Source organism: Myodes glareolus, chromosome 13 (genome assembly GCF_982192425.1).
Source record: "Myodes glareolus chromosome 13, mMyoGla1.1, whole genome shotgun sequence".
NCBI lineage: Eukaryota > Metazoa > Chordata > Mammalia > Rodentia > Cricetidae > Myodes > Myodes glareolus.
In genome coordinates, this window is record NC_142038.1 from 2,969,334 (window position 1) to 3,257,691 (window position 288,358).

The 288,358-nt window shown below is 37.7% G+C and overlaps 2 protein-coding genes across 9 annotated transcripts; one reads left to right on the forward strand and one right to left on the reverse strand.

Annotated features, from left to right (window-relative positions):
• Positions 1-36,250: 36,250 nt before the first annotated feature.
• On the reverse strand, positions 36,251-159,175 carry Neto1 (neuropilin and tolloid like 1). Of its 2 annotated transcripts, none has more exons than XM_048419442.3 (11): positions 158,882-159,175; positions 156,825-156,878; positions 156,443-156,580; positions 149,837-150,085; positions 86,381-86,422; positions 86,137-86,264; positions 72,948-73,176; positions 48,831-48,944; positions 44,152-44,701; positions 43,120-43,194; positions 36,251-42,179 (listed from the first exon to the last, which is right to left on the reverse strand). In XM_048419442.3, exons 1-10 carry the CDS (start codon positions 158,907-158,909, stop codon positions 43,134-43,136), a joined length of 1,593 nt encoding a protein of 530 aa, XP_048275399.1. In that variant the 5' UTR covers positions 158,910-159,175; the 3' UTR covers positions 36,251-42,179; positions 43,120-43,133. The 2 variants fall into 2 exon arrangements, with proteins under 2 accessions (XP_048275399.1, XP_048275398.1); XM_048419441.3 differs by having other exon boundaries at positions 36,251-42,430; positions 158,882-159,173.
• Positions 159,176-159,864: 689 nt separating this feature from the next.
• LOC125390434 (uncharacterized) lies at positions 159,865-213,364 on the forward strand. Of its 7 annotated transcripts, none has more exons than XM_087895887.1 (4): positions 159,865-160,667; positions 161,370-161,442; positions 184,204-184,296; positions 211,947-213,363. In XM_087895887.1, the coding sequence occupies exons 2-4, from the start codon at positions 161,390-161,392 to the stop codon at positions 212,113-212,115; spliced, it is 315 nt and encodes a 104-aa protein (XP_087752013.1). In that variant the 5' UTR covers positions 159,865-160,667; positions 161,370-161,389; the 3' UTR covers positions 212,116-213,363. The 7 variants fall into 7 exon arrangements, 4 of the variants coding, with proteins under 4 accessions (XP_087752013.1, XP_087752016.1, XP_087752014.1 ...); XM_087895890.1 differs by lacking the exon at positions 159,865-160,667 and adding an exon at positions 160,952-161,044 and having other exon boundaries at positions 211,947-213,364; XM_087895888.1 differs by lacking the exon at positions 159,865-160,667 and adding an exon at positions 160,957-161,216 and having other exon boundaries at positions 211,947-213,364.
• Positions 213,365-288,358: the final 74,994 nt, after the last annotated feature.

Consider the following 288,358-nt stretch of genomic DNA (forward strand, 5'->3'; position numbering starts at 1 on the left):
TGGACTCACCCATACCCTTATCTGTTGTCCGGTAAAGGCGCTGTCTTCCTATCTTTTTGAAATCTTTATGTGGTCTATTAGCAAAGGTAATTTTGGGACATTTTATTTAAATTTGACTATTGTAACAAAGAGTGAATGTTATTGTTCTAAGGCCTTATGGAAGGTCATTCTGATGTCTATGCAGGAGGAAGTTACACTGCTGAGATATTTTGGAAGGAGCCTCATTTTGAAGAGAGAAATGCCATAATCTCATAGGATTTTTACAGATAGTGACTTATCCAAAAGAAAAATGTTCCTGCAGCTCTGATTGAGGGGTTCCCCATAAGTTACACACTTGTGGGTCTCTCTAGGAATCTGTCAACTGTACATTTACTGTATAATAATTGTGGCTTCAACAGTAACCTAGATCCAGAAAGACAAATATATGTACTTACGCCTAAGTGACTTCTAGACATACAGCAAAGAAAAACCAGCCTACAATCCACAGGCCCAGAGAAGCTGCACAATTAAGAGGACCGTAAGAGAGACATACATGGATCTACACAGGAAGGTGAAAATAATACGATCTCTTGCATAAATTGGGGTTCACAGGAGTGATAAAAGGGGAGAGGGGAGGAAGGCAGGGGAGCAGAGAAAAAATGTGTAACTCAATAAAAACAGTAAAAAATAAAATATAGGAAATATAGTCAAAACAAGAGAAGTGCTTAGATTAAAAATAATACTTTTCAGAGCTTAGGGACTCTAATAAAACACTAAACATTTCTTTTCCTTTCTTAAACAATTCTGGAAATAGTTGCTGTATCTCATGAATCTGATATGTCTGTACTATTCTATAAAGAATATTTGAGGAAATACTCACTGGAAAGGGACATTGATCCTTAAGTGGTCTGAGCTTGTTCAGATAACATGTCACTTGAAAATTTTAGAAGCTGTATGTTCTCTGTATGTTCAGTAGATCTATATCATAATCTATACCATGCTTGCTATGACAACATCTAAGAGAAAAACTAATAAATCCCACAAATGCTTGTGTACTCTGACCAGTAGTCTACTTTCTCCCATTTTAATACCACTGGTTCCAGGAATACAATAACACAGCCATAGGAAGATATCATATGGAGTCTTCATGTTTCCTTCTAAATCCTCTGTGAACTGCCAGTCATCAGGAAAAGACACAAAGAAAGCCATGGAGGAAAGTCGGTGTTTGAAGACACAGGCATCCCAAAAGGAGGCAGGCCCTGAGCTCCACTGCCGAACCTGTGCCGGGCCAGGAGACTGTGCTTGGTCAAGTGACAAGAATTCTACATTAATGCATATTTCTAACCCAAAGTTCAATGAATGAAAATAAATTACATACAAAGGAATTGCTAGACATAGAGAAGTTATTTATAGCTGTTTATGATATTATTTATTGGCATCATAAACACCAATCTTTTTTTGTTTACCCTCAAGATCTGCCAGACTAAACCTGTTTATTTGATCCTGATTTTATTGACAGAATTTTAACATTTTTGAATCCTGTCTATTTTCAACTGAATCTAAAAATTTAAAAAAAGTTTAGTCCTTCTGAAATTACCTGGGGTGAGTGAGAAGGAAACATGGAACACATTACAAACCCACTTAGGAGTTTATTAGAGAGGGCATTTACAGCAGGCCTGGGGAAGTCAGTGTGCAGTAGACACAGGGGGTTGACATGGCTACGTCATACACAGATGATGGGGCTCACACGTGCATGCAAGGGCTTAGCTGAGTCATACACAATGATGCAACCACGCATGTGTGAGGGTCACCCAGGACCCCATGACCATTTGGCACTTCTGCCTGAGGGCTTGTCTGCACATGCAAGGCCCTAGAATCCGGAACCATCAGCCTTATTGTGGCTGAAATCATTACACGTTCTCTAGATATCTTAAGGGACTTTCATTATTTATACAGTTTTAATGATAGTTATTCATTTTATTCAGACATGAGTAGAACAGATTGATTGTTCAACAAAGACCTTCCTTGGAGTTGAGTTAGAGACTCTCACTAAATTATATTTGACCTGGCATTCTTTATATCATATAGGAGCACATTTTTGCTCCCATAGCTTAATTCTACTATTTAAAATTTTTATTTTGTGTATGTGTGTGTGTGTGTATGTGAGTGTGTGTGTGTGTGTGTGTGTGTGTGTGTAGGTGTGTAGGTGCCTATAGAGTCCAGAGAAGGGTGTCTGTCCCCTGGATCTGGGGTTACAGGTAGATCTTGTAAGTCATCCAAAGTGCATGTTATGTAAGAAATAAACCCATGTCCTCTGCAAGGAATGTATATACTCGTAAACACTGATACATCTCTTCTGCATAGATCTTCAGTCTTATCATGATCAAAGAGGAAATCAGCACTGCAGAAGGATGTCAGTGATAGACCTGTGACCTTATTTGAAACTGGAGGATGGTGAATGAAAATTTTGTAAAACATTCCTGGGAGCATAAGATCTCTTAGGAAGATTACCATACTTTAGCTAACTCTAAGACATGAATTGATCAGTATCACATGACATGTATTTGAAATTAAAGGTGCACCACAGTTTAAATCTCACTTCTGCTGCATCTGTATGAATGGTCAAGCCCACTTCCCCATCTCTGGTAACAGAAACGCTTGTGTTAGCTCAACTACTGTTCAGTATCTGTCCCACCAGAGGCACCAAAGGCAGTACAGTATTGCCTCTTTGGGTACATCATAAATTGCGGTAGTATCCACAACGCCCGTAGATCATTTTGTTCTCTTGGCCTGGGGGAAGAAAGCATATGCTGAAGTGTTTCACACAGCAAGGAAATTTCAGAGAGCTCTGGGCAAAAGACATCTGAGAATGGAGGCTATCAATTCAATGAGCCTTCAGAAACTAAATGGTGACTCTAAGAGCCTGAAATTGAAATCAGGTTTCCAATCACAAGCTTCAGCTTGGACCTCAGAATCAAAACCTTAATAGCAGCTCTCTAAGAAAGCTGTAAAGGCAAGCCTCAGCTCACAGCCAGAGGACAAACAGACTTCCATGAGACAGACATAAATGCATGTATATGAACACCAAAAAGTAAGAGTTAATTTGTTACACAGTAGAAAAGTTTAAAACAATCATAGTATTTGTGTATGATTTAGGGTATCATTCCTTGAAACTGTGATAACCAGATGGAAGAGGAACACTCACATCCAAAAAAAAAACTATATAAAATTAAGAAAGACAAAATATCCCTACTTATATTTTCATTGAAAATCAAAGAGTTATTCAACAAACATATAAAATGACCTGTACTTTTTGAGGTTTTTAAGTGAGGTAATCATTTGCAACATTATAGAAAGCTGTTAGTGACCCTGATGACACCTGTGTAAAGAAAGACAAATAAATGTCACTCATTTGAGGTTCAATTGATTGTACTCTTTGAAAAATATGATTCCTAACATTAAAATCTATGGCCCATAGATAGTGGCACGTTTTACACCAGTTAGCAATTAATTTCAGCATTTCTATTGGTCTATTAGTGTGTCTGATTTTGCACTATCTTCTGAACCAATTTAAACCATTTCCTTGTAAATACCATTGAAAAGTATTCATTATTTTAATAGTTCAACAATTAAATGATTTATTGTACTTTAAGTGTGTGTGTGTTTGTGTAGGTGTGTGATGCATGACTCCTCTCTCACACATTCCAATAGAAGTCATTAATATTGTTCCTCCGTTGAGAAACGTAATAATAGCCGTGTGATCTGCACGATAACTTATTTCCTAGTCGCTGAAGCAGCTGGTGTTTCAGTAACTACAACAATATTTTGAAAATGTGTTTTGTTTAAGGCACAGAAGCATTTATATCCTGGGGCACTGCATGCCGCTTGACTCGGGACTCCTAAGGGCAACATCATGATTTCTAAAGTGGGTAAAGAGAGATTGAGTACAGTGTTGGGAAAAGAAAACCAGCAGGATATATGGAAACACTGATATTAGAGCTACGTGATTGATTGAGCAGGTACATAGAGAATATTAAGAAGAAACTGTGCCGAGAATGAGCCCTGGACTTTAATAATTGTTACCTATTAGTCATTTGCACTCTGGAAATTCTCACAAAACTAATGAGTAATTTGAATTGGAATTATGGAGACAAGGGGCAGAATACTGCAGTTTATGGAAATTTTCAGTACTGGTAGATATTAAGAGACATTTATTTAGAATCAGGGGGTAGTGGTGCATGCCTTTAGTCCCAGCACTTGGGAGGCAGAGGCAGGCAGATCTCTATGAGTTCAAGTACAGCCTGATCTACAAGAGCTAGTTCCCAGGACAGCCACCAAAGCTACACAGAAAATCCCTGTCTCAAAAAACCAAAGAGAGGGAGAGAGAGAGAGAGAGAGAGAGAGAGAGAGAGAGAGAGAGAGAGAAAGAGAGAGAGAAACATTTATTTAAACAAAAATCCCTTTTCTTAGTATTGCTAATTCAGAAATTGTTTTATTTCTATCCCCTCTGTAACTCCTATTAATTTACATTCATATATAAAATGAGTACAAAGTATCAGCATGCAGCTAATCTTTCTCTAAGCTCCTTGTTCTCCAGAATGAAGGTATTTTTAACTGTTTGATAACAAAGGGCTTAGCTGGTCCATCAGTACTCTATTGAATATGTCTCAGCTTACCTCTCTGTGTGCGATAATGGATTGCATCTCTAGGAATGGCAGGAACAAATAAATAATGTCAATGTCAGAATCATTCTTCTTCTGGAATCTGTGTTCTATTTGTTCAGTATAAGACTGTGTTATGTTTACAACAAGCACAACCATTCTCTTTCTATATTGTCTCCTTGCTTCTCATAATATCCACGTGTTATGTCCAACTCTAATATCCATTCTTCATGTAAGTCAAAGATGCGTGTAAGAGAAGCAACCTAGAATTGCTGACTCAGGATGCCAGTGGTTCTTGTTGATGCTTAACAATGAGCATCCAGGTTTTCAATGGAAATTTTCAAGTCCTTAATGACTATGTGGAAGAGAAATGCCCCACACAACTTCACATAATTGATCAGTCGGTCCTCAGATAGAAGCACAGTTTGGAAGGCTAGGATGTTTAGGAGTTACAGAATCACTGCTGAAATGGATCGCTGTGGTCAGACCATGAGGATTCATTGCCCGGTCCTACTTCATGCTTACTGGTTGCTTTCTGAGTGCAAATGCAAATGTGACCAGCCAATCTCTTACTCCTGTCTCCATGTCTTTCCTGTCATGTCGTCCTCACCAAGATGGACTGTATTCTCATATAACTGAAGCAAAAATAAATCCCTTTTCCTTGAGGTTTCCTTCTCAAGTCATTTTATTCCAGCAACAAGAAAGTAACTAAGGTATCTACATGTTACATGGCATAAATATATTACACTTTCAGAAGTAGCCTACATGGCATAGAAGCATAACACTGTATCAATATCTGACACTATCCAGTTATACAGTATTGCATGAACTTCCTACCCTGATTAATCATTTTCACCTTGTAGGCTGCACAGGAGTGTCACTCTGTAGATGCACAAGGTCCATATATTTTCAGAACTGATATGCTTTATCATCATCAACATTTTATGTTTGCATGATTTTCATTTAAAAATCTGAATATAGTATCTACTTGCATCATCCTAGGTAGGCAATTACAAAGGAATGTTATTTACTTCTAAGTATGTTAGAAAGTATGAAAAGTTGTCAGTATAAGGCTTTTGTTGCTGTTAAGGACAACAGCAGGCTGGCTGAGAACATGTAATGAGGAAAACACCTGTATTCTTATGTGTAGACCTGCTCTGTCTATATATACATAATCAATACTATATGCTTAGGTAGCATCCAGGATGAATCATATTACTAGTTACTAAGTGTTCTCTTGTTAAATAGAACTTGAAATATGGTTTGATAGAGCTTCTAAAAAGTCTATGTTAATTCATAATTCGTGCAATTATTCAACCACAGCTGCTCCAATCACATGGAGAAGGTCTCGCTCTGTCCATTCTGCTTTTAAGATGGCTCCACTGTTTGTTCTGTCTGCTGATTTCCCCTTCCTCTGCATCTTTTGGGTGAGCAATCTTCATTTCCCTTAGGAAGAGCGTTGCATTTAGCTTTTAAACCAAACCTAGCCTTCTGACAACTACTGTGTGCTTCTACATATCTTCACAAACATTTTTGTAACTGTTTTTTGTAACTGTTTTTGTAACTGTAATTTTGATAATATGCTGCCTTGAAGGCTATGTTGTAAACTCAAAGACCACAGGAAATATAGAGTATTATATTACTGGAGCTGCAAGTTTATCTGATAATAAAACATGTTTCATTCTCCCCAGTAGATGTCTCTCTTATACTTCTTCAAGAATCTACAGAGGACACCGGGTAATGATGTTTTTAAACGTGAAGTTTTCTTCAGGTGGCTAGTGACAGATTCTGCTTCATCAGTCCAGAGTGTTTATAGAAAAATCAATGCCAAGTCTTATAAATATTATTCTATTGTCTGAACCAATATTTAAGAATAAATCTGATAATTACAAGCTTTTCAAGTTCTTTTGGTCAATATTATTGCTCATCACAATTGAATGTCCAGGGGATGGTAATCACACTTTCCTTGGTAATTAAAAGGAAGAGGTTAAAATATAATCAAGTTCCAGAAATGAATGCACCATGTACTTCTTGATCTTACTTTATGCCTCAGACTGTTGGCATTTAGTCTAACTTGGAAGCAGTCTACACATAAAGCACACGGCAGTCACTGCAGGGGAACCAGCTGTGGTCTTTCTCAGTTGAATGAACGTGACTTGGAAGTGCCATACATTGTTTTCATTAAATACTTGTTCTCTTCCTTTACTTCTCACTAAATTTTTATCTTGAAAATTAAAAATGGTTCAGCTTGAAGTTCCCCAAGACACGGGCTGTTCCTAATTACGCAAACTTTATTTTTTGTGACATTACTTTTAACAACACACACACAAACCTAATTGACATTCAGTGAGCAAGGTAAAGTCAAAAGACTGTATCTGGCCTGAGGATACACCTCCATGTTTAGGGTGCCAGTCTTGGAAACACACAACACGGAGTTAGATCTCGGACACCACAGAAACCATGCAGAGTGGCCCACACTGTAATACCAACTCTCAGGATGTCTAGATAGGAGGAACAGGAGTTTGAGGTCACCTTCACCTACATATAGAGTTGGAGACCTGCCTGGACCACATGAAACCCTGTGTCAAGTAAACAAACAGAATAAAACCAAAACTAAATTTGAGAACTGCAATCTTTTCTTTATGGAAGGTTAATACTAGTTTTGTATTGCTTCATAGTGGAGCATTTTCAATTACAGCAGGGGATTCTGTCCACAAATCTATTGACTGACTGCTATATACAAGATTTTATAATAAGGTACCAGAGGGTATTTGTCACTTACAGGTGGGCTCGGAGGTCAAGTCATCTGTATGACCGATATTTAAATAGCTTACCTAGGTTTTATTAAAGCCGTTTGCACTGCTGAGTGTTTGAACGGATCTTTCTAGGATGTAGATGTGAGAGGAAAAAATGGCGATCTTCTCCATCTCACAGGAAGGGGCTGAATCCCGTAGGACTCTTTCAACAATAAAAGCATTGAAAGAGTAGCTGCTCTTTTCATATGTCTTTCAAGTTAGATAAATAGAGTAGTGTGTCTTTGAAAGGCTTCTTCAGCTGCCAAACTAGCCCTGAAATGCTTCCATAAACAGGGATAAAAGGGACAACAGGGAACCAACGGGAGATGAACGCCTCTTGATAATGGAGGCTGAATCTTAATGTATAAACTCAGATATCAAATTACTCTGTAAAATTAATATGCCTCCAGTATAAGGGAACATATCTGGGATCTGTTTCAATGTCCAAGTTGTCAAATTATATTCACCTTTCTTTGGGGAGGGAGATAATTTTTTAGTGGTTAGTGGATGGCACAGTTCTGCTATGAATATTAAACAGCACTCAGTAAGTTATTATCACAGAACAATAGCACAGCAAATAAAAGATCGGTGGTGAGAATGGGGCAAGACAATTTTCCATTGGCACTACTGTTACAGGAAGCTGTTCAAAAATATCTTGGTGGTAAAACTTCCCTGTAATAATAATAATAATAAAATAATAATAATAAGAAGAAGACAATATCTTGCCCTAAAGATTATTATCTTCATCCATGCGTCTCTGTTGTTATCTCAGTCATTTATCCCCTCATATGTTAATGTTTGAGTAGGGAGATAAGCAAGGGCTACTTAGTGCTTAGCCTGTGACTTCTACATCTTGAAAAATCCTGAGGATTCTGAATAGAGAATCCTAATTCTCACCCTCCAACAGGCAAGGCAGCCTTCCTTCCCCTCACTTTCAGAGGAGACAGATTTGGAAGCTCCTAGAATGAGGGGCTACCCTGTTGTTCTCAGAGGACTAAGGAGGATGCCAACTAAGAAAAAACATAGGACACAATCCTACCACTAGAGAACCCTAGGAATTAAGAAAAATATGCTATTTAACTAATAGCATCCAACTCACAAACATATTACCCTAAGATGATATAGATATGAGAATTATGGGATGAGAATTTAGAACAGATGCAAATGTTTCAACACTGTAAGCACCTTTGAAGATGGAAGGTCTCAGGAAAGGTACTAAAGTTACAAACTGTAACAAAGTGGATGCTTTAAAACGTCATGATAAAAAGTAAAATACAACATCATTGGGAGGCCAAATAAAGAATGGAGAAACAGGAAACTTCATGAGCCAGCAGGGAGAGAAGATATGACCTGCACCAAGGAACTTAGGAGTGGATAAGTTGTAATGTCCACAATACTGATGAGTTCTAAAGTGTTGTTTGAACTCACTGAGGAGCTGGCTTTTGAAGGGGGATGGATCAGTTCCCCCCACCCCACCTCATGCCACCTTTTCAGAATTAAGTATTTTGGCCTCAAGGTGTCCTCCTGGAAGGGCTGCTTGTGTGGGAATGGCCTTCTCATCTACACTGAGAAGGGGAAAAAAAAACATCAAGAGAGTCTTTGTCTATCTTTGTGAACAGTGAGACAGTAAACAGCGAGACAGTCAATCACGTTCCATGATGAAAAAGGTCTGAGGAAAAGAAGCTAGTAAGTTCAGACATGAGAAGGTCAGGCATGAGAAGAAAGTTGACTTGGCTCAGCTCCCTCAGTCAATTTCTACTGGACGCCATCAGTCCCTCAAATAGACCATGCTCTTGCTCTGTGGTTGTTTGTTCTTCTTACTCAGCTCACCAAGGTGATTCCGTTCTACCTGAGACTGTTGATGCGGAACTCCAGCTGGTTGCCCTGCAGGCGTTTTCTTAGTATCTGCTATGTTTTCCAGCCCCTGACTTACAGAGTTACCCTTCTGTTGTTTGTTCTTTCACTCATGAGCTACACCTTAGGGGAAATTCTGGTTCTTCTGGGAATCTCTCTACTGTGAGCTCTAACTGGCTGTCTTAAAAGGGCCTCCCCAGTTAACATTTGCTGAGTGTTTTGAATGCCTGATTTGATGACGTTTTGTTATCTATTATCTCTATTACCTATCTATCTATCTATCTATCATCTATCTACCTACCATCTATCATCTGTCTGTATCTATTTTCTGTCCGCATAGATTGTCTACCTTCTCATCATTTATTCTTTAACTTTACCTTACTGTATATTTAATAAACTCACTTATTGAAAACCAAATATACATATGAGTATATCATTTTATAAATAGTTCAGAAGAGTGGCTAATGATTCCTCAAGATTTAACAATATATACTATGCTACTCCTAGATTCAAAGAAGGTAATTGAAAAGAAAGCAGCATAGGGAAATTAATGTCTGATTACTAACCAAATTTAGCCAAACCTGAAATCTAGAGATTCAAAAGATGTTGGAGAGTAGGTAAATGTAGGGAAACTTATGCCAAGGAAAAAGTCATAGTCAAGTTTATTAAAACAAGTCTGAGGTAATAAAACAAGGATAGGATAACCCTGTATCATTTACAAGGATAACAACTCTATTACCAGTAAGCTAGGCTATAATTATGTTAGAGTTTGAGAGAATCATCCAGGCAAAAAAAAATAAGCAAATAAATAGAAAATAAAAGAATAATAAAAAAGTTATAACTCTCAGCAGCTGACCAAAATAAGGATATGGAAAAGAGGAAGAAATAAACTCATATGTCTTTTGAGTTAGGCTGGGAATAAGGGGATGAATAACTCCAGCAAGCAGACATATGGCATGAAGCAGCTCTGTGTGAAAAAAAAATGGGGTAAGTACCTTCAGATATAGACTGATAAAGTTCAAAGTGCCAGAGAAAGCAAGCTTGGGTTTTGATGAGTGTCTGAAAAGAGGACAGGGAAAAGAAAAAGGAAAGGTGACTTCATATTACAGGGGTCTTAAAGGAGTGAAAAACACAAGAAGCAAACTACTTACAAATCAATATCTTCACAACCGAATATCAATTTTTAAGATTATGGTATCATTATACAATATTATAATCATCATTCCAAAGGAAGTAATAATAGTCATTAATAATCAACATTTGAGGAACTTCTTCATTAAATTATCATTTCTGAGATTCAGATTTAAAAAATGAGAATCCTGCACCACAAATTTCATCCAACTAATAAGAACCAATGACATTGGGGGTGAGTTAAGACTTAAGCAAAAAGTTATGTGATATTAATTATGTTGGTAAACTGTCATTTGCTTTTTGCATTTATGGAGCATTGACTCTGAGAACAAGACAATCTTCTTTGTCTCAGGTTTGAGAATGTTTATCTCACAGGTCTTCTGAGAATCCTTGCACATGTTCTGGCTGGCCATGTGTGACAAAGAGAAAGGGAATAGTAAATAGTTAAGGGTATTTAAAACAGTGGCCCCGCCCTGGCCAGCAAGCGGCCAAAGAGAGCAAGTAGAAGGTAGACTATTGCCATTTGTCTTTATTGTCTATCCCGTGTCTCTCAAATAGGGTTTCTATTGCTGTGAAGAGACACCAAGGGCACGACAACTCTCATAAATGGAAATATTTAATTCGGTGGCTTACAGTTCAGAGAGTTAGTACATTACTATCATACTGGAAGATGGCAACATGCAAACAGACATGGTGCTGGAGAAGGAACTGAGAGTCATACATCTTGCTCCACAGGCAACAGGAAGTGAGCTGAACTGGGCATAGCTAGAGCAAAGGAGACCTCAAAGCCCATCTCCACAGTGACACTTTATCCAAGAATTTTACACCGATTTCAGCTAGGCCACACCTCTTAATAGTGCCATTATCTATGAGCTTATGAGGGCCAATTACATTCATACTAGCACACCATAGTTTAAAACACCTGTGGTGAGTGAGAACCAGGAACCAGAAGCTTATCTTAGTGAGAACTCTGATCTGCTTGGAAATCTTTCAATTGGGAGCTATGGCGTGATTGTTTCTGGTAGTCTTCCCCATTCATTTCCGCTAGAGACAAACAGACAATCTGATGTTTTTCTAGGTGCTATTTGTCATAGTTTCTTTTCTTTGGGGGTGTCATTTAAGGGAAATATGTTGAACTATATTCAATCACACTGTGAATCCCGACTTAGCATTTGCATTAATTAAATAAAACTAACCTTGTGTCAGGAGACTGAAGTTAGGAACTATTCGATAGACAATCATCACAGAGCATCAGAGGGCATCAGGAAGAGACAGAGAGACACACTGGAAGTAGTAGGGAGGAATTTTGAGGGGCACAACTCTTCATTTCAGCGGAACAAAAGAATGGGCTTTTGGGGAGAATCCAGCAAGAAGAGAAAATTAGCCAGTTGCTCCTCAACCAGTCTCAGCTAGCAGGTTTTCATCCCAATATTTAAATCTCAAGTCTTATTTATAAAGAGAACAATAGAGATTTAGTTACAGCTACCGTTAGTGGCAGCAACAGAGCCCGTGTCTGTGGTAACAGAATTCCCTCCAGACTGTGGCCTAGGCAGTCAGGCCACTGCTGGAAAAACAGGCCCATATCTGTGGAGTCACAGTTTCTGGCTGAAACAGCAGTAGATTAAGGTACAACCACTATGGTGAAGATAAAAGCAACAGGAATGTCTTGGCCCACTGGAGAGTTTCAGTCAGGAATCTCCAATCGTTGTCTCCACGGGGCTTCCTCAGGTGATTCCTATTGGGCCCTAGAAGCTCCCAGTTTGATAATGTTACTTTTCCTGGTTCTTTCAGTTGGAGGTCTCCCGTAGTCATTTCTACTGGCTTCTGTAAGCACGTGACTTTACCTTGTTATCTCTGCTGCTTACACTTGTGCTTTCATATCTGATTGCTGCATGTTTAAAACGCCTACTCATTTGACACCAGAAGTACAGTTAGTACAAATCATTCTCCAGACAAAACAGGCACCAGGCTTCATGTTGTGTCACAGCTGGTTTCTCTATGGACAGGGTATTTTCCCCTGAGGGAGCAAGAATTAAACTCTGTGCTCATGAGTACAAAAAGGACACTTCAACCTTTAACCTCATATAACAGAGAAGCAGTTGGTATCTTTTAAATATAGTTATTAAAGCATCTTAAGAAACACACTGAGTTCCCCTACTAGGAGACATGTACAGAAAGTATATTTTTTCCTGTATTGTCAGAGAGAATCATAACGAAGCTGTTTTAGTTGGAAAACAAAATTTGAGTGAATTGGTATGCTCAAAATTAGTGCCCCAACTTATCTTTATTTACGAGGTAGTATGTAACTTAAAATTTAGCTAGCACTAGCTACATAATAAAAATGTAAAATAAAAACTCAGATGCTCTTTCTGGTGTCAAATGAGCCACAAGAACTCCGGCCAATGTTGTTGATGTACAATGTGAGTGGGGTGGTTAGAAACTGCTCCTGAGAGACACTCTTCATAATATGTATAAAATCCATCAATACCATGTGCAACTGTCACCAGTCAGCAGCTTCATGCAGATAAGACAAATATCTAGGCACACAGGAACCCCACCAATAAAGCTCAGCCCTGTCAATAGCCAGCAGCTTTATTGCTCTGCTGTGCTCAAAAGCTGGAGAAGAAACTCAGCTTGAAGGAGATGAGGAAGCAGTAGAGAACGCTGTAAATGGAAATAGTGCTTTTGTTTCCCGGTCGCCCAGACACGACTAATCACACAGAAACTATATTAATTGCAACACTCTTTGGCCAATAACTTAGGTGTATTCCTTGCTAGGTCTTCTGTCTTAAATTAACACATTTCTATTAATCTGTGTATTGTCACAAGACTGTGGCTTACTGGAAAGGTTCAATGGGCATATTTCTCCTTCGACAGCAACATGGCGACTCCTTGACTCTGCCTATTCTCTCTATATATGTAGGTTCAGATTTCCTGCCTGGCTGTACTTTGCTTAGCCATTGGCCTAAACAGGTTTTTGTTTGTTTGTTTTGTTTTGTTTTGTAGACTTTTTGAGACAGGATTTTTTTTGTAGCTTTGGTGTCTGTCCTGGAATTAACTCTTGGAGACCAGGCTGGCCTCAGACTCACAGAGATCCTGAGTGGTGGAATGAAAGGTGTATGCCACCACTGCCAGTCTGGCTGAAACAGCTTTAATAAAAGCAACACGGACACAGCTGGACATCCCACATCAAGTTGAAAGTGGAGAGAGAGAGAGGTATGGGTTAAAACTTAAACTGACTGAGCTTATGCATTAAAAGGTATTTTACTAGAAACCAAACAATGTTTTAAGGCCTTAGGCAAATACTTTCAGTGTGAAGTATGAGCTACCTCTTAGCACTGGAGAAATCTCAGATCATTTCACTTCTTAATTTTACACCCAAGGAAATAATGGAATTGATAGAGTTTCTCAAGACCACAGTGATTCAGCAACAGACCTGGTAGCAGATTCTGACTTCGTCTGAACAGACTGTTTATCCATCTCTCTAAATTACTAGTATCTACAAAAGAAACACAGATATTTCCCTTCAGGCTTGAATGTGTAAGTTCAGGCTTCCTTGAGTTGACAGACAATATTGGGTTGTGCCTAAGCATGGAACCTTCTGAGCAGGGATAGCTGACAACAAGCAGACAGGTGTAAGCTGATTTGGCCACAGAGACCTGCTCTCAAGTCTCTTGGAGTAAACACATAGCTGTGTTTCAAACAGATATTCACAGGTCTTTGCTTTCCCATGAACAGTAAAGCCTTGGGTATAGAAGAAAGATAGTGTTACTAAAATAGGAAGGAAAATCATGACTCCTTCTCTGTCCTGAACACACCACGAAACTCTTGAGAACTGAGTTAAAGACTTAATATGGCCACTTCTTGGGTGGGAAAATTCCTTCACCATTTACCGTAGTACCATGCGTCACAACACGGGTTTTACTTTATATTTAATATATTTAAAGATCTAACTCTGTGCATCTACTGCTCAGGAAGGGTGACCTTCTGTGCATCTGCTTCCTCTACCACGCCAGTGAGGTGCACAGGTGAAAACATTGAGATTAGAAACTGAAACACTGAGGAAGGAGTACGAGCCAGTGTAACAGGAGCGGGAAAGGCTGTATTGCTTTCTTTTCTTTTCCTTTTTTGTTTTTTTTGTTGTTGTTGTTGTTTGCCAGATATTGTGACTTCTTTTATTGTTTTATTAAAAAGTAAAATTCAGGAGTTAAATATTAGAGATAAACCTGAGAGGTCCATCGAGAAACAGAGAAAAGATGGCTTGTTTTCTTCTCTACCTTTCCAGTCAATGAAACTGCATTTCCTTAGGCCTGTCATTTCTCATATATATATATATTTCCTTATTTATTTATTTAAAGAATTTCCACTTCCTCCCCTCCTCCCAATACCCTCCCGCTCACCCACTCCCTCTCTTCCTCCCTCACCATTCCCAAGAGCAGTCAGGGTTTCCTGCCCTGTGGGAAATCCAATTTCCTCCCCCATCCCTCCATGACCAGGAAGGTGAGCATCCAAACAGACCAGGATCCGAAAAGCCAGTTCATGCACACGAAACAAGACCCAGTGCCATTGTCAATGGCTTCTCAGTCAGCCCCCATGTCAGCCACATTCAGAGAATCCGGTTTGATCACATGCTCGTTCAGTCCCAGTCCAGCTGGCCTTGGTGAGCTCTCATTTGATCAGTCCCCTTGTATCAGTGGGTGAACGCACCCCTCGCGGTCCTGACTTCCTTCTTCATGTTCTCCTTCCTTCGGCTCTTCATTTGGACCTTAGGGGCTCAGTCAGGTGCTCCAATGTGGGTCTCCGTCTCTATCTCCATCCGTCATCGGATGAAGGTTCCCTCTGGTCCTGCCTTCCTTGCTCACGATCTCCCTCCCTCTGCTTCTCATTTGGACCTAGGGAGTTCAGTCCAGTGTTCTAATATGTGTCTCTGTCTCTATCTCCATCCTTCGCCATATGAAGGTTCTGTGATGACATGCAAAATACTCATCAGTATGGTTATGGGCCAAGGCTAGTTCAGGCACCCTCTCCTTTGCTGCCCAGGGAAAAATCTGGGGACCTCTCCTTGGGCCTGGGAACCCCTCCAGAATCAAGTCTCTTGCAAACTCTAAAATGGCTCCCTTAGTTGAGAAATAAACTTCCCTGTTCCCATAACCATCCTTCCTCCCTCCCCCCTCCATTCCCCCAAGCCATCCCCAATCCTCCCCCTCTCACCTATCCCTAACCATCTCCCCTTACTTCCACCCCCCCACCCCCCGTGCACCCAAGTTTGCCTGGCAATATTGTCTACTTCTAATATCCAGGAGGATAACTGTATGATTTTCTTCAGGTTCACCTTCTGATTTAGCTTCTCTAGGATCACGAATTATAGACTCAAAGACCTTTAACTATGGCTAGAATCCACTTATGAGTGAGTACATACCATATTCCTCTTTTTGGGTCTGGGTTACCTCACTCAGTAAAGCATTTTCTATTTCCATCCATTTGCTTGCAAAATTCAAGATGTCATTGTTTTTTCCCGCTGAGTAAAACTCTAATGTGTATATGTTTCATACCTTTTTTAACCATTCATCTATTGAGGGGCACCTAGGTTGTTTCCATGTTCTGGCTATTACAAATAGTGCTGCTATGAACATAGTTGAACAAATGCTTTTGTAGTATCATAGGGCATCTCTTGGGTATATTCCCAAGAGTGGAATTGCTGGGTCCTGAGGGTGGTTGACTCCCAGTTTCCTGAGAAACTGCCACACTGATTTCCACAGTGGCTGCACGAGTTTGCATTCCCACCAACAATGGATGAGTGTTCCCCTCACTCCACATCCTCTCCAGCATAGGCTATCATTCGTGTTTTTGAGTTTAGCTATTCGAGACAGGTGTAAGATGGTACCTCAATGTGGTTTTGATTTGCATTTCCCTGATAGCTAAGGAGGTTGAGCATGACCTTAAGTGTCTTGAATTCTCTGTTCAGTTCAGTACCCCATTTTTAATTGGATTAATTAGAGTTTTAGTGTCCAGTTTCTTGAGTTCTTTGTATATTTTGGAAATCAGGCCTTTGTCTGATGAGGGGTTGGTGAAGATCTTCTCCCAGTCCGAAGGTAGCCTTTTTGTCTTACTGACAGTGTCCTTTGCTTTACAGAAGTTTCTCAGTTACAGTAGGTCCCATTTATTCACTGATTCTCTTATTGTCTGTGCTACTGGGGTTCTACTTAGGAAGTGGTCTCCTGTGCCTGTATCTTGTAGACTACTTCCCACTTTCTCTCCTATCTGGTTCAAAGTGGACAGATTAATGTTGATGTCTTTAATTCATTTGGACTTGAGTTTTGTGCATGGTAATAGATATGGATCTACTTTCATTCTTCAACAGGTTGACATCCAGTTATGCCAGCAACATTTGTTAAAGATGCTTTCCTTCTTCCATTGTATACCTTTAGCTCCTTTGTCGAAAATTAGGTGTTCATAGGTTTGTGGGTTAATATCTGGGTCTTCTATTCGATTCCATAGGTCGACTTCTCTGTTCTTATGCCAATACCAAGCTGTTTTCAATACTGTAGCTCTGTAATAGAGTTTGAAGTCAGGGATGGTAATGCCTCCAGAAGTTCCTTTATTGTATAAGATTGTTTTGGCTATCTTGGGTTTTTTGTTTTGCCATATAAACTTGATTATTGTTCTCTCAAGGTCTGTGAAGAAGTTTGATGAGATTTTGATGGGGACTGCATTGAATCTATAGATTGCTTTTGGTAGAATTGCCATTTTTACTATGTTGATTCTCCCAATCCAAGAGCAGGAGAGGTCTTTCCATTTTCTGGTATCCTCCTCAATTTCTTTCTTCAAAGACTTAAAGTTCTTGTCAAATATGTATTTCACTTCCTTGGTTAGAGTTACCCCAAGATATTTCATGCTATTGTGGCCATCGTGAAAGGTGATGTTTTTCTGATTTCCCTCTCTACTTCTTTATCCTTTATGTATAGGAGGGCAACCGATTTTTTGGAGTTGATCTTGTATCCTGCCACATTACTAAAGGAGTTTATCAGCTGTAGGAGTTCTTAGGTAGAGTTTTAGGGGTCGCTTATGTACACTATCATTTCGTCTGCAAATAACGAAAGTTTAACTTCATCCTTTCCAATTCGAATCCCCTTGATCCCCTTATGTTGTCTTATTGCTATTGCTAGAACTTCAAGCACTATATTGAAGAGGTACGGAGAGAGTGGACAGCCTTGTCGTGTTCCTGATTTTAGTGGAAAGGCTTTGAGCTTCTCTCCATTTAATTTGATGTTAGCCATCGGCTTGCTGTATATTGCTTTTATTATATTTAGGTATGATCCTTGTATCCCCAGTCTCTCCAACACCTTTATCATAAAGGGGTTTTGAATTTTGTCAAATGCTTTTTCAGCATCCAATGAAATGATCATATGGTTTTTTTTCTTTCAGTTTATTTATATGATGGATTACATTGATAGATTTGTATATGTTGAACCAGTCCTGCATCTCTGGGATGAAGCCTACTTGGTCATAATGGATAATTTTTCTAATGTGTTCTTGGATTCGGTTTGCCAGTATTTTATTGAGAATTTTCGCGTCGATGTTCATGAGTGAGACTGGCCTGTAATTCTCTTTCTTGGTTGTGTCTTTGTGTGGTTTTGGTATAGAGTAACTGTAGCTTCATAAAAGGAGTTTGGCAATGACTCTTCTGTTTCTATAGTGTGGAATACTTTAAGGAGTATAGGTATTAACTCTTCCTGGATGTTTTGGTAGAATTCTGCATTGAAACCATCTGGTCCTGGGCTTTTTTTGGTAGGGAGATTTTTTATAACAGCTTCTAATTCTTCGCGACTAACAGGTCTATTTACATTGTTCACCTGTTCTTGGTTCAACTTTGGTATATGATGCTTATCTCAAAAAAGTCCGTTTCTTTTACATTTTCCAACTCTGTGGCATATAAACTTTCGTAGTAAGATCTAATGATTCTCTGAATTTCCTCTGTGTCTGTGGTTATGTTCCCCTTTTCATTCCTGATCTTATTAATTTGCATGTTCTCTCTCTGTCATTTGATTAGTTTGGATAGGGGTTTGTCGACCTTGTTGATTTTCACCAAGAACCAGTTTTTTGTTTCATTGATTCCTTGAATTGTTTTCTGTGTTTCTATTTTGTTGATTTCAGCCCTCAGTTTGATTATTTCCAGTCTTCTAGACCTCCTCGGTGAATCAGCTTCTTTTTTTTTCTAGAGCTTTCAGGTGTGCTGTTAAGTCTCCAATGTGTGCTTTCTCCATTTTCTTTAACTGGGTACTTAGTACTATGAACTTTCCTCTTAGCACTGTTTTCATAGTGTCCCATAGGTTTGAGTATGTTGTGTCTTTATTTTCATTAAATTCAAGGAAGACTTTAATTTCTTTCTTTATTTCTTCCTTGACCCAGGGGTGATTTAGTAGTTGACTGTTCAACTTCCATGAGTTTGTTGGCTTCCTGGCGGTAGCATTGTTGTTGAATTTTAACTTTATTCCTTGGTGATCTGACAAGACACAGGTGGTTACTAATATTTTTTTGTCTCTGTGAAAGTTTGCTTTGTTACCAAGTATGTGGTCAATTTTCGAGAAGGTTCAATGAGCTTCAAAGAAGAAGGTATATTCTTTCCTATTTGGGTGGAGTGTTCTATAGATGTCTGTTAAGTCCATTTGATTCAATACCTCCAATAATTCCCTTATTTCTCTGTTCAGTTTCTGTCTGATTGACCTGTCCATTGGTGATAGAGGTGTGTTGAAGTCTCCTACTATTAGTGTGTGTGGTTTGATGACTGCCTTGATTTCTAGAAGAGTTTCTTTTACATATGTGGGTGCCTTTTATTATATTTATATTAGGGGCATAGATATTCAGGATTGAGACTTCTTCCTGATGAATTGTTCCTGTTATGAGTATGAAATGTCCATCTCCATCTCTTCTGATTGATTTTAGTTTGAAGTCGATTTTGTTAGATATTAGAATGACCACACCCGCTTGTTTCTTAGGTCCATTTGCTTGGAAAACCTTTTCCCAACCCTTTACTCTGAGTTGGTGTCTGTCTTTGTGGTTGAGGTGTGTTTCTTGTAAACAGCAGAATGTTGGATCCTGTTTTCCTATCCAATCTCTAAGTCTGTGCCTTTTTATAGGTGAATTGAGTCCATTGATATTAAGTGATATTAATGACCAGTGGTTGTTGACTCCGGTCATTTTTTTTTTTTGGATAGTAGAGTGTATGTGTTTTCCTTCTTTGAGTTGTGCTTGTGAAGGGTCGCTAGATATCTGAGTTATTGTAGGCAGTATAGGGAATGCTGGATTCCTTGGGTTGTGATTTTCCTTCTAATATTCTCTGTAAGGCTGGATTTGTAGCTACGTATTGTTTAAATTTATTTTTATCCTGGAATATTTTGTTTTCTACGTTGATAGTAAACAGTAGCTTGGCTGGGTATAGTAATCTGGTCTTGCATCCATGGTCTCTTAGTTTCTGCAGTACCTCTATCCAGGACCTTCTGGCTTTCATGGTTTCCATAGAGAAGTCTGGTGTAAGTCTGATAGGTTTACCTTTATAAGTTACTTGACATTTTCCCTTTGCAGCTCTTAATATCTTTTCTTTAATCTGAATGATTTGTGTTTTGATTATTATATAGCATGGGGATTTTTTTCTGATCCAGTCTATTCGGTGTTCTGTATGCTTCTTGAACTTTCATAGGAATATCGTTCTTTAGGTTGGGAAAGTTTTCTTCTATAATTTTGTTGAATATATTTTCTGGACCTTTGATCCGCAATTCTTCTCCTTCTTCTACCCCTATTATTCTTAGGTTTGGTCTTTTTATTATGTCCCAGATTTCCTGAATGTTTTGTGATGAGAATTTGTTGGATTTGTTGTTTTCTTTGGTCAGAGCATCTATTTTTTCTATGATGTCTTCATAATCTGAGATTCGTTCTTCTATCTCTTGTATTCTATTGGTTATCCTTTTCCTGAAGTCTCTGTTTGTTTACCTAGATTTTCTATATCCAGCCGGCCCTCGGTTTGTGTTTTCTTCTTTGCCTCCATTTCAGTTTTCAATTCTTGAACTGATTCCATTACCTGTTTGATTGTTTTTTTCTTGGTTTCCCAGGGTATCGTTTATAAATTTATTCATTTCTTCAAACTTTTTGTTATATTTCTCTTCCATTTCTTTACTCATTTCTTCAATCTTTTTGTTATATTTCTCTTCTATTTCTTTAAGTGAGTTATTCATACCCTGTTTAAGAGACTCTATTGCTTTCATAATGACACTGTTTTCTACTTCTTCCGGAATAGGGTGTTCAAGTCCTTCTGTCGTAAGATCGCTGAGATCTGGTGTTTTCATGTTGTTTTTCAGATTGTTGGAGGAATTCTTGCCTTGGCGTCTGCCCATCTCTTCCTTCAGATGCTCTCCAATGGCTCTTCCCTCTGCTGGGTCTTCTGCTACAGGATCAGTGCCCCTTGCTGGCCAGGAGTCACTTTGCCTGCAGTCCTACCTTGCTTCAGGCAGGCTATTAAAACAAAGGAACTCCCTCCCATTTGCACTCACCGCCCCATCCAGGCGGCGCCCACAGAGGCTGAGTTGGAGGATTTTATGCCCCAAAAAAGGAAGAGAGGAAGGGAAGGGGTGCCTGGCTGAAAGCAAGAATGGGGTAGGAGGAGAGAGGGTTTAGCTGGGAAAAGCCGCCCCTTCGGAATACCCAGGAAAATAAGGATGGCGGGAAAATTGTGTGTTCCCTTACCGGGCTTGTGTGGCGAGTCAGGAGCACACTTACCCCTCCATTGTATCTTCTGCTACAGGATCAGTGCCACTTGCTGGTCAGAAATCTCCCTGCCTTCAGTCTTACCATATTGCTTTCTAGACACAATCATTTCATCACAAATCCTGGATGATCAGTGCTGTGGTTACAGGGGAGCAGAGCAGCTGTGCACTCACAGGCTCGGCCCCTGCCATCCGCAGAGGCTCAGAAAGTAAATGCTCACTCATGCAGGCCTACGAAGCTCTAATTAGATTATGTTTAATGGGGTAGAGTCTTCCTCAACGGTACATTTCTGGGTAGTTCAAAGTTGAGTCTCATTAGCCACATGCACATTCAGCTCTGCTTCCACTTTCCAATTTGGCTGTGAAATCAAGTGGAAAACTATAATTCTATAATCTACTAAAGCACAAAGCAGTAACAAAAAATGAAGGATTAGGAAAAACTGAAGTGGAATTGGTTGTCCTTGCCTCAGCTGTACACTCCAATCCAGTAAATCTATTTAGTGACACTTTGTGTTTTTGCCTCCATGGTTCTGTTTTCTCAATGGGACAATACCACATGAATTTATATTGTAGTAGCTGTGGCTACTAGACAACAAAGCAGAAAGCAGGAAGACACAGAGATATGGTTATTCTTTTTTCATCATACTCTTATTATTATTATTATTATTACTATTATTATTATTAGCTGGTTTTCCACACAGGGTTTCTCTGTAACTTTGAAGCTTGTCCTGGAACTAGCTCTTGTAGACCAAACTATCCTCGAACTCACAGAGCTCTGCTGCCTCTGCCTCTCAGTGCTGGAATTAAAGGCTCGCACCACCACTTCCTGGATCTCATGTGATTTCTCTTGATCCATGCTTCCTTACCTTCTAATTGCCCACACATGCACTATAAATTCCTTAGTGCAGCTACAAAGACCTATTTCCTGGCACATCATGGCTCACAGAAGTAGCCTAAACATATAATATAGCTCTTACTTTGTTAACTTTATAACTTTTTGTGTGACCCCTAGTAACATGACCCTGTCTGCTTGCAGAAATCTGCACTTCCTTGCTGAACTTCAAAACAGAAACACATAACTCTGTATTCTGATATGATGATGATTTGGTCATGAAAATAAATCTGACACATTGAGTTTTCCTGCAGTTTTATATTATCTTGAATTATATTATCATGAATAAATCTTTTGAAAAAACACGTGGCACAGGGTTTAGGATTTCTACAACCATAATGATATCAGGATATATAGTAGACTTCCATTTATGAGGCTTCTGTATTGATAGGGGAGGAAAGAAACCAGACAAGAATGATTTGTAATTAACACACCAAATATTGGTATATAAGTATATGCTTCTTATGCACTTAATCATCTTTAAAAAAAAATGAGCATTCCTCCCTCAATTAGAGATGGCTCAGCCGTTAAGAGCATTGGCTTTACATTTTAATTTAACCCATTTCTAGTAATCTGTGTATTGCCACGTGTCTGTGACTTACCAGTTAAAGTTCCAGTGTCTGTCTCTGGAAGGGCTACATGGTTTCTCTCTGACTCTGCTTTTTTTCTCCCAGCATTCAGTTTAGTTTTACCCACCTAGCTCTGTTCTACCCTATCAAGCTAAGCCGGTTTTCTTTATTCATTAATGGTAATGAATTTCTTAATTCATTAATGGTAATCACAGCATACAGAGGGAAATCCCACATCATTTTGCAAGGAGTGTTTTCTCCAAGTGTCTTTAAAATATTAGGTGATGTATATTGAGTGTTTCAGGTTCATCATACTACATAAAATACTGTAGAAATTGATTATTTAATGTTTTTGAGAGAAAAATTCTGTTTGTAGAGATGGCACCAAGAATTCAAATTACTAAATCAGCAATAATAAATTAATAGTTCAGGACAAAATTGTATTGTTTCAAAATTTTAGCAGTTTTTATTTATAAATTAGAAAGTACACTTTTGATTAGAGGGCTATTCAATTAAATTAAGAAATTAACCAAGTAATTCTTTTAAGTAATCATGCAATATGTATGCTCAGTAAAAGTTTGAAATAATAATTAGCAAATATATATATATGTATATATATACATACATATATATATATATATATAATCACAACTTAATCTATGGTCCTTACTGGTCATGAATAGATGATGGATAGAATGATAGAAGATAAATAGATACATAGATAATAGATAAACAAATGATAGCAGATGATAAGTAGATAAAGAGATCCTAATACACAAAGCTACAGTATGATTCTAGGAAGCTTATCAAGAACAATTAAATCTATCGCATTCTATCTATAAACACATTACTGTATGCTGGTATTTTCTGGGATCAATATAGAGTTTTCCCTTGCACACTAGATGATGGTAATCGATTTAGTCTCCTAACATCATCGGAGGTTTCAAACACCCCCAGTAACTACAAATGAAGATGCACACAGAGATAATCAGGTGTGTCAGCCAAGAAGCAGAGAAGTGAAGAAAAAATCATTCTGTGTGAAGAGACAACTGTAGTCCGAAGAGGGAAGAGCAAGCACTCACTTGAGGGTACATGCACTTGCTTTTTGTTAACGTAAGTTTGATGGCAACTGGAGAGTTTAAGATGGATAAAGACAGAAATGGAGCACCATTTGGTGCTCTAGAGCCTACAGTCTGATTCCATAACTGGTGTATTCAGTGTATTTGTGTGGATCTTCTATTTGTGTGCCGATGCTGGAGCCTACCATCTAAGGGTGTCTACAGACACACTGCAGAGTTTCACTATTAAATTACATCATTCCTTCAGCAAAGAAACTTTTGTTATTTTAATTCTAAATTAAAAAAATAAGTTCCTATTTATATAATGTCACAAGACATGAAAAATTGAAGAGGAAAACTTAATCAGAAGGCAAATATTATTATCCTTTTAAAGTTAGTTATTGATGCTAAACATTTTAAAACTATAAATAATACATAAAAGATTATATTTGATATAGGTTATGGACAATTTATGTTTTCTAATTTGTTTGGTAATGATTATTTTATGGTACTGTTTTTTAAATTCTCTCTTTCTCTCTCCTTCATAAAGAAATAGAAGATAAAAATACACCTGCAAGTAAAAGCATGTGTTCTAATAAGGAAATCATTGAGTTAAAATCTTCACTCAGAGAAAATGATCCCTCAACTTTGGTGACTTAACCCTTCACTTTTACTCTCAGTTTTATACACAAATGGTTACACTCATGCACATATTGCAAATTACACATGTCTGTTTTACAATGGTATGATTTTTATGCCACCATTAACTTTTCTAATTTAATGTATCAATAATAACAGCTTCCAGAGTCAGTAAATATGACTACTCCTAGCATTTTTACAACACTATAAACTTCAGTATATTGGGCTTATATTTCATTGCAGCCATTTCATGGGAGCAGCCATTTTAAGATGTGCGTATCTAATTTACTTATGTGAGTGTGCATGTGCATTTGTGTGTGGCTGTCTGCTGTACTGTGTGTCGATGTCTGCAGGGGTCTGGAGAGCATAGAGATTATGCTGCAGCAGGACTTACTGATGGCTGGAAGCTGCCTCATGTTGGTACTGAAGATGAACGCTAGTTCTCTGGGAAAAGATCAAGCCCTCCCCTCTTAACAGAACTCTCTCTCTATCATGATTTTTCATTAAAGTATATTTTTACAAATAATGCCTGCCTGTGTTTATATGATAGTCTGCTGTTACTATAGAACTTTGCCTTCTTGTTGTGTTGGCTTATTGTGCTTTGTATGCAGAAACAGTGACGTGACTTAAGCAGTTTAAATGTGTGATGTAGGAAGTCCTTCTGTATATGTGTTGCTTTTGTTGGTTAATGAAAAAGAAGCTGTTTTGGCCAGTGGCTTAGTAGAATAGAGTTAGGCGGGGGGGGGGGAGGTGGAAGAAACTAAACGCAATGCTGGGAGAAAGAAGACAGAGTTGGAGAGATGCCATGTAGATGCCAGAGGAGAAAGCTGTGAGCTGCCAGCTGGAACCTTGTCAGTAAGCCACAGCCACATGGCAATATATAGATTAACAGAAATGAGTTAAATTAAGATGTAAGAGTTACCCAATAAGAAGCTAGAGCTAATAGGTCAAGCAATGATCTAATTAATACAGTTTCTGTGTAGTTATTTTGAGTCTGGGCAGCTGGAAATGAGAAAGCAGTCTTCTACTACAAATGTAAACAAATATTTTATGTGAGAAAGAACACTGACTGCGGACAGGAGAATCACTTCTGCCCATGACCAGATTGGTGAAAAAGTGAGTGTATTAGGGTTATTTCTCGAGCGCAGATAACAGATATGTACCTAGCTACATTATGAAAAATCTTATCCCTGCATTTTCATCTGTGAAATGTTTGCTCACTGATTTTGACCAGAAAAGTCTGAAATGTTATCCTTAGAAAATTATTTTTTAAAATGTTTGTGTTTAAATAAATATATTAGCAAACATAGACATCTCACTCCATCTCCTATAGCTTCTCCTATGTCCCACAACATGACTCCTTGCCCACTGCAGTATTTATTTTTTAGAACTCTGGGTGTATTATTGTTGCCATTAGAGGCAAGGATTTTCGTGGATGGTGACCTGAACAGGAATGTATATATTTAATTAAAAGCAAGTGTGAATTAGTAATCATAATGAAAGACACTTATGAAAGAATGAAGCCCATCTCAACATTAATGTCAACTCAGGATAGTTCCATCTCCTGAGTTCCTGGCACAACATGCAGCCAGCTCCAGAAGAAAGCCTTCCCTCCCCAGCACTTATTTACTGCCTTTAAAACTTTGAAAGAAGACCAAGTGGGTCCTTTGTGCAAAAGAATCCAAATAATATAATCCTAAATGGAGTCTGTCATTGACACACTTCTGAAACACGATCAGAAGTGACCTCTTGGCAGAGTCCTCTGTAGTTAGAGTCCTTGCTGTGATAGAACTGAGCCATGAGTCTGCGGTCCACACATTCCTACCTGAGTACAAACTCCTAGGAGCAGAGGTCTGTGGTTGGAACTTTCCTGACCTGCAAGCTGCTAACTGCCTCTGTGAGTATTTTTCATAAGCTTTCCACTTGTTGTTCCTGTCAACAGCTACTTATCTTCCGAGTTCCCCTTCCAGTGTCCAAGAGAGAACATTTCACTTCAGAGTGAAAAAATCTCCACACCGGTCTCATGATACAGTCCCAAACTGGCTTTGAACTCACAGTGCTCCTACCTCAGCATTGCAATGGTGATTCCGGGAGTGTACCAACAGCCTGAGGGAACTGTCCTCCAACTGCTCTGGGTACATATGTCTGTATATATACAATCTTCTTACATTTATAAGAGAAATACACAGTTGTCTTTCTTAGTCTGACTTATTTTACTTAGAATGATGATATCCAATTCCAAAGACTTTCATGAAAGACATGAATTCATTCTTCTTTATTATTCATTACAGATGATATATATTTCACAAATCATTCTCTCCCCCCCCCGTGTGTGTGTGTGTGTGTGTGTGTGTGTGTGTGTGTGTGTGTGTGTGGTCTGCGTGTGCTAATGGAATTCCAGTGGAGCTTACAGGTTTTATACAGTGCTCTATCTACAAAATGAAGAAAATTGACATTTTTCTTTCCTATTATGTATCTTACAATTTTTTCTTTAGAGTTATTCATCTTCATAAGATTTAAAACATAATATCAAGTACAATTGGAGAGTGTAGCTAGCCTTGTCATAAATCTGTTTTTTATTGACTATGTCAATAGGTGATAGACATTTAAATATCACAAGGTAAATGTAAATACTTATGCAAACAAGCAGGACCAGGAGCTAGGTAGTTAAAACAATGGTAGGATAGAGGATACTCTTTCATAAGATCTCATGAAATTTCATGAAAATCTCTATTTATATGAGAAGTGAACATATCCCTGATGTTACACATCAGGGTATCTTGGGGAAGAGCTGACCATGAAGTATGATAGTCCTTTAAAATTTCAGCAACAGCAGGAAGCCTATTCTGTTTTGTGGCAGCATGTTAGAATGTGGGGAAGATTCTGTGGAATATTCAAAGAGACCAGTTTCTGCTCTCTAGAAACAGAAGTTGAGCCCACATAATGAAAGTCTCTGAGGAAGTTGTCACCAAGGTTAGAATCCCCTTTGTCTTATTGTAATGTTCTAACATCACATTATGAAGTAGCATGGTACTTAATGCTGTACCTGCTGCCACTACGTGGAATAGCAAACTCATTTCTTGGAAACATGCATCATACATTATATAGAGAAACAAAGAAACTTAAGACTGTAAATACAGAACCACAATCAAAATCTTGTTTTAGTTTAAATCACAGGCTACAATTCTGAAAATTAAATTTTGATATCATTCTCAATAGAAAATCATCAGTAGCAGCATCTAGCAGCTCCATAGTTGCATGGCACTTCTTTGGTAGTTAAGAAGAGTGTATTTATAGCTACATTGATGCCTAAGTTGGATAGTGACCAGAGTATTATGATTTATATACAGGGTGTTCCACAATGCAACATTTACTGACTTCAAAATCTTTTGAGGGTCCAGTGACATTTTAGGAACTATTTCTGAAAATTGTATCAGACCTTTGAAGTAAAAATTTACATAGCAAACTGCTGTATTATTTTATCGGTTATAATTCATACTAATATTTATACACAAAGTTATTTATTTCAGGTGGTGGTAGCACACACCTTTAATCCCAAAACTCAGGAGATAGATGCAGACAGATAACTCTGATTTTGAGGCTAGAATGGTCTGTGGATCAAATTCAAGAACAGTCTCCAAAGCTACACAAAGAAACTTTGTCTCCAAAAAAAAAAAACCAAAAACCAAAAAACCCTCTACTTTCTATTCTTTCAATAACTTGTATTGATCTTCTTCCTAGAAATAATAATTTTTGAAAATGACTTAAAATTTGGTAGACATCAGATGTGGAAAGCCTAGCTTTAAGTTCTTTTGACGGCTTCAATCATAAAGCAATATACTCTCAAGAAATAAAGAAGGGTTTACATTTAAGCTTTGATAAGAAAGTTTTATAAGAAGAAGAGGGGAAGCGTTAGGGACAGATGGGACAGAGGAATAGTATGCAAAATAACAGGATACTTTCATTTTATGGATGTTAAGAAATTTTTGACATTGTAGAGTCTAAGAAGAGAAAACTGCACACCTCTGTGATGTGATGTTTGAATGTGTTCAATAATGAGAACCTTGTTGAGTTCTTTGGTCATTAATGGTCTGCTTTTTTAATCCAAGGTATGTGAGAATAATTTTGGACGTGCTGGGGGAATTTAAGAGATTAACTTTTCTTTTGTCAGTATTTTCTTAATAATAGGTAAATTTGCTAATTCACACAAATAAAACAGATCAAGAAAACATGACTTTTGACAAAACAATACTGCAGACAGGATCTTTCTTGGACACTCATGAACCTGTTTGGAAATCAATGAGGAAAAGTGTATTTAAAGCAGGATTTGAGTTCTTTGTCCCTGGGTTTTGCATACAGTCATTGTGTCTTAGTTGTCAATTTCTTACATGTCAGCGTGAAAGTTTACCCTTATAAAGTCAGGGTGACCATGCCCTCTTCAGGCTTCATGCCTAAATTCAAGTAGGAAGTACAGATAAAAACAAACAAACAACAACAACAAAATGCAGTTCTTGCTACAATTCTCATTCAGCCAGCTTTATACCCATCATTAACCAGAACTGCTTTAGGGCCGTTCTCAGCTGGACATCCTGATACTCTGAACAGAATCTGGTTTCTTTGTATAGAAGAAATAGAGCTCTGCTAAAAGTCAGGGTACTCTAGTGACATTTGAAATGGTACCTGATTTTAATATTTTTTGCTTGATGAGTACAGTAGTGCATAGAAATTAGTATATCATCCCATTCTGAATATTAACAATCTCCTGAATGATCCAACTAGCCATTTAATAGAGTTCTTATGCATGGGACTTTCCTGAGTTACTGAATGCAATCCAAATAGACCTCAGGCTTTCAGCAAGGAATATCAAATAGCATTCTGTTTATAGACACTGTTGCATTAATTAGAGTCCATCTGGCTTCGTGAAAGGGCTCCACAGTGGGAAAGGACATGTTTCATCTGTTATGACGATAGCAACACCTGAGGCTCCATGCTAGTGGAGTTGATAATGAGGATGGCAAGGTGGCTGAGCACAAATTTCCTGAAGGCTCCCCAAGCTTTTCACCTACTGTGTCTCCAGAAATCATTAAAGCCTGCAACACTGTAAGGAGGGGTAATTTTTTTAAAAAGAAGTCAATAGTTTTAATTAGATTTCATGAGTAATGAATAAGGTACAATTTATGAACTGAAGTCCCCTTTCCAGTTGTATTGGGATATACACTGCTCTTGATGCCATAGTCACTTTATAGATTGTGTGAAGCCTTTCTTAAGAAGCACTAATGTGACAATTAAAAGAATGAAAATACATCTGTTGAGGTATCATGGAGTTCTTATCTCAGTACTTGTGAGTGTAAGGTAAAAATGTTCATGAGTTTCAGACCTGTTGGATATCAGAGCAAGACGTTAAAAAGAAGAGAAGAGGGAAGAGAATGACCATTAGAAGGGGGAGGAACAAAAGAAAGAGCAGCAAGGGTGGGAAAGGTATTAGTAGAAGATGGAAAACAATAACTGAAGAAAAAGGATGAGGAAGGGGACCAGAAGGAGAATGAGGTTTCACCTCTGACCTATGGAAAGATCATGGGGAAGGAGAATTTAATTTTCAATCCCCAAATTTCCAACTGATAAAGACAGGAATTTTGAGTGTATGGCTCTCAGTTAACATTCAGTGAGTAGGCTCTCTCCTCTGAGGGAACATAACCTTGACTATTGGGGTTGGAGATTTATCTCAGTGGTAGAATTCTTTCCTGACAAGTGTAAGGCCATGGGTTCAGTCCTCAGCTGTGGAAGAATAAAGACCTTGCCCATACAATTTTAAAATGCCAATTTTTATGCTCTATTGATCATTTGATTTTGTCACATCTTATTAGAAAGCAAACAGTTGTTCCTCACTTCTAAACATCACCAGTGAAGATTGTAGAGGTAATGAGACATCAGTTAGGGCCTGGGGTGAAACATAAGATTAGGATGTGCCCCTGAGTGTGATCCTCACGGAGATGGATTAGCTGGTCACTGATGGTGATTCTACACTCCATATTTTCTGTTTTAATGATTAGATTAACCATTTTATTTATAAATTTTATATGAATAATTATTTGATTATATTAAAGGATAGAATTTGGACTATATTAACATGAATTAAATACTAACTGTACCTCTACAAAGTATTTGTAACAACAAATGTGTTAACTTAGAAGGTGATAGGTTGATGTCTGGAGGAAAGAACTCTAGTTTGCATAGGAAAAAGGACAGGTAGCACAGTGTTATGGTAGAAATAAAAAGCTTTGCAAAACAAAATGATAGTAAATAAGAATATGCTTAAGAATGAAACTGATAATGTAAAATATTGTGAAATGTCATCATTGCCTTTTAAAATTAAACTTAAATTCTCACAACAGAATTGCATATCTCAAAGACTTTGCCAAAGAGGAAGATCCAAGACTGAATGGAATTAGGGAAAGGTTCAAATAAAAGCAACAAAGACTATAAGTAAATGGTTTTTAAAAAATAAAACAAAGTCTTTAAAGAGACAGAGTAAACTTGTAGAAAAAGTAATTGGGAATCAAGAACAATAAACCATGTAAGATATAATATACACAGAGAGTCTGGACTATGTAAATTGTTGTGTTTTCTTTGAATTTCTTGACTGTGAAGGAGCTGAGTACAGAGAAAAATTTCATTGTATAAGCTGCTAAGCTAAACCAACATGATTATATTATAAAGGTATCTTAACTTCAGAATTTGTGTCTAAGAATATGTCACTTTGGAAAAGAAGTTTTCTTTTGTTCCCACAGAGGTTGAGAACCTGTGGAATCCCTCCAAACTACTGTGGTTTGATAAACCAAGACCCCCTGAAAGGTCACCATGAACACACCCAAAATTACTTCATTCAACAAAAAGCAGGAAGCAGTTTGGAGAAAATTATGCTATGAACATAATTTTTTGAATATATATATATATATATATATATATATATATATATATATATATAGAACGAGTTGCTTTTTTCTATTATACATTTTGGAGATGAATTTATCATGTTTATGCAAGCACCAAGAGAAACCAGAGGAACAGGTAGTTTCCTCACTTAAGGACTTCAGATTCCAAGGGTTTGTTGCTGTTGGAAAATCCTCGATCAAACAATAAGAGCCATTCTCCTCCATCAGATTTACACAGATCATGTATCTTACAAAAGACCAAAAATTTCCACAGATTAATAGAACGTGGCAGATACACAGGAGATATGAGGGAGTGTGGGGCTTCTAGGGATGCATTATTCCCATACTTAAGGTAGGAGTGACACTAGAAAAATATCACTCACACGAGGGGAAATAGTTCAGTTATCTTGATCATATTAAATATTGTCACTTCTCTTCAGAGACTCACCAAGGGACTGGAATGACTGTGGCATTTTATTTCAGTAGCATAAATTTATAAATCATAAATGCACTTAGTATAAGTAACCTATATGGATCAAGTCTATCACACTAAATGCATTCTGTTATGATATTGTGGGGAATTGATGTTAGACGTTCACCCAGAAAAACATTGTAGTCTTTGGTTTCTCATCATTCCTGTTTCTCTGCACTTGCCCAGATGGTACTCAGGGTCTAACTTTTGGATTGTCTTCCATTCGGACTCATGAATGGAAATGCAAAGAAAGTAATCCACTCACAGTTAACTCTACACTCTCTATATTTTGAAAGTTTAAACATAGCCCTAAAATTTATGATGTCTATGATAATTGGAGGGTTATTATAGTGTTTTGGGCTTCAGCTTTTCACTTAAAATGTAAAATTGATAACTGATACATTAAAGCTGATAATTCATATTTCACAGTCAATTCACAAGAAGTAATCAAATACCTGTAAACTAATTGGAACTATGCATGCTATAGATATAACATATAATAATATGTTTTATGTGCCAATGCAGGGTTATATTTGTTTGTCTACATTTTGAAAGCAATGATATTTTTTTCCTTTTGTGCCCTCAGAGTTAACTACATTTACTGCAATTACTAAGAAAATAGAAATTAGATACATGTTATTGTTCTGTAAGAATTTAAGTCTTAGAAATGTTGAGAATATGAAATGAACTTGAAAAAGTAAGTTATGACTTCATCTGATTGAGCTAAAAAGGCTAATCTGCCTCCATATATTCTCGGGCTGTGAGAAATCACAATTTTAAACAGACCACAGACTGAGTGAAGAATCATTCAATTCGATCAGTCTCATCCAGTTGCCTGTTTGCTTAAGATAAGGGTTCGATGGTGGTTGACTTTGAATAGATTAAAAAGCTTATCCACCAGGTGATTAGATTTAAGGTTGGCTCCTGCTAAAAATTGGGGTTATGTATTTCTAAACTTTTCAAGCTCTGTGGTTGATTAGTTAAAGTCAAAGCTATTAATCCTCTCAGGAAAAGCTTTGTAACTTCTAAGAGACAAAAGGAGCATCTCTTCGTTGCCACTGAAGGCAATGCAGGCAACAACTTTGTAGTGTACAAAAGAGCAAAACTGAAACGCTACAGCACAGCAAAGGACACCGTTATCTAAGTGAGAAGGCAGCCTGCAGGATGGGAAAGAAATTGCCAGCCATGTATCTGACAAAGGATAATTATCTAGAATGACAAAGAACTCAAAAAAATTTAATGGCAAGAAAAGAAATGACTCAGTTAAAAATTGGGGCATGGAACTAGACAGAGAGTTAACAGAAGAAGAAAATGAGAAGTACTTAACATTTTTAGCCATCAAGTAAACATAAATTAAAGATTCAATTTTATTTTATCCAGATCAGAATTGGTAAGCATAGAAACACAAATGTTGTATAAGTACTGATCTGGTAATACATATTTACTCTTGGCAGGAGAGCAAATTCAAAAAGGCAGCATGGAAATGAGTATGGAGCTTCTACAAAATGCTAGATACAGATGTGCCATGTGATCTTGCTACAACAAAAGTCTCTATATTCTGTTACAGAGATATTTTCTCACCCTTATTCATTGTTCAATTCAGAATAGTCAGAAAATAGAAACACTCTAAATGCCCATCAACTACTGATGAATAATGAAAGCATATTACATATACATAATGAAATAGCATTGAACTATAAAAATGAAATTCATAAGAAAGTGGATGGAGCTGGAAATATTCATTCTGAGTGAGATAACTGAGATCCCGAAAGAAAAAGGTCACATTTTCTCTCAGATATGAATGCTGAAGAGAACATCATTTTGTTACCAAATAACAAAACAGTTATCCATGAAAAGTTGCATACATGTAACATTATGCAGACTGAGCACGTTATATTTAGGGATGCATATGTACATCTTTATACATATATTCATGTGAAAACAATTAATTAAAAAATAGCCAATGACATTGGAAGAGAACCAAAAGAAGTTTGTGGAAACAAGAGGGGAAGAGAACGCAGAAAAGGTAATTATGTTATAATCTCAAAAATTAAAGAAATGACAAAAAGGTAAAGTTTTAAATCTTTAGAAATGTGTGCATGAATGTAAATACTCATAGAAGACAAGAAATTAGTAAGGGCACATGGTTGCTAGTTTCAAGTGAAGAAAAACTGAATGTAGGTGGTGGGAAGGGGCAAAGGAAAATAAAGGAACAGGAAGGGTTAAATGGCATTGGCAGTGGATAAGCAGCACAGGGAAGAGAGTCTGAGGATTGCTAACACTAAAGCCCTTTGATAAAGTTGTATGGAAACCTACTACTAAAATCTTCCTAAAATGCTAACATTACATATGTAAACATACTTTGCATCACGTAAACCCTTCTATTGGGTCTGTATGCCCCATAGACTACCAAGTCAAAAATCCAGTGCCAGGACTTTGTTACCTTTTTACAAGTCATTGTTCAGTGGTGTCCCAAAGAACTCTCCCCAAATAAACATTGTATGCTCTTACCGTTATTCTTCCCACTCTCAAGACAGTGATAGTAAGTCTGTATTACTGAAGACAGAACATAGTTGAGTCACAGAACGTGGCGATATCAAGCTCCTGCTAATCTCAAAGCTTCATCCCTACCAGCTTGTGTTCACAGTGCTGGAAAATTCCGGCATGCTACCAGGATACAAAGGAAGGCAGTGATCACACCTAGCTATTAACACTGAAAGATGCAGTAATGAGTGACCTGGAAAGATTGCAAACTAGAGTAATAATGGCATGAATATCATAGGTGTAAGTAACTATTTTGATAGTATTTCAAGTCTGTTTGTGTCTGGTACTGTAAATTGGGACTAAATGCAGTTGTTTACAAAGTCTTAGGCCCTGTGGGGCACTAACACTATTACTCTGCTATTTGGGATAAACTGATCCCATCTTCTAATCTTTAGGCACATAGATTACAAAAATCTCTAATCCCTTATCAGAGAAACTTCTTTTTGTAGCAGTTGGTTAGTACACAGAGCCATAATTGACCAACAGGCTGAGACTAATAGACAATGGAGTGCTCAGCTCTAAGCGAAACATTCGAAAGACACCTTCTCTTTCCAAGGCCAATGGATCATCATCATGGGAGAGGGAGCAGAAATATGGTAAGAGACAGAGGTGGAAGGTTTCTGCAGAAGAGCATTATTTGTGGTACATTACAGGATCATCGCTGGCATTGCTCACAATAATTGTAAATGCCTGCGTAACACCTGCACAACATAAAACTATTATAAAACATGGGCATAAGACTGATGCATCAAGTCATAACTCTAGCCGAGCAATGTGGCAATTAGTAGTGGGGAAGAAGATTCAGCTTTCTTAAGGCACGAGACCCCTGAGCTCCAGTAGATAGTCCTACACTCATGCACATACAGGTAGCAGTAAGGGTTTACAAACAGAGCACATGAAATTGGAAGGAGAAGGACTAGTAGAGGAGAAATTGAAGGGAAAGAAAAGGGAATGATACATTCTGATTTACTCAGAATACATTGAATGTATGAAATTCTCAAACAATAAAAAAAATCACTAATGTGTTAGGAAACATCTTAAAGCAGATTGTAAGGAATAGCAATGGAGATAACCCTCTTTCCCAGGAATACCATTGCAGTATAAATTATTTGTCCATGAAAGCGCACATGAGAATTAATTTACCCATAGGAAAAGGATGTTTGCTCATTATGAACATATTTAAAGCAGCAATTTAATATTTCATGGTTCACATTTAATATTTCAAAAATTATCTTGTCAAATACGTCATTCTTGTAGGAAGTTCAACTGGGCAAAGTTGTCATAATTACATAACCTGTAATCACAGAGTCGGACACTTGTTTAGGTCAATAATTACTCATTCACATAAATACAAAAACTGCACATAGAAGAGGTGGTTTTGGCCACAGTAGAGTGCAAACTGTAAAAGTAGAGGAAACCACTACAGCTTTTTCTCCCTGCCTATGCCCTCGTGTTGTTATTTTACTCATGCCGTTGGTTGTGAGCACTTTCTTCAGTAGCTTTATCTTTCTCTGTGTTACAAGGTGAAAATGAAAAGCTTACCAGGGTGTCTTAAGGAACGCATGCATAGTAATAATTGCAACTAAAATTTGGACCTTTGGAAAAATATTTTATTGCAGTACATTATATTTTAACATCAAGACTATGGCTACGAGACTGTATTTTTCTTCCCAACTATCTGTTTGTAGATATGTGAAATAACTGTCCATAGTCAAAAATAGGATTCCCCTTCCCAGGTTTCTGTCTTTGTACACAAGTTAACAACTTGGTCACTGAAGTTACTTAAGAGCCCTACTGCCATGACTGTTCATAGTGATAAACAGCCTTTAATATGAAGGTGTGAAAAAAGCTGACACACATAGGACGTCAGAGTCAATGGCTTTTGGAGAGATCCTAATGTCTTTTCACGGCCGTTCTTTATAGATGTGCTGACACCATGTCAATTACACAATGAAATTTACACAGAATTTAGGAAAAATGGTTTATTTTTACAATGCATCATAGAATATAAAAAAATATTTTCCAGTGCATGATCATTTGGTCTTCACACACTTTCATGTGAAAAGAAGCTTTTTTATAATTCACATTTTACAGATGAGTAAACACAAAATTGTGGGGTAGATGAATATGATCCAATTTCTCTCGATGAGTACACCAATTGACAGTTTTATTTGCACATTGGTGAAAACATCTCAGCAGTTAGTCAATTTGAGAGGACAACTCATAAGTCTCACACAATCTTACAAAAGTTGCAAAACACTCCAGTTTCCTTGACAGTTCAATGGCGAACAGTGCACACTATTTGCAATGGTCTCACACCCAGAACCATGTTTCCATACAACCATGAAAAGATTCCACCCGAATCACTCACTCAGAAGGGGACTTTTCATGTGTCAGTATGTTTTCTCATTAATCATAATCATGGAAATAACATATTGTAGAAAATAAGTAGGGTGGCAAGACATACTCCTACCTTTTTGTTCATCTGTTACATTTAATGTTTTATTTCTCCCTTGTTTTAATTGAACTTACAATGTGCCATCTTGTATTCTACTTAGAAAATTCTTCTTCATACTTTCCTAAAAATGTACTAAGATCATCATCTTTGAACGTCAGCACCTATGATACTCAGGAACCACATCAACCCCTTCTACTGTTTGAACTATATTTTCTGAAACCCTTCGTTACTTACCATCCAACTCAAGTAGGAGTCTTCCATTCTGTATTTTACCTAATCACTCTAAACATAAATGTTTCTCTGCATCTGTCGGTAATGGTCCCTTTCCCTGTGTGCTTAGAAAGCCTACACTTCACAGAGTTCTTCTGGGGTTCCTAGGAAAATGCTATTCTAATTGACTTCTCACTTCTCGATTATTCATTATCATCTATTTGCTTTACAGTCAACTATGTTTTATGTTGTACAGAGAATTCAGACCCAGCAAAACTTAACTGAGGTTCAAGATGGACCACATGGTCAAAAAAAAAAAACAATGCGAATAGTTTTCTTTTGCAGTTCTAAGCACCATTCCTCCACCAATCTCCACCATTATCTTCATCCCCAATGTACTGAAGTAGAGGTTTTGTCGTATAGATTGCACAGCCAAAACAATCTAGGAATGCTGATATAAAGGTAATCTCAAGGAAAAGTGAATAGAGTCCAAGGTTAATAATGTGATATAAAAGGAATGTGTTTATTTTGAATGACTTACACATCATACTTGCTTGTCAGTTTTAATTTTAATTTAGTTTTCAAGTGACTCTCTGTATTAGAAGAGACCCCCAAATAATTTTGGAAAGTTTCATGGCTCACTGCTTAAAGAGAAAAAGATGATGGGTAGAAAAAAATGAAGATTGTGCAAATATGTGGCTACTGAACAGAAACGTGACAGTGTGAACATGATGGCTCACCGGAATAAGGAACTTTCCTGAATCTGCCAAGCAAATGACAGAAATGTGATGATGGCTACCTTTATTTACTTGTTTCCCAACATAAGGAAATGAGGTATGTTAGAAGAACATTTTTCTCTTTAAGAAAACACCAAAACGCATATAACCTGGTGTCATAAGGAAAATAGTGAATTATGTGCCTGACATTAGTTTTTCTTACCTTTGTTACATTGCTGGATTTACTCAAATAATATTATTTAATTAAAAGTACCTTAATAAAATCTGAATTCATTAAAAATGAATAATTGTAATTCTTAATTAAAAGTTGTGTTGCACTTATTGATCTGGATTAATGATAAAAATCACATCCCTTTGATTTTGTCATGTAGTTATCCAATCATTAAAGGGAGTATAAAAAAAGTTAAATAGATAAGGAACTAGTAATTAAGTTCCATTAATTTTACTCTTTACCTATCTAATGATTTCTTGGCCACACTTTTCTCATCATGGTGTGATAAATCAAAGTGTTTAACTGAGGAAAATACACATAGCTGCTCACTCTTCTGCTCAATAGACAGGAACGAAACTCACTATCCACATCATATTCATTTAGGATACAGATCAATTTTAAATAATTCTTTTGTTTAACTCCCCTTCAGTTTTGGGAACTGCTATTAACCAAACTAGATGGTATCATTTACTCCATTACCAAATACTGTTGCATTGTTTGCTGTTGCTTCACAAGGTGATGTAGACTCAGAATCATATTATTTGACTTTATTTCAACATATGAGTTCAGGGAAATCCATTCTTGATTTAAATATAAAAAGAATAAAACTTGTGACATGAGAAAATCTTGACCTCCTGTGGGGAAACATAGAAGCTAACACAAAACTTAAGAGAAGTTCAAATGATGTTGAAGGCAAAACTTAAAATATTTATAATAAGAATTTTTAATCTTTTAATGCTCTGAAAAATTTTTAATAGAACAAAAATTAATGAAAGATTCATCATCTCCAGGATAGTGTTGATTTTTATTTAAAGGCCTAGTGACATTGATCTCCAACTATGTTTTCTGCACATTTTAATTATCTGACTAAAATAAGCTAAGAAAAATCAAATATATCTATTTTGTGAAATGAAGCATAAAATCTGAATGTGTGTAAAAACAGGTGCAGAAAAATTCAGATTCAAAGTCAGAATGCTAACCTTGTGTCAAGACATCGCGTTGCACTTGGAGAGAAGCAAAAAGCTTAACTCGGGTCTTCATGGGTATCTGTAAAACTAAAAGGCCACCAAGGTTCTGAAAGGTGAATACAAATGCTTGAATCAAAACCAGCAGTTTCCCCAAATTCACACAGTTGTGTACTTGAAAACATCTCATTGAATCAATGTTGCTCTTATGCTAGTTTATTTGAATTAGTTTTGAGAATAAAATATTGCTAACCGCTAAGCTTGATAGTTTTAAACCACTCTTCCTTTTGTTGTAAGTACCACCATTTTGAAGGATGTCCAAGGGTTGATATTCAAGTGGTAAAATTTAATGTAGTTATTTAACAGGTATTTTTAATATATTGACAAATTTCAAAATTGGATCGGATTCTCTGAAGGCACATTTAGGGAGTTCAAAAACATACCTTGTGGCTTTTTTTTTTTTGATTCTTGCACTTCAAGATTCAGGTCTTAGCATTTCTCATAGGAACAATCACAGGCCTCTAGAACTTTGGACAGTGACATCAGCATCTTATCCCTTGAACAACCAATGCCTGTAAATCATGTGATCAGCATCCAAGGGGAGGTCCATCCTCCAAAAGAAATTATTTTCCCATAAAGAAATTATATATCTAAGATATGCTAGTCACCCATTCTTGCTACCATGCTTAATTAGGTTTGATATCTAAAATGGTGTCGGTTGTTCAGGGGATTTGAGGTATTAGATGTATTTAAGCATAGAATAAGCAGACCAGTAACATTTTGTAGATCTTTAAAGAACTGGAAAATCTGTAAATTTACTCAACAGGCAAATGATGATTTATCCATTTATCATCTTATCTTCATTGTGTAATGAAACACATCATGTCATAGACACCAAGTGTGATATTATTCATTCAAAAATATTACTGTCCACTAGGAATTTCTATAGAGTTTAGAAAATAAAAAACAAGGTAAATAATTTAAACAATAATCTTGGAGACCAAATTAGAATTAATAAACTCAAAGTTACATATGGTAACAAATAAATTGACTAGTCAAACGTGAAAAGGTGAATTTTATCGCAAGTGATATGTGTAAAATATGCATCATGCTAAAGAAAGATAGGATTCATTGTTTTGGTACATTTTCTTGTTGGACAATTTGTCAACTTACTTCAAAGAAATTATCCTTTTAATATTATTAATATTATTTTATTTTTATGTACACATATCTTTATGTGATGCTTGTGTGTCCACATGAGTGCATGCGTGTCTGTGTACGCGCATGTGTGTGGAGGCTAGAAGTTGACAGTGAGTATCATGCTCACTCAGTCTTTACTGCGTTTACTAAGAAAGGGTCACTTGGTCAGCTCTCCCATTCAGCTGGTTTAGTTACACTAGTGTTTCTCAACTGTCCTAACTTGGTGACCTTTTAATCCAATTGTTCATGTTGTGTTGACCGTTCCCCAAACAAAGTTATTTTCATTGTTACTTCATAACTGTAATTTTGCTACTGTTATGAATTGTGATGTAAACATTTATGTTTTCCAACGGTATTAGGCAACCCCTGTGAAAAGATTGTTTGACCCTCAAAGGCATTGTGATGCACAAGCAGAGAACCACTGAGTTAGATTGTTTGCCCTGGGAATGCCCTTCTCTGTCTTCAGAGAGTCAGGATTACACATAGACCACCAAACCCACCTGGCACATATGTCCTTGTGCAGCAAGTATGCTACAAGACAAGTTGATCACATTTCCAATATTCAAGAATTGCTGTATTTCTTTAGTTTTTCCAGAACCGTTTACTTTATCTCCACTTACTTGATTATTTTCTTTTGTTTATATTTTAGTACATAAGAAACTGGCCTCCTAATAGAGACACATGACAAGGAATATCCACTTAGACCATAGAGCTTGCTCCAGATGCTGACAGCAACTGTGGTCAACCAGATTTCTTTGCTATTTGAAGGTTCCAATTGTTTTATTTTTAAGAATCTGGTTATTTTGAAGAGAGTAAGCAGATTTACTGTAATTGTAGTTTTCACAAATAATTTTCAAAGACTACAAATCCTTTATTTGAAAATGTATCCATTCACTGTTTATGGGGGCCATAGAATTCAACAGAACGTAGGTGTACTATGAGTTTTAGCTTTTCTTTATGAAACTTATTGTAACCATTAAGCATATAGGCCAATGTGTGTATGGATAAGTAAAAATGGCATAGTGTAGTCATAAAACGCTCCTTGATTTTGAAGGATTGACTTAGAAAGACTCTCAATATAAAAGTCAATCATATTCATAAGATGTTAGAAATAAAATATCTAGGGAAGCCTCAATAGTAACTTATATCTTGTAATCTAGAGTGTGGGAAGAGTTGATATTAATAAAACATGTGCTCATATAACTCTGCTTTTTATCACAACAGAAGAAAGCATTTCTCTTAACTCAAATTAGAAAATTATTATACATTTTATATATATTTATATAAAAGTTACAAGTAGCAAGCATATGACACAAAGAAATGGAAGAGTAACACCAATATTTGAGAATGCATGCTTTGTACAATGTGTCTAATAAAGAGGGTATTTTTTTCCAACCTAAATATCCAGTACTGACATGCAGGGTATTTTCTCAAACTGTCAATTCAGTCATATTGCTAAGTGCTTAATTAAACAAAATTCTTTTGTATGGTGTGACTAGTAAAATACCTTATTTCAAAAGAGCATTTATGAAACTTGGTATCTTCCATTGATAAAAAGCAAAAAGGAAACCAGGGGTACATAGAAATGATAAGGGGAAGACAAAGAGAGAAAGACAGAGTGAGAGAGGGGAGATATTTGTCTTATTGCAATCTATATTTTACTCATTGCTTTACTGCATTTAATTATAATGAAACAATAGGTGTGTACAGTCCACTGGACCTCTAGCTGGTGTTTCCATGATCCACCTTTCCATTTTCCTTTGCAGTATGTTCAAAATCACGCAGGAATGCACTAGTCTCAAGCAGTCTATATAATGAATACAGTGCACATGTAACACAAGGTTCACCCAGAGTTGTGTCTTTTCTCACAGATCACACAGGTACAATCATGTAACAAAGACGTGACCAACATACAAAAAAAAGTGAAAGTGATGATCAAAGTAAAGCTGGGGTAGTCGTAATCAGGAACTAATTTCTTCTTCAAGTTTCCATAAATCTTAGAATGTATTTAAAATCTAAGGAGCACTTGGTGACCAGCAACCAAATCAGGAAATGGACACAGCATTGTGCAGCAGCAGGGGTGTCTTGCCGAAGGAACAACACAGATCTGTAACTCTTAAGTTTGGGAAAAGGCAGTGGAATGGATTTAGAAATATGTCCACCTTTCACAATGCACTACAGAACTCTCTTTTCACAATCCCCATGTTTGTATAAATGATTCTCTGGAAATAAAGCACAGTTAAAACATTTTTCCCCAAGGAAAAGATACAACAAACACACCAGCTTATTAAGGTCATACAGAGCATGGGATGCGTTCTCCTAATTCAAGAACAGTTGATAGGCTCGAAGAGTTTTGAGGAGATTAGCTGTGAAGCAAATTTAATTGGAGATGAGTTAGAGTAAAATAAACATAGACGCCAAGCGAAGATGTAAAACCTCTGCAAACATTCAGGACAGATAAATGTACGTGTAGACAACTGAAGGTTATGAGACCTTTAAAACACAAAACATTCAAATTTTATGAAATAAAATTTGATCAGCATGCTACATTTAATTTTGAAGAGACAAGCTAAATAATCATGCAAAATTAAGACCATGTACATTGTATAAATACTATCAAATACTTGGTGTTATGTTTGAATAGAATATAGCGAAATTATGTCAGCAATTGCAAGTCAAATGCATTCACTTCAGTGACTTTAAGAGTGAAAATTGCTTTATTTTAATTTTTTAAAAGCATAGGTTTATGAAGATAGACTTTGGAATACTGTTTATTGTTGGTATTATCTTTGTCTTACAAAGAAAATATTAGATTATTTTGTAGTTGAACAATGTTTGATTGAAGAATATTAAAATTTGTCATAAAGCTGTGTATACTAAGAATAATCACTCCATTATGATTGCATCCATTATACTTCTAAATATGAAATGTCATGAGAATCATAGCTTAAGAAATAAAGGATAAATAACACATTCTTTGACATACTGAAAGACAGTTGCAACAAGACAGGACCAAACAGACAAAGGGCTGAAGGAGTCAAGGGGGTTTGCTTACCTTGAGTTTGCGTTTTAGACCCTAGTTGTGTTGTATTCAGATTCATGTTTGCTTAGAGACCCAATGAGGCAGAACCTGGAATGTTATGGCTATTTCACTCAACAAAGTAATATTTGCACAAAATATAAGTACATATATTTACTCTAAAAGCATACTTAAAGTTAATAAAGCAATGAAAATAGTAGAATTTTAGCAGCATGCACAAATATATTAAATCAACTTAGATATTTTAGATGTAATGAAAAAATTCATAATTCTATGTAATTAGATAAATTATAGTAAACATGAAAAACACAGCATAATTAATCTAGATGTATATTGGAATTTTGAAAATAAATTGTTACTAAATCCAAATTTTCTGCTCAAATATTTTCACTCATTTTAGAAATATTAGCATGTAACACGTGATACTTTATATATGTATAAATGAAAAATGAATAAAATGTCTCAAAATTTTACTATATTTAAATAAAAATTTATAATATTTTATCATTTAATGTTATAAAATATAACTGTAATCTAAATATTACATTATATGGAGAAAATATACTTTTACTTTCTTACCAAAATAAATAGATTCTATTGCAAAATATTTATTTTTGAATTAAAAAATATTCTGTAAAATGGTAAAGTTGTCTGGGTAAGGCAACAGTTTTAGAATATTATTTTGTGTCCTAAAATATATTGACCACAGAAACAACTATGACCATGTGGAGGCATATGAGTTGCATAAATCTCTACTCTAAATGAAGTGTCCTGTATTCTGTAGAAATGGTTTTTATACAAAAGAAATAACCAAAATATCTTTGGTCTGTGTGCACATGTGTCATCACATACATGTATGCTTCATGCACATGTATGAGATATAAAATAAAGAGGTAGCACTAGGAAGAGAAAGAAGGGGAAATGAGGACACTGGCTTCAATTATCATTCAGTTGGGGACTGGGCGTGAAGACAGACTAGAACACAAGGCTGTGGGAGCATTTCCATCTTCAGTTAATAGTTGTCATCAAATATCTAGGGATACTGACCGCTGGACGGATTTCTCATGTCTGGATAGCCTGTGGCTTGTGGTGGGCACCTCCTCAATCTCATCGATGTCACAGGCATCTGCCGCATCTTGCGAGTAGTTGTGTTTCATGACCAGGATGTTCCTTCTGTTCACGGGTGGGATGAGGGGCTTAACTGGCTGGGTGGGTATCTCTGCCAAAATGGAAGTGTCCCTTGTGCTGAGGTTACTGCGGCTGCCTTTTGCGCTGGACAGTTGGGATCCACAGTGATGGTCATGAATGCATTTAGAAGATGATCTCCTCAGTTTATGGTAATTCTCAAAGTCATCTGCAAAGTCAGCCGTGGCTCCAGTTCCTCTGAGCGTACATAACTCATAATGGGGAGGTTCAAACACCTCCTGGAAAACGGTCTGGTCAAAGTCTGACTTCCTTTGGACGTATTTTTTACGAGGCTGTTTGATCTGTACAATGACAGAAACGATAATAAGGATGATCACAATGCAGGAAGTCACGCCAATGACCGTCCCACTGGTGTTGGTCAGCTGATCCAGCAGGCTGGTTTTCCTCTTCTCTGTAGGTAGGAGAGAGTGAAAACAACAGACAGACAAGAGGAGAAACAACCCACCACACGTTAATATCGCCTTCCAAATGCAAATCCAAAACAAAACAAAATGGGCGGAGCATACAACTCTCACAACCCTAAATTATCACACAACAATGCTTCAGAATAAAAATCCCGTTCTCACAAGGCCTCTATTTTCCATCCATAAAAGCAGCTATCCTATTGTTCACTTCCTACTTTGAACGCGTACCTGTATACATATTTGTAGATGTGTGTGTACAAATAAATATGCCTGCTAAAACTTGCATAATACTTATAAAATGGCATTTGTGAAAGATGTGATAATTTCCTGAACTCTAATTTATTTTCTCCTCTTATTCATTAGAGAATCTCTAAATCCCAAACCAGAAATGAATATCTCCGCCATTCTCTGCTGCTGCTTGACAGGGAAAACTGAAGTTATAGGAACCACAACATTTTGATACTGAGAATAATTCAAAACAAAAACCACAGCAGGCATTTTGGGATGGAAGCATAAGAACTTGCACATATTTTCCCGAAACAAAAATTATTATAAAAATTGACCAGTAGAATTCTGGTATAATGAAGGTATGGACATTTGCCTATCAGTGGATAGCCAATGGGCATCTAAGAGAAAAGAACACAGAGGCATGGAAGAGAGAATGTGCTCAGAAAAGAATATCCTACAAGTACAGAAGCTTGAAAGAATAACTGCAGATAGTCAGTCTTGCAGAGGTATGAAAGAATTAATCTATTCTGTAAAAGTAAAATTAGATGTGTGAGAATTCTTCAGGAAGAGTGATCATCTACGGTGTTTAAGCAATGACTCTCTCCCTCGTCCAAATCGTCTGCTGTATTTCAGGCAAGTTGAACATGAAGCCACAAGGCTCCATCTGCAAAGTCGAAGATGGAAAAATAAAACTTCTGGGAAAAATGATGCAGAAAAGTGAACCTAGCAACAGAAAACTGTATCAGATAATCAGCCAAAAGCACATAAGGATAAAAAAGAGAGCATAGAACAACCACTTTTTAATCAAAGGTTTAAAACTTCCTATATAAATGATAAAACTTACATTCAAATTCAGAAGAGTGCAAGCAGAATAAATGTAAAAGACATGCTCAGACTTATACTACTAGGAGAGTTTTGAAAATATAGAGGAAAAGAAAATAAAGAAATCAGCAAAGGGGAAATGATACACCCAGAGAAAGGGTCTATACAGATTATGATGTGATTGATGGTCATTGGAGGTCAGAGAAGCAAGTGCTCACAGATTTAAAGTACTACAAGCAAAATCAAATTAAAAAAATCACATAAATAACTCTATACCCAAATTCGCTATCTAGTAATATTGCTTTAAAAACTGAAACAAAATCATCATCAAATTTAATTACATGAAAAAATAAATCAGTAATTACTGGACCAGCCTTTGACTAAAAGGTCTTTGATGGGCACACAAGCAACCCAAGGCAACAGCAAATGAGGAGGAAGAAAAGAGAGAAGGGAGAGAAGGAGGGAGACGGATATGCATAAGTATTTATAAAGTTCATAAGAATTTTTTCTTCATAGTCAATTAATTTGTTTCGTTAAAAAAACACAGTGAGCTCTGTGCATCATTGTATTATAGCGCCTACACTTCATAGAAACATGGTTTCTGGTAACAGCAGTAGAACTGAGTTTTCTGGGAGTGAAACCATTGCTTACTCTAAAAGAGGACACATTGGTAAGGAAAATCTCCAAATATAATTCCCTGCGACAGAAACAACAAGCAGGAAGAGTTTATAGCAAAGAGTACTAATATAGTCTGCCCTTATTCTGTTTCTATCCTGAAAATAGAATGATACAACAGAGTAACTATTACAGTGTTCTGTCGAGATTGTAAGATACACAAGTATAATGTGTAAAATAATGGATGAAATCTGTATAAAATGTATATATATGTATATATATACATTACTATACATACATACATACATACATACACACACACAGGGAGGAGTTCTATATTTCATTGGAATAGTCAGCATAAAGAAAAGAAGAAGAAAATATACTGAAAAGTTAACTTGTGTGTTGTAAGCCCCTACGCCAACACAGAAAAAGTAAATCAAGAAAACACTGAAAAACACTAAAAAGGAAATGTAACAGTAAAACATATTCTACTTAGGGTAGAAAAGACTATAAAAGATGAAAAGATATGAAACCTATAAAAACAAAACATGACAAACCCAGTATGAAAAATAGAGCATTATAGATCGACAGATTAAATAACATAAAATAAACAACAGAGACAGTTAGAATGGATAGAAATTAATATTAAATTATACATCAATAGTAGTAAACATTCCCTATAGAGAAAGTAGAATGAGCTAAAGAAAGAAGTGCAGAAAGACGGTCAAAGAAAGTGGGATGAAAACGAATACACTGATGACAAAAAAAAAAAAATGTTCCTAAACCTCTAGATTATCAAATGTTCTAAGGAAGTTTATTTGGGGGATGGTATGAAAACTCATGAATTCAAAGCCACGTGAAATGACAGTTTTACTATTGCAGACAGGAAAGGAGGTCATCCAATATTATATGATACAGAAAATGATAATATCTTCTTTTAGTCCTGCAGAAGATACAGAAAAAGAAAGGACTTCTACAACGCTCTCTGAGCATACCAGATGTGGAGTCATAAATACTGTCCACAGACCAAATGTGCATTCATTTCAAGGACAGATGGAATGTTCCTTTAGGCTATACTGTGTGCTAAGACAGAGAACCAACCCCAGAAAATTATGAGCTGTCATAAGAAGTAAGCTTTGCTGTCACAAGTAGATTAGCAAAGATTTCAAAGATGGTTTTACTTTCTAGAAAATACAGTGTGTTTTTATAATGAATTTTCATGATCGTCTTATTTTGATATTTTTATTATATTCTTTTGCATGCAACAAAATAATGTTGATGACTACTCCCTAACACTAAGGTGTGAGATGATTCAGAAAAAAATTAATTACCTAGCTGTTCACTGGGGGTTCTTTAGACTGAATTCATGACTAATACTAATTATCAAAATAGTTTTCATTGGACAAACTTCTCTTATTGATTCATTAGGTCAGCGGATACTGAGCAGAAAGTATTTTGATAGATCATTCTAAAATTTAAGTGGGAATGTGAAGTGGTATTTCATTTGTATTTGATAAATATAGCGTGCCTGAAGATCAGAGAGTAAAAGAGTCCCACCAGTCAGCCTTACAGACCATGCAGTGGAAACACACATCTTTAACCCTAGTAACCACACTAGTTTGCCATAGAAACCGGGCAGTAGCGGTACATGCCTTTAATTCCAACCCTAGAGAGGAATATAAAACGGGAGGAGACAGATCTCAGACACACATTCCTGTTCTGAGGATTCCTGGAGGCAGAATCGCCATTTCTGTTTGAGGAAGAGGTAAGAGCCAGTGGCCGGCTGGTTTGGTTTTGATTTGGTTTGGTTTGGTTTGGTTTTTTTTTTGTTTTTTATTTTATCCTTCAGGTTGAACCCCAGTATCTGTCTCTGGGTTTTTATTATTTATGTTACAGAAATGTGTTTCTTGTTTATCTTCCTTTGAATTAACATTAACATTTGACTCTAATAATGGATTGTTTCTTCATGTTAACTAAAATGGAGCATAACCCAGACAACAAGTCCGATTTAAATAACTATAGGTTGGTTGTAGGTTGGCCCACAGGACAGGGATGCTGCGAACTATTTCATAGGGCAGAAAAAAATAATTTTGAAAAATTTCAATTGAAAACAGAAATGATCCATCCAAATATTTTATCTCTATTCTATGTGCAAAAAAGTGCATTGTAAAAAGCTGGAATAAATGAAAATAAAAGAAATGTAACAAAGTATAAAGGTGTCATAGAGAAGTGAGGTCGCTACTCTTCTCTCCCCTTGGCTCTCCGAGTTCTCTTCAGGTCTCTTTAGTGAGTGTCCTAGACTGTAAGGAGGGTCATTTTCAGTATGAATGAGGAACTCTCAGGGCACACTGACTGTAAGACATATACAAAGACAGGCAGAACTGCACCCTCTGTTTTGTATGACTGCTGTAGATACAGCTCCTTCCCACTCTATTGCTCTGTTCCCATTACCTTTACAGTGGTTTTCATCCCAGGGATACACACAGTTCTGGAGCCCATTGCAGACAAGTGTGTTGTTGATACACATGTTACTGTGGCAGAAGAACGTGTTGCCTTCACAAGGAGCTAAGGAAAGAAAAGAGAGAGAGGGAGAGAGAAACAGTATGACAAAGGAAGAAAGTCATATTCCATGCCTTTCTCTTCATTACGGTCACTGAAAGTTGGAGCATGATGGAAGTTACGATGTGCATCGAATAAGACATGTCACTTGCTTCTCAGAAAGGTTGCCACAATGATCATTATTCCTGGCGACTGGAGGTTCGGCTTACCAGAAGGACATGGAATCTCTATTGTCTCCAGTACATGAAACTTAGAAAAGTTCATGTGCTTTCCCTAGGCATTTGCTTGCTTTATGCAGCAATTCTACATGCATAAATTTAAATTTACTATACAAGTCATTAATCAAAGTGAGTATATTTTTAAATATGCATGACAGATATTATTGAGAGAAAATATATATTAAACAGAACCCATAACAACACTCTAGCTTATGTAAAATAAAAGATATAGAAATCCAGAAGAAAATTGATCTTCAACAACCTCAAGAAAGTAAGAAGATGCTTATTCTTTCCATCCTGTCGTACAGAGATGCAGAGACAGAGAGAGACTGTCTCTAATATACATGTGATTTGCACAGTCTAATAACAGCATAATGACTAATTTCTAGAATACAATGCACATTTAGGTAATGGGAATGAAAATTAGAACTTCAATGTGATATGAAATATGAACAGAAAATTAGGAAGATGTGATGGGCAATGAGAGCAAATAAAAATGTTCATTGCGATGTTGATAGCATAAAACATACATTTGTATCATGATTATTAAAGTAAAAAGATCTACTTAGTTTGCAGCAGTACTGCACAGTGGATGATAGTTTATAGAAACATTTTAGATAATTTCTTAATCTTTATAATCAGTGTGAACCTCATTAAGTTTAATTTTTGTATGAACTTTTCTAGTTTATTTTTCTTTTGTTGTAGTATTTCTAGGAAAGTGAATATTAAAAGTACACCATGTACAAGATGTTTGAAATCAGTCATTAAATATTATCTCACACTTTAATCAGAATAAACTTTAGATTTTTCAAAACTATGTTTTTCATATACTTAAGGAAATTAGTTTCTTCAATTTAATATGGTCAGGAAAATATTTTGCATATGACAACTAAGGATATTTTCATATGTATTATAAATTTTTATGAGGAAATTTGCTGAATTATAAAAACAAGTAGAAAAGCTGAAGGAATAAAGAGAGGATTCAGTGATTGAGAATGCTCACTGCTCTTTCAGAGGCCCCGTATTCAGTTCCCATTACTTATATACGAACTTGTAACTCCATTTCAGTGATCTTGTTTCACCCCTATGTCCCTGTGGGCATTTAGTAACCATAAATTCACCAAAGTAAATACTGAAATGGTTCCACCTGCTCCCTGCTCTGGCTTTCCTAGTATGTTTACTTCCCACACTTGGGTTCTCTTCTAGGTTCTTTGCTAAAGATTAAAATACATGGAATATGATCTGAAAAGGCTATAAAAAGCATAGAACCTATGACAGACCGTTAGAAAGTACTATGCTTAACACTTTATTAGATTAGTGATTTGTTAAGAGGTGTGTAAATCTGTTATAATGCAAAATTGAACAATGCAATATATTCTTGCAAAACCTTGCATTTTAATTTGAAAGTAAAATGAAGTTCCAATGGCTTTATAGAACAGATACGGTTTTCTACACAGATAGTAAATGTTGTCATAATTTGTACTCAAAATATAAAGGCATTTTTGCAAATAGATTATAGTGACTGCAAATGTGTTTGTGTGTAAAGTGTTATTGATAAATTGTTCTGGTTTATAGTTATATACCAATTAAAGAACACTTTTAAGATACTTGACTATCGACTCCAAGGTAACATCTTAAACCAGTCAGAATGGCTAAGAGTATTTTCCATTGTACATGATGCAATGCAATTAGTGTGTTGCTAAGAGTGTTCAGATTGATATTTTGAGTAGTGAAGATGATTCTATCTGTGTCTGCTGCATCATAATTGTGAAACTATTAATACACACATTCTTTCAGTTATTATATGTGTCTTGCTTTTACTGAGAATGCTATAAATACAGATAAATGTCAAAAAATGTTATCCCAACACTATATCATTAAGAAGTGGGAATCACCATCATTTACCTTAGGTAGTATTCTAGGCAATGAATGCACTCTATTTTTCACTCCTTTTTTTTGGTGATATCAATAGAATGGTTGTACAAAGCACAAACAAAGAGGTAGAAAAGAGTTTGGCAATGACTCTTCTGTTTCTATTATGTGAAACACCTTAAGGAGTATAGGTATTAGCTCTTCTTGGAATTTCTGGTAAAATTCTGCATTAAAACCATCTGGTCCTGGGCTTTTTTTGGTTGGGAGGTTTTTTTTTTTTATGACAGCTTCTATTTCCTCACAACTTGGAGGTCTATTTAAATTGCTCACCTGGTATTGATTTAATTTTGGTATATTGTATTTATCTAAAAACAAGTCCATTTCTTTTAAATTTTCCAACTTTGTGGCATGTAGGCCTTTGTAGTAAGACCTAATGATTCCCTGAATTTCCTCAGTGTTTGTTGTTATGTCCTCCTTTTCATTTCTGATCTTGTTAATTTGCACATTTTCTCTCCACCTTTTGATTAGTTTGGATAGGGGCTTGTCAATCTTGTTGATTTTCTCAAAAACCAGCTCTTTGTTTCATTGATTTTTTAGATTGTTTTCTGTGTTTCTATTTTGTTGATTTCAGCCCTCAGTTTGAATATTTCCAGTCTTCTACTCCTCCTGGGTGAGTCTGCTTCTTTTTTTTTCTAGAGCTTTCAGCTGTGCTGTTAAGTGTCTAATGTGAGCTTTCTCCGTTTTTTTAAATGTGGGCACTTTATGTTATGAACTTTCCTCTTAGCACTGGTTTCATAGTGTCCCATCGGTTTGGGTATGTTGTGTCCTTATTTTTGTTGAATTCAAGGAAGACTTTAATTTCTTTCTTTATTTCTTCCTCACTCATTAGTGGACTCTAGCCATAAACAAAGGACATTAGGCCTATAGTTCACAAGCCTCGAGAAGCCAAATAACAAGGTCAACCCACAGAAAAACATATATAGATCCTCTTGGAAATTGGAAGCAAACAAGATTGCTGGGCATGGAGGTGGGGGTGGGGTTGGGGGAAGGGGAGAGGGGGAGAGAGAAGGGAAAGGGGAAAGACTGGAGAGAGCATGGGGGAGTGGGAGTGTGGAGATGGAGTAAGGGCAGATATAGGAGCAGGGAAGAAGATATCTGATGCGGGAGAATTGTCTATATTCTGTCAACCATATTTTAATAAAACGCTGATTGACCAGGCAGGCAGTATAGGCGGGAAAACCAGACAGGAAGTAGAGGTGATGCAATGAGAACAGAATTCTGGGAAGCAGGGAGGTTCCTCTGCCACTCCTGGGCAGACCACCAGAGAAGCAACATGTAACCTGCCCAGTTGAAAAAGGTACCAAGCCATATGGCTAACATAGATCAGAATAATGGGTTAAGATAAGTCATAAGAACTAATAAGTAGCCTGACCTAATGAGCCAATCAGTTTATAATCTTATGGAGTCCTGTGTGTGATTTTCTTTGGGGTTTGCCGGCTGTAGGGTACCAGGCGGGACAGAAACCCCAACAAGCCGGCCCTCATGTTACAGATATCTCCATTAAGGGAGCCATTTTAGGGTTGGCAAGAGACTTGGCTCTAGAGGGGATCCTAGGTGTCCACGCGGATGTCCCCAGCTTGTTCCTTGGACAAGAGAGTAGAGGGTGCCTGAACTGGCCTTGTCCCACTATCACACAGATGATTATCTCAAATATCACCATAGAGTCTTCGTCCTGTGACGGATGGAGATAGAGACAAGTCCCTCATCAGAGCAACAGACTGAGCTCCCAAGGTCCAGTTGAAGAGCAGAAGGAGGGAGAAGACGAGCTAGAAAGTCTGAACTGCAAGGGGTTGGTCCACCCACTGAGACAGTGTGCCTGTTCTAATGGGAGTTCACCATTGGACTGGGACTAAATGAGCATGTGATCAAACCAGACTCTCTGAATGTGGCTGAAAATGGGGACTGACTGAGAAGCCATTGATAAAGGCACTGGGACTTGTTTCTACTTCATATACTGGCTTTTTGGGACCCTAGTCTATTTGTCTTTTTGGATGCAAAGCTTCCTAGGACTGAAGCGGGGGGGGGGGGGGGGGGGGCTGGACTTCCTACAGGGCAGGGTTCTCTGCCCTTTCTTAAGGAGGGAGGGGGAGGGAGGAGGGGGAGTGGGGGAGCGGGAGAGGAATGGGAGGAGGGGAGAAAGTGTAAATTTTTTGAATGGAAAAATAAAAAAAAGAAAAAGAAAATCAAAATACACAAAAAAAACCCAAATAGGTAGAAAATAAAAAAGGCGATAAATGTTATCATAGCTATAAAATAGATTTATAACATGTTATTACCTGGAAGAAAATTAAAGTTTGTAAACAGGAAAAAATCCCTACAATAGTCTATTAGGACACTGCAGGCTAGGGCTAAGAAGAGCTTTGCTTTGGTCCTAAGACAAAAGCACATTGAGTATGATTGTTGGGCACACCAATAACTGTCATGGTATACCGGCAGGCCACTCCCAAACTCCAAGCATACCTCTTCAAACGTTACCAGTGAGCTGGCCAATATGATAAATACATGCGGCTGTCTAACTAAGAACTGTATTGAGACAATGTTGAAAACTAAGGCACAAGGGTGTAAAGCTAAAGGTGTTGGCTGGGTTCTTAAACAATGTGACAAAGAAACAGTAAGAAGAGGGTGAAGAGGTCAAGGCCACACTTGGATACATTACTACCTTGTATCAGAAATTGATATAAGGGGAAACAATATTGCAATGTAAAGGGGATACACACTATTATTAGAATGGATTAAATGGTGCCTCACTTGTTAATGGCAAAGTAAGCATTATTTTTTGTGAGAACTCCACCTTTACAAAGTAACAATGCTTATTGGACTATCTTGAAAGCAAAATTTCTGGTTATCTTTATATCTTTAATACATTGTCACAATTTAAGATATTACATTTCAATTCTAGAAAAAGAACAGCAAAAATAGAACTTATACATATTAAATACCAAGACAAATTTAAATTTTTAGCATATATGCACTCAAATAAGAGTATAGCTTTAAAAAGAGACCATAGATTACATGTACACAATTACTTCTGATATTCTGTTTTTATACTTTAACAAGACCGTGAAAATAATATTTATTTTCCGTTATAAAATTATAACAACAGATATTCAAATATTCTAGATCCATCTCTAAAAGACAATAATGGCTAATCTAGAAAAAATATCTGGTCTTTGTTTTTCACCTACTATACATACACACACACACACACACACACACACACACACACACACACACACACACACATATATATATAACTCAAAGTGTTGAGATCCTGTGCAGTTGGGGATTGCTAGAAATGATAATGTTGTCTTTATTATAATAAAAAATTTCAAAATTTTTAGAAAAACAAATAATATATCTAGACTGTGAATTATTTATAGGTACTTTCAAGGCAGTTTAAATTTTATTCACTGAATATTCTTCTAACTACTTCAAAAGAAATGATGTAGAAACAAAATTCACAGGTTTTTCACTGAAGAAGAGGAAGAAATGCCCTCTGAGCTACAGATCCCTTATGTCCATTTTATAGGTCCTGAGGCTCCGTGTCAAATAGAAGCTGAAGAGTCAGAAAAGTTTTATTGTCAAGAATTTACAAACCTTTGTTTACTTTAAATAATTCCATTTATCTTTAAAATGAAAAGTAATGTTTAAAAATTTAAGAGTTATGTCTGTAATGGTAAAACCTCATTATAGTGGCTACATTCTTAACTTTTAAGTAAATACAGGTTAGTATGTAAGCATATCTCTGTGGATGCAATTTCTAAAATAATGAGTTCATTATATAAACAAACCGTGGATAAATGTACAGGAAATATTTAAGTCAAAGCGTGAGTTATTCCTAGGTTTTTTCTAAAAGTTATTTCTAGTACTTGCAGAAATTATACTGTATTTATCTCTTTTTCAGAAAATTTCAATATTTTTATATTCCTATATATCCACGTTGTTTGTGAAAACACAGGAATTTCCAAAAAGGGTATAAAATATTCATCAAAAAAGTCAATTTTCAAATCTTTCTTTTTGTACTAGAAAAATGACAGTTTTCATAGATTATCCATACATCTGTACAACTAAAAGTAATGGACATAAAATGTATTTTAGGACAATTGTATGCTGGTATCTTGTCTGTATTTGCAACTGTTTATTTTATCCACAAGGTGGCAGGCTTCTACCACACTTCACTGAAACTTTGTCGGAGCCATTAACTACCCTAGTGATACAGCATCCTATACCTGAGGACTGACTGCAGGGAAGTAAAGGAACTGGGAGCCGAGGTCTGCAGTGACACTGGTATGCAGTGTTAGGAAAGACAGAGTGAAAGACAGACATGCACTACAAGCATGATACTGTTTACTTATTCTAAAATCCATATTTTATAAAATAAAAGATCTAAACAGATTGTCTGGCTCCCAAGTTCATAAACAGTTTCAGTTCTACAATTAAGATGTTTTAGAGTTTTAACTGTTGCTTTAATGCTGAAGTCCATAAAGTGCTCAGTCATACTGTCAGTCTTTTCTTTCTTCAAATAAACAAAAGTTAGTATCAATTTAAATATTAAATCAAATGTGGAATAGAACATATCATTCTGGGAAGCTAATATTTCAACTAGCTGCCTTTCAGAGGTAACGAATCTACCATGGATAGATTAAGTCAGTCACACAATCCTCGTATGGCACTGAGAAACAAAAAGAGTGAACAGTGTGCTTGCAAACATGGGCTTACGACCACAAATCTGACTGTGAGCTTCAGCATTGGTCTCTCCTCATGTTCCCCTTCCTTTTTGTTCCCCACAAATGATCTTAAAAGGGATTCAACCTTCTCTCACTCCAGAGCTCACAGGACATGGTGTCACACACATCAGACACTTGCACATCCTACTCCTGGCACAACACACCCTTCTGCTTTGTCCTGTCCTTTGTCTTTAAATCACAGAACTTTCTACAGACACAGTGAAGAAAAGGAGAGGGGGAGGGAGAAGAGGAGGACATTTAAATCTCCTCTTCTTTTTTCATGGGTTAAATGATTAAGAGTCTTGATGATAATGACTTATTAAAACTTTCCTTAGAGATTAGGGCTTATTAATCTTTCTAATGTTCAAGATGATTTAGATTCTCTTTGATTATTGTTTTGGATGAAAAATTAAGAAAAGTTCCTCACTGTTATAAACATATCTATGTGATTTATATCTTTTTTTTGGTAGACAGATACAGTGATTTCAAATCACACACAAAGGCTTACATAATAGAAAACTCAATTGATTTTATTCAATACTCATCATGATCAATTTTGTTAAGAGGATTTCCTATGCTCTGCCAGCCCCCCACATCAATTTCTAGAAATATCTAGAAATATTTCTAGAAATATCTTCGGTTAGTTTTTTCAGGCCTTTTTTAGGTGGCTCCCCCTTTTCCCTCTATGTCCTTTTTATCCAGGCTTATTGTTCACAGGTACCCCACCAATTTTTACTGAGCTTGAGCTTAAACCATTGACTCAGGACTCCCACTGGGCTCTGAAAATTGTCTGAGAAACTGCCTTGCTCTGAGCATTCCAATTCCCTTACAGATTCTCTACTTGGAATTCTAATTACCATGCTGACTGAATGTGGCTGAGTGAAGTCCTGGAAAGGGACGTTCATGTTCATCCCTCTGCTCCTAGCTCCTCTTCATTCCCTTATTTTTCTCTTCCATTTTATCCTTGGCTAATTGATTTGTATTTTCTTATAGCACAAGTGGTTGAGTTCGTAATGACATAGACATTCAAATACATACCATACTGTGACTGTGCCCACCTTTTAATCCTTCCTTGTCCCCCAACCATATTCTTGGTATTCTCCTATAAAATCCAGAGGCTTAGTAAAACATATTTTGTAAAATTATATTTCAATAAATTTAGAAATATAAGGAATGAATAAATTTCTGGACACATGTGATCTTCTAAAATTAAATCAAGAAGATATAAACAAATTAGACAGATCAACTAATAAAGCCGATTAGTGACTGGATTGAATGGATTGACTACTAAATTCAACTTGGCTCTTTACAAAAGAGCTAACACAAATTCGTCAGCGTAGTCCATTAAATAGAAATGGAAAGAATATTATCAAACACATTTTTGTAAAGCCAGTATTAACCCAATATCTAAACTAGATAAAGATGCACATGCACACATACATTCACACGAGAGAGAGAGAGAGAGAGAGAGAGAGAGAGAGAGAGAGAGAGAGATAACATCCCTGAGGGAGAGGATGAAAGAAAAAGAAAAATACTTGCTAAAAGAATTCAACAACATATCAAAAATGAAACACTGTGGACAACATGACTTCATTCCCGGATGCAAGGATGGATTAGTATATACGATTCAGTAAATGTAATATACCTCAAAGCATACTCAAAGAAACAAATTACTTGGTCATTTTCATTGGTGTAGACAGGCCTTTGACAGGGCTCTGCATCCCTTCATGATGAAAGTTCTGAAGAAGTTAGAAATAGAAGGAATGTCTCTCAACATAATAAAGGCTGAATACGCCAAAGCTAGAGAACTGAAAACAGACCCCTAACATGAGGAATGAGAAGGACACTCTGTCCACTTACATCTTATTCATTGTAGGGCTTGTAATATTAGCCAAAGCAATAAGAGAAGGGGGAGGAACAGTGCACACAGGAAAAGGAAGCAGTTATTCCTATTTGCATGCTGCATGACTCTATACTTAATCCTATACTTGACACATCCCTAACACTTCACCAGAAAACTCTTAGAAATGTTTTTATTTCATTCGAAAGGAGATCAGCCAAATGCTGTTTATTCAAACTTAGGAAAAACCTTAAATGCCTAGCTGCTGCACAATGAAATTGCCCCCCAGACAGGTGGGAAATTACCATGACCAAGGTGGAGTAAACAATGACCCTATAGCTAACCACCAGGGGGGTCGAGGGAGCACAGGAACAAAGAGGATGTTTTGCTGGCGGGCCAGAAACTGTCCTCAAGATGAAACCCTGGAGCGGGGATAAACCCATGGGCACTACAGGTCCCTCTTTTATATAAATTATATAAATAGGCCTATCTTAAGTGGCATTGGATGTCAAGCAACACCCCTTACCATCATGGGAAATCTTCTAGGTCAAAACACATATCCTGTCTAAGGTTGGGGCAGCCTCCCAAAAACCTTTCCCATCATTGGCTCACTAGTCACCCATCACCGGGTTCAGCCAGATTCACCCTGAAAGTTCCTCCGAGGCAATAGCTGAGAGGACTTGCCAAGTGGCAACATTGACCTGAGCTGACCTGTGGCTCTGCCACCATGAAAACATGAAGATGATGCTCCAGCACATATAAGCACTCCTTAAGGAGGCTGTGTCTGCTCAATCCTTAATAAGTCTGTCGGCAAATTGGAGCCCTATAGGTAAGATCTCAGCGCTGGTGGGAGGAAACCTGTTATGCTAACAGTTTAGTATGGGTACCTGAGTGTCTGGTGCATGCTGTGGATTTTCCTGTCCAGAAACCTGAAGACAGGACAGAACCAAGAGAGCAAATAGACACTGGCTTCTCAACTGAAGAGTTGCTGGGATCCTGAGGAGCTAGCTGTGGTGGTCTGAGTGCCAAGGATTGTTCGTCTACCTATCAACCCATCCCATGATATTGGCGGCCATTGCTGTGGTTGCCAGAGCAGCTATGGCTGCTGAATTTACCATTAGTCAGTCAGTTGCTTCTGCTAGCACAATGGATACCTAGTGGAGCAGATTGCAAATGCCTTGGCCACTCAAATTGAGCTAAATTTACGAATGAATATTGCAGTTAATTTTGCTATTGGTTTTGGTTTCAGACCACTGCTAGGTTACACAGTAATAGATTTATTGCTGTTGTTCATGGACCCTGGAATGCACAATTTACAAATGGGCTCTCGAAATGGTTTTTAAAAATTCTGGAAAATAGCAAGATATGATCATATTGGCAGCATTTCTATTATGTCATTAACGCTCATTCTGAGAAAAGACTAGGGCAATGACCCCACTCAAAATAGCTTTAAAAGCAATTCCCATCTTTATTTTTCTGGAATTTTCTCCTTCAACCATCCAGTCTAAACCCTCTGTGGTGATTTGAGTCACTCTTGTACCCATACCCATCTGCAAGCTGCCCTAATGTGTGTTTGCTTTGTTTGCATTGTGTGCGTGTGTGTCGGAGTGTGCACTCTTGTCCCTGCAGCCATGCATACAGGCAAATGCAGAGGGAAAGAGGATGGTAGGTGGCTTCGTTTGCTCCTTTCCATTTCTCTGTCTGAATGCCAAGCTCCTACTGCAATCTGCATTGCTCTCAGCATGCTCCAGACTCCTGAAAACAGCAGGTCTACATGGAGTTGATGGACACAACCACAGGGATCTTGTCATTGGAAGTCTGATTACATTTCCTCTGCTAGAAAAGTCTAGATTAACTCCCAACTCCCCTCGCCATTTAATATGCCTGATTATTCATTCTCGGCGTCCCTATTAACTAGTTCCTCCAGAACCCAGATACCCCAGCACTCTCCTGTGACACCTGCTCCATCCTCCCCACCACTGGAGCCCTGCTGGTTTCACTGAATATTCCATAGATCTTATGTTGGCCTCCTCCAACGAACTTTGTTAATGCCCTCTTTGAACACCTCCAGATCAGAAGCTAAGGCACCAGGCACTACTTTTGTTTGTGTTGTTGTGTGTGTGTTGTTGTTGTTGTTGTTGTGTGTGTGTATTTTAGTGCACTGTCCAGGCTATCTGGGCAGACAGCTGTGATGACAGATATGTACATCTACACTTTTCTTTTTCATGAGTCCTGGGGATGTGAAATTAGGTTCTCTTGATTTCATAGTCAGCTCCTACCCACTAGGCCACCTTCTTAGGCACCACTACTACTTTCTGCTTACTGGATATGTGCTCCTTTGCAGACCACATAGAGTATAAATTCCTCAAGCAATGCAGTGTTTATGAGATGCCAGCTTCTCACTGAAGTGTGACAATGATTTTCATTTCTAATGAATTTCACTTTTTTCAGCGTTAGTGATGAGGTTCAACAACACGAGTTCATCAAAAAGAGCAGCTATAAACCATAATAAAGTGTTGAGTTTTAGATATCAAAACCAAATTTAAAATGTATTGCTTAATACAGTCATTTGACATGCTGGTGTTATAATCATTGAGCAGGAATAGCAACAGTTATAAAATATGGCTGTTCAGGAAGGAGTTAGCAACTAGCAGCATTGGCTGAGCGGCAATGAGGACCAGAGGTAACAGCCCAGCATCCGTTTAATATGCTGCCTGTAGGGATGTGACACATGCTTTTGACCTTCATGCTAGTCCAGGAGTGTCCACCCTCAAACGCGCATGAGCATATGCTCATGTCTACACCCATGCATACAACCAAGTCTTTAAATAATTATAAACACATTAAACCATCAATATTGCTGTCACAATTTCTCCTTCAAATACAATTTTTCTGCTATCATATTTTAAACTAAAAATGGCCCTTAGATTTTTTAGTTGAGAATAAATGACATTTTAATGAAAAAATGTTTACCAAATTAATTCCAGATATAGATTTGTGCTCTTTCTCTATCATCTTTCTATTGGTTTTGACAAAGATCAATGTTTTCAAAACTCTCTGTTCTGACATGATTGGTCACAAAAGCGTTCAGTTTTAGAAAATAAATATATTTCTAAATCTATGTACTATATGAAATTCTGCTTACAAATTTCAAAATATCACACAATTATTAGATCTTCCTGAAAAACTTGTGATAAAAATTTAACATCCCACCGTTGAAGACTGTAATATGGAATGAAAGTTATGACCCCATATACACATTTTCTTCCACAAGTGCAGAGAATTTCATTCCTCCCTTGTGATGTGAATCACATCACAAGACCCCTAATTCAGCTTCCACTCCAAGGAATTATTGTCCACTTTTATGCCATCATTACATCTGCTTTGACTCAGCTGCATGATGATTTATTCATTGTGGGCAATTAGACATCAAAATTATAATGAGGAGGATGTTGGAAGGCTTTGCACTGGAGTTATTATTAGGCCCTGCACATTTGGTTCAGAGTTTGGTTTGTGACTGATTTATGCGTGTCTGCAGCCTCTGGTTAGTTTAGACACATTGTTCTGACAAAGGTACAATATTTGGCTTTGCTTCTGAACATTCCAAGTTCCAATAGAAGAACCTACAGTAAACACAGGTTTGTGCCAAGTCTGAAGAGGCCGAGCGTCTTGGAGCTTTGTGACTGGTCTACTGCAGATGCTGACAGTTCAAGATAACAATCTCCTACCCCCATGTAGCACACAGATGGCATTCATTCTCATGACAAATATAAACTACAATGACTGTGAAATCAAAATCAAAGCAATTGATTATTGATGTGAAGTTTTAGAAACAATAACGAAGTCTCCAATTACAGATTACATATAATATATTATACATATGTTTTATATATATATTATATATATATAATATATATATATGATTACCAGAGAGCCTAAAATCCTGCGTGACTGCTGGTGTGAGTCTCAGACCTAGGCTCTTGTGAACCCACACTTTCCCAAAGTCTACGTTACTCTAGAATGTGAAAAGTGAGATCCTCAATGAATAAAAGTTGAAGGTAAGTTTATTTCAATAAAAATAGTTGCTTTTTCCTGAAAAACTGAAAGTAGTCATTAATGTATATTATTAGTCTATATACCTGTGCATTTAGAACCTTCTGGTGCTGCAGGCCAAAGGACTACATCAGTATTAAGAGTCTGTTGCAAATAATTTTCAAATATTACAGTTTATGGCACAGTTGAACCCATGCAAAGATTTGAGTGGAAAAGAAGGGGAGGATGGAAGAAAATATGGAAGGAGAGAGGGTTGATTATTCACGTATTATGTAATTTTATATAATTTCCTTTGCTTCCCTGGAGGAGGAAGCATGTTCAAACCTTTCACCTACTCTCCAGTATTGATTCCTTTCCCTGGAAAGAGCACTATGCACCAGCCTAGTCATTCCTTATAACAAAGTGGTAGGTTTAACTGGCTCATATTGTAATATGATATTAAATATTCATCGTCCTATTACACCTTATGTTGAAACAATAATCCCCTTGTAAATAGCTGACTGGAGACTTTCTTTTCTGAAACTGTCTGTCATTAATTTTTAAATTATAAACACGAATCCATTTGTCAGAATTTTACCCATACAAAGATGCTTAATTGCTCTTTGCAATAGTCAGATTACTTCATCTGAAACATAGTTTCTTTATACAGAAAAATAATACACGGTCATAATTTATAAAAATGGGAATGTGTTTAGATATACCACAATTAGTTAACATTGGACACAACAGTCTTCACATCAACTTACTATTGCTTTCATAGTTTGAGCAAAGAATTCCTCAGTTACACAAAAATCAAAAGAGAAAGACATCAACTGTGGTAAGATAAATAGCAACATCCTACCAAGTTACATCCCTAGCTCACCAAAAATAATAATTAAACTATCAATTTTGAGAGACTAGGGGATTTCAGAGATGGGGGTTATCTTAATTTAAGGTTTTATTGCTGTGGTAAACACCAGTACCAGAAGCAACATAGAAACAATTCATGTGTCTTCCATGTCCCTGTTGCAATTGATCACAGATAAGTCAGGGCAGGAACTTAAGGCAGGAGCCTGGAGCCAAGAGCCAAGGCAGACCCTTGGAGGAGCACTGCACTGCACACTTGCTCCCCAGGTCTTGCTCAACTTGCTTCTTTATTCTGCTGAGGGCCTCCTCAGGGGTGGCAGCAAGCTCACACTGAACTTGACCTCATCAAACTTAATTAAGAAACACCCCACTCCCCAACTTGCCTACAGACTACCTGATAGAATCAATTCAGCAATTAAGGTTCCTTTTCTCCAGATAACACTGGCTTGCCTCAAGTTGACCAAAGAGGGAGACAGAGAAAAAGAGAGAGGAGGGGGGGGGAGGGGGGAAGGAAGGAAGGAAGGAAGGAAGGAAGGAAGGAAGGAAGGAAGGAAGGAAGGAAGGAAGGAAGGAAGAAGGAAAACATAAAACAAACAAACAAAACCCCACTAACTAGGTCAGGGACACTGTAAGAACAAGGATTTAGCAATTGGAACTTTTCACACGAAGTCAGTCATTAGCTGAGTGTCCATTGGGAGGTAAGTGGTGAGGAAATTCCACTGTGCAGAATTCATAACTATACCTAAGGCATAGGGTAGCAATGTAATAACTTCAGTTGTGGCACAGTTAGAGTCATATTGATTGATATTGTAAAGAAATAATAATTATTCTACCATAGAAACTATGTGAGTAATCTCTTTTTTTAAAATAAAATTGATCCCTTCAGAGGTCCTAATTTTAGCTTTTAATGATTTACTAGATCAATATACATTCCATGTAGAAAAGGCAAAAATTCTAAAATTATTAGTAAAAACTGAATTCTATTATCTTCAACATATATGTACTAGATATATAATAGAAATATCATGTTAAACATTTGTCCACTGTATTTACAAAAATATGTGTATAGTGTAGATTCCTTTTGTTAACGGCTCTATTTTAGTAACCTATGTTCAACATAGGTTGATACAATTCTCAACTTTACTATTTTCTTAATAAAGATCATGTGCATTCCCAGAACCATTCAATTATCCAACTTTAAAAATAATCACATATGGGCTAGCAATGGTGGTACAAGCCATTAATCTCAGACTTGGGAGACAGAAATAAGGCGGATGTCTGTGAGTTTGAGATCAGCTTGGTCTACATAGACTTTCAGGCCAACAAGAACTCATTTTAAAACAAACAAGCAAACAAGAAATGCCTCACATTATATTATCTGTTTAATTTTATTTTGATATTATATTTTGTTTTTATTATGCATATGGGTGTGCATATATGCACATGTAAATGCAGATGCCTGTGGTATTTGTGGTAGGCATAGGACTTCTTGGGTCTTGGTGGTTCACAAAGCTGTGATCCTCTTGGCATGGGTATTGGGAACTGACCTTGAATGCTCTGCCATAGTAGTATGCGTTCTTAACCACTGAATCATATTTCCAACTCCAGTCTTCATTGTTTTAAACATAAGATTTGCTAATGCATAAATCTAGCTAATATTAAAAGGTATTTTAAAATGTAGTGGTACATGTTTTGATATGTTGTATTGGTTTGTCCCTCATAAAACATGTTTTCCCAAAAGAAATACAAAAGTTTTCACCTCAGTTTGCTTAGTTTAGGGCTTCTATTGCTGTGAAGAGACACTATGAGCATGGCAACTCTTTTAAAGGGAAACTTTTAATTGAGGTGGCTCACTTACAGTTTATGGGTTCACAGCAAGAGGTTGAAAAGAAGCAGGGGACCCTTTATCCCAGCCATCTGGCTAGCTTACACCGAAAATAATCACACAGAAACTGTATTCATTAAAACACTACTTAGCCCATTAGCTCTAGTTTTTTATTGGCTAATTTTTACATCTTTATTTAACCCATTTTTATTAATCTGTGTATCACCACACAACAGTGGCTTACCAGCAAAGATTCAGCATGTCTGAGTCTGGTGGCTCCATGGCATCTCTCTGACTCTGCCTTCTTCCTCCCAGCATTCTGTTTAATTGTCCATGCCTACCTAAGTTTTGCCCTATCAAGAACAAGGCAGTTTCTTTATTCATTAACCAATACAAACAACGCATAGAAAGAAGGACCTCCTACACCAGCAAGACAAGGCAGAGAGCAGGCAGACATGGTGCTATCATTGTAGCTGAGACTCCTACATCTCTCAGTCAACAGGAAGAGGTCTGAGTGTCTCACTGAGGAAAGCTTGGGCAACGAGACCTCAAAGCCTGCCCCCACAGTGACACACTTCCTCCAACAAGGTAGCAACTCCTATTAATGCCACTCCCTTTAAGGGCTACTTTCTTTCCAACCACCACACTTTGCTTTCTCTAAACAGTGTTCTTCATTTTCTAAACCAGTCTGATGAATGAAAACCATAAGTCATGACTGAATGCACACCTTTCTGTTGCTGCTATATATAGACTCATTTCCCACCTAGAAGGATGTGTACTACTTTATGATTAACTATTTCTTTATTTTTTTACCTTTTCTAATAATAGTCATCATCCTTTTCTTACTGCATTCTTAAATTCTTATTTTTCATGGGGTTAAAAACAAGGATTTATCTTGTTCGTTGTGCACCCATTCATTGCATTGTTCACCCATTCGTTGCATTTCACCTATAAAAGTTTATCATCAATGCAACTATTAAGCATCATATATTTAAATATCATAATTTTTATTACCTACATATGCTTTGTGTCTACGTTGGAAAGATTTGCCAAAATATGACATAAATTCAGCAATTTTTAGCATATTTTATGTACTGTTGATATTTAAATCTTTGCCATCTGGTATTTATGTTTCTGTATGACATATATGGTAAATATTTCCTACATTAATAAAGTGCTTTTAATCTACTTTAAGCACAGCAATTTATAATGGTGTGATATTGAAATCTACCTCACTAACACATCAATTTATACTTTAGAATAATCATACTTATGACATGTCTTTTTTTAACAGCACACATATTTAATTGTTGAAACAGATTAAATATAGTCACTCTGGGTCTCAGTAATGACCCCACGTCTGTCATAGTGCCTAACATCATCTTTCAGGGATAATATGTTATTACTGAATAAATATCATGATACTTGCTCTACTCTAGGTTATATGCACATATCTAAAGTTTTGGATCTCAGAACTACAGATAAGAGAGTGTATACAAAGTTCATCTTTGGGGGTTGTATCACCCCATTCAATATAATCTTTTCTAAGTCCTTCCATTTACCAGCAAATTTTATTTCATTTTGGTTTACAGCTCAATAGTACATATATATCATGTACATATACCACATTGTCATTAGCCATTAATCAGTTGAAAGATTACTTGCAGTGTGCAATAGTGGCACTTATGCTTTGGGGGGCAACCAAGAACTCTCTAACTAGAAGGGAATTAAAGTGTGATTCTGTAAGTCTAGGCTGCTACCCATGAATTAGCCGCCCATAGACCGTGGAAAAAAAAACCTACTACTGCCATTTTCTTGAGCCAGTATAATTTACACCTACAATCTATATGTTTATCCTCATATCCACAGATAAGTGTAGTTTCCACTCCTCATCAATGAAGCATATTTTTGCAGCAGATGGATACTACAGTTGTTCAAAATGCAGAGAACGAATGGCTGTAAGTTTCGTGGCCTCAGTAAATAAGTCTACAGCACAACTCCTACATCTCAGGTTCAGGAAATGTCACAGTAAAAATTTAAGAGCCAGAGGACTAGAATATCTGCTGTGAAAATAAAGATGCCCATAAAACCTCAATTATGTGGTTGGGTTGCTAAAGTAAGACATGTACAATGACAACACTAATTAATAAATCATCAAAAATCTTTAAACATCAGGCAGCTATTTTCACATAATCTCTGTGAGTTAGATATCAAGCACATGATCACCACACATGCCTTAATGTAGGCATCAGTTGTAACTATGATCTTCAACTTTGTGCCAGAAGTTCTCTTCCAAGATTGTTAGACTGTGTGGAGCTCAGTTTCTTGGAATTGTCTGACTAATTTCCCTGTTTGCTGGTGGCCAAAACCTCTTTGAAATCCAGTGTCTGGTGCTCTAAGAAGCATCCAGTTTACACATGGCTCCTCTAGTGGCACCTGTATAACTGGATTATGTCCCATTGTCACAGAATTTCTTGATTTTTTTCAGGTTTTCCAAATAGCCTTCTCTTTTTATCTCCTTATAACTATTTGATTAAGGAAACATATTCTCATGGAAATTTTGTCATAAAATACAAACTCAGCACCATTCACAACAGAAGCTAGTTGTGGGTTCTGCTATATTGTGGGTGTCCTATATGTAAATGCTGCTATACCTTGAGTATCCTATCTATAGCTACTGCTCTGTTGTAGGCATTATATCTGTAAGAGCTGCTGCACTGTGGGAACTCTATCTGTAAGTGTAGTTGTATTGTGGGCATTGTATCTTTAGGTGCTTCTGTATCATATCATGGGTATTATGAATTGAGTACATACTATGAGATTTTTTATGTCATCTAAGAATGGATCTTTACATATGTTTTGAAATTCAATGCAAAGGATATTCAGTATAATTTTATCAAAAATAAAACTATTACTTTGACTTGTCTTATAAGCTGGCATGGAACCACATGAACTGTGTTATTTGAGCAAACTGTTGTAAATAATTTACATATAATCTTAAAGTGTCCAATATTTAAAAATATCTTTAACTTGCTTATCTATTTACAACACACATTTCTTTCTCACAAATCAAGTACTGATAATGTGCAAAAGCAGTCCATGGGCAAAGAACAGTAAATAGCTATCTAGAAGTGAGAATTGTCCTGGCTTATGGGATGCATCCATTCCCATTACTGAAATCATGCACAAACCCAGAGCAAGGATGGCTCTGAAAAGGCAATAGGTGACTCACCCTGAGCAGGTGCAATACACCAGGGTCCCCAGGTTTCCCACATTAACATTATGTTAATGTTAAATAAGTACTTCTGCCATGATTTGTTATGAATAAATATAGTCAAGTTAAATACTAAATATAATCTTTTTAATTGGATGATTCCTCAAGATAGTCAGTTACTATGGAAAGAGATATAAGCATACTAAACTTATATCTTAGAAAAACTTTGATATAAGTCAGTGAGATAAAACTCAATTTATCATTAATTGTTCTATTTAAGAATGACCCAGAATTATTTTCCACGATAGTATAGATGTACTTTTTCTTACGTTCTAATTCCAGAACATGGAGGAAACTATACAGTGTTTGTTCTGGGTGTGCTATTCTTAACAAAGTGCTTAGCTATCACAAATAGCAGCACTTGCAACAATTCTGTGACATCTCTGGTCAGAGTGAGAACAGCTGAAGAAGTGAGTATTCCTTCTGCCACATGAAAGCTCGCGACAGAGGGTGAGTTCACAGCCTTCACTGTAGGGAAATCCTTTCTATTTCTGGGATCTTGGGTCTCTTGTGGGAAATAATAATATTTCTGTGATAGAGAAGGTCATGTAAGACTGACTTTGTAATAATTTGTTTGCAATATCTGCCGATGTGGCAAGGAACCCATGTCCCCATGATAAACTCATTCCCCCCTTTCCTGCAATTAATTCAGATGAGAAAAACATTTGATAATCTAAACATGTATATATTGGTATTTATCAGTAGCCATATTGGTGGATAACACTGGTAGATCCTGTAGACTGTGGTCATTTTAATTTTACTTTTGTCTAATAGTTATATGAGGGTAGGATGCTATGCGCTCTGATTTTAACACATGAATGTGCTCTTCAGCCAGAATTTGCACATAATGGGGCCAAAGTATCAATTACATTTGAAAATCATGTAGAGTTTCTTTGAACTGAACCTGTTACTCATCCAGTTTCATCACCTTTGTCATCATTATCCTTTTCAGAAAAGGAGTTGTCTAACCTGGAATGTCTCAAAGGCAGCAAAGGAACATTATGTTAGGAACAGATGTTCAGTCCTTGCCTCAATTCAATTAGCATGTTACCAAGAAGAGGGTACCATGCAGGGAAGAATGATTAACCTCTCTGGACATTTATCTGGTTTTGAACTTAAAACATGAGAAGACATGCGATAGATGATTTCTGAACCCTGCTTTGGTAACGCATTTTACTTTCCTGTATGACTCAATCGTAGTCCATCTGGGAACCTTAAAAAAAAATCTACCTTCTTCTAGGTGGTCTATTATCAACAGAAGTGCATTTCTCAGAGTTTTCGATGTGAGGATTTCAGGTATCAAGGCACCAGCAAAGTTGTCTTGTGAGGACTCGGTTTCTCCATTTTGAGTCCCCACTCTGGTCATGTCAGAGAGAGAGCTCAGATTTCCCAGCACTTTCACATGGGAGGACTAAAATGTCCACAATTGCCTTGCAAAGTCCCCATTTCTTCACCCTATTATTCTGGAGATGATTGTCTCAATATATGGACTTTAAATATCTTTGCTGTCAGGTACACATTTGTTTAATCATATAATTACATTATGTGTTTTGTCATTAACAAAAACTAATCTGTATACCCATAGATGTTGTTTTAACATTATTTGTCTACTCATACTGGAGTCTAATTTCTATGGCAAGTTATTTAGAAGATGAACATTAATTTATTTGGTCTGGGTCTTAGGAAGTGAGTCTCTGCGAGGTGATGTAGATTAATTAATCGTCAGTCATTGACTGACTAATCGTCAGTCTATCTTTGACTCCAGGAAGCCCCATATAAAGCAGGAGAGACAGTACACACATAGAAACTCACACACTTAATCACACATAATGTTCACATACATGACTGTTTGCACACTCTCACACTGGTCTATTCTGCTCTCCGCTGTGTGATTCACTTTGACATTTTTAGACACTGTCAACAATTCATCCATTACCAGAACAGGCATACAGTCTGCACTTCCATTACTCTACATTTGCCTCTTTATGACATATGCAGTTTACATTTATTGTATTATTAGCAACCGACAACAGAATAATACCCTATAAACAAAAGCAACTATAGTCATCCCTGCCATTCACAGTGCATTTCCAGGTTTGTTTCAAAACTTAGGTGGCATAAAGTCATGGTAAATTAAAAACCTGAAGCTTCTTTAGTGAGTCATCTTGATGCATATCTAAGAACCCCCCAAAATGATTCTAAACCACTTAATTCAAATAGAAGCCCACTTTTTATTTTCTTATAGTTTCTACACCTTATCTACTAGAGCAGGATTCCAATAAATAAATCAGTATACACAGTCCATGAAATAATGACTTCCCCCTTCAGTATCCAAATACAATTCTTAATGACAATCATGAAGGAAGGAAAGCAAAGCACCATGATAAAAATATTTAGAAATATTAATATTTTCTCTAATTTTAAAATATTTTATGTAAATAGTCTTTTCTTTCTTTTTATGATGTTATAATAAAAGACAACCTCTATTGGGTAACTTGCAGTAACCCACTACTTTTGCACAGTTCTAGAATCTGCGAAGTCCAAGAATGACATACCAGCATGGTAGGTGGATGGTGATAATCAGCTGAGAGGGGAAACACCACACTGGGTGCTCACAGGTGGGGAGAATGGGAAGAATCACTCCCTGAGAATGCTTTCTGTGAAGCCCAAACCCATTAATGATTGTTTGTCTTTGAAATCTAATCAATTTACAAGACTCTCATTTCCTAAAGGCTTCATATTGTATATTATATTTTTTAACGTGTGGAATTTGAAGGATTTATAGAAATCACTAGACTTCCATTTCACAAACTGACCATGTATTGTGCAACAACAGAGATTATTCAATATAACAGGCAAGGAATTCCAGATTGCACATTAAGGCTTTAGTCAAAGCTTATGTGGAGAAACTGTTATTATAACACCCCTCATTCCAAGGCAAGCAAACATTCTCTTCTTTGGAAGAACTTAGTGGGTTGGGTGGACCTTACTTCAATGTTGAAGGAGCATCTTTTATCCTACGGGTTGTTAATTGATACAGTTATTCACTAAGTGACTTTAATAGTTCATACAGTCACAGGCACTGAAAGGCTTTATTTTCTCTCAAGTATACTTTTGTGGTAGGCACATAGCATGACATAATCTACAATTCTTACATGCATGCAGATTCATAGATACCCATAGAATTCAATAATCAGTTTTAGAGGTAAAAGGGACCTTAGCTGTTAGTTGAAAGTTCCTGCTATCCCACATATTGTCAAGGTTTCCAATGGATTATTTTACCCATAAAAATACCAAAGTGTAAACTATGTAATTTTCATTTCGATCACATGCACCTGATATCTTTGTATGATTATTGTGAAGTCCTTTCATTATACAGCTAACATGTTTCCCACATAAAATGAAGTTACTGGCTCATATTGCACTTGAGTAAAGTCTTAATTTGTAGAGGATATTTTAAATTTGGCAATATATTTTTCATTTATCTATATTAAATTTTACAGTGCAGCAGATAAAAATTGCAGATATTTTCATGATATGTAAGAGATTCCACAGGAGTTTGCCACCCCATTATTGGGGATCTCAGTGAGTTATGATCCCAAATTTAAAAGAATATTCAGAAAGTTCCTCAGACTGGAGGCCAGGTAGATGGCTGAGCACCTAAAAATGTGTTTGCTATACATGCCTAATGATCTGCTTGATCTCTGAAAGGAAAGAATCACCTCGACAATGTTGTCCTCTGACTGCCACATATGTGTTCTGGGACACCACCACACATATTACAGAGACCTTAACAGTAACTGAAAATATAAAACCATCAATTAACAGCACAGTTAATTCTAGCACATCAATATTATTGTGAAGGTTACCTGAACATTTCTTTCTGTAGTGAGACTACTTACTAATCATTTCTTAGCATTTTACAAGAGAAAAATATATCATCATTGACTAGGTGCAACAGTTCCGTCATCCATATATTCTTCAAAATATCATGTTACATACAGCAAATGCATAACATTACTATAAATAAAATATAGTAAACAAAATAACTAATATGATAGATATCATCCAAACTATATTCCACAAGACGTATAAATTGCTATTAACACTTTTAAAAATCAGACTCTGGAAGGAGCACTGTCCTAAATGTTGCTGACACAAGTCCCAAAAATCACACTAAAATTTTCTTCATATCCTAGTCTAGAAAATATGAGATTATTTTTCAAATATCCCACAGTGAAATAAAGATCCAAGACCTCTAACATTTCAGTCAGTCACTGAGAAGTTAGAGACTCCACTGTGTATAAACAACCCACAGCTGGGCACAGTGTCTAAGTCAAAGTCCATGGTACGATTTAGAAAGATCAAGTGACCTTCCAGGATTCTGGTGATACAGAATACACCAGCTGCATGATTAGAGAGGAATTTAAAGTCAAAAGTATTTGTGTGTTTTATAAAATAGTTATCTAAAACTTTTAACAATTCTGAACCTAAAAATCTGGGCACCCGGTGCTGTTTACAACAAGAGATGTCTGAGAAGACTCTGAACTCTTTTTCTCTCTTTTCTACTCAAACAAGAGGCACAGCTTCAAAATATGAGCCTTTTCCCATTTAAAACTGAATTTCTTGGCATTTTTCTTTCATTTGTTCTATTTGTGAACCATAAAATAGCCTGAGTTTCCAAAGAGTGTCCTAATATTTCTGTTCATACAGCTCATTATTCATTAAACTGTAGTTTTCAAAATTAAAAAATAAACACATATTTTGCAGTAACTTTAAATATTAAGTCACTTAAACATCGTCTGATTTTTTTCCCCTAATTCTCTGTCTTCCCAAGCACTCCTCTCTTCCCTTTAACTGTAGCTCTGCAGTAGTGAGCCTGTCCAGATTAAATGAGACTGCACCAGAAGCTTACTAAAGCCAACATATCAAACATTTTATGGCGTTTTGAGAAGACGATATTTAAACTGAAACTTCATCAGAAACTGCAGCATCGCCTCCATATTCTTGGAAAGAGCTAAACCGAAGACAAACAAAATCCATCATTTCCCAGAGGAAGAGCGTGCACTCGTTTAAGCGAGGCTATGATGCATATACGGAAATAAACACTCAGAATGGGACATGTAGCTCCCGCTGCATCAAAATGAGGGGAAAGGAACCTCACTGGTTTTAGCCACTTATTAGGAAACCACCTGCTGTGCCCAAGCTGCATGAAGAAAACCCTATTATCAGCAAAGGAGCCACGCAGCCTGGGACACTTCTGAAGGACAAGCAGTCAAGTAAAGGAGCCTTACGTTCTTGAAAGGAGGTGAAGAGCATCTGAAACCTGCTGTTGCGGCTGCCCTCGTCCGCCCACATGCGGATCACCCCCAGGCCTGTGCGCAGCATCACGTCGTTAGCCACGGTGCTGCAGAACTTGGCCTTCAAGTCCTCCACCGAGCTGCTTCCATCATACACTGCCACGAAGTTCCTTTTGCACTCATTTGAATTCTGCATCTCATAGTCCAAGAAACGTAAGTAAATCTGTGAAACAAAGACAAAACAATATGTTCCTTTCACAAATTCAGAGCAAAGCTAGGATCTCCTTTCTTTCCAGCCTCACAAGACAGCCTTGATTGCAATCAGCCCCATTATTTCCCCTTGTGGGCCACAGGCAAACAAACTCATGCAAAGCAAATTTTCTTTAATATTTCTTTTCAAGTCTTAGTATGCTATTTAAAAAAAAAACTTAAATGCACCATTTCCTTAGTTAAGAATATATATAATTTTTTTGCCCAGATGATCCTGATGTCATCTCGTTAAGTATCAGAAATCAGATAGCCGGCCCTCATGCTACAAGATATTAGCTTTCAAAACTTATACACTATTTAGCTTTACATATGGAAGTACTTTAAATATTTCTTTATGTATTCTTGTTCAAGCACCCTTCTTGTTTTGTTTTGAAAATTTTTATATAAAGAACAATTTACATAAAAAACAGTGAAAGACAGCTTTTGATTTCAGCCTGTGTAAATCACAAGTATTCAGCTTTGTGGTGGAGCATACCAAAACATTTTAAAACACTAGTCTAGCTATTTTCATCCTGCTTAAAATCAGGGCACTTAACTAAATCTACACAAATAAAAGTTAAATTAGCATTTAAGGAATACAATGTACATTGACACCAATTCATACGTCACCATTAAATGCTCCCAACAGTTTTGCGAATCATATGTGGATGTACTAAGATGTGACAAGTCAAGAGGATAATTAACAAGTGAGACATGAGGCCTCTGGTCCCGCTGTCCACACTCTTCTTCAAAGATGTACTGTGTCTAATGCACTGGTTCATGGTGAAGAGACGTTATCTGACTCTTCCAAGCATATTCAGAACCACAAGTGATTGGTTCCAGTGGGAATCAGACTACAAAACATGTTTGTTTTTTAATACACCCACTCAGCAATATCCACAGTTTATATCTCATGGCCACAATTTAAGTAACAGTAAGTTAGGAATGAAGCTCTCACAAGGTGTGGTAAATCATGACAGCAATATTGAATGTGAAACTAAGCATTATATACACTAAAAGTAAGTGAACCAAATTAGTGAAAGTGCAATAAGAATGATACATGAATAAAACTGACCTCTTATGAACACACAAGTTATTACAAACATATTATTGTCATTGAATGCTATTAGGAAATAGACATTGGACCCTGTAGACTCTCTTACAAATCAGTTGTATGCCTTGTCTCTTCAAACAAGATATTTTAGCAAACTCCTAAACAATCTATGTGTCTGTCAGGTTCAGTCTCTGCATGTCTTCCAAGTCTCAACCCAGGCAAACATAACACTTTTGAGTAGGAAGTCAGTGATCCCACCCCTCTGCCCCAAGTCCTCACTTGAGGGGCAGTACAACCACTGAGGAGCCTTGCTCAGGCAAATGTCTTCTCTCTTCCTTCCAGGACTGTGTTATTTCCCCAAACCCCAAGTTCTGTGATGCAGGAGCAGCAAGTCTTCCCTTGGAGAAACTGGTCCCTTGTTTGTAGCACCTTCTTCCCAGTGTGTGTCAAGCATGAGTTCAGTTACTACATTCCCAGAAAACAACCTCCCACTGCAGCCTTTTTCTTCATTCCCTCCATACTCAATTAGAACTAAACATATTTTAAATTACACTTCCCATGGAACTTCATCTCTATTCGACTAACTACAACTTCCATTTTCTTTATTAATTTCATTTGCTCAGCATTCACCATATATTTATGGGCTGTCCATACACCTGACATTGTTTTGAGTATATAAATAATAATTATGCACACAGGTTACCATCAACAGTAAGAATTGTTTAACATAACTCTCAAAAAACTATGACTGAGATCTAAAGTATAGAAAGTATATGACAATATATTTTATACCTGTGTGAGCTGGAAATGAGCTGTGGTAACTCACACTAGATCACCACAACAAAACTTTGAGAAGGAAGAACAGAGAGTTATGAGGAGATGAATGGAAATGAACAACTATTGAGAATTGGAGTTTTACTCTGACTTTCGTACAACAAAGTCTACATATGTAGGACTCCTGTAACTTTCCATCTTATCAACACCACATACAACACATAGTCAAAGGAATCACCCTCTGTTCCTATGTCCAGGTCATTGCTTTATGTTATTTCACACACAAAAAAAAATTAACTACTACTCCCATCATCCATGTGTAGTTTATTCACCCCAACATAATAGATTTCTGAAATTATCTACAGTATTCCAGAAATTTTCAGTTTAAGAAAGCTTGATTTTGTTTCGTTTTTGTTTGGGGACAGCACAAGTGTTTTTAAAAAGTGCTTGCATTTCTGAAGATTCTGCTAGGCAAACAAGGGCAGGGAATCTTTCTCTAAAAGTTCAGGTTGGGGATATATTGTATTTAAGTGTTCAGGAAAAAAATTCGGAAGATGTTTTCCACTACTTCCTCTTCCCAGTTCTCCAAATTCAGTCACTCTGTTTTTGCAAAAGATCTCCTCTGCCTACATGGTCAGGATGGTTTGGTGGGGACGAAATTTGTATAAAAGTGTGACTACTTAGGAAGCTACACTCCAAATGTGAGGACAGACTAGCTAAAAAGTTATATTGAGACAAGTCAGATAAAGGGAACTTTGGATAACTGTACCTTCATTTCAGGTTTGAAAGCCAGGTGGGTTGTGATGTTATCTCATAGAAAAGAACAAGGAAGGAGGAAAAGATTGAATACTCAAGAAAAGAATATGGCACGCTCAGTTTGGTTGCCAAAATAAGGACAGGGACACAATGTCAGCCCAAGGATTAGGTACCCAGCAGTTTAAGAGAACCAATAACACCATTATATGTTGGAGTTTTTTCTCTGAAAGATCATGTCAATCTGCTTTTTAAATATTTGTATATGTAGATCTGTGGGACTCCCACCCTTGGTCAAAGAAGTTTCTTGTTGCTGGAGATAATGGCCAACACAGTAACATATTTCTGTTCCAAGCGCTAAATGTCTCTGTAACTGCTCGATCATTGAAAAACCATCTGCATACCCCCTTCCAGGCTCAGGAAGCATTGCAGAAAGGGGAAGCTAGAGTGTCTGAGCTATAGGAGGCAGAAGAGTAGTGTTAAATCTGCTCTCTGCACATGACGTGGCCCTTGTATACATGAACGCACAGCAGCAGAGGTTACCTGTATAAGTTCCAAGTGATCGTGTCAATTAAGAAAATTCAGTATGGACATGGGCATGCAGGGCTTTCAAGACTCAGGACCAGCTGAGGAGCTATTGGCAGCTGATGGCCTCTGGGGGTGGGAGTAGTTATTCATTTTTAGGCATATATCCTCCTAAACACCTCAGTGGATGATCCAGTGTCCATCCTCATGTATAGAGAAGCAATTGGACTCGGAAAATTTAAATAAATTAATAGGAGGGTGGTGTGGGAGGGTCTTCTTTCTATGTGTTGCTTTCATTGGTTGAATAAAGAAAACTTCCTTGGCCTTTTGATAGGGCAGCCCTTAGATGGGCATGGTAGACAGAACAGAATTATGGGAGGAAGAGGCAGTGTAGCAGATGCCATGGCTCTCCTTTCTGTGACGGATGCTTGTTAGACTCATGTTAGTAAGCCACGGTCAAGTAGCAATACACATTAATGGTGATAGGTTAAACTAATATGTGACAGTTAGTCAATAAGAAGCTGGAGATAATGGGCCAGGCAGTGTTTAAATGAATACAATTTGTGTGTTGTTATTTCGGAGGTGTCAGGACGCAGCCCGCTCCTTTTACTACAGGAGGGCATGAAATTGGGAAAATGTGGTGGGGGTGTCATGGGGAAAAGTCAGAGCAGGAAAAATGAGTTATGGCTATAAACAAGTCACATCTGTACCAGTATAACACTTTCAAATCATAAATAACATTATAGAACAAACATAAACCTGAAAAATGTTAAATCTAAATTTTTGACATATGTATCACTGTGTCTTTCCCATACCCAGATGAAACACTTTTTAAAGGAAGGTGTTTTTCAGATGATCTTTATTAGGAAGCTGAAAAGGGGACTGATCAAATGAGTGTGAGCTCCTGAAGCAGGAAATGTCAGCTCTGTCTCTTAGATTCTTTTCATCCTGTTGCTTTGCTCTGCTCTGCCCTGAATAGCAGTCAGCAATCTGAAAACCCTATGAAAATTAAATGAGAATCTGCCGACTCTCATTAGATAACAAAAATGTTACATGCAAGAAAAAGTCAGAATATACGTATATTCTAAACTACTCAGCAATAAGCCTGGTATAGTTGATCACTCTCAAAAGAACATACAAATTCAATGGAAAAACATACAGTTTTACCAGCCAGGGAAACAACTACCAGAACAGGAGATACATCACATTCCAGCGTGTCTTTAATGGAACATAAAGTAAAAACAGAAAACAAAGCAAACATTGGTCATCTACTGCATCTATGCTTTCACTGATTTTGAAAACTTTCACTATATACCACAAGCTTGGGTTTAGGCCAGGTGTGCATATTCATTTGCTCACCATAACAACACCTTAATATCAACCAATCTCATTTTAAAAACTGTTAAAATAGTCACTATGATTAGAGTCAGTGTATAAGATTTGTGGATGGTGATCTCATGCAAAAGACTTATTTCAAGTAGCGAAATGAACAAAACAAGAAAGAAGAAACTCTCTACTCCCTCATTGAAGGAAAGAGAAAATGATAAAAAAAAAAAAAAGAATAACAGAGAACTCTAGTGAAACAGTCAGATCCAGGTCTCTTCTCGGCGCATCATTGTGATGTATTCCTCCTTTAAATCAATCACAAAGAGTTGGAACTGACAGGATGATTCACTGAACAAGACGTGGAAAACATTTCTGGGAGTATCTGTTCCCCAAATTGCACTAATGTGGAAGAAAGCACCAGGTTTATATGCAAAATAAGTAAATTTAGCAAAACTTACCAAACATCGCAGTGACAAAGATATTTTAATACCAGGAGCTCAGAAGTTCCTTCTCTCGTGTCATGATGATATGGAAAACATGTACTGAGGCAATTATTTGAGACTCAACAGAAAACTTATTCACAATAAATAAAAGTTGAGTCACCCGTGGATCTGACATATGTTATTAATGGTTTCAAGACCACTGGACATCTTAATATTTGAACCACAGTATAAAGGCCTGTGCACAGGAAAGGTTTTGTGGTTGCTGTTGGTGACTATACAGGTCAGGATTATATCAGTTTCAATACTACATGAATTTGGAAAACATACATAAAGATAAATAAAACAGGTTGTGAAATAAAAAAATTAAAGTGATTTTCAGATAGGTATAGAAAATACCAAAAAAATTGAGTAGCCCTCTACATTCTCACATCCTACAACTAATATTTTATTTTACAAGTTATACTAAAATTTTCTTGGCTGTTATCTACTATGTTATGATTTTCATTTTCATTTTTTTCATATTTTGAGATAATGAAGACAGATTTAATTCCTAGAACCTTTAAGGCATTTTCTTGTTTTCAATTCTAATCATTACCCCTGCCTATTGTTACACAAAAATCAACCTCAACTACAGTAGACCCATTTAAAATGATTCGCTTATTACTGCACAATCCCCAGCCTGGAAGGACTCATGATTTCGATTTCACTGCCTTTTCGAAGCCTGAAATTCCATGTTCTTGCCCTTCCAAGCTCAACACCATCTTTCATGCCCTTGGCTATCTCCATCCCGGAAAAGGTTCCTTGGTCCCCTGACTCGAGGTTCCCTCTTCTGTCCCTAAAGAAAGCTCTGCTGTGTGATCAGATTAGACTCAGGTGGGCCACCTCCCTTTGCTCTAAGTCACCGATTGATAGCTTCACTGGTATCCCTCAAGCACCCTTTACCCAGCAATTTAATTTATTGGAACCAGATGTGTGCTGTTTTGACATATTTACAAAGTGAGGCCTGGGAATGGAAACTGAGGATGTTTCATAGGAACCTGCCATACACATGCGTTTTCTCTTAAACAGAGTTTAACAACTTGGTATTTTATTAATTGCAGATTTATTTGTCATCTTCTGATGTTGAGTTGACTATAAGTGAACTAACAATATTTTGATTTGTTAACAAATTTAAATTTAAGTTCAAATAGGAAAATTATGTGGAGATAACAAAAGGTAGATTTTTATTCTCCCAAAGCACTACACGCTTTCCTTGGCACATGCTTGGTGAAACTTTTGATGCTATCCCCTATTATACTCGAGTGAACTTGTTCATTTTTCTGAATATAGAGGTTCTGATATATCAGACTGGGACAGGGATTTTGAGATAGTATCCTTGCTCCAGCCCTGCTACTAGAGAGTTAAATGTCTGAGCTTGTCTCAGGACACATATTTATGGGATTTGTGCTTTTATCAACATTTTTTATGTACTATTACTCAAAATTACTTGATTTTTAATTATTATACAATTATAATAATTCATTGCTCACTTTTTCCCTGGAATACCATTTGATCTGCATCATTGGCAACAATCCCTTAGTATATTGAATTCAAACTTGTTTACCTCTAGTATAAAATACAAATTGCAGTTCCTAAAACAATGTAGATTAAGGAGACTGCTGTTATGCTCTTTCTTTCTAGAAACAGTTTACCTTAAATCTTCTAAATACCATTTGTGATAATTCCAGCATATCTAACATTTATAGATACATACTGTATTGTGTCTGTACTTGTCACTCATTACCTTGTCTTATTTCCCCCACCCCAACAATTACTATCCTTGTCCAAGGACTTTCTTTCCCTTTTCCATGCATTGTCTTAGCCACCGAGTTTAGTAGAATTTGCTTGCACACTCAAGAGTGATAGGAACAAGAGTGATGGGCTATTTTACTACAGCGTGATCAACTTAGCAACAGCTACAATAGAAGAAAATGACATCTCCTCTGGCAACCTTTAATTGCCAATGGTTTCTTAGAAAAGGTGGGGCCCTGTCTTAGGATTTCTACTGATATGAAGAGATCATCAAGCATGACTTCTCGGTAGAACTTCCTTGTGTGGGCTCTTTGCTAGAGGCAAGCACATCTCATTTAAAAGAGGCTTCCTGACTCGGCTTTAACTGCAAAACTTTGCGGCTCTTTTAAGAGCCCCTGCCATCAAAACATTTAAATGGTATTTATGAATAGCCAACACCATGCTTCTTGGTGGTGTCAGGGACCTTGAAACGCCATAGAGTTGTGGCAATAAACATGACTCCACCCAGTACCTCTGCCATGAGGTTAGACTTTCAGAAAGCTAAAGAATTGGCTCGATACAGTCGTCTAAGCCATGGCTTTACTTCTAGCCATATCACTTAGCAAATTAAAGACTCATGTGATCAGAAAAAGAAAGATACAGTAAAGATAGTTTCAGATGAAAAAGCCTCTAAACAGTTTGTAGTGTGCTTAAAAATATATGTAAGTTTGGAAAAGAAAAGAAAAAGTATAAAGTCCTTAATATTAAAAAAAAAGAAAGAGAATTGTTGGGTATGGTAACATATGCCTTTAATACCAACACTTAGGAGGCAGAGGCAGGCAGATCTCTATGAGTTAAAGGACAGTCTCATCTACAGAGTGAGTTCCAGGACAGTTAAAGATACACAGAGAAACCCTGATTCAAAAAGCCAAAACTTAAAAATAAAATAAAAAAATAGAGTTTAAAATAAAGCCATGTAAAGATGGAAAATACACAGAGAGTCTGGATACTGTGTGTTGTTGTGTTGTCTTTAAATTGCTTGATAGCTGAGGAATGAGAAAAAGCTGATAAAAAATATTTGATTATAAATGCTGTTGGATTAATCTAACATATATATTTTGAAAATGCCTTGACTTCAAAATTTAAGTCAGAATGTATGTTACTTTGGAGAAAAGGTTTTGCTTTTGTTTCCACAGGAAATGAGAAGCTGTGGGTTCATCTCGGTTAAGAAGAATTAGGTTTGATCAAGGAAGATTCCCTGAGATATCTGATAGAAGTGGATGTCCCAGTTGTCTGAGTTCTACATACAGAACATCCTCAAGACTGCTGGATGAGATGATCCATGCTCACAGAATACTCCAGGCAGGACTTTACCATATTTCTATATTTTCTTTAGGTTCCCATAAGATATTCAGCAACCCCAATCAGCAGGTAGTAGCCTGGAAAACTACACCAACATTCTCAAAAAAAATGGTTTATGGATGTTCTTCTTTATTTAGAGTGTTGGTTACAATTTGTATAGATAACAGTCAGGAAGAAAGCTAAACAAGGGAGATTGGATTCAAAGTTCTTGTTTTGAAAAAAAGGTGGGAAGGGAAGTGCTGTGTGACAATAGTTTAACCCTGTGAAGATTTGTTTCTTGTACTTGTTTAAAAAAACACTGATTGACTAGTAACCAGGCAGGAAGTAGAGGCAGGGCAATAAGAACAGGAGTATTCTGGGAAGAGGAAAGAGTCAATCTGCAGTCATCATCCAGACAGAGGAAGCAAGATATGACTGCCTCACTGAAAAAGCTACCAAATCACATGTCTAGCACAGACAAGAATAACGGGTTAATGTATGATGTGAAAAAGAGTTAATAAGAAGCCTGAACTAATAGGCCAATCAGTTTATAATTAATGTATGCCTCTGTGTGTTTCTTTGGAACTGAACGACTGCAGGACTTGGTGGGACAGAAAACTAGTCAACACATGGCAAGTCTTATAAAAGAGAACATTCAATTGGGGTGGCTTGTTTCCAGTTCAGAGGTTTAGTCCATTACCGTCCATGGTGGGAAGCAAAGCATCATGTAGGCAAATAAGGCACCAGAGAAGAAGCTGAGAGTTCTTACGTCTTAAGTAACTGGAAGTAGTCTGTCTCACTGGGTTGGCTTAGTGTATAAGATCCCAAAGTCCACCTCCACAGTCGCATACTTCGTATTCCAACAAGGCCACACCTTCTGATAGTTCCACTCCCTACAGGACTCAAGAGGTCCTCCTCCAGGCAGAGTTGAATGGAAAGTGGCCCCATTTTGTGCAGGTGTTGCCATTCCACTTAAAGTCATTATCTACAAATACCTAAAGTTCAGCCCTCATGGAATTCAAGTTCAAATTCTTACCACAGTTTGATCTTCCATTATTCCCTACGGGTGACCTTTCTCTGAATAAGATCTAAAACTAGACACATTAATTCCTTTCCTACAGCCTTGTTCTAGAATCTTCACAGACACAAAAGCCTGTTCACAGAAGGAAGTGTGTTTATACCCCACATGATTGACTCAAAAATACCTGACCCCGCTTCTTTTATTCTATTTGTAAATGACTCATCATGAAATGGATTTCCAAAGTTTCTTCTCTGGCTTTCCTTGAAAATGCTGGGTGATCACTTTTCTAAATACAGGGGTCACCTACATTAATAAAGAAGATATTAGTACATATCCTTTTGGTGAAATGCTAAGAAGCAACAAGTATTGTATATAAATTTTAATCATAACAAGCATACTCTTTTTCAGTGTAACTGTTTACTATGCAGGGTCAGGAGAGAGTCATTCAAATATTCACAATGACCCATTTCAATCTTGACCTATGCTTTGATAGTTTAGTCTCATAAATCACTAGGCTATCCACAAAAATAGGAAGCTCACAATTGCAGGAAACCTTATTTTTTTTGGTTTTCTCCACAGCATTCAATGGTATTATTTATCCTCTCAGCCTCTAATTGAACAGAAAAGACTGTTATAATAGAACCATCTTGGTTCAGCTCTGCAGGCAGCATCCCCTTTGGGTCACCCACTGCCGGATTCTGTGACAGGCAGGTGCACTAGGCATTGTTCTAGGAGTACACAAAAGACAGATTATTTGCCAGCTGAAAGAAGGAGGCGTGTGTTTATACTCCACTTTAACACCAAAGTGACACGGTGCTGCTAAAGAGAGCAAGGTGCTGTGTTTACAGTTCCTGTGCACAAAAGCTGGCTTTTTTTTAAAAAAAAAGATCTCCATTCATAAAGGTGAAGAAAAACAAGCACTTTACTGAGAATCCACAAATTGTATGTAAGATAAATTTAGCTTTCTGATCTTCCAGACAAGTGTTTATGACTTTGCATTACAAATATCAATTCGTTACTTTATAAAATACCTTTTGATATAGAGGTTTGAACCCGGGGCTTCCCACAAGCTAGAGAAGTGCTTTATCACCAAGCTGCCCTCACAGCCCTGTCCTTTTACTTTTGAGATAGGGTGTCATGAAATGTCCAATCCAGCTGTGCAAACTCACTTCCTCTATAGGCTAAGCTAACCCTGAAGTGAAAGGACAGCCATCTTGCCTCAGTTTCCCAGCTGAGCAGACAGAATCACAAGTCTGTGATGTCAGTCTCAGCTAACAAACACCTTTTTAATTTTCAAAGAAAGAAAGAAAGAAAGAGAAATGCAGTGTCTAAATTGTTATAAAGCAAAGGCTTTTCAAAACACTTGCTCCCACACAGGGAGAAGCATAATTATCAGAGCTTTGAGCAAGACCATTCTTTCATCATGCCTAAGGTTCTGTAGCTACCTGTTTGAAGAAATGGGCAAGAAATATAATCAGGAATAGAAAGGCAAAAGTACTTATTGAAGAGCCAACTCCCTCCAAATTCTAACAAAAGAAAAATAAAACAAAACAACAACAACCAAGAAAAAAACAAAACCCCAGCAAAAGAGACTTATGTTTTGCTCAATCTGAATATCTCACCATCAAAATTCTGTGATATCTTTCTATCCTAATAGTCCCTTCACTGGTCACCAGAACAGAGTGAGGCCAGTCCTAGACTCTCTGTCTTCTCCCTACTTAGACATCTGCACATGTTAACACGCATATCTTTTCTTCCCACATAATGTTTTATTTCTGAAATGCAAATCCAGGCTCATCCCCTTTCTCCTTGCTTTTCTGATACCACTAAGCACTGTAAGTAATCTCTGGAAAGACCCACAGAGCCTCAGCACTTACAGACTTGCCTACTCTCTGCACATAAAGACTCGGAGACTCTACCTGGTGCCTTGAGTTTCTCTCTCCTGTCTAGTTCCCATGGCACTGTTTCTCATGGCAATCTGATGAGAACTTGGCCACCTCTGTGCAGTAGTCTTTGTGAAGTCTTTTCTTCCACACCTTCTTTACCAATAGTTCAGGGATCCAATCCTATTGCTCATATGATCTCTTGACATATATGTCTAAGGACTAAAGAACAGCTGAGGAATTAGTGTAGGAATTAGAGAGGCATGCTCTCTCTGCCTCTCTCTCTCTCTCTCTCTCTCTCTCTCTCTCTCTCTCTCTGTGTGTGTGTGTGTGTGTGTGTGTGTGTGTGTGTGTGTGTGTGTGTAGAGTTGTATGTGTGTATCAGAGCACTGATGCACATGTTCATCCCTGTGTGGAGACCAGAGGTCAGCTTTTGAAGTTGTTTCTCATGCTTCATTCACAATTCTTTTTGAACACAAGGTCTCTCACTGGCCTGGAATTCACCAAGTGGTCCAGGATAGCTGGATCTTAAACCCAGGGATCTGTCTTTATCTTCCAGCTCTGAAAATATGAGTTCTCACCATTGCATAAAATTCTCTTTATATTGTCTGAATGGATTAAATATAGGTCCATATGTTTTCAAGACAATCATTCCACAGATAAAGCCATCGTTCCATCCCGCTTCCTCCCCACCCCCATCGTGTTTTCATTGGATAATAATGCTTTGGGCTTTCCAGTGTCATTAAACCAATTAATTAAACCAGGAATTGTTTTTCTTCAAAGAATAGTCAGTATGAGTTCAAGTCCAATAAATCAGTCATGTTGGAACTCTGTCATATGCATGGGAATGGGAATGAGAATAAAAATAATATAAAGAGGAAATCAGTAAAATGTACTGATTTTTTTACAGTTCCTCTGAAGGCAGACCTGTAAAGATAAATGCATGCTTCACTGTTCTAAATAGTGTTATTAAAGTGCTTATCTGCATCTGAGTTTTACCCCTGTTACATTCACTATGATGCACGTAACAGTTTGATGCAGGAGAATTGTCTGTATTCTGTCAATCATGTATTTTAATAAAATGCTGACTGGCCAGGCAGGAAGTATATGTGGGTCAACCAGACAGAAAGTAGAGGTGGAGCAAAGAGAACGGGAGTATTCTAGGAAGCAGGAAGCTCCCTCTCCATTCCTGTGCAGACCACCGAAGAGGCAGCATGTAACTTGCCCAGCTGAGAAAGGTACAGAGCCATGTGTCTAATGTAGATAAGGATAATGGGGTAACATAATTTATAAGAGCTAATAAGTAGCCTGACTTAATGGGCCAATCAGTTTATAATCTTATGGAGTCCTGTGTGTGATTTTTCCTTGGGAATTGCTGTCTGTGGGGTACTGGGCGGGAACAGATACCCCAACAAGCTGGCCCTCATGTTACAACAGTTAAAGCATTATATTGTGTTTCTAGCACTCAGGAATTGGTGTGGTCAACAATAGGTCTGGAGTGCTTGTGTATGAAGGACTTGAAGGACTTGGTCATATACCCTTCCACATTCACCAGAACAGTTACAAGGAACACAGTCAACAATTCCAGAAGAACTGTCCTCTCTCTTCACTGGGGTGTGAGCTTTCTTAGACCCCATCATTGGCATCCATCCTTGTATACCTTTATTTCACATGCTAGAGATGCATAGTTTCATAAACCCTACACACCTTTTCCTCAGACATAGCATTGATTTGAAACTGTGTATACTGACAGTGGGGGAGCTTGTTTAACTTCATTCCTGGCAAGAACTCTGGTCTGACTCTGAGATCCATGTTCCAGGGAGGCAGACTTGCTTCACTCATGTGTATCATCTGCTAACCAGATCCCATGCTTCTGCTCATGCTGGAAAGTCGTGTTAAACAGGTGGATACAAGTCTCATTTCAAGACACAGGATACTGCTCATATATGGCATGGTCAACACATGTCCCAGTGCTACTAGATAATGTGAGAACTAGATGCTTTCAAGTGCACTGTTGTGTGGGTGTTTCACGTTTGAGACTGACCTTGGATCGTGGTGGGGCTCTGATGTACCACTTGCAATCCACGGCTTCACTGGCAGAAGCTTTGCCTTCCTTCAGAATCTGTATCGACTCCACAATTCCTTCAGGACCGCCCATCTCAAACTCACACGCTAAATAATAAAATTCCAAACACATACAAAAATGGAGCTTGAATAATAAACCCAAAGTATACTTCATCGCAGAAAACAAAGACCTCTGGACATGATCAAATCTTTGATATACTAACCTGGCAATGGTTTCAAAACTCCAAGGTCCTTAAAGTCAGGATCTTAAAAATTGAGAAAAAGATAATTAGTTTTATTCTGCATGTATTTTTCACTGTGATATTGAGTAATATTCCTTCAAATTATTCAGGAATTTGCCTGCACATACATTAGGAGAATTCTGGATAAAATAATAAGTACATGATAATATTAACTTATGAATTTCAAGTGTATGTCAATCTAACCACATATTGCTACAGGTTTTTTTTCTCACTGAAAAAAGGGGTTGTTTCAAACCTTTAACACCATTTCTGTATCATATACTTAACTCATATTATATTTTTGTGCAGTATATTCATGGGGAAGTCATAGTTTGAGTTTTTCTCACATATTACAAACATAATTTATTTTCTAGTTCAAAAGATTACACAAATTGTTGAAAAATATTCTTGCCTAGGATTTTAGCAGCATGGAGGTCATGTAGGAAAGTGAAAATCCTTTGTCTGCAGGTGAAAGACTTGCCCTGTCTTCCTACCATGTCTGATTCATACCATGATGGCTTTTTATCGTATTTCTCCATTCTCTACTTTTTAAGCTCCTATCCCGTTCTCTGTGAGCCGAGTCTCAGGAACTAGTTCCTCTGCTTATTTGCTTGCTTCATGGAAAGTTTGATTTATCATAAGCTTTGCAAATGTCATTGTTAAAAGACAAAAATGCCATCATCAATCCCATTTCCTGGGTTTGATTGTAAAGTAGGAACACAGCCCATGAAATGCAAAGTTGAGCCTGAAGAGCGCATCTGAGAGTATTTACCCAATGGGATACATGAGGCATTTGTAGATTTTCTTGCTATTTTGGAGATCCCCTGAAGTCATATGCATGCTTCATTGCTGAGAGGCCCTAAGATCAGAACATGAATGTGTCAACTCTGATGACAATCTGAGTGAAACACACCCCATATGAGGAACGTTTCTCTGACTTGAAACAATGTATGTCCACAGAGTCTGAAATTTCCTCTTACCTGTGATAAGATAATGGTTCTGATAAGGATACATGATTAAAGACTTTGTGTGAGTAGTGTAAAGTTGAGTTTGGTGTTTAGGATGGTATTTCTATAATACAAGAGATACTGATAAAAAAATCTTATGGAATTTGAAGTAGTTTGTGAAATGATTCTCAATAGTGACCATCAACTGTAGTATGAAAAGTTCATTATGACAGATTTTAAGTATACATACATAGATCATGTGAGTTTACATAACATCTGTGTTTGGGTGTACCTCATCCTGTGCCCTTGTAGGTGAGCATGCTGAATGTATCTGTGTATTTGTGTTAGTGTTTTTCAATGTTTGTTTCCTGTCAGGCAAACACTGACATAACTGGTCTGGTGGCAGTGAGAGATAAAGTGTGATCACAGTAGCACTCCATTGCATCAACTCTTGTCTCTCAGTTTATTATGAACACTACCAGAATTTACGCACGTATATTGGCTCAAGAAAAACAAAAATATTTAAGCCAAGTGATCATTTTTTTTTTCTGGAACTACTTGAAAATAGTTCTGTTAGTTATATGGGGCAAAGAAAATGTCTGTATATGATTTCCTTGGAAATATAATTTACATTAAGCTATTTATCAGTAGGATGTTTTCTTTTTACTTCCTTGAGTATCAATAGGTATCTCATTTTTCTTCCAATAAATATGTATTAAATGCCTAATGTGTTTGTAATAACACAACTACATTTTATGTAAAATCACGGTTTTCACCATTAAACTGTCCAGTGCAATAGTCACATCTATTTGATAGAGAGGTCAAGCTTTGTGATAGGCTGTGGTTGTACACAACTGTACTCCAACACTCTGGAATCAGAAGCAGGAAAATGACTCTACGTTCAAGGACATGTTGGTCTCTGTAAGCTCTAGGGCTATGTAGTCAAGCCTCATCTCAAAAATTATTAACTAAATTAAAGTCAAGAATACGTTTGCAGGGTGTAGCTCATCTGAAGAACATTTGCTTAATAGGGGAAAAGCCATGGGTTTAATTCTCAGCAGCAACAGCAAAAAATGTTTACATCTAAAACTCAGATAATGGCCCATATTGGGTATCTAATTTTTCTTATTCATTATGCCCTTTTGCCATTTGACCTCTACTTAAATTAATCCCTTGAGAATGCACATCAGCACCTTAATGACTAGAAGGTTCCAGCTGCTCATGCTGTGTCTGTGACTTTGGGGGAAATTATGTTACTGTTCTATCTTCCAGTTTGAAGGGAAGACATTTATCATTTTTATAAGCCATGTCACATCAGGTTGATATTAATGCCAACACTGGAAAATGTAAATGTATTTTTGTCTTTGTATTAACAGGGATAGAAATGATGGCTTAAAACACTTTTGGAAAAAAATTATTTTGCCATTCATTTTGGAATACTATAATTACAGATTTCTCATATGATCCAAAACAAAACAATGAAAAGTGCATTTCAAGTAGCCGCAATTGGATTTAAGAGTAATAAGTTTGATTGATTGTTCAAGGTTATTTGGGGCAATGGCACAATATTATCTACATGCAAAGTAGAACCTCATAACTAGTTTTCTACTCTTTGGATGTCTCTCAAAATGTGCTATCCACAAAGTAACCTGAATTAATTTTAAAAATAAAAATGAATTTATGAGAGTCACTTCCCACTGTCCTTTGAGTATGACCACAGCTTTTCATCTGTCCCTCACGGGGCCATATAGCCCACATCAGGACCTGTTCTCTCCCCCACAATCTTGTTTTCTCTAGTAGTAAAAAAAAACTCAGAAAAGCTTTTCCAGATATCCCAGCCTAAGGCAGCAACGTCTCTCTCCTTTTTCTCTCCCTTGCTGTTTTTATTAGAATTTACAGTTATATTTTTCTGTGCTTTTGTTTTTGCTTTACTAGTTCCCTGAAACCATGACAAATTCGACTCTATGAGGTGACATGTTTACTAAAGACCCATAGCATGGAAGATGGTCAGTAATGATACTGAATTAAATGTAATTCTATATGTACAGAAAATGCATCACTGTATTCCTACTTCATTCTTCTCCATTTATATAGGCTTTCAAGCTCTTACACTTTAGCTTTTCCTGTCTATGTATAGGATCAAGCTTATCACAGGCTTTCACTGTAAATACACCAATGTATGTGCCCTATCAGAGATCTTCTCATCCTGACATTTGCTTGTTTGCCATGCAGCTGTGCCTTATTTGCCCACCCTCTCACAAGTGCAGGTCAACATGCAACAATTCTTGCCCAGAGCATAATGATAGTTTAATTTCATGAAGTGGGTTTATAAAACCCACTAAGAATTTCTCCAGATTATTTTCCTACCATGATCAATCTTAAAACTATATCCACCAAACATATATAACACAGTCAGTTTCTTTTCCAAAGCAAGTTGTGTAATACATACATATATACACATACATGCAATCAATGAATGCAACAGAAGAATGCATGGTATGTTATGAACATCAAATTTCATATGATGACTTAAGGGTAATAATAGAAAACAGGCCATTTGCTGGTGTTTCCACAGATGCCCTAAAATGGGTCACTTTGAATGACAAATCCCTGCATGTTTAGAGACTCTCTCACTTTACTCTGTAGCCTGAGAGGACACTGTTGCTTTGTTTTCTTCATTGTACCAACTATGGCAAAACCATGGTCTAGGCACTGCTGTACTATGCTAAACTGTATAACCTACTCTTGCACTTACGTCAAGGATTAAGATTTTCTGCCAATGTTTTAAATCTATCTCTCCTCTTACGTGTTTACCTATCTACATAAATTGGAAACTTTTATAAATATTTACATTAAGTTCAGCTGTTAGAAAAATTAATAGTACTGTTTCCCTTAAACAGAAGAAAATATGCTTCTATTACATTTCTCCTCCGGTGAAGAATAGATATTTTTGTTCAAAAAATCAAAATGAAAGATTTATTTTCCTTTCCATACCTATGAAGTCTGTTCAATAGTGCAAAATGATGAAGAAATAGCATTTTGAACCAATTTCTTATTTTTGGAAGAGATAGAAACCTCATAAAAATGGTTATGAAAAAATTTATATCAGTCTTAAAGATGTTAGAAATACATTTTACAGGGACTTAGACAAACACCGTGTGGTAATTTTGTTATAAAGTTTGGTACCTAGTAATCTGAGTCAGATATTAAAGAATTCTGGAAAAGAGTCCTAGATATTTACATATAGACATTATCACCTCTTCAAAAGACAAATATTACTGAAGAAAACACAAAAGGAAAGTCACTGAAGCATCTCTCAGGGTAAGCAATTTTAGTCCCTGACACGCACATACACACACACACACACACACACACACAAGGGACAATTTGGATTGAGCTGTAGAATCTGTCTTTGTTAAATACACATTGGATGAAGAGTACTGGGGAAAGCCAGGACATTGCCAGTTCCACAGGATTACAGTCACAGGAATTCCTGAACTAAAAGATTTAGCTAAAAGGAGGAGGCGGAGCTCAAACTGTTGCTGTGTTCTTGTGTGCTCCAGAGTTGGACAAACGTGGTTGTTCATTTATCCCAGAATTTGACCAGTATAAAATATAGATGAATTAGCAAAAATGCTTTTCATTTGGATATTCATAATAAATGCAAGCTATGTAACAATACTGAAATTGACATTTAATTTTAAAACTTATACTGCACAAGTTGTACTAAAAGTTTGCTTGTCTTACCTGCTCAAATACAATAGCGTTCCAAATAATTGGTACTTAGCAAGGAACCAAAACTACAGCACAAACCGTGGCAGCTAGCATCCATGGTACAAATCATTTAGAGATAAGAATTTACTTAAATCTCCTTGAAGCACAGAAAATGATCTATTTTAAATGTGAGAGCCCTAGAGGAAGTGTCTTAACATTCTTTAGTGTGAAATGCAAATTATCAATAAGGAATTTTTGCTTCAAACTGTCTGGTGTGATGATTCTTTTTTAGAAAATTATGCTCACCATTGTTTACACTGTTAGTTAATGTGTGTGTTGTTTGTGGAACATTATTTCACGTGAAAGACAAATTGTAATATTCAGATTTAGGTACTTGTCAGACTTTTTCTTGCACAAAATGGAAATCTGTTGATTTGAAGGGAAACAACTGACAATGTTGCCAATGAAAAAGTTCAGCTTCCAGTGAAGGGAATGCATTTGTCACGGTGTTTCTGACAGCTTCCAATACTCTGAGAATTTTAAAGTCAAGTGGTTTTTTGATTTGATAAAATTTGATTTTTGATATTTCATAAGTAATTGTGTCAACTTTCACTAGATATACATCGTAGCAATCTGAAGCCTACCGAAGAAACACTACTTAGATTCCAATGCCCTGAGAGGGTGTGGCACAGGGACATGGCTATTTTCAGAAGACACAGTGATAAAGTTAATGTATCTGGTGAAAAAGCCTTTGATGTAGTTTCATGACTCTTACCATGATTAAACATCTTAAAACTGTCACTAGATGAAATTTCATGAATTTTAAGACAATCGTCACTATTATCTGGAAGAACCATGAGAGCATTTTTCCTTTTATCCACTGACAACTCTCTGAAGTTGGATTCTCTCTGTAAAGCCTGTGAACAAAGCCCACCATTAAGCACATGTAAGAGTCTGTTCATCTAAAAAACAGGGCATTATATTTGTAAAAATATGAAAAATCGTGTCATTTTTCCACTAATATGTCAATGGTGTCTTAATGTATGCTCTGTGTTTTAATTAATAATTGGCTTACTGGAGTAATATATTCATGATTAATAAGTAGATTTTTAAAATATCCTCAATTTAATTGGATAATTTGTCAAACATGGATTGACAAAACCGCTGCTGTATGCTCTTTGAAGTTTTTGGTAGTTTTTTGCAGAGGAATGACAAGCTACAGAATGCCTACCCTCACCAAACCTATCCTGTTTCCTGGGTTTCTCATACCAAAGAAACCAAGATTGCAATGGAATGCAGGAGAGCTGGAGATACAGTCACGTGGCTGTCTCAAGAAATTTCACACTGTGAGCTAAGTCATGAGTAACTTACCAGAAATTGTTATTCAAATGACTAGGAATTAGGGTATCACAGACTTTTTCTCTAAATGGGGTTTGAGAACTTCACAAACAATAAAACTGGAATTGATGCAGTCTTGTGTAGCTTCAGTGTTTTCTCTCAAAACTTGAAGAAATATCCAAGACTTTGTAGGAGGGCTTTCTCATTTTAACACAAGAGTCTTATTGTTTAGATTTGTACAACTCACATATGCCCATCTACTGCAGGACTCAGTGTTGTTCCAAGGCAGAAATTCATGAGAAAATAGGGCTGTGTGACCAGGCTGTATAATATATCCACAGCATCTCAATATAAGAATCAAGGTTGATAGGTACATATAATTATAATTCAGTTTAAATGTCTGATAGGTTAGTCAGTCTTAGTCAGTTTCTCTTTCTCTCTCTCTCTCTCTCTCTCTCTCTCTCTCTCTCTCTCTCTCTCTCTCGTGTGTGTGTGTGTGTGTGTGTGTGCATGCGTGCGCGCGTGCGTGTGTGCATGTTCTGGAAGCAAAGACCTGTATTTTGAGATCTGCATTTTGTTAACAGCCATCTTAAGCTCACAAGTTAAGAAAAATATTTACCTCTATCCCCTCTGTAGAGTCTAGGAAATCAACCTGGCGTCTTATCTCCTAGCAGAGACCTTCAGGAACTAGGCTCCCGAACTCAGTTAACATTTTCCTTTGTTAGTCAACAATTACAGACCCTCAGTATTTACTTATCAGTTAGGAATGTCTCCTGACCTAAATTCCGGCAGACCTGAGTTTCCTGTCACCCTTCCCTTCCCCCTTTGCCTGTTTGCTATATAACAGCTTCTGAGAAAATAAACCAGACTTGCCATCATTTCTTGTCTTGTCTCCTTCATTCCTCTCCCCTAGGTTTATCAGGATCACCCGTTCGAATCCCACCAGCCGGGATATGCATGTGTACAAATTCTTAACAACTCTAAGCAGTTTCTTTATTCTTAAGAATTTATCATAGGAATACAATGAAATACGATGATCATATTGATCCTTATCTCTCACACTTTCCCCAGATCCTCACAGACATATTCTGTCCTCCTTTTGTGTAATTTTGTAATTGTTGATTGTTAGGTTGGGAGCGCAGGTCCCAGCCCCCAGGCCTGGTCTGAACTTCAAATCCCAGCAGGACCACTCCCCAGGGTACTTAAGTAATCCCCCAAAAGAAGAACACATGGTCTCCCTTTCTTCCTCCCGTGGGTCGTGTGGGTCGCGTTCCGGGGGCTTCCTGGTTTCCCCCCTCAGGGCCACCCGAGAGAGTGCAGATCTCCCATTAAACCTGGGTATTTCTTAATTTGGCTTGTTTTGATTTGGCTTGATTGGGAATTTTTGCATCGTCAGAGAGCCAATATTAGGAAATATTTCTAACACTGATGACAAATGCTAAGTTCAGTTGGTGCTACTCAAATTTCCATGGGTGTGGGGTCGTTCACCAGAGCACGAGAGTTGTACCAGTGTGCAGAACCTTCAAGGAGATGATTGTCACTTCCTTAGAAATTATCAACTGTTAATTGCTCCTTAGTAAGGGGTGGTGTCTGGTGATCAACTGCCTGTCTATGCCAGAATTTTGGTTTGCTTGATCTTACGAATGTTTTATGCAGGTAGCCACAGCTGCATGTTCATGAGTGTGAAGTTATGTTGTGTTCAGATCACTGTACTCTTCCAAAACCTTCTCATCTTTGACTTTTATCCAGACTCCTCTTTCTCGATGTGCCCTGGTTCTTGGGGAAGGAGAATTCATATAACTGGCCTATTTAAGATTGAACACTTGGTCTCCTATTCTTTTTAGTTTTAACCAGTTATGAATCTCTCCATTTACCACAATAAATCACCCAAAGAAACTTCTCTGACAAAGGTTGGGAGCTACATGTGTACTCATATGAGCATAAATATTTAGGAGGCAATTTGATAGCATGAGCACTGGACAAAATAATCAAAACTGAATAAAGCTTAAATTTAAATGCCCTGGAAGGTTGGACAATGTCACTCTCAGAAAGCTTTGTCTCTTAAATGAAAACTGCAATATAAAAACCATGATTTACCTCCCTTGATGCATTAGTCAGGGAGGCCCCAGAGGTCTCTAAAACAACACAGGCTATCACCGCTGCCCTTGGTTGGCCACCATAACTACAGGGGAAGAACCAGTTCCTGACGGTACTTCATGCTTTAGCTACTGAACATAAAGACAATAAATCAGAAGTTAACCAGGAACCTTCCTCTGTGTTAGCAAGCTTTGATACTGCTAGAAGATGCTATACAGATTGCAATGGAAGAAAAGACATGAGTGAACTTACCTAACGCTGCACCCTGCATGCTCCAATAGCAACAGTGAGGTAAGATACCCACTTGTATATCAGTTTTATGATTGTTAAAGGTGACTATCAGCTTTCTCATTGGATTGAAGGCCTTCTACACAGGAGGGAATATCATGACTGATATCATAATCCTGGTCAAGAGTTTGTGGCAGAAAAATGACAGGACAGGCTTAGAACGAGTTAGTAAATTCTACTTCCAGTTTCCATAACCTCTGACCTTCCAAATTATGTCCTCCACCCTCATTTTATCTCCTCTCACTGAAAACCAGTGAATTCCACAATGGACTGCATTTTTACTATTTCCAGAGCTACCCAACAATGTCTCCTATTCATGTTGGCTTTGGATAAACAGGGTTTTCAAATGGAATTCAACCTGACACTTTCTCAAATGGATCAAAAATCAAATACAAGAACAATAAAAATATGACACGGTGTGATTTGCAATTTCCTTTGAAACAATGTGGAATACTGCAGCACAGCTACTGAACTGCAGAAAATACTCGACATAGGAAACAAACACAATATTTTGGCAGAAAATTTTATTGTGCTGCAAAAGATCAGGTAGGATATAAAATTCATTTCTTTAACCATCCCACAACTTCTGATTCTGCAGTTCTCTCTTTTAAAAAGTAGAAACGGCATTATAATTTTTGTGCATCACAAGAATGTGACATGCTTATTTAATAAAGTTATAAATATTTTTTAATTTATGCACCTAACTGAAACAAAGTTTTCTTGTCATTTAGGCACCACTGGATGAGAGCTATTGGGTGCTGGTGGCTGCTGGAGGATGAGATCAGAGTCCGTTCTCTCCACGTGTGTGACCCATGTTAGGTTTCCCATGCTCCAGCAGATGGCTATATGCCCATGGACATATGGGCAGTACTAATTAGACTCTGTAGATTATAAAAACATAATAAAAGAGATGACACGATATCAGAGGAAGGGTCTTGGAGGAAAAGAAATGCAAAGTACAGGACAGATACAATCAAAGCGCACCCTTCGTATGCATGGAATACTCAAAATGAACATTTTAAGATACCAAAAATTCTATTATTTTAATTTAGTTATGTTGTTAAACAGTCACTGATACTGAACTAATTAAAATCTACCAGACATTATTTTATTGACTTTAAATGAGATAATCTATCTTTTGGAATCGAACAACATGATCTGAAATATGTAACATTGCTCCTATTTTAGACTAAAGAAGCAGACACAAAGAAATCAAGTAACTCACCTAACAACACACTGGTTGTAAGTAGTAAGGCTTGGGATCAGAATTAAGAATTTAGAGTTACGATTGCATGATATAATTTTCTCTGTTTTACCCGTAAGGATAATTGATTACTTTGGATACTCATGTGTCAGTAGTATTAATCTTGGGAAACAAATGGGTCAAACATAGCTAAAAACTTGAGAAAAAGAGAGAGAGAGAGAGAGAGAGAGAGAGAGAGAGAGAGAGAGGAAAGAAATAAACAGAAGATCAAAAAGAGAAGAAATGTGAGGATAGAAAAAGGAGAAGCAGCATCTGTTTATTTGAAGTAGATATTATAGAGCATTTCTCTCTCACTCACCCTTCCTTCCTTCCTTCCTTCCTTCCTTCCTTCCTTCCTTCCTTTCCTCCTGTTCTCCCTCCCTCCCTCCCTCCCTTCCTCCCTCCCTCCCTCTGTCCCTCCCTCTTTCCCTCCCCTCTCTCTCTCCCTGTCTTTCTCTCCTTTCCTCCCTGCCATTCTTTTTTTCTTTTTTCTCTCTCTTTGTTTGCCTCCGTATTTGTCTTCCTCTGTCCCTTTCTCCTTTCCAGCTTCTTTTGTTCTACGGCATTCATGGAGTTCTGGCTTGATGACACTGTCTCACCCTCCATTGATGCGCTCTTAGTGTTCTCATGCATTGCCTGAAGGAACCAGAACATAAGGCACTTGGGAATGAGAGAGGTTTTTTTTTTTTTTTTTTTTGAGTTAATGTAATGGAGCATTCCTTTCTGATACTGTGGTTAGCAATCATAACACCTCCACTGATCTTGGTCTATTAATTTCTGTGTATTCACTCTCCATCCTCACACTTTTATTGACAGAAACAAAAAGTCTTTCATGCCTATCTGGAAGAGTTTGGCATTGAAGAACATGGTGGAACAGGAGCTCTCACACGGCATCCTACTTGCTCACATTAAATAAATCACATCAAGTGAAATAGTTACAAAATGTTTTGTTTTCTCAAAGTTATTTATAAACATAAATGCAATGCTAAAGGTGCTTTCTGTGTTAAAGCTCAATAAGGAAACTCAGAAAAAACCTAAGTTGTATAAGTCAGAGAAAAACTAAGTTGTATAATTCATCCAAATAGAGATTGAAAGAAAGATCTATTCTGCTTCCCGTAAATTTAAAGCACTTCAGTCTTTTCTAAATAGAGTTGGAACCATTTCTTAGTGGATACGCTGGGACAGTCCTCTGATGCTGCCCTTGGCAAAGACACTAGGGTTGCTATGCCAGGCACCAGAACTGCACATAGGCAGGCTGAGCCATCATGGGTCTGGAAGAGATGATCAAATGGAGAATTCCAGAGACTGCCACTGCCAACAGACTGGCATGGAAGCTTGTATGAGGCACGTCTTGATAACTCCTGAAACAGTTCAAGGAATGCTTTGAAGAGAAGGCGGTTCTGTCAACCTGGATGAGGTTCAAAAGTAGTCTCATTTTGTCTTTAACTCAGTGCATTCGGCCCTTTAGTCTTTGATGCTGGAGACTAAACACAGGCCTTGAGTCTCCTCTGCATGCGTGCTGCTACTGAGCAACTTCACCTGGTCTCTAGCATCTCTAATTGAAAGTATTACACCTCCTAAGGCTTCAATTGCTTCTCTACTGTAAGATTATAATACAAAGCTACTTGACATGATATTACTAAAAATAATTGCATTGTCTGCGCAGTGTGGAAATGGTGTTATATACTTGCTAAATACACAATCATTCACCTCTCCTTTGACATAAAGCATCTCATCCTAGGCACAAAAGCCCTCTTAGGATTTATATTTTATCTAAAGGTTGTAATAATATTGTAAACAATAGCAACACTAAACTAATCAAAATAGTTGAAGAGCAATTGAAATGGTGTGTCTGAGGTCACACAACACAATTTAGGTGATTCTTTGTAGATACATGCAATCATATGGGAAGTTACCTGACTGACTTATATTCCAACATCAAAAAATACGTTAAGTAGTATGATAGTTACCTTCACTATCATCTCCATGGAATTCACAGTCATCTAGAAGAAACACCTCTGTGTGTATCTATGAGGATGTTTCATGGGATGTTTAATTGGGAAGGGACAACCTACCCTAAATGTGCAATCTACTATCCCATGGACATGGATGAATAAAAGTAAAAATAGAGAAGGCCAGGTGACTGCCATCACCCTGTTCCTTGCTTTCTGGTCTACAGATGTGAGTAGCCACAGTTGGATATTTCCACTGTATCTGCCATGCCTTCCCCACCGCGATGACCTGCCCCACCTCAAACTGTATCATAAACAAACTCTTTGTGAAACTCTTTTTGTCACAGCCTGGAAGAGAAAAGTAACAAATGCAAACAACATGGTAGTAAAAATTTACCCCAGATTTCAGAGTCCTGTTTTTTTTTTTCATGTATTGTATATTTCTGCATTCTCCTGGACACATTCCTGCTTACTTATTACAGGGATGCAGAAGGCATGCGTGGGCGCACAAAGCTGGTATTTTTTTGTTTTTATGGATGGACCACTGCAGAACAGATGTGTGCATCTTGTGTTAATGAAGGACCTTCTGTTGGTAAGGTTTCAGTTCTAGAAACTGTAGTTTCTGCCTAGGAGACTGAGCAGCAACCTGGATCTGCAGACAGAACTACAGGGACAGAGGGGATCCATTTCTTTCCCATTCTGTCATCTCTCAGGGATGGAAAGGAGCAAGGACGTTTCCCATCCATTTCTAAATACAACTGTAGGTCTGTACTGAGACAGTTGTCTTGGGATATTTCAGTATTTAGAATTTTGTAACAGTTTCTTTCCATTGGCATTTGTAATATGCAGGTTCTTTTTCTTCTCACATGTGAAGGGTTTTTTTGTTGTTGTTGTAGTCTATCAATTTTGAAGTGGAAGGTATACATCACAATGGGTAGACAACCCTTGTTTATTTATGTATTGTGTTGCATGGGGTAGAGGCGGGTAAGTGCATGCACATGCATTCACATTCGCCATGGTGCCATGTGGATGTCAAAATACAATGGCAGACATTTGATTTCTCCCTTCACCGTGCGGATGGGGGCCAAAAACTCAGGTCTCCAGGCTTGGTGTTGGGTGCCCTCTGAAAGGGATCTGAATGATTCATTAAACCTTGAATTATGGTTCAAGCCTCAACCACTTATGGAGATGCTTCTGAATCTATGCTATGGTCCTATAGATGTCTGTGATCAAGCACAAAGGCACCAAAGTCAATTTGAATAAGAGGAGTCAAATAAAACTCTGCAGAGCTATGGTATAAAGCAAAGTCAATCAATAATTTCGGTTTTAGGTTCTGTTCTGTTAGAGACTGTATGGACATGTTCCCATCTACTTTAGCTCCTTAGAGATTTATTATTTTTAAATCAGTCTTGAGTATCTGAACTGGAAACTTCAACAACAAAATAACTTGGCTCTGCCTGCTCCAGTGATCCAAACTCATCAAGAGTCTCTGAACACTCATTTCCCCATTGGTTTCTCCATAGTGTTGCCATATTTTCCAGGAACAATTTCCTTAAATTTGGAAACTCTCTGGTTCCCACACAGCATAAGAAACTTGCCAGGCATGTCACCTTCAGGAATAGCCTAATTTTTCATTTTCCAACTCCAAAGTCTTTCTTCCACATATTTTGTATTACAAACTACCTCTTAGTATCTCTTTATCTTCACTAGATTTAACTGGTGGAAAGTAGAAGTTCAAAAATAGAGCAACAAGAGTAAAAACATTTTATTAATAAATCTGCAAATTTGAGTCCGGAGAATTCCTTTTTGATTGTGGGTGACCTTTCATTCGGCTGCTTCATTGACTCCCACACTGAAACAAGTTTGATGACTCCCACTACAGCAATGTGTGGGAACTGGGCATGAAGACCTGAGCATAGAGTTGTTATTGATATAATTGGTGTTCCCAAGGTGATTGTTCCCTTACAATTATAATCATCGATGTTATTCTAACATTGCTGTCAAGGAACTTCAGTGAGTAGAAACCGACCGGATAGCTAGTGTGGTCTTTGAGTAGTGAGTTTACTATGTTATAGACACATGCTTTATTCTTACTGGATAGAAGAGAGTAAATGAAAGAGTGAAGAATTCATGTAAAATCAGAAAATCTGTAGTAGAAGTCAGTATTAACACTTGATTGCACAGTTGTTCTTAGTCACAACTAACCCAGTGACACCTATCAAAGGTTCCAACATGGGCACCAACTTCATTGCCAGTCTATCCACTTCACCTAATATTTCATCTAACATGAAGACACATGTGAAGTCACATGCCTATAATTCCAGCACTCCACTCATCAGGCTGAGGTAGAGCAAAAAAGAGATCAAGAGAGCAGTTGGCAGACTTAGTAGTAACAGCCAGTCTCGAATAAAATAGTAAAAACTCTTCAAAGAATTAAAATATAAATTATAAAATAGTGACTAGTCTAGGATTCTAAACTCACTTATAAGAAAGATACTAAGAATAAAGAATTTAGTAAAAAATAAAATTCATCCTATTGGTATGTCACAATCCTCAAACCTGAGTGCACATACAACCCTGGATTGGTACCTCAAGGTTACAAATGTGTGTTTTTATTACAGTTTCCTTTTCAGTAGATGAATATTTAAGTGATACACTGACATGCAGTGTCTGGCAACACAATCTAGTAATATGTCAGTTAAATTATTATAATTTCCATAGAAAGTGCTTTCTCCCAATAGAGGCTTGTGAATTGAAACGTTTATTACCACCAGGTGGAGCAATTGAGAAGTAATTATGTAATAACAACTAACTTTCGATAGAGTGATAGTTTAACTAAATGATCAATTCATAGCTGGGGTTATTTGAAATTCAGGTACAGCAGAATAAATAAGCATTATGTGTATCACCTGTGGCTTTACCTTGTCTCCAAAGATTTCCTTCCTCCTCCTTGCCCCTCAATACTCTCTTTTTATGCTTGTTTATTTTTTATCACTCCATTATTATACTCCACATAACGTCCTCCATGAGGTGGTCATCAATTCTGCATCACAAGGCTCCCAACAGGATGCTCTGCCTCAATCACATCATGGTTCACAAGAAAGGTAGTGAAGTGACCATGGGCTGAAGGCCCCAAAACCAAGAACCAAAAGTAATTCCTTCTTTAAATGTTTTTCTCACTTCTGTCATAGCAAAACAGGCTAACATTATCAGGGTATATTGACGAATGCTTTTATCTAAATATGATAGGATAACTTCAAAAGAATCTAAATGTTAAGGCATCTAGTATCTTTTTTTTTTTAAAAAAAAAGATTTATTTATTTATTTATTATGTATACAGTATTCTTAGTATTCTGCATGTATACCTGCAGGTCAGAAGAGGGCACCAGATCTCGTTACAGATGGTTGTGAGCCACCATGTGGTTGCTGGGAATTGAACTTAGGACCTTTAGAAGAGCAAGCAGCGCTCTTAACCACTGAGCCATCTCTCCAGCCCCCAGCATCTAGTTTCTTGTGTGTTGATAACTCTTCTATCGGTGACAAAGCACCATGGCAATGGCAACATAAAAAAGAAAGCATCTCATCGGGCTCAATGGTCTTAGAGAGTTAGACTCCATGGTGACTGAGCAATCGCATGTGTGGTGGTTCACAGGTGACTCAGTTTCCACTGGAGTCTATTCTGATTTGTAAGTCATTTGAGTTCAAACTTGCTTGTTTCAGTTTCCCTGAGAGATGTGAGAAATTTCTGATTCAGCCCATGGGAAAGAAAATAGTATTAAGACACAGGTTGGTAAGTGCAGCAGAAGGCACATTCAGATGGAAAAAAGAAACTGCTTGCTGCTAGCAGGACTTGCTTGGTAGATAGTGAGCCTGCTTGCACTTTCTCCCAAGGACAGTGAGGGAGGTGGTTAACTGACTGTATTGCTCTTTGTTCTGCCTTCTGCTCTTAATCTGTATAAAAGCAAGTTCTGAGTTATTTGGCATTGACCAACAGACCTCCTGAATCTTTTCTGACTCTATCTCAGTTCCTTTCATCTGTCATTCCTCAATCCTCTTGCGCCCCACCAGGTACCAGGCTCTGACAGACATGGTAGCAGGAACAGTTAAGAGGTCACATCTTTGTTTGTTTGTTTGTTTGGTTTGGTTTGGTTTTGCGAGACAGGGTTTCTCTGTAGCTTTGGTGCCTGTCCTGGAACTAGCTCTTGTAGACCTCTGCCTCCAGAGAGCTGGGATTAAAAGCGTGTGCCACCAGCACCCAGCTCAAGAGGTCACATCTTGATTCACACTTAAGAGACAGAGAGAACACTGGGAATGCCATGAGACTCTTGAAACCTGCAAACCTGCCACCAGGGACCCTCCTTCTCTGTCAAGGCCATATCTCCTAATGCCTCCTAACCAGTTCCAACAGTGGGAAAGAAGAATCCAAGCCTGTCAGTCTATGAGAGTAATTCTCGTTCAAATCACCACAGCGGGCTATAACAGGAAGCTATGAAGAATAGTGCAGAACAATGGAGAAGATTTTTCAATATCTTACAACCTCGGTCTATGCAATAAGGATGTGTCATAGAGACATCTAGAAAGTTGAGATTTACTTATTTTTTTGATAAAGGAACTTAAAATATATACATTAATAAAATATCAACACATGGGCATGTGAAGAAGTATTTATAGCAATATACATGATAGAATAAATTAGTAGAAAATCAGGAATGTGGATATCACTAAAGCTAATGATAAAATATTTTTAAAAAGGTATTTGAATTAGTTAGGGTTCTGCCTTGGGGATAAACACACTGACCAAAAGTGAATGGGGAGAAAAGGGTTATTTAGCATGCCCTGTTTGGTAATAGTCCAACAATGCAGGAAGTCAGGAAGGAACCTATAGCCAGGAACTCTGTCAGAGACCACACAGGAATGTTGCTTACTGATTTGCTCCCAGGCTGACATTTGCCTACATGTCATAAACTGCCCAGCACCAACTGCTTGGGAACGGCACCATACACAGTGCTCAGGATCCTCCATCATCAATCAGGGATCACGAAAATGCCTCACAAAAATATCTACAGGCCAATGTGAAGGAGGGGTTCCCTCAGTTGTAGCTCCCTCTTTTCTGGTGCCTCGGCTTTGTGTTTAGTTGACAAAATACTAACCAACACACTTCTGAGTAATATCTGTTAAAACTCAAGGACAATGTGAGTCTGGAAAAGTGGGAGACAAGAACACAGCTGGTGAAACAGAGCAAGAAATCTGCATCTAAGTTGTAGTTTCACTAAAAACGTGAAATGAAAGCATACCAACATTGGTGAACAGACAAAGCTGTTCTGTTAATCCACAGCCTTCATTACTTATCTTCCCTAAAAAGAGGGCAGCTCGCATTTGTTAAATAAAGTAAAGAAACAGAATTTGGCATATAATAGCATCTTGATGAAATGAAAGGTTTTTTTTTAAACTTTTTATATTAACTGAAATCATTTCCCTAAATAAAATATTAAAACATTATTAAGTTTGGAGTATGTATTGAAAATTACATATTCACATATCATTTACTGAAAGCCTGGAAATTTTATTCTCAAATGCTTTTCTTCGATATATTATCACTTGTCTTAGGTAGGATTTCTATTGCTGTGAAGAGAAACCATGACTCTGGCATGTTTTTGTAAAGAAGAACATTTAACTGAGATGGTGGCTTAGTTTTAGAGGTTCAGTCCATTATCCTCATGGTGGGGCATGGTAGGTAGCATCAGGCAGATACGGTGCTGCAGAGGTAGCTGAGAGTTCTACAGATTGCAGGCAACAGGAGGTGGTCTAGAACACTGGGTAGTATCTTGACCATCTTTGAGCTGTCAAAGCACTCCTCCACAGTGACACAGCTCATCCAACAAGACCCACCTACTCCAAAAGGCCATACCTAATAGTGTGATTTCTTATGAGATTTGGGGGACCAACTATATTCAAACCACCATACCACTAAATGTTCTTTCTTACTAAAAATATGATTTTTATTTTGCCATAGGCACAGTCATATTCATTTAGAAAATGTATATAAGGATGCTTTTAAAAGTGGGAAAATAAGTATAATAATGAGTTTAGCTTTAAAACATTTAGTTGGACATATGACATACAAAAATATCTGTTTTAAGGATATAAGGAAAGATGAGACAAAATAAAACTTTCTTCCAGTTAGTGTGCTTTAAGGAATATCCAGTTGTGTGAATTGGGAAGTAAAGCGTACAATACATGAAAATAGTTACAATTCACAGCAAGAGGAAAAAGCAAAAATTATCATATATTTACAAAGCAAAGTTTTTTTATATGAAGCATCACTTGAGCTTATATGTATGAATTTTATATAAAAATAAACAAAATGTTTGAAAAAATGTAAATTTTCCTGATTATAGTATCTTGTTAATTATACTGTGAAGTATTTAATAAAATTTGCTTAGAAGTATTTGTTGCTATTTTTGCATCTCAAATTAACAAGTGAGATAAAAAATTGACCAAGAATTAGAAAAAGGAAAATGAGAATACTATAAATTTAGATGACGCCTAAGATTGAGAATCTGAGGAGAGAAATGACGCCTATGAATCTGAAATCGTGTAATACATGACCTCTCAGGTGCAATTGTACAAGGATGTTCATGCCACTCTAACTTCCCACCTTATCTACCTACTCAAAGACACAAAGGAAAATGAAAATATTGTGGCTAAACATTGAAGGATGAAAAATGTAGAAGAACTTTTAAAATCATGCTTGCCCTTCTTGTACACTTGCATCCCAAATTGAGAAGATTACAAATATACCCTCAATCACACTACAATTATGTGTGCCATAACGGAGTAGACTGTCAAGCCAAAGAAAGTACAATTGCTTTATGTTAGTGTTACTCTATTCTAGGTCCCCAGCAATTGCTAAAAATAAATTTCTCCAAAAGATACATTGTCATTTACGAAGTGTTAAGCACAGGAGCATCAAACTCAAGGTTGAGAATTGAAGGAAAAGATCACAAAAACCGATGTGAAACTACTCTAAATAGAAAGATCATACATAGGCTCTAAAATAACCATGACTATCTTGGCACATTTAAAGACATTACAAGTACAATACCAGCATGATAATTCCTCGACATTTGGAAAAGATAGAGATTTCAAAATGAAAAAAATATATATAATTTAAGTTACCAATTCATTGTATGAATTTTGCAGCTGCTTGTAATCCATGCTCTGATAGAGGCCTTAAGAAAATATTCAGTTTATAGTATATGTAGAAAAAGAAAATGGAAAATATGAGTCAAAATACAGGACAAGGATGAAGAGAAATATTACTCTAGAGTTTTCAAGGAAGAATTTAAAATGTGCTAATTACTGAAAGTTTTCCAATCGGTTGAGGGAGGGGGAATCTTTGTAAGATTCAAAGAGAAGAAGGGAGCTCCAAGGCAGAACCAGGAGACATTCAAGTGTTGCACTGTATGGCCTGTTAGGAAGTAACACCCTGGACTCCAATACCTCACACAAATCCTCTTTCAAGGATGAGAGCAAACCAAAGGTGGTTCCAGACAAAGCTGATAATGTTTTTCAAAGCCTGTTTGTACTTAACAAGTTTCTGAAGGATATAATTCTCCCATAGGTGAGTGCAATTAGAATTTGAGCTTCCTGTGGGAAGAAAAAATGAATGATAATACCTGAGTAAACCCAAATGGACCCAGATTGGATGACCCATTAATAACTGAACAAAACAGCATGAATGCAGATGAGATAATGTGAGATGCAAAGTCCCACAGTTTTTTGAGTGTATTTCCTAAGAAGAATATAAAGTCAGATCACAGTGTGCATGGTAATCACAATGAGTATAGGAGAAGAGGACAAAGGAGGGTTTCTTTGCAAAACGAAATAGAGATACCTAAATTCTATGAAAGGAAAGACAAAAAGAAGACATCACAGTAAAAAGCAAACAAAAAGAGAAATGAGGAAGAAAAAAGCCATAAAGCCCAAGGCAATGTGATTCATCTAACTCCATTTTACAAATACAAATGAGATAAACGTGCCTCTAAGAAGCAGACAAAATGACTGCATGAGAACACAGGTGTAGCATGACTCTGTTTGTAAGAATCATCTACAAAAAGTGGAACAAAGAAATGTTCGCCATTGACCCTAGCAAAATTTTACAAACCCAAAGAAGCCTATCAGAGCAATAATCATGAAAACAAATAAAAAATACCTTAAGGCAGAAAGTAACACTAGCAGACACAAACTGAGGAAAATTTCACATGATGCATTTCACTGAAAAGAAAGAAGATTTATAGACGCATGCATTCTTAATCAATAGGTGCAATGTTATTATTTTATTAATGAAATATTTCTGGGATCCAATAGAAATAATAATCTACAGTTGCGCTGGCAAGATGAGTCAGTAGATAGAGTTATGTGATGCAACCAGGAGGACCTCAGTTTAGTACCAGGGTTCCATATGATAGAAAGAAAGAACCAAATTCTATCTGTTATCCTCTACCTCTACAATTGCTCTGTAGTGCATGCACACAGAGAGAGAGAGAGAGAGAGAGAGAGAGAGAGAGAGAGAGAGAGAGAGAGAGAGAGAGAGAGAAATGACAAATAAATGTAAAATATCATTTTTAACTACAGTTGTAGCAATGAATTTTTGTTATTACAGAAAAAATTTAAGAATGACTATAACTTAGTAAAGTAGTTGTAAAATTATTACATAAAACCTTGTTTTGATATTGCTGAGGTGGGACTCACAAGAAAGCTCTTAGTTCAAATCCATGTGTTACTAAAATAGATTTCTCAACTTTCTGCAGCAGAATATTCTTTGAGGATCATCTGAAAGTATTTGTATTGGTATAACCTGAATTCCATATATGATCTGAAGGAAATGAGTCATTGCTTCATCCAGCACCCTAAAAACCTAGTCTAAAAGTAAGTTTAACTGATTATAGAAATAATCCTCATATAATGTCAATTAATGAATTTTAAAATCACAAAATAATAGGTAAAACTGATAAAATGAAAAATGTGGGGAAAAAAAGAATATCCAATCTTCAGAGTAAACAGCAGGAGACTGAAAAGCTAAGCTATGCAGTGCAAGAAAATCTAATTAACATCAACACCCTTTGTATCAATAATTTACAAAACACACAGATGATGCTAGAAATCAATCACATCCTATTTAAGGGAAAGATGGGAATCAGGTTTGGGGATGGGTAGGAATTGGAAGTCCATAATGCTTTACACACCTAATAAAAATGACTAGGAGAACAGCTGGGGAAATCATACTGGCAACTGTTATATGTAGTAAAAGGCTACCTGCCAATGACCACTTAGTTGGCTTAGGAGGAAGGAAGTTTCAGAAGAGCTTGAACACAAAAACATAAGAAAAACTGCTGAGATTACCTGGTGATTTTATTTAGATACTTAAAGAAGTCACAGAGAGAAACAAACCACAGAAGAATTTTCAGTCAAAACTGAAAAAAAAAAACTCCAAATCGGGACTCTTGGGAAAGAGAGCTACTTTGCGATTTTGCTCAGCCAGGCTTGTAGGAGTTCATCATCACAGCACTTCCTGGAGAATGCCTAATGAAGTAAACTGTGATGTAAACCCCTGAAGTCACAAAAAATTGAGGACTCTTCTTATACTACCTTTACTGTCAAGAGTCAGACGTTCAAACAATGAAGGCGTAGATTTATTCTTACATCAAAAACCAGAAATCACATTTTACACTAAATTTACATAACTAAAAATTTCCAATTAGAAATCTCCTATAAAATCATGGGAGTGGTCTTTCGACATAAGGATGATCTTAATTTCTATTTACTTTACATATCGACAGTGAGACAAGGATAAGTGGCTTTAACTATGTTTTAAGAAAACCAGTGACAAATGCATGAGGATAAACACGTTTCTGAAGCTTTAACTTCCTACAGTGCAGTCCATATTTGTGCAATTAAGTGAACAGATTCGCATGTTGGAAATGTCTTAGATACTCAGACCTGTTCTCTCTTTTAATACCTTTATTTTTAAAAATGTTTTTGCCATGAGTGTAATTACAGACAATTGTAAGCTTCCATGTAGTTGCTGGGAATTGAACCCAGGTCCTTTGAAAGAATGACCAGGACTCTTAACCACTGAGTCATCTTTCCAGCCCTAACCACAGGGTGGGATTCTGTCACCCTTCTCCCCAGCCCATTTGCACTCTTATAGCAAAGTTACTTCTTCCACAACCCCCTGATCTCTTTGCTACAGTTCTGCTGGGTCTAGGGTGATATGATGACTCATTTCACATACCAAGTTGGCTAGGCCAGCAGGGCACCTGATATTTAGTCTAGCATTAGTCTATGACTCTATCAGGAGGTAGGAACAGCACTGTAGTGGGATAATCTTTTCTCTCTTCTCTCTCTCTCTCTCTCTTTTTGATATGTGGTTTCTTTCTAGCTTTGGAGCCTGTCCTGGAACTCGTTCTGTATATCAAGCTGACATTGAACTCACAAACATCCTCCTGTCTCTGTCTTCTGAGTTCTGGGATTAACACTGCCCTACCACCGCCCAGCTAGTGTACCATCTCCCAGCACATGCACCACCACTGCCCAGCTGAGATAATTTTTTGTTGTTGTTGTTTTGTAAGATAGGGTTTCTCTGTAGCTTTGGAGTCTGTCCTGGGACTAGTTCTTGTAGACCTGGCTAGCTTTGAACTCACAGAGATCCACGTACCTCTAACTCCTGAGTGATGGGATTCAAGGCATGGGTCACAAATGTCTGGCAGAGATAATTATTTTGTACATTCTGAAGATATGTCTCTGCAGGGCACCTTCTGATTGATTTAATAAATAGCTAGATCACCCAACAGCTAGGCAGAAGAGGAGAGGCAGGACATCTGGGAAGAGATAGGAAGTCTGGGAAGAAGAGAGTCAGGCTTCCGCCAGCTAGACATGGAAGAAGTGAGACACACAGTATGGAGCAGAGGTTACAAGTCATATGTAGATTTACGTAAATGTGTTAAGTTTTAAGAGCTACTGTGATACAAGCCCAAGTTAAGGCCAAACTCTCATAATTAATAATAAGTCTCTGTGCATTATTTAGGAACTGGCATTTCAAAGAATATACTGCTCCTCTGCAAGAGGCAAGCATTTCAGTAGGTAGACCGAGATTAGATGATTATGCTCAACAATATGCATGGATCTCAGTCAAACCATGGAAGAGCCAAACGGAATAGAAAGGCGTTCCCTCTGTCCTGACGCATGGGCGTGATCAGCAGTCCTCTGTCTTTGGATTCAAGTCTTGAAAGTAACAGTGTTTATACTAGGATAGACTACTGACACTTGCATGCCCCCAGCTCAATGGCTCCAGCTCTTGAAATGTCTCAGTTCCTGTAACCGTGAGATGGAATTTTGGGAGCCCATTCTGATACATCTCTCTATCAATGGACAATCTCCCCTTCAAATCACTGTAAAACACAAATGGCAAAATGGTCTTTGTGCTCTGCCCTGTACATCTCTTTGCAGATCTATTACCTGGGAAGCAACTTCAGCTTTCTGAACTGAAAGTGGTTTCCTCTAGAAGATACATTATATCTTCTTCTTTCCTGAACTCCCTGCCCTATGCCTCCTGGGCTTGAGTCACTGTTACGTCCTTTTCCTTATATAAATAGATTGAATGGGGGAAGTCTCTACAAAAGCATTGAACAATTACTATTGCCTGGAAAGACACTAAAACTTTAACAGAGTATTTCATTAATCCTTGAAATGATACCAGATGCATAGACTTCAATCATTCAGTTTTAAAGTTGAAAAAGGGAGACTTTGAAAGATGAGACAGTTTGCTAGAGGAGGCAGAATTGGAATCCGCAAAAGGTTGTTGTATTCTTGAGCCTAAACCTTTAACAGATGTGCTATTAAAATGTCTTTGGGAAAATTAGTATAATGAAACTATAACAAAGACACATTCCTCAGGCACAAAGTTTGTGGACAACCAAGTTTTCATGCTGACCTTCCTTCCTGTCAATCAGCAAATATTCCCATGGACGGTATTTGTGTGGGTACTGCAGAGTGAAGGAGCTGCTGACATTTGTCTCCCCTAAAGAGTATGATGATGAACAAATATTCTCAAGATTCCTTCGGTGCCAAATTTTTCCAGAACTGGAACAAATCAGGAATGGTTGTGAGAAGAGAACGGCAAAACAACCTAGTACCCATACCTGAGTTTTCTTTAAACTAAAGGAGCATTTAAGTCTGACCCAAAGTAGTAGAGAGGGAAGTTGCCTGGGGCTCCAGTAGACTCTGTCTCAGAGGCTTCACAGAGATGTGAAGAAGGGGCATCAGGCAGTAGGTGGCAAATAAATGGGCAGGAAGACAAGGCTAGGGAACCAAACTGTCATGAGTTCAACAGGTCAGGATACTGCAAAATGCTCCATTGTTTCCAGTCAGACCGGAGGGACAGCACACAGAGGAATGTTGTTTTCCTAATGACCCTCACCAGACAGCAAGAGGTGAAGCAGGGAACAGGAGAGTCATACTAGAAAATTGCAAAACACTGAGCTAACTGATTCTAAAACCTGACATTTACAGATATGACAAAATAAAAACCTCAGTAGATAAGATTACATTTCTAATAATGAATAGCATCGTGAGCTCAGAGTCAAGAAAATTACCTTAGTTACAAAAGACTGTGACATTTTTCCATTCCCAAGCCTTGTCAGTCTTGTAAGCCAAAAACATCTGATACTTGTCTGACTATCCCATGGACTATCCCATACAAATAAAATGAAGATTTATCTGTTGCTAATGACTGTTTTGTAAGCTTACTTATGAAGTATTAAATTTTCACACACACACACACACACACACACACACACACACACACACACACAATTGCTTTCCTCTGAGAGCAAAACCACCAAGAGTTGCAGTAGAAATGTGTTATCTAACCCCCTGGAAAGATAAAAGGTAATCAGCTGATGGAAGGCTGTGTATGTGCAGTATACTCATGTGTGTCCTTATATACTGAAGACACAGAACAGTGAGAATTTACTAAGTAACGTGTTTACAAAGCCTTCATAGGAGTAAAAAGAGAGGGACTATGGAGAATTTTAGTCTTTCCTATATTTCTGTAATTTTGGCTATCTTCCAGCATTGCATTACTTTGGCAATAGAAGTTTCCTGTGCACCTCTTCACGCAGTTGGATAAAGTACCATCATTGCTCGTATCGTCACTGCCACCCTTGGCTTACATTACTGAACAAATACTTCCTGAGCTCTATCTCAGTTTTAGGTGTTGATGAAACAGTATTTTTATAAAAGATTTTCAAACTCCCTAACCTTAAAATGCTGGTAAAAACAAAGTCTACAAAATAATCTCACAGTAAAAAGCAGTGGCTAGTGGTGGGAAATTAAATAGGATAAGGGGAGAGATAGCTCATTACATGGTGTCCTCTCCTGAAGAGACAGGCAGGGCAGAGAGAACTGGAATATCCGCAATAATGTGACACTTCTAGAAGTATTGGAACAGACACACATGGTTCAGTACATAGCTGGAGAAGCACCAGATAGAGATGACGATACGTGAAGATGACTAGGCGTGAAGGATAAGGGTGAGGTCTGGTCAGAGTGGCCTGGTTGGTGTCAGGGACTTATGTTCAGACAAGAGTGGGGTCAATGGTAACAAGGAGGGCAAAGGGGGATGTGTGCAGCCTGGCACTTGGCTCTGTGTAGCTCAGAAGCCAGAAGTGCCTTGTGATTTCATATAATTTGACAAGGGTCAATAAGACACTATTGTGATATGAAGAACAGTATGAATTTCAATTTTTGGGTCCTTCAGGAGAGGACATCTTTGTGTACACATTTCTGCTCTCCTGCAACAATGTTTGAGGTGAGCTGGTAGACACCACAGTGCAGATGTTGTTCTAATGACAAAATGTTAAGCATCTGGCCTTTTATTCTAGAGAAGTTTGATAATATCTAATAATATCTAAATACACCCTCAGGAATAATAGACAAATTTATCTACAAACCCAGGGTATGTTGAAAGACAGGGACTTGAGCCTGGCTTTAATTTTTAAACCACCATGCTGCCTGATATGTAAAAAAGAAATGTCCTACTAGAATATGGGTGTGACCTTATTGTATGATTTTATGCATGTAGTTCAGCACTTTGGTCTTACATAATAACACTTACTTATCCACAGCTCTGAACATATGAACTGTGCAAGTTTAAAATAAATAGATTTGTTTGTTTTAATATCTGAGAACAGAGCTCTCAAAGTTCCTCACATTTAGTGAGTTCTCATTAAAATGTTGTTAGCAGTGAACATACTCCAGTCATTGGCTGGAACGTGGTTGCTGGCGAATTCATTTCTAATTATCTTCTAAAAGTTTTCAATTATTAATATGTTTCTTTTCTTGTATAATTTCTGCAAGCCCCAATCTTAGAATTACAACCTCAAATTGAATTTATAATTTTCTGGCTCAGTGTACTTGGTGCACATGAATTAGTAGTCCTGTCTGAACAATAAAAAATGTCTTCTTGGATCTACTCATGAACTAGTGGGGTATTAGCACATAACAGCAGCTCATGAGCAGCCATTTCATTTCTGAAGATTAGGAAAATAGCTAATTGCCATAAAAGAGATCTGGTATTAAATAGGAATTTTCCTCTGAACTTTAAAAAAAATATAATTGAGTTGTCACTTATATTTGGAAATACTAAATACTCAAAATAGGCATGGGGATAGATCTTAGATGAGTGGAAATAAAATCAGACTATCATAAATTAAGGTACGAGGTTACATATGGACCAGCAGACCCACTCTTGAGAAAGCCCAGGAAGCATCTCCAGGTGGAAAGATCAGAAGGAATCACACCTGGGCAGACTCTCAGAACCTCCTCTGGAGATTTCCTCTTGTTGCCAAGTGCTTTTGATTCTTATTTGCTTCAAATAATACTATTTCCAGGGTATCCATTCCTTCTGGAGTGATTTGAGCAAAGTGGTATATATTTTATTTATCTCTTTACTTTGAAATACAAGGACAATTTTTATCAGTGTTTAAGAAATTAAAAAGACATGAAATCTGGACTGCCACCATCATTAAAATCCAATTCAAAATTTGTTATATTTAGGCTCTGATATCTAAAACTTTTTCAGAGCTCACAAGAAACAAGTTGGTGATCTAGAAGGCTAGCCACAAGGCAATGGAATTGATAAATTCGGAAAATGGAGATACGATCTTGAAGTAAAAAAAAATAAAGACCATGCTAGTGAAAGAAAATGACAGAATGAATTTAGGCATTGCCATCGTACAAACACAACCCACCACTCAACTAGTCTCTGCCAATGCTGTGGGGTGTGTGTGTGTGTGTGTGTGTGTGTGTGTGTGTGTGTGTGTGTGGTCATAGTGGGGGTGTCTTCCAACCTAGAATTGTCAGTTGATGAAATGAGCTTTCAAGGACGAAAGGGAGATGACATTCAGAGATAAACTTCAAGAGGAGATATCTCCAAGGCACCTGATCAAAAGGAAAACTTAAGTATGCAGTGAAAGAAGATGTGATGTGAGTAGTGGCAAATGCAGGAAAAACGATGAGGAAGTTAAATGGGAATTCTGGTCTAGTCATATCACTTACATGGTAATGTAGCAACAAACATGAATTCTATCTTACTTAGACGCTGAGAAGCACAATCACTATAAAAGCAGAATGAATCTATCAAAATAATTGTAATGACTTTAAAAGTATGCTTTAGTAGCAGGCTCTTATTTCAGTGTTAACTTTGTTCTGTTTTAATCCTATCTTTCTGTCCTATCTATCTAAATTATTTAGTCTGTTGCCGAAAGGACTTCTGAAATATGTTGGAATTAAGATAGAGTAGGAACTCCAGGGGAGCAGAAAAGATTTTCAAGGCAGTCTTCAACCTGAGGGTAAGACAAACATTCCTGGTGGAGAGACGTGGGAAGCACAGAAGTACCACATCAGAACTAATAGCTGCACATCGTTAGAAGATTAGGAACACTGTTCTATTCTAATGAAATCTGAATCTGTTTTACCCTAGGTGCTTTGAAATGCTTCCAAGTACATTTACTGTATATCCAGAGGAGTGATATAATGAAATCCAGTATTTCATTATTTTGTTCAAATAAAGGTTCAAGAGAAGATGACTTGGGGAAGATCGTTATGCGTGTTTTAGCTCAATTTCCAAGAGTGTACACGTGGCTGGTTATTATTTATTTACTTCTATTGTTTTTTATTGCAAATTCCTAAGAGCCCTAGTTTACCCTCACAAAGTGCTGTGAGCATCCAAAGTGCTGGTGAAGCAGAATTATAGTGAGGATGCCTTCTTCATTCACACCAGCCAGGGACCACAGCAACACATACCTGATGTTTGGAAAGAGGAATCCCTGCACTGTTGTGGTTCAGCACATTGGACAGATCCACACCCCAGGAACTCCTTGGCCTGGATAAACCCATACTTCAGCCTGATTTTTTATTTTTTATTTTAGAACACAACTGTAGGATCATCTTTGTTAGTCACTCAGAAGAATGGGTGATTCTAATGAAGAAACTCAATAAGAAGGAAGCATTAACATAAACCATAATTATCATAAACATTTCTCTATAGTAATAGAAGATGCTAGAGTTTTCTAGAAGCAGCTTCGGGTTTGAAGGAAGTCAAGGGTGATGGGGGTGTTGTCAGAAGAGGTGTCAGACTGGTCCTTTTGAATCTTGTTTTTATTTTTTACTCTCTATCTATTTCTCTATCTATCATGCGCACGTGCACACAGGCACGATGGGGGATACATGCCACAGAACATATGTGTAAGTCAGAGGACTTACTTTCGAAGTCAGTTGGTGTGGGAATCCCCCTTGTATGCTGTGAAAATTACCTGGTTATGCCTGAAAATTTTTGCTTAACAAAGAAGCTGATTTGGGCGGGGACCATTGAACTGAATGCTTGGGGAAAGAAGGCAGAGTTAAAGAGAAGCCATGTAGCTGCCAGTGACAGACACTCTGGAATCTTGCCGGTAAGCCACAGCCATGTGGCACTACACAGATTAATAGAAACGGGTTAACAAAAGATATAATAGCTAGTTAGCAATACGCTTAAGTCATTGGCCAAGCAGTGATTTAAATAATATAGTTACTGAATAATAATTTGTAGTCTGGGCAGCCAGGAACGAATGAGCAGCCACATGCTACACTCAGTTCTCTCCTTCTATCCTTTCATTGTTTCTGAGGATAGAACTCAGGTTGCCAGGCTTCGCAGCAACAGTCTGCTCTCAGGAACATCTTGCTGGCCCCTTTTCATTGAATCGTAGTAGTGGAGTCATTCAAAAAGTAGCAGTGGAAGATGATCTTAAAAATTTCTTTTAACTCTACTATGAACTCTTCCATCACAAGAAGTCTTTCACAAACAAGGATCCTCTAAGTTATTCTATACTTAGAGACTTGACCTAGGTTTTTAAAAGCACTATTGTTTTCTGCTCAGTTTGTGGTTCTAAGTTTGTAATGGCATGAAAGTTTTACTTGTTAAGGTTCTCAATTCCCCCTCATAAATGCAAAACCAGATAGAGAGCATATTTCCACATTGCACTTTACATGCTAATTTGATTGACGTTTGTTTCTTCCCACTGAAACACTTAATCTCACTTCAAGCTGCTGACCACACAAGTCGTGATTTATTTTTGGCTCCTGGATCAGCAGCCTGTCTCTTCCCTTGCCAGCAAACCTACACAAATGTCCCGTCTTTGTCTCTCTTGATATTTCCTCACTGAAGAATGACATCCCTACCCATGGTTTCTACTACCACCTCCGTGTCGGTGACTAACGCTTTAATTCCACAAATCAGGACACTCAATAATTTAAAGTTCTCAAGAAGTAGAGATCCCACAATGATTTAAGATGGTCTGTTTCTTCACAGAAATGCCTTGATCTTACAGATAGAAAAGGGATATTTTACCTCTACATTTCAAAGACACCTGGAAGTAGAGATCTAACAATACAAATTATTGTATCTCCTCCTAATGGGCACCAAGAGAGAATACACTGCAAATCTGAACTTCTGAAGGACTACTGAGGCTGGATCTCCCTGAACATATCTGCTGTAACTCTCAGCAATTTTGCTAACTTACTGGAACATCTTTTTCTGCTTCCCATCTCATCAATAATTCTACCTTATCTCAGGTTTACTTTCCATCTAGGCATCAAACAGCTTTTCTAGTCTAAAGGACAGTCATTTCTGATAGGGGAGTTTAGCCAATCACATTCTGTTCGTGGGGCATGTTGCCCTAAGGCAAAAGTTTACCTATAAACCCGGTGAATGAAAGCCCCTGTGTTCTCTCTCCCTCTTGACCTGGCCTGGATCCAGCGTTCCAGATGGGTGGGATTCTGTATAAGTTTTTCCTTCTGTTTTATTAAAGCTGTATCTTTTGTAAGATAGTCTGGGGACTTATTACTGATCGCACTGCATCATCACATTTCCTACGTAAAATACTTCGCTGGCTCCTGCTATTGGAAGGCTATACTCAGAAATACAGCACCTGAAATACATTGACATTCACAGTAGATATCACTACGAAACACGTCATTCACTGTGTGCACAAGTTTTTTTAATTATTTATTTTTGAGATAGTTTAATTACATCATTTTCCCTTTAATTTTACCTCTCCAAAGTCTCAAAATGCTCCTATTTGTTCTCTTTCCAATTCACAGCCTCTTTTTCCATTAATTGCGGTCACATATACATTTATGTACATACATTTGTAATCCCAAATACATTTGCTAGCTCTGTACAATGTTACTTGTAATGTTTTCAGGGTTGACTATTTAGGGTAATGGATAATCAGTTGGTGTGTTCTTCCCCGGGAAAAACTATTTCTTATACTCTTAGCACTCCTTAGTTGCCTGTAATTTTATATAGGGCTGGGAGCTCTTGGATTTTCCTCTGTATGCTTAGCATACCCTCTGGTGTCCTTTTTCAGCTCACATTTGGGCACTCATGTTGGTGAGATGTTACGGGTGTAGCTTCCAACATTACCAGGAGACACAATCTCACAACAAATTGCCAAATCCTCTGGCTCTTACAGTCTTCCCACACACCCTGCAATATTCCCAAAGACGTAAATGTTGGAGTTGTTTTGTAGGTGAATCCATCAGGATTGTGCTCCACAACTCTGGACTTAGATTAGCTGTAGTTTTAAGACCTGTTTAACAAGATAGAAATCATTCCTGGTACTGGAAATCTAGACAGGGCTAATGAACTCATGCTTCTTGGAAAAGAATCTAAAACCACCCCTTAATTAAACCAGCATAATCCCTAAGTGCATTCTAAATATTTGCCCTTATACTCAGAGATCAGTGAAGCCCTCGCCCCCTCATGAAAGAAACTTGTATTTGCCACAGCTGGAGACCATCACAGAAAACCACAAGTGATCAAACTCAAAGTTAATTTTTAATTGTCAACTTGCTACAGCCTAGACTCACTTGGGGAGAACTTCTCAATTAGGTATAATTCAGGTTATACTGGCCTATGGGCATAAATGGGGGAATTGCCTTGGTTGTCAACTGATGAGGTATACAAAGACCCACACCATTGTGGGTAGCACAATTTCCTAGGCAGATGGATCTGGAACAATAGAGGAGAGGAGCAAGCTATATGCAAACAAGCAAGGAAGGAGCCCTGTGATTATTCTCGCTCTGTTATTGGCTATGCATGTGATGCCCTAAGTCCCTGCCTTGTTTTTCCCTCAGTAATGAACCATACGTAGCCTGGAAGTTTAAGTAACTTTCTTTGCTTTTTGTCACAGTGTTTATTTTTTCATAGCAACATTTTAAGAACCGAAAAATAAATAAAAATAAAGCTAGAACTCTGTGTTTCTGTGTACAGCATTTACTTCTACTGAACACAATCAGAGAGCTCATCTGGTGGAAAACTGCAAGGGCAGCATTTCAACCTTTAATCATGGAAGTTCGAAAGCCTAAAGGGCCCATCCTTGCTTCTCTTTCAGGAAAACTTCCAAGCACTAAAGACCAGAACTCCTGAAAATGTCTGTCAATCACATAATATAGCTCAAATGGAAGTTGCCTAAGTTCCTCAAAGCGACAGGGTTAGGTTTGGGACATTTACCACCTTGTACTCCCTGAACCCCAGGTATACTTGGAATGTGCTTGAGATTCATCCGTTTGTTGCCTCTAGGATCTATCACAGGAGTTCATCCATAGATGAACTAGACACATTTTTTAAATTTCTGCTCGATCTTCATTTTCCTGCTTCTGAAATTTTAATATATTACAAAATGTTATGATTCTTTATCTCTGAAATTTATAGACAACTTTTTCACACTATCCTGCAAATTTAAATATGATTCTTTCATTTTATATATATATATATATATATATATATATATATATATGAACACATATGTATATGTATGTATATAAAGAGAAACCATGTGTTGTTCATGCATATATACATGTTCACATATGTGTGGATGGATATGGATATATGAGTGTGTACACATGTTTATGTCTAAGGTTAATATTTGACATTGTCACTTCCAGTTTTACTTATTGAGGTAAGGTTTTTTTGCTGAATCTGGAGATACTCTTTCATCTAGTATAGTTAGCCTGATGGCGCCAACAGTCCCCAACAGCAGCATTTTACAAAAATGGAGTTGTAGAAGGGCTACCCCCAACCTAGCTTTTTACCTCTGCTTATCATTATCATATAGGAATGCTTCACCCACTGAGAAGTCTAACTAGTCAGTTTTAGGCAAAATACATTTGAAAAAAAATATGACTTGAGAAAGTAAAATCTCAGTTCTGAAAGTAAAGTGGTTTGTTTCACACTCACAAGAAAATATGAAAATGTAAATATTCACTATTTATTTATAGGTTTATTTAGGATGAGCAACTTCCACATTACACAGCAAAAGAATTAAGGAATAGCCTTGGAATCTTGACTCAAGCTTCACTAATCTGTACCCTGCTACTACCAGATTTCATGCAGCAGTTTCCTGGGCTCTGGTGACACCAAGCAGTCAGTGTTTCTAAGTTGTTTTATATAGCACTCTCTAGATTCTTTATATTGTCTACGGAATTAGTATGTGACTTATTTACTCTGCTTCTTCTTTTGTTTATAGGCTTTGTAAAGGATGGACAGAAGTGTGCTTTATTATAGTTCAGTTTTAACATAAAACTTTATAGTGTGTATAATAATGCACACTGTAGAATAATAAAAAACCATTTGTAATACTAGCATACTTTCACTAGCAAGGGATGCCAGTTTGTATTTTATGTTCAGTTTGTAACTTCTTTCTCTTTGCAACTTTGTATAAGATGAGCAAGGATTAAAAATGTAACAGCAATAGAAAACATGTCCTGGGAAGTACGCCACAGGTGTTTTACCTCTGAAGTGCAGAGTGTACTGTATGTAACACACAGCTTTGAAATTAATAATTGCTGTCATGTTACAAGATCCTCATCATACATGTGGTCTATTACTGACAGAGATGCCCTTCATCTGTGAATGACAGAAGTTGAACACTGATAAAAATAGTGGCAGTTATGCAAGCATTGGAAGTTGTTTACTTATTCTATATCTATATTGTCTTCCCTGGTGATCAACAAGAAAAAAAAGGATATACTGATTCCAAATGAGGACTAGAAGATACTGCACAGACTGCTGTAGATCAGTGCAAGGAAGTCCTGCCCAGGGGTATTCACTCCACTGACACAAATTTGAAAATAATAATGCAACATATAGCATCCTAAATATGGATTCTCATACAATGCTTCTGTATAAAATAAGATAATCAGCATGAGAGTACAAAACAGAAAGAGGAACAGTTCGGTATTCTGGTTGAAGAGGTGAGGGCTGAAGAAGAAATATCTTTAAAGAAAAGTAGGGTTTTTTAATAGCCTGTCTGCAGCAAGGTAAGACTGCAGACAGGGAGATTTCTGACCAGCAAGTGGCACTGATCCTGTACCAGAAGATACAATGGAGGGGTAAGTGTGTTCCTGACCTGCCACACAAGTCCGGTAAGGGAACACACAATTTTCCCGCCATCCTTATCTCCCTGGGTATTCTGAAGGGGTGGCTTCCCCCAGCTAAACCCTCTCTCCTCCTACCCCATCCCCGCTTTCAGCCAGGAACCCCTTCTCTTCCTCTCTGCCTCTTTCGGGGCATAAAATCCTCCAACTCAGCCTGTATGGGCACTGCTGGAACAGGGCTGTGAGTGCAAATGGGAGGGAGTTCCTTTGTTTTAATAGCCTGCCTGAAGCAAGGTAGGACTTCAGGCAAAGTGATTCCTGGATAGCAAGGGGCACTAATCCTGTAGCAGAAGACCCAGCAGAGGGAAGAGCCATTGGAGAGCATCTGAAGGAAGAGATGGGCAGGTGCCAAGGCAAGAAATCCTCCAACAATCTGAAAAACAACATGAAAACACCAGATCCCAGCGATCTTACGACAGAAGGACTTGAACACCCTATTCCGAAAGAAGTGGAAAACAGTGTCATTATGAAAGCAATAGAGTCTCTTAAACAGGGTATGAATAACTCACTTAAAGAAATAGAAGAGAAATATAACAAAAAGATTGAAGAAATGAGTAAAGAAATGGAAGAGAAATATAACAAAAAGTTTGAAGAAATGAGTAAATTCATAAACGATACCCTGGAAAACCAAGAAAAAACAATCAAACAGGTAATGGAATCAGTTCAAGAATTGAAAACTGAAATGGAGGCAAAGAAGAAAACACAAACCGAGGGCCGACTGGATATGGAAAATCTAGGTAAAAAAACAGAGACTTCAGGAACAAGCATAACCAATAGAATACAAGAGATAGAAGAACGAATCTCAGATTATGAAGACATCATAGAGAAAATAAACGCCCTGACCAAAGAAAACAGCAAATCCAACAAATTCTCATCACAAAACACTCAGGAAATCTGGGACATAATAAAAAAACCAAATCTAAGAATAATAGGAGTAGAAGAAGGAGAAGAATTGCAGATCAAAGGTCCAGAAAATATATTCAACAAAATTATAGAAGAAAACTTTCCCAACTTGAAGAACGATATTCCTAAGAAGGTTCAAGAGACATACAGAACACCGAATAGACTGGATCAGAAAAAAAATCCCCTCACCAAATAATAATCAAAACACAAAGCATTCACATTAAAGAAAGGATATTAAAAGCTGCAAAAGAAAAAGGTCAAGTAACTTATAAAGGTAAACCCATCAAACTTACACCAGACTTCTCTATGGAAACCATGAAAGCCAGAAGGTCCTGGATAGAGGTACTGCAGAAACTAAGAGACCATGGTTGCAAGCCCAGACTACTATACCCAGCCAAGCTATTGTTCACTATCAACGGAGAAAACAAAATATTCCAGGATAAAAACAAATTTGAACAATACGTAACTACAAATGCAGCCTTACAGAGAATATTAGAAGGAAAATCACAACCCAAGGAATCCAACATTCCCAAAACTGCCTACAATAACTCAGACATCAAGCGACCCTTCACAAGCACAACTCAACGAAGGAAAATACATACACTCTACTACCCCCCACAAAAAACTGACCAGAGTCAACATCCACTGGTCATTAATATCACTTAATGTCAATGGACCCGATTCACCTACAAAAAGGCACAGACTTAGAGATTGGATACGAAAACAGGATCCAAAATTCTGCTGTTTATAAGAAACACACATCAACCACAAAGACAGACACCTACTTAGAGTAAAGGGTTGGGAAAAGGTTTTCCAAGCAAACGGACCTAAGAAACAAGTGGGTATGGCCATTCTAATATCTAACAAAATCGACTTCAAACTAAAATCAATCAGAAGAGGTGGAGATGGACATTTCATAGTCTTAAGAGGAACAATTCATCAGGAAGAAGTCTCAATCCTCAATATCTATGACCCTAATATAAAAGCACCCACTTATGTAAAAGAAACTCTTCTAGAACTCAAGGCAGTCATCAAACCATACACACTAATAGTAGGAGACTTCAACACACCTCTCTCACCAATGGACAGGTCAATCAAACAGAAACCTAACAGAGAAATAAGAGAATTATTGGAGGTATTGAATCAAATGGACTTAACAGACATCTATAGAACACTCCACCCAAATAGGAAAGAATATACCTTTTTCTCTGCAGCACATGGAACCTTCTCAAAAATTGACAACATACTCAGTAACAAAGCAAACTTCCACAGATACAAAAAAATATTAGTAACCACCTGTGTCTTGTCAGATCACCATGGATTAAAGTTAGAATTCAACAACAATGCTACCCCCAGGAAGCCAATAAACTCATGGAAGTTGAACACTCAACTACTAAATCACCCCTGGGTCAAGGAAGAAATAAAGAAAGAAATTAAACTCTTCCTTGAATTTAATGAAAATAAAGACACATCATACTCAAACCTTTTGGACACTATGAAAGCAGTGCTAAGAGGAAAGTTCATAGCACTAAGTGCCCAATAAAGAAAACGGAGAAAGCACACATTGGAGACTTAACAGCATACTTGAAAGCTCTAGAAAAAAAGAAGCTGATTCACCCAGGAGGACTAGAAGACTGGAAATAATCAAACTGAGGGCTGAAATCAACAAAATAGAAACACAGAAAACAATCCAAAGAATCAATGAAACAAAAAGCTGGTTCTTGGAGAAAATCAACAAGATCGACAAACCCTATCCAAACTAAACAAAAGGCAGAGAGAGAACATACAAATTAATAAGATCAGAAATGAAAAGGGGGACATAACCACAGACACAGAGGAAATTCAGAGAATCATTAGATCTTACTACAAAAGTTTATATGCCACAAAGTAGGAAAATGTAAAAGAAATGGACATTTTTTTAAGATAAGTATCATATACCAAAGTTGAACCAAGAACAGGTGAACAATCTAAATAGACCTGTTAGTCACGAAGAATTAGAAGCTGTTATCAAAAATCTCCCTACCAAAAAAAGTCCAGGACCAGATGGTTTCAATGCAGAATTCTACCAGAACTTCCAGGAAGAGCTAATACCTATACTCCTTAATGTATTCCACAATATAGAAATAGAAGAGTCATTGCCAAACTCCTTTTATGAAGCTACAGTTACTCTGATACCAAAACCACACAAAGATAGAACCAAGAAAGAGAATTACAGGCCAATCTCACTCATGAACATCAACGCGAAAATTCTCAATAAAATACTGGCAAACTGAATCCAATAACACATTAGAAAAATTATCCATTATGATCAAGTAGGCTTCATCCCAGAGATGCAGGGCTGGTTCAACATATGCAAATCTATCAATGTAATCCATCATATAAATAAACTGAAAGAAAAAAAACATATGACCATTTCATTGGATGCTGAGAAAGCATTTGACAAAATTCAACACCCATTTATGATAAAGGTGTTGGAGAGACTGGGGATACAAGGATCATACCTAAATATAATAAAAGCAATATACAGCAAGCCGACAGCTAACATCAAATTGAATGGAGAGAAACTCAAAGCCATTCCACTAAAATCAGGAACACGACAAGGCTGTCCACTCTCTCCATACCTCTTCAATATTGTGCTTGAAGTTCTAGCAATAGCAATAAGACAACATAAGGGGATCAAGGGGATTCGTATTGGAAAGGATGAAGTTAAACTTTCGTTATTTGCAGACGATATGATAGTGTACATAAGCGACCCCAAAAACTCTACCAAAGAACTCCTACAGCTGATAAACAACTTTAGTAATGTGGCAGGATATAAGATCAACTCCAAAAAAACAGTTGCCCTCCTATACACAAAGGATAAAGAAGCAGAGAGGGAAATCAGAGAAACATCACCTTTCACGATAGCCACAAATAGCATAAAATATCTAGGGGTTACTGTAACCAAGGAAGTGAAAGACCTATTTGACAAGAACTTTTAGTCCTTGAATAAAGAAATTGAGGAGGATACCAGAAAATGGAAAGACCTCCCCTGCTCATGGATTGGGAGAATCAACATAGTAAAAATGGCAATTCTACCAAAAGCAATCTATAGATTCAATGCAGTCCCCATCAAAATCCCATCAAACTTTTTCACAGACCTTGAGAGAACAATAATCAAGTTTATATGGCAAAACAAAAAACCCAGGGTAGCCAAAACAATCTTATATAATAAAGGAACTTCTGGATTCATTACCATCCCTGACTTCAAATTCTATTACAGAGCTACAGTATTGAAAACAGCTTGGTATTGGTATAAGAACAGAGAAGTCGACCTATGGAATCGATTAGAAGACCCGGATATTAACCCACAAAGCTATGAACACTGAATTTTCGACAAGGGAGCTAAAGGTATACAATGGAAGAAGGAAATCATCTTTAACAAATAGTGCTGGCATAACTGGATGTCAACCTGTAGAAGAATGAAAGTAGATCCATATCTATCACCATGCACAAAAATCAAGTCCAAATTGATTAAAGACATCAACATTAATCTGTCCACTTTGAACCTGATAGAAGAGAAATTGGGAAGTAGTCTACAAGATATAGGAACATGAGACCACTTCCTAAATAGAACCCCAGTAGCACAGACAATAAGAGAATCAATGAATAAATGGGACCTACTGAAACTGAGAAGCTTCTGTAAAGCAAAGGACACTGTCAGTAAGACAAAAAGGCTGCCTTCTGACTGGGAGAAGATCTTCACCAACCCCTCATCAGACAAAGGTCTGGTCTCCAAAATGTACAAAGAACTCAAGAAACTAGACACTAAAACTCTAATTAACCCAATTGAAAAATGGGGTACTGAACTGAACAGAGAATTCACAACAGATGAACTTCGAATGGCCAAAAGACACTTAAGGTCATGCTCAACCTCCTTAGTGATCAGGGAAATGCAAATCAAAACCACTTTGTGATACCATCTTACACCTGTCAGATTAGCTAAAGTCAAAAACACCAATGATAGCCTATGCTGGAGAGGATGTGGAGAGAGGGCAACTCTCATCCATTGTTGGTGGGAATGCAAACTTGTGCAGCCACTGTGGAAATCAGTGTGGCAGTTTCTCAGGAAACTGGGAGTCAGCCTCCCTCAGGACCCAGCAATTCCACTCTTGGGAATATACCTAAGAGTTGCCCCATCAGACTACAAAATTATTTGTTCAACTATATTCATAGCTGCACTATTTGTAATAGCCAGAACATGGAAACAACCTAGGTGCCCCTCAATAGAAGAATGGTTAAAAAAGGTGTGGAACATATATACATTAGAGTTTTACTCAGCGGTAAAAAACAATGACATTTGGTCCGGGAGAATTGTCTGCATTCTGTCAATCATGTTTTAAATAAATGCTGATTGGCCAGGCAGGAGGTGTAGGTGGGAAAACCAGACAGGAAGTAGAAATGATGCAAGGAGAGCAGGAGAATTCTGGGAAGGAGGAAGCTGATTCCTCCCACTCCTGCCCAGAGCACCGAAGCAGCAGGATGTGAGCTGCCCCACTGAAAAAGGTACTGAACCACATGGCTAACATACATCATAAAAATGGGTTAATCAAAATGTGAGAGTTAGCCAGTAAGAACCCTGACCTAACAAGCCAATCAGCTTTTATAACTTACAGAGATCTGTGTGTGATTATTTTCTCTGGGACTAAATAGCTGGAGGGCCAGGCAGGACAGAAAACCCCAACAAACATACAGGCCCCCTCATGTTACAGACACCTTGAATTTTGCATGCAAATGAATGGAAATAGAAAACGCTTTACTGAGTGAGGTAACCCAGACCCCAAAAGAGGAATATGGTATGTACTCACTCATAAATGGATTCTAGCCATGGTTAAAGGTCTTTGAGTCTTTAATTCGTGATCCTAGAGAAGCTAAATAAGAAGGTGAACCTGAAGAAAATCATATAGTTATCCTCCTGGATATTAGAAGTAGACAAGGTTGCCAGGCAAACTTGGGTGCATGGGGGGTGGGGTGGTGGGAATGAGGGGAGATGGTTAGGGAGAGGGGAGAGGGGAGAGGGGGAGGATTGGGGATGGCTTGGGGGAATGGGGGGGGAGGGAGGAAGGATGATTATGGGAGCAGGGAAGTTTATATCTCAAGTAAGGGAGCCATTTTAGGTTTTGCAAGAGACTTGATTCTGGAGGGGTTCCCAGGCCCAAGGAGAGGTCCCCAGATTGTTCCCTGGGCAGCAGAGGAAAGGGTGCCTGAAATGGCCTTGGCCCGTAACCATACTGATGAATATTTCGCATGTCACCACAGAACCTTCATATGGCAAAGGATGGATATAGATGCAGAGACACATATTGGAACACTGGACTTAACTCCCTAGGTCCAAATGAGAAGCAGAGGGAGGGAGATCGTAAGCAAGGAAAGCAGAACCAGAGGGAACCTTCATCCGACGATGAATGGAGGTAGAGACAGAGACCCACATTGGAGCATCGGACTGAGCCCCCAAGGTCCAAATGAAGAGCAGAAGGAAGGAGAACATGAAAAAGGAAGTCAGGACCGCGAAGGGTGCGTTCACCCACTGATACAAGGGGACTGATCTAATGAGAGCTCACCAAGGCCGGATGGACTGGGGCTGAACGAGCATGTGATCAAACCGGATTCTCTGAGTGTGGCTGACATGGGGGCTGACTGAGAAGACATTGACAATGGCACTGGGTCTTGTTTCGTCTGCATGGACTGGCTTTTTGGGGTCCTGGTCTGTTTGGATGCTCACCTTCCTGACCTGGAGGGAGGAGGGAAGAACTTGGATTTCCTACAGGGCAGGAAACCCTGACTGCTCTTGGGAATGGTGAGGGAGGAGAAGAGGGAGTGGGGGGAGCGGGAGGGTAGTGGGAGGAGGGGAGAAAGTTGAAATTCTTTAAATAAATAAATAACAAAAAAAAAGAAAATTAGGACATTTTCTCCTAATACAATGGACCAGCATTTTTATGTTTGAAAATTGTGTTCATTTTTTAAATTATTAATTTTATTTTTGAGATTATAATATAATTTAATTATTTCCCTTTTATTTTTCTTCTTCCAAACCTTCCATATCTATAAATACCTCTTGTTCTTTTTGTTTGTTTTTATTCATCGAGATGGGTTTTTCTGTAGCTTTGGAGCCTGTCCTAGAACTAGGTCTTGTAGACCAGACTTGCCTCGAACTAACAGAGATTCACAAGCCTCTGCCTCCCAAGTGTTGGGATTAAAGGTATGCGCCACCACCACCCAGTCCCTCTCATTCTTATTTAAACGTATAGCTTCTTTGCTTCACTATTCATGTATGTGTGCTTGTGTGTGTCTGCATGTGTGCACATGCACGCATGTATTGCACTTCAAATGCATAAAAAACTATGTTTAGTCCATATAATGTTACTTGCATATGTGCTTCAGCTCTAAAAATAGACATCCAAGACACTGAAGTTTTGACAATAAAGGATTTGAACGAAAGTCTGCCTATGTGTGGAGAAGAGACTTGCATAAGAAAAATACAAGCTACTATTCTTCCACATGGCTTGCTTTAACCTCTGCTGTGCCCCTAAAAATTACTGAGCAACTTTTGACAAATATGTTCAAAAGAAAGAACCTAAGACAAATCAAACATTTCTTTGAGTAATTAATCAAAGCAAAGAATAGGTGAGTTTCATGTAGCTTGTGAATACATGTATTATGGGATTGTCTTATCCTGTCCTGCAGACAAAGCCTCTGAGTCTTGAATGCCTCCTTAAATCCATACCTGGGTCTTCATGACAACAAATGCTTGCTAAGTAATATGTGTGGATAATACTTTTTTTTCACACTTTGCCTCATCCAACAGCTCAGTGAGGTTGATGATGTTGTTCCTGTACCATCTATGGGTGATCTGAAGGCTCTTAGTACCAGACTCATCTCATCCCTCTTTGACATCCCTGACCCTCTATGCAAAGTGATACAATAGGTCATTGGCCAAATTCCCTGAAATGAGGCTCTTTAATAAGAACCACTGTGTTTTTTTTTTTCACGGTGAACTCCTTAGAACAACAGTTACAGGAACTGAAGTTTGAGCTATTTTCCCTACATGTCTATACAGCATCCAACTCTAACCAACATTCATGAAACACAGCGAGATAGACAAAAGCAGACTTACGTACACATTAATTAGTCTTAATCATGTTTCCAAAACAATTATAAAAAAATCTTACAAATTTTACTACTCATCATTCATGTGGTGGTGGATTAAGTTTTTAGATGACATTTTTAGTATGTTATTGAAATGTATCTTTTAAATCTTTATCACTTATTTGATCATCACCTAAAAATAGGCATATAAATTAATTGAACTTGAAGCTTCCAAGGAGCTGTTCTAATTTATTACTTTTGTGAAATACACATACACACACATTCATACACATACACTGGATATGAAATTCCAATACAGCAGTGAAAAGTTTGAAAATATATGTATAAAAAGTAGCTTCACAAAGCTGTGAATCTGCTGCATTCTATTGTCTCACCCCATACACCATAGATATTCCCAGGACATAAATATTACTCCACCAAGTCTGTTCTGGAATTCCTGTTTTTCAATGAGTCTTTCTCTGAGGTCTATGTTATTTGTGTGGCTGTGTATGACAGCATCAGAATCCACAGAGGCTATTTTAATCTCCTGTTTATTTTACCCTCTAAACTCCATCTTCTTCATCCCAGCTACCTCTCCTTAAGATCAAAGAGAACTTCGAGTAATGAGTGAGTACATCCCACCGCTGTCAGTCCCTAATATATTTCTGATACCCAACATGCTTCTTACTTTCAGGACATGTCTGACTATGCCTGCACATAGTTCATCGCTCATTCTCTGACTCCATCTCTTTAGGTTCCTGGCGCTAGTGTGTGTGTGTGTGGGGGGGGGGGGTCGTCAAGAAGATACAGCCTGTAGATAGCATACAATACAAGCCATGCACATATTCTCAGAGTTTTGAAAACTGAGACTAATGGTTTGTTTGGGTGCTTCTGAAAATGGTCTTCATTTCAAAATAACTGCAAAATTAAGGATGCAAAATGTCTCTGCACAAAAATAACTGTTTCAGTTTTCTCATACAAAACACTTTATCTCCCATCAACCAGCGCAATCACATAACATGCTAAAAATATTTGAACAAAGGCAGCTTCTTCCTCCATTGTATTAGTAATTCTCCTAGAATTACCAGAACATGGTGACTGTGACATTATAATACTCAAAATTTCAAAACACATATAATTTAACTTGCATGTTTATTATTTAGGAAAAGTATGTTTTATTACATGTATTATCGACTGAGGAGATTGCTTAATGTCAATAATGCAGCTTGCAAAACTTCAAATTAAATGGAATATTTTCAAACTGCAGTGTAATATGTGTGTTCTTATTACACTATTAAATATTTTACTGCTGCAATAATGAAACATGTGCTCTCATTACATTATTAAATATTTTTATGTGTCACAAAAAATAAGATTTATCATCCTCACAGTTACAAAAATATTGACAGAAACAAATAATAAAAATTATAACATTAACTACCTCTCAGAGAGAGCACATTAGCTATGAGTTGTTATGAAGACAGATGACATAGAAAGATTTTATATGTGTGTATGTGTATATATGGAAGGTATATGTTGACTCAAATTCTATTTCTGCTTTTATATTCCATGATATTGCTAAATGTCAATCAAATATTCTGAGTATTGATCTTTATACCAAATATACAAGCATAATGAAAAACAAGCATCAAATTTAATAAAAGGATTATTGCTCAGATGATGATTTTAGAGTGAGAGGAAATCTGTATTTTTCAAAGTACTGATTTTTTGGTCCTTCAACAACTTCTAACTTTGTCATTGATTTTAGAGATAATATTATCTTTGATATTTACCTATGAGTAGAACTTGGGCCTAGGCTCTGTGCTCAGGTAGAAAATTCCTTACTGTGCAAGTATCAGGGCCTTAGTTGGGATGCCCAGCATGCACATACAGACTTGAAAGCAGTCATGTATGTCTGTAATACCAACACAGGACCATTGGTGGGGCTCACTGGCCAGCCACTCTAGCTAAATTGATGAGCTCTGGATTCAGTGAAAGATGCTGTGTCAAATGTATGTGCTCATTCTCACACACACACACTCACATGTGTTCACATGGACATACACATAAATAAATTAACTAGTTAAATTATTCTAAACTATATTGAATATATTTATTCTCACTAAATAGTAAAAAGAAAGCTATAGTACAGTTTCTAGGCTGATTAACTCATAATATTTGAAGAGCCATTACCAGTAGCATAATATTAATTACTAATGAATAGGTCAAGGCTTTAGAAAGAAATAAAAAATAAATATTTCTTTAAGAAGGTGGTAATGAAGGGGTCCTAGGAGAGATGAGTCTTCACATTGGTTTTAAGGAAGTAGCTGGCATTTTCTAGGTGGAAGAATATGAAAACCTTCTAGATACAGCAAATTATATTCCTGGGGGTTAAGTCACAGTGATTTATGCACAGTGGGTAAGCAAAACATGCACTAGATCAAAATTATAGGTACTATAACATCCAAGGAGGAGACTATGGAGAAGTTAGGTACTCATGAAACACTTCTCATGTCCCATAAGCAAATGGTTGGAACTGGAGGTGAAGAAATCAATGAAGGAATTTAGATTCTGACATACATATTCTTCACCATGGAAGCGCATATGAAGACCCATCTTTCTCAGGACCCTTTCTCTACCATCTTTTTCATTGAATATATATTTTCCTTATCATGACTTATGCCATGATCTGGCCATTAGTCACTATGATTATGCTACAGATAGGTGATTTTCAAATTTTATAAATTCATTATCCAATTGGAGGAGCAGATCTCAGGTAAAAGAAAAGTTAAAAGATCAGGTAAAGAAATGAAATGGATTGAAACTTAATGCTGCAGTAAAATGCTTAGCACAGACTGAAGAATGACCAGAAGTTATTTCTGAAGACTTTAAAGTTTAACAGGGAAAATGAAGTTCTTATAATTGTGGGCTTGAAGACTAGAAATTGGCAATATTATTATCCCAAATTAAAAGAAAAAGGAAAAAAAACATAATTTTCTAGCAAGTAAATGCTTATAATATTAATTTTTAGTAGCAAATGAATCAGGAATGTAAAAATAACTGTTTTGAAAACAAATGGGTAAAAGAAGGTAATACTTGAAGTACATTCTTCCATATGTAGACACTATGGCTAATGTTTGGAACTCAAATATGACTCATAGCTACTTCCTTAGAAATCTCACAGTTCAGCAGGAGAAAAAGACATAAACAGATAATTACAGTGCAATGTGAGAGAGCGACAAGAGACGGGTGTGTTACAGCGAGAGCTCAGAGGAGAGAACGAAGGCCTTGGAAAAGATGACTAAGGGAGCTGTGGATAGGAAAAATTCATAGAAATTTAACAACAATTTCTTAGGTACAGTTCTACTTGAATACCTTTCATAGTGCCCATATCTGTCTCCCACAGTCTGTAATCAACTGTGCATCCTTTGGGCTTTACAATTTTATACAGACCATCTTCCAAATCCAGAAAAACTCCCCATCTCGGCCAGCCCACAGTTTCTCTTTTATTTTTCTACATGGTTGCCTCCCAACAACATACCAACTTCAACTCAAAGTTTCCATTTCAGGGTCACAAATTAACTTCCTTGATCCAAACTCACCCAAGAATCTTTCTAAACCCTCCCTACTACTTCCTGTGTCTCTCTAGATGTTTTGGATCCTAAAAAAAAAACTCTATGGCCAATTCTGTCCTACAAGAAACATGAACATTCTCTAACTCAATAATACTATGAATGCATGATAGGCCCCCAAAAAGCCTGCTGGGAGATTGGAAATGAAATGAGATGTGCAAGCTTGACTCCTTGAATTCCATATCAATATATTTATTGCCATCTTTAGAATCTGGGATTTATTTGATCAACCAATTTTCTTAACCGAAAATCAATTTTGTGGCAGGCTTTAAGGAAGCAGCAGAAACAGCACCCTGAAATGTTTATGATAATGCTTAAACTTTCTAATTTGATTGATTTTTTTAGATTAAAAGGATTAAAAGGAACATAGATGCTGTGGGGCTATTGTTATCACTAAAGATTTAGAGCCCACTGACCTTTGACAAACAAGCTTGTCTTCATGTGGAAAGACAGTAAGCAGGATACAGAAAAAAATACAGTTATATTTTTATGTAGAGCAGCTGCTAAGAACCCATTGTATCAAGGATTTCTGAATGTGTGAATGGAGATTGAATGTCTTGTCTTACAAGTTGAGTAAAAAGAAAGAGATTAGGACTTTAGAATCAGCAGGAGTGGGTTCGGATGTTGGTTTCCTGAGAGTGCTCAAGTTATCCAGCACTCCAAATTTCAAGTGACTCATCTATAAAACCAGGACATAGCAGAAAGAGTATAATTTTGTTTTGAAAAGAAAGTGATCCATGTTTCTAAAATCAGTTTTAATGGAGTAGGAAATGATTCTGTAATTTTGGAACATTGGGGCTCCAATAGTCTTAGATAGTATCAACAGAGCCCTTCCATACCCAGTAGCCTTAGCTGTGGCGGTCTATCTGTGGGCGCATGGTCAAACTGTTAATTCAGTCTTATGCACGTGTCCAAATGTGAGAAAGTCTCTTTTAATTCATTAGACCTCTTCAAATTTTTTTAACATGATCAATTATTCAAGTTCTTGGCACAAGAAAGGTATAAATTATCTTTAGAATACAGAGTAAAAATAGAATGATATTATCCAAATAAAAAATTATATTAAAAGAGAAAGTGGCTGAATTTTCCATTGATTGCAATGCTCAAGAACATTAAGTATATTATAAGATAGCAAGTTAGTGATGTGGGAGTCCCCTTTGTGTGCTGTGATTAATGAATAAAGAAATGGCCTTGGCCTGTTGATAGGGCAGAACTTAGGTAGGTGGGGCAGACTGGACTGAATGCTGGGAGAAAGAAGGGCAGAGTCAGAGATGCCATGGAGCCACCACCAGAGTAAAATATGTCGAAACTTTGCCAGTAAGCCACTGTCATGTGACGATACACAAATTAATGGAGATAGGTTAAATTAAGATGTAAGAGTTAGCCAATAGTAAGATAGAACTAATGGGCCAAGCAGTGATTTAATTAATACAGTTTCTGTGTGGTTATTTTGGTACTGGGTGTCTGGGAATAAACAAGCAGACCCTCCTGCCTACAAGTTAGTTAGTTAGATAGATTGTTTTTTTGTTTATTTGTTTTTTATAATTGGCCCAAGTCTTTGTGCTAACCATGTTGTGCCATTCTGAATTCTGAATAAGAATTTCTCTGGGACCTTGTATCTATTGCATCAGATCTAACGTACAAGCAGTCCTCAATCTCAACATACACTCCATTTATGAACGCACATGCAATGAGTTAAAAGCTCTGCAACTGGTTTTACATGGTCAAAAACTGTTTCTGTTTCGATGTCTATTCTCCATGATTTATTCCTTTAAACTAGTACGGTTTCAGTTCTTCTCAGTTTCAAACTGAAATCTCAAATGACCTTGGCTAGTTTGAATGATATTCCTCGTGAGATGAAACACATCATCAGAAAATACAACCCATAGATCCATGCCCAGTGATGGAGCTAGCTCAGAATGAATATCTAAAGACGGAGACATGAGATAAGATACCGAGGTGAATGCTGAGGAGTGTGGAAGAACAGTATGATGGGTAGGAATGTAGAGTGAATGGGTTAGTCACACTTCTCTTCCACTTTTGCCTAGGAATAATATGCCTTCCAATTCCCAAGAAGACAGACTTGCTCAGAACATGCATTGCTGAGATATTACGTTTTAACTGTTATCTCTGCACATCTCTCTGTTCAAGATCTGGAAGTCATCCTACATATCTGAGTGCTAACTGAAGAAAGAGCAGAACCCCAAGAGCACTCACTGATCACCAGTCAAGCAACATCGCAAGATTATTCTTTAACACTGGCAAAGGAATATCAATGACTCAGGGTGATTTATAAAGGTCTTGGAAAATCTGTCAGTAGCCTAGGGAATTTTCCTACAAACAATGGATTATATAGTCCAATAGGAAATTGCCGATGACCTATTCTGAGCTACAAAAAAATATTCAAAAAGAAGAAATAGCGTCTTAGAAATTGTGGTCTTAGATTTAACCACGAGCAAAGATAAAAGATGGTGGCAAATTTAAAGTAAAGTCGAATGAATCTCCTTGTTATTTAAGGAGAACGCAGTTGCTAAGCATGAAACAGAATGTACTTGTTGACACTAGGACACAATATCTATATCACATTTTCAAATCTCCTCTATTTGAGAAATATGAACTTTTGTAATATGAATCATGTAAGCATCTAAGTCCTTAATTTTTGAAATTCAAAACTTAGATGAAAATAATGCAATGCAACATAGGTATGCTATAAAATTGCTGTATGATAACACATGCAAAACATGTATTATAGCATCTGGAATATAATAAGAATTCAATAATTCATTATTTTTTATCAAGATAAATTTCTTATAATGAGAGTTTTTGAAAGTAGTAATCACCGCTTAATTATGCCATATTTCATCTGAATTAATTTTGAATGATTACTTTTATCACATTATTCTGCAGGACAATTTTATTGAAAAGCTTGAGCAAGGTGTATTTTCTAGTGAATAAAGTCAAATATTTTGACACAGGGAAGCTATTTTTATAACTATGTCAATGTATATCAGTATATTTCCTAAAATATACAGCTTTTTACTCCTTGACATTCAGATTATAATGCATCAAGTGTCATTATTTTGCACTTACAGCTCACAACTGCAATCAGCTCATGTCCTAACCGAGTCAGCAAACTGGCCAAGTAATTAACTATTACCCAAATAACAAGTAAATAAGTCAATGGATAAAAACAATAACTCATCCAACCCTTATTTTTAAATCATGACCAATTGCATTTTTTTAAGATATTGCAAGGTGATTGTGCAAATGCTTTAAAAGTTAGAGTTTTTGTTCTTGCTTTGGAGGTCTGAAGTTTGATTCTCAAAACTTAGGTCAGGCAGTTCACAGCTGCTTGTAACTCGAACTACAGGGCAATTCCTACCCCATCACCACCCACACTATATACAAAAATTAGAATAAATAAGCAATGCAAAACACCTAGAGTCATTCATGGATTAGAAATGCTAGGATTTATTCCTAACTAGGAAGGAATCAGCGGGGACATTTCTGAAAGGAAACAGTACAAAACTATACAGAAAGAAAAAAACTACACAATATAATTTTCAGCATCCTTGTCAATTTTTACACATTCTAGCTTGTGTCTATCGCATGCCTTTCAGAAACAACCCAAGGAATGATGATCCTTTGTCTGTATCCAGTCCTGAGAAAGCTTCCCTTTCATAAATCAAAACAAATTTCCCTTTAATTTTAAAAGTGTACTGTAAAACTCTGCCTGCCCAAAAAGAAAAACTGATGTCAATTGGTAAATTAGGTCTACAAGGAAAGAAGCCAAGACTGAATGAAATGTAAAACTTCCAAATACATAATTCTGTCTTTTGGTTTGCTGACACAAGGCCATTGGCTTCCATTCAAGTCATATTCTGTTTTAATATATATAAGTACCATGATAAATTTGAATTTTCTCCTTAGTTCTTCGCTAAACTGTCTTTTACCTCTCTTGGCCAAAGTTTTTATTCAGCTCTAAATTCCTCATGTGCTCACAGAGATATTTAATTGATTAATCACTCTCAACATATTTCAAAATAAACATAACACTTTCTAAGATTTGATTCTCCAAGGTAAATTTTGACACAGCTTAATCAATAAAACATCTATTTCCACTTCACTCTTTCAACACTAGTACTGAATTTCTTACCAAATTTTTCCAATTCCAGATTCCCTTTTCAATTCATCAATATAGACGCTAGACTAACAATACTGTCTACATTTCTTAACTGACCTGTTTCCTTTATGCTTGGATTATCTGTGTTTTATTTCTGGATTTTTGTTTTCTCTCAAATTCAGATAAACCACACTCCTATAATAAAATACAGTCTCAAATGTCACTATTCAATTAGCACATCATTGCGTTTCCCACTTCTAAAGCCACATGTGCGAATCTTTGGCCTGTCTCCCAGAGTCCTTTATCATATGAATCAAATGAATAACTTCTAAGTCAGTTTTAACTTCTCCCCTTTCAAAGTCACACTCTACAAATGGTGTTGACTGCTAAATAGATATCAATACATCAGCAGTTTTCATCAATTATGGAGTCTCACACATTCTATCTTCTTTGATTATTGATCTCTCTTCATTCATTTCCAAACTCAACAAGGAATGCACACAAAATTCATCAAGGGTCAGCTGTTGCTACCCACTGATGAGCCTACATTCTAAAGATGGACTGTGCATCTCCTTTGCCTCAAAGCATGGTGTCAATCAAGGAAAGAATATTTTTTTTGCGATTCTATTTAGAGAAATGTGACTGGTTATGGCTGAGTGAGCACATGAATATTCCTTGTCCAGCTCATTGAGGTGAGGGAGGACTGGGAGAAAGAGCAGTGCTGAACCACAGGTGCCATGGCATAACTAGTTGATGCCCTCTCTTTTCCTCAAGTATATACATGACAGTGTGTCCATGCTAAAACACTCACTGAGTTGGGGACAAATATTTATTTCTTTAAAAATGCTATTCCACTCAATATACAAAACTACATTTCAATGGATTACCTATCTCAACACATAACAAAGAATCAGAGGCAATTATGTATCTGTTACCACCTGCTCTTGTTGGAAGGGTCTACAAAATAATGAACTAAAGGGTTACATATGCTCTCACATGGACACATATGAATTGATGTCAGTAAGCTGCTATACTGCTGAGTAACAACACCCACAGTTACCCTTCCTAGGTGGTGAGATCCAGAAACATGAAGTCATAGAGGAGGAAAGCGGCTGAACCTAAACCTGATCCACAAAAGACGGTATGGTGAGACACGTTTGTGTTATATGAAATATGACACAGTAAACAATGATATCAAAAAGCAAATGTACTGTGTGAATATATAGTCCGATAAATAAACTACTGCAGAGATAAAACTATAAAAACCTATACAGACTCCAGAAACACTCCCATCACATTGATCACATACTTAGAAAGGGACTGATCATTACTCAGTATATTTTTAAGGGAAAATCTTAACATCAGCTATGTCTAACCATGTGTAATAAATCATGACCACCAGTAATCAGTAGCTTTTCATATGTGAAAAGAACTAGAAAGCACTAATGGATATGCTACCTCTTGGGAATGGGAAATTTCAACCATAGGTAATGAGAACTTAGGCCTTAACAAAACGAGGGGCTTTGTGGTATCCATAAATGGTGATCTCGAACAGGAAACTTGTGCTGTTGTGAGGAAAATAAAATGGTGTGGGAGGTCCTTCTGTCTATGTGTTGCTTTTATTGGTTAATGAATAAAGAAACTGGCTTGGCCTGATAGGATAGAATAGAGTTAAGCGAAGAAAACTAAACTGAATACTGGGAGGAAGAAGGTGGAGTGAGAGAGACACCATGGAGCCACAGGAAATCGACATGCTGAAACTTTGCTGGCAGGCCACAACCTCATGGTGATATATAGACTAATAAAAATGGGTTAAATTAATATGTAAGAGTTAGCCTATAAGAAGCTAGAGCTTATGAGCCAAGCAGTGATTTAATTAATAAAGTTTCTGTGTGATGATTCCAGGTCTAAGCTAGCCAAGCAGCAAGGAACCAACAAGCTGTGCCTGCTTCTTACTACAATAAAACTCTTTCCACTTTTAGCCAGGCAGGGAGAAGTCTAGTGCAGTGAGGAGAAATTCCAATGCTAGTGTTTTGCACAAGAAACTAACACTGTCTATTTGTACAATTTTTACATCTCTCTTGTACTGAGGAATTGTTAACAGTTCAGATGCAAGCTGACGTTTACTTATTTTTTTCCAGAGGTGTGGGAACATTAAACGGGGCTGGCAGAATCAGGAAATGTCATGCCTATCCAGAGCTTAAAGATGGAGCCGGTGGAGGATCCATGAGAGGGAAACACAAGGCTAGGAATTGTCAAGGAGTAAAGGGTGTAGGAATGGAGAGATTCCCCAAAGCAGCACCAGAACCCAGAGACAAGGCACTGTATGGAAATTATGCTGAGGGAATAAAACTGCTGTCAACAGCAGATAATCTTGATCACTGCTCGCACACGAACACATCTGATCTTATTACTGTGTTTTAGAATGAGAGGCAAGTATTACTCAGAAGTAGTTATGAAGGTAAAGCAGTGTGTTCCCATGCAAACAAATCTGGCTCTAATTTTCCCAAGCGTTATCTAGTTATTTACAGCAGGAGAGCTCTACAAAGCCAATGCGTTTCTCTGCTACCAGAACTCTGCTTTTGATGTTGCTTGTCATCGTCATGATAACTCTCATCCGTGTTTCCTACTTTATCCATCCTGCCACCGGCCATTCTGCCGGTTCTACTCCGCTCACTGTATCTGCCAGGGGAAGCACACTCCTTTCAGATGGAAGTGCTGCTGATTTCTTGACTTTCCCTGCTATGCGAGTTTCTGTTTTCACCTAAGTGAAACTCCTCAGGGTTTTGAAGTGCAATTTTCTGAAGAAATGCTTCCCAGGAAGAGAACGATCATCTGATTTGGATTATGATCAACTCAGAGTCGAACTGACATCGTTATGACTAATAGGTCCTCCTGCCTAAAACAGTTAACTATAACTCCTTTGTGGGCATACGTCCTGCTGGTTGAAATGAGTTGTCTGGAAGTGGCTGGGGAGAGGAAAATGCCATAAGGACACACTGAAGCAGAATTTCAGGCAAGTCAGCAGAGTTGTGAAGTGGCGGGAAACCAGCCAACTGAGCAGGCAGGAGCAGACAGCACGGGCTGCTGAAGCAAATTCATCAGGCAGATATGCCATGAAGAGGCAGAGGCTTGGAGGTGCCAGTTCCCACAGTAGCTATTATTTGCCACAAACAAAAATACCGCGGTCCCTTGCACATCTCTGGAAAGGACAGCAATTTTGGGGGGACTGATTTCATGGGGGTTTCAGTCACATTTGTGCACAAAGATGGAGTTCAGATAAAAATAAAATTGCATAAAAGACACAAACATATATATATATATATATATATATATATATATAAAATGTTTATATCTACCTAGACACATATTGTTAACTTATACGAAGGAAAGTCCAGATAAAAAAGACATTATGATAGGGGGCAATTTTAGCATTTGAACTGCACGAAAACATCTCCTGTTCTCCATTTCAACAGACAAAATATCACATTGCTTTCATCTGCCACATTCAGCACATACTTCAATGTTTAGCTGTACGCTCTGTGAGTGCTCTGATACCACAATATTAGTGGTATTGAGCACATTGAAAATAATACATCCATGAATCAGGAGATCTGTATTCTTAATTCTGCAGATTTGACGGGGAGTTTCTATGTGCCTTCCAGCTTTGGCGGCTGCCCACATTCCTTAGTGAATGGCTTTCCATCTTCAAAGCCCACAACAGCATTTTCTATGTCTTAGGCTGTCATCTGACAGGGACATTTTTGCCTCTCTCTTTTACACTGAAGGACTTTGTTAATTCCCTGTGGTTTCGCATGAGACCCTGAAGATGCTCCCTTTCTTAAAGTCAGATTCCTAGCAACAATTACTCAGCCCATGGAGATCAGTTTTACTTTAGATGTCATTTGGTGTGATATTTTCAGAGGTTCCAGAATTGAAGATGTAGACCTTGTTGTATGTCAGTATCCTCTCTTTCACAGTCAGAACTCTCACATATCAAGACAAACCTCCATGGCAAAATCAGATGTGTTCCAGTCTCTGAGGTGCTCAAAAGCTCTCAACCTATTAGAGCATCAACTCAAACCCAGGGTTGCTCTCAGCTCTAGTATCTGCATCATCTAAAGTGGGGGGGGGGAAGCTGTGGTTCTGAGTAGGATGTACTCACAGACACAATTTTCCTGCATCTATGAACATAATAATCTTCAAGAGAATTTTACTTGTCCCAACAGCACAACAATGATGTGACAGGCTTAACTGAACATTCCTTTCCAACAAAAGTGGAAAATGGGAGAGGGCAAAGGAAATTCAACAATCTGAAGACATTTTGAAAGCCATCTGAAAAAATTCCAGTTGACTTTAGTGCCTGCGAATTACAGTGGACCTGAGTCTATTTTTGTACTGAGCACCCTACACAGAATCTGCATTTTAAGTCCATTGCACCGAGCACAGGTGAGTTGAGTCGATACAGTACCATGTTTCTTGTTCAGAAATACTGGATGGAACATCTTTCATTTTGTTCTCTTTCTATCTCCTGTAGCTCAGGAAGAGCAAGGTTTCCACTGGTATACATTCTCAACAGCTGTGCCTCCTGTGTGTCATAGGCTTCATTTGACTCACCTACAAGGGTCCTCTACAGTTCGTTCCTAGATTTTATGATCCTCAATTTTGGGACATAATGACTGAAGTGATTTATGAACTGCATCCTTAAGTTTCTCTAAGAATTGTTTGTGGTCCTTAATACTGTGATCCTACTTTGTAATGAGATCAGAAAAAAAATTTCAGCATGTCTGTTTGTTATTTGAAGTGAGTTTGCATGTGTATGCACATGTGCATGTGTGTGGGGGTGTGATGCATGTAGTAATAGTGTGTGTGAGTGTGTGTATGTGTGAGTGTGCATATGTGTGTGACAAGTGCCTGTGACACTGTATCCCTGAATTGGAAGGTGTATACTTGTGTGTGGAAGCCAGGGTATAATTTGGTGTTGTTTGTAGGGAGTTGTCCATCTTGTTTTTGAGACATGTTTTCTCAGGAGCCTGGAGCTCGCCAAGTTGGTAGGTCCAGAGGCTCCGCCCATCTCCATCACTAAAGCACTAGAATTACACAAACATTCCACACACCTGACTTTTTTTTAAATGTGATTTCTGGGGAATCATATCTAGGCCGATATGCACACATGGCAAGTACTTACTGATTGGACCATGTCCCCAAACTAACAGCTAGTTCTTACTTCCTAATTCCTTTAAGGCAAGCTTTTCTAATTGCATCCAAAGAGCCTGTCAGTTTTAATTGACAGTGAATTTCTTAACATTTTAAGTAACACTAGAAGTCCTGCCTCACACATAAGTCTGGAAAATGACTGCACTGTTTCTGATTACGTACAGCACAGACTAATTTCCTTTCAACTTCTATGTTCATGCTCCCGATTTCCTGAGTCTTGAGTATCAGAGTTTTGACTTTCATATTTCAACCAATAATTTACTTATGATGACTTATGTGTATATCTATAAAGCATAGATAATTTTTCTCCTCCAAGCCTTACTTCCTCTGAAATTCCTACTGATAGTCAACGATACCACGTGTCTTCTAACAGTCCACATAAATAATACAAACTTTTTATCTACCTTATTTCTCAAAATTCTTCCAGTTTCTAAATACTGATGATTCCAAGACCATTCTCAGAATGCTTTTATAGAAATATTTCACTTCAAGAGACCTAAACCACTGTTAGTCTCACACTACTATTAGAATGAAACTACCAGAGATGTGGTGGCTTTTAGCAAATCAAATGGATTATTTTGCATTTTAGGATATTGAAAGTCTGAAATGAGTTATCTGTGATCCTTTTCGGGGATCTAGGGTATATTATATTCCATTTCTCGTCATTTTCTGCCTCTAGAAAACACCCACATACATCACCTCACTGTTCTTACGTCTTCTTTTGAAGGGAGCTGGAGTCTTCTTATATCATCTCACTGTTTTCTGTACCCTTTATTCCATAGGAGAGAACCTTGAGCTTTGTTGTGCCCACCCAGGTGATCTAGGATCATTCCTCAATGTTCACTTTGACTGATACATGTCGTTAAGGTTGCATATTGTATGTGATTCTAACTCCCCTTGGAGATGTAACAACACACTCACGATTCCAAGCATTCCTGCAAATACATATTGGAGGTAATGCACATGATCTGATTATTAGTCCACTAACACAGATTGGCCTGATCAGAGACAATGAATTTGTAAGCAGAGACTGCACTTTAGATTCCTGACTGCCATGATCTGAATAATCACACAAAATCTATATTAATTACAACACTGTTGACCACTGACTTAGGCATATTGCTAGCTAGCTCTTACACCTTAAATTAATGCATTTCTATTAATCTATGTATTACCACAAAGCTGTGGCCTACCGGTAAGGTTCCAGTGTCTTTCTCCTTTGGCAGCTAAATGGCATATGCCTGACTCTGACTTCTTTCTCTCTCTATCTCTGCTTAGATATCCCACCTGATTTTATTTTGCTAAGCCATTGGCCAAAACATCTTTATTCATCAACCAATAAAATCAACACATATACAGAAGGACAGTACACATCGAGAATTAATTGCATAGTTGCTAGAGTTATATTATACTCTATGTATTTATGCTGTTATGATCAAAAAAGTGAATCATAAACATTCACTGAATAAGTAAAAATGGGCTAGAAATCAAATTGAGGTGTGTATTCTTTAGGTACAGAAGCACAAGTTTTACCTTTATAGCTATAATGGCATAACACACTAAATTAGAAAGTCCCTCTTAGTTATTACAATATTGTTTCCTTATAGTTCTCTAACTGATTTCATATACAACCAAATTAAAAATAAGTCTCAATCTGTCCACAAAATGCAATGAAAGACAATGTTTTAAATATGAAGATTTAAAAATATTTCCTTAGCAAACGTATATGAAATTCATAAACTGAAATGCATGTTCCTTAAATACGCAATGATAAATTAAATGTCAAACAAAGGATTCTGGGAAAGATTGTACTAATAACTCCTGTAACTAAACAAATCCCTGGAAATGAGCAATGTCAGAATGGAGAATGAGTGCCTCTGGTCCTCCAGTTTATCTTGGTCAAATTTTTTAGCACTCTTTGGAAAATGATGCTCCTTATCTTAACAGAATTAAAATGGAAGGTAAATATCAGTTATGTGACAATAGGTTTGGATGCAGAGGTGACCTCACAGATAGGTGAAGTGTGGTTTGTACTTAGTCTATCAGATCTCTTTATCAATCAATAAGCATTCCCACTTCTGCTTCTAAGCCTCCTCTAGCAGATTTGACAATATCTGCCTCTCTCGGTGTAGCTACCATTAGTAGCCCTAGAAAAAGGTGTGCTGTATGGTGACTAAATGCAACTAACATCACAAGTGAAACTCAAAGAGTCATGTGTGAAGAAGGGCAAAAAGCTGAGTTACACCTAGATGGTGAAGAAACTTCAACTTTCCTCTTAAATATTAGCGTGTGAGGCACAAGTTTCAACAAAGAATTATGTCAGCAACAACGAACATGAGAGACGAAGAAGAAAGCAGCTCTTCTACCTCACAAAGAGTTGGGTAGAGAAGGCATAAAGTTGAAGAGATGAAGAGGGGAAGCAAGAAGCCATTGTCAGCTGAAAGTCATTTCTGACAACATGAAAAAAGTGAATTCTTCAAGAGATACCAGGGAATTGTGGGGTGGCACTGGAGTTTTCTATAATTAAATTTCTTAATATAACTGCACTAAAAGTAATTTCAATATGTGATAACATTAGACTCATAATCTCTACCCTTTTGCAGGAGGCATGTCAGCACAGTTACATAAACTGATAAGCAAGAAAGAGTTCCACGTCTGGGCAGAGTTCACGAACCAGGCAGCATACCAGTATGCTCTGGCTTCTAATTTTCTTTCCTTTTTTTCCACCATAATATTTTTATTAATAAATAAACATAATATTTTTATTGATTATTTAGGAATTTCATGTCTTATGCCCTGATCACACTCACTTCCTATTCTTCTCAGGTCTAGCAACCACCCATGTGACCTCCCCACAACAAATAAATAAATTATAAATAAGAAGAAAAGAAAAACACACAAGTCCAATTTGTGTTGCACATAAACTCACAGGACCATGGCCAGACTCCCAATAGCTAGGTCCTTAAAGAAAACTGAGCCCTGCCCCATCAGCACCCTGACAGAGACTGTCAAATGTGCACTTCAGCATCCTTATTATAATTTTGAGAGTTATTTCCAATAGTTTTTTGTCTAGATGGATTTTTTTACTTGGGGTAAATGTCACAGAAGTCTTCTATGTCCCTCTTCCTCAACTGTGCATCTGCAGTCATCAATACCACTGTCAAAGTGGCTTCCTTGACCTTTAAGGTCACTGGTAGCACAGATCTGGACTTCTGCATGGTTTCTGGCAACAGTTCCTCCTTTTGAATTATTTTTTATGCAGGAATAAGTGAAAGAAACCCTAAAATCTTTTTTCTAATCTAAAGAAGCTACACAACAATGTTGGGGCCTGTGTGGTCTCATGCAGGATATACCATGTTCCAGACTTTTATTCCGGCCTTGAGCCACCGAAAAACTGCAAACAACAGGCCTGCACCTGGACGCTGTCTATCCTGAAGAAAATCTGACAACATCTTTATTGTACAGGAAACTGCCCAGCAATCTTCTCTTTCCTTTTATAATGCTTTTAGCGTTCTCTGCACAGATGGGAGCTAATCCTGGAAAGTCTCTCTCCCACTCTCAAGTTCTCTCCTGAACACCCACCTAGACCAAGCAGCAGCTTCTATCCTCTGACGCTCCCCCACCTCTCAGGCTGAGTCCTCCACAAGCTATTGATGAGATGGAACCAGTCAGTGGCCCCGGGTGAGTGAGAAACAGACACTGAGGAAGTGAGTCTCATCTGAACATCTGTGCTACCTGCTCAACATTCAAAGTTTTGTTATTATGCTTCCAGTTTTACCTTTCAGTAAATATGCCTCAAAAGGAAATGTGACACTACTCCTTAAAGTCCGCATTTTACAACCATCCCTAACGTAAAATGAGACTAGTTTGGGTCAACATTGTAAACACAATAGTTTAAAAGATAAGAATTACTAACCTCATATTTCATTATCTTCAGTTTCTACGTCAAAATAATTTTTATTGTAAATCTTAGACTTGAAGAGTTTCTTTCTTTTACGCAAAATTCAAATGGATCTTTAGAGAAAATTATTTTTCCTTCATTTCAGAATAGATACCAGAAGTGTAGTTATCTATCCCTAAGTGATGACATATATCAGTAGAGAAAAGAGTAAGTCTTCTCCAAGGATGAGCTGAAGCATGTTCACATAAGAGCAACATTAAATGTCCTTAGCAGGTTGCATATATATCTACACATGTGTGAAGATATTTGTCTATGTGTATGTGCATGTATGCAAAAACAATAATTTAAAAAGAGGTAAAGAATTTGAAAGAAAATGGAGGCAGGAATACTAGAGGAGTTGAGGTGGAGAAGGATGATATAAATACTATATGCATTTTCAAAACTCAAAAGCTAATAAATATAAATTGCTAAAGAAAATTTAGAAACTTTCAGTGTAGTTAAGTGAATATTCATTCACTCTTCAGGAGGACAAAGTTGCACCAACTAATTAAGACACCATTAAATGTGAGGCTATTTCTACGTAGTACATTTCATCTGGTGTGCATAGAAATATTTTTTGAAATGCTTGGTTTAAACCTCTGCACCACAGTGTACTCTTTGCAATGCCTTTGAAGTCAATCAGCACCCAATTTGAGAGAGGCCAGGAATCAGCCAACCGTCCCTAAGACTTTGAGCTCCTCAGATGAAAGGTGCTATTTAAGTACAAAGTATCATAATCATGCCGAAGTATTTACAACTCCATTTGCTTCTAAGCTTTCTTAGTAGGGTGTGTGTAACTTCTCAAAAGAATAGTATAGAAAAAAAATCACCAAAAGTGGAAGATTCTATGTTTACCCTTTTGGGTCTGTAAAGAACAAGAAAAAAGAATATCAACAACAAAGAAAACCACCTTTCTTCATTAGAAAATAAAGTAAATGATTAGCAAAAAGCATGTGTAACTGAAGGAAAGAAAGATTGCCTTCCATGGAAGTACGACCTTCAGTTACACATGCTGTTCTTTGCGACCCCAGAATTTGAACTAGCTGATTACTTCCTCTCCTGAAAGTAATTCTCATGCATGCTAGACGACTGTCCCAGGTGATTCCTCCCTATACTCAAGACCCAAGTGATGGCACAGGAACTCAAGATAACCATCAGTGAACTAAAAAGTAAAGACCCAGTGAAATGGGTAGGAAAATCAGAACACTTTCCTCAAGACCATTTTCCCTGGTATTTTTGTTGGCTGCTTTCCTTTCTGGCTGACTGATTTGCAGACATCACTGCAAATTCAAAGGCCAGACACTGAGGCCAGCAGGAGCTACAGATAAAAGGGCTATTTATTTTATTTTTGAAGTGATTAGAAAAGAAAATCAGACACTCAGATCTTAGGAAACAGAACAATTTTGGAGCTGGGTGAAGACCCAAAGTAGCAAGCTAGTAAGAAAAAATGGAAGCAGGAATTCAGAAAGAAAGGAGATGACAGGAGAATGAGCCAATTGGAGCTTGAGTTCTGAAACAGCCTCGGAAAACTTGATCCACACGGTAGTGGTAAAGCATCAAGCACCCTGGCTCGGTGTTGTTACATCTATCAGTTAGGGAACTCAGCTTCAAAGCACAGACTGCTCGAAGGTTCCTCATGCATGTAATCCCCTGACACTGATGTGGATAGGCAGATAAGGCTGCACATAGGAAATATTGTATTCTGTGATCCTAAAAGCCTAGTTGAAAATGTACCCATCTGTATATATTGATATGCTGTGTGTTTGTACATACATATATGATTTATTGTATAGGCAGGCTTGTGCATGCAAAAGTACATGTGTATGTGCATCAATCTTGTTAGCGTGGAAAAGGTGATCCACTCCTAGGAAATAAATATACACTCAGTTCAGTTTATAGAAACCAAGTTTTTCGTGCTTCAGTGTTAAAATTCAGATTTTTAGATTGTAGTGAATAAGTCACCTGACCTTCCTACAGTTATTTTTTTCCTGAATATATTTTATAACTTGTGATTGCCTTATAATATGATTTATTTTTTATTTATACTATCATAAATTAATACAACTCCTCCAATAGTGGGTTCAGCCCAAAAGTAATCTAACAAAAAGTGGAATGACATAAAAACTAGTTTTCCATATTTTTAGGGAACACACAAAGACCACATAAAGCAGAGACAGGGTGCATAAATTTGAAGTTGTCTAGGGTACCTTTTTTCCCCAATACCATCAAAATATTCTTATTTTAAAGAACATATGATCTGATTCATTTTTAATAATTCATTCATTTTTATTTCATGTTTAACGGTGTTTTGTCTTCAGGTATGTGTGTATAAGGGTGTCAGATACCCTAGAACTGGAGCTACAGACAGTTGTGAATTGCTATGTGGGGGGTAGGAATTGAATCCAGATCCTCTGGAGAAGTAGCTGGTGCTCTTAACCACTGAGCCATCTGTCTAACCCCAAGTTGATGCAGTTAAAAAAAAATCAAAAAAAACTACATATGGGAAAATTGAGATTTTCAAACATTCAAAAAGTTCAAATTCATAACTATTTGTTGATTGACTTATACTCAAAAATTATGAACAGCATTATCTTTATTTTTATAAGATAAAGTATTGTAGGTTTAAGGCTAGTGGCATGAAAAATAAAAAAATAATAATAAAACCATTCCTGGAGACCTTGCCTGTCCCCCTAGCTGAACCAGATTCCAGTCCTAGAGCTGGTGAGTTGGCCATTCTGCTCCACTCTGGTTCTACTTTGGTGACAAGATGATTTCTACAGTACCTGATACCTTAAAGCCTGAAATCAGTCAGAGGACCTCTTCCTTTCTTCGTTTTCCCAGCTCACTATATAAGTCAAACTACCAAATAAAAGTTTAAAGTCCATGGCAACTAAGGCAGACGGGCTCAGGTGTGAAATGCTGTCCGAGCTTCCACAAAGCTGAAGCCGTGCCCTCTGCCTCTTCCCACACTGGCTTTGCTTCCTCGGCCACACCATGTATGAAATGAACTGCTGATTGCTTTGCCACAGTGGCAAGGCCTTTGGGAATAGATCTTCTGACATCATAAAAGTGTTGCCTGCCCCCTTGTTATAATCCTACTGTCTCTTCTATGTCAATAGCAGCTTCTCTTTGTATTTACCCTCATTTATCCAGTAAAGACAGAAACCTGAGTCCATTGATAACTCAGACTAGTTTTCTGAGATTTTTCTCCTGAGGTTCTTTCTGGTTGAGTTGCTCCTGATGATAAAATACTGTGTCCGACATAAAGGCTGTGTAGCGCCAACTAACCTAAAGAAATAACTGACAGATTGGTCCCACTATGACTTCTAAGTCCCTGGGATAATGGAGAGGTGTCCCCACTTATGCCACAAGAAGCTATCACAGTGAAAGACATTACTATGTTGGTAAAAGCTTCTGACTGACATGACAATCTTTAGGAGCAGATACTTCCAAACCCTGGGCATTACATCCACAATCAACAAATTCATAATACAAATATACTTATAAAACCCTTCCTTATGTAAGCAATCTTAGTTAAAGGTTATATTCATAATTTTCTGTTACCCAAAAACACACATAAAAATACAGCACAAATAGTATGCTAGATAAAATAGTATACATTTTTATATCTTTTTGAAACATGCCAAATTAGTTTCATTGTGCCACATGAAATATCCATGGTTTCTATCTGCAATCTAAAGTAATTAAAAAGTGACCAAGCCACAATCACACAGTGTTATCATGAGCTACTATGATACCTAAGGTTAATCCACATAACACATTAAATATCTGGATTAATAAACAAACACTAAATGACACAATGTTACCAGTCCTAAATCATAGGTCAATTTTCTTTGACATTGTAAACTTTCTGGTTTATATGTTGTCTCTATGTACGCAATTATTTTCCTTTTGGTACTGGGGTTTGAGAACAGGGCCTCTCTCACTCTGGGTAAATACTCTACCGTTTAGTTTTCCCTTAGCCCTCCACTTCCATTATGTAAAACAATAGCTTCAAAAAACTTCCCTATAGTCCACGGTTCTTGTTGCCTATTATAACCGGAGCAAAACAACACATCCAAAATGAGAAGCCTGTCATCATATGTCAATTATGTGTTGCGTGTAACTTGAATGATTTGCTTCAACTAGAAAAAGAATGGCTTCGGTTCATCAAATATCAGTCGATGAATATGGAATGATTTGTGGGTTTAACAAGACGATAACATATTTTTGTAGTTATGAGAGATGACTTCTTGTAAAATGAGCCAATCAACATCACAGAACCCTTTGAATATTTGTTACAAATTAACATAAACTGAATAAATTTACGATTACTCCTATTTCCAGTTAGACCTTCAAATGAGTTACTAGTTCCCATAGGCCTTAGTTTTTTTTTCCCTCAAACCTCTGACAGATACCCATTTTCAGAAAGAAATTGGGCTACTGTATAAAAGGATATATTTCTTTTATAAATAATAGTTATGAAAACAAGTGTATTTTCAAGTTTTTAAAAATTACCTTAATGGTCATCCTTTATTGTATTACATTTGTCTTTTCACGTTTAGTGAGATCCTGCCTATGACAAATCTTCACATAACAGATGTGCCTCAAATTAGGCGTGTCAGTATAATGGAAGTCTGTTCAATTAACTGTGTTCCTCATGACCATATAGAGTTCTGATTCATTTTTTGTCTACTTAAGATTTAAAGATTTTTTTCAGAATTTGTGTTGCATAAAGGAAGTGGGTTATAGATTGGATTTTTAAGCATAACTTGAAATTCCACCAAAAAGTTTTAACATCTTACAAAAGATTTATAATATGAAAATAGAAAAGCAAGAGAGGGGTAACAAAAAAATTGAAAACAAGCTTCTACTTACCAGGTGTGAAATTATATCGAGCTGAAAATCCCATAGACTCCAGTTCACCATCAGCAAAAAATTTAATCCACAGAAATCTTCCGCTAGATTTTATTACAGGTGGATTCTGTTGTCCACAGAACCTTCCAATTATTGGAGAAAACCCAAAAGGTCCATCTCGAACTTCAATATGATCAAATTTGCATTCCCAAGATGGTTCAATTGAGTATTTTTCATCAAAATAGAGTTCAATGCACTGCCTTGGGGCAGCTGTAAAAAAGAAAGAAAGAAAGAAAGGAAGGAAGAAAGAAAGAGAGAGAGAGAGAGAGAGAGAGAGAAAGAGAAAGAGAGAAAGAACGAAAGTTTATATGTAGCAAGAAATTTCTTAAATCCTGAAACTGATTAACTGACTCTCTATCAGGTTCTATTTGTATGATGTCTGCTGGAACTGCAGAAGAGTTACATGGAAATACAAGGAAAGGGGATGTCAGCAATCGAAAGATACTTTCATTAAAGAACACCTAAGAATTGGCCTTTGAAACTGATGACATTGCACAAAACTCTATTGCCACATGAAATGACTAACGTGGAGCCAGTGCCTGGATAGCAATGCTGTTAACTCATGTTAGAAGGTGGTAGGGTGAAGGTCTCTCTTTTTTATAACCTCCTGTTTGGGTTTAAGGCCAGAAAGCACTTGGGGATTATTCCCAGGCAGTTATGCAACCACTCAGTTTCAGCCAGGTGTCTTGATTAGGTCCAAGGGCGTATACAAGGTATTGTGGGTAATGATCCCAGAAATCTAACGTGATCTCACCATGCTCAATTTGAACTTCAGTACTAGATGCCACAGCTGAACTACAGACCAATGCACTTGACAGATAAAGGTCTGGAGGAAGCCCCACCTCCACGGTCTCATCACATCAAATCCACAAGCTCCAGACACCTGGAGCATGTCTTGGTTTCTAAGGCACCATGTCCTCTGCAGGTGGGGTATATTTGTTTTGCTCGCTCTCCTCCCTATCTAGACTACAGTTTAACCCCTCTTTATTGAGAGAGGTTTCATTTGCTTGCTTTCTATTGTTTGCTTTTGCTTTTCTGTGACGGTGATTGATACCACGGCCTGACTCACAATCAGGAAATATTCCACAACTAAGCGACATCTCCAGCTCTCCTGGACATTCTTGTTTAGAGGAAATTCCTCTCTCAGTCTGTTCATAAAGACAAGAACCTTTTCTACTGTCTTTTTCTCATATTCAAGCTCAATATATGTCATTAATTTTTTCAATATTATTTTGAGTAAATAGACAATAGTTTCCTTTCATAGATATTTCCTAAGCTGTCTGAAAAATAGAATCTGATGACCTTAACAAACATATAAGCCACCACACTTATATGTTTTAGGAATGTTAATATTCCTTTATACTGTTCCCGTTCATGGACAAAAGAGTAGTAATGGCAATTCCTGTTATACTCATCCAGAATACTCTGTAATGGACATAACATTGGTTGAAATACCAGTAGACACATAGCCACACCAGGAACCTTTTCCTTGAAACCTCTGAGAAGACCTTCCCCTGCAGGGACCAACCAACCCTTCCAAAAACTTGGGCAAAGCAAAACTTGCTGCCGATATTATCAGCAACCATTCTAAATGTCTATCTTACTCCACTGTTTTGTAAATGTTTATTGATCACCACCATTGATAACCTAAAAACTAAACTTCTGCAGGCATGGACGTCAATGGTTTATATAATAAAATTGAGATGTTTGATAACTTAGAAATAGGAGACTCTTGTAATAAAATATAAACTTACTGCTCTCCATGTCTGTAATTAAAAATCAATAGCAAAGAGGTCAGCTTATGTCCAAAGAGCATTCTCCAAAATAGGTTTAATCTGTATAAATATTCTCAACTCATTCCCCACAGTAAAGAGAAGTTTATAACTCAGGCCCCATTTTTATTTGACAGTACATATTACAAAGGTCAATAGTCTGATGAGGTATGGTAGAGATAATTTTCCATTAAGGGCTTAAAACTTTCTAATTGAAAAATATCATTTAAAACTATCTGAGAAATCATGTTGTCTACCCAGTTTATTATTCTACAAACAAGATAAATGTTTAAGGACAGGGATTTATTTACAAATACAGCTGTAGTTCATTATCAGTCTATGCTATGTTTCCTTGTAATCCACTGTTTGATAAGCTAGAGGGAGGTTCTAAGAGAAATTAAACAACTACTTCAATGTATCAGACATCCTTTCTTTCTTTCTTTCTTTCTTTCTTACTTTCTTTCTTTCTTTCTTTCTCTCTCTCTCTCTCTCTTTCTTTCTTTCTTCCTTTCTTTCTTTCTTTCTTTTTGCTTCCTTTATTTCTTTCTTCCTTCCTCCCTTTTCTTTCCTTTCCTTTCTTTCTTTTTTATTCTTTCTTTCCTTTCATTCTCTTTTCTTTCTTTTTTATTCCTTCTTTTCTGTTGTTCCTGTTGTTTTGTTTTGTGTTTTGAGACTGTATTTCTCTGTGTAACCGTTCTGGCTGTCCTGGAACTTGCTCACTGTGCAGGCCAGGCTGGCCTCAAACTCACTGCCTCTGCCTCTGGTAGATTACTGCAATTAAAGGCATGTGCCAACACCTCCCAGATCCAGGCATTTCTTTTAGCTGCAAATACTTTAGGCTAAGCAAAAAAAGTCAAGAGTACTGTCTTCTGCCAATTTACTTAGCATTCAAGGTTTCATCTCTCGTCACATGTCCTCCTGCATCCTCTACCAGGAAGTAGATAGCCACCATGTGTGAAGAATACACTTATGCTTCTCTTCGATTTCCTAGTGGCTTAAAATTTATCTAACGTGGAAAATGCACCTCTCATTCTTTTCCAGCAGCACGCCCTCAGGCATCCTCTGCAGGACATGTCATATAAGCATAGCTGAGTTTCCTTTCCTTTCACCCAGCATGCTGAGTTAACTTCCATCAGTCCATGCAAAAAAAGTTTCATGAGCTAAATTTTAGAAAACCCCAAATAACTTGTTGAAAAGTGTGCATGCTACCCAGAGTTGCTTACATAGATGCACAGATGGGTGGTTACAGCATAGATAAATGGAATCTGCCAGGGTTCAGTTGCATTAACTCACTTTTTCTTCAACTGTTTCTATTCACAGACTCCTCCATTCTACTCCCCCTAGCTGATGTTCAACTGAAAATAAAGTTCCTTCAGCTTTTTATCCCTCTCAGTCTCTTGGGATTTTGTGTTCATTCACACAAACTTTATATACATGCAATGACTTCCTGAATCAGCAGAGCTGATACCACCTGCCGTCAAAGGATATTGCTTTCCACGACTGTGAGTTTACCGGATTCTTTTTTTTTTAAAAAAAAAAACCTTATCTTAAACAACTAGGCCATTTATTTCTGCCTCTTAGTTTTGCTTCCTGTTGCTATTATAAAACAGTCTGGCAAAAGCAACCAGAATGAGAAAATGTTTATTTAGCTCATGGTGGAGAACCATCGAGGCAACAACTAGTGACATGATCCCCACAGAAGCACAGAGCAGTGAACCAACAGTTCAGAGCCAGGCTAGGAAACCGTGCCCTCTACTTTCAAGATGGGTGTTCTCACCCCAGATTACCCAGTTGTGAAAAATCCTTCACAACTGACTAACCACACCTAGACAATCTTTCCTTGACACTTCCTTCCCAGGAATTCTACATATGTCAACAATAAAAAAAATATATTCTTTTCTCCTTTAATTTTAAATTTACATATTTTCTACTGATCAAATTATTTCTTGTAGAGATTAATAGCATAATTTTCCTCATTCAAACAATCTCCTGTTTACTGTGCTTTTACAACCCACTGCCCCAAATACTGTCTTCCCCAATCTTCAGCTTCCTGGGAAGTGGTTCTCTCCCCGACTGCCTTAATCACTATCTTCATTCTGAAGTCGCAAGCAGATTCTAAATTGCTTCATACAATAAACACATATGCGTGCTTGCTTCATTTTTCTTCTTATAACAACTGTCACTTGGAAATCCACAGATTCTTGAATCTCATCCACACCAGCTCCATGACATCCCTGATGATTCCCCTGCTCATCTGAAGCTACTTCTGAGAGTCCTCCGGGTCTGTCTGTTCTGCCCATTCCCAACATGCTATGTCCCAGAGACATCCCCAAGCCCCTCTTTATTCACGTTAATCCAGCACATTAAGTGTTACTGAAACATGGTGCAATGATTTCAAAATCAGATGGTGCTTGAGCCTCAACTTCCAAAGAAATTGCAAAATGGAAAGCCCTGGACAACTATACTTTTATTTAATAAGTTTAAATATTGGTGTTCTAAATGCTTCCTTCCTATAATTTTATTCATATGAAGTCTTCACTAACTATCTCTATACTTATATCCCGTACATATGAAGAATCAACAGAGATCACTCCATTAAACTAAAATTGCACACAGCATTCTCTCTAGGAGACACTCATGAAAAGTGGCAAACAATTGATCACATGGGTGTTTTATAAACCCTGTTCTATCATCTCCCTCTCAATCATTTGAATTTCAATTTCCTAAAGACATCGTCCTTCCTCCCTTTGCTCTGTCACCCCTGTCAATATCTTTAGCTCCTATTTTCTCTGCATTATTTGGCTGTTCTCAGTAGCTCTTTGGTTGGCATTCCTTTCCTCCAGTTACTTTCCTACTGAAGTCTCACCTCACTTATTTTCTGAATTCTTCCCGTGATTCCACTGCCTACAGATAACTTATGGGATTTCTATAGGTTTGGTTCCTAGAATACAGGTTTCCTTGTTAGGATCACGTCCCCTGCTAACAGTTTTCTCTTCACCTGTGCAGAAGGCCTGGTGTCCCCAGCTTACCACTTCTCTGTACCTTAGCATACAGTTTTCTGTTAAAAAGAGGACTACCACCTGGGTACAGGTAAACAATGAACGATGATATCATAATTATTGCTTCTTCTTCCTGTTCCAGCAATCCTGTGTAAACCACAATGCCCCTGGTTGACTCAAACTCCACAAGCCAGACTGACAGTATGGCTAGTATCTTGAAACTTTTGTGCAATGCTTGATAGCAAATCCATAAAATAGTCACTAGAGCATCACTTGAATGTGTTAAGTGTAGATGACTTCAAAAAAATGCTATAGAAAATAATAGGCTTTCTGCTCGTTTTCTCATTTTATTTTGTCCCTGATATAAATACAAAAATAAATGAGGCTATATGAAAGCTATCACATTCAAGGCAAGCAGTCCTCGTAAAGGTCCCAGAGGAAAACACAAAGAAGCACAACTCACGGGCTACATACATGTCATGTTTTGTTCTTTCCAATACAAGGACATTTGTTTCAGCAGGGAGCTTGGTTTCTATGTGTCTCCATTTACTAGTTAGCAAAATGAAGATACCTTCCTATGAGTAAATGTTCTGGTATGTAGGAAGTTATTTAAAAGTTCATCATGTATTATTTTAACACACCTAATTAATAAACATAAAATACAAACTTAATAAAAGTAGCAGCTGATTTCAAATAAGAAACTCAGTGTTTTCATCGTCTAGAGATCTAAACTAGCAGACATCTGTTTGCGTTGGTTTGTTTTATTCCTTAAACATAAAACTTTATTCAGTTTGCGTTATCTTTGATAAAAATAATTACTTTAAGCAATGCAAGAGGAGGAGGAAGATTCCTGACTTATGGATGAAAATAAGAATAATAAATCATTTCTGAACAGGGCCTCTCAAAATCAGAGAAACAGAAGCCAGAGATTTTGTTCATGTTGCTGCTGTTTTGCTTTGTTTTGTTTTATTTTGTTTTTTGAAGATCAACTCTGTGATCACTACTCTGGTGTATGAGGAGACATTATGTAGTCACAATTTTCTGTTACCACAGCTTAGTCCGCAGGTGTACAGGATGTGGAGGGTAGCAAGTTTGGGGTTATCTGGAACTAAGGCTTAAGATGTAGCCTTCATCACTAGGAGACATATTCACATATTTTAAAAGCTTCCTCTATATTTAATTGAGAGGTGTCTCAAGGTTAAAAGAAATGGAAAATATTCAGATGAGTGAATATTTTTTAAAGTACTTTGTGTCCTTCAGGTTGGAAAAAACAGATGAGAGCTCCGTAAGTTAGAACTTTGGCTGGCCTGAAAATATGATCAACTCACTTGGAAGTACACAAAAGCCTAAATCCCACTCACATTAATGTTTAGAAAACACGATCGCAGATAAACTTTTTTTCCATTCACATTGTTCTCTGTTGTTAAAATTGAACAAACCACTAACATATTGATTATTATAATTATTAAACCATCAGAATATTAGTTTTCAAAATGTCATCAATTGACATACTCTGTCAAATACAGAATAATTCTGTTATTTTAGATTGCTGCAAAAGAAGATTTAGGTTGTGTACTTGTTTCATTTACCAGATAGTTGTGTGTTCATAACCCATTTTTAATCATTTATAAATTACCCTGATTCTGGATTTACAATTATTTGTATACTGAGAGATACTTGTGTTTAGTATCTCCAGAACCAGTTCTGTTCTGTCTCTGTTCACATCACATGCGTAGGGCCTGGAGAAGGCCAGGCTTTGGCTGGTCTCCTTGGCCTGGCATTCTCTCCGCTCTTACCTTCTATGATGTAGACACACTCTCGGTCAGGGGGGTACTTGCTGGGATAATTGGGAGAGGTAAAGACACCTCCGTCTGCATGTTTTGTCCAAGTTCCACACTGCACTGACTTCTGTGTTTCCGAAGTGATTTGTTTTTCTATAAAAACAAAACAAATTTTTTTAAAAATAAGAACCATCATCCACTCTCTTGTAACACCAGAACTCGAGAGGATATTCTCATAATTTCCATTAGTAAATTAATTTTGAGATGGTCTTTCAGTCAAAGCCTGTCAATTATACATTCTGTGGGATGTTTAGTTATTATGGAATGGATATGGTGAAATAGGAAAATTCAAAATAATTAGACATCCTTTTTATAATTAATAAAATAAAAAGCACACCTGTTCCTTTCTTGGTTGCTCCAGAAGAATGGAGGATGATTAAACTTGCTATAACTGAAACAGAAAAAAGAACAGTTAGAAATGTAAAGTTCACACCCCAAATGACCAAACCTTGTGAAACAGGAAGGCAATCTACAGAGAAGGTGATACCAAGATAGAAAAATGTTATCATTGCTAGTCTTTACAAAGGTGACTTAGAACTTTGGAAATCTAAACTGGCATGTTCCAAGTAAAATGTGGGACTGCCATGGAAGTACTTCCTATTTAGAATGGATGAGACAGAAACTCTTCAAAGCTGTAAACAATGTTACACTCTGCAAATGCTACACAGACTGCAAGGATGTTTCCAGGTCTCTCTGGAGTAAAGGACCCTTTGCTAAAAGCTTTGCCACTGTCATTAAAGCAAGAAGAGGGCCACAAGTACAAGGAGAAAGGGCAAAGCAAAGAGCCAAATGTCCATGATCCACCCTAGCATGCTGCCAATAAGCTTGGGTTGCAGAACATAAACAAGTCTGCAAAGCCTATGACAGGTGGGGCTGGAGTGCAAGAGAAAACAGATCCTAGCAGATGGGTCAAAGCATCAAAACAGAACTATGGGAAGGGTTTTGTTTGTTTGTTTGTGTTAGTTTAGCTTTTGCTTGTTTGTATTAAAAAAAGGAACTAACCAAACTACCAACTAGCCCTGTCTATAACCTTCTCCAGCTGCAAAACCCATCATTTCTAAACTGAACTGTGATTCTAAACTGACTATCATGCAGAAGCAGACATTTTTGAGGAAGGGAATTTCTAGAAGCATCCATGGAGTCAGTTCAGGGTCAGAGACTCTGGTCTGCCACTGAACAGTAAGTTTGCGTGGCTGTGAAGATCTGAAGTTCTGCTTACCTCTCCCTTCACTCAAAAATATCTAGAGAAGCCCAAAACTTGAAAAGAGTTTTTTTTTTTAAATCTGATCTTGGTAATAACTGGCATTTCTTCTGCTTCATTTTTATTATTTATTTTGATCAATTACATAAAAGCTCTTCCTTTGCACATTTCCACCTGAAACTAAACTAGGGAGAGGGATTGGGGGCACCACTCACCCTTCTTATCTAAGACACATCTTTATCCTCAGAAGGATTATCTGGGTCTTGACATGAAGTTCAGAATGATTGTCAACTGCACTACTTCATACTTTGGCCAGGTCACTCATATACTCAAAGACTGGCCGTGTGTGTGTGTGTGTGTGTGTGTGTGTGTGTGTGTGTGTGCACATCGTTCCTAACTTGCTTTAATTCTATAACTGCCTCCACCACCACAGGCACAAAGAGGCTTCAGGCGTATCCGTGTGTACATTTGGCCTTTTTACTCTGCTTTTCCTATTTTGATGGACTCACACAGAGGACCTGTGCGGAGCTGAACTCATGGATTAAGAAGATCTCTTAACACAGTGGCACAGATTCAGCCCACCAGCCCTTGCTTCATGGCAGCACATTCCCACCACACATTTTCTGACATTGCCTTTAATCACTTCTGAACCTGCCTGTCTGCCTCCACTCCTCCCCACACCACCGCCAGGCTTTACCACACTCCTAAGCAGAATTAGAGCTTTAGGGGCAGAGGTTGGATTGTACTCTACCCAAAGACCCTGGGTTCAGGTGTGCATTAGCTTACCTGAGAAATAGGTGGGCCCGTGAACCCCTCAATCCCACAAAGGAGGATTAGTTCTTGCCCAGCAGAGATCAATCCTACTACCTCCCAGCGTCCACCTGCTACCTCTCTGGGGCCCAGCATCTCCTACACGTGTCTACTTTTAAAGCACAGGCTCCTTTGGACCACCTAGAGATCTTGCCTATGGAGAGACGTTTTCCCTGACCAACTCTGAGGTCCAGCGCCACTCCGTGCGCCGCCCCCGCCAGGTTGTATGATGCTGCAGTACCGAAAGTTTACATCTGCCCCAGACTCCAAGAGACTGCGGGGTCTGGTTGGAGTGGTTGGCAAGGCTTTTCTCGGCGCATGGGGCCAAGAGGCGAGGTGACAGCACCCCGGGAACGGACTGGCACTGCTGGAAAGGTACTCACTGTGAAACAAACTGCGTCCATAGATCATGTCTGTGCGTTACACCAGAGGCTCCGATCTCCACTAATTCCATTTAGAAACGGGGAGACTTCGTTGGTAGGGAGAGGATGGAGTCCAGAGATTTTAAATATGCAAACCACGGGCAAAATACAGTGCAGGGGAAGCGAGAGAGGAAAGAAAGCGATCGCGATCGAAACTGTTCTATCTTCCGCCCTTGGCTGGCTCTCACCCTCCTTTGCTCTCTCACCGCCGCGAAGCCAGCATCTCCACCATGACGCTCTCATCACACCCGGGCGCCGACCGCCACCATGAACACTGCCGCCGGCAGCACCCTCCTCCTCTGCATCATCGCCGCCGCCGCAGCTGTCAGGAGGACGCGGCGGGCAGTCGGCGCGCGGGCGGCTGCAGGCGCGGGGCGAACCCCGGGGCGCCCAATGCCAGGACCCGATCTGGACCTGGTGGCTGAAGGCGCAAAGCGGGTACCGGTCCCGACCGACGGCAACAACTGGTCGGGCGACAGCGAAGGCGGTGGTAGGGGCTTGCTCAATCGCCAGTCTCATCCACCAGGAGCACCAGGTCCGAGCAGCGTCGCCGGGAGGATGTCCAGACGCAGCCCTCCTCTCTCGAGCCTTTGGGGGTCTGGTGCTGATGCATTGAAGGCAGGAGGCAAGGGTCCGTCATGGGCTCGGCGGGCTGCGCGCCACCTCTGCGATCTTGCAGGAAAAGGAACCTAAGGGTGGGCGTCTGGGGGCGGGGGAGGGCTCAAGGGTGGTGGAGGGGAACACGGGGGTGGTTAAAAGGGGGAGGGAAGAGAGGGAGAGGAAGATCAGGAATATGGCAGAGTTACCAAGTGAGCACCTTAGTCATAGCTCTGGGTTGCATGACCCTCCAGGAAGCCCAAAGCCTGGGTGAGACTGGGCAGCTGAGCCCGGCCCGTGCCCCCAGGGCTGGGTGCGCGGCGCAATGGGGCGGCGGCGACAGCAAGGACATCACAGCGGCTTGGTTCGTGGGGGAGGGGGAGGGGGGTGAGGACCAGGCTGGACTCCTTCCCTCAGTCAGCTCTGGCAGAAGGGTCTACGGGAGCTTCGCAAATTCCCCACCGCATCTCAGTGGAGGACGAAAGGCGTGGAAGGGGGAGGGACCATCGTGCGAAAATGCCCCTTCGAGTTTGGTTCTTCACTTTTTAAAGATTTGAAGTGATTGTCTCCCGTCCACCTAACTGGAGCCTTTCTAGTCCCCCTCTTTTAGAGGGTGAAGACTTCACCTTTTAGCCTCTGGTCTTAGATCCGAGGCAGTGGCGCTGGAAGATAACAGGAAAGCGGTAAAAGTTTCACGATTAATCACTAGAGAAGACCCTCACGAGAATACCACCGAACACCTCCCTCAAAGACACAGCCCCTTGAAATGTATCTTTCTCAGAAAAATACTCAAAACTGTCCAAAGGTAAACACGTATCACCCCACCCCTATACACACAAATGCGCGCGCCGCTCGTCAAACTCAGAGTGAAAAGGAGTTGCTGGAAAAACAGCAGCAAGAACCCCAATTTGTAAAAATGCAAATTGATGAATGTGAAATCATAGTAAAAAACGAGGCAGCGCCATACGCGGGGGAGGGGCCGCTGGATCTTGCAGCGTTGGGCAGTCCCTCCTCCCCTGACAGTACAGCAATTCTTTCCACCTCTGCCCAGGAAGCTCCAGGATCCCACACTCACTCCCAGGTCTCTGCTGAACCCGCCTGTGCTGACCACCGCGGTGCGAGCTGTACCTTCGTGGTGCAGCTCCAGCGGGTGAGCGACCCTCTCTCGCCTGAAGCACTACCTCGCAGATTGTGCCCCAGCTGGGGATCACGGTAGTGAGGGAAAGGAGGCTGGGAAAAGTCAGGCAGCCAATTAATGCATGAGGCTGAAAAGACAAGGGTCTCCTCAAAAAGGCTAAGAATGGGCCCTTGGAAAGAGACAGGAGAGCGCTCCAGAACCAGAGCTACAGCCGCGCACCTGCTGCTGAGGCTGGAGCCGCCCACATGGGTGTGTGGATGTCTGCCGAGTGGGCGTGTATGTAGTGATCAAGTCCACAGGCTCTCATAGTGGAGCTGGAGAAGGTGGGGTGAGGCACGCGGGTGGGGAATAGTGAGTGACTCCAGTCTAAAGGGAATTGGCGTTCAAATGTAAGCTTCTAGTTCCTGGAGATTCTGGACTGCAAGTCTTGAATCGGTGGGGTACATTGAGTAAACAGAACCGTTTAGACTAGGTGAGCAGATGTAGCCAAGGAGGCAAGAGAACTAGAGAGAGAGAAACAGAGCAAATAAGCAAGAAGAGAGAGAAAAGAGGAGGAAGAAGGTAGGAGGGAGGGGAAGGAGACAGAGAAGAGAGGAGAGAGAGAGAGAGAGAGAGAGAGAGAGAGAGAGAGAGAGAGAGGAGAGAGAGAGAGAACGTGAATTGGAGGAGAGAACACTGTTCCTTCTAAGGGAAGCCAATTTCTCTCGGAGTCAGGCAGGCCTGCAAGAGGAGCTATGAGCTTGGAAAAGGGAGAGCTGTGCCCATGGATGCTGCTGAGCCTGAGCCGGTGAGTCTCTGGCACACACCAACTTTCAAATGAACCCTGTAACAGAATGTCCTAGAGGTGGTTCTGTGACCCCCATGTGATTCTTGTGCCAATAGGGGGGGTGGGGTGGGAATGGCAGTGGGCGGAAGAGATTAGAGAGAGTGGAAGTGAGGTAGAAGTCCCCCTCCACCCCGTTGTGAGGAAGGAAAAAGAGATGTTAAGCCAGTGGTGAGTGTGACCAAGAATGCCTGTGAAACCAGCTTCCTGGGAAGCAAGGATAGCTGCCTTTAGAGTAGAGAGAGGGCAGACTTCACGACAAATGGCGGCGAGGGGGGATTTGAGAGAATAGCTCTATATGGGAGTCCTTAAACTGTATATGGCTGTAATTAGACAGATCCGAAATGTGTCATGTTTATAAAAATGACAAAATTTGTCAAAGAAACTGTGGCAACATTTGAAATAGTTTTACAGAAGATTTTACTGAGTTTTCAACTGCAAATTAGATACAGGAAAAAAGTTCTGGTTGCAGACAAAACTCTGGCTCCAAGTATCCTCTTTTCTCCTGTTTGTCCAGTGTTTGCCCAGTCAGGGAAGTGGCCACCCAGGTGCTCCTAGTCAGGTGGTCCTTCTATCAAAAAGTAAGGCACACTGCATGATTACACATGCAAAGGTCGGTGACAGGAAATTCAGAAAGGAAATCCCAGGAAAGCGAGGGACAGAAATGGGGGGGTGTCAGGGAGCTATAGCGGTGTCCATGCCTTTGTCTTAAGTCAAGTTCTCATGGTGGCCTGCCTAGTTTTCAGTACCTAGGGCACCTGTGGGCAGTGCCTAAGGCTGGCCATCTTTGCATCGGCTCCCCAGGTGCTGAAGGAGAGAGTACTCACTTCTTACTCCTCCATCACCAGGGGCTCTCTCCTGGGACTACAGTATGCTCAACTATTACTCTGCTCCCCTGAACCTCCCAGGCTGCTGAGGTTTCTCTATCTTTGATGCCATCTTCATTAATACAGGCATGGCCTCACCCTCTCCCACAATCCTCTTGGATCACAAGCTGACTTCTCATTCTTAATAATCTGTCAAATGATCACTTGCTGAAAAATGCTACCTCCCTAATAGGAGCCCACAGATACTTCCATTTTAAAAAGTTATGGGGGGAAAGTTCAACTTCCCTAAGAGAAGTCTATGAATATCTTTAGTCACCCTACATGGTGTGGTTGTTTTAAAAGGATACCTCATAAACTGGTATATGTTTGAGTTCAGTATGCCACCCTGGAAGGATTTTAAAAGATCTGAATTAAAATATTGAATACTCTGGAAAGCGGTGAAGAATTGAAGCTTTATGGACCTAAGGAAGTGTTCTTGGTTGCTTCCCAGCTTGCACTAGCGTAACAACTAAGGGGTAAGGAAGATTTCCAAATTGTAACTAAAGAGGAGGGTATCTCCAAATGGAAATGCAAACATTTGTCTGTATGCATATAATTCTTTATAAAGAACACTACCCATGCCCCCACCCACATACTTGAGCACTATGTATCCCTTGTGAATCCTCTCTACTTTTCTGGAGCAACCATGGGGCTGCCTTTCTGTTATACAAAGGGGTGGTGTTTCAAGAACTAAAATAGTGTATTTTTACTCATTAGCTCATCAGTATTTGAGCAATAGAGTTATAGTTGTTCCTTTTCTCATTACTGTGATGACATACCTGACAAATTAATATAAGGAAATGTATATTTGATCTTACAGAACAAGAATAAAGCCCACCATAGCAAGAAAAGCATGCTGGCTCAAGGCACATGGCTATATTGCATGTGTAATCAGGAAGACGATCAGTGAAGCTTAGCTTGCTCTCCCATTTCCCCCTTTCCACAGTTCAGAAACCGGCTGTTAGAGTGGTGCCCTCACATTCAGAATGAGTCTCTCTCTCTCTCTCTCTCTCTCTCTCTCCCCTCTCTCTATCTCTCCTCTCTCTCTCTCTCTCTCTCTCTCTCTCTCTCTCTCTCCCCTCTCTCTCTCTCCTCTCTCTCTCTCTCCTCTCTCTCTCTCTCTCTCTCTCTCTCTCTCTCTCTCTCTCTCTATATATATATATATATATATATATATATATATATATTTGGAAAAGAGGTTCTGCTTTTGTTCTACAGAGAACGGGAGCCTGTGGATTCAGAAATATATATAATTTCTGTCAGATTTTTCCATGAAGCAGGAAATTTGAAGATCTCTTATTCCTTGTATTGGCAAAGTTTATCAGTTGCTTTTTTCTGTTTCCTGCAAAATGTCTGGCAGTTCTTTCATGAAGCAGAAACCCTGAAGTACTGTCTTACCTTTAAGCAAGCTCAGCAGTCATTTTTCTATGGTTCCTACATGCCCAGTTCATACAGCATAACATCAAGCAGTCCAGGCAAGAGCAGTTTCTTGCCCAAATGGTTAACAAACTCTATAAGGAGCCTTTCGATGCCCATCATCTTCTTGAAGTAGATTTGTGCTGCCAAGAACAGATGTGTATTGTAGTCACGAAAAGTCCTAAGTATTTAAAACATTCTAAATGCCATATTCTGTAGGTCTTTGTCAGTGTTGAAGATTATCAATCTAACAGAAATATGTCTCTGTACATCTAGAAGGCCTACCTAACATGACTACAAGATTAACTATTATAGATGGCTATCTATTAACCTGTATTTCTTAATTATACATGACATTTTAAAATGAGCTACACAAACACAACAACTTAAACAGAAGCAGAAATATACATAAAAAATTGACCTTAATTTGTATCAATAAAACAAAGTATTTTTCTTCTCTTTTTCAAAGGTGTCAGAGATACATTTTGGGGTGTCTTGTCCACCAAGCCACATTACTCTGGAAGGAATCCACAGGTTCCCGTTCTCTGTAGAACAAAAGCAGAACCTCTTTTCCAAAGCAACATATCCTTAGTCCCAAATTTTGAACTCAAGATACATTTAAAACATCTATGTTGGTTTAATGCAGCAGCCTGTACAATGAAATGTCTCACTGTACTTAGCTAATTCACAGTCAAAAAAGTTTAGAGAAAACACAATAATATGCATAATCCAGACTCTCTGTGTATATTTCATCTTTATGTGGCTTATTTTTCTTTAATCGTTTAATCTATGACTTACTGTACTCTGTCTCTTTAAAGACTTATTTTAATGGTTTACTTCTTTTTATGATTCTCTGTACTCTTTTTCCTCTCTCTCTCAAGCCTCTGTACGTCTACCCCAATACTGGCAGAGGCATATTGGCTGACTCTGGAAGCCATTCATATTGCCCCCATTTTCAGGCACACAGCAGGTCTATGTTGCCATTAAGTGAGTTGTAGCACTCTGCTCACAAACCCCATTTAAATGCTTCACAGATGGAGCTCCCAAAAAAGTCAGCCATTTTATGATGGCAAACCAGGAAGCCACTGTTTTTTAAAGAAGCCAAGCAGTTTTTACTGCACCTCTTTTGAAAGAGTAATGGTGACCCTGCTCACTGACAGCAAATAGAACCTATCTGAAAAAAAACTGTGGCTACCAAGAAACTGTGCTTGGCTCCCATTTTTGTGGGTCTAGAGGTCTTATGTGAGTCTTTAGATGGTGGGCACCATTTCTGTTTATAGAGGCTGTTCACCCATTCCCACTACTCAGATCCAAAATAATCATGCAGAAACTGTAACAATTAAAACACTGCTTGGCCTTTTAACCACACTTCTTATTGGCTAGCTCTTATATCTTAAATTGATTCATTTCTATTAATCTGTGTGTTGCCACATGGTTGTGGCCTACCAGTAAGGCTCTGTCCAGCATCTGGTGTCTGTCTCCTGTGATTGCTACATGGCTTTTACCTAATTCTGCCTATTCTCTGTTTATATCTCTGTTCAGATTTCCCAACTGACTTTGCTCTGCTAAGCCATTGGCCGAAGTCAGATTCTTTATTAATCAATGTCATTCACACTATACAGAGGGGGAATCCCACATTATTTTGGAAATATATGTAGCTGAAGATAAATTTATATTTTTACATTTTGTCAAAATGTAATTAATGACTCAAACATTACTTAAAACTACAAATCAGATATATTTGAATAATATTTCAAGGATAGACATATATTTTACTCCTAACTGAATGAAATCGATTAATTATATAATTAATTTATTGACCATGACCTCATATTGTTTTTTATGTGGATAAGAAAAATGCTAAAAGTCCAAAATTGTTTGTATAAATTAACCTTGCATTGTAAGGTGGAATAGGCCTCACTCACTCATACATAGTTATACTTTGATTAGAAAACAATGTTTGGGCTGATGAAATAAATGATGAATGAAACATTTATTTTCCTTAAATAATAAAATAATTCCCCCATTTTTGTGACTATTTGTCTTAATTAGGTATCTGATGCTGTGACAAAACACCATGACCAAAAGACAAGTTGGGGAGGAAAGAGTTTATTTGGCTTACACTTCAATATTCCTGTCTACTGGCTTACTTCTCATAACTTGCTTAGTCCACCTTCTTTTCAAACTCAGAACCAACAGTCCAGGGATGGTACTACCCACTATGGGCTCTCCCTCATTGATCACTAAGAGAGACAATGCCTTACAGCTGGATCTTATTGAGGCATTTCCTCAGCTGATGGGCGTTCCTCTGATGCCTCTAGCTTGTCTTAATTCAACACACAAAACCTGCCTGTACACTCCTCATTTCCTTTCCTACTACGTATGGTTTAAGAATACGTATCCTGAGAAATATTCATTAACATTTACAATTTGAAAATAAGAGACAGAGAACTTCTTATTCCTAGTTTTAAGGTAGAGACATTACAAAATGATGCAATTGCTTAATGTGGCCTTTCCGTAGAATGTTCATACCTGCTACTAATGGCTATTAAAGTCTTCAAAATCCAAGGACACGATGATAGTGTTTCAACTATATTTTCAATTAAAACAGAAACCTTTGAAATAATTTTTAATTAATTTATACAGCTATTTTATTGATATATTTCTATGGAATGTAAAAGGTGACTTGTATTTATCACCATGGTACCTAGAATCCCTGAGTCCTGTTAGAATAGTAAAGGGATGTCTCTCTGATGGAAAGAGAAGAAAGCAGACAACAGGAACTGACAACAATTACATTGCAAGGAGGATACCGAAAGTCGTTTGTACAAAGCCCTTGGAGGAAGCATGACTTTACCAGATTGAGAGGAGTAAGAGAGCCTATCTATATACCTATCATACAGACTTGAATATTTTACTCTGTAAAGATATTTTACATGTTCTGTTGTTAGAGTATGTAGGCTAAGTTATATGATTTTGCATGACAGAAATTGATTATTCCTATCTAATTGTCAGAAATGAGCTTAAGTTTGAAGTAAAACCTTAGAGAACTGAGTTAAGTAATGTTAATTTACAACTGGGAAGCATAGCAACCGTCTGATCCAAAGGTTACACAAGCTTCTGCATTTGAGTCACGCTTTTGATTAGTCTAATTCTGGATAACCGCTGCTTCCTTTCAAAGTCCTTATGTCGGGCATGGAGGCAAGGGAGATAACCAATACTTTAAGAACTCTGAATGTCCAAACATGAGAGTTCAGGATGAGTTCAGGATCCATGCAAAAAGCCAAGTGTGGCCCCATGTCCTTGTAATCCCAATACTGTGAAGGGAAGAGACATATTGATCTCTAGGTTCTGGATAACCACCAACCTAGTTCCCGGCCTTGTGAAAGAACATGTCTGAAAGAATAAGGCATTGAGTGAGAAGCCAAGACACCTCATTTCTTTGCCTGGACTGTTTATACACATGTGCACACACCATACACACACACAGAGAGAGAAATTCCAATTGACTCTTTCCTAAATGCCAACATTTTACTTAATTTGAGCCAGTGATTGACAAGGGATCTTCATTTACACTCAACCATGTAGGAAACGTCTGTACTATTTATTATTTATTACTTCATTTGTACTAACAGCTTTATATTTCTGATAAACCTTTGATTTCATTAATTTATTTTAATTTAATTTCTGGTGCTGGGATTCCAAGCCAAGATAGGATGCATACTGGGAAAGTGACTAAATCTTCAGACCTGCAGCTTCATCAACAATACTTTTTTTTTTTTTCAATCAAAGTCGACTATGTAGTTCAAGATGTCTTTAGACTGATGCGTCATACTTCTGCTTCAACCTCTGGAGCGATGAAATCATACTACAGAACATTCCACCCAACATCTCTCAGTGTTTTCTTTTCTTCATTTCTTTTTTCTTTTTGGTTTTTTGAGACAGGATGTCTTTGTGCAACAGGCCTGGGTGCCCTGGAACTTGCTTTGTAAACAAGACTGGCCTCAAACTCAGAAATCCTCCTGCCTCATCCTCCTGAGTGCTGGGATTAAAGGTGTACCCCCACTATCGCCCAGCTATCAACATTTCATGACACACAATTTTTCTCATTTTGGACACTGGAAACAACTATAATGTGTCATTTTATTTTAGCCTGGCTGATGTCATCTTAGATCTTCAATTGACTGAGGACAAAATTCAGGTTTTATATACTTTCCCTTGATTTCAAAGGAAGGCAAACAGTTTCTGTACTTTTTCACTGGCTTGCTACTTTCCGAAATGTCACCTCAGGCAGGCTGGATTAATTAGTATCTATGAGGGTTAATATAAAAACAATGGAATTAGCTGCAGAGAACAGCACGGAGAGCAAATATTTCTTGCTAAAATGGTGATCTTTTGTCATTGTACATTCTTATGGAAACACACATGTTGCAAAATATTATCTTAAGATGTGTTACATTTGATTATGCTGTGTAGCATTTGTTTTAATGATACAAAGATGTGCTGCGTTCTTTTGTTTTGCATTTGTTTATCTCTATGAAGCTATGCTACTTTGCCTGTCTAAACAACCGATGATCTAATAAAGGGATGAATAGCTAGTAGCGAAGCAGGAGAAAAGATAGGTGGGCTGGCAGGCAGAGAGAATCAATAGGAGGAAAGATCCTGAGGCCAGAGAAGAGGGAGTCAAGGGACCAACCACCCAGCCACCTAGATGCAGAGCAAGTCATGAAGTAAAAAGTAAAGAAAGGTACACAAAATAGAGAAAAGATAAAAGTTCAGAGGCAAAAGGTAAATGGGATAATTTAAGTTAAGAAAAGCTGGCAAGAAACAAGTTAACCTAGAGCCAGGCATTCATAAGAAAGAATAAGATTCTGGGTATGATTTATTTAGAAACTGGGTATTGGGTCCCCCAAAGATCAAAACATTTAGTAAGAGAGAACCTCAGCTCAAAAAAAAAATTGTTTCCAAAAGATTGGTTTGCAGACAAGCTCATGGGGGCATCTCTTGATTAATGATGGGGGTTATATCACTCCTAACAAGCAGTGGGAAACAAGCCACTGTGCAGCATTCCTCCATGGTCTCTGATTCAGTTCCTGCCTCCAGGCTTCTGCCTTATAAGTTCCTGTTCTGATTTCTCTAAATGATATTTAAGCCATGGCCAAAAATTTAAGTCTTTCTCTTCCTTCCTTCTCTCCTTCCTCCCTCCTTTTCTTCTTTTTTATCTACCTTCCTTCCCTCCTCCTCTTCCTTCTTCCTCTTCTTCTTTTCCCCTTCTTTTTCCTCCTCCCTCCTCCCCTTCTCTCTCTCTCTCTCTCTCTCTCTCTCTCTCTCTCTCTCTCTCTCTCTTCATTTTACTTTGCTTCCTATTTTTGCATTGCTGTGTAAGCATTCACCTTTGTGTTTAATTCAACTAGTCTCTCTTTATCAAGGTACTTCAAATCAAATTTAAGAATGTTTTATTAGATTTATGTGGGCATGCATGTGATTTTGTGTGGATGTTCACAAACCACATGTAGGTTCATATATATGTGTGCTCCGTGAATCTAGAGGCAAACCTTGGGTGTCATTTCTAAGATGTTGGATTTTTCTGAATTCAGTATCTTTCCTTGCCTGATACCTGCCAAGTAGGCTAGACAGGCTGGCCAGTAAGTTCCATAGATTTATTTGTTTCAGCTTTCTCAGTACTGGCATTATGAGCACATACCACTGTTTGTGTTGTACTTTGTCTATATCATCTGTGTGTGTGTGTGTGTGTGTGTGTGTGTGTGTGTGTGTGTCCAAGGTTGATGCTGGGCACTTCTTACCTCTTTTTATCCATATTTATTTATTGTTACTTTTAAGGCCTTTAAAACTTATTGTTTAATTAAAATATAAGTACATCATTCCCCCTTCTTTTTTCTTCCACCAACTCATCCCATGTAACTCCTCCCTTGCTGCCCTTGTTCTCTTTAAAATTTATACCCTATTTTTCTTTTATTGTTTTTTACACACATTCACACACAGAGGTACACACCCCCATTACTAAATAAATAAATACAACTGACCGAAGTAGCGGTAAGTTAGAGCTAGTCCTCAGGGAGCTGACTTTCACGTCACATCCAGCTCAGATGGTGCAGGTCCTGTGTCCAAGGAGACACACATAAGGAGACTTCCCTTAAAGCTCTGGAAAACAACCAAATACAACAGCAATAGCTTTGAGAGTCTTTAACTACAGAAGGCTGCTGAGGTTAGGCATGTGTCAGGGGTGTCCCTGAATGAAGCTCTAGGGAGGCCATTTAGTGAAGCTGCAAAGTTGAAGCCTGGATTGTTTTGGAGACCACCCCAAGATCTTGGAGATTCCAGAGCCCTGGATTATTTCTTGAGTGTGGATTTAGTTTGTTCCCAATTCCCAAATGTTTGTGTTGAATAATTAAGTCATTTATTTGCTCTCTTTTTGATTTTTTAAAATTAAGCAATTTAATATAAAGCACTTTCTATGTGTCACAGAGATTTTCCTGTGTTGAGCTTGCATTTCCATTTACTTCCAGGACATATTTTTACTTCGTTCTTGATTTCTTCTTTGGCTCATCATTATTCAACAATTAGTTTTTAAACATCCATTAGTTTGTGTACTTACTAGAGACTTGTTTACTGTTGGTTTTAAGTTGTATTGCATTACAGTTATCTAGGACATATGGAGTTATTTCAGTCTTTCTGAATTTGTTAAGATTTGTGTTCTAGGATTGCTCTATGTCAGAATAATGCCCACATACTGTTGATTAAAATGTGTATTCCCTTTTGTTTGCGTAGATAACTGCTAAGTCCATTTGATATATGAAGCAATTTAATTCTGTTTCTTTTCTTGTTTATTTTTTATTAAGGTGATCTGTCTATTGACAAAAGTGGATTATTGATGCCACTATTATTAATGGATTGTATCAATGGATTGTATTTGTATCTTTAATTCCAGTAGTGCATATTAATGAAACTAAGTATACCAGAGTCTAGTGCCTTTATGTTTAGGATTCTGAAGTCACACTGGATACCTGTTTAGAATAAAATGTTCTTTTAAAATCTATTCTGATTAATTTTGCTTCAAAATCTATTTAGCCAGATCCTAGGACAGCAGTGCCTGTTTGCCTCTCAGTCCTCTTTTTCAGATACTAGCACAGCAGTGCCCACTTGCTAGTCCTCTTTGATTAGAGGGCTTCTGTTCATTCTTTCACTCTGTGGCTGTGCCCATCTTTAGAGCTAAGATGCGTTTCTTGTAGAGCACAGATTGATAGATTTGTTTCTTGATCTGTTTGACAATCCCGTGTCATTTGGATGTAGAATTGAGGTCAATACTGTTTAGAGTTATTAACTGAAGGTTGTATATTAAGTGCTGTTGCTCTGTTGTTGGTTAGGGACTGATATTTGTATTCGTAGTAGTACTGTGCCCGTGTCTGCTCCTTTTTGTTGTAGATCTGAATAAGAGTGACCACTAATAACCTTGGGATGCCATCCATTCTCAGCTACCTTGCAAAAATTCCTCTGCCAATGGCACTAGTTCACAGCTCTTCAAGTTAGCCTCTGACAGACTTTTTAGATAACAGCCACATTCTTTGAAAAAATTTGTCAAGAATGGTCTCTAGGCCACTTAGTAATATTCTTTCCTGTGAAAGCTCCTGAGCTGAGCCTCCATAGTCTACATTGTTCTCAAAACTACTAATTTCCACACTCCTGCTAGGATGTCTCATTAGCATTGCTTAAAGGATTCAACTGCTTTTTAAAATGTAAAGTCCCAAGTCTTTCATATTCCTTCAAACAGCATTGTGATCAGGATTGTCTCAGCAAGACACCACTTCTAGTACCAACTTCTGTCTTAGTTAGGGCTACTATTGCTGTGAGGAAACACCATTGACTGAAACAACTTTAAAGAAAGCATTTAATTGGGGGCATGCTTGCAGTTTCAGAGGGTGCATCCATGATCGCGGTTGTGGGGCTTTCTGCTGGCATGCAGGCAGGCAAGGCACTGACATAGTAGCTGAGAGATTGCATGATCTGCAAATTGAAAACAGAGAGAGACAGAGAGACAGACAGGGGGCAGGAAGTACTGAGGTCGGCATGGGCTTTTGAAACCTTAAAGCCCACCACCAGTGACACACATTTTCCAACAAAAAGTCCATACTTCCTCCAACCAGACAACAATTTTTAGTACTTCTCCAGCAGTTACACTTGCTGAGGACCAAACATTCAAACATAAAAGCCTATTGTGGCTATTCTAATTCAAATCACCACAGGAGGATAAATTGGCTTCACTTGGCAGAGAGTTTGGAATCATACATCGGGATATTGTAGACTAATCGTAGATGGGACATGTCCTGGTCAAAGTCTAGTTAGAGTTGTTCATCTAGTTCAGATGTGTAAGAGTCTGCACTTCCAATGGATACCCACGCCCGACCCAGGCTGCTCGCTTCCTGAACTCGGGCCCACGAGAAGGGACGATTGTCCTGAGGGTTGGAAAAGAGACACACACAAAAGAGACTTGGCTCATCTACCAAGGGTAAATGGCAACTTTATTAAACTCAAGTCAGGTATTTATACCAGTGGGCTAGAAGGACCGAAAATGCAAGGCCTCCTCCCAACCAGGAGCAGTAGGGAAGATTAAAGCCTTCCCGGAGCCTTGGACAGGGTCAGCTGGGGAGCCAGGCTAAGGGCCCACTGCTAAGACCTTGAATACAAGTGGAATCACCATAACAAAGAGAACCAGGTTCTAGCTAGGTTATCCCCCTCAAGCCAGAGCTAGTGCAGAGTCTCCAGGAGGCCAGAGGTCACATGGCCCTGCTAATCGCCAGGAGAGAAGGGAAGAAACTTTGGTAGCTACACAGATGGTTATATTATGCCAAAGCACTGGTCATCAAACTTGTGGTAGATCTAAGGGACTGTGAGGGTATGTGGAGCGGAGTACCAGGAGGTACCCTTTTGTTTGCTTTCAAGTCTTGGAGGAGTTTCTTACTGAGTCTGTAGTGTATTGATCAGGGTAGATAAGTTGACAATGAACTTCAGGAATCTATCTGTCTCCAATTCCTTCCTCTCCACATGTATCAAGGCTAGAGTTATATATATATATATATATATATATATATATATACATATATATATATATACATATATATATGTTATATATTACATATATTATATGTATATATATATATATATATATATATATATATACAGGCATAACTCACTGAGTTTTTAAGTGGCTTCTGGTAATCTAAACAGGAGAAAAGTACTTCCCTGGGCAATTACTTTACCAACTAAGGTATCTGTCCAGACTTACTTATTAGTTTTTTAAATTAGCATACAAAGAAATTATAGCATTTTCACAATACATTCTTCTTCGTCCTCTTTATACTCCCAAACGCTCTTTTGTCTTTGTCTCATCCTGAGAGGGTTCCTTTCTTCCTCCTTTATAGTTTCTTCCTTTCATGTTACCATATTCTTTAACTCTCTCCCTAAGATCTCCCCTCTTTCTCTTTCTCTCTCTCTCTTTCTCAATCAAGGTCTAAGCTTTCCTTTATGGTTTCAGGACATATAATGGGATTAAAAATAAGATCCATTTTTTTTTGAGAAAATGTAGTATTTGTCTTCCTCGGTGTGGCTTATTTCCATTAACATCATCATTTCCACATTTATCTGTTTCTCTTTAAGACATAGGTATTGGCAGTAATTTTCTGAAAAGGGTTCGTGCTAGCATTAAGAGTGACGCCAATAATCAGTAAATGGAAACACCTGAGAAACCTTCTGTTTTGTGGAGGAAACGATCACCAGGGTGACAAGACAAACTCCAGAACGGGAGAAAATTCGAGATAACTGTGCATTCGGGATTTTGTGCCTAGAATATAAAGAAATGCAACAGTTTAACACCCCATCCCTCTCATGCAACCTCCTAATCTGCAAATGCACTGATCAACTAAATAAGCAGTCCTCAAATGAAAAGACACAAATGCCCAAAAACTTCGGAATTTTTTTCCAAAGTTTTAGCTGTCAGGGAAATGGAACGTCAAAATACTTTATGGTTCCATCTCACTCCAGTAAGAATAGTTTTTATCTAAAACACAAGTAACAACTGCCAGTGAGGATGTAGGAAAAGAGTGACATCACACACTGATTTTGAGAGTGTAAACAGGTATAGCCATTACAGCCCAGAAAGCCGTGGTTTGGTAGCCAGCATAAGTCAGGAAAACTTCTCTTAATGGAGCCATGCCTCTGATGCTTCCAGCAAACAGAGCCCAACCAAGAAAATGCTGTTACCAAACCATGCTTAATTCTGTTATTTTGTGTCTAGGATTCTTTCTTAAGCTTTGTCAGGTTTTAAGTGGATTTTAGTTGGCCACGTGAACACCAATTTGTTGGAGGAAGCCACTTGTTGGTTCCCAGACATTTAGCGCCGAAATAATCATACAGAAACTGCATTATTTAAGTCACTGCTTGGCCCATTAGCTCTAGCTTTTTATTTGACTAGCTATTACATATTAATTTAACCCATGTGCATGGGTCTGTGGCTTACTGGGTACTGTTCCATCTGGCTCAGGTGGGGCTACATGGCTTCTCTCTGACTCCGCCTTCTTCCTTCCAGCATCCAGTTTGTCTTTCCCTGCCCTATATCTGTTCCTCTATAGTTCTTCTATGGGGCTAAAACAATTCCTTTATTAAACAATGATATTCACAGTATACAGAGGGGGATTCTCACATCAGCTGTCCATCCTGTTAAGTGATTTTCTTTTATAAATAAATATACATTATAAAGTTGGAATACATTGTTCTTGTAACCCTAAGAAATAAGTTTTTTTTTGTAATATTTTTTTAGTATATAACTTTGAGTCATGTTCTTTCATTATAGGCACATTGCTTGAAATTCATAACTACACACATATGGATTACAGTGTTTAGAAGAAAATTCTACTCTTCTAAAATACTGAATGCAAAATTAAAGTCGCCACTGCAAGCAGAACTGGAAGAAATGAAATGGAATATTAAGTATGGCCTTTTAAAGTATTGTTAACAGCTAATGTGTGCATTTTGCCTGAAGAATAAAATAATGTCATTGATGTATCTTGAATTCTGATTTATTTTGGTAAGTTACTTTGAAATATATAGTAAAGAGGCATTAATAGAGGCACTCAACTCATTCAGCTCTTATCTTTTATTTAAGAAAAATTTATTACAAGACCATTGTTGTAAGACTACCCAATACTGTTACATGAGGGCCGGCTTGTTGGGGTATCTGTCCCGCCCAGTACCCCACAGCAGGCAGGCCCCAAAGAAAATCACACACAGGACTCCATAAGGTTATAAACTGATTGGCCCATTAGGTCAGGCTTCTTGTTAACTCTTATAACTTATGTTACCCCATTATCTTTATCTACATTAGCCACATTGGCTCCGTACCTTTCTCCGCTGGGCAAGTTACATGCTGCCTCTTCGGTGGTCTGTGCAGGAGTGCTGGAGGGAGCTCTGCTTCCAGAATACTCCCAGTCTCTTTGCTCCACCCCTACTTCCTGTCTGGCTTTCCCGCCTATACTGCCTGCCTGGCCAATCAGCGTTTTATTAAAATGATTGACAGAATACAGACAATTCTCCTGCATCACAATACCATACATTTACCAGACTCTCCTCAAATTAAGATGCTTAGTATCATTGGGGATTAATTTCACTATTCACCACTTTCAACTAATTTACATGCTAGCATATATTTTGTAACCAATATAGAATTTCTATTTGCTCGATTACTCTCAGAGATAGGACTTTATTGGAAAGTTTCTCCAATAATGTATTTCAAGGAGATTTAAGAGTGTATTAGAGATTTAAGAATGTATCAGAGAAAGCTAGCAAGAAATCAGGGTTGGCTATTCATTTTGTCAAAAACGTTATATGATAACAAAGCAAGTATACACACATGCACACAGAGGGAGAGAGTAAGAGAGATAGAGATAGAGATAGATAGGTAGAGAGAGAGAGAGAGAGAGAGAGAGAGAGAGAATCACGTAATTATCAACAGAATAAACACACAATCTGTGAAGTCAAAGATCAATGAACACCTAAACATGGCATTCACAATAACAGCTAACACCATAAAGTAGATGGAGGGATCTTACAAGGTCCCATCCATAAATGAAGGCTTTGGAGATGTCTCAGTCATTAAAGTGCTTTTTATACTTGTATAAAACTCTAGAGTTTATGTTAGGAAATACATGGTGGAACTCGCTTGTGCTTCAGTGCTGGGATGGTAGAAGCAGGCAGATCCTTGGACTCCTGGACACTGGGCCTTCTTTAATTAATGATCTCCTGTTATAACCGAGAAACAGTCTTGTAAAACAAACTACAAAACACAGTTGAGGGTAGTTGAGGAAGACACTCAAGACTGACCCCTGACATTCATATTCATGCACAGTATGTGTTCATTTATATATATATATATATGTATATATATATATATTAACACACATGGACATATAAACATACATACACACAAAATAAGCCAATTATGTGTGTTCTGATACACCTGTGTTAAAACACATCTTGATCAAATGTCAAGCCTCCTACAGCAATTGCCATGTATTAACAATAAAACTTTATAATCACCCCAGATGCAAACATTTGTATTCTTGTTTCCCAGATAGGTACAGCCCATTAAGTGAAGCAATAAGGAAATTACTCCAACCTTTACTGCTTTCTGCACAACCCATGTTTAAACATTAGATGATAATGCTTACCTACAATGTTGTCATTTGTTTAATTAAATAAGTGGCTGTATTAATTTATGCATGAGCTAATCATTATCTTATCAAACTGATAAGATAATAAAATAAAGAGATGATGCATATTTCTAAGATATTCAGTTATTATTATTGATAATGAGAAATATTTTGTGAGTAGGAAGCAATTGGAGGTGGCATTTGGATAAAGGCTCTTGTCATCAGGATATAGAATCTGAGTCTGATTCTGAGAAGACACATGGTAGGAGATAATTGGTTCTCTCAGTTTGCCCTCTGCCCGCTACACGTACACTGTGTCATGTGCCAAAATGCATAAAGTGAAGAAACATAAAGGAGATGTTTCCCATTTTAAGTCATGATATCAGTTAATAGGTAAGTTCACTGCAGCTATGACATTTTCATATTAGTCTTTACAAAGCTATAACAGAACTAGGTGGTTTTGAGGTTATTTTGAACATCAATGAGCAAGGTTACAGATAAAGTTGTCTTTCTTAGATGGCAGTAGGAAAGGGTGGGTTATTGATTAAAACCATTGTGCTGTTAAAATTGTTCTTCAAAGTTTCTGTGAGTGAATAGAATGTGCCTCTACAGTTCAAGTCTAGTGTTATTCTCCAACATAGTTTATGATAATTTCACAGTTCTTAAAGTGATCTCCAGATGTATATGGAGACAGGGTGGAGTGTGTGTATGTGTGCGTGTGTATGGTATGTGAATGAAAATTTGTGAAAATAAGCTGTGTCTGCAGAGAGCGAATAACAATGACAATTTTACTACTGTGCAGAAATTACAATGTGTCAACTTCAAAGACTAGTCACCTTTTATTGGACTAGTACTAGACTCTCATCCTGGCCCTTGAAATTCCTTGCCCATTTCTGTGTCAGAATTAACATGCTGTGACCAATAAGTAAAAGATTTTTGGAATTAATTAATTTAGCAGATCACTAGCATCCACCAACTCAAAAGTTTAGAAATCATATTGGGCCTATAGGAAAACTTCCTCCATCTCACTGCACCTGTCTCTCTAATGTATTCAACAATGTCAAAGTAGCCTTGATTTATGAGTTTCTTTGTTCTGTAAAACTACAAAAAATTACTTACACACTGAACCATAGGATTAAGGATCACCTAAATCTATGGTATCCAGTCAGGATGAGCATTCAAAATGGTTCTGGAATAAATGGTCTCTTAGTCCCTTTAAGATGAGAGCTGTGGTTTTTGTGTCAGTAGACACATGTATATGTGTAGGCAACATGCCCATTTTGTGTGCTTTGATTTACTGACCTCCAACCTCCTCTGTGCTTTTTGGTATATGGCGTGTCTTTAGTCCTATAGCTGAGCTTGTTAGCCAGCAAGTTCCAGGCTTTCTAGAATATCTGCCTGTCCTCAAGCCCGGGAATTGCAAATATACACTGCTCTACCTGGTTTTATATTCTTTGAGGGGATCAGAGTTCAGATTCTGGGCCATCTCCTTATTCCTCAATTAAAGAATGGTTTGAATAAATTGGTACCTTAAGGTAGTAACCATGACAATCATAGGAAAATGGATTATAGAGCAGGATGATCAAATGCAAGACCTTCTGCAAACCACGCCACAGATACAGCATCTTTCATCTCTTCTCTCTTTGAAAAATCTATCTTAAGAATTACCGAACAGCAAAACTACAGTTATGAATAGACTCACACTGTAGGTGGTACACAGCAGAGACTGGCTTGAACAAGGACCAGGTGTGGGAGAAACAGAACAGGTGTAGGAGAATGAAGCAGAACCAACCAATCATGATGTAAACAAGACTCAAGGTCTCCACATACACATAACACATGTTCATAAGAATAGTTTGAGTGTTGGAAGGAAGCTGCTGCCTGATCCCAAATTGAATATTCACTCTCACATTGTATGCTCATTTTTGTGACCTAACACCCTCCTATTTTTGCATTCAAAGCTGTTACTTTTTTCTTTTAAGTCATATTAAACTGTAAAGAAAGGAGAGAAAGAGTTGGATTAGTTTTTGTATACCACAGGCTTTTCCCTGTCTCTGGTGCCTAAGGACAGTTTCTAATATCTGTTAGGAAGATGAATGGCAGGGCTCAGTATTTGTTTCCCTTTGTAGGCTGCAGAAGTCATGTCTGAACTGCATAAATGAGGTAGCTCATAATTCCATTTGCCTATTCCAATTTCTGTGTTTGACTGTTGATGCAGGGTTTTCAGTCTCCATTTGCACCAACTTTGGACTCATACTGAGATGAAACTATCTAGGAGTAGAATGCAAAGAGGAAAATTGAAGCTTTGTTTACAAATTATTTGCTTCTGTCTTTCACTTATACAACAAAGTGAAAGCAATGATTCAATTTCAGTTGCAGACATCTTTATATTATTAGATAAAGAAATACTGTGCACCAAGGAATGATTAATGAATATAGACGGCCTTCAATTCACCTTAAATACATATAATTTACTTACAAAATTCATTAAAGGGAATAAAATAAAGTATTTCTGAAAGCATTTTAGTGAAAATAATCACCATCTTCTCTTTTCCTTCATGTTTTGCCTTTGATTCAATATCTATCTATATCTATGTCTGTATCTCTATCATCTATTATCTTTTTGGCCAGCCATATCAGTGTATCTAAAGTTACACAGACAGGAGATGCTGAGTTCCTAGGACTGGGAAAGCTGGTGCTGCTTGTTTGCTTCCGAGGAGAAAGAAGTTGCTGCCAGTGTTTCGTCAAACACTCCCAGTTCTCTTCTCATCTAGTGGAATACAGACATATGTTCTATAATATGTACAGTACATTTCATTAATTAAGCAGCCATTAATGCTGGCAATAATGATAATGTGCAGCATTATACTGGGAAATCAAATGACATCACTTGTGTATTCTTTGAGCAAACGAGTAAAGTTAATTTTTAAATTTTTTTCCACTGGAGTTTTACATGTTTTTTCTTATTGCAAAGTACTCTTACAAAACAATTGCTTTTCAAGGGTCTAGATGAAGATATAAGCTAAGAGACAGATTATTTTATAATTGTTTTTTTAAGTGCCTGATTTTCAAGTTTTGTTAGGATTTCTACCCCACATGCTCTGTCTCCAGATGACTCTCCACTTCCTAGTCCTTACTTGCAGTGGACATTTGACCATTGTTGTTATCTGAAATGTGTTCTTCCACTTGCATCTATTCATCTGGAAATTGTAGCCTACTCTAGTTTGTAAGGCTTTGTGGGGTTAATATCACCTTTAAAAAAACTAGATTTATTAGACTTTATTCAGTTTAGTTTAGTCAATTCTTCTCACTGCAGGCTTGCCTGAATGATCAGGTTTTTCCAGGAAAAGCAAGAACTGTTACTTGATAAGCTGCTGTCACTAGACCAGTGAACCTGGAGTAACTGCAGATACCAGGAAAATAAAAAGGAGCTATCTGAAGATACGGTGGGAAGAATAATAGAAAGGAAAATAGCAGAAAGCAAGTGATCTGAAGAGGAAACTTGGAACAATATGGGGCTTTAATTATTGATTGAGGAGAAAGACAAACACAGGGGAAGTAGGAAGAAGATTAACACAAGAGTAAGGATGTATGGAAGTATCATAAGAAGTCATACTATTAACTATAGATCTAAACTTAAAATACATGCAAGTCTTTATGTGCATATACAGCTTAAACAAATTTTTCCATCTGGGTTGACAATGCTTCCCAGCAAGAACCATACTCTATGTAACAAAAACTCCAACGAAAGCCCAAGAAACACTCTTTTGAATTGTTGGTCAGGTTTTTCTAAGAGACTCTCAACATTAGAGGGTATTGCTACTGACTTTGGTTGCTTCCATGAGGTGGAAGATTAGACATTGCTAATGATGTCATGAACCTCAGTCACAGGACCCAGAAGACCAATGATAGATGTGTTCTGAAATCTTAATCCCTCGGGACTAGCTTTCATGGTACCAGAAGATGGGATGCAAGCTTCCAGTGAAGGGAAACAACTAATAGTCCTCCTCAACTATCATGCCTGTGAAACCACAACAATGAACAGTAGCTCATAGTAGCTTACATAAGAGAGCACACATACCTTGGAATTAACTAAAGCCCTCTAATAGGACATAAGATAATCTCAAGAAGAGAAAAAATCATGATTGGTATTATAAACCCAGCTCACTACCCAGGGCTAGTGAGTCCACGGATCTTCAAGGAGAGCCTACAACATAATTTTACTAAACCAACATAATTCTGAAATTAATTTTTAACTTTTATACTTTTATCCAAAGATGAATATAGTTCTCACTCCTCATCAAAGAAACTTCTATTGGCTATAGATAGAGACCATTACAAAACAGTACAACTGATCAAGACGCAGAGGTGTGAGTTCAGTCTCAACTGGTACACCTGCAGCACAACTTCTGCCCTGAGGGTCAGCAATCATTTCAGAAGATAGAGAGCAGAAAGATTGTAAGAGGCAGAAGAACAGGAAGTTGGCTGTAATAATGTTTCTCCTACAAGTGTGAGAAGCTATATCATAAAGTCTCACCAACATGGCAGGCTAAACATGAATGGAACAGGAAGGACACAAATAGACATGTCAATGTGATGGGGGAAGGTCCAAGAAGCCTCAGTCCTAGACAAAAATGGTACAGGAAACTCAGGGCTTCTATGGGTGAGTGAAATGTTCTTCCACAGGGAATAACATAACAATTAGTTATCCAATACCAAATTGTTAGCTCTGAAAACACATACTTATAAATCACATTATATAAACTAAGTAGGTATTTACTTATTAAAGAATATATATTTCTGACTAATACATATATTATATACAATAGATATACTACTTATTAATATATATACACATATACATATATACACACATATATATGTGTATGTATGTGTGTATGTTTAAGAATGATTAAAGAGGCCATGAATTTGACAGAGTAAGGAAAGGGGGGGTATGGGGAGAGAATGGAAAAAAAGACATGGGGAAAATAATGCAATATCATTATAATACCAAAAAGATAGAAACCAAGACTTTAAACTATTGGTTGTTTTTGTATGTCTCAAAGAAGGAGTTGTCTCCATTGAACAAGAGGCTAAAGTGTATCTTATCAATGTTATCATATGGAGTAATAAAAAATACCACAGAAGCAAATTATCAAAGGATGAGAGAAGACAGAGCTGCAGGGCACAACGCCTGTCTGTGCTCTGCGCTCTACGCTCTACCATACAGTTTGTGAGCTTCGGGCAAGGGGCTAGAGATTGAAACACACAAACACACACAGAGAGACAGAGACACGGACCTCTAGTCACTGGTAAGAAGCCCTTTATTCAATAGCACCATGGAGGCTTATAGATCCAACAGTCAGGTGGGCCAACAGGTGAAAACCTTATCCTCTGATCCTCAAGACCAAGGCAACACGTGCTTGTGAAGCAGAGCTGGTAAACAACTTTGACACAGCTTTCAGTAACTCAAATCAGAAGGAAAGTAAAGATCTCTAGCAGCGAAGAGCAGCTGGGGGCCAGGACTCCAAATGGTCCCAGCACAGATCAAAAAGAAACAATTAGTTAGGGGAGTAATTGGTTTTGAAGAACTGAGTCTTGATGCCAAGTTTTCATATTACAAATGGGTAAATATGTCTGCCCTGCATGGTTATGTGGTAATGATGGTAATGAACATTAGAAAAAGACAGAGGGGTGGAAGGACAAGGAGAGCCAGTGATAACTCCACTCTGCTCATGAACAGCAGTTGTGATTTTCTACATCAGACAAAGCCAGCCAACATTTCAGCAGAAAGTGGTCGGGGTTCATTCACCCTCAACACTTGTTGAGGAGCTGGCTCCTGGAGGAAGGGGAATCAGTTTTCTTTAATGGTGTGACCACTAGTAGGTGGACCATGCTCCACATCTGTGGGTATATGAGCAACAAAAATTAGACTTACCTGGGTATAAAAATATTGAAAAAGAAGACAGAAAGTGGGTGAGGTGGTTGGTGGGAATGGATCTAGGAAGATTTAAGAAGAGGTAAAGTTTGAATATGATCAAAATATGTTTGTGCATATATTCAATTCTCAGAAAACAAAACATTATATTTTAAAAAGAAAATATTTGGGTATCATTTTAAATCTGCTAGGGATAATATGACATAAATTATGACACTCGGACAATTTTATGCCTTTTTATTTTTCAAAATTTTAAACATTTATCTTTACCTGATTGAAGTTTGAGAAAATAAATTTCAGAAGTTTTCCAATTCTACTCACCTCAGTATGTGCTTTTGAAACATAAATTTGTCAATGTTTTTTTTTAAATATTTTTATAAACAGAGTGAACACAGGACAGTAGAGAACCTGGATATATTCATATGTCATGTCTATAGTCAACTTTGCTTAGCATATTTGAAAATAATCTAATCAAAAACTCTTTGAACAAGTATAAACATACACACTTTTGGAAAATCTGTACATTTAATTTCCTTAGGGATCAAACCCTATATTGTATCCTAGGCGAATGGAAAGTTGGATTCCAGTCATGTAACAAGTGAAAATGGGGGTACGACATCTCACAGCTTAGATAAAGGATTTGGAGATTTTTACACCCTTAATGGTGCCTGCTCTTCTGTATACTTTAAAGCTGTGCCACAAAGGTTGTAAGAAATGCAAAGTCTCATGGGATGAGATTGATGTGCTGGGTGGAAATGAAGTATAACACGGAGTTGCTGGTGATTGGTTAAGCACAGGAAAGACACAATAATTATCAATCAAGCAGTGAACTGGAGGTAGGGACACCAACATCCAAAAGCATTATACTATAGCTCCATTTTTAAAATTTTATTTTTGAGATTATAATGTATTTTCAACATTCTCCTTTTCTTTTCCTCCCTCCAAATGATTCTATAATTCAAGACAAGGCTGATGTGCTGTGGGATATGCTGTGCTGATATGCCGTGAATATGTTTTATTATCATTGGTTAATAAAGAAGCTGTTTTGGCCTATGGCAGGTTGGAATATAGTTAGGTTGGAAAACCAAGCAGAGATACAGACAAAAGGAAGACAAAATCAGGGATGTGCCACCAGCTGCTGGGGAAGCAAGATGTGAGATAAAAAGCCACAAACTCATGGGTCTTGTGGTAAAATATAGAATAATAGAAATGGGTTAATTTAAGTTAAAAGAGTTTGTTAAAAAAAAGCCTGAGCTAATAGGCCAAACAGTTTGTAATTAATATAAGTTTCTGTGTGATTACTCAGGACAGGGTGACCAGGACACAAAAGCTCAGCAGTCTCCAGTTACCCTTATAGCAAAAGAAGTAATTACGAAGTTAGATTGGAATAGCATCATCAAAGAAGGCTTGTCCACTCCCTGTTACAAAAATAACAAGGCATAGTTACCTATGGCGGCAGTGGGAGTTCACTAGGGCACTAATGAACATGGCCTATAGAGTGAGCACAGTAGGATGCAGGAAGTCAGAAAAAGACAATGATGAGAAAGGCAGGGTGAAAACATCAAAAATCCTTACTCAACTTATCCACCTGGGCTATTTTTCTGAGCTGAACTCCATGGACTGTAGGGGATCCTGTGTCCCCAGGAGGTGGAGAACTTGGTAATGCTTCCTTGGGGCTCTGCAGACACGCAATGTATATTGGCTGCGTTAGCTTTCTCAAGCTGCTGGAAAACAAACAGATGATTTAGGGGAAAAAAGTAAATAAGAAAATGTGTCATTTCTTCAGAAGACTCTACCCTGAAACCAGCCTCCTGCTAGAACTGGCTTCTTTCAAGCGTCTGCGAGGGAACGTCCATGAGTGCCTGTCCCCTAGCCTCTGGTAAGTACTACCATCCTATTGCCTTTGTCCAGAAATGTCTTCTCCTTGGGGTTTTCTATTTGTGTCTGGAACCACATATTCACTTCTGCAAGGCCACAAGCTTGAGTCATAGCCCATCCTACTTCAGTACCCATCCCATTTAGCTACAGGCATCTGATAAAGAAAAAGCTCTGCCAAAGGATAAATTTCTGATGATGAATTTAAGGTTTCACTATATAGATTCTGCACCACTCTGTTCAACCCACAGCAATGGAAAAAGCATGATGGCCTTTTGAGGACTGTTGAACATGAATTCAGGATAGATACTGACATAAGGATCTAAAGATTCTTGCAGAAGTAGAATAGACTTCTTCTGTGGGTCAGAAACTCTAAGTCATTTGTACATGCAAAGGTCAGTAGCAGACTAGAATGATAGCTTAGTATACATAGTGCTTAGCTTAGTACACATAATGCTTGACTTTCCAGGATGCAGACCTGAGTTTGGTCCCCAAGGTTCATTTGAAAAGGGCTGTAAGATAATGTATGTCCTAGTAATGCCAGGATAGCACTGTAAATCAGACAGTAGGACCCCCGGAGATCATTTGCCAGTCATCCTGGCCTATGTGATAAGGTCCAGGTCAGAGAGAAAGAGAGAGAGAGAGAGAGAGAGAGAGAGAGAGAGAGAGAGAGAGAGAGAGAGAGAGGATATGAGCAATGTTTGAGGAATGACCCCAGCTGTTGTCCTATGGCCTCCACATAGACATGAACGTGGAGGTCTGAGGTCTGTGAAAACATGAAGCTACATAGGGCAGCTCTTAACCACTGTCTAAAGGCAGTCAGGTGTAGCAAATAGGAGTCAAGGAATGCAATCACAAGAAACAGACTAAGTACAGCTTTTCCCTTCCTTGTATCAGCTAAACACTGGCTTAATTTGGAAAGTGGAATGCTTGATTTCATTGGTATCCATTACTTTTTCTAATGTTCTGTTTATCTTGACCAAACCACAATCTCTTTGATTAAGATAAGCTGCAAACAGATCCTTTCCATATTATATAATTCTAATTAAATGAAGTTAATTGAGAAACTGAAGGAAGTTTTTATTTGACAGGTTTTATGACTAGAGCATTTTAATTAAGTAGAATTTCCAAGGGATATTGATAATAGTGTTTGGTTTTAAATTGAGAATGTAATCTCTTCAGCCCAGGAGAATGAAGACATACAGAGACTATATTTCTTTTTCATTAAGGAACAACCACGTTGAACCTGTTTATAAGACATTTCCTTGCAACAGATGATGGGTGTGTTTAAATTAGTAGCCTCTGAAGTCAGGGGATGATTTCTGGCAGAAATAGGTAAGACTCTTGTAAGGAGAGGGCATGTTCTAATGTTTAACAAGAACTTTCATGCTACAAAAGCTTCAGTCAGATTCTGAATTGACACCTGCCTGATGGAACCACAAAGTCCATCATAAAACCCCTCAGCTACTGACTGTGGAAGAAGATCTCTCTCTGGGTTTTGTTTGTTCTCATTTATATGCTTGTTTCTAAGAAGAGCAAATTGGAACAAGTATTCTGCAATCGACTCGTTATTTTCCCACAAGGTGAACAAAATGTGGTAAATGTGGTTTAAAATGCATCCTCATTACATACTGTCTTTATTTCCAGAACACTGCTTGATCGAGGCCAGGCACATTCTCCTACCACCATTCTGAGCATGTCGTGATTTCTTTTCCCCATCGCTGTGATGTAAAACTAATAAAAGCAACTTTGGTTCACAGGTCAAGGATACAGTTCATGATTGCAGGGAAGCCAAGACCATGTGAACTGGTTGCTCTTAGCCACAATCAGGAAACAGAGAACCAGGAACGCATGCTACTTTTCAGTACACCTTTCCCACAGATACAGAGCAGTATTCCAGTCCCACATCGGTAAAGCAATTAAGGAATCTTCCATACTCCAGAGATCTGTCTCTCAAGTGGTTCTAGATTGTCACATTGAAAAGGAATACTAGTCGTTGCTGTGTGGTGAGTGAGGATAGTGACATACACATAAAATGAAAGATATGGTAAAATGAGAGGTCGAACGCTCTGAAAGAAATCTGAAGTCATAGAGAAGAACGAGAGATGAAAACAATGAATTGCTGATAGAAAGCTCAACCCAAATGAACGGTGCATGAAAAAGCAATATAGAAATGTTAGATACTTCACCCCACAGAAAAAATCAGTTAGAGGGGGACAGAAACACATAGGTGACATGAAGGGAAAAAAGAAAAATACTCATGGTTAAGGGTTTCAGTGTGGATAGGGGACTAGGACTAGAGAAGATGGGGTAGTATATCTAAAACTAACAATACACAAAGAAGCCTATGAAAATCCACTATTTTGTAAGCTAATTTACAAATTACATTTGTAAAATTTTATATAAAGTATAAATTTATGTGAAAGTATGTGAGGGGTTGAAAAGTATGCATGTGTTAACATTACTGCTTCTAGAAGACATAGGTTATTAAAATAAAATCTCAGTGCCTGTCCCTGAATATAACCCTATAAATTATTAGTCAGAAAGACTATATAAGTAACTCAAACAACATAGGCTACCACTATCACTCTAGTTCCTCCAAATATCTTCATGGCAGGGCACTATTGGCATTCACTTTGGATGCAGGACACGGAAAAGTCAACCTCAAACTGACCAGGTAACTCTCCTTGCTGTCTACCTTTCCCCTTTCCTAGTGTCAAAAGGCTAGTGGAAAAGATGAACATCAATTGTCCTACTCAGTACTGTAGCCTGCATTCTATAGCTCTGACTTTCCAGACAAAAACAATAGTGAAGCTTGTGCAATAGTGGACTGATGGCTTTGCAGAGAAGCAATTGTTCTCTAATTGGGTAGGGAGCCTGTGCTTCAGGAAGGATTTCATGCCTGGTGTGGTATATAGTAAACCTGGACACATCCTGTGCTAGGAAGACCTATAAGGGGGGAATGGGCATCTGTCAAACTGCATTTTAAAACCTACATTTATACCATAAATGTGTGCTGCTCTGGACTTTGCTTAGAGATACTTCATTTGATAGTGGATAAGAGTTTATTCAGAGACATAACTTACTGAAGTGTAAAAGGATAAATAACACCAAGTGCTCAGCTGAGAACCAGTCATCTATCAGCCTTGGAGAACGTTGCTGACGTGCGTATAGACGATGTAAGAGGCAGCTAACGGGGAGAAAAGCTGCAGACACTGCCTTTCGGACTTGACATGAATTTTGCACCCATTGACTTAGGTAAGAACTGTGTTTACTTACCAAAGACCCACATAAAGAATCCCATAAAGTTATAGTACGGCTGGGATTCCTGAGACTTGGGGTCTATCAGATAAAGTATTGGCAGTTGATGACTGTTGAGGAATTTGCATGTTGTTAGGTTGTTCATTCCCCAGTAGTTGGCCATGCATCCATGTGCATATTGGAAGCCCTAACTAGAAGTCAAGAGTAACTGCAAACAATGAAAATAGGATGTGAAGTAAAGAGAGAGAAGGGACAGCAGGTACTAAAGAGAGTTGGAATGAAGTGGATGGGTATGATCAATGTATAAGCCCTCAATGTATGAAACATTCAAAACCCAATATTGACTAAACAACTAGAAAGGATGAGGACTTCAGTAATGATAGACATGTTGAGAATGAAGTTGTAACAGAAGACATATATTGTTTACCCACAATTTCAAGGTGTGGAAAAAGAGGAAAACCTATCTTAGAAAGAATATTGCTTAAAGATTACATCAGTAGTCAAAATAGGTGACTGATTCCTGCATCAACAATGTATATCTTAATTTTCAGAAAGTGACTGACATAAAAATCTCACTGACTTATGGCAGCATAAATTAAATTAAAATAATGGAATGCAGAAAGACCAATTCTACAAGCCAAGTACTGTTTTGCTACCTCTCCACTCAGTTTCATTGAGAAGAATATTTAGGATATAAAGTATTATTACTCATTTTTATTTTAAGAAAATTCCTTCCCATGTATTTTGTTTCATACAGTTTGTCAGGGAAGTCAAGATCATATTTATATGAGTGTATATTCAGTGAAAATTATTTTCTAATGTTGCCTTTAGTGTATTATTACAAGCAAAGAGGCAAGGGCAAGTTCCATGCTGTAACTATGGATACAGTAGAGTTTCCAACATAGTACCAAATGTTTGACTATGAAGCAAATTTATCTTCAAAGGATGTAACAACTTCATAATTCTCCAAGCTTCTGACAAAAATGTTGCCATGTAAATATTGGTAATTAAATTCAATACACTCCTTAGGCTTTTACCCATATTCCAAAGGCTCATGGGACAAGGGTATGTAGCTATAAATATTATAACACAAACTTTGACTGAAAATATAATGTTTAAAATTTATGTAGTTTATGTGAACATTTAAAATGTATTAATTGAATTTTGTATTTTTCTTGTGAAGTGGTCCAGTTAAAAGTATTCTTTGTTCATCCATTCATAAGGCTTACAGTGTTCCACAAGTTCAGTTTATAATTAATTTTTTATGTCTACATAACTATGGATGGATTATATTTAACATATAGGTTATCAATGTAATTTGAGGATTATTTAGTTATAACAGTTGACATATTACTTAACTAAGTAATGCAAAACAGTAATTACGTATATAGTTTTCATGACACTGACCTGCAAGAGAGAAACTGACATTATTTTCTTCAGAAAGAATAGAAAATTTCAGGGTATAAACCCAAAGTAATTTAAGTCAAGCTCCCACAAAAGCACCCAGACTTACTGATGCATTATTAAAAGTAGCCAAGATAGGGAATCAACATAGGTGTCCTTCACTGGTAGAAATGAAAAAGAAATATGATTTATATGTTCAATGGAGTGTGTATTTTCAGCAATAAAGAAGAATTATAATGGGATTTTCTTTTGGTAGTTTGAATTAGAATATTTCCCACTGACTCATATATTTGAATGCTTGGTATTTAGTGAAACTGGAAAAACATTAGGAGGTGTGGCCTTATTGGAGTAGGTATGACCTTGTCGGAATAGGTATGACCTTGTTGGAGGAGGTGTGACACAAGGGGTAGGTAGGCTTTAGGTTTTAAAAAGCTCATGCCAGGCCCGTCGCTAACTCTTTGCCTGCAACCATTCCTGATTGACAACTTTCAAGCTTCCTGTCAGGATGATCATGAACTAACCCTCGGATATTGAATGCCAGGCACCAATTACACACTTTCTTTTATAAGCTAGCTGCCTTGGTCATGGTGTTTCAGCATGACAACAGAACAGTACCAAGGACAACGCTAGAGATATGGCACAGCTGTTAAGAGTTCTTGCTACTCTTTCTGAGGAGCTGGCTTTTATTTCCAGGTGAGACTTGCAACTATCTGCACCTTCAGATATCTGAAGTTGTAGGGTATCCAACATCTTCTTCCTCTAGCTTCAATAGGCACTAAACAGGAATATGTTGCATATACATACTTGTAGACAAGATGTTCACAATAAAATAAAAATAAATCTTAAAAAGAAAGACAAATGAAATTATGATCTTTGCAAGATGGATGGAACTGGAGGGCAAAATATTAAGTAAATTAGCCAGACTCAGACATTCTAACAGGTATTACATATTTTATTTTATATATGGATCCTAGATATATACATAGATGCATACATGTATATATTAATTTCACACACTATATATACACAGATAGATATTTATTATGTATATATAATGAAATCAGAATTAATTTGGATGAAGAAAGGTATCTAACAGGTCTATCGGAAAGAGATGAGAAAAGGATATTATTATATTATATGATTAATATCTATATATAAAATATTTAAATGAGTATATCTTTATTAATACCTTTCAAGATATGCAATGAAGTGAACTAATAAAAGTGTAAATAGGACATAAAGCTTACAATAAGTGATAAAAGAGAAAGCTGTCACTTAACTCTGGTGATTGCATAAAAGCATATTCTGTAAAATTTTGTAATATGAAGATATTGTAAAATATCCCAAATTCCAAAAAAACCCAAACTTATAATCAATCAATATTCAATCTAAGTATTGACAAAAATATAGTTTAGGAACATTAAACTATTACTGTTGGGTTTGACCTTCAAATTTAATATCCACCCCTAATCAAAATTTGACCCCATTCAGAATAAAAATGTATCCACTTGCCACTAAAATATAGGTGTTGTAATGAGATCATTCTATAATGGAACCACATGTGACATTTTTCCTAAGGGGAGACCCCCCAGGAGAGCATAAAGGCTTGGAGACAGAGCCTTGAGGGCTGATACAAGCTAAGAAACAATATGGATTGTCTGCAGCCCCTAGAACCTGGAGGAATAAATGATTGGCTACTGTTCTCATTGCTGGTAGAAAATGCCTGATCTAAATAATTTAAAGAATGGAGGTGTGTTTGGGCTCTTGGTTACAGAAGGTACAGCCCATGACTAGCTGACCTATGTTTTTGGGAAGAACTTCATCATTGTGGATGCAATGGATGAGATTTTAACTTTGTGGAAGAGAGAAAACAGAAAGTGAAACAGTAAGAAGCATTAGGTAAGACTGTTAAAGTCACATACCCAGTGGTCTACTTCCTCCGCCTATATCCCGTTAACTATGTTACTTTAGCTGCATTTCTCTGTTTACCTATTTGTTTTAATAATGTGAATATCCAAAAAGGAAGCTGCAGTTTTTCTAATCTCTTCTATCTACAGAGATTAAGCCTTGTCACTACATATACTGTTTCTTTTTCATTTGGGCTGCCTCACAAACTCTTAGGTCTCAATTCTCAGCTTTTTCTCTGCCCAATATGTCGCCTTTGAATGTAAGTATTTGAGTACAACCTCTGCCACAGGCTTTGTTTCGAGAGAACATAATCTGGGAAATAGCTTTTCAAATTATCTGTACTTATTTACCTTATCTAAAGCCCACACTACACTCCTGGTATCTGTTGGACAACTCCAGAAACACTCTGTACTCCCCGCCATCATTGTTGCATGAGAGAATACAATCCTTTGTTTCCATTTGGTCAAAGAAAAAACTTTGGCAGTAATTTTCATTTTTCCCCTTATACCTTTCATTCAATAGCTATAAATTTAATATTTATTATATTTCCTGCCTCTCCTCTCCACTTGTCATTAGCAATGGTGCAATATTCACAGAGTTGCTAGCCATGTCTGTGCAGAACAAGATTTAGGCTCTATAAATGACTCCATTGGACCCACTTTTCCATATCTTGCTGGTCCCTAAAATTTTGCCTAAAATAGGATAAACTTTTTTTTTCAAAGTTTATTAAATTATAAAAGTTTCCATATCCGCCCCTCCTCCCAACACCCTCCTACTCCCCCCACTCCCACTCCTCCTCCCTCTCCATCCCTAAGAGCAGTCAGGGTTCCCTGCCCTGTGGGAAGTTCAAGTTCCTCCCCCTCCCTCCAGGTCCAGGGAGGTAAGTATCCAAACAGACTGGATCCCAAAAATCCAGTATATGCAAAGGAAACAAGTCCCAGTGTCATTGTCAATGGCTTTTCAGAAAGACTCCAGGCCAGCCACATTCAGAGAATCCGGCCACATTCAGAGAATCTGGTTGGATCACGTGCTCGTTCAATCCCAGTCCAACTGGCCTTGGTGAACTCTCATTAGATCATTCCCCTTATATCAGTGGGTGATCGCACCCCTCGCGGTCCTGATTTCCTTTTTCATGTTCTTCCTTCTTCTGCTCCTCATTTGAACCTTGGGGAACTCAGTCCGGTGCTCCAATGTGGGTCTCCGTCTGTATCGCCATCCATCGTCGGATGAAGGTTCCCTCTGGCCTTGCCTTCTTTGCTCACGTTCTCTTTCCTTCTGCTTCTCGTTTGGACCTAGGGAGTTAAGTCCAGTGTTCCAATGTGAGTCTCTGTCTCTATCTCCATCCATCGCCAGATGAAGGCTCTATGGTGATAAGCAAAATATTCATCAGTATGGTTATGGGCCAAGGCCGGTTCAGGCACCCTCTCCTCTGTCCAGAGAACAATCTGGGAATCTCTCCTTGAACTTAGGATCCCATTTATAATCAAGTCTCTTGTAAACCCTAAAATGACTCCCTTAGTTGAGATATATTCTTCCCTGATCCCATATCCATCCTTCCTAGCCCCGCATCCCAGTCCCCAAAGCATTCCCCATTCCTCCCCTACTCCCTTCTCTCTAACCCTCTCCCCTTCCAACAACCCTCCCACCCCCCCATGCACCTGAGGTTACCTGGGACTCTTGTCTATTTCCAATCTCCAGGAGGAAAACTACATGATTTTCTTCAGGTTCACCTTCTTATTTAGCTTCTCTAGGATCACGAATAATAGGCTCAAAGACCGTTAATTATAGCTAGAATCCACTTATGAGTGAATACATACCATATTCCTCTTTTTGGGTCTGGGTTACCTCACTCAGTAAAGCGTTTTCTATGTCCATCCATTTGCATGCAAAATTCAAGATGTCATTGTTTTTTACCGCTGAGTAAAACTCTAATGTTTATATATTCCACACCTTCTTTAACCATTCTTCTATTGAGGGGCACCTAGGTTGTTTCCAGGTTCTGGCTATTACAAATAGTGCTGCTATGAACATAGTTGAACAAATGCTTTTGTGGTATGATAGGGCATCTCTTGGGTATATTCCCAAGAGTGGAATTGCTGGGTCTTGAGGGAGGTTGACTTCCAGTTTCCTGAGAAACCGCCACACTGATTTCCACAGTGGCTGCACAAGTTTGCATTCCCACCAACAATGGATGAGTGTTCCCCTCATTCCACATCCTCTCCAGCATAGGCTATCATTGGTGTTCTTGACTTTAGCTAATCTGACCGGTATAAAATGGTATCTCATAGTTGTTTTGATTTGCATTTCCCTGATTGCTAAGGATGTTGAGCATGACCTTAAGTGTCTTTTGGCCATTCGAAGTTCTTCTGTTGAGAATTCTCTGTTCAGATCAGCACCCCATTTTTCATTTGGGTTAATTAGAGTTTTAGTGTCTAGTTTCTTGAATTCTTTGTACATTTTGGAGATCAGGCCTTTGTCTGATGAGGGGTTGGTGAAGATCTTCTCCCAGTCAGAAGGAAGCCTTTTTGTTTTACTGCCGGTGTCCTTTGCCTTACAGAAGCTTCTCAGTTTCAGTAGGTCCCATTTATTCATTGATTCTCTTATTGTCTGTGCTACTGGGGTTCTACCTAGGAAGTGGTCTCCTGTGCCTATGTCTTGTAGACTTCTTCCCACTTTCTCTTCTATCTGGTTCAAAGTGGTCAGATTGATGTTGAGGTCTTTAATCCATTTGGACTTGATTTTTGTGCATGGTGATAGATATGGATCTACTTTCATTCTCCACCATTTGTTAAAGATGCTTTCCTTCTTCCATTGCATACCTTTAGCCCCCTTGTCAAAAATCAAGTGTTCATAGGTTTGTGGGTTAATATCTGGGTCTTCTATTTGATTCCATAGGTCGACTTTTCTGTTCTTATGCCAGTACCAAGCTGTTTTCAATACTGTCGCTCTGTAATAGAGTTTGAAGTCAGGGATGCTTATACCTCCAGAAGTTCCTTTATTATATAAGATTGTTTTGGCTATCCTGGGTTTTTTGTTTTTCCATATAAAATTAATTATTATTCTCTCAAAGTCTGTGAAGAAGTTTGATGGAATTTTGATGGGGATTGCATTGAATCTATAGATTGCTCTTGGTAGAATTGCCATTTTTACTATGTTGATCCTCCCAATCCAAGAGCAAGGGAGATATTTCCATTTTCTGGTATCCTCCTCAATTTCTTTCTTCAAATACTTAAAGTTCTTGTCAAATAGGTCTTTCACTTCCTTGGTCAGAGTTATCCCAAAATATTTTATGCTATTTGTGGCTATCGTGAAAGGTGAAGTTTCTCTGATTTCCCTCCCTGCTTCTTTATCCTTTGTGTATAGGAGGGCAACTGATTTTTTGGAGTTGATCTTGTATCCTGCCATGTTACTAAAAGTGTTTATCAGCTGTAGAAGTTCTTTGGTAGAGTTTTTGGGGACGCTCATGTATACTATCATATCGTCTGCAAATAACGAGAGTTTTACTTCTTCCTTTCCAATTCGAATCCCCTTGATCCCCTTATGTTGTCATATTGCTATTGCTAGAACTTCTAGCACTATATTGAAGAGGTATGGGGAGAGTGGACAGCCTTGTCGTGTTCCTGATTTTAGTGGAATGGCTTCGAGTTTCTCTCCGTTCAGCTTGATGTTAGCTATCGGCTTGCTGTAATAGGTTTTATTATATTTAGGGATGATCCTTGTATCCCCAATCTCTTCAACACCTTTATCATAAAGGGATGTTGGATTTTGTCAAATGCTTTTTCAGCATCTAATGAGATGATCATATGTTTTTTTCTTTCAGTTTATTTATATGATGGATTACATTGATAGATTTGTGTATGTTGAACAAGCCATGCATCTCTGGGATGAAGCCTACTTGATCATAATGGATAATTTTTCTAATGTGTTCGTGGAATCGGTTTGCCAGGATTTTGTTGAGAATTTTTGCGTCAATGTTCATGAGTGAGATTGGCCTGTAATTCTCTTTCTTGGTTGTGTCTTTGTGTGGTTTTGGTATCACGGTAACTGTAGATTCATAAAAAGAGTTTGGCAATGACTCTTCTGTCTCTATATTGTGAAATATCTTAAGGAGTATAGGTATCAGCTCTTCTTGGAAGTTCTGGTAGAATTCTGCATTGAAATCATCTGGCCCTGGGCTTTTTTTGGTTGGGAGGTTTTTGATAATAGCTTCTAATTCTTCGCGACTAACAGGTCTATTTAGATTGTTCACCTGGTCTTGATTTAACTTTGGTAAATGGTATTTATCTAAAAACCAATCCATTTCTTGTACATTTTCCAACTTTGTGGCATATAAACTTTCGTAGTAAGATCTAATGATTCTCTGAATTTCCTCTGTGTCTGTGGTTATGTCCCCCTTTTCATTTCTGATCTTATTAATTTGAGTGTTCTCTCTCTGCTGTTTGATTAGTTTGGCTAGGGGTTTGTCAATCTTGTTGATTTTCTCCAAGAACCAGCTTTTTGATTCATTGATTCTTTGGATTGTTTTCTGTGTTTCTGTTTTGTTGATTTCAGCCCTCAGTTTGATTATTTCCAGTCTTCTACTCCTCCTGGAAGAGTCTGCTTCTTTTATTCCCAGAGCTTTCAGGTGTGCTGTTAAGTCCCCAATATGTGCTTTCTCCGTTTTCTTTAATTGTGCACTTAGTGCTATGAACTTTCCTCTTAGCACTGCTTTCATAGTGTCCCATAGGTTTGAGTATGTTGTTTCTTTATTTTCATTAAATTCAAGGAAGACTTTAATTTCTTTCTTTATTTCTTCCTTGACCCAGGGGTGATTTAGTAGTTGACTGTTCAACTTCCACGCGTTTGTAGGCTTTCTGGTGTTCGACTTATTATTTAATTCTAACTTTATTCCATGGTGATCCGACAAGACACAGGTGGTTACTAATATTTTTTTGTATCTGTGTAAGTTTGCTTTGTTACCGAGTATGTGGTCAATTTTCGAGAAGGTTCCATGAGCTGCAGAGAAGAAGGTATATTCTTTCCTATTTGGGTGGAATGTTCTATAGATATCTGTTAAGTCCATTTGATTCATTACCTCTAGTAATTCTCTTATTTCTCTGTTGAGTTTCTGTTTGATTGACCTGTCCATTGGTGAGAGAGGTGTGTTGAAGTCTCCTAATATTAGTGTGTGTGGTTTGATGACTGCCTTGAGTTCTAAAAGTTTTTCTTTTACATAAGTGGGTGCTTTTATATTAGGGGCATAGATATTCAGGATTGAGACTTCCTCCTGATGAATTGTTCCTGTTATGAGTATGAAATGTCCATCTCCATCTCTTCTGATTGATTTTAGTTTGAAGTCAATTTTGTTAGATATTAGAATGGCCACCCCCACTTGTTTCTTAGGTCCATTTGCTTGGAAAACCTTTTCCCAACCCTTTACTCTGAGTAGATGTCTATCTTTGTGGTTGAGGTGTGTTTCTTGTAAATAGCAGAATTTTGGATCCTGTTTTCGTATCCAATCTCTTAGTCTGTGCCTTTTTATAGGTGAGTTGAGTCCATTAATATTAAGTGATATTAATGACCAGTGGTTGTTGATTCCGGTTATTATTTGGTGTGTGTGTCTGTGTGTAGTAGAGTTTGTGTGTTTCTCATCTTTGAGTTGTCATTGTGAAGGGTCGCTAGATGTCTGAGTTATTGTAGGCAGTGATGGCAATGTTGGATTCCTTGGGTTGCGATTTTCCTTCTATTACTTTCTGTAAGGCTGGATTCGTTGCTACGAATTGTTTAAATTTATTTTTATCCTGAAATATTTTGTTCTCTCCATTGATAGTGAACAATAGCTTGGCTGGGTATAGTAGTCTGGGTTTGCATCCATGGTGTCTTAGTTTCTGCAGTACCTCTATCCAGGATCTTCTGTCTTTCATGGTTTCCATAGAGAAGTCCGGTGTAAGCCTGATAGGTTTACCTTCATAAGTTACTTGACCTTTTTCCTTTTCAGCTCTTAATATTCTTTCTTTAATCTGTATGTTTTGTATTTTGATTGTTATATGGTGATGGGATGTTATTTTTGATCCAGTCTATTCGGTGTTCTATATGTTTCTTGAACCTTCGTAGCAATATCGTTCTTTAGATTGGGAAAGTTTTCTCCTATAATTTTGTTGAATATATTTTCTGGGCCTTTGATCTGCAGTTCTTCTCCTTCTTCAATCCCGATTATTCTTAGATTTGGTTTTTTTTTTATTGTGTCCCAGATTTCTTGAACGTTTTGTGAAGAGAATTTGTTGGATTTGCCATTTTCTTTGACCAGAGCGTTTATTTTCTCTATGGTATCTTCAGAATCTGAGATTCGTTCTTCTATCTCTTGTATTCTATTGGTTATGCTTGATTTTGTAGTCTCCATTTGTTTACCTAGGTTTTCCATATCCAGCCGGTTCTCGGTTTGTGTTTTCTTCATTGCCTCCATTTCCATTTTCAATTCTTGAACTGATTCCATTACCTGTTTGATTGTTTTTTCTTGGTTTCTCAGGGTATCATTCACGGATTTACTTATTTCTTCAAACTTTTTGTTATACCTCTCATCCATTTCTATACTCATTTCTTCAAACTTTTTGTTATACTTCTCATCCAATTCTTTAAGGGAGTTATTCATGTCCTGTTTAAGGGACTCTATTGCTTTCATAATGGCACTTTTTCCACTTCTTCTGGGTTAAGGTGTTCCAGTCCTTCTATTGTAGGGTCGTTGGGATCTGGTGTTTTCATGTTGTTTTTCAGATTGTTGGACGAGTTCTTGCCTTGGTGTCTGTCCATCTCTTCCTTCAAATGCTCTCTATTGGATCTCTGGTACCGGGTCAGGTTCCCTTGTTGGGCAGGGACTTCACTGACAGAATGCCCACCTTTCCTCAGGCAGGCTATTGAATCACAGGTACTCCCTCCTTCCGGGATGCACCTACAGCCCAGGCCCAGTGTGCAAGGCAGCTGAGCTGGGGAAATTTTATGGCCCCAGGGGGAAGGGAGACATATAGGAATTTGTACCTTGATGGAAGCTGGGATGGCAGGCGGTAGAGCTTAGCAGGCTGGAGCCAGCACTGCAGGGTGACCTGGGAGTCTATGGGGTCGGGGAAAGTCTGAGCTCCTCCTCGCCGGAACCCTGCCATGGGCCAGAAGCAAACTCACCCCTCCGATGGCCCTCTGTTAGAAGTCAGGGCCCCTTGCTGGTCAGGAATGTGGCTGAGCTGACACCCTAGGATAAACTTTTGTTACTTCCCTAACATAACATCTTCCCCTTTCTCCACTTAACTCATTTGTTCATGGATCCCTCAATCTCACAGGTTCCCTTTTACATTCTAATTTCTATCTAGTCTACCTATAGTCTATCTCAGGAAATTCAAAGGGTCTTTCTCTTTTGTAGCTTACCAGTAAAGTCATACCATGTCCTCCTCCTTTGGTAGTCACTTGTCATCTGCTTCCTTTGGCAGCTACATGGCATCTCCCTGACTCTGCTTCCCCTTTCTATATATATCTTGTACAGCCTGGCTATATTCTGCCCTGTGATAGGCTAAAGTCCTTTTATTCATTAACCAATAAATGCAACACATGTGTAGAATAACTTCCCACATCATCTTCCCTTTTCTATCTAATTAAAAAGAAGGTTTTAAATTTAACATAATAAAATTATAAATATAAAACAAATACAAAGCAAGAATTATAATTACAATTTTTAGTCCATTTACATTTGGAAAGTTAAGGAAAATATCATCTAAACTATCTTTGTAAATCTAAAGTTTTGTATTTGATTTATCTTTTATCATAACTAAGGAAAACTATAACTATCTGTCTTCAACTCTCCAAAGACCTTAGAATATAACATTACCTTAGTAAACAGGAAGTGCATTGTAAGCAACTTCCAAAGTTCTAGAATTGACAGAGACATATCGTTGCCTGGCCTGTCACCCAAAGTTATTTTGTAATGTTGGGTGTTCATACACAGCCTACAGGTCCATAGTATCTGAAAGACTTTTCTATGAAGCAGAAAATTTGAAAGACTGTTTCACCTACATTATCAAAATTCATCAGTTGCTATTTTCTGTGTCCTGCAGAATTCCTGGTTGTTTTTTCTCTGAATCACAAACCCTAAAGGACTCTTCTGTCTTTTGAAAAGTACAACAGTCACATTTCTGTGGGTCCTGCATGGCCAGTTCATACAACATAGCACAGAACAGTCAAGGCAAGAAGAGTTTTTTTCTCAAATGACTAGCCTTGCCAAATTGAAAGAAATTTCACAACGAGTTTCTTAAATGCCCATCAACCTCTTGAAGTAGATTGATGCTGCAAGAGACATGTCTCGCTGTTGAGAAAAGTTTAAGTTCTTAAAACATTTTAAATGCTATATTTTATATGTCTTTGAAAGGGTTGAAGAATACCTATCTATTTGAAATGAATATCTGTACATTTAGAAAATCTAACTATCTAGGGACCTCTGCTTGGAACTGGGAACCCCTCTAGAATCAAATCTCTTGCAAACCCTAAAATGTCTCCCTTAATTAAGATATTTACTTCCCTGCTCCCATATCCACTGTTTCTCTATCCCACCCATCCCATTCTCCAAAGCTTTCCCAAATTCTCCCCTTCTCCCTTCTTTCTACACATCTCCCCTTGCAGCTAACCCCCATCCCCCCATTCACCCAAGTTTTGCCTGGCAATCTTGTTCACTTCCAATATCCAGGAAGATAACTACATGATTTTATTTAGGTTCACCTTCTTATTTAGCTTCTCTAGGATCAAGAGTTATAGGCTCAAAGTCCTTTAATTATGTCTAGAATCCACTTATGAGTGAGTACATACCATATTCCTCTTTTTGGGTCTGGGTTACCTCACTCAGTAAAGCGTTTTCTATGTCCATACATTTGCATGCAAAATTCAAGATGTCATTGTTTTTTACTGCTGAGTAAAACTCCAATGTGTATATGTTCCACACCTTCTTTAACCGTTCTTCTATGGAGGGGCACCTAGGTTGTAGCAGGCTGCTTGGAAACCCCATTCAAGTGATCTGCCTCCTCAAAGATTCAGAGTTTTTGCTGCCAGCACAAACCTGGAAGCCTCCATTTTATAAAGAAGCCATGCTGTTTTTGCTGCTAATGTTGGCTCAGGAAGCTTTCTCTTAAAAAAGCCATACCTCTGCATGCATCTAACAAACAGTAGGCACCTGAGAAAATACTGCTGCCAAGAAGCTGGTCTTAACTCTGTTCCTTTATGTCTAGAATTTCTTCTCAAGCTTTCTCAGGTTTTATGTGAATGCAGTTGCTTAATGTTGGAGCCATTATGTAAGTAGAGACCAGTTTTCATTGCCAGTTGCCCAGATCTGAATAATTACACAGAAACTATTTTAATTACAACTCTGCTTGGTCTAGTAGCTCAGGCTTCTTATTAACTAATTCTTACATCTTAAATTAACCCATTTCTGTTAATCTGTGTATTACCACATGGTTGTAGCCTACTAATAAATTTCAGGTGTGCCTTTCTACTTTGGCAACTACATGGTGTCTCTCTGACTCTGCCTATTCTCTCTCTATATCTCTTCCTGAATGGTTATATTCTGACTTGTCATAGGCCAAATCAGCTTTATCCATTAACCAATAAAAGCACCATATATGCAGACAAACATCCTATATCACTTTCTCTAAAATCTGAAACACATGAACAGTTCCCACATCTAAACACTTTTCCATTTTGGTATTAGTCAATTTCACTGTCTGTTATAATACATATTTACTTGTAATTTTTTGCTCCTTACAGCCTCTTCACATACACACATGCATACACACACACACACACACACACACACAGGCACTGAAATATAAGTTCCACAGAAATAGGCAGTGTAATAACTAATGATATTCATTCTCTACTGGGAATCTGTTTCATGTAACAGCCTCTTGGTGAGTATGCATCGAATAAACTAATGACTGTTCAACACAAACTACTTCACAAAGTGTTGGCCACTCTCTAGACTCTATATACACTATGGAACATGCCATTAGAAATGTAAACATACAGACATCCTGTGTTCTCTGCAGCTCAGGATCTGTCCTGAGAATACACAGCATCTGCAGGAACATTTTTTCTATGTCTTCTGCCTGCCTTCACTGAGAGAAAGGGCTTCTACTGTCTACGTGTGATCTTCTTTCTGCTCCTATGAATATTGTATTGTAAAAACTTTGTTTTATGTCTGTGTCTGGTAGACAATGCTGTATGTTTGTGTGTGGAGGGGGAACCTGCTTTGAAACTGTATTACTGTGAGTTGGGCTTGAAAAATCTCAGTTGGAACTGAACACAATCTTCTTCCCTTATCTCAAAGCTATTTCTCCTTTATTTAGTTATGCTGCTATTTTTGGTTCATGGTAGCTTAAAAATTCTGAATAATTGAATATATCAAGCTTTCAGCTCATACATAATTTCTTTCTGGGCCTGATCTTGATTATCAGAGAGTTATCTGCTAACTCAGAGATAGAGTGGACACATTGTGAGGTGTCTCTTAAATTCTTTTTTCTTTTGAAATTTCTTTTTCTTTTTTTAATTTTATTATTTTTTAATTATTTTTCATTTTACATACCAATTCCAGTTCTCACTCCCTCCTCTTCTCCCATTCCCTCCACCTTTCCCCACTCAACCCATTCCCTATCCACCCCTCAGTGAGGGTAAGGCACATTGCTTTAAGGAAGGTCCCAAGTACTTCACTACTCTATCTAGGCTGAACAAGGCATCCCCCAAAAGAGAATGGGTTCCAAAAAGCCAGTTCAAGCAGTAGGGATAAATTCTGATCCCACTTCCAGAGGCCCTGCAGTCTGCCTCAGCCACACAACTGTAACCCACATTTAGAAGGTCTAGTTTGGTCCTATGCTGGTTCCTTCCCTGTCTGGCTTGAGTTGATGGGCTACCATTAGCTCAGGTAGGCTGTATCAGTGGGTAACCCCATCATGATCTTGATCTCTTTGCTCATATTCTCACTCATTTCATTCTTTGACTGGACTTTGGGAGTTCAGCCCAGTGCTCCACTGTGGCTCTCTGCCTCTACTTTTATCAGTTGCTAGATGAAGGTGCTATGGTGATATCTAAGGTAGTCATCAACCTGACTACAGGGTTAGTTCAGAATGGCACTCTCTGCAATATCGCTTATGATCTTAGCTGGGATCATCCTTATTGGATTCCTGGGAATTCCTCTAGTGCCAGGTTTCTTACTACCACCATAATGGCTCCCTCAATCAAGATATCTCTTTCCTTGTTCCCCTTTTCTGCCCTTCCCCCATCTTGACTATCCATTCCCTCAAGTTCTTCCCTTCCCCTTCTCCCTTCATCTTCCCCTTCTACCCTTCCTTCTGCCCCCACCCCCATGCTGCTAATTTTGTCAGGAGATTTTCTCTATTTCCCTTTCCCAGAGAAATCTATGTATGCTTTTCTTAGGGTTTTTCCTGTTGCTGAACTTCTCTGGAGTCATGGACTATAGGCTCGTTTTCCTTTGTTTTGCAACTGTATCCACTTATGAGTGAGTACACACCATGCTCATCTTTCTGGGTCTGGTTTAACTCACTCAGAATGTTTTTTTTTCTAGTTCCAACCATTCACATGCAAATTTCAAAATATCATTTTTTTTTAACCTCTGAGTAGTACTTCTTTGTGTAAATGTACTACATTTTCTTTATCCATTCTTTAGTTGAGGGAACTCTAGATTGTTTGCAGGTTCTGGCTATTACAAATAATGGTGCTCTGTACATAGCTGAACAAATGTCCTTCTAGTATGACTGAGTATCCTTTGGGTATGTGCCTAAGAGTGATAATTTAAAAATGTGGTACAGACCTAAACAGAATTCTCAACAGAAGAATCTCAAATGGCTGAAACACATTTAAGGAAATGTTCAATATCCTTAGCCATCAGAGAAATACAAATCAAAACGACTCTGAGATACCATCTTACACCTGTCAAAATGGCTAAGATCAAACTCACCAATGTTAGTTTATGATGGAGAGGATGCAGAGTAAAGGGAACACTCTTCCATTGCTGTTGAGAATGCAAACTTGTACAACCACTCTGAAAATCAGTGTGGTGGTTTCTCAGAAAATTGGATCTCTTAAATTCTTGGTACAGATTTACTGATCATTTTAATTGTCAGCCCTTTTCTGCCAGACAATGAGTTTAGTCCATGTAGACTATAATGAATCCAGAGTCTGCGTAGAGAATGTGTTTCTGTAGCAAGTATATTTTTTGTGTGTGTGACAAAAAAATCAGTATATTAACTCTGAAAAATACTTTAGGGTTTTATTTAATTATTGGAAAGTGGCACACACACATCACTTTGAGGAAATGACAATTGACCTAAGAAGAGGAAGTACCATCATCATCATTAATAGGCATTATTAGCTTCATCATCTCTTTGATTTGATATGTAACAGCATTCCAGCTAGTATTTTTCCATCTATAGAAATATATAATATATGGAAAAATCGATGAAAATACTCTAGCAATTATAATTTAAAAATCAAGTAATTTTTTTCTACTTAGCACTTCCTTTTGGAAAAAAAAGCAGACATGTCTTGAATTAAAATATAACAGCAGTCAATCCAATCCCTAGATGTTTGTGTTATATATTCCCTAAGTTTTGAGCATTTGATACAATTTATTTTTTTAACTTTTGAGTCTCTGATAGGGTTTCCATGCTCAGTGGATAACCCTACACCCACTGATTCATATGCAGCAGTAACTAGACTCAATGGATTAATAAGAAATAAAAAAGAAGATTATGAGAAGTTAGCAGGGTGACATGGTATTGGTGGGGCCCAGGACAAGTAGGAGGATGGGAGTTAGAGGTGAGTATGATCAAAATATACTATAAACATGAGTGAAATTCTGAAAGAGTAAATATAATAATTATATTAAAATTTCTTGTAGTATTAGTTAATATTTTAAATTATAAGATATAGATGTGCAGTCATGTACAAAATTTCACAGGCTTTACTTTTTCATTAAAATGTTGATAGAAGTTGTAAGTAATTATAACAGCAATTTACTCCCTTCACAGGTATTTGTGTAAGGACTGCATTTGAACAGACTGGACGTTAGTTATTATGCAGAAGGGAATGTGTCTTCATCTTTTCTTAGGCTGCAGAATCACAACCCAGTTTACAATGGAGAGGCTGCTTTTTGTTATCCAAAGAGTGCCAGCTACTCATCAAAATGTCAGTGTAACATTTATTAACTTTATGAGATGAAAGGGTAAATTTTAGGGTGCAGAGAAAAACAACACATGCTAGCTAGCACAAAGGAGTTCCAAGCTGTCTCAGTCTCTGTGATCACGCTCAGACATTTTCAGTTACAAATTTATCTGCCATGACTCAAAATACTTAAAAGCAAATTTTTAAAAATAGAATGAATAATACTTCAAAGTATAAGAAATAGGAAGGTCAGTGTATAAATAGATCCTTTTAAGAGTCATATTTAGTTACTTTACTCTACAAATAGCACCATATTGAAGAGCAAGTTATATACTCATTTCCTCTTTTAAGTTCTTGCACACATTCTCTTCAAACAGTATACAATTCCCATGATTGAAACAATTGCCTCTACTCCTCTGTTCATTTGACATACACAAATACAGAAAATAATTATAAATTTGTCCAAATAAGAATTTGAAAAGAAAGGCTTACTTTCACTGTCTCTTGTACTTCAAAATGTGCTCCAGATCAAGGAATTGAGGACACTTCCTCTCCGTTGTCCCCTGATGCTACAGAGCTCCTTGATTTCATATGGGTGTCTGTCTATTTCTTTTAGATAAGTAGTACAATCCACTGTGAATTCCTGAGCTGTCTTTTCATTACTCCCACTTCTAGGAATTCTGTGGCTCTGACATAATTAAAATGTTCATTAATGTCATCATATGGTCCTAAGGTATGTATCTAATAAATCCATATCATGACAAAATTTTTGTATTGCTTTCTTCCTGTGTTGTCAAAAGCCATTCTTTGACATGGTATCCTTTCAGACTTTAAACCACTAAAGGAAGATGAGACAAATTGCAATAATTTGCTTGATTTTGGATTAAAGATTTATAAGTGCCAAGAAAAGAATATGACTCTCAGGACATACAAAGCAAACCAGCAAAACAGGAGATAACATTAATATGTAAATATATTAGAACATATCTTAGTTATATAGTTCTATTTTCTCTAATGCCAGATTTTTTCTGCAGCTCCTGAGATTGACAGAACAGCAAAATAAGAGATATAAAGTTCTCCATGTCTTATTTTCAATGCATTGTTGACCTTCCCCCTCAATGATAGTAGCTATAGTGTAGACTGTAGGTCATTAGTGTGAGAGGTCCTTCTGTATATGTGTTTCTTTTATTAGTTAATGAATAAAGAAACTGATTTGAGCCTATAGCAGAGCTAGGCAAGGAAAACTAAACTGAATGCTGGGAGAAAGGAAGCAGAGTCAAGGAGATACCGTGTCGCTACCAGAGGGGAAAGACGCAAGCTGCCAGCTGGAAACTTGCCAGCAGGCCACGAGCCTCACAGTAAAATATAAACTAAAAGAAATGAGTTAATTCTAGATGTAAGAGCTAGCTAGCAATACACTTAAATGATTGGACAAGCAGTGATTTAAATAATATAGTTTCTGTGTGGTTATTTCAAGTGTGTTTGCTGGGAAATGAGCAAGCAGCTGCCTACAACAGGTCATGGTGCATAGACCACATTGCTAGAGTTGACTTATACTGAATGATTAACATTGGGATTTTGAGAGCCATCTAGAATTATTCTTGTATATAATTTCAACAGCACTAATCAATCTGACAGCTTATATAAGATTTAAATTTGTAAATAATTGATCTAATTTGTTTCTAATGAATCACCACTGTGCAATGCCTACATAATTCAAATTTTCTGAAGCATTCCCCTGCAGCATATTAACTTTGGCTTTGTTTTATTCAGTTTTCAGCAAGAGAGAATCTTGATTGTGAGTCAATACTCAGACTATTCCCTGCTACCTGAATCTAAGTAAGGCTAGCAGTATGAAAGGTTTTTAAAGAACATATCTCAGTGCTGTTATAGCTTTTTAACACATCACATATTTTTAGCAAGATAGAATATTTTCTTGTAATATAAAAGACACAGGAATATCTTTATTTTTTTCTTGAAGTCAGTGCATTCATTTTGTATGAAGAAGTAGCTTACAAAAATATGTGTTGTTTCGAGTGCAGCTTGTAATCTGCTTAATAGTGACTCTGGCAGGGAAACAGAAACCAACTGAAAAGGAAGAAACACCACAATAAGCGAACTATCCTGAAGCTAGTTTTTTCTTTTTTTTTCAATGCAATAATTTTAAGAAATGGAAGGTTGTCAGATTTTCATTTATTTATTATTTATTCAAGCCCTGGTTACTGTAGCATAGCTTGTCAATCTACATTCAAGAGTATAGGACAATCATTTAATAACAAATGCAACTTAAGAAGCAAATGTTGTATATATGATTCTTAATAATAAATGGAATAAGACAGAGATTTTGGTTGTGTGTTTGCTTCTTGGATCTTATGGATGTTTTTACAAATTAGTTTGTTAATAAAAAGCTATTTCACATTTTTTGTACTCTTTGAACATCCAATTAATCTATTGTTGAAATTCAAGTGGGGTTATATTTGCTGATGCTTTTTTACTTATATGAGGAGATGCTTAAATGTATGGCTAGCCTACTTCTGTGCTTTTATTATATAATTTCCAGACTTAAGCACAATAATTTATGTTTAGAAAGTTATTTGATTAATATTTTCAAATTAATCTTAGACACTCACCAGTAACATGCTATCATGACTGAATAAATAAGAATAAACATGTTTTGACACAATTGTTCTTTATGTATGCTCAGTATCTGCAATTAGTGTCTTTGTATAGCTACAAATTACAAAATCTTCAAAAATGTTGGAAAGAGGTGAAACTACTACATTTTATTAAACTATAACAAAATGATAAATTATTTATAATTCTTTTCACATAAATTAACGAAGGTAATTTCTATGCTCATATATCCTAATTCCTATGCTTTTCCTCTTGCTTTTTAAAAAACTTTTTGATGTCTTTCACTATAATAACACCTATTTTCTCAGTATTTTTCTAATCTGGTGACTAAGAAGAAACAGATACTCCAGATGGTATAGACTCCTATACATCTGCAAGTTAACAATGCAAGTGGCCTGGCCATGCGTAGACACAGCCTTCTTTATACAGCCTTCAGGATCACCTGACTTAAGAAGTCTTCTGGGTGTTCTTGGGCACAAGTAGCCATGACATGACAAATTTGCTCACGTCCTGGAAGAAAGTATATTTTTCTGATAATGTCATGTATAATTATCTTTCCCTTTTTAGCTTCTATAATATTACAAATTTACATTATGAGGCTTTTTATGCTTTTTATTAACTATTCCTTCCAGAGTTTTTTCAAACCAACTGTGTTTAACTTAGATTCTTACCTATACTAATGTTGCTGCTTAAGACAGTAACCAAGCTTTCTTCTGTGTTTACTTAGCACTTTGAAGATGCAAAGCCCTGTGGAAATGTTTCCTCTTTCAATCTTTATGTATTTCTATTTAAAAAAATAGGAATCCATACATTATTTTAATGTTCCCTTTCAACCTAGTTGGAAATTTCATCATCAGAAATACAAATTATAACAAAGCTAATCTGGATGTTGGAATGTGAAGCCATAAATGCTAATGGTGGAAATGTATACTTGAGTAGCCATTCTGGAAATAAGTCTGCAGATTTCTAGAAAATATAAATAGATTTATCATATGACTCTAATATGACACAAGTCGATTCACCAACTTGTCACAAACCTGAATTACCTTGGAATGGGGAACCTTAAATGAGAAAATTTCACCAACAAATTGGCTCATGGGTGTGGCTATGGGTTGTTTTTTTGGTTACTGATTTATGTGGTAGGGCCCCATTTACTGTTGACAGTGCTATTTCTAGGCAGATGACCGTGGGTTTTTAAGAAAGCGTGTTAACACTGTACAGAATGATCAGAATATATTTAAAATGATATATGTATATTAATATATGCATATGTATTAGAAAAGTGTCTGGCTACATTTGACTCTCAAGTTTCCACCTAAGACTTGAGAAAGTTTAAAAGGGGGAGGGGTTCCGTAACACATCATTGGAGCCAAGGGCAGCTTTCTGGTTGTGTCTCTTATGCAGGATAATTAAAAAACATTTTTAAAAAAGGAGTTAGAACAGAAGTATACTCACATTAGCAAAAAAAAAGTAGGGTTCCCAAAAGATATGACTTTGAAGAGAAAATCTCAGTGCCAGGTAAGTGTTCCTTCTCTATGTCTTATTGGTCAGATATAGCACTGAGGTACGCAAAACAACCCCAGATCTTGTCATTGCTTTCGGTAGTTCACCTTAACAAATGGACAGATTCTTCTGCTGAAGACATCATATACTCTAATGGCAGAATATAAAGAATTCTGTTTTGATTGTACTGGCCAACTTTCACTGTTGGCTATATTTTACTGTGCTAGAAGTTTCTATATATGCTGTTGAGGGAAAAAGCCATTTTATTGTCCAGTGGTAGACCCTAGGAGCCCACATACTACAAGTCAAGATGTGTTCATTGGTGGTACAACTGAATGTGGAGTACCCAAATATTCAAATGTTCTCTTCATTTAATTTGAGGCCTGTCCCCCAGGAAGGAATTCTTGCCAAATAATACCAACACTTTAAAAACATGGCTTTAAAAACATGGCTAGAGAATTCATAAATTTCAGGAGAGAAACTACTGAAGCTGTATTTCTAAATAGCCATGTTGTCTACTTGCCTTCAAAATATTGATGTTAAGATCCATAGATTTGTGCCACTCTCAGCCTTGGTCAGGGTGATGTGATGGAGGGGCCTACATGGAATTGGAGAGGGGGATGAAGTGTGGGCAGATTTTGATATATATTATGCATGTATGAAATTTACAAAGAGAAAAAACAAATAAGGTAATATCACAAAGAGATTGTGTGATCTGTTGGTTCATTTAAAGTTGTGCCTAAATTTAGTCTGTGTCCTGAAATACTGCCCGTTAATCTTTCTTACCTTTTCTCCATTCCCACACACATATTCTCTGAACATAAGACTGGATTTTAAAACAATTTCATCTTTAAATGTATACATTGTAATGTGTGGGTGTGTGGGCATATGCATTCTAAGCACACTCGTGGTGACATTGGACAACTTACAACAGTCAGTTCTCTCCTGCCAACATGTGGCTCTTGGGGATTGATCTCAGTCAACTCTGATATAGGCTTTGTGATAAGTGTCTTTACTTGTAGAGCCATTTTGCAGGACACGTGGAATTGTCTTTAGTTTGTTTGTTTGTTTGTTTTTTACTATTACATTGCCTGTGTATTCTATTGGTCTTTTGTTACAGCCTTTTAAAGAAAGAAATGCACATATACAACACATTTTGAACACCGCCGTGCTAGTGTATGTACCAGACCCCTTGATCTGTGCTATTGCTATATACAACTAGCATTTTGTATCTGATCCAGTAAATGGTAAACGATGGTAACAAATGTCTGAGGACCCAGTGTATGCATCACATGGCATGGCCATGCACAGGAAGCTATTGTGTTATACAAGTTTTATTCTTCTAATGGCATCTGAGGTTTGCTCTTCTTCAGTCTGTCACTTAATATTCATGTTTAAGGAACAGAGATCCTGAAGTTTGAAGATTCCTTAATAGGGGTCGGGGGGAGTTTGGAATTATCAATGACTGCAGAGGAACTGGGAAGGGGACAGAAGTAAGATTTCTAATGACTGAAGACCCTCTGAGGTAGCAATGAAGACCATCTATGAGCCAGAAAAAAATCTCCAAAGGCCATAGTTATGCATAAATAAAATGGGCCCATATTTGATGACAACAATATCTTTCTGGATAAGCAGAATAGATTTCGTCTTCAGAAGTGTAACCTAAAACCAGAGATTCAGTAAGTCTGAACAAGGCATGTTTCTGCTACTGAGAAAAGCTTCAGTGAAAGTACTGGCTTTTGGGATCCTATTCTCTTTGGTTGTATACCTGCTCAGCCTAGATACAGTGGAGAGGGCCTTGGACCTTCCACAAAGCGATGTGCCTTACCCTCTCTGAGGACTGGATGGGGGTGGGATGGGAGGGTGTGTGGAGAGAATGGCAGGAGGGAAGGGAGTGGGAACTTGGATTGGTATTTTTAAAAAATCTAATAAACTTTTAAAAAGAAGAAATAAGGTGGTAATGGTCACAGGGGACAAAAGGACTGAATCAACCCTCAACGTTGAGGTTATGTTAGCTGACAGAGAGGAAGTATGCTGTTGTCTATGGGTGCTGGTTGACTGCAGAAAATGGAATATGAATCTCTGGCTGAAAGTAGTGCAAATGCCCAGGTAGCAAAGCTGGCATTCCAAAGGGAGGAGGTAAGAGTGTATCAACTTTACTGCCCTGTGCAGCAGTGAAGGACCATCCTACAACTGCCAAATTATCTTTGTGGGGTACCCCCTGAGAATAACAGCAAAACTGCAAGATGAAAAGCAACCATGAACTAGAATTTCCTTCTATTCCACTAAAGCACTTGGTTAAAGACTTTCTGTGTTGTGTACTTTGATAAGAACAGTCGTTAGTCTCTGAATTTTGCATTCCCAGTGAATGTGAAAACCACAAGGAATTTTAAGTAATTTTATAGGCAATATAAATACATTTCTTTAAATATAATATCCTTTCTCTTTATTATTCATGACTTTCCTGAAAGTTGAGGCAAGGATGAACTATACTTAAATACCACGGTTAGAATTTTTCTCACGAATTCTTCTGCTTTTCTGCTCTATGGATAACTGACTTGTTACGGTTTAGCTAGAGGTAGATAATAGTCCGCTACATTGTAAGTGCTCAGTGTGATTTAGGGTACTTTAAACCTTAATTTTATTTCCAGTTAGGTTGGCCATGACTATTTTCCTCTAAGAAGAGGGAAATGAGACAGCATTCGAGCCATTTGCCTTTTGCCCGTCACAGCTGGTACTTCCTGCTGCATTAAAGCACAGTGCAGGGGCTGCCTTTTAAAGGGATTTAAAATCTCAGCCCCTTAAAAGTTGAGGTTTTATTATTTAGCATGTGTCCAGAGCCAGTGATACTCAGAGAGTGGAGATGTATCCTTTGTAAAACACTCATTCAGCTTTCTGTACTGACGGAACCACTGCCATCCTCCACAGCTGGTCTGCAGCCAGCACACAGGGAAGGGGAGGGAAGGGGGAATGCTTGGAAAATATGCATGGGCTGTCCTAGGCAGACATAAATCACCCAGATGCAAAGGAGTTAGGATATATAGTCCTTAGATGGAAATTTCCCCAGCAAGTAGTCATGGAAGACTCAGTAAATAACGAGGGGAACATTATTTCATATCCCACATCCTAATTCTCCATTTCTGTGCACAGAAAACAACACCCCCCTATGAGACACAACGAAGGCTCCTCGCTAACTCTGTGTTTCTACTCATCAGTTCACTGATTACAGAATGGTTCTTCATCCATCCAGATATTCCTAACTTATGTTCTAGAAACTGCACACACACACACACACACACACACACACACACACACACCTCACCTCACCTCAGACCCTGTACACGGGAGACATTTATATTGTAGGTTTTACATGGTAAGGGTGAAGAACCTGGCATTATCTTTTTCCTAATTAAAAGCTTACCTCACAGGCTGGTGGAAGACTGAGTTAAACTAATGTAGATATACCTCACTGAAACTGGAACACTGCCAACCTAATCACACTGTGATCTCCTCAGCAATGTTAGCATGGCTGGTCACAAGTGAACAAAACAAACACAGGCATTGAAATATTGAACAGCTATCAAAAAACAACCATTTTATTAATTTACCAGAAGATTACTTTATTATCATTTTCATATTGTAATCTAAAGAACAAAGCCTTTACAACTGAAGACTCTGGCCATCTCCTAATCTGTTCGTTGCCTTGATATGAAGCATGACCAAAAACAATGAAGTGAGGAAAAAGTTTATTTCATCTTACAGGTTGCAGTCCATCATCAAGGGAAGCCAAGAAGGGAACTCGAGGCAGATGGTTGAAACAGAACTATGGAAGGAGCTGCTTAGAGGCTTGGTTTTCCACAGCTACCTTTCATACAACTCCAGCCCACCTGACTATGAAGGCGCTTCATGCCTGGCCCTCTTGCCTCAATGAGCAATTAAGACAATACCCTTCACACATATCACGGTCATCGTCATCAAGGCATTTCTTCAGTGTGGGGTTTTGCTCTGCTCAGTCAGTTCTGGGTTGGAGTCAAGTTGACAGCTGAAGACAACGAGGATGATTGGCAAGTTTTAAGTGACATCTCACACATAATAACAATAAAAGGAAAATCAATCAAGAGGATTTGAGTTAAATAAGCAAAAATGAATCACAAATTTACTGCAGTAAAGCTTGTGTCACCCACGACGGAGTGCGGTGGAAACTGCACAGCATCAATAGAGAACTGTTGTTAACATGCTTGCCTCCAACTCTGTGTAGGTACCTAACAATTCTCCCAGTCAACACTGGGACATTGCACTGTTGTGCAAATAGAAGTCCTTGAGAGAAAGTTGAGTTGCTCAGGTTCAGCAGAAGGCACAGGGCAAGGGAGTCAATAGGAAAAGGCCCAACTACTCTGTTTTTTCCATGACATGATTCCAAGACACATTACTGAAGTTACTAATCTCAGAGAGCCCTGCAAATTTGAGCACCAGCAGTGTAAAATTGCCGTGTCTTAATTAAAAGGAGGAAATGTTATTTTTCCTTTTTGGTATTAAAATCAGATCACCAGGGCTGGAAAAAATGATCAGAGGTTAAGTATGCTTGATGTTATTGCAAAGGATTAAGTTTGGTTTCCAGAACCCATGCCAGGCAGTCCACAGTTGCCTGTAAATCCAGATCCAGGGGATCTGGCATCCTCTTCTGCTCTGCTGATATCTGCACCCACACGCATATACCTTCACATGGACATACCCGCATACACAGAGTTAAAACAAATAAATCTTAAAAAATTAAACCTACCATGAAATGTAAGGAAATGCAATATCTCATTATACTGTAGTAATATTCGTGAAAATAACTTTGTGCTGAAATGATTTGTTATTCCTTATGTTTTTGAAACTAATATTCAGAAATATAGAGGCAAAATGGAATTTTACGTAATAATTAAGTATAATGTTGTTGAATGAAATTATGAGAACATTTAAAATAATTTCCCTATAAAATTGTGCCAAAAATGAGTTAGAATGCAAGAAAACATACTCTGTGGTAATGATGTCTTGTACAATTAATTTTCATCAATAGTTGCACAAGAAAATGTATTATCTTTTATTTATCTTTAACTCTTCTTTGTTATGATTCATTATCACTGTGTTGACAATGTACATGAATAAAAGTTAATAGAAAATTTTTACTGTTATATAAAACATAATTTTCAATGCTAACTTTGCCTTCTGAAAGGCACTAAAATTTAATAAATGGTTTTGATTTTACTTGAATATCTCTTCAATTATGATATGTTGTTTTTCTATAAATCAGCACATGACCTATGGTTGATTTTCACCTTTACTCTCTCTAGACATGTTCTTTTATTATACTCTTCTCCAGAGAAAGACTTTTGTAGGTGTCCCAAAACAACATTCTTGCTCTGTGATGTCTTGATTTAAAAGCCAGAGCAGATTGGGACCAGAAGAAAGAAAATGGTATACCATTCTTTTCCTCTTCTCCTACACTGTGTTTCGAATTGGCTTAGTGCCACACCTTATCATGGGCATTCTCACATATAGAAACTTTTATTTCATTATATAATTACTATACTATAATTATAGAATATAATTATTCTTCAATTCCCATAGACTTCATTGTGGCAGTAGTTACAGATCCTATTTTTGGGCTCTAGGGTCTTTTCAACACACCTTGGTTTCCTCTGGCTGTACATAACGCTGTAGCTATTTATTTAATTCTCATTCACCCTTTTAAAGTATCTTGTATTTATTATGGAGTCCTAGCTGTTAAGCTAACTTATATTTACTACATAGAAATTAAGAATGAAACACCATAAGTCCAGATTTATGGGGGAAATTAGAAGGCTAGATGATTCAGAAAATGTATTTTTGACCATTTTTTTTCTTAGAGGCTAAAAAACTCAAGTCATTGAATCACACAGATAATATATTAGAATTGTATAATGAATAGCCCATCATCATTGACAATTAATTACATTTGAAAAGATAAGCAGATTTACCAAAAACATGGATTTCAGAAACTAATTCTCAACTATGAAAGCATCATCATCATGGACATTCTAGAGAAGTCAAATTTATAGCAGATATGAAGACTACAACAATAAAAAGTTGACTTTTCAGTGTTGGAGGAATAAACATCATTGTTTTGATGTTACAGATATAAAAATTGCAAGAATGCTTGATTTTTTTCGTCTCAGTGAAATGCCTTAAAATGAGAAATTTGAATGAATAGCTGCAATTGTTCAGTTGGTTTTTAAAATTTAAAGCATTTTATATCATTTTGAATTACTTATATTCTCATTACATTGGAATATTAAAATTCATTGTAATATTATAAGACATTTTAAACAGTTGTGAACAGTGTCTCTTTGAAGTTCTTATTCCCAGCATATCTTATTAAAACCAGGGCTTCCCATAAGAGCACAAAGCTGGAAGAATATACACAAATTGTAAAAAATGAGTTCAAAATCAGAAATAGTGTTAGGCAATCACTCTACATCCGGGTTGCATCCCCGCAACTGTCCTCATTCACTGCCTTGCTATTGTTGACCACGGTGCAGCACACAGGTCATAGTTAGGTCTGATGGCTTCTTACCCTGTTGCAGGTTCTCAGATTCCATATCTGAGTTCAGACTCTTCAGGAGACTTTCCCAAGGAATGCTGCAGAACAAATGGCGATTGATACTTATTTATAAGCTCTTTTATTATTGGGCACGAAATGAGACTAAGATGTCTTCTTTTGTACTCGATGTTTAGTAACAAGACACAGTTTACAAAAAAATAGCAGTATTACAGTAACTCAGAATTCATTACTTATCATCCAATTAACCTCTAAATGGGAAATTATAATTGAAAGTAAAATAAAAAAAAAAAGCCTCTTGACTGAGTCCCTTTTACACAACAGGATTGGGAAGATTGTGGAAACCGAGGCAGCATCCTGAATGAATGCGGGAAAGAGTACGTCAAAGCTCTCCCATGAAAATGTACATGTGTGGTAAATAGATTGTGCCCAATGTCCTGACCCCGACAGCGAAGGAATCTTAACTTCGCCACGTCATTAGCTTAAAGGTTAAATATATTTCTAAAATTGCCAAAGGAAAATGTACACGCACTTAGGTTCACAGTTTTAAAGTTTCTCAAAATCAAGGAAGCGTGTATGCCTACGAGGTGGTAGAGGTGGTAGACTATATATAGTCTTTGTTCTGCGGGAGGAGCACACTGTGTAGGAGCTGATAAACCGCACTCCTAGTCCCCTTTGCAGGTAGTCTGTGGTGTGCGTGCTGCCTCACTGAGTCTACTCTTCAGGTGACGGTCCTGAAAGTACTGAGCTCCCCACTTTAGCAGTTGTGGCATGTATTTATTCCCTTCCCTTCCTTCTTCCTGTCTGGCTTGTATGAGTTCTGTTACTGCAATAGAATATCATCATCAACTGCAACTTAAAAAACAGCTTGGCTTAGTTTGTAGTTCCAGAGGGGAGGTCACCATGGCACAGAAGGCTGTGAGCGGCCAGGGAAGGAATAACAGCAAGAGAGGAGGCAGTCTTGCCCTTAAGGTAGCGTTTATTTCGCCTATGTAGCGAAGGGCATCTAGAGTAGGGTGGGCTATGAAGCGTGAAAGCCTGTTCCTAGTGACACACTTCCTTCAGCGAACCAAATCTACACCTCGCAAAGGCTCCTTAACCTTCCCAACAGTGCCACCAAATGGGGACCAAGTGTTCAAATGCATGAGCCTAAGGAGGAGGGGTGCCTCATGCAGACCATTCTATAATGCTTAGTGATTAGCAGGCTACAACCTTCACTGTGTGTGTATGTAGATGAGGATGGCCAAGTTCTTTTGAGTTTCCAGTGTGATATTGTTGGTAGACTTGGTTTAAATCATTTACCTCTGAATGTAGTATCACATGAAAAAAAAAAAAACCTAGAATATAACTCTTATTTTGTTAAAGCTAGCATTTTTCACTTCTACTGCCAGAATTCAAATGCTATGAAAATCATGGTCAGGATATACTCCAATATGATATATTTTTGCTGTGTTTGCATATTCATGGGAGTCAGCTATGTTCCTGTGAAAACCACATGTTACAATATTGATCTAATATTTGGATGCAGACAGTAAGAAGCTCCAGAGTATGATGTTTTTCTATAAAGGCCTTTTTTTGGTGGTAAATAAGTATATTTTATGTAAATAATTTATAGTGAACAAATATGGCAGGAAATATAAAATATATAAGTTATATATATATATATATATATACATGTATGCTGTGGTACACACACACACACACACACACACACACACACACACATATATATAAACCACACACACACACACACAAAATCCATACCACAGTTATGTAAATAGATACCTCTCATGAAATTCTATGTGATTATTTGATATATATATATATATATGTGTGTGTGTGTATATATATATGTAAATACACTGTGGATTTACATTTCTTGGCTACCAAGCCAAACAAAGATACTTTCTGATTCTGTTATGGAAAAGAAAATTGCTAAGAGTGATTTAACATTAAAATGTTTTAACTTTCAACTGAAGTAGAGGGATCAGATGGTGCTGCACTTCAGTCAGGTTGTCATCAGTAATGAGAGGAATTTTACACACATAACTGTAGGAGTAGAGATGCATTCCCTCCTATGCATTGGCTTCCTACTGCAGCATCAGTAGAAGTCAAGGAGGCTGCTTACATAACCTAAGCCTTCACTGGTCTTCAGTAGAACAATTTACACTTTTTTAAAGTTTGTCATTTAACAATATGGTATTACCAATTATTACACTGTGTCATTTAAGAAGCTATTAATATAAGAATCCATTATGTACATTATGGATCAAATAATTAAGTCTGAAATAGAATGTGGTTTCTCAATACTTTATGATACCATCTTGGATACAAAAAGACAAATTCAATTCAGGTACTACCAAAGAAATTAAAATTTAAAAAAAAGGAAAAAAGAAAACAAGAAATTTATTTTGCTATAAATACATATAGACAGACAAACATTCATACACATAAAATACTTTTTTAAAAAATCTGCTGACATACCTGTGGAATTAGAAGGGTGGACTATTAATATATATATTCTAAAATTACATGTGTTTGACACTGAGAATTCACTGGAAATTTTATTATTAATATAAAAATCTGGGAAGATATCTGCCAACTCACATCATGTACAGAGCCAACAGCCTTAATTAATGACTGTCAAATGCAGACATGGCTAAGCTGCTGGGCTCATGGACATCAGCCTATTAGCATCTACATACCTGGATTTCTCTGGGATCCTTTCAGTCACAGGGTCAAAAACCCTTTGATTTAGAAAATCTGTATAATGCTTTTGATGAAAGGTTTATATGCATGGAAATATCAAATTCCTTTTATTAGTTTGTGGTGTTTTAATGTATAATCTATCACCACAGGATGAAGTCATAACACAGATAAGTTAATCAGATGGAAATTAGCATTTGCTATGCATCCTATTAGTAGTAACTAGTAATAGATGAACTAACTTAGGAACTTACACATAACATATATGTGGTACACTATTGCTTATGCAACAGTCTAGCCAATAAATCCTATGCCTGTGATTTACAACTGAGCCAAAGCAAAGGTAGAAAATCCAGTCCTTTAGCATCTCTGCAGGTCAACTGATTAATAAATGACGGAAAGTGAGGATATTTCTAAACTTTCTTTGAATCAAGAGACATGAAAATCAGATGGCCTGTGTTAAAGACCAGGAAGCCATTTTAACAGGTGTTTTTGAGACCATGAAGATATTGATATCATTCCCCTGAGAATGGAATGAGTTAAAACCTCAGTTCTGTATTTCATTCTTCTGTTACTAATAGAAGCACCCAGCCAGAAATAAAAACAAACAAACAAACAACAAAAGAGTACATGATCACCGTGGAAACCTTCCATTGTCATCATTGATAACACATTAATAGCTTCTGCTCAGATCTCACATCATGAAATCTATAAACTTTAAGCTGGTTTTCTAGGATTATCTATGGTAAACAAACTTGCATTTAAATGGTGGATAAAGCATGACTCTTAAAAAGTATTATCTTAGCACACAGCAGTTTATTAGATGAATATGAAGATACACATAAGTAACATTATAGGGACTCAACAGATTATAGTTAGTAACAAATGTATATATAAGTACATGTATGAATGTAATAACAATTGATGGAAATAGATTGTAAGGTGAGCAGGAAGGGGTATTTTGGAAGGTTTGAAGTGAGGAAAGGGAAGGGCAAAACTCAGAGAAAAGAGAAAGGTGGGACTGAGTAACTGTCCCATGTACGCACTCTGAACTGCACTACACTACAGGGATAAAACGTTCATTCAAACTCTACCTGTGACACTCCTGAAGACAGACATGAAAAGAGTAGATGCATCTTTCAGGTCTTTCCATCACTGGCTTCGGATTCATGACTTCTTCTTTCTTTATAACTATTAAGAGTGATACTTCTGGAGTGAGTGAACTCCCACTAGCTCAGATCAGCTGCCTCTGTGGTCTTGACCCCTTTGCTCATATTATCATTCCTCCCTCTCTTCGACTGGACTCTGGGAGCTTGGCTCAGTGCTTAGTTGTGGATCTTAGCATCTGCAGCAGGGAAACCTGCATAGGACCAAATGAGACTCTCTGAAAATGGGTGATAGTTGTGTGGCCCAGACAGTTGGTGGGGCCACTGGCAGTGGGACAAAGATTTGTTCCTAGTGCTTGAACTTGTGTTTTTAAAGCCGATTCTCTTTGAAAGGATACTTTGCTCAATCTAGATATAGGGGGAGGGCCTTGATCTTGTCTCAAATTGAGGTGCCAGACTATGTTGACTCCCCATGGAAAGCCTCTCTGAGGAAGAGATTGGGGATGAGTGAGGGGAAGGTAGGGGGAGTGGGAGAAGGAGAGGGAGTGAGAACTGGGATTGGTATGCAAATGAGAAGATTATTTTTAAAAAATATATTTTCAAGAAAAACAAAATAATAAATATAAAAGACTGATACTTACTATATTACTGCTTTCCTATGAATCTGATTTATCAGTATAACTATTGGTGTTACTTTAGTGACATACTTGCTTGTTGCATTGAGTCACTATTACATATGGTTGTGACAAAAGATTTACTGATGTTTAATATTTTCTCTAACTATGACTAATTGTTCTGACTCCCAATCATGTTTTTCTCTTTTCTTGAATCTTAATTTCACAATTTTTTTCAGCGATAAGAAATAACATTTGCATTAATCTTATTTAAGAATACAGCATGAGTAAACATTCTATGTGTAATAGATGTGGCTGATCATCCGCACATATGGCTACTTTATTCTGAAAGTGTGATAATGTGCGCTTCCTTTCATCTTTCCCACTTCCTACTTTGCTTTAATTTATGACGTTATAATGTTTTCTTGATGATTTGTCATTTCTGTTGCTGTTCTCTTCACAAAATATTTGCCTGCAATAACAATTTGTGAAAAATAAGAGGCCAAGGATTTGAAGGAGCCCAGGAAGTGATATTTGGGAGAATTTGGAGGGAGGAAGAGTAAGGGAGAAGTGTTTTAATAATTTCAAAAATACTAAATATTTAATTAACATATAATTACATCACCGTCTTTTTTCATTTTTCTCCCCCCAACTCTTCCTCATAAGTACAATCCCTCCAACACCAAGCACGGCCTCTCAAATGAATAGATCATTATTTTAATATATTCATTTATTGTCTTTGAATCAATTTGCCTTTCTTACTCGCTCCTCTTAGGTTTACTAAAAATGGGATTTCTTCTGGTTTGCAACAGTCAAGTTATTCGGGGACATTTTAAATTCATTTCCTGTTTCATTGAATCATAACTATAAAAATCTCTATTTTTGAAAATTTAAGCTATCCATAGTTTATTGTGTAAACACAAACACACAAAAATTCACATGCACTATAGTATTTGATGTATAGTCAACAGTACATTAAAATTTTTATTTCACTTAAGAAATAATCACTTACAGGGAGCCCATACTCAAATCTTGGTAATCTCTGGTGTCCTGACTGCCTCCTTGTGCCAATGTCTTGGTCACTTCTCTATGGACTGTATCTGTGTGATCTTTCTTAAGATTTCTGGTCTTTGGTGGTTTTGCTTTTCTTTGCTCTTTAAAATGCATAGTTAATTGAAGGTTTTGTCCTCAGGGACAGGTGGGCAGGAGGCTGTAGGGTACTGTCCAACACCAAGACCAGATCAGTGTTCTCAGGCTTCAGCTCACTCAGTCACAGGAGGGAAGTCTCACCAGGTACTCTTGTCCCAGACCTATCTACAGCAGACTGGGGGAAGTCCTAACCAGAGACTTAAGAGACGTTCTTAACCTTGGAACCTGCCCTCATTTCTCCCTTCTGGGAGAAGAATGAATATACAAAGAGGACCTACCCTGGGGAAAAAATCTTTTCTCCTGAGGGTAAGAATGAAGTTAAGTGTGTGTGTGTGTGTGTGTGTGTGTGTGTGTGTACACACTGTGTCTCTTAGTAGCAATGCATACGACAATGCCCCTTCCTTTACTTTGCCAAAAGATAAACATGTGTATCTTTGTCAATGGCACCTGACTCTCATTTTCATGTTCCTTATGAGCCACGGTCAGTTGATTAAATTCATTTCTTTTTACAGACTCTATGATTCCTTTATTCCTTTGTTTGTTTTCCTGCTGGTTTTTCATTTCACGCACGCACACACACACCACACACACACACACACACACACACACAGGGCTCTTCACTGGTTTATTTATCTTTCTTAATCCTACTGAGTTTGAGGAAAAGTAAAACCTTACAAAGCTACACACATCACAGTGATCTCCTTCACTTAATTCTCTGAGATTGTATGACTTTATTGACATTTTCTTACTTAGGTAATTGTGATATTTTAGGTAATAAAATATTTGAAATGCTTTTAAAGTGATTGTTGATTTGTTTCATGATTAAAGAACTCTTTCATGTTTCAACTTTTATGACATGGATTTTCTTCCAAGGTTTGATGATTCAGCTTGGCTTATTTGAGTCACTGATTCCTCTGGAATTTAAATTCCTAAAGGCTGCAAACTTGTTAAATATCATTATTTTCACCAAATGACTGTTTATTAAAGTATTTGTTACATAATCTAGCTTACCTCCATAGATTTAAACAGCCATTTTCATTATTAACACTGAAACTTAATACTCAAATAAAGGCAACCCTGTAAGATCAACACCAGATTGCAATAATTTGTACTAATAATACAGAACTCTGGTTAGATCTTATCTCTCCATGTAATAGATTTCATTATGAGATGAAAATTCAGAGAGCATAGATTTTAGAATGGTGTTGAGAAAGATCAATAAAGAACCACCAAAGTTCACACTAAATAATCAACCCTAACAAAATATAATTATAAAATATTTATTTCCTCTCTTACCTTCTGACTCTGGAGAAAATACAAATTACCAGCAAGATTTCCTTTAAATTTTCTCTTTACTAACAATGATCTAAATTATTGTTTCTTAAATACTATTACACATTGGGCTTACTGACTATCTACCTGTATGAAATAATATATCATGAATTTTGATTTGCAATGGGTTGACATTGAAATTAAAATTAAGGACACTTGAAGAGAAATAAACTCTGATTGGCAGATGTTTCTGGGTGGATTTGTCATGAATTGTCCCTCAGATGAGAGGCTTTTTTCTGATGTATCTGTGGATACATCTGCAGGACCCTCACAAGTTTGGATTCATGGGAGATTCTTCAGTTCAATTAACACATCAATGGGGAGTGATTGCTACTTCCCTAGGCTGAAAAGATGCAAAACTACATTCAAGTTATTCGTCAGCATACAACTAAGGAGTTCCAAATCAGATGAAACAGAGAATAAATATTGTTAGTCAAGCTTGCTGCACCTGCCAATTTAAAGGCACATTCTGATTTTCTTGAAAGTCTCAGCCAGAGAGAAAAGTGCAGAAGTTTCTACAAGGAAATATGTTTTATGAATGAAGGGTTCACAGTGTGGCAGTGAACTCTGGTCTCTGGACATCTGCGGTTACACTGTGGAAACCAGTTGACGCTTGTGTAGTGAGGAGATACTTAAGGCTTATCTCAAGTCAATCCCCTAACCAGATCCAAGAATTTCTACAACCAAAATACTATGGAAGTACTTCTTTATAACAACTTTAGTAAGTAAGGATGAATCTGATGCATCACCTTGCCCATTGAATGGATGGGTATGGAAACAGAGAGGAATAATCCAGTACAAGATCCCCTGCCCTTCACTGACCGTGCTAGCTTTTCATCTCCATCAAATTTTATTATGTGCCTTTGATGGAGCACAATTTGTACCTGCGAATCAAAACTCCCAAAGGCATTTCTCTTTATCGACCCTCCTCTCCATGATAGTCCTTTTGTGGAAAAGAAACCAGCAATATTCTTAAAGGAAAGCCAAACAAAACAAGATTGCCAAGGCGAAGCTCCAAGCCATGCACAGCCTGTGAGAGGAAGAAGGAACGATTAATCTCCTGTTTCTGCACTGATATAAACCTGAAATAATGACCGTATTTTCTTCCTGAAAATATGGGTTTTGTTTATGCTTATACTGAATATATATGAAAATGGAGTGAGTCTCCTTTCTTCATTTCCATGACTGGGAGAAGCTTTGATAACTTTTCCAGGATATCCCATGTGCCTTGCCCTTGTTGATCTGTGGCTTTTATGTCTACCATGACTCTGTAAATCAGGCTCAGCTTTCCACAATGAGCATGCCTGAGTCCTTGGCTATTACACTGGCTTCTGACCATTCCACTCTTTGTTCTTGGTTTTGCATAACCTTGCTGATGAAGAGGTCACAATAAGTGTTGATATTATCCCTTCTCCTTGGCTTCTCCTGTAGAATTCTTTTGACTGGTCTTTACCTATTTCCCTGTTTGTTATCTCAAACTGAGATTTAACCCCCAGGAAAGCAAAGAATTGCTTTTCCCTAGATTCCATGTGGCTTCCTATGCTTTTATCTTCTACTCTATAATTCTGCCCATTAAATAAAAAAGTCATAAAAACAGAAGGGTATGGTTTCATTTCAGGGTTCAGCCCTTTAAATGAGAAGAAAAATGAATAACAGTGCTAAATTTTAATGAGAAAGCATCCTTTATCTATCTTGGAAGAAAAATTAATTTTAGATTTATTGTTACTCAAAACAAATAACTTAAGATACTTAAGTGAGGAATTATACTTAAAATATTATGGTGATCAATAAAAAAGCATTATAAAATTAGCAAGGAGATGAACTCATGCATGTGTTCAGTCACATTATTGGATAGCTACTATACTCAGGTAGTATGACAAGCACTAAGAGATAGCCATGAGCAAACATACAAACACATTGCCTTGCTAAGAATAGACATCTAGATACCAAGATCAGAGTTCAGACAGTGGTAAATGGTGGAGTGTAGGAAAGCTGGAGGTAAATGATCATTAACTGGAGTGAAGAGGGAAACATGCCTGATGCATCCCGTGCTTTGGTATGGGGATAACAGAGAGAGGGCTCCCTCCTGACAAGCCACAGAAACCATCTCTGAAAACAGCTCTGCTCCGACAGTAGCTATAGTTCTCACTCAAGGAATATGCATTGCAGATTGTTCCTAGGCTTCCTTACTGACTTTTAAACAGCAATTACTTTGACTGAGTTAGTGCTCTTTACAGCCATCATGTAACTATTAAATACAATGCCCTAAACAACTACCTATAAACGTTTCAAAAGTTAAATTTGTGATGCCTTTATTCTCCCTCAATTTGACCCACTCATCAGTAGTATATGGAACAACATTTTGATATTTTTAGAAAGGATTTAAGAGAATTTGAAATTATATTGTCTGTGAAGAGATAGTCATGTTCAAATATGCTCAGGAAGTTCCTCCCAGGAAACAGCAAATGCATGACACATTTGGTCATGCATTAGTTTTGGTGGTGTCTTAGCTATGGTTTTATTGCTGAGAAGAGATGCTATGACTATGGCAACTCTTAAAGAAAAGCATTTAATTGGGTCTGGCCTATAGTTCAGAGGTTTAGTGCATTAATATCATGGTGGAAAGCATGGCAGCACACAAGAAGACATGGTTCTGGAGAAGGAGCTGAGAGTTCTACATCTTGATCCACACTACAGGAAAAGAGAATGACACTGAGCCTGGTTTGAGCACCTGAAACTTCGAAGTCCTCCCCAATGACACATTTCCCCCAACAAGGTCACACTTCCTGACAGTGCTACTCCCTCTGGGCCTATGTCGGTCAATTTATGCAAACCATCACAGATAAAAGGTGTTAAGAATTTCAGTCTTACCCTCCCAAGATGTTGCACTCAGGTCTTTGTTCCTGAAGTCCCAGTCCATGGCCTCCCAGTGATTTCCAAGAAATGCTTCTGACAGGCTGGGAAACCTCTCCATAGTCAATTTTAAGAACTGGCACTCCTTTAGAATGGATAGTGTGCTGGCTAGCTTTGTGTCAACCTGACACAGGCTGGAGTCATCTTAGCATAGGGCACCTCAAATGAGAAAATGCTTCTATAAGGTTGGTTCATGGGTGAGTATCTAGGGGCATTTTTTTTCATTAATGATTAATATTGGAGAGTCCAGTCTCCTGTGGGGGCAGTGGTTCTTGGTCATATAAGAAACAGGCATGGGATCAAACTGGACTCTCTGAATGTGGTGGACAATGAGAGCTGACTGAGAAGCCAAGGACAATGGCACTGGGTTTTGATCCTACTGCATGTACTGGCTTTGTGGAAGTCTAGCCTTCCTGGACCTGGATGGAGAGGGGAGGACCTTGGACTTCCCACAGGGCAGGGAACTCTGACTGCTCTTTGGACTGGAGAGGGAGGGGGAGGGGAGTGGATGGAGGGGGAGAGAAATGAGAGGTAGGGAAGAGGCGGAAATTTTTTAATAATAAACAAAAGAAAGCAGGTAGAGAAAGCATTCAAAGACTAAGCTAATAAGCATCAACCCCTGTGGTTTCTAGTTAAGCTTCTGTTTCCAGCTTCCTGTCCTGAACTTTTCTTCTGGCTTCCCTCACTGATAGATGGTGATGTGGAACTATAAGCCAAATACTCCTTTTTCTCTTCAAGTTTTATTGGTCATGGCCTTTATTACAATAGAAAGCAAACTATGCAAATAAGAAGGAAGACGGTGGCCCTCTGTGAAAAACCTCCTGGTTTTGAGCTCCTCAGACCATATACAGCCTCTTGTCAGCTGGCTAATGAGCTGTGTGTCGTCTACAGATATGGAAGTTCCTTTGTCAGTCTGTCATCCTGTTTGGGTGAACTAGAAATAATTTGTGCATTGAGAGAACTCTATATGTCTTTCTTTCCATCAAAACATTTTCTCAGTGGTTACAGTATGCATCATCTAAATTAAACAACTAAAGCCTGGGTGGACAGGTAGATAAGCAGGTACCATCCTCAAAGCAAGATTAGAAGTGGATACAACCTGATTTGCAATGACAGCACTACCCAGGCATACTGGACAATTGTGGCCCTTCTTGTGATAGACACTATTCATTAAGAGTCATGAAAAATGTGCAGTATGCTAAACATGCCAGCTATTCCGATTCAAAAGCTTTGTGCTTGAGCCCAGGAATCTACCTTGAAACCCATTTTCTGGTATTGTCAATGTTATTAGTCTAGCAGTTCTGTTATAACCTGGTAGTTCTTAGGTGTCATCTTTATATGCTTGAGATTTTGCTGTGAGGCAGGGTTGAATGAACTTTCCTAAGCATTTAGGAAGATTAAACTAAATGAAGCTTTTCAGTGCTCACAGTCAAATTACTCCTTTTGTCATTACAAAACCCAAAGAATTAAGTAGCTCTGTCATTATGAAGACCTGACGTGAGAGAGAATGTGGAGTGCACTCAGTCCTGGCGACCTGGAAGGTGCACACGACCAGACACAGCGCATCAGAATCTCTCATGGGTTGCTTTATCTGCATAACTGTTTTAGAGCTGTGAACTTGGAATTCTGCCAGGCCACAGACATCACAAAACTCTTAACGATCTTGGAAGATATGCTGCCAGATACTTCTTATAAGAGACTCACAACTGTTGAAGTTAAGTGGAAATGGAAAAGAGAACCAGTCTCTTGGGTTTTCTTTCTGTAGAATATCATCTGCTGACTTGTCTCATCTGCAGGCATGCCTCATTCCTGGGATGATCAAAATTCTCCAGACACACCCTTTGCAGATGAAGACCAACTCTTTATAACATACATTTTGTGGTATAAAATGTGTAATACAACCACTTTGAGTTAATGCATCACACCATACAACCCAATACTTAATCAGAAATAGGTGAGCTACTGATTTGTACTAATGCCCTTTTGAGCGTTACTTGTGACCTATTATTGTGCAAGACACATGTAGGTCATTTTATTTTTTTTTCTTGTAGTATGAAAGAGGAAGAAGAAGAATCATGGGTTCCAGTGGAAAGTCTGCTTTCATGAGATATGACACAGGTTCCTGAAGATTCCTAAGGGATGGGGAAACTCCTCCCTTCCCTATCTCCTATAATTATAGATTTTAATCATACCAATGACTTTGAAAGTTCCTGAGTTCTCATTCATAATTAAACTGGAGTCGTGGGTTTTACTATATTGACAGCATGATCTGTGATTACTTCATTTCACATACAGGATATAAATTACAAATGTCATTGTCACTCCAAATCCATCCTAGGTCATTCTGAACTATGGTGTAAGAAAACCTCTTCTTTTTTTTTTTTGAAAGTAAATTTTATTAAATTATAAAAGTTTCCATTTCCGCCCCTCTTCCCAACACCCTCCCACTCCCCCCACTCCCTCTCCTCCTCCCTCTTCGTCCCTTAGGGCAGTCAGGGTTTCCTGCCCTGTGGGAAGTTCAAGTTCCTCCCCCCTCCCTCCAGGTCCAGGAAGGTGAGTATCCAAACAGACTGGATCCCCAAAATCCAGAATATGCAGAGGAAACAGGTCCCAGTATCATAGTCAATGGCTTTTCAGAAAGACTTCGGGCCAGCCACATTCAGAGAATCCGGCCAAATTCCGAGAATCTGGTTAGATCACGTCCTCGTTCAGTCCCAGTCCAACTGGCCTTGGTAAACTCTCATTAGATCCGTTTCCTTGTATCAGTGGGTGATAGCATCCCTCGCAGTACTGATTTCGTTTTTCATGTTCTTCCTCCTTCTGCTCCTCATTTGGACCTCGGGGGGCTCAGTCCGGTACTCCAATGTGGGTCTCCGACTTTATCGCCATCCTTCGCCAGATGAAGGATCTATGGTGATAAGCAAAATATACATCAGTATGGTTATGGGCCACGGCCGATTCAGGCACCCTTTCCTCTGTCCAGAGAACAATCTGGGGGATCTCTCCTTGGACCTGGGATCCCATATATAATCAAGTCTCCTGTAAACCCTAAAATGACTCCCTTAGTTGAAATATATTCTTCCCTGATCCCATATTCATCCTTCCTCCCTCCCCCCCCATCCCAGGCCACCGAGCTTTCCCCATTCCTCCCCTACTCCCTTCTCTCTAACCCTCTCCCCTTCCATCAACCATCCCACCCCCCCCATGCACCCGAGGTTACCTGGGACTCTTGTCTATTTCCTACCTCCTGGTGGATAGCTAAATAATCTTCATCAGGTTCATCTTCTTATTTAGCTTCTCTAGGATCACGAATAATAGGATCAAAGACCTTTAATTATGGTTAGAATCCACTTATGAGTGAATATATACCGTGTTCCTCTTTTTGGGTCTGGCTTACCTCACTCAGTAAAGCGTTTTCTATTTCCATCCATTTGCATGCAAAATTCAAGATGTCATTGTTTTTTACTGCTGAGTAAAACTCTAATGTGTATATGTTCCACACCTTTTTTAACCATTCTTCTATTGAGGGGCACCTCGGCTGTTTCCAGGTTCTGGCTATTACAAATAGTGCTGCTATGAACATAGTAGAACAAATGCTTTTGTAGTATGTTAGGGAATCTTTAGGGTATATTCCCAAGAGTGGAATTGCTGGGTCCTGAGGGAGGTTGACTCCCAGTTTCCTGAGAAACCGCCACACTGATTTCCACAGTGGCTGCACGAGTTTGCAGTCCCACCAACAATGGATGAGTGTTCCCCTCACCCCACATCCTCTCCAGCATAGGCTATCATTGGTGTTTTTGACTTTAGCTATTCTGACAGGTGTAAGATGGTATCTCAAAGTGGTTTTGATTTGCATTTCCCTGATTGCTAAGGAGGTTGAGCATGACCTTAAGTGTCTTCTGGCCATTCGAAGTTCATTTGTTGTGAATTCTCTGTTAAGTTCAGTACCCCATTTTTTAATTGGGTTAATTAGAGTTTTAGTGCCTAGTTTCTTGAGTTCTTTGTATATTTTGGAGATCAGACCTTTGTCTGATGAGGGGTTGGTGAAGATCTTCTCCCAGTCAGAAGGCAGCCTTTTTGTCCTACTGACAGTGTCCTTTGCTTTACAGAAGCTTCTCAGTTTCAGTAGGTCCCATTTATTCATTGTTTCTCTTATTGTCTGTGCTGCTGGGGTCCTACTTAGGAAGAGGCCTCTTGTGCCTATATCTTGTAGACTGCTTCTCACTTTCTCTTCTATCAGGTTCAAAGTGGACGGATTAATGTTGATGTCTTTAATCCATTTGGATTTGATTTTTGTGCATGGTGATAGATATGGATCTACTTTCATTTTTTTACAGGTTGACATCCAGTTATGCCAGCACCATTTGTTAAAGATGCTTTCCTTCTTCCATTGTATACCTTTAGCTCCCTTGTCGAAAATTAGGTGTTCATAAGTTTGTGGGTCAATATCTGGGTCTTCTATTCGATTCCATAGGTCGACTTCTCTGTTCTTATGCCAATACCAAGCTGTTTTCAATACTGTAGCTCTATAATAGAGTTTGAAGACAGGGATGGTAATGCCTCCAGAAGTTCCTTTATTGTATAAGATTGTTTTGGCTATCCTGGGTTTTTTGTTTTGCCATATAAACTTGATTATTGTTCTCTCAAGGTCTGTGAAGAAGTTTGATGGGATTTTGATGGGGATTGCATTGAATCTATAGATTGCTTTTGGTAGAATTGCCATTTTTACTATGTTGATCCTCCCAATCCAAGAACAAGGGAGATCTTTCCATTTTCTGGTATCCTCCTCAATTTCTTTCTTCAAAGACTTAAAGTTCTTGTCAAATAGGTCTTTCACTTCCTTGGTTAGAGTAACCCCAAGATATTTTATGCTATTTGTGGCTATCATGAAAGGTGATGTTTCTCTGATTTCCCTCTCTGCTTCTTTATCCTTTGTGTATAGGAGGGCCACTGATTTTTTGGAGTTGATCTTGTATCCTGCCACGTTACTAAAAGTGTTTATCAGCTGTAGGAGTTCTTTGGTAGAGTTTTTGGGGTCACTTATGTAAACTATCATATCGTCAGCAAATAACGAAAGTTTAACTTCATCCTTTCCAATTCGAATCCCCTTGATCTCCTTATGTTGTCTTATTGCTATTGCTAGAACTTCAAGCACTATATTGAAGAGGTATGGAGAGAGTGGACAGCCTTGTCGTGTTCCTGATTTTAGTGGAAAGGCTTTGAGTTTCTCTCCATTCAGTTTGATGTTAGCTGTCGGCTTGCTGTATATTGCTTTTATTATATTTAGGTATGATCCTTGTATCCCCAGTCTCTCCAACACCTTTATCATAAATGGGTGTTGAATTTTGTCAGATGCTTTTTCAGCATCTAGTGAGATGATCATATGGTTTTTTTCTTTCAGTTTATTTATATGATGGATTACATTGATAGATTTGCGTATGTTGAATCAGCCCTGCATCTCTGGAATGAAGCCGACTTGATCATAATGGATAATTTTTCTAATGTGCTCTTGGATTCGGTTTGCCAGTATTTTATTGAGAATTTTCGCGTTGATGTTCATGACTGAGATTGGCCTGTAATTCTCTTTCTTGGTTGTGTCTTTGTGTGGTTTTGGTATTAGGGTAACTGTAGCTTCATAAAAGGAGTTAGGCAATGACTCTTCTGTTTCTATATTGCAGAATACGTTAAGGAGTATAGGTATTAGCTCTTCCTGGAAGTTCTGGTAGAATTCTGCATTGAAATCATCTGGTCCTGGGCTTTTTTTGGTAGGGAGATTTTTGATAACAGCTTCTAATTCTTCGCGACTAACAGGTCTATTTAGATTGTTCACCTGTTCTTGGTTAAACTTTGGTGTATGGTACTTATCTAAAAAAATGTCCATTTCTTTTACATTTTCCAACTTTGTGGCATATAAACTTTCATAGTAAGATCTAATGATTCTCTGAATTTCCTCTGTGTCTGTGGTTATGTCCCCATTTTCATTTCTGATCTTATTAATTTGCGTGTTTTCTCTCTGCCGTTTGATTAATTTGGATAGGGGTTTGTCAATCTTGTTGATTTTCTCCAAGAACCAGCTTTTTGATTCATTGATTCTTTGGATTGTTTTCTCTGTTTCTATTTTGTTGATTTCAGACCTCAGTTTGATTATTTCCAGTCTTCTAGACCTCCTGGGTGAATCAGCTTCTTTTTTTTCTAGATCTTTCAAGTGTGCTGTTAAGTCTCCAATATGTGCTTTCCCCGCTTTCTTTAATTGGGCACTTAGTTCTATGAACTTTCCTCTTAGCACTGCTTTCATAGTGTCCCATAGGTTTGAGTATGTTGTGTCTTTGTTTTCATTAAACTCAAGGAAGAGTTTAATTTCTTTCTTTATTTCTTCCTTGACACAGGGGTGATTGAGTAGTTGACTGTTCAGTTTCCATGAGTTTGTTGGCTTCCTGAGGGAAGCATTGTTGTTGAATTCTAATTTTAGTCCATGGTGATCTGACAAGACACAGGTAGTTACTAATTTTTTTTGTATCTGTGGAAGTTTGCGTTGTTACTGAGTATGTGGTCAATTTTCGAGAAGGTTCCATGTGCTGCAGAGAAAAAGTATATTCTTTCCTATTTGGGTGGAGTGTTCTATAGATGTCTGTTAAGTTTATTTGATTCAATACCTCCAATAAATCTCTCAATTCTCTGTTTGGTTTCTGTCTGATTGACCTGTCCATTGGTGAGAGAGGAGTGTTGAAGTCTCCTACTATTAGTGTGTGTGGTTTGATGACTGCCTTGAGTTCTAGAAGAGTTTCTTTTACATATGTGGGTGCCTTTATATTAGGAGCATAGATATTCAGGATTGAGACTTCCTCCTGTTGAATTGTTCCAGTTATGAGTATGAAATGTCCATCTCCATTTCTTCTGATTGATTTTAGTTTGAAGTCGATTTTGTTAGATATTAGAATGGCCACGCCCGCTTGTTTCTTAGGTCCATTTGCTTGGAAAACCTTTCCCCAACCCTTTACTCTGAGTAGGTGTCTGTCTTTGTGGTTGAGGTGTGTTTCTTGTAAACAGCAGAATGTTGGATCCTGTTTTCGTATCCAATCTCTAAGTCTGTGCCTCTTTATAGGTGAATTGAGTCCATTGATATTAAGTGATATTAATGACCAGTGGTTGTTGACTCCGGTCATTTTTTTTTTATTTTTTTTTTAGGTAGTAGAGTGTATGTGTTTTTCTTCTTTGATTTGTGCTTGTGAATGGTCGCTAGATGTTCGAGTTATTGTAGGCCGTGTTGGGAATGTTGGATTCCTTTGGTAGTGATTTTCCTTCTAATATTCTCTGTAAGGCTGGATTAGTAGCTACGTATTGTTTAAATTTGTTTTTATCCTGGGATATTTTGTTTTCTCCGTTGATAGTGAACAATAGCTTGGCTGGGTATAGTAATCTGGGTTTGCATCCATGGTCTCTTAGTTTCTGTAGTACCTCTATCCAGGATCTTCTGGCTTTCATGGTTTCCATAGAGAAATCTGGTGTAAGCCTGATAGGTTTACCTTTATAAGTTACTTGACCTTTTTCCCTTGCAGCTCTTAAAATTTTTTCTTTAATATTTATGTTTTGTGTTTTGATTATTATATGGCGAGGGGATGTTTTTTTCTGATCCAGTCTATTCGGTGTTCTGTATGCTTCTTTAACCTTCATAGGAATATCGTTCTTTAGGATGGGAAAGTTTTCTTCTATAATTTTGTTGAGTATATTTTCTGGACCTTTGAAATGCAATTCTTCTCCTTCTTCTACTCCTATTATTCTTAGATTTGGTTTTTTTATTGTGTCCCACAGTTCCTGAATGTTTTGTGATGAGAATTTGTTGGATTTGCTGTTTTCTTTGGTCAGAGTGTTTAATTTCTCTATGGTGTCCTCAGAGTCTGAGATTCTTTCTTCTATCTCTTGTATTCTATTGGTTAAGCTTGTTTCTGAAGTCTCTGTTCGTTTACCCAGATTTTCCATAGCCAGCCGGCCCTCGGTTTGTGATTTCTTCATTGACTCCATTTCAGTTTTCAAATCTTGAACTGTTTCTATTACCTGTTTGATTGTTTTTTCTTGGTTTCCCAGAATTTCATTTACGGATTTACTCATTTCTTCAAACTTTTTGGTATATTTCTCTTCCATTTCTTTATTCATTTCCTCAATTTTTTTGTTATATTTATCTTCCATTTCTTTACGGCAGATTTTCACCTCCTGTTTAAGTTCCTCTATTATTTTCATAAAGAAGCGCTTAGAGTCGATTTCTTCTATTTCTTCTGGAGTAGGGTGTTCAATTCTTCTAGTTTCGAGCTCCCTGGATTCTGGCGATGTCATGTTGCCTTTCAGGTTGTTGGAGGAATTCTTGCATTGGCGCCTGCCCATCTCCCCCACTCTGGAAGAAACTCCTCAGCACTTTCTGGATAGAACTCCTCAGCACTCTCTGGGTAGGACTTCACAGCACTCTCTGGATAGAGCTCCTCAGCCCTCTCTGGGAAGAGTGCCTCAGCAGTGCAACAGGGCTAGCTGGTCTTCCCAGGACCCGGGAGACAAAGGGCCCGCAGCAGTGGGGGGAGGGGAGGGGTCCCTTGGAACACCGAAGACCCTGCCACAGAAGCTGAGGGGGGAAGGGCTGTGCTCCCTTCCCGGACAGGCAGGCAGGCTGCCCAGGCTAGCACCCACTCAGCTCTCTGGGAAGAGCGCCTCAGCAGTGCAACAGGGCTAGCTGGTCTTCCCAGGACCTGGGAGGCAAAGGGCCTGCAGCAGTGAGGGGGAGAGGAGGGGTCCCTTGGAACACCGAAGACCCTGCTGCAGAAGCTGGGGGGGGGCTGTGCTCCCTTCCTGGGCAGGCAGGCTGCCCAGGTGAGCACCCACTCACCTCTCTGGGAAGAACTCCTCAGCAGTAAGAAAACCTCTTCTGTTATCAGTTATTTCACATTCATTTTTCAATCTGAACTTAAAATTTCACTTGACTTTCTCTACAGTATTCTTTCCATCTACAATATGCTGATTATAGTACTTTTCTGAAAATATGCATGAGAAATAGGAAGTGTTCCTGTGTCTTTAAGTTGTTTTTGTTGTGTTTTCTTCCCAGTTATTATAATCGTCCTTGGTAATAACTGATGTGAGCAATGTAAATTTAGGTATGTTAATTACCAACTATGTTTCAGCTTCTTTATATACAAACAGAACTAGTGTCATAAACTTTTATGACTATATAGAGTTAGTAAGACATACACTCAGACATTAGCAGAGATATATCTTAATATGAAATAATATTGAGTCGCTGCTCTAATTAATACTATTATAAAGCATTTGCCTGGACCTCACTTCTCATTCTCCATTTATCTCCTTCATTTGGCTCCTCTTTAGATTTCCAAATGTCCTTAGTTTTCCATTATAAACCATTCAGTGAGTTAGAGTCTTTGAGAGCAGTGATGTCCATAATACAGGTATCTGTGTAACAGAGTAACAGGAACAGTCCTTCACAAGAGCTGTGGGTCTCCTCAAGATAGGTCACTGGAAAGGATGTGTGGTCCCGCAAAGAGCTCTTGATCATGAGCTTGGCTGGCTTTCCCATTACTTTTTTTCCCCACATGTCCATAACTCTTGATGTATTTTATGACCTTCTTAGGGAGAATGGTGAACTCAAAACCTTTGAATATCTAGCGTTCTTTGGGTTGGACGGTGTTTCTTTATCTACTGTCCAAAACCTAATCTTTTTTCTCACTGAAACCTAGTTTCACCTTGAGTTTTACTTTCTACTTCATGGCTAAAGGTTGAAAAGACTGTGGAAAGAGAGGCTGGTGACATATGATCTGGGCTGCCACACACCCACACCTTGAAAACAAATTCAGCATGATAAAAATCAGGACCTTTTTTAATGTCAGCCATCATCCCATAACAAGGTTACTATCTGCAAAGATTCCACAGGATCCCCACTAATTCAGTCAGTAAAATGAAGGAAGTTCTTATTCCAAATTAAATTTCTCATTAGCATTCCAAAGTAGTCACATGAGACCATATCATCTATCTACAAAGAAGAAATTAAAACCTCTGTGGCAAAATGGGGTTTGTAATGTCACTGAAAACAGTCAGACTCAGAAAGATACATATTTATTGCACATTCTTTTTCATAAGTAGATTCCAGATTTCAATTTGCGCAGATGTATGTATGTATGTATAGGTACATACATCGTGTGTGTGTGTGTGTTTGTGTGTGTGTGTGTGTGTATGTGTGTGTGTATAAGATATGGAAGTAGAAAGAGAACGATGAGAGGGGAAAAAGGTACTGGGAGAAGGGCAAAAGAGAAGAATGAGAGACACTTAAATAGAAGTAGAAGGGATTATTTGGGAGATAATCTGTAAGATGACCAAAGAAATTAGAGGATAAAAAGGAACAAATAATGCAATACAAACATATAAAAATGCCCAAAAGAGTCCCACTATTTGTATAATAACTAAAGTAATTTAAAATAAAAAATAACAGAACACAAACCCTATCTTAGTCAGATAACTTATCTACCTCTTTCCACCATGTAAAACTAGAGCCATTTTTTTAAATCAGTATTTTGAAATTATTATTAGGTCCAAAATATACTTCATGTTTTGTGACAATCAGAAGTAGCTTACTCAAGTTCTTTGACAATAACTTCTGGGAAGAACTGGAGCTATGCTTGGGGTTAAGAGGTTTTACTGCTCTTACCGAGGACTGATGTTCATCCTCTCATTGTATCTGATGGCGAACAAGTATCCAGCTCCAACTCCAGGGGATTCAAGATCCACTTGCGGCTCCAGATGCACTCATGCTTTCTAAACCTGTGGCTTTCTAAACACACACACACACAACACACACAAACTTAAAATAAAAAAATAATTTCAAGAGCGTAATATAAAGATATTCAAATGCTACATTCATTAAACAAAAAGATTACTCACTCAAAATTCTAAATTTACTGCATTATAACAAAACAAAAGATTTTTTTGAGATTATTGTAATCATTTCCATATTGCTTTAAGGCTTTAAGTTGGGAAAAAATGATTCTGTTAGCTTCTCAAAAGCAAAATACGGTGGCTAATTTCCTGTTATAATTGATCATAAATCATCTTGAATTGTAGATGTGTACATGAATATATAGTTTGTATTAAATTTTAATAGAGTTTAATATTCACAGTGTGTCTAAAGTTAATTCCAGCCTAAGTGAGTCCACCACAAAATGTGTAAAATAAATGTACAACTCACTCAACAAATCATTTGAATGATACTTCTAGAAACTAATGATCATCACATGAATAATATCTGATTATGTTAGCATGGAAATTTAGTGTATCATTCTCAAAAGCATTGAAAGAGAACATATTTATGTCTAATGGATAGTATAAATAGTTGATATAATGGAAAAATTCTCATTATTTTTATGAATAAAGCAGAAATTCTCCAATTTTAAAAGAGTTTGCTTGCTTTCTGTGTCCTCAAACTCAGGAACTCCCCACGCAGAAGTGTGAGAAGTAGGAATACAAAGGCAGTTCATCCCCAAATAAGTTTAGTATATGCAATAATATATCTCTTATTTTCTTTGAGGCAATAAAATACTCTGTGATATACTCGAAATGCATAATGGAGGAGAAAGCATTTTTCGATTTTTCTTTTTTCCTTTGAGCATGTAGGGAAAGTAAGAAGGTAAAGCAGTTTTGGTTAATGTCTTAGGGTTTCTATTGCTGTGGAAACACCGTGACCAAACCAGTTTTGCTTACACTTTCATATTGCTGTTCATCATTGAAAGAAGTGAGAAGAGAAACTCAAACAGGGCAGGAAAGTGGAGACAAGAATTGAAAAAGACACCGTGGAGGTGTGCTGCTTGTTGGCTTCTTTTTCGTGGCTTGCTCATCCTGCTTTCTTATAGAACCCAGGCCCACTAGTCCAGGTGTGGCACCACTCACCATGGGTCCAACTCTCTATTACTCTAGAGAAAATGCCTTACAGGTTTCCTTGCTGTCTAAACTTATGGAGAAATTTTTCTTCAATTCAAGATCCCTCCTCTCTGGTGACTCTAGCTTGTGAAAAGATGAATTAAAACTATCTAGTACAGTTAGTAAACTCTCTGGAATTATACAAAATATGCTACTATATTACTTACTTTTCTAATCTGAGTCAAAAACTACCTAGCAGAAGTCACAGAAGCAGCTAAAGCCACATTTTTGTGACCCACAGTTTCAGAGGGGTTTCATCTCTTCATAGCAGACAAGGAAGGGCTGCATGAATCTGAAGCTGCAGGGGCCTGTGCTGGACTTACATAGTATACACCAAGAGTTGGCTACAGAAATCGGAGCTCAGAAGTAAGCATAACCTCTAGTGGGCTGTTTCCCCCAGATAAATCACATGTAGCAGAGATTCTATCACCTTCCAAAGTATAACCACCAACTGAGGACCAAGAGTTTAAATACATGAGCTTGTGAGAGATATTTCACATTAAACATAACAGTTACCGTCTATTGTTTGAATATTTATAATATCAAAATAGAAAGAATAAACAAAGGTAAAAGTCTGCTGTGTTGGAGGCATTGCAAGGTTCCTTTATTCTGAAAGATTATGTAAGATCTACTGATTGTTATCAAGATCAATCTATGGAAAACAACCATCATTGACTGGGCAACCCACCAGCAGGATCAATTTTTCTCTCATGGTTATTGCGCTCAGTGCCAACTAAAATGCTAATGATCTGTCACTAGACAAAGAGCATTTTATTCATATTTTGAGAAGACATGAATATCAGAAAATGAAGTGCTACAGTCGCAATCAGGAGCTCGCTAACATCTGTTCAAATGGGCTTGTCAGCACCATGCTCTTGGTATGCGGCATCTCACTGTGCCAGCACAACCATTTTAATCTTTATTTTCTACAGTCCTCATTCCTCATTACTCACAGTAGATAGGACATTTAATGTTAAAATCCCACAACAAGCCTGCAAACATTTGAAGACTGTGGTCTATGTGTGTCAAATTAGCTGCAGACCCAGGCATGCAGAATCACCTGCAGGAGGGTAGGTAGAGACAATCCAGGCAAGGCACACAGAGAAATCTTTGCGGGGAGCAGAGAAGGGCAGAAAGAGGTTTAAGGGGTGAAGAAAGGTAAGAGAAAGAAGAATATTGGAAGCCTCCACTTGTCCTTGGAAAATATCAGAGAGTCGTAACACACATCAATTTCATCACCTGCTGGTGGAAACTTGAGACTCACATATGTGAGTTTCATGAAACTAGAGGACAAAGTAAACTCGAAAAATATGTTTATTTCTAATAACTCAAACAAATTGTGAAAAATAGTATAGAGACAAATACTTTAAATTTGCTTAAGATATCTTAATATTAGTTATTTTAACAATTGGATAAATAGCAGCTGAGACCCCCATTCCCCATAGAAAATATTCATCCTATTGACATAAAAGACACATGTGAGATCATACATAGACTAAAATATATAATATGGGGTAAGAAAGGACGCTTCCTTTGTTGGTTAGATGTTGTCAACTTGACAAAATCTAGAGTCACAGAGGAAGAGGTAGCCCCTGTTGAGGAATTGTCTCCATCAGATTGGCATCATCCTGATTGCTAATTGATGTGGGAGTCCCCAGTCCACTGTAGGTAATGCCAGTCCTGGGCAAGTTGTTCTGAGTTGTGTAAAACCATGAAAAGCAAGCCATGGAGAAAAAGCAAGTATTCATGACTCCTCCCTGGTCTCTGTTTCAATTCCTGTTTCATGTTTTCTTCTTTGGCGTCCCTAACGAGGGGCTGCAATGATCAAACTGTCATAAACCTTTTCCTCTCAAAACTTCTTTTAATCACAAACTGTTTATTTAACTGACAACATATGATTTGAAAATTTCCCCTTTTCTAATAATAATAATAGTAGTAGTAGTAAATTGGGTATATCTAAGATATACTCCAGTGCAATAATATAAGATTTGACATTAAGATTTAGTTATCGATTTAAAAAAAAAGAAATAATTTCAGGGTCATTATCAGGAGTGTGGGTTGCAGAGCTACTTTGGTGGTGTCTGTTCTAGGCCTCTTGTCTCACACAGATTCACCCTCTTCTTTATTTCCGGTTCTCCTGCGGGTTCTGTAGTTTTTCTATATTTACATGAACTTTCAGGGATATGTGTCTCTTTTCATTCAATAACATTTTAATTGCTCTTATACGATACAGTTGAGATGTACGGAGGCATTCCTAAAAATTCATTTTTATTTAGAGGATAGTAACTTCCTGCTGAAATAATTACCAAGTTATATATTTTTTGGCATCCTATGCTTGCATTGGTTTTAGAGCGCTTTGTGGATTAACCACATAGCCGAAAAATCAACAACTCAACCAAAGTAATATTCCATAATGGAGCGGAAGTGAAGCCCCTTGACCTTTAGCAATACTGTTAAGAGATCGAACTCACATTTATAATGCAAAGTGCACCATGAACCTATGAATCAGGCACAAAGGTTTATATCCCCAATATGAAAGAGAAAAGTTGAGTATCAGTGACTGGGGCCGATAGTTGGCCAAAGAAGGAGAAACTGGAGCCTACACCGTGAATCTTTACCAGGCTGTCTTGTGTGGGTGGCATCTTCCTTTGTTTTCTGGTTTCTGGGAGAAAATAACTCTGACACAAGCAGGTTACAATAGGAGGAATTCATCCCTGCTCCCTCTCCCAGGTAACTGACCACCGCCTGTGTGGGGCATTTGGTACCCAGGCGCTTTGGGCAGCTGCTCTCATTGCATCGGCATTCTGAGAAGCAGGAAACCAGAAGTAATTCTTTTCATCGTCCCGTCTCTTCATGTGGTCCAGAGCTGCAGCTTGAGAACGGTACCACCCGGGAGCTGAATCTTTTCACCTCAGTTCACCCAATGACGGTAAGTTGCAGCATCACAACGCAGAAGCCCACATCTCAGATATCCTAAACTTTACAGTCGGGCTTGGTCGTCCCACACAGGGTAGGTATGATGAACAGCCACAAGAACAAGGGAGAGAAAAGAGCGCACCAGAGGACACACTGGATAAAGGACGTTTGAAGTGCAGGAGAAGTTTAACAGGCCGTTCGTAGTATTTTTATTTACCCTAAAATTTGTAGAAGATTCCACAGTGAATAGATGATGTGCAAAACAGCAAAGAGGGGTACAAGGAAACAATGACTAATGAAATGTAAGCTAGTGAGGAAATGTCTCAGCATGGCGCTGTGGTATACTCTTCAAGCAATGACTAGACTTTTTTTTTTAACATAAACTAAAAAGTATTCCTCTGAATTTTTTTCTAGATTCTAACAAGAGAAGCAAAAGTTTAAAAATGTCATTCAAATTGGGACTACCATGTCTTTACTAGTAGTTGAAATCTGAAAGAGGAGATAGCGTGAAATCTTGGTTTTTTTTGTTTTGTTTTGTTTTGTTTTCTTGTTGTTGTTTGGCTCTCAGTAGCCACACTCTGGAGTGACCAGAATGATCCCCTGGTTAACATTTCGATAAATGCAGTTGGCTCTGTCATATAGAGCAATAATTAAATCCCCAAATATGACACACGTCTTAAAATGTTCTGCATGCTTTAGTTACTAACTCACAGGTTTGGAATATTGGAACACAAGCAGTGAAACCCATCTCCTCCCCAGCAAACAAAACAAGAAAATAAAAATAAAACAGCAAGAAAAATTTAAAAGGGTAAACGGCACTTATTAAAATAAGTATTCCATGCCTTAAATGTTTACAGGCATTTCCATTAAAAGCAAATTTGTAATGTGTCAAGCAAAAAAAATGATAATACAAGACATTCTGAACAACTGTACATAATCAAGGAGAAATAAACATAGGTTATCTAAAATATCAAACAGATAGCAACTATTGGGGAAATACATTTGTGTTTAAAATTAACCATTAGCAGAGAACTGACAGGTAAAAGGGATATTCACTTACTTTATAGATTTAATACATTAGAAAATAAATAATACTTGGATTGTTGAATTATTTATAATGAGAGCTTGAGGCTATACTGTATCTTAGAAAATAAGTATAAAATTTATTGTAAAGATTTAAAGGAGTAAGCATTTAAAAATTTTGCCTAACTTATCTGAAGGTTTTCTTGTATAAACTGACAAAATATTTAAACACAATTTTATGCCTTTAAAAGTATTTTTATTAATTGATCAATTTATTTTTCCCAGCCTGATCCCAGTTTCCCCTTCCTCCTGCCTCTGTTCCCAGTCCCACTCCCCAAGCTCCTCCTCTTCAGTCTCTCCATTCCCTTCAGAAAAGAGAAAGTCTCCCATGTCTATCAGCCAGTCTTGGGATATCAAGTTGCAGCAAGACTAGACACCTCCTTGCCCAGGAAAGTTGTTTGAGGCAACCCATCAAGAGGAAAGGGACCCAAAAGCAGGCAACAGAGTCAAAGACAGCCCCTGCTTTCACTGTTTGGAGTCCCAAAAGAAGACCAAGTTACACAGTTGTAGCACATCTGTGGAGAATTTTCTCCTCCTATTCCTCCCTCCAGCCCGCCCCCCCACCAAGTACCCTCTCTCCAGTTCCCCTATGCTTCCTCACTCTCTAATTGACAGAATCTTTTTGGTTATGATAGCTATATTATTCTAACATACATAAAATATGTATGTATGTGTCCACACTTATATAAATGCACCTGCTGATTGTTTTAATTTTAATTTATCTAAAACACTCTACACATGAATTTTAGAGATCAGAATATTTATGAAAATAGCATGTTGCAGACAAATACAATCTTGTATATTTAAAAGGTGTTTTTATAACGTAGGGAAATGGTATAATTCAATGTAACATTTAAACGATAATGCTCTGTTTGTCAGAAAAACACATGTGTGATGATGACTCTGTAATGGCTAATGACTATCACAGGATGAAGAACAGCTTTAGAAAGAGTGACACAGAGATAGGACCTTTCACCCACAGAGAGCCACGGGCACCCAGCTAAACAGAGCCTCCTAAAAGCAGGACTGGAAAAAAGACTCAAGCATAATTCATTTTGCGGCCCAAAAAAAACTAATTTTGAGAAAAACTTCACAAAGATGCATATGGAATACAGATCAGAGGATTCATCCTTAGGAAAGAAAGGAAAAATCAATTTCCTTGCCTTCCCCACCAGTGCTGTGGCCCCAGGTGTTAGGGAGGCTGGGCAGGCACCCAGCATCCACAGGGTTCTCCTGCCAGGACGAGATGAGAGTCAGAAGCAGGCCCTGGGGATCAGCTCTGCACCTGCATTGAGTTCCCCCGGCATCTCTATTGACTCATGCCCCGCTGGCCAGAAGAAACAGTCTGTAGCCACCAGGCACAGTGGTCTGCGAGGCCCCAAAGGCACTGGGTATCAGCTGGTCTGGGATTCTGAGTTCTATTCAAAGCTGCTTTGATTTTCCAACCATCTATTGATAATGACCTGGGTATTAAGTGCACTTTGATTTCAAATTTAATTCTCCTTTTAACATTGTATATTTTGAGGCTATTGGATGTCAACAAATTTATACATTTTACAAATTCCTGACACCAATCTCTTAATATAATTAATGTTTTTCTTTTAAATACGAGCCTGGTGTTTATAAGCAGCAGGTAATTTTGACATTGCTCCCAGCTCTCCTCAAGTTCACATGTATTATCATATTTTTTCATCACCAGGCTACAATGCTTCATATTTAAGGAGTATATCACAGCGAACATTTATTAGTTCTTAAATTAGCATGTGGAGCAAGGGGATGCCTTATGCCTTTTCATTCTTTGTTTTGCTGGTGCTCCTTGTTAGCCCTCCCAGCCCCTATCTCTGTTGGAGGAGGGGCTGCTAGTTAGTTCCCAGCCACTTAGCCACAAAATAATCACACACAAACCATATTAATTAAATCACTGCTTGGCCTATTAGCTCTAGCTTCTTATTGGCTAACTCTTAGATACTAATTTAACCCATTTCTATTAATCTGTATATCGCCATGTGGCTGTAGATTTTGGGGTAAGTTCCCAGCGTTCATCTCTGGAGGCGCCATGGCTTCTTTCTCACTCTGCCTTTCTTTCTCCCAGCATTCAGTTTAGTTTTCTCCACCTACCTACATTCTGCCCGATCAACAGGCCAAGGGAGTTTCCTTATTCATTAACCAAGACAGAAGGAACTCCCACATCACATCTCCCCTGGATGACCCCATTAGTTTAGGCTACTCTCCTTCACACCCGCCTGAAGTCTTTCTTCCCTGTCTTCCCTCCATATCAATTTTCCTCCCTTGATCCCTTTTCTGGGCTCATGACCAATAACTCCTCATACAGAAACATCTATGAAGATTCAAATATTGGTTCAACACATGACAGAAAATCACACAGCAGTTGTGGACCCTTTGAATGAGGGATATTTTACTTAGTGAAACAGATTCCAGGTGCTCTTCCTTCCTGGAAATGCCATGATTTATCTATCTGATGGTGGAATGGATTCTCAGGGTGCAGATGTCCCACCCCACACTTTAGCTCTCCTATGTGGGTAGAAGCAAAGTTGGCTCCACCTTGACTTTCAAACCTAATCTGACAACTCAGAATCTTAATTGGAGAATTTAGCATATTCATATCTACATAACTTTTTAAAATTTGTAGTTTTTCTCTTAATTTTGAGATCATAAAATAATTGCATAATTTCTTCCTTCCCTTTCCACCCTTCAAGCCATTTCATATATGCTTCTTTTAAAAAAATTCAAGGATTCTTTTTGTTAATTGGTCTATTTGCATATATTTTCGTAAATATAGCCGCCCTCCATCTGTATAATGTTACTTGTATGCGTGTTCTCAGGGCTGCCCATTTGGTAATGGAGAGTCATTTACTCTTCTCTTCCCTGGGGAAAATTATTTCTCATATTCTTAGCATTCCTGGTTTTCCCTATGCTTCTCTGCATAGGGTTGAGGCCCCGTAGGCTTTCACTGTCTACTGTGGCATGCTGATTATTTTTCCCCATGTTCAGTTCATGTTCTCATGTTTAGATAATCATGGTAATGAGACTCGGATGTAGCTTCTGACATTAGTAGAAGGGACAATCTCACAGCAATCTCTCTGCTATCTCTGACTCTTGTGATCTTTCTACCTCTCTTTTGAAATGTTCCCTGAGCCTTAGGTGAGGGGAATACCTTTGTAGATTTATCTAATGGAACTTAGTTATACCACTCTGAATTTTGATATGTTGTTTTCTGTAGGATCTTCACCTGTTCAAAATACTGTTTGTAAAAAGACATATATTTAGAACTATTAGATAGTTAAAATCATGTTGGTTTATTAAGTTGAGATACACACCGTGGACCCTCTGGGAGTTTGAATATTTAATTTTGTTCAAGGTCTTTCTGTATCAATGAGATAATCACATGGTTTCTACTTTTAATCTATTTATATTGAGTTGAATATAATATTCAACTCCCTGCCTCTCAGGTGTGAAGTTGATTTAGTCATAATGGATGTGTTTTATGTGTGTGTGTGTGTCTTGAGTTGAACTGAACTTATTTGACTTAGAATTTTGCATCCATGTTCCCATATTTCCATTATGTTGGGTCTTTTTCTGATGTGAGCATCAGGGTAATAATGGATTGTAAAAAAATTATAAATGTTGCTTTGTTTTCTATTTTATGAAGTAATTTGAGGAGTTTTTATGTAAGTTCTTTATTGAAGGTTAGGTAGAATTCTATGCTGAATAAATCTGGCCTTGAAATTTATTTTTATTTGGAAATTTTTAGTTACCACTTATATATAAATGAATACCATAAGCCTATTTAAAATAACTATTTTATTAGAATTAGCTTTGGTAGATCATAGGGCTTATAAATTCTTCCATTTCTTTTACATTTTAAACTTTGATGGAATATAACTTTTTCAAATATGTCATTATTCTATGAATAATTATTCATTATTCTATGAATTTCATAATGACTGTCTAAATCATACAATTTTGATCTCCAAATTTAGTGATTTGGGTTATTTCTCTTTTTGGTTAATTTTGCTAAAAGTTTGCCAATCTTTTCAATTAAACAAATCTTTACTTTTCTGTTTTTATATTGTTTGTTTTTATTATGTTAATTTCTGCCCTATTTTTTCTATATGGATAATTTTGCCTATATGCATGTCTGTGTATACTTTCCTCCCTTGTGTCAGTGGAGACCAGAAGAGGGTGTTGCATCCCTTGAAACTGGAGTCACAGAAGGTTGTGAGCCATCTGGTGTGTGGAACTGAGCCCAGGTGCTGGATGAACAGCCAGTGCTCTTAACTTTAGGACAATCTCTTCAGTCCTCCTCAGACCTGACTTTGATTATCTCTTCCCATTTTAATTTTATGGTTATTTGTTCATGTTTTACAAAGACCTTCAGGTGCATCGTTAACACATTAATTTGAAATCTCTCAAAAATTTTGATGTAGGTAATGCTATTAGCTTGTTTTAGTTAGGGATGTTATTGCTGCAATGAAACATCACAACCAAAAACCAAAAAAAAAAACAAGCTAGGGAGGAAAGGATTTATTGGGGTTATATTTCAGCATTGCTGGTCATCATTGAAGGAAGGCAGGACAGGAATTCCAACAGGGCAGTATCCTGGAGGAAGGAGTAAATGCAGGCCATGGAGGGTTTCTTCTTACTGACTTGCTGCTCATGACCTGCTCAGCCCATCTTCTTCTTTTTTTCTTTTGTCTTTTCTGAGACAGAGTCTCTCCATGTAGCTTTGGAACCTATCCTAGAACTCACTCAGTAGACCAGGATGGCCTCAAACTCACAGAGATCCACCTGCCCCTGTGCCTAACGAATGTTGGGGTTAATGGAGTGTGCCACCACCAACTAGCCAGCCCATCTTCTTAGAGTCCAGAACTAACAGCTACCCATCATGGCCTAGGTCCTCCACATTGATCATTAAATGAGAAAATGTCATAAAGCTGAAACTCATGGAGGCATTTCCTCAACTGAGGCTCCTTCCTCCGATGACTCTAGCTTGGGTCTAGCTGACACAAAACCAGTCAGTATGTAGCTGCTATAAACATTCCAGTAAAAACAGTCTTCATTGTGTTCCATAAATTTTGTCACACTTTTTTTTATTTGTAATTATAGATTTGTGTTTTTTATTTTAAGTTCTCTCTTTTATGTTTGGCTTCCATAATGCTAGAAGCTTCTATGGAGACTAACAGAGTAGAAAAACAATTATCAAACTTATGCAGAAGTGAACTTCAAGAGCTACAATAATGAGTGACCTGGTGAAATACAACTGGTACATTAGTGGTGTATCACAGCAATAACCACCAGCAGCTCTCTGATTGGATTAAGTTCAGTTTCACAAGGTGAACCCATATTCTTCATCATTACGACAAGAGCTTGTAACTGGACAGGCCATAGGCTATTTAGAAGAAACTAATACCAATCTACTAAATGTGCATAGTATTAAACCAACTTCTATTGAGTTATTATTACACCCATGGTATATTGAACATCTCTACCCTCAACAGAGAAGCTACTATTTACAATAGATGGTGATTAACACAAAGATCCACACCTGGCAGACTCCAGAAGATAAGGCAATGTGTAATAGCCATCCTACATGGAATGACTGCACCATACCCCTCATTGCAATGGTAGGAGAACAAGGAAGAAAAGGGGCAAGGATGATTTAAGAGCCAGAGGTGGCCAATGAATACAAGGAGACAGTATTTTCAGGATACAACGGGGCAATTGCATATATATATATATATATATATATATATATATATATATATATATATATATATAAAATAGTTGTGACACCATGTAAAAAACCTTCACAGTTTCCAGCTGCATAAATTCCCAGCACGGAGATAGAAGGCAGTCTTGAAGTCCTACTGCTGGCTGAGGAGTTGTTAGCCATTGATATCTCTGGGACTTGGGGAGTCAGGTTTTGTTGTTGTTGTTTGTTAGTGTTATTGTTTAAGTGTATGATTCCTCATTGGTTAAGCAGGTATCCCTGTTAAGGCACACATCCAAAAGTATATGAGGATAAAATGAGAACATAAATTTGGGTGATGAGGGAAGGAGGATTCCATCTTGGAGGAGTTGCAAGAAAGAGAGCAAGATAATCATCATACATTGTAGGAAATTCTAAAAGAACCTTTTTTTTTTTTTTTTTTAGAAAGAAGTAAATCTTATTACTAAAAATGTGGATAAAACTATAGAAGATAATGCCATGTGAAAAAAGTCAGACTCAGAAAAACAAATTCTGGGTGATTTCACTTATATGTCAGACCTAAAAATGGTTAATACGTAGAAGCAGAAGGTAGAATGATGACAAACGAGCTAGCGGACAATGGGTAGCATGTGAAGTTTAGACTGGAGAAATAAGTTCTAGAGGTTTGTGGTACAACAAGGGCAGAGTGGTTTCCAAGGTTGGCTTCCCCCCATAGGACACCATTCCCTCTGAGATCAGTAACCTGTCTCAGTGGAAATGGTAACTGTTCTTCCCTCACGAGTCTGAGGCTACTCTCTTCACTCTTAACACACACTGGAGGGAGTGATGCCCTCCCAAAGCTGTAGAAACTATTCATTTTATGAAGATACCAAGGTAGGAACCCTAATGCCTTCTTAATGCATTAAGCATGATTCACATTCTCATCAGACTGCAAAGACAATAGAAAAAAATATAATTCAGTATAAAAATGTATTCATCCCTCCTTTTGCAGTCAAAGTCCTACTTGCAGGGTATTAAACCCTGACAAATTATAATGGTACATTTTGAGTAGGCTTTTGATCCTTGACGTGTTCAGAGAGATTATCTTTCACCTACTGTGTTCTGATTCATGTAATAAGAATATTGGTAAGAGAAAACTTAATTATCATGTCCAAGACAAGTAGAAATCATATAATGTATGTTAATTGAACAACACTTTGCAGATCATTATGTGATGTAAAATGGGTAATATGTAATGAAATACGAGGAAATGAAAATAACTTTCTAGGAAATTAAACAAATGAGAGTCATTGTGTTCTCTATTATAACTACGCACTGTTAAAATGGTAAGACTTCAAAATAGGTGAATTATGAGAGCATTCATATGCATGATAGCTTAAATTATTTTTCTTAGCTGAAAGGAAGGTGCATTGTATAATTGTGCATAGGTTTTCTGACAACTGTGACCAATGACTAAATGCTGCTAAGAATTTGTCACAGTTTATTTTCTGAAAAAGAATAGTCTTAAATTGTTGTTCTTAAAATAATTCCATGCAATATGGGATTAAATATAATTTATCAGATAATAAAAATGAGGACACAAATTTGGGTGGGTAGGAGAGTGGGATATTGATCTGGGAGGAGTTGCACAAGAGGGGGGAATAGGATCAAAACACATCATATAAAAGTCTCAAAAAACTAATATTTGAGGAAGGAAGAAATTCCAAAGCAAAGCAAAACAAACAAACAGGTGGAATAATCTATAGGATGTAATGCCAAGTGAAAGAATCCAGAGACAGACAACCAGCTATTGTGTGAGTTAGCTTATATGTCGGACCTGGAAACACCTAACACATGGAACCTGAGAGAGAAATGACCCTTGCCAGAGACAGGTTCCAGCCACCAACTATAGGTCCCCAGGACGCACAGCTTACCCGCACACTCTACTCTGCTTCAATAATGGATTCTTTGCTATGATGTCATGTGATCTTGCTCTCAAAATGTATTTTTACATACTACCTTTTTGTCTTATTTCCAGTGGTTGACCAATTTTCATATCCATTGGAATATGTGAAGCAAAAGTTAACATTAAAATTTTCCTTTGAAATATTTTTAAAGTATTTGTTTATTTCTATTTTATGTTTAGGAATGTTTGCCTGCATGTATATAAGTGTACTACCTGTTTCTCTGGTTCTTATGGTGGTCAGAAGAGAGCATTAGATCCTCTGGAATTGGAGTTACAGAGGGTTATGAGCCTTTAGTTCTGGAAACTGAACCTGGGTCCTCTGCAAGAATAGTAAATGCTTTTAATAGCTAAGCCATCTCTGCAGCATAAACTATTATAAAATACATATTGAATATTATTTATTTAATTAATAATAATAGAATTTTTGTTTCAAGAATTTTATAGCCAAAATATAAATAAAATGTTCCTTATGTGGAATCAGAGGAAAAATTAAAAGTTATAAAACACATGATGTGTTGGTGGGGTTTGAAGGAACTGTGTTAATCATCACTTGATAACTCTTCCATGAAAAGTTGTTTTTATGATTAAACTATGTCCAGCATTTTCATTAATTAATATATAATATGATGTTTGGTTTCTCAGTCACACAGTGGTTAAAGTTCAAATTTGTCAAAGGTCTTTAAGCAATGCCTGAGATGATTCTCCAGACTTTCGAGTCAGAGTCATGTTTCCTTCAATTAGAGAGACGTGTGCTGGTGAATTTACACATCAGCACCCAATGTGAGTCACGATACAGAGTGGGCAGAATGAAGGCTTTAGTACTGTGCGTACCTCTGATGGGGTTTTAGAAATGAGTTCTTAACTTGTCAATACTCTTACTTTTATGTGAAACACTTTTCAGTGGAGGAACTGTTTCTAGAACAAAACAACAACAACAACAACAAATTGATACTGGAAAGAATTTATTCACCTTTACTTTAAACACAAAATTCTAAGCAGGTCTCTATCATCTTCTCCTGCCATTATTTTGTGTGCACCCTGATTCTAAAGTTTGAATTAGGAGGTGTGTGGTGTGCTCCTTTAGTCCCAGCACTGGGAGGCAGATGCAGACAGATCTCTGAGAGTTCAATCAAAGCCAGCATGGTCTCCATAGTGAGTTTTAGGAAAGCCAAGGCTGTGCAGAGAGAACCTGCCTCAAAAATAAACAAACAAATAAATAAATGGAAAAATTTGAAACCATATTATTTTTATCTGAGCAAATATATTTACTGTTCACAGACTTTCACCACCTTACAGCCGACATTGTATATAAAAACCAGCACAGACATATGAATAATCATAGAAAATTTTGTTTTAATTGAAGTGCAGTTTCAAAACTCAGTTATTGTTGTACAACTCTTCATGTTTATTAGTGAGATTTTAAAAGCCCTTATTCTGAGTGCTTCCCAAGGCCACCCCACCCTCACCCCTAGTGCTGCCTTAGCAAGTCTTAAAGTTCTTAGTCAGTAGCAATATGATTCATCACAGCAAAAGAACACAAAGAAAAATGCAATAAATCACAAAAGTTTAGAGACCAAGTTGGGTGGAGCTTAGGCATAGGTGTCCAAGGTTCTCCTCACAGTGTGGCTGGCTACAAGGTTTGCTCTTCATCAACACCATGCTGAGGACAAGGTCTGTGAAAGGTCCACTTGAGAAAGTCTTAGCAACACAACTCAGCTGGAGCTGATGGTCCAGGCATACTCTCCTGGCATTCAGCTAAAGTCCAGACAGCCGCATCTTGTGCACAGCAGACTAGCCATGCTTGTCTGCTCCATTGAGGAATGGTTGGGACCCTCCTGAAATGCAACACATGCCTCTAGATACTGTAGAAGGGGCCAAACAAGAGGACCACTTCAAGGACAAAAATTCCTCTAAGGCTTTCTTACAGAGGTATTCAGACTCTGTTGCCTTACTCATTTGTAAGGAAGTATTCTATTTGTATTCTAAATAGAATACACAGACTCAGCTACCACTCACACACTGAATAAGACACACTGGTCAGGACACAATAGTCATTTTCTCATATTATTTTGTAGAAACTATTTTAATATCCAAAGGGATAGTTTTTTTTTATTTTTTCATCCAAGTAATTAGAAAAAATTTGTCATGAACGTTTCCTTTCATACATGAGTGATCACCGCACTCCCAAAAGTAAGACTTTTACTTGAAACTAATTCAGATGCATTGGTAACATTCTGTGTTCATTTTCTGTACATCCCCTCACACACACATGTGAATCTAATTTAAAACTAATGTAATGCAGATATTCAAAAGCATAAAAGCAAAAATTTGTCAATATATTTACACTACCACAAATGTTAATCTGGTTGAAAGAGTCAGAGTTTTCCCTGGCAGGATGGCCCAGAAAGCCGGCATTTTAAAACAGTGCAGCTTTTTTCCTGCTAGCTGAAAACCGAAATGCTTTGCTCTAGTCTTTCCCAAGCTTTCTCAGGCTTTCTGTGGATGCAGTTATCCACATTGGCAACATTCTGTAACATGATCGAGACCTGCTTGTTGGGGTTTCTGTCCTGCCCAGTTTACCACAGCTGTTTAGACCCAAAGAAAATCACACAGAGATCTCTGTAAGTTAGAAAGCTGATTGGCCCATTAGCTCAGGCTACTCATTAGCTAACTCTCACATCTTGATTAACCCATTTTTCTGATCTATTTTAGCCATATGACTCAGTACCTTTTTCAGCTAGCAGGTCACATCCTGCTTCTTCGGTGATCTGGGCTGGACTGGGAGGAATCAACTTCCTCCTTCCCAGAATTCTCCTGTTCTCATTGCATCATTTCTACTTCCTATCTGGTTTTCCTGCCTATACTTCCTGCCTGGCCAATCAGCATTTATTTTAAACATGATTGAGAGAATACAAACAATTCTTCCACATCACTAGTGGCTATCCACTCTGCTTCTCTGAACATATGTGTGTGTGTGAGTGTGTGTGTGTGTGTGTGTGTACATACATACACCCATATATACCTATACATACATACATATACATAGGATTTTTATATTATTAGTATTAGTATTAATACTAGACTCATGCTGAGTGTTGTTTCTCACTCAATAAACCCCATTTTTATGCTGACTACAAACCCTTCCTCCTTAGGCCTTTCTTCTGAACACTGTTTCTCAGTCAATTAGAACACATCATTTTGGAAAAGGTCAGAGGTGCTCTGGAAAAGAGATGTACATTGCAGGGGAGTTTCCATAGAGCCATGCCTAAAGCTTTCTTGTGATAATTGCAAAGAAGAAAAATTTTTCCTAAACTTTTAGTGTGTTTAAATATGTAAAAATTAAACCTTTTGGGGTCAGACTCTAGAAGGTTGAACCAGTACCAGGTAATAAAATTAGGCAGAACCAAGTATTCCTTCTTGCCTCTCTTTGAATAGTTTCAGTGCTTACCATGATGCTTAAAGAGACACCCACAAGCGATCTGGTTTTCATTAGACTCACGTGCTGCCTATGTGTGAAAAAAGTTAAGGCTACAAGAAACTCAACAATTCCCCTAGAGACACATAACAAAGAGGGATGAAATATTTCTTGAACTCTATCTTCTATGGTTGGTTTAAGAAACTGACTGGCCAGTAACTTGACAGGATAAGGTTAGGTGGAGTCTAGGGAAAATGGGTTTGTAATAAGCATAATAGCAAACTCATTTGAAAAATGCATGGGACCTCATTTGTGAAGATGGTTTATACTGACTGAGAAACAGTGTGCAGAAGTCTGGGGGATTCAAATGGGGGTTGGCTCCACAGAAGAGCAAAGGTCACCAGTTATCAAACAGCATCAATTCCAAAATTCTGGGTGAACAGGTGTCAGTTTCTACTAGTTCTGGTTTTTTGAGTGCTTATCGGCAAGCACATGAACCTCATGCTCTCCTAAAACCACTGAGAGTACCATATGGATGAAAATTCTGAATAGACAATTTTCAACAGAAGAAGCAGTCAACTGTTCTATTAGCTAGTCTTTTCTAGAATTAGAAGTTGTGACCTTTTATTATCTATGCCTTTTCCTTTTTAAAAACTTTGCTGTGTAGCCCTCAGGAATGGTCCCTTATTTCATTGTACTGTTATCATGGGTTCATTATTTTTAACCTCAGGGAGGACAAGGCACTGAATGGGTAGAATCATGAGTCCTTTCTGTGTTTGTTATCTGTTAGTTAGAATTTATCTCTTTGACCATCACCAAACTTGAGGTAACTGATCCCTGTAAGCTTTAAGTTCAAAACTAACACTACATTTTAATGCAGTAGTATGATTTCGGCCACAGTTGTAAAACAGTGGAATGTAGCCAATCTGAGTGGCTAAACTGTTCCTTGATGCTCCAGCTTTTCCCGGATTCTCTAATGCCCACCTTTCTACAGACTGGTTTGAATGCTAAGTTATTAAATGTATTAGGACAAGACCATACTTCTGACTTCCACGTGTGTGTAGAGAAATAAGAGTAACAAGAATTCAAGTTGTGTTATATCTTCTTTATGGCTTATTAATCTGTTGAAATATAGAAATAAATACTAACCACTGGGGAAAAATAGAAATTTAATTCTTGCTTGTCTAGTACTTTATTCATTTTTACAAATAAATTTTTCTATAGTTAATATGTAATTTACTCTAGAGGAGTATTAGAGAAAATCTGTAACAGAAGGAAAGAATAGAAGAGGAAAGAATGGAAGAAAGGAAGGAGAAAATACAAGAATAAATTAATGAAGGAAAAGAGGGAAGGAAGGGAGGGAGAAAGGGGAGGTTGTGTGACATTTAGGAAGGGACAAAATAAAGGGAGCATGATAAGTTTACATTTGTTGATAATTTCTCCAATTGTCTGTTTGTTTGTTTAGAAGCATCTGTAGGATAAACAAGAAGCCTAAACTTCCTGACATTATTAAGCCATCAATTTTGGTATTTTGTTTGTTTGTTTGTTTGTTTGTTTGTTCCTTTACCTTAAGTGTTGGAAAGTACATTCTGCTTTTCTTTTCCATCAGAACAGTTAAGCATTAGCCAAGAGTTGAACACAATTTGCACTCAAGTGCCATCAGTGAGTGAAATGTGCGTCATATAATCAAGCATATTTTTGTTGATATGGAGGGCATATGGCGTACCTACCATATGGACAAGGCCGAGGGCTCATTTCCTAGTATTTCAAAGCAATCAGAACAAAAGGAATAAAGAGAAAGAAGCAAAATCTAAACTGCTTCATCACTTGCTGCTGTTCTATTTTCATGTTTAGTTTTATTAGTGAAGTTTAGAGTGTTATTGTATTTAGAGAGAGTTTTCAAAAAGGTACAAGGAGCCTTGTGATCTTCACCCTGTTTTCTGTCAAAAATGCTGCTAATGCTATTAATATTTTAATGACTAGGACTACACTCACCATAGTTAACAAACCAGGACCAATGCATCACCACCTACCTACCTTATCGGTTTCATTTACACATCCATGGTTTCCATGTGTTTTCCAGGCAGAAGGTATCATATATAATCATGCAATCATGCTCCCCAGGTTCATCTGGACTGCGAGGTTCAGAATTTCCTTAACTTTGATGGCTTAAAGGATTGCATGTATCACTTCAACAAATTGATTCAATTTCAATTCAAGGTTTTTTTTTCTAATGGTTAAACAAGAAGTTGTGGGTTTTAGATAGGAATTGCATTGATAGGACCTGCCTCACCAAATCACATCACAGGTATGTGGAGTTTGCCCATCTTTTTGGCTGTAGATTATGATGTGATCTTTTACCTGAGAAAGTGTTAGATAAGTTTATGCACGTGATAATTATACTTCCCCTTTATCACATTTTACACTCATGAAAATCCATTCATACAATGGACACGTAAGTAATGCGTGCTTTCTTGAGGGCAAGGAAACTACATCATTCATGAAGAATTATCCCAAGTGGATAATTTGTTTTATCTCTTCCATTTACTTACTTTATCAATATTGAATGATATATTTTATATTTAAGGGTGGTATCTAATAATATGCTTTTGTTATGCATCCTCCTAATGCACACCTTCAGTGCTCTTTCTGTTGAATCCTTTATTCCTTGACGTATAATCATCTCTGCATTCTTTCATGTTGGCCTCTCATCTTTTCTGTGACTATTAGGTGCAAACCAGATTCACTCCTCAATATTACTTATCAAATCCCAAGATCCTAGAATGAGCAATTTCTTCATGGATTTTTCTTTGTGTGTGTGTGTGTGTGTGTGTGTGTGTGTGTGTGTGTGTGTGTTGTAGTTGTGCTGGGAGAGAAGGTCTTCACATTCACTCTACTCTTACTTTCAATTGGATTCTATTAGTTTTGCTGTGTCATTTGTATGTGATACCCTATAGCTTGAGGTAAGGAATGTGCAATTGATCTTATTTTCCCTAGTCACTCCCATTCACATACTGAAGCTCTGTACAATTAATGTTTGCTCTAAATTTGTTAGCAGCTTAGTTTCAGAAAGTCTGATGTCTGTCCTTCCTTTTATTTCCTCCTTCATGAAAGTCATGCCATGAACAGAGCTGCTAAGCATGTCTATCACATGTCTATCACCACATGTTGCAAGATTAACTAGCCCAATTACCTATGGCAGAGAAGTGGCCCTCCTCACTTTGTGACTTTCTAAGACAGAAACATGGTTCTTCCAAGTTGTGGAAGTAACCCTATGACACATATTCATTAACCACCATTTTTTTCCCCAAAGATTAGTATTTTTTTCGAGCATTAAATTCTGAGACTACTGTTTGCTTTAAGCTAACTTACAGGTCACCAAAATAGTTATCTTGTCCAAGTTTATCTACTCTTCATCAGACTTATTGCAAATCTAATCACTTGCCATAGCTGAACATCTTGCTACGATCACATAATTTAGTTACAGATAATTGAAATATCACATATTATAGATATTCCAACAAGGTGCATTCATATCAAAGACCAGAAAAGAACCCCAATGGATGTTCATGCTTTACTTGCAAGCCAGAAAATGTTTTAGTCAGTGGTCTAGGATATGGTAAGATACTTCTATCTTCTACTTCCTAACACTAAGAAGAAACTTCTTAATCTTGTGACTGAATATCTGTTCTGGCCAACTTTTAGTATGGCTTAGATATGGCCACTTGTAGTTGGAGCTCAGAGGTGAAGATTAAGGCTCAAATTCATGTTTACTTGCCCACTCTGGGTGGAATACCTATGTCTCCCTAATTCTGTGTCAAATCCTAATGTGATGATTTCAGATGAGGTAAGTGGAGATTTGTATGTAAGATTCTAGCATGCTGCCTGTCCCTGAGAAAAACAGAGAGCTGAAACTCCTACACCATGGAGAGCAAACCATCAACCTAGCAGAGCTGTTCATCATCATTGGATAGTTAATGCTTTTTCATCAGCATGACTTGAAGGGCTGGCAGATTCAGTAGTGATTCATTATTCAGGGGATGCCATAAATTTGAAATCAGGCTTAAGAAGACCTAATGATGAAGGAAAGTTACACAAGGGCATGGTAGCCCCCAGGTTGCTTTGTCTATGTGGCATCAGTATTTATCATGCAGGTTACCCCTGTGACCTTGAAGTCAATTACATCCACTTGACAGACCTTAGTATTTGTCAAATCTACTTCAAGAATGTATTAGTTCAAGGGTAGCCACGTAGCATTTGGAAATACAGTGAAGGATAGTATGGGAAGCCTTTCAGTAGGTAAAGTTATAAACTGTATATAGCATCATCAACACATTATTTTCAAAAATCAGAAAAGTGGGGTTTCCTTTTTTTGAGAATTTCACACAGCTCTACTGAATTTAGATAATTTCAATACCACCCACACCAATTACTTCCATCTGTCACTATCACTTAAATTTCTGACCTCTTCTTTAATTATTGTTGATATTTGTATGTGCATATATGTTTGTGTGTGTATTCTTAATCCATTTAGTGTTGTTCATATGTATCTCTGTTTAGGGATGACCAGTCAACATTCAATAGCCTCTCAGCAGATTTGACCTTGGAAAAATACTGATTTTCCCTTTCTCAGAAGCCATTAAGTGCCTGTAGCTGGTCACCGAGAAGTGAGACTTTCTGCAATTTCCCAAACTATGTTGTGATGGCAAGTGGTAATATTGTGCAGCTCTTGTTTTACCAATCATATCATTGAGATCTCATGGGTGCTGATTTCCTGTCACCCACAGAAACACTACCTCACAGTAGACATCTGTGGATCTCACACTCTCTCTTATAGCACTTCCAGAAGCAACATTCACTTTTAATGAGAAAAGAAGAACTGGACTGGGTCATTAGGAACCTGGAATCAGCAGTATTCACAGACTAGGAATATACCATGCTGGACTCAAGTTCATTATTGTCCTGCCTCCACTTCTTTCAGCAAACCCTGCAGGCATGCACCACCACAAATGGCAAGCAACCGAGACTATTGCTAAGTCGTTTGTTGCTCTTCACAAACCCGTGGTAAGGCTACTGAAGACAACACCTATAAAACTAATAGAACACATAGAAGTCAAGACAGTGCCTACCTCAAGCCTTCACCCTAGTGACTAGTGGTCATGGTACTGTTAGCACACTACACATACCAATGGAGAAAAGAAAACACCAAACCAACTATAAATGTCTGATCTTCAAAGGTGACCTGCCTGGAGGATGCACTGGGACAAGAGGGACACAAATCTTGTGGGAGAAACCAAACAATATATGATTTGACTTAAGGCCAACTTCATGAGATGGAATTCATACCCAATACAGCTCTGGTGGTCAAGAACCTGAGACTAGATAGGCCAGGGACCTATGAGAAAATCAAATACTACTGTTCTGCTAAAGAAACACAGAAATGAAATGACTCCTAATGACATTCTGCTGTGTTTATATATCTGTGACCTGTTCAGTCATCTTCAACGGTGCCTCTAATGATGCCTCACCTTGAAGAAATTGGGAATAAACACAGGGACCCAGAACCAATATATATATATTAAAAGACCTTGAAATACTCAGCCCTAAATGGAATGTCTACATAAAACCTCTCCCCCTTGCCAGGGTTTCAGGGAACCCTGTATAAGAAGAACTAGAAAAAAAAATATGAGAATCAAAGGGGACACAGAGCATCAAGTAAACAAGACTTAACAAGGCTTTCTAAACATTGCAGGACCAACTCACACATGTATTCACAGAGACTGGAGCAGCAGACATAGGATTTCCACATATCTGGGCCAGAGAGAGGCATAAGTCTCCATTCCTAACCCAGAAGCTATCTCTAAGTGATAACCACTTACAAATAAAAATTGGTTACTCCAACAAATCTCACTGGGTAAAAAATCTACTCATTTTTTTCTTTGCTTTTTAAGACAGGATTTCTCTGTTTTGCAGCTCTGGAAATCCTGGAATTTGATTTGTAGATCAGACTTGTCTCAAACTCACAGAAAGCCACGTACCTGTGCATTTAATATGTGCCACCACTGCTAGGCAACAATCCACTCTTTCATTATATAAAATGTTTGTCTCATATAACTCAGGCTTGTAACTAATTAGTCCTTAAATTTAAATTAACCTATTTCTATTAATCTATGTATTGCCATGTGGCGTCTTGGCTTTACCTGTTTTCTAGTACATCCTTCTTTCCCACTGGCTGGCTCACATTTCTTGACATCACCCTTCTTTTCCCTTGTTTCTCCATTTGCCTTTCCTGTCTAGCTTTATTATGCCTGAATATAGATCAATTCAGCTTTTATTATCCATCAACGAGAGCAACATGTATTCACAGAGTACAGGAGGGTTATGCCACAGTATTTTTCTCTTTCTATCTAACAAAAAGGAAGGTTTTCTTTTTAACATAGCAAAATTGCATGCAACAAAATAGTTACCAAGCAAGAATTACAGCTACAATATCTAGTGTATTTATATTTAGCAAAAGTAGAGAAAATACCCTAGTATCTATCATATCTTGATGAGTCGAAAGCTTTATATCTAATTTATCTTTTTTATCATAACTAAGAAAAAACACTAACTATAATTATCTAGTCTTCAACTCCATCAAAGACCTGAAAAGGAAAATAATATTGCTGGAGTAAGCAGGAAGTATAAGAAATGACTTCCAAAACAAGTAAGAAATGACAGAAGCAGCTAACTGTCTGGATAGTCACACAAGGATGTTCTGGAATATTGGGGCATCTATCTTTGGACTACAGGTCTGGATTATATGACAGACTTTCCTGTGAATCAGGAAATTTTGAAGGACTGTTCTACCTTGTCTTGGTAAAGCTTGTCAGTCTCCTTTCTTGTGTCCTGTTGGTTCAGTTTGGACTGTGACTGTCAGTAATTGAAACAAGTTCCATTTCTGAGCCCATATGGATAGCTTTGTCATGAAGAAAACAAACTTCATGCAGAGATTCTTTGGTGCTTTTCATCTTTTCTGGAACACTTTGGTGCTGCTAGGAGCAGATAAGTCTCATTGTCATGAAAAGTCTAAATTATTAAAACATTTTAAATTTAATATTTTATACGTCTTTGAAATGTTTGAAGATCAATTATCTATCTGAAAACTTTCTTTGTATATCTAGAAAACCTAACTACCAAGACTATAAATTTCATCTATAGTAGTAAAAGGAACCACTCTTAAGATCAGGTACCATGACAGAAGTGTCTAATATGAAATAACTCTATGGCACTCTTTGGAGTATCTTTGTTTCAGAATTCCTTATCACGTTGTTTCTTGTTTGTTTGTTGTGTTGCTTTCCTTACAGTTTCTTTGCTTATATATTATGATTTTTATTTATATGCTTTTATGAGATTTCTTATATGGAAACCTATATGTCTCGGTGTCTATATCTGTTTCCTATGCTTTTTCTTTGCCTTTTTTCCTTTTGTTTGCTTTGTCTTATTCTTGTTATTTATTTTGTTTTTTATTATTATTTATATGCCTGTTTCTTTTTTCATGAGAGTATGGAGATTAGGAAGGAAGGAGATGTAGGGCAGCTGACAGGAGTTGGGGAAAGAAAAACCATATTCAGAATATTATCTGAAAAAAAATATTTTGATAATAGAATGAAAGAACAACTAGAGATTTAAGTTATGCAGAATAAATACATGAAAAAATCTCCCCATATACTTCAGAGGAGACAGTAAGGAATAAAGTATACAAGAAACACACTTAGTAGAGTTCAATCAGTTGTTATTTATCTACCTATATGTTTTTATTACTAAACTGAAGGTTTAGTAATTTATTACTAACTGAAGGTTCATGCTGGCAGAGCTGGAAGTCATATATGATCCAAAGTCTTATCTATGTGTCAAGGCTAACACAGCCATCACTCTTCCTAAAAGCCTGGACAGTACAGGCTGGACTGAGAAGCATCACTAGAAGCAGCAGCAGTACAAGAAGAGATCTGGTTGGCTTATGATGAGTCTGTGTTAGACTACCACCTCATGGTAGTTTGAGTGTTTGTCGTAACCTAAAAATTGAAATATTCTCTTCTCTACATAACATGGCTCATCCTGCTTACAGACAACTCTCCTATGATCTCATTCAGAGTCACATTAGACAAAGGACCCTGCTTGAGAAAGAAGGTGAAAAGCTCAGAGTCACGTCTTACTGGTAGTACACCCTGATCCAACAGCCATTAAAAGGCAGTACCAGTGCCTGTTTAGGTAATTGATTATTCCTATCTCCACTTTAGAAGCTGTCTGAGCAGGAGTCCTGGCTCCCATGGAAGAGATAAAGATATTAGAAGCTCAAGTAAGCGGTCCATAAGATCCAAAGTCATAGACAGCCTCTGGTCCTATGAGTTTATTATAAGAGTAGGCTTCTAGACAGAGGTAGAAAGCAGTGAGTTACTCTACCAGAGTAATTGGCAACAGTATCACGAGGAGGGATATGTTTCTTCTTGGTGTGACCATAGAGTTTATCAGAATCTCTGCAAATCTATCAGGGTTTTATAGGTATATTAGTTGCTTTTTATGGTGCTATTATAAATAAATGTCTATAAAAACTACTTAAGTAACTAAGTTTACTTTAGTTTATAATTTGAGAGAACAATCCATCATGATAAAGGAATACTAATGTGTGATTGCTTAAAAGCATTATCAATAATCTCAGATACTCCAGCTGTATCACCGATGCATTACAGAAAGAAATCAAAGTGCATTCCCTTGGGAGAAGTTTGACTAAGAGTGAGGTCACATTTAATTCTTCCTTCTCTCCTTGTGTCTTTTGGCTCTATCTGGCTGTGGTTTTTGGCCTACCTGTAATCTGTGTGAGTCTCAATCTGTCCGCCAGGATGATGTTGTTCCTGTCCCTGTGTCTATCATGAGGATCTGTCCCTAAGAAAGGGCTTTTTCTCTGTATTTATTAAACAGCACAGAATGTGTCCTGTGATTAAGGAACAAAGAACAGTTTTCAGATATCTTTAACAGAGTTTTACAAGGGATGACGTCACTGACTCCATCTGGACTTTGCTGACCCAGGTGACAAGAGACAAGTGATGTGAAGCAGTGTTTCTATACTCCTTTCAACATTTGTGGTGAATATTTATCTCTCAATGCCACTTTCTTCCCATTTTCTGTTTTAATGAAAGGTTGTCACAGCACACAGACAAACATACACATATTGCTCTCTGGTTCAAGGGCATGCACATATCTTAAGGTTAAAGATATGTATTAGCTTAGTTGGTAAAAGTTGAATAAACAGAAAATCCAAGGCAACTAAGATTGATTGTTACATTGTTCTTTAAGTAAAGTTGGTTGCTAAATTTTCTCTTTAAGGCAGATTAACCAAACAGGCTTAGTAGATAGAGTTTCAGTTGTAAGTGTTAAGTGACCTCAAAGTGTCAAATTATCTTTGACTGTTAGGTCCAAACAAGTTCCAATCTCTTAGAATTTAAGAAATATTTTCAGGATGATGTTTCTCTACACTGATTCAGGAGCTTGGGAGTACCTGGTTGCATTGCGTCCATGACCATAAGTAGCGACAGTAATGCCAGTGTGAAGCTTTTTTTCCTGTCATGCAGTGTTGGACTTCAGTCTACATCAAGGTTCTTCTATATCATGAGGTGGGTCTTCTGGCTTCAATTAATTCTATCTAAGAGCTGTGGGAATTCACTTACACCCATCATTTTTGGGGGTAGCAGCCTTAGGGTGTGGTTTCTTTGTGCAGAAGTGATCTCTTATAAGGGAGAAGAAGGATCTCTCTTGCTTTCTCCTGTGGCCATCAGAGATATGATTGCAGTTTCCAGAACCCCAGGGCAGAGAACTTTGGTGGCTCTCTATATTACTATTATTTATGAGTGTTCCCAATAAATATTTGATATCCCTTTATTTCAGGCTCTTGTGGAGTCATATATCCTCACTTACACCTAATGCCACACATGGTTCCAAACTTTCTCATAAGCATTGCCAGAATTTTATTCCCTACATCATTCTAGATACTGTCCTTTTGACAGTATCTATATATGTGTGTGCAATTATTCTAACCATGACCAACAATATAATAGACAGGTGTAGGTCCCCTGAAACGTTGTCCCATTATTCAAGAAGTACAAATGGGCAGTGGGGAAGTTGAGCAAAAGAACTGTGCAGAATTACTGGGAAAAGTATGAAATGTTAATAGCAAGGAGTGTCCTTGAGAGTGACTGAGGAGTCAGGGATATAAGATGATTCTGTTAATGCTCCCAAGAGGCTTGGTTCTTTTATGTCTGTCCCCAGTCAGTTGCTAATGGAGATATTTTACCTGAACACATTGGTGTCTGAGTCTTTTGAGAGTGGTGAGAAGCCTGTTTTCCATGTCTAATCAATTCTTCCTCCATGTAGTGACTACACTAATTTGCCATAAAGATATGGAATAAGCGTTGCCTGATTGACTGATACTTATTTACAACATTACATTGATTAAGGAAATACTCTGGTTAACACTCTATAGGATTTTTCAATTATATTAAATAAATTTTGAATGAGTCAAATTCTTTATGCTTTTGAGTTTAGTGGAGCTTTGTGCTATCCATGAATCTATGTTACATGGTTCTCATTAGAATGGGAGATTCTAGATTCTCTACAGTCCAAAGTAAATTGATTTTAAAGTAAATTATTTTTAAATGAGCGCTTGACAAGTTATCGTCCATGATGAATTTTCTAAATTAAAAAATTTGGCTACTCCTGGCATGTGATTCACTTTCTGTTTTATAAGCCCGATTTCTTTTTGTGCTGACTCATCTTAGGGTAAACTGTAGAAAACTGAATACCTTTTTGTATCCATAAACCTCGATCTGACAACCAAAACAGAGTGTGTGTCATCTGCAATGTGCTTGGCTCACAGTGCGGGCAGAGTATCGTGTTCCTGGAGAGAAAATGTCAAAAAGTACACATATGGAAAGAGACACAATGAGTGTGAGTCCTGTAAGGAGCACAAGAATGGAGACACGTCACACAGAGGGTTAGGATATGAGTCGCAAGTGTACTGGGTGGAAGGAGGCTGGGACTTATGGAACATGGGAAGAAGCCTGAACACTTGAAGGAAGTTACACCGTATAACACATATCCAGTCATTTAGTTTTAGTAACACAAATTACCTGTGTTCCTTGGGTGAAAAACTACTTGGATGAAATTATGGCTAAGTTCAGCCAGTTTAGTGCCTGTTTCAAGGATTCCATGAGCTTGGATTTCTTTGGAGTCTCTTAGAATATACTGAACTAAGTTTGAAATTGGGAATGTTGAACCATATATTTGATTCTACTCCTGACTTGGAATTTTAATGATATGGGACAATTACAAGTGCTCAAATCAATGCTTGACTATATATACCTTATAGATAAATCAACAAATGTTAAGCAATTACTTTTATTATAAAATGTGGGATGGCTTATATGCATGTCAGATTTATAGTGTGAGCATGGTCTATACATTCTAAATCTTTCACATTTCACATGTAAAATATAATAATTAGTGAGAATATTATTATATATTATGACATATTAGAGGTCATCTTCACAGTTGGTGTAAATTAGCAACTCGACAGGATCTACAATCAACTGAAAGTAAAGCCTCTAACAAATCTGTAGCATTTATAATAATTCATGTTATATATTAGTAAAATTTATGTAGATACTTTCTGATGTATCAGTAGAATTAAAATTAGGAGAGAAAATAAATTTAATGTATTTCATCATGGACTTACAGGAATTGCCTTCTTTAAGCAAATTTAAATATGATTTTGTGGTATTCATTAAGAAAATTTTTACAATAGAAAAGATGTCTTTGGGACCTAAATGATTATCTTTTCTTCATTTTCCATTGCTGTAGTGGAATTTCCTGTTAAAAGCAACTTCTGGGAGAAAAGGATTATTTGGTTCCCATCTCCAGGTTCACACTTGCAGGTTCCCATCTCCGGGTTTACACTTGCAGGTTCCCATCTCCAAGTTTACACTTGCAGGTTCCCATCTCCAGGTTTACACTTGCAGGTTCCCATCTCCAGGTTTACACTTGCAGGTTCATACCTCCAGGTTTACATTTGCACATTCACACCTCCAGGTTTATACTTGCAGGTTCACACCTCCAGGTCGCAGTCCATCACATCCAGAAAGTCACAAATGCAGGAGCTTGAGGGATCTGCGCACATTACATCCATAACCAGGAGCAGAGAGCAATGAGCAATGATAAACACATGTCAATGCTTACTTACCTTTCTCCATCTAATGCAGCCCACAAGACCCTCCCTGTCCAGGGAATGATCCCATCCACTTTAAAGATGGATCTCCTGCCTAAGTTAGAGTAATCCAAGAACAACTGCTACAGATGGCATAGAGGCTTCACTTCCAATTGATTCTAGATTCTGCCAAGTTGCCAATTAACACTATCAAGATGTCCTCGAACACGTCAACTAAGTTATAGATAACTATTTTGGTAAATAATATGCATAGCCCAGAATGCTTTATTTCTAAAAAATTACTTTGAAAATACTCTGAGCATAAATATTACTTGTGAATTGCACAATTTTAGTACTGAAAGTAATTTTAAATTTCACTGTAATAAGTTCCCTGATGACGTATATCATTTATATATATGCACACATATATGGCATACATATTTTCTGTATACTTACAATAATTGGGTGAATTCCAAGAACAGGTGGCTCAAACTTCTTCACTATCATCTATTTGCCATGTCTCTCTAAGTAAACATCTCTGGCTGACTAGTGATATATTGATCATTAGCAAACCTGTGCCTGACTTCTGCCTATTATTCCATCACACCCTTCCTCTACCCAAACATAGCTACCTACAGCAGTTCATTTTCACTGGGACTTAAGTCAGACAGAGTGTGAGCAAAACAGAGAATCTTCCTGGAGGGAAGAATGATGAACAGCACCTTTGATTGCACACTGTTGCTGAAATCTAATGGGGGCAGAAACAATGGTTTGTTCAAGTATATAGGTTTCTCTGCATGACTTGACTGAAGAAGTTGGAAGAAAAGGATGGGAAGGGGACCATAAAATCTGGGGACGAAGTAGGTGGCCAGACCTTTCAGAATGGGTACATAATAGGAAGATACTTGTGTTTTCTAAATTCTCATCAAAATTTTGGGAGTGACATTATAAAACAAGTAAGATACACCCTAAGACATGTAAACATTAAGAAGGCAGAAACAAAACAAGTTTGACTATTTAATATTCCTAAAACAGGTTTGTTTAAAGACTTTGCCCCCCAGATTGGCCTATCTGAAAACAGAAAAACCTTTTTTCATTTAATTTTGCTGAGTTCTACAGGGAAATAAATACCCTTTAAATACAGGACTATTGTGTGACTGGAGATGAGCTATGAATAGCATGGTGAAACGTGCTGCTTCTGCCTCCTTTCACTCTTGGCTTCCCAGATACAATGATGCAAACTGTATCCTCTTACCGCCTGCTCTCACCAGGGTGTCCTGTGGTATACAGGACTCAGGGAACTAGGACCAACAGATTGTGGCCTGAAATCTCCAACCTGAGAGTCCAAATGAAAGCTTCTTCTATTTTAATTTCAAAATGTTGTGTTTTGTTACAGTAACAACAAATAACTAATACACATCCTTTGTAGTCAATCAGTTCCTCTCCCCTTGTAGCCCAGGCCTCAGGCACGGGTCCCACAAATAAGCAGCCTAGACTGCAGTAGGTTTACTGTATTCATGCTCTTCCTCTTGAGGGACACCTGTCTGCTAATGAATGTCATATCTTCTGTGACCTGATAGCAACTCTGAGTCTTGAGGTCCTGACTGATATTAAACTGAGCTTATCATCCAGGCACCTAACTACAGGATGATGTGGTGGTCTCATTTGTTATAGGTGGAGACATATGTTTGCTCACTGGAGTATTCTGTATATGGTTTTGCTTTCCTTGTCCCTGCTGCTTCTGTTGACTTTGTACCTATGAACTCATGGGGAGACAGAGTGCACACTCTTCCTGTCACAGCATTCCCAGGTCACAGAGTTTCTTCTATAGACAGAGAAATAAAGGGAGACTGCTATCTGCCTTTGGGAGAAGACCAGAATGATGCCAAGATAGAGACTGTGACATATATGGCATTTGTCATTGACTTTGACAAATCTATGACAGTCTGCAAGGAAAGACAATGAAAGACACAACAAGAAGGAAGAGAGAGGAAGTAAAATGCACAAACTAGACAACATGCCTGATTTAAATCATGTTAATCTATCCCATTGCATGGCTTTGTTTTGCTTAAGTCAATTCCACATTTTTTTTTTCTTGACGACACCATTTACTGAAATCAAACTTTTAAGTTATTTGTCTGAAATCCATGATAATGTCTGATCAGCCTCCATGGAGGTGTTATTCTAAGCAATCATCAGCTAATCCCACAGGTGTTGTTCTCCTGCTGTGTATTTATGCAGATACTCTGCCCTGGTGCTCCCTAAGGAAAACTAAACTTAACATAATGTTTGCTAAGCTAACAGTATGCTCAAGACAGAATCAGAAAGGAAACATTTGCTACATCTCTAGACTGGAACTCGGAAATCCAGGGGATATGTGGATTTCTAGTGCTTCACATATTTTTATAATCTTTTGAGACAATGAAAGAGTTGATAATTTATTTAAAGGAATATACCTAAGTTATGCATGAAGATAGATTCCATAGCTCTATCTAATAGAACCTAGAATTTGCAGTAGACCTCAGTACCTTCAAAAAACATTCTGCATTCTAAAAAAACAGAGGACATTTGTCTATTTCAACAAGCAGCAGAAATTCCCATGTGCTACACATAAAAGTTTTGCCAAATCCATTATCTTACTGATTATACTAGAGTTGATTCCTCAAAGACGAATGGAGGCATAACTGCAATTATTTTTCTTCTTCTATATAGGGAAATGCAGGAAAAGGAACAAAAGTGTCTAGTCTAAATACGAAAGAAGCATAAAGGGATGGACCACAGTGACAATCTTAGCAATATTGTTTTAGCAATCTCCACATCTGAAGCTACAATGAAGAAAATGTGTATATGCTATGTTTAAAAGACATTATATTATTTCTGTGAAGAATGAGATGGGTATTTTGGTTAGGATTGCATCAAATCTGTAAATAGACTTTGGTAAAATGGTCTTTTTCACAATATTAGTTCAACCAATCAACAGACATGGAATGTCTTTCTGTTTTCCAGTATTTTCCACTCTCTATCCAGAGGTTTGAAAGTTTCATCGTAAATGACCTTCACTTCCTTGGTTAAGTTTATTTTAGGTATTTTATTTTCTCTGAGGTTATTGTGAATAGGAGTGTATTTATATTCTGTTTCTCTTATGTTGTTAGTATGTAGGAAAGTTATTGATTTTTGCAGGTCAGTTCTGTATCTTGATTCATTGCTTAATTTGTTGGTCATTTCTATTAGCTTTTGGGTAGAAGTTTGGGAATCTCTAGTATTTTCTGCAAACAAGGATAGTTTTATTTCTTATTTTTCTATTTCTCCCTCCCCCATTGATTTTTTTATTTTGCCTTATTGATAGAACTACTTTCTCGAGCACAATGTTGAAAAGAGTTGGGGAAAGCAGATATTTCTGTCTCAACTCTGGCTTCAGATGGATTGCTCCAAGTTTTACTCCATTTAGGATGACGTTGATTGTGATTTTCTCATTTAAAGTGTTGGTTTGGCTGATGCAGGTGCCTTCTAGCACCGTGTTCTCTAGGTCTTGTCATGAGGCCATTTTGGATTTGTCAAAGAATTTTTCTGCATCAATTGAGATGATCAAGAGATTTTGTTGCAGTTATTGTTGCTGATTTTGAGTCCCACTATGTTATTTAATACATTTACTGACTTGTATATATTGAAGCAATTCCTTTATTTAAGGGATAAAGCGATTTGGTCATAGTGTAGGGAGCTTTAAATATTTATCTGTATTCTTTTAGCAAGTGTTTATTGAGCATTTGAATTTATGGTCATCGTGGATATTATTCTTCAGTTTTCTGTTTAGTGTCTCTATCTGGTTTGATATTACCTTCATAAAATAAGCTTGGGAAATTCTTCTTCCTCTGTTTCTTTGCTTTCCCGTTCCATACTTTACTTTTTCTTTCTTTCTTTTTTCTCTTTTGAAGGGTTAAATGAGAACTGTATGTATGTATATTAATGTCTGAAACAAATTTGCTACAAATCCATCAGTTACAGATTTATTTTTAAATGGAAGGTGTTTTATTATTATTTCAATGTTCTGATTTCTTATGGATGTATTTAGGTGGTTGATATCTTGGCTTAATTTTGGTGGTATGGCTGAATATAAAAAAAGTCATCCACTTCTTTTGTTTTCCAGATTATTGGGATAAAGGTGTTTTAAAAAGATTTCCTAAAGAATCTAGATTTATTGATTCTTTGGATTGTTTTCCTTGTTTCAATTTCGTTGAATTCTGTCATGATTTGCATTATTTTTTGCTTTGTCTGAGTTTGGATTTGGTTTGTTTTTGTTTTGCAAAATTTTTGAGTTGCATCATTAAGTCGTTTATTTATGATCTTTCTGAATTTTTTTGTTAAGACCCTTGAAGCTATGAATTTTATTCTTAGGACTGATTCCAATGTGTCCCAGAGGTTCTGTTTTCATTTTCATTTTGTTCCAGTTTTTATTTTTTCTTTCTTAATGTCTTCTTTAACCCATTCGCCATCCAGCAATTAGATGTTTAATCTCAATGAATTTGTGTACCGTTAGGAATTTGTTTGCCATAGATTTTAAATTTTGCTTCTTTGTGATCAAAGAGAATATGCAGAGTTGCTTTACCATTTTTGAAATTCCAAAGATTTGTGTTATGTCTCAGAATGTGGGCTATTTTAGACAGACTACCGTGTCTTCTTAAGTAAATGTGTCTTCTACAGTGGTTGGAAATCTTGCAGACAGCTGTTAGAACCATTTAATGTAGGATGCAATTTAATCATAATGTTTCCTATCTGTTTTCTTATCCAGATGATCTATGTATTAGAGAAAGTGTGGGATTGACATCACCTACTATTTATGGATCATTGTTACTTTCTGTAAATTCTGTATGTTTTTAATGTAATTGGATACATCAGAGTTTAGCAATGTATGTTTAGAACAGTAATTTTTTTCTTTATTAACAGTTCCCTTGATTAGAATAAAAAGACCCATTTTGTCTCCTCTGATTGGTTTTAGTTTGGCCTCTTTCTGTCAGATATTAGAATAGCAGGTCCTCCTTGCTTCCTGGATCCATTTGATTGGAATATATTTCTTCACCATTTTTCTCTACAGCCATGACTATCTCTAAAACCACAGTATGTTTCATGTATAAAACAGAGAGCTGAATTTCTTTCTTGGTTGATTCAGCTAGCCTGAGTATTTTGATTCTGATATTGAGGCTATTAATATTTACAGTTATTATTAAAATATTTTACTACAGTTGTATTGAATTTTGTGTTGTTTTGTTCACTGTCATACTTTGTTTTTTACTAATTACAGACTTTTCTTTCTTTCCATAGTCTTTCTGCTATACTTATTACTCTCTTCAGCCAGAAATACTGCTTTCTGTGTTTTCCATCATTTTGATTTCTTTTATACAATTTTAAAGCTGTTTATGTAGTGGAATTTTTTTCTTTCTCCTTCAACTATGGCAGATAGATTTTTATGGGTATATTTGCCTACGTTGGAAGTCATGGTCTTTGAGTACTTATAATACTTATAATGTATTGGTTCCAGCTCTTCTTGCTACCACACTTTCCACTGAGAGATAAGCAGTTATTCTGATGCAGTTTTCTTTTTGTGAGACTTATGTGTTTTGGCCTTATACACACAAACATGTGCAGCGCTCACCATTCATAAAGGAAACTCGATTAAGACAGAGAGTACTGTAGGAAACCACAGTCAATAAAGATGCAAGCTATGGAGCCCAGTTCCAAAGGGCAAATCTATAATGTAACACCTACACCCAGATATCAGGAATCATTGTGGGAGAGGAGACAGGAAGAGTGTGAGAGCCACAGTAAGAAAAAAAAAACCTTGCTGTCAAAGTGTATGTTAGTCTTGTAGCAGCAATTAATAAAAAAAGATATGAATTTAAAAAGAGTAGGGAGGAGTATATGGGACAGTTTGGATGGAGGAAAAGGACTGGGGAAATGATATAATTATATTTCATAAAATAAAAGATATAATTATAAAAATCTAATAACCAGAACTGCAATAACACACTAGGATCCATTGGTATGATCTTGTAAATTTTAAAAGTTGACAATTAGAATAAATTTTTATAAATAGACATTTAAAATACTTTATTGAACTTGTTTTTTGTACTTTTATATATTTTGTAATATATTCTAGTTTTTCTCCTCTTGTATCCCATTTCATCTTGCTCTGATACATACTAAACACTCCCACATCAGTCTCTTTCCCAGATTTATGACTTTTGACTTTGTCTTGATGCAATTTTTCTTTTTCAAGTTTAGCTTTGATGCTGAAAAGCATAGGTAGTGACAGATGGCTTTAGAATTTTAATGCTTTGGTGACTTTATTGTAAACATAATTCAGATTGACAAAGATGTGAGAAGCGTAATGGAGGGAAAGTGGGCAGAGAACAATGACAGAGAGACTTTATTCTGTGTCCTGAAAACATGGAGATTTCTGATTTTTGGAGAAATATTACAAGTCATTTTTCCATAACTATTTTTGAAAGGTATTTTATTATTTTGAGGGGGTTAGTATTTTTCTTATTTATGTCACATTGATATAGAAATTTAGTTTGCAAAGTAGAATAATACCCACACATTCTGGAAATAAAAACTCAATGAATTACTGCCATTGATTCATCAGTTAACTTAATATTATAGAACATCCATGTTTTCTATGGAAGATATGTCAAATGCAGCATTACCTGTGATACAGAGACTGGACATGTCCAGCTGATCAGAATAAGACCAGGACCTAGGCTTCATGCTTGCTTTCTCTCCTGTAGTAAGGGAGGCTGCTAGTTTGTTCCTAGCTGCTTAGCCTGGAAATAATCATACATAAATTGTTTTAATTAAATCACTGCTTGACCCATTAGCTTTAGCTTCTTACTGACTAATTCTTACATATTAATTTAGCCCATTTCTATTAATGTGTGTATCGCCACATGGCTGCGGCTTACTGGCAAAGTTCCCAGCATCTGTCTTTGCTCTCTGACTCTGCCTTCTTCATCACAGCATTACATTTAGTTTTCCCTGCCTAGCTCTGTTCCCTGCACTGGCCCAAGACAGTTTATTAACCAATGATAATCGCAACATACAGAGGAAAGTTCCACATCACTCCCCCTTTCATGAGGATCATATCTTTGGACTGTCCACACAAGATTGCTACAAAATTATTTGGTATTTATTTCTGCAGGATGTTACTCATCTTCTCACAAATCCCTTCTCAAAGATTTTTCTTGTGGTTTCCTCAAATTCTATTACATTGTCCCTTGATTTCATGGAAGGAATTGTTTCCAAAATCATTGTCAACACCAGTATCAAGGATTTCTCAAGTTTCTTATAAAATAGTCTGTGGCATTTTCATATAACTGATGAATAATCCCCCATTCTTTGATCTAGGTGAACTAAAAAAGACCAATAGAATTTCATTTCTATGTAAACTTTTATGCTATATTCTTTAGGGAAATTGAGAGAAAAATCTGCTTGTGTTCAGTGAAGACCCATTATTTTTAGAACATTTTGAATGGAGTCTTTTAAATCAAAAAAACAAATGTTGGAAGAGAGGGCTGACTGTACTTGCTCTGAACAATATAAACCAGTGGTAGTTAGGGTGCACTGTGCACTGTGGTGAAATGGATAAGAATATATATATATATATATATATATATATATATATATATATATATATATATACATACACACAATGTAAAGTAAACAATGAGTTTTGGACTTAACCCTCTTCCACATCCACACACACACAACACATACCATTTATTGGTCTTTTGAAGTTGGAAAAATCACCCTAGTGTTGTTAAAAGTAAAGGGCTGGAGAGATGCCTCAGTGGTTAAGAGCATGGCCTGCTTTTCCAAAGGTCCTGAGTTCAATTCCCGGCAACCACATGGTGGCTCACAACCATCTCTAATGAGGTACCCTCTTCTGGCATGCAGGCATACACACAGGTAGAATATTGTATGCACAATAAATAAATAAATAAATAAATAAATAAATAAACAAATTTTTTAAAAAAGAAAAAAAAGTAGGGTTGAGGTTTCATAGTTTTTTCTCTGTCTCCTTAATTGTTCTATTGTACCTATGCATATAAAATAAGCAAATTATATAATATATGTTAAACAAAAGTACTACAACTTGTTCATTAAGAACCTCTGCTGTTTTTAAGGCAGATCAGTACTTATACTAAAGGGATAGTTAAGGATTTAACATAAAAATAATATTTTTCAACATATAATTTTTAGAGCAGGGGCTCATCAAATCAGACATGTAATCTGATTAATGCTTATTTGGAACAAATACATTGTTTAAAATTCAAACAATGATGATAGTAACCCCTTTAAAGCATGCCAAGGCAGTTTAGATACCAGCTCTGCTACCTGAGCTGTTTCTCCTTAAGAAATTATATGTCTTTAAGGTTTCACTCAGAAAACAAGAAAAGAGTCAAGGTATTGTGACAAGTACATGGATACTTCTTGTAAAGCTGCTGGCTTATTGTTGGCTGCCTATCAAGTATACATGAAGTGTATACATGAAGTGTAGCTATCATTATTATTAATCCTTCTTAGTCTTTTCAATTAAGATGAGTATTAAGAAAATCAGTCTATTTCTTATAAAAAATTGGGATTATAATAAAAGAGCTTCCAGTAAAAAAGAAGAAGAAGAAGAAGAAGAAGAAGAAGAAGAAGAAGAAGAAGAAGAAGAAGAAGAAGAAGAAGAAGAAGAAGAAACTCTCTGAAAAACACTGAAAACAAATTGGCATCATGTCTGATGCGATTTTGTGAAATTCCATTGAAGTCATCATAAAAAGCACAATTTTATGCTCAGAAGCATAAAATCTCTCTTTATTAAGTTTATTTCCAAATAAATTTTCAAATGAAATTTTATGTGATCCTTTAAAATATTCTTACTGAAATTATTCACGTTTCTCTTTGCTATTTTCCTATCTACATTTTATTGGCATTGGGGAAATAATTATTTCAAATATGATTACTCATTACAAGAACCAAATAAAATTGCCATGTACGGGTACTGTCCTACATCGGTGAAGGATAAGGTAACCCAAGCGTCTCCTGTTTCCTCCTGGAGTTAACAGGAAACTCTTCATGTACTTTCAGTGGTATAATGATGAAATAATATATGAAAATAAATGCTTGCACAATCAAACTGGCATATGTTACCAGTACCACTCCCTCTGTGTTACTCATTGTACTATCCAGCACCAATCACAACCCATAAGGCCTCATGCACAGGAGGAAGGATCCATGATTCTGTTATTTATAAAGTGCTTACTTGGAGATAGACTCAATATTAATACTACGCATTTCGAGTGCATGTGGCATTTGATGATCTAAGCAGTTATACTCAATTAGTCCCTTTTGCCTTTTTGGGTGAAGTCCCTGAATGGTAGAGTGTAGACTTGGAATTCCAGTGTACCAAATTTGGCCAGTGACCTTTTCCTCTCTCTCCAGAAAGCCCAACTAGTATCTGACACATGCAGGCAGGCAGTGACAAAGGAACAGCACACAAGGCAAGGTTTCAGTGCTTCTCACCTGATCCAACTGACTGAGTCTACGATATATAAAAGTGTCCATTTCACTAAAAGGTATATAGAGGGAATAGCTCCTGCCGCATGGTTTTGTATTAGCCCACAATCGGAAAGTCCTCTGCAGTAGTAGTGCCCACAGACTTATCAGTAAAGAAGAGCTGGTACAAAGCTGCCGTGGTCACTAGCTGCCCCTCTCCTTTATCCATTCAGGCTTACAACTATTTAAAGGAGATCCATCATATCATGAAAGATACCTCCTTTACTTGAACTTAATTGTCTGTAAAAATATCCTAGAGTAATTGTTTATCCACATATCTAGACATCATAACTCAGTCACATAAGCGTTCACTATTATGATCTCTCAGTGAGAGCCAGTTTACAGTAATCCTACTCAGCCACTAATTTTACTTCAATGATTGACTTACAAATGACAATATTGATTTTCTACAATAGAACACATTCAAACATGTGCTATGACCCAGCATGTATCAACTACCCCACAAGCCTGAGTTCTTGGTATTGTTTCTCTGTGAGTCTCATTGTTCTTAGTAGTCTATTCTCAATACTGTAGACACACGAAATCAAAGCTGAAATTTCTTTGCTCAAAAATCCCGTATTGGTTTCACATCTCACATGCAAACATCCAGTTTCCTCACAACACCCTTCTCAGCCCCCTTGATCTATCCCGGAGCCTGAGGCTGCTCTTATAATTTATTTCATCTTCTGATCATTCAAGTCCCAGTACATTGGTATCCAGCTCTTTTCCACATGTCAGGCTCTTTCCTTAATGTATTACAGCCCACAACCCTCTCAGTCCTCGAGAGTCTACGTGAATAACCCCTGTACTATTGTAAATCTTCATTCTAATTTCATGGTCTCCCTGAACTTATCCTGAACCCATCTCTATAAACTTCAGTACTTACCCAGCTGTTTTTGCTTTCTATTAGTGTATGACAAATTACCACATTTAGAAGCACAAAGCATTGCCCATTTTATTTTCAGACAAATTATAAGTCAGACGCTCAAGAGGCTTGACGAAGCTCACAACTTAGTTCCACAGTACATTCCCTTGTTTGAGACAGCTGATAGAGCTAACTCTTCCACAGATTTTCTGTAAATGGATGAATGGAATGGAAACCTGGAAGAAATCAAGAGTCAAAGAGTTATTTTAATGATGTGAAGTTCTATGCTTCTCATAAATAATCTCAAAAGACTTCAGAGGAGAAAGGAGCAGATAGAAGAGCACACTTCTGAGTCATCAGTTATCCATGAAAACGAGTTTAAAACAGAGGTGACGTTAAGAGGGAACAATACTCTGGTTCTCTGTAGCAGAAGGGAGACAGGTGACGTGACTGCGAACTCAGTATTAATGGAGATTCGCCAATGAGGCATGTTAGCTCTTCTCTTTAGATTCCTCTTGTGTCTTTAGTTGAACAAGAGGAAGATGTAGGTGGAGATGCTGCTTGTTCATACTGGCCGCCTGGCTAACTTAACTAACCACACACTATGAGAAGGGGTTGTTTAAAAACAATAGTGTGTGTGTGTGTTTGTGTGTGTGTGTGTGTGTGTGTGTGTAATGTCTCAAATTGTGATTTTCAGAGGAACATTCATGCAGGATATCCTTTGGGTAAAAGAGTTACTGGTTAAGTTATTAAACCATAGATAGACAGCATGTTGATGGTGACTCTGAGACACTTTTAAGCCCTCTGGTTATTCTGTGCACCACAGTACAGAACGTTCCACATGCAGACCCTGATTGCTTAGAGTCTTGTGTAACCTGGAGTTTTAAACATCTTTTAGAGAAGAGAGAATTACAAGCTGCCAGTCAAACTCTCAGTAAAGCACCTGACATTTTCCTTTAGCAAAGGACTTACATAATCAACGGTAAGGTGAAGAGAGAAAGATATGGTTCTAAAGTTGGAGTTCTAAGACTAAATTTCCTGCAGACGTGACACCTGGGAACATTGTCTATTCCGCTGGGGGCTGCTTGTTTTCTATGTGCTGTGGAATATCAGGTTAAGATGTATCACATTCATTTATGCTGTATAATATTTAAGTTACACTTTCTAAGGAGGCAGTCTTATTTGGGGATTTTATTCATAGGTATCCACTGCAGCCTAAAGAGTAAAAAAACCAACTCAACCTATGCCTCTGCATTGTAGGAAGACAGCTCTTCTCTCTGCCAGTTCACACAGGGCACTAAATTCTTACAGTGTCCCACCTTAACCACCTTAGAAAAACATAATTAATTCTCTACAGTGCCATCTTCAAACACTATCCAACTATACATTATTAGGTCAATTGATAAATTAAGAGGGCCGTTTGGAGGGGGAAGTGGAGCACATTAAATTCAGAGCTCTCATTTTTAATGATATTGTATCTTGAAATATGTTCATTTTGCTTTCCTATTCTTATTTAATCTTCTTTTAGAAATAAAGAAAAGTTGAACAAGAAAACATTCAGCCATTCATTTCTCTGCTCCCCTTGAGAGTCTGCAGTGATACAGTGGAATAAAATCCCCAAATAAGAGTGCCATCCTTAGAAAATGTGACTTAAAAAATGGTCTAACATGTTATGAAAATCAAGTCCACCAATTACATAAAGTCACCATTTTATAACTTAACCCTTGTAGACCAAATCCATTTCTTTCTTAATGGTGTATTCTTTTGGAGCCTCCAGGATTATAAAACATATAAACATAAGATCATCAAAATATTTTCTTATTGTAGTCTTATGCTTTTGGAAATGTTATGAAAATCTTCTCATGGTTTTGGTTTGCTGAGACAGCGTCTAACTATGGAGGTCTGGCAGGCCTGGGACTATGTAGACCACACTGGTCTTTAAGTCCCTGAGATCTGCCTGCCTTAACCTCCCAAGAGGTCATATTCAAGGCGTGCACCATCATGCTAGGTTCCTTTGATGGCTTATGTGGACTGGTTAAGAGTATAAATTCAAATGTAGATCTTATTAACATAGATTGAAATAAAAACAATAAAACATAGTTGTCTGTATTTGAGAGCTTGTTGTCAAAATCACTGAGTAAAAATCAAGAATTTTGTAGTTTATTCTAGTCTCAAACAAACAAACAAAAATATAAAGACTTTGACTTTTTTCTCTGTCCTAACTAAATAACATTTTGGACTTTTGTTTTATAAACCACTCATTTATTTTTCACTCTATAAAGACCTAAGTCATTTCCCATTTGTGTGAACTATCTTCCATTTTGAAAATTCTGTAAATTATCTTCAAAAATGTTTAATTTTATTATAAATATTCTTACTTTTAATCACCATGAAAAATATGATGATTCAAAATGAAAATTTCAAAAAATTATTTTTATGCTATTCCCCCATATTTCGTCAAAAATCCTGGAAATAAATATAAATGTAAACATTTTTTGTCTTGATTTTCAAATTTGAACAATTTCTTAGAGTATTTCTTCTTTAGAAACTGCCTTTGAGCCAAGCAGTGGTGCTTCACATCTTTAAACCAAGTACTCAGGAGAATGAGACAGGTGAATCTCTGTGAGTTCAAGTCCATTATGGTTTACAAAACATGTTTCAGCTAGGGCTACACAGAGAGACCCTGTCTCAAACAAACAAGCAAACAAATACATAAATAAATAAATAAATAAATAGGTAAAGTTTCTTTGAGTATTCTATAGTAAGAAATCTTAATTTAAAAAAATCTTAAATTAATTAGCACACCAGTTTTCTTGGGTACACATTTATGCTTTGATGTATATATTCCATAAAGTCAAATTTCCTACTTTGAGATTTACTTATTTCTAACTAGTGCAAATTTAATATGCAAAAACTTAACATAATTTTGTAAAACACTTTCCTAGTTGTAAGAAGTTACAGGGATGTAATGCAAAGACGTCAATGTCTCAATTTTGAGATAAGGTTTGCCTGCAGTAGTTCAACACCATGATTGATCCCCTTGATCCCCGTGGACAAATGGGGCTTCCTGCCTCTTAGATCCTCTGAGATCACCTCATCCCCACGTATCCTCTTCAGTTAATCTGAGCAAAAGGACAACGCCAAGAACAATTTGAGTGGCTCAGCCTGGAAGGGTCATTTCCCACACAGCCCCATCTTTTTTCCGACAAAACTTGGAGATCCTGAAACGCTTTCATTTGCCGTGTTCATAGATAAAGAAGCTAGCTTCCCGCGTGCAGCTCCCCCTAGGCATTTACACAGCGCGCTGCTCATCTTTCACGGCCGCAGAGAGAGGACAACTGTGAACTTCCTTTCCATCGCAGCACCTCCAGCCACCACACCATCCTACCGGAAGTCCTCACCATTTCTGCCAGTACAGTTGCGTGCAGTCACATTTATCTGCTCTGTGTTAGACCACAAAACCCGCCTCCTTCATTTGGCACGTGTTCACTGCTTCGTCTTTCCTCATTATCAAATCCCCAAGAATGTCATTTCTCACTCTTTGGTTTATTTAGGCTGTGACATTTTAAGGAGAATGATGCCATATGTATCTGTTTTAATTGAAGGATGAAGTTAAAGGAAGTGTTTAAAACAATATACTAAAAAGTAAGTGTTTCAATGTAATTCCCTCTTACTGCTAGTTGGAATTTGGCGTGAGGGCTCCATGTCTTCTCCTTTGAGTCGTATTTCCTATGTGGGAGGGGGAACACAGCCTTAAGGACAGAAAGCTCAGTTTAATTTAATGTCCAGTGCTCTCTGTGGCCGAAGGTGCCAGCATTATAAGGCACAGGGATGAAAAAGCATGTCTCTACTTTTCTATAACTACTCTTGACATTGTTTAAATGCAAGGATTCTTTAGAATTCAATTTTGTTTTGCAGTCTCAGTGAAAATGGGAATCAAAATTCTAGAGGTGGTTAAAATAATTCTCTCTTTCTTTGCACCACACATAAAAATATGTACCTCAGATGTTACTCTGTATTACTCTCTCTCTCTCTCTCTCTCTCTCTCTCTCTCTCTGTGTGTGTGTGTGTGTGTGTGTTTCTGTCTCTCTGTCTCTGTCTGTCTCTGTCTGTCTCTGTCTCTGTCTTTGTCTCTCTCTCTCTCTCTCACACACACACACACACACACACACACACACACTATGCTCCATCACAGATAGTTTGATTTTTCTTTGAAGCATGGAAAAGCTGTAAGAGCCTCATACTAAGGATGGAGACTTGAAGGGGCGGAAACTATTAGCATGGTGCTGGTATCACCAATATGGTGTTCTTGATATCATTCCCTTATTGAGACATTCACAGCCACGTTTCTTCAGCGTGCCTTGGCCAGGATGTTCACCACTCTGAGTGGCCACTGTGCTGCCCATGCTAGTGTTACCACAGATTAGGGGACTGACTTCTGTTCTCCAGAGCACCGAGGCAGGACTTTCAGCAACACTGAAATGCCTTTTTATAGTGATTTCTATTTGTGGTCCTTTTCCTTCATTTGTTATTTTTTTGACAATTTTGTACAATATACTTTTACTTTGTTTATCCCCTTCCCCAAATCCTACTGGATAACTCGCTTCCCACTTACTAAGACTCATCCCTCTTCCATCCATCACACACCATTGTTGGTGCTGTCCATCTAGTCTTGGGTATGTTGCCTTTCACTAGTGTTTGGCTAACCTACCCCAGGCTCTATCCTTTATTAAAAAGCAAACAAACAGACAAACAAAAAACCAAACCAAAAAAAAAAAAAAACCCTAACTCTTCCAGAAGGCATCATTTCCCAGTAGCTTCTTAGTTAGGAATAAGACTTCGTGCTTGCCTACCCTCACCACACTGACTTTTTTTTTCTTTTTGGCTTGAGCTTGTGCAAATCTTGCATATGCTGTCTCAGCTGCTATCGATTCATATGTGCAGCTGCCCTATTGTATCTGGAACACAATTTCCGCTTAGTCATCCATCCCCTGCCTCTAACTCTTACAGCCTTTTCTCTGAATCTTCCTCAATAATCCCAAAGGCTTGGGAGTAGATGTGCTGTTCTGTTTAATTAAGGCTGACCACTTCTAAGTCTCTTATTCTCTGCAGCTTTACAGGTTGTATGTCTTTCTTAATTGTCGTGGAGTGCAAATCGAAGCATCTGTGGTGATGGTTGAGAAATGCACTTAAATATTTTCTGTATATTTTGTAATGTTGTACAGTTACAAAAATTGTAGTTAAAAGATTTTGCTTATGAGTCTTGAAAATATTAAATACTTTATAAATAATTTATGTTATGCAGCACAAGTAATGTATCATATTTCAAAATCTTACAGTGTATATAGTTGTTTAATTTCTAGATAGTTTAAATGGCAGCATTTATTATATTTGGTACTGATCCATGAATAAGCTAGACGGATAGAAAACCAGGAAAATAACTAAGAGAAAGAAACTTTTTTTTCAAGACATATTTCCCAACAAGGCAGTGAAACAGTGTAAATTTAGGTGTCAATTTAAATCTCTATAATTCAACCAAAACATTGTATCTACAAAAGTGTTTGTGATTGTTTGAAATTCTCATTTAAACATTATATAGAAACACTGAACTCTAGATTCCTTTCTATTCAGTTAGCAAGCTTGAATACCTTCTGAGTCCCAAAGCAGATCTTTATCTATATAGTCAAACTATTAAACTGAATTATTGACTGTAGGTATGAAAGTGAAGACTTTTCAAATGGGAACAAACAGAATATAGTTACTCAAAGCTTGCTATATCCAGGAAGCATGCATTACCACTAATGGGAGAGGCTCAAAGCCTGTAGGAAGTAAGATACTCAATGTAGGAAGTGGGAGGCTCAATGAGGCCCCTGCTATACTCTGACTGACAATAAGGGGATCTTAGAATTTGGATAACTAAAAGTAAACCATTTTGCATTGAGTTTTATGGTAGTTTGAATGAATAGGCCCTGACAGGGAGAGAAGGCCCTCATGCTTCCATGCTTAGAACCCAATTGAGTCACTATTTGAAAGGATTAAGAGGCATGGCCTTGGTGGAATAGATGTGGCCTTGTTGGAGGATGTGTGTGTCCCTGGGGGTAGAATTTGAATCTCTCTTTCTCTCTCTGCCTCCAGCCTGTGGATCAGGATGTAAACTCTCAACTACTGCTCCAGTGCCAAGCCTGTTTGTTTGCTGTCATGGTGATGATGAACTAACCCTCTGACACATCTAGCAAGTCCCCACTTAAATGTTTTCTCTTACAATAGTTGCCTTGGTCATGACATCTCCTCACAGCAATAGAATGAGAGATAAGACAGTCTGAGAATAAGTTTCTCTGTCCCTACTTATTCTTGACTATATGGAAATGCATAACACGGAGAAAGCTAATGTCAGTACTGGCCACCTGGAACTGACTGTTGCAGAGTCTGTGGGTTGGTTTTCTTCTAACATGACTATCATTTTGGGAAGTCTTTTGTCTAAACAACCTAACCAATATACATCTGCTTATTTATTTTCCTATGGATGCTAAAATAACTCAACACATATCAATTGAATGCCATGTAGGGCTGTGTAGCACCTCTCTAATTATTTTATCTTTTCCCCACTCTTTTTGAACATTGGGACAAAGCTAACACACCAGCATAGCATGAAGCATACTCTACTTCCTTTCTTGTAGTCTGATTACATGGACTATGGCACATTACTATTAGAGATTTGTAAATACTAGATGGTGATTAGGCTTTCTTCCCAAATTTTTAATGAATTAGTTCATCCTCTGTCTTATATACATTTCTCTAACAATGTTCAAAATTGTTCTTTGATCAGTAGATATGTGAAACAACAAAATGTACAGTGTCCATTGTCTATTCTGTTCATTTGTTTTTATTCTCAGCTTCTTGAAAAAGTTAGATCTACTCATATCTACAGTAATGATTGACAGGTAAGTTCTCAATATAGCTCTTTTGCCTATTTTTATTTTTCTACTTGTTTTATGGTTTACTCATACCTCATTTCTTCTCTTTATTTGGAGATTCTACATGAAAGTTATCTTGCATAGTAAAAGTCATATAAACATTAGATATTATGATAGCTACCAATGACTGTGGACGGGGAGTTTCTAATCTACTGTTTCTTGTCCTCTGGATCATGACTCTTTTGGGGGGTAGAATCACCTTTTCATAGGGCTTGCTGAGACTCTTGAAAAACACAGATGTTTATAATGATTCATAGCAACATTACAGTTATACAACATAGATAATTTTATGGCTGGGGTTTGCCATAACACGAGGAAACGTAAAAAGGTTGCAGAATTAGAAAGTGTGAACACCACTTTTCTAGTCAATGTCGTTTCCCTTACTAAAACTGAATGCATTCTAGAGGTTGCCCATAGAAATTTGTTAATAGAGATAACAATACTGTATCAGTCTGTTAAGTATTTCAGAGGAGAAAACTCCCGTTAGTCTAATCACAATAAGAAAATGAAAAGGATAGCTGTGTCTGATAGAAACAGAAAGAAATATTGATTGTTGCAAATATGAGGTGTAAACCAAGGTATTAAAATAGAAAGGAGAGTTGCTGAATCTTTATTTAGAAATTATTAATGATATAAGTTTATAGCTAATTAAGAAGAAAATTGCTAAATTACTTTTTAAAGAATTTAACAGATATTCACTGCAGACTTTATCAAAAGACTCTAATGACACAAATTTATGAAGATGTCATGATACAACATTTATATAAATTTAAATATTAATTCAATAATCCTGAAGAAATTCTAACCCAAAGAAAATACTGAATTGTTTAAATTCCACATTGGATGTTTTCATTATTTTTTCTTTGCTCCAAAATAGGCAATGATAGAGTATATAGGAAGGAGAATTAGACATGAAATGGGTACATACAGTAACTTGTGTTTGGGGAGACTGTTCTTTCATTGCGCAGCTGCCCAAAACTGAAATAATCACACAGAAACTGTATTATTTGCAATACTGTTTGGCCAATAGTTTAAGCATATTTTTGGCTAACTCTAATACCTTTAATTAACCCATTTCTGTGTATTGCCATGTGGCTGTGACTTATTGGCAAAGTTCTGGTGTGTCTGTCTCCCGCAGGAGCTTCTTGGCTTCTCTCTGATTCCACCGACTCTCTCTATATACATATATCTCTTTCAGCCTGGCTATATTCTCTTAAACAATTGGCCAAAAGCAGCGGGGTTTTTTTTTTTATTAACCACCGATATACAGAGGAGAATCCCACATCAAACTTGTCCTTATACAACTCCTAATTTAATGATTGATCATGAAAATTTGACATTGCCATGAACTTGCAGTTAATATTTCCATTGTCATTTTTATTACTTCCCTTTCACTGTGTGTAAGATTTTTCTACAACCCATTAACCAATGACACTGAAGTGCAGAGAGAGGATGTGATTAGATAAAGCTCCAGTTTCTTCCTTTCTAAGAAAAGTGTTCATTTATTTCACAGCTATAAACCCTGTGAAAATGAACCGTCAAGATGTTCTTGGACAACGGTGGCATAAATGTGATGGAAGTAGCCAACCACTTTCAATTGGATTTAAAATCTACTACATGAGATGCAAATCATGCCTTGGCACTACTACTAAACTACAGTGGCCAAGAACCTGACCCTAGATAGATCATGAGTTTAGAGGAAAAACCAGTACAATTACTCCCCTAAAGAAACAACAATGAAATGACTCTTAATATCATATTATTATACCTATAAATCATTGCTCATCAAAGAAGTAGATAGGAATTAATACAGACCTATAACTGAAAAATGTGTTTCAAGTGAGAAACTTTGGTACATTCAGTTCTAAATGAGGTGTCTTTATCATAATCCTCCCCACAAGTCTCAGGAATCTATGAAGAAGAGGAGGTGGAATATTGTAAGAACCAAAACTGATGGGTGGATTCAAGGCAACAGTGTCTTACAGATACAGCAGCCCCAATGTATACAAAAACCTGAAATCCAGATAGGACTCAGCCCTGAGAGACAGACTGAACACGGGTTCCCACTCCTAACCAAAAATCTTTTTTAAGTTGATATCCACTGGCAAAGGTAAAACCAGTTTGCACCATTGGAGTGTCGCTGGGTTTATCAACCCCACAGACTTACTGGTCTTCTGTGTGTTTGATTTGATGTTTGATTTTGACTTATTTTTGAGAGAGAAAGGGAGAGAGACAGACACAGAGAGAAAGACAGACAGACACACACACACACACACACGAGAGAGAGAGAGAGAGAGAGAGAGAGAGAGAGAGAGAGAGAGAGAGAGAAAGAGAGAGAGAGAGAGGAGGGGGGAGGGAGAGAGAGAGAGAAGAGTTGTATATGCATGAAAGTACCAGTGTGAAATGGTGGTAACATGACCTGGGGTTCGCTGTTTTTTCCATATATTTCCCCTGAACTAAAGTGATTCATTTTCTGCATGCAGAGGAACTACTTATAAAAATGGTATGATAATAAATTAGAAAGAAAATGTAATTAAGTCATAGGCTTATTCAGCCTTGGAGTCAGGAAAGTATAAACATCTGCCTTTAATGACACTTATCATTCAGCCAGAGGAACTCTCATTAGGATTACCATGAAGTTAAAGTACAAACTCAGCACTGGTGAGACTAATGGACTTTTATGAAACATTTCTAAACTTTTTTTCTGTATGTGATTAGAAAATATTTAAAATAAGATTGCAGGGTTTGTGTTTTTTTTAATGTTCTATGTTTCCTATTATTTAATAGATAGTGAAACTTATTTTGTTGGAGCATATCAGTTTGATAGGAAATCTTATCTTTTTAAGTGATTAATGCATTCACTTTTTATAAATTGAATCACAGATGTAAGGGTATCTGATGCTGAGTTGCAGCATAGTGATATCATACAGTTTGATACATTTATCATCAGGCATCATCCAGCTCACATCCTCATTGTGAAAACGTCCCAGGCTGTTCATAGAAGAGGTACAGTGGCACAGGCTGCGAGCCTGCAGCAATCAGCAATCTACCAAGGGATACATCCTAAAAACAAGCAAACAAAAAACCATGACTCTGTACTTGAGAAAATCCCAAAATTCCTAATATTCCTGCCTTCATTTCCCAAGCACTGAGGTTATAAGCAGAGGATGCCACAGCTGGCGTCAGACTTAATTTCCAAGTTGTCAAACCACTATGGCACTATGTCTAGAAATATTATTTTTATGTACCCCAGCACTGGATGTGTTACCTATTCCAATAGAAATAGCACAGAAAGCTCGATTTCTATTTCAACGTCATAACCGAAACATTTCTGAAGCTGCTTGATTTTCTTATGGACAGGGTAAATTCAGTACCTAACTGGGGGTTATTGTGTGATATTTCCACCAGTGCTTCAGGTTCTAAATCTAGGAAAGTACCAGAGATCTGGTACCGTCTACGTGCAATCCGCCCGCTCTCTGTCTGGCTGTCTCTGCTTCTCTCTCCTTCCCTCTCTCCATTCCCTTTCTCTGAGTTTACTGAACCCCAGACAGTACTCATCTTTATTTTCTAATGGGTAGGATTATATTTTATGTTGGTTAGTTTGGTCAACTTGATATAACTTGACATTTGGACAGAGGAAATCTCAATTGAGAAAATGTCTTGGTCACATCACTCCGTAGGCAAGCATGCAGGACATTTTCTTGATTACTGATGTGGAAGCACCCAGTCCACTGTGGACAGTACCACCTGGGCCAGTGGGTCTGAGTTCTATAAGAAAACTGAGCATATTACCGAGAGCAAGTCAGTAAACAACATTTCTCCATGGTCTCTCCTTCAGTTCTTACCTTGAGATCAGACCCCAACTTCTTTTTATGATAACTGTCAGCTGTATGATGTAACAGACCATCTCCTCCTCCTAATCACTTTTGGTCATGGTGTTTGTTACAGAAAAAGAAAGCAAACTGAGAATTATCTACCAAGCTCCTCTAACACTATTAGGCATATTCCCTTTATTTTTTCTAAACTGGAAATAGAAAAGCAGGCCCATAATTTGATTCCAAATTTATTGCTTTCATGTACTCATTTTTTTTCCAGATAAACCCTTCTCTTTCAGAGCAACAATAATAATAATGATGATAAAACTAATAATCTTTGAAAATTTCCTGTGGTTATCGGGTATCTAACATTTCCTAGAGTTAACACATGATGGAAAATGAACACATATATTTATTGCTACATGGCCTCATAACACCAAATTTATTTATTTATTTATTTATTTATTTATTTATTTATTTATTTTTATTTAAAATACGTAACTATGGAAGTAACAAAACTGCATTACCATAAGGCAGCTGTTTCCACAGGAGTAGTGTCTCATGAGGAAACAATAAGCATTTATTGCCAACTGCCACATTGACTCCTGAATTGCAAATGGGTCCTAGTTGTTTCTAAGGTATCTTTTCCTCTTTACTTGGAAATCCCTGAGTGAAAAGAAGCTGGGACATGAATAGCAGAGATGGAGATTAACTCTGCTGCTGATTCCCTTGTCAAGCATCCTTTCCTACCCAGGGACTGATAGGGCTGTGTGGAGATAAAGGCTAAAAGAATTTTACTTGTGTGCAGAAGATGTTGTTGGCTTGCATAGGCCAAAGATAAGCACAGAATTGATTACACTCTACAAAGAATGTCTTGAGTATCTGCTATTCATGAGGCATTTTGAAGAATATGTGTCTGAAAAAAATGGCAATGCATAGAGAGTCCTATAGAAAACCATGATGTGGTTATCATACATGCAGTTTTCTCTTGAAAAAACCATTTTCATCCTCGCTGTGAAGCTGCAGTGAAATTTGTTGATTTTCTTTCTTTCATTTTTAAAAAGGACACCACACACACACACACACACACACACAATAACATAATTAAAAACAAAATCACATAATTCAATCAACCAAAAAAAACTAATACATAAACTTCTTTGCATTTTATTTTTTCATTTTAATTTTTAGATGTTTAGCAGATACGATGCAGAATTGATACCTTTCTTTCCTATGAAGTAACAAAGAAAGTAGACTGCAAGAGGACTGAGTTACTGAGAACTTTATGCCAAGTGTAAGATAGGCTGGAACCTATATTCCTGATACAGTTCTGAAAGTGGATCTTCTGTTAAAAGAGAAGACATATGCATTCTTCAGCATGTTCAGTAAGTTAGAGTATATTTTTCTGTTGGTAAACATGAAAGCATACACTGCTGTCCATCTCCCTCTGTCCCACCAGCCAGCTTTCAAATCACAACACAGAGACTTATTCATTATGAATGCTTGGCCAATAGCTTAGTCTTATTTCTAACTAGTTCTTACAATTTAAATTAACCCAGACTTTTAGATCTATGCTCTTTTATGCGGCTTGGTTACCTTTACTTGTGAAGCTCATGCTGCTTGCTCTGCATGCCTGGTGTCGCCTTGTAATTCTGCCCATCTTTTCCCCTGCATCCTCTCTGCCCCAGAAGTCCTCCCTGGCTGGTGACCATTCAGCTTTTTATTAAACCAGTCACAGTGACGCATCTTTAACAAGTGCAAGCAAATATCTCACAACAATACACAGGCATGCATCTTTAAGTATGTGTATACCCAGAGGCTCATGTAAAAGGGAAGCACAGTCAAGGGAGCAAGGGGTGACAGCAGACAGAGTCTATCTGCTGTGACACCTAGTGACACTGTAGAATTTTTCTCATAAATGGAGCTTAGCACATACTGCTGCAAGGAGACTCTAGGTTGACCATCGTTGCTGCCTGTGCTCCATGTCACAGTTGGACACGCACCTCATTCATGCATGACCACAGAATCCGCACAACTGTGGTGGGAAATCTTCACAAACCTCAAGTGACATTTTCTTTTCAATATATTTGTCTCTTATATGCTACCTCCATCCTCATCTTGCTCCATTCTTATCGTAGTTCAAAGTAAGCTCAAGTTGCCAGTCTTCTTGCCTCAGACTTATACATCTGAGAATATAGATGCCCATTGCCATACTTTATTCTTCTACTATCATAATTCAGTATTTCTCTCTTCTCAAAATTGAATTTCAGAAATTATCAAAGAATGACTCCGTTTCTCTTTCTTCTGACTGTTCAGACTCTACACTGAAAACATTTCTTGGCCTTATGTCTATTACTAAGTAAACTTACCTGTTCCCTTAGGTCTAAAAGCATATCCTTTGTCAAAGTAGCCTGCTTATTTTTAATTTTTATTACAATAGTAAGGTTTCCTTTTCATCAGAGTATGTGCTTCAATTCTCCATAGTAATTTGTGGTAAAAATAATAACAATAAAATAAACTAAAACAAGTAGAAAATATGGAAACTTCCTACAACAAAGCAGAGTGAAATTTGCAAGAGTTGTTCAGAATAAACACAATTTATCACACAGAGTTTTGTTATGTTCAGCTGCATAACACACATTCCCCAGACTTAGTCAGTTTAAACAATACAATGTGTTACATCTCTCAGTTTTGCGGAGTGACCAGGAATTTCTTTTGATCCATGCATTGTTCACCTCAGCATGGGTAGGATTTAAAACTCAATCCTCTTCAGAAGGTCAGAAGCTGGTGCTGCTTCATGGTGGAATTTTTGTTGGGACCTTTCCATGTAACTTCCTGGAAAGAGTCCCAGGGACAGAACACATAGAGGAAGAGAGTAAATTGCATCCTTCGAAGTGAGATTTCTGTGCTTCTGCAGGGAAGGTCAAACAAGGAGAACCACTGCTGAAGAGTATAGCACAGTCTGTGGAAACAAGTTTTCCCACAGCCGACTGGAGAGAAGTGTGGCTCCTCTCCTCTCGGTATGTGTTAGGATCTAAATTATCCCATTGCTCTTCTCACAATCTAGATCAACTTCTGAAGCATTCTGATTAGCAGAATCTTCCCATACCTGACGACACCATTCCTCTCTACATTTCAGTAATTAAAACATAGCCAGAAATACATCTCCCTAGGCTATAATAGTATTATTCTGATACAAAATATAAAGCAAACACAGTATGGCGTGCTGATTATCCA

What these genes read in the sequence shown, in the direction of transcription:
- LOC125390434 (XM_087895887.1), top strand. Translation starts at nt 161,390, where the DNA reads ATGAGCTTGGAAAAGGGAGAGCTGTGCCCATGGATGCTGCTGAGCCTG. An exon ending in ATGCTGCTGAGCCTGAGCCG is followed by an intron (nt 161,443 to 184,203) that starts GTGAGTCTCTGG and finishes TCATTTCTTCAG; the next exon opens with AAGACTCTACCCTGAAACCA. An exon ending in TGCCTGTCCCCTAGCCTCTG is followed by an intron (nt 184,297 to 211,946) that starts GTAAGTACTACC and finishes TTCATCTTACAG; the next exon opens with GTTGCAGTCCATCATCAAGG.
- Neto1 (XM_048419442.3), bottom strand. Translation starts at nt 158,909, where the DNA reads ATGATCTATGGACGCAGTTTGTTTCACA. An exon ending in TCGATATAATTTCACACCTG is followed by an intron (nt 86,423 to 149,836) that starts GTAAGTAGAAGC and finishes TCAATTTTTAAG; the next exon opens with ATCCTGACTTTAAGGACCTT. An exon ending in CATGAGAAATCCGTCCAGCG is followed by an intron (nt 43,195 to 44,151) that starts GTCAGTATCCCT and finishes ATAACATTCCAG; the next exon opens with GTTCTGCCTCATTGGGTCTC.